General features: G+C 35.9%; 3 protein-coding genes across 3 annotated transcripts; 1 reads left to right on the top strand and 2 right to left on the bottom strand.

The window, feature by feature from the left end:
* Nucleotides 1-9,960: 9,960 nt before the first annotated feature.
* Nucleotides 9,961-128,873, bottom strand: LOC129240376 (triple functional domain protein-like). Its single transcript, XM_054876140.1, has 21 exons — nt 128,414-128,873; nt 115,420-115,975; nt 114,048-115,346; nt 113,174-113,968; nt 112,296-113,101; nt 112,109-112,227; nt 111,139-111,990; nt 110,956-111,077; nt 108,844-109,047; nt 59,313-59,583; nt 59,174-59,234; nt 32,656-32,755; nt 30,815-31,060; nt 13,604-13,678; nt 13,376-13,534; nt 13,128-13,243; nt 12,943-13,059; nt 12,679-12,868; nt 12,454-12,591; nt 12,110-12,376; nt 9,961-11,024 (listed from the first exon to the last, which is right to left on the bottom strand). Exons 1-21 carry the CDS (start codon nt 128,590-128,592, stop codon nt 10,803-10,805), a joined length of 6,894 nt encoding a protein of 2,297 aa, XP_054732115.1. The 5' UTR covers nt 128,593-128,873; the 3' UTR covers nt 9,961-10,802.
* A 3,013-nt stretch (nt 128,874-131,886) lies between these two features.
* Nucleotides 131,887-133,423, top strand: LOC129240972 (oxysterol-binding protein-related protein 11-like). Its single transcript, XM_054877070.1, has 3 exons — nt 131,887-132,337; nt 132,391-132,787; nt 132,853-133,423. Exons 1-3 carry the CDS (start codon nt 132,247-132,249, stop codon nt 133,037-133,039), a joined length of 675 nt encoding a protein of 224 aa, XP_054733045.1. The 5' UTR covers nt 131,887-132,246; the 3' UTR covers nt 133,040-133,423.
* Nucleotides 133,424-154,325: 20,902 nt separating this feature from the next.
* On the bottom strand, nt 154,326-160,873 carry LOC129242322 (protein bric-a-brac 1-like). The gene is made up of 3 exons (XM_054878900.1): nt 160,819-160,873; nt 155,607-156,028; nt 154,326-155,517 (listed from the first exon to the last, which is right to left on the bottom strand). Exons 1-3 carry the CDS (start codon nt 160,871-160,873, stop codon nt 154,378-154,380), a joined length of 1,617 nt encoding a protein of 538 aa, XP_054734875.1. The 3' UTR covers nt 154,326-154,377.
* Nucleotides 160,874-206,072: the final 45,199 nt, after the last annotated feature.

The following is a 206,072-nucleotide window of genomic DNA, read 5'->3' as shown; positions in this document are numbered from 1 at the left end:
AGAAGAAAAAGATCAACGGGCGGTTCTGACGGTGTCACATGTGAAATGTTAACAGCCTTGACTGACAATAATTTATGCACCATGCTACCTGCCATGAATGACACTTTTATTTACTTGGAAAGAGACAGAACACAAATTTCGAATAGACTTTGCAGCTCATGGGAACAATGAAGAAAGCCTTGCAATCTTTTCTGATAGTCTCACTGCTTGCAAAATCTTAGCTAAAGATGCCACATATAACTATTGCGCTGCCCTGCTGAATCGTGGAATCCTAGATTACAAGCTTCAAAATATTCACATTATTTCGACGCCAGGCCACTCTGGTATAAGAATAAATGAAAAGGCTGACTCTATTGCAAAAGAGGCTGTCGGCAAAGGCCTGCCATTAGTGGTAAATGAACATCTAGAGGGAATGGGGCCACAGGTATAATGAGTTTTCTCAAAATAATTCCAATCTTCTTGACAAACTGGCTGACAAAATTCCATCCAAACCATGGTTTAAAGGTTTCAAAATTGATGTTCCAGACTTCAAATTGTGCAGTAGAATCATTGTCGAACACGCAGAACACTCGTCTTATTTATGCCTCTCACAAACAAACTAAACCTGCTACATTACTAAAATCGTGATCATATCTTCGAGACGAGTGTACCAACATAAAAAAATAATAATCGAAAGTCGAATATACGTAGCCAGCGAAGCTTGAAAATTCACCTTATTTTTTGAACAGATCTGTGCTGTAATTCGGCCACCCGTAAACACTAATTTTGAATGGCTCGCTGGAGCATTTCGGTCGGTACTTCGTGAATAACTTTAGTAATGTTGGCTTACAATGCCTCAATCGAAGCTGGTTTATCCATAACGAATTTAAACTTTACATACCTGCACAAATACAAGCCCAAAGGTGAAGATATCACACGATCGAGTATAATGAAAAAAACCGATAAAATAAATATAACAGCCAAAATTCAATAGCAATAGAGCTTTTGCTTCAAATAACAGTAAAACAACTTCAGGCAATCTTAATAAAACTGCATTCTATTTTTTATTTCTTTTCGAAGTAAAGTATTATGCCTTTATTCCACTGTTCCATTCACTGTGAATATTTAATATTATATTATCATAATTTGTTTTATAAATTTTACTTCTTATTGTTTTTTTTTTTTAATGTGTATGCTTATTATTTATGCTGCTTTCATTTATTTTTACTACTATGAATACTACAAATTTAATTTAATTGAATTAAATAGAAACAAATAATTATGTAGAATGCGATATACATTTTTTAAGTTCATTTTTCTGTTTGCATATTTATAAATTATACATAAGTATATATACGTAAGTGTACGCATGTATGTTTAACCTTGAAAATTCTAATTCAAGATATTATCTGTGTATTTGTTATAAGAAATTTTGTGATATTTTGAGAAAATGTATTAAACTTCCTTTTAATACGAATACGACCACACCATTTTCCTTTCCGTATATCTACATACATACCTATGTACGTATATACATAGTTTTATGCACACAAATCAAAATCAATCCACAATCCACAATAATCTATTTAAATAATCAGCTTAATACTGATACTACTTAAATGTATGCAGCTTGACTCATTTCTTATGCCCATAACTTAAAATCACACATTTTTGTGGGAATCTGGATTATATGCAACTTACCATCATATATCTCTACAATTAGTGAGAAACCCATTTCATGTGATGGCCAAGATTTTATTCACGTAATATATTATATTATAATTAAATTATTAATTAAATTTATCTACCATTTTAAGTTTGATTAGATACCTGTTTGTGAGGCTCTAAGGCAATAAGGAGAAAGATGAATGACATACATGACATTTTTTTTTTGGTTTTCAAGCACTTACTCGTATTCTGCTGCACATTATCTATCACATCAACCACAGAGGATAGAGCCCGCAAAATATAATATTGTTTGAGAAAATAATCGGTATTGAATTGAAAAACTTCTAAAACGACATATAGAGACATTGGTTCTGAGATCTTCTGAGGCCTTATTTCAGTGGTCTCCGCCATAAGTGCTGCTTATTGTTTTTTTTTTTCACTTTCCAAAACAGGTTTTATTACTACATTGCAAGCATAAAATATTGTTATATACCAAAGTATTCGGGATTCTCATTCTGTGACTCATAAAATTTTTCGTCAAATTTTAATTCATGATGTAAAATAATAAAAAATGATTTTTAGTATACATACATATAGATATTATCCAGCACCAGGTTGTTCAATCAAAAGCTATAGACACATACATTTCGTTCCAGTCAATCCTATTTGGTCATAACAAATCTCAAAAGAGAAAACGAAATCCATACACAAAAATCTATATACTCGCATAACCAAAGTACGCGAGATTATCATCAGTTCATCTAGGTTTTTTAGGAAGGACCGATCGAACCAAACTTAAAATAAGCGCTTATAGAGACAAAAAAAGAAAAGAAGGTACATTTAGACATACAAGGTGGAGCAAAATTAATCACTTAATTGAATAACTTTTTTACTAAAAAAAATGTACAGTTTCTTTACTGTCTTGTAAATCTTCCGATAGCGTGATAAATTTTGCGGCACCCTGTATCGGGTATTTTTTCTAAGAGCTTGAAAACTTAAAGTGATAGTATAAAACAGGAATATTGTTGGAATACATTTGTTTTTATTATAATCTGCTAGATAATTTCATGGCAATTATTTTTCGAATATAATATCTGGCTTATGTCCGCCGCGGCGACGAGTTCCATGATCCATTCGATCAGTCCAATTTCCGATTACTTTTTCCAATAAATCTGACCATATGACGCCATATTGAATACTGCAATAAATCGATTATTAAGCGCACTGGCGCGTTATCTTGTGGGAACCAAATACCGTCGATGTTTAGCTGATTTAATTTTGGACACAGAAATTCAGTCAGCATGGTTCCTTGGCTCTCGCTCATTTCGAAACAAATAAGAACCGATGATGCCGCAAAAGCTCTTTGAACGTCGCGAACAGATTTATTGTTGCTTTTTTTTCAAAATAAATTTGGAACCGTTGTTCTGGCGTTAAACGATTCAAAATGACTTGCTAAACCTTACTGAACACAAATGTCATTCTCAGCTGTCAAACTAGGTATAGTTATCGATATCGACAGTTCTCATGCAGCTAAAAAAAATACACCCGATATAATTACACGTAGTACATATATAAGTACGTAATATATTGACCAATGGATTGCTGCATTGAGTAAGTAATTTGACTTGTTAATATTTACTCGATGATTGCAGTTAAAAAATGTTGTATCCATATGTACTCGTATGCGCATACATACATACGTAGTATATATAAATATATAATAATATTCATATATACATACATACATATATTAAGACACCTTTAGTTAGTTAGTGTTGTTTTTCATTATAAACTGCCTTCAATTTAATCTAAATGTGTTTGAAAATAATTTGTTTAAAAATGTACGAGGAGAATCCTCAAATATTGGGATATAGTTAGCTCAAACTGCTACATATATACATATGTATGTATCTACATATGTTTCACATTCAATTAAGCACATACGTATTTTAGGCCTCTTTCCACTACCGCTCACCTTTTCATATACTTATGTATGTGTATAGATATATACATACACATATTCATTTTCGCATGTGTATATTTTTATTATTACATTTTTATGACAATTTTATGAATTTCGCATACACATTTACTTAGTACTCAGAGCACATACATATGAAAGCATGTTTCTTTATATGCTATTATTATTATTATTTTAAATATTTGAACCGTTAGTAATCGAGTAAAAAAATACATATCAATATCCATCCCCTTATTATTACTTTCTATTAATCTTTAACTTCACACAGATTTATACATGCAAACTCACATCTTGGCTCAGAAAACACTTTAACCTTTAGCTTTAATTACTTATTCTGTAATATTTATGTGTGTATCCTTATATAAGTAGACGATTTCAACTGTTACACTTCTGTTTTCTTTACGCGATCAATAAACTCAATACTCTCACCTACACATGTATGTATGTGTGCATATAATCAACATATGTATATTACTAACAATGCAACCCTTTGGACTTTTGGCCAAAAATATTTGAAGTATAAAAAAAAATTTTAAATATGAACAATCGCAATATTTATTGCACTGAAAGCAAACATAGTTAATTTATAATAATAAGGTTGTTAACTTAATTTATTTACAAAATTTAGAATGAACTAATAAAATAATATTTTTCATAAAGATTAATGAAATGAAGGCATTGAATTAAACCCGACATGATTATTCATACATACATATTTTGATTATCTTCTTTCTCAAGTGCAATGATTTTTGATTTTCTTTCTCACATCCATCAAAAATAAGTAATTAATCTTATTAAAAAAAAAAAAATTAATAAATAAATAAATTAAAAAAAATCACTAAGTATACATTTGCAAGTTCCTATCAGAAAGCCTAGTACATCCTCATCTACATAACAAGTCTGCGTTTTTTTGTACGAGTATAAAGCGAATTCCCACGCACAAGGCTTTGTGTTCACTTCCATTCTGAACTCTACAATGGACTACAAATTCACGATAAGCTAAGCATAGAAAATGAAATGATATTGAGCGTCTTGTCCAAACCATTTGTTACCAAAGGAGATTTCGGATCAGTTTACGTTACGAGGCATAACAACATAGCTCATTCTAAACGTCAAGTTTTTTTCTGCATTTCATTTGACATTTTTCAATTTCAGACTAACTCAATTTGAACCATGGAAAGATACACAATCAATCAACGCGTTAAAGTTATTCAGGCTTATTATGAAATTGTGGCAGGAAATGGCAACAGTGAATGACCAATTTTCGAAGAAAATCATCTTCAGTGATGAGGCACATTTTCACTTCAGTGGATTCGTCAATAAGCAGAACTGCCGCATTTGGGCGAATGATAATCCAAGAGTGATTGCCGAAAAACCAATGCACCCACAAAGAATGACTGTTTGGTGCGGTTTATGGGCCGTATTTTTTCCAAAATGAGGCCGGTCAGGCAGTTACTGTGAATAGTGTTCGCTATCGTGAGATGATAACGAACTTTTTATGACCCGAATTGGAAGATATGGATGTGGACGATATGTGGTTTCAACAGAATGGTACCACTTGTCACACAGCTAACGAAACAATGGCTCTTTTGCGCTAAAAATTTCATGGCCGAATAATCTCACGTCGCGGCGATGTCAATTGGCCGCCAAGAGCATGTGATTTGACACGGTTGGACTTTTTTCTTTGGGGTTATTTGAAAGAAAAGGTGTAAGTCGATAAGCCAGCAACAATTCAAGAGCTAAAGGATGAGATAATTCGGCACATTAACGGCATAGAACCTCAATTATGCTTCAGCGTCATCGAAAATTTGGATCATCGGATGGAGGTGTGCCGCCGAGACCGAGGCGGTCATTTGGCCGATATTTTATTCCATACGTAATTGAGCCATACCAATATTATCATAATAAAGAGAAATAACAATAATTTCCTAAAAAAATTGTATTTTATTCAAAATCAACACCGCCCCTTGAAACTTAACCACCCTTTACAATAAATATCAGTTCAAAAATTATTTAGTATTCGATCTTCACCCAGAGGAAAAAATTATTCAAAAGCTACAGGAAATTTGAGCCACTTCAAACTAGCACTTTTTTTATACTACTTAGTGGATTATAAAGCTGCGTACCAATTTGTTTGTAATCCTGTTAAAAAGTTCTAAATTTTGCTAAACATTTTTCGAATTTTATATGACATTTGTTGTGGAATGAGCTTTATTTTTATAAAAACTGAATGAAAATAAAAAAAAAGAGAAAAGTAGTTAAAACTGCTCAACAAATTTCGTTTCTATTATTTTTTTCGCAAGTGTATATAAATATATATAATTGGTGCGTACATCCTTTGCTGGATGTTTGAATGCTTATGTCGCTTACGATTAGCAGATTATTTTTTATGCGAGGCTTTTTCATGGCATGTGTATACTAAGAGGTTTGCCATTGCCTACTGAGGGGCGGCCGCTATTAGAAAAAAACCATCATCGGTTTTAACAACAGCGCTGTAAGTTTTGCCTTCTCCAAACTGGATAAAGAGGCAAAGCGAATGGGTCTGGTGGTGAACGAGGACAAAACGAAGTACCTCCTGTCTTCAAACAAACAGTCGGCGCACTCGCGTATCGGCACCCACGTCACTGTTGACAGTTATAATTTCGAGGTTGTAATACGCTTCGTTTATTTAGGAACCAGCATTAACACCGATATCAATGTCAGCCTGGAAATCCAACGTAGAATCTCTCTTGCAACAAGTGCTACTTTGGTCTAAGTAGGCAATTTACTAAAGTCCTCTTTCGGCGAACAAAACTAACACTCATGCCCGATCGAACATGTGGCGCAGAAGCTTGGACGGTGACAATATTCGATGAGGCGTTCTTTGGAGCGTTTGAGAGAAAGATTCTGCAAAAAGTTTTTGGATCTTTACCCGTTGGTGATGGCGAGTATCGTAGGCGATGAAACAATGAGGTGTATGAGCTTTACGACGACATAGACATAGTGCAGCGAACAAAGATCCAGCGGCTTCGTTGGCTGGATCAAATCGACCGAATGGATACAAACGCTCCGGCTCTGAAAGTATTCGATGCGGTACCAGCTGGTGGTGGCAGCGGAAGAGGAAGGCCTCCTATGCGTTGGAAAGATCAGGTGAAGAAGGATTTGGGACCACTTGGTGTGTCCAACTGGCACATGTTGCGCGCTTTATTAAACTCGGCCAAAATCACGTAAGCGACTATCGCCCCACTCAAGAAGAAAAAGAAGTACGACCAATAATCGCATGCAAATAAATTTATATTAACCTTTGGAGTATTGGAATATCGACGATACTCCTCGACTGTGGATAATTACCAAGTAGATAATTTTTGAACTATCCCTAAGAGGATTTACATAACTAACCTCTTTTCCAGTGCTTCAGAAATAGATTCGGCTTTCTTTTGCCTATTCTAAATTCAAATCAAAAACTCCAATTTGAGTATTCTTTACAATACTTTGCCTAAGCTGATTTTCCTAAAGTGTATATAAGGTTTGGAGGAAACGAATGCACATATACTGGCATTATACGGAATATACATATACATACATATATCTTAACCCTTTTGCATAATTCGACGGAATAATCCGCGAACAAAAACTATCCGTTATTATCAAGAGCAGAATACACCGCGCGAACAAAAACTATCTGTTATTATCAAGAACGGAATAATCCGCAATAAATTATTTTCTTGTTAAAGTTTGAGGAAAATAAATAATTTGGTAATCCTGTAACATTCTCTTTTGTTAGAACAAACAGTAAAAGTCTTGCCGACGCAAGATGTTTTGAGCACATCGCGCACTTCGAGTTGTGATGCGAAAGGGTTAAGAAGTACGTTTTTTGAAGTTTCTGAAGCTTAGACACAGCAGCTTTACGAATCACTTAAATATCTACTTGAAGATCTAGAACTTGAAGGTTTGGGCTTGTTTGAACCTTTGAAATTTTCTGTACGTTAACTTTCATGATTTTTCTTTCTCTGCTTTTTTACTTTTTGATTTGCGAACTTCACTAAACATTTTGTTGTTGTGTTACTTTAGTAATTCGTGAAGGTAATGAAATCTAGATAATTGCAACAAATTGTGAACTGCCTTATGATGCTTTTCTGCAGGTATTTCAATGTAGTTTACAAACAAAAAGTGGAACTCTTTCGCCTAACTTCTTCTGCAGACTTTCTCAGCCTATGTAGAATTCATAACACTGATTATTGAGTCTATTATTACTTTTTATCATTTAACACAATAAATAGGTCCATCTTTTAGAGTCAGAAAGTATATTGAAAGATCCTTTATTGCTGACTAATCCATCTGTAGTCAAGTCACACCGTGTTGCGAGTGTGACCAAAAGAGAAAAAAGTTGATGCCTGAATTTAAAAGCAAAAATATGGTGATTTTCTCTACATACCTCAAATTTACTAGTTCCAAAACATTTTTGTTGTCTTTCTAGACTTCTCAAAGTGAAGGATTTCATCAATAAAATCTTAAATATTTTTAATTGATTACAAGCTGTCGTGAGGTGTAGTTGCAATTATCCGCAAAAGTTCGCATACAGTTTACTAAAAAATTGTTTGGAAACTCAAAAAATTTGTTCACATACACGTATTTGTCCTTTTACATTTCATGATTTTTGTAGTGGACCTTCAAGGTGTAGGCGTTGCTCTATGCAAACTTTTACGGTATTTCATGATTTTTCTTTCCTAAGTGAAAGTAAAGCAGGTACTAAGTTTCAGCGAAATTGGAGTCCGTTTATTACCTTTGGTCACAGCTGATAAGGCGATGATACACCATCATCAGGGGGCATTTTCTCTAATGCAATACAAGTAGTAATTGCGATAAGAATTGTATTACAAAAACCATTTGTTGTCTTTATTTGAACAAAATGTTGACAACGTAGTTAAGTTCCTTTTAAACTATATTTCTATAAAAGATATATATGCAAATACGATATTGCTATATAAAATACAAGTTTGCATTCGCATCGCATTACAAAGTACACCCCAAATTTACCTACATATTTGGTCGAGCGCGTTGATAAGTCTATTAAGACAGTCTGTAGTTCCATTTTTTATGCATGACTTTCTTTCTGGCCGAGTGTATTTGCTGCTAGAAGGGAGTTTGTAGGCTTGAATCCCATTACGCATTTTTTTCAAGCAGCGGAAAACAATGGCAAACGTTTGCGTAAATTTTTGTCAATGTAAAAGCGTCTCATAAAAATCGTCAACTGATCGTCAACATCGATTTATTAAATGCGACATATTCGTATAACACTTGGGTCATAAATGTATAGGGAAAAGCAAAGATTCACATCATATACGTAAAATATATTTCTTATTGTTTATTAGTTATTTATTATGTATTTATGTTTTATGTATTTATTGTTCGGGAATTCTTTAGCAATAATTTAAGAGACTTTATATTTCAAACAAAATGAAGTATTCCACATTTTTGATATGCAGAACCGAAAGTCATATTCATTTGTGAAATGGCTTAAAATATTGTTAGGCTTCCTAAAGCAGAATAAAAAATTTAGAAAAACTAAGTTAAAAAAGTTATATACAAAAATTAACAATTAAAAAAAACCAAAACAATATAAAAAAATAGTATAAAAATTAAAAAAAAAAAAATAATAATAATAATAATTTATAAAATATAAAATCAATGAATCTAAAATTTTAATAAAAATTTAAAAATTATAAAATCAATAATTCAAATTAATCGCCGCGTTACTAACTACTCAATCACTTACCTACGTTTACTTTCACATTACACTTGATGTTTAAACTTTTTAACGCTTAAATATTAAACTGTACATTGTGCCCTTATCGTTACTAACTTTAATCTTCCTATACTTGAATCACACTTAGACATACATATAGATGCTTCAATGGTACACTTCACCTACATACATACACGTGCACTTATATATGAAGCAACCACATCATTTTATGAAACTTGTCTCATAATATTTTATATTACTTAAATCTGTTATAAATTCAAATTTTGTTTAAATATTTTGCACAAATATGAAGCATAACGTTGTGCATCTTTGCTTTGCATTTGTTTGTGCGCCTAGTCCAACAAATGAAATTCGTATAAGGTAGAATAATTTTCTATCAAAACGCCTTACACTTGATTGGCTTAAATTCCATCTCTTGAATTGTGATTTTCCTATTAAATTTGCTATCATCTTTCGATTGCTAAGACTTTTGAAAAAGAAAAAAAAAAAAATTAAATAAAAAGGAAAATGAAATTTAAAAAATTCGAAATGAAACATTAAAATTTCTATTTTAATTTTTTATATTTTTACTTAGTAAAGATATTTGTAATTTTATAAAAGAAATGAGTTAAATTAAATTAATTACATATTTTCTTAATAGCATAAATCACTCGTTAGGATCACTTAAATTACATTTTTAGCTTAGTATTCAAACTGTTTCAACTTTCTCTTGAATCCATACACTTATCTTTTCAGATTTATTAATAGCTAGACATAGATTTTTTCGCTATTAAAAAAACTTAAATAATTAAATTACATATAATATCGAACGCAAAGTGTATATGCGCTTTCTATGCGTTTTTGAAAATCTACACTAGAGTTATGCAATTTATGTTTGAAAAGAATTTCCTTTTAAAATAGCTGGTCCCTTTTGTCAGTTGGGCATGTTGTTTTGTTGAAATATGTAAACACATTGGTAAAACTTGGCTTGGATTCAAACTCAAATACAGCCAGTCTATTGGCTAATACTTATTGCAAATAATATGTATGTAAGTATAGAAATACATTAATCAAATGCACCCACAGTACTAAAAATGAATAGCGTTACATGTATAAATATAAATTGAAATTGGCGAGAGTTTTATATAGTCTTTTTCTCAACTAATACAAAGGGTTTCAACAAACCAGCAGAAAATTTAAAACATTTTTTGTTAAAATATATAATAAAGTCATGTCTTAGCGGTGGCAACTTCTCTTGCAATTCTTCCATCGACTTCTACTTCACATATTTTTGCATTCATATATTCATCGATTTAAAATTTTATTTTGCCATGATTATATAGATTTCAAATATTGTTCTATTAATAGTTTTTTTGTTTAAATTTCCATGAAATGCTTTGTTGCAATTAATTGTACATGATTGCGATTTGTTTCTTTGTTTGTCGAATTCTAATTCTGTTGCTGTTGCTGCTGCTGATATTCGATGGGACTGGTTATTGCCCTAAGAAAATCATGTTGTGACTGCAGTATGTTGCGGATGATGCGCAACCATTCATTGGTTAACTCTACTGTGGCTGCAAAGCAAATTATATTTAGACCAGGCTTATTTGGATCGGTTGATTTGAGCAGAAAACGATTGTTGGGTAGTTCCTCTAGATGCATTTTGTTGACCTGTTTGGAAAAAAAGATAGTTAAGAATTATAAATATTTAGTTGCACGTAGTTAATTTTGTTTTTACTTTAAATATTCGAATTCGACAATTTTGGAATTTTAGCAGTATTGGCAAACCTCTGAATGAATTTCCTTAACCTCTTCCGGTAAAATGACGAGTCTAGCTCGTCATTGGTTTTTCATGCCATATCGCACAATGACGAGCTACACTCGTCATGCATACTGTTGAATATGATAATTAATTTAGTCTAAAATTTTTTACGTGTGGAAATATCACAGATCCATATCACATATTGTTTATCGTTAAAACTTCTTGCTACAAGTCACGAGCGAATTTTTGTGAGTCTGTAAGATTTCAGATTTTTTATTTTATTTTTGATAAAAAAATATGTTACCCGATATATCATTGCATTTTCTGACCGGTTAATTACATATCGTATACAAACAAGCAATGAAACGCGTAAAGGTCAAAATAAAGATTTCCATCACTGAAAGTCAATTTTTAATTTAATAAAAAAGTTAATGGAAAAACAAAATCTAATGACGAATTTTGCGCCACCTTGTACATTCTTATTATTATCATAATACATTTTGTGGTTGTTATTGTAGAAGTGTAAATATTCCCCATAAATGTTTGGGGAATGCTGTTATACAGTGACAGTCCTTGACCAGATATAAATCCCAGGATCGTTCCGTAACGTAGAACCGACTGTCAGGGGAACGGAATACATTTTGTAATACATGTCAGTCTAGGATATTAGTCTTGCAGGACTTTTGGACGAATGCAAAGTTTTGAAAAATATGCAACAGTGAATCCTACGCATACTTTCAGGCTATGACTCTATGACCGTTGCTATACTTTTATTTCATTGTAGTATTGCGGCATGCAAAGCTTCGCGGTTCGCGCTTTCTTGCACAAGTATCAGATAAATATCTTATTGCCTAGTATATTTTTGCTAAATAAACTGGTCGCTAGTATTCCAACCCTGTTTTATAACTATCTGTGTATTTGAAAGAATGCCTTCTTTGCTAGGCGCGGAACTTTGTTTCATTTTGTATAATTTAGCACTACAACTTTCACTTACTTGTATATGCGAACGATACGTGTAGGTTGGACTACTATATTGTAGTTTCTTTCCATCAATATCCGCAAAAATGATACTTTGCTCGAATAGAAAAACATACAATTCTCGCGGTTTCTGCAGCATGTAGGCATTACGCTCAGCACCTTTCTCATCTTCAATGCAGGTGAGTTTGTCATGCAGCAGCAGTTTTCCTTGCGCAGTAATTTTACCCTCGAATTTTTGTAAGCGACGTAATTCCATTGCTTCATTAGCAGCCTTGCAAATCATCTAAAAATGACAGAGATATAAATCAAATTAATATTGCAAAACATTAACGTTTAATAATATTTCTAAACAAAATTTACCCCCATAACGCGCATAGCTTCTTCGATGCCAACAACTTCAGCATCACATCCAGCTGCTCTAGCATGTTTTGCAATTTCTCTGAATAACAATTCATATTTAGGCAATCTTTGCACTGGTTTTATGAGCAAGTCGTTGAGCTATTCAAATACAAAACATATTTAAAATCAAATACAAATCTTTCATTGTGAATGTCAATTAATAGCCCCTAAAAAATATTCACTTACATCCAAACGACTTCCCAGTTTCTGTCTTATTTGATCAAAATATAAAAGGTGAGTTGTGACAATGTGATCCGACACTGGCTTATTTTGATAATATTTATTATACATATCAAATTTAGGTAAATAACGCTTGATAATAGGGCCCAAATCGGCGGGCGAATTACGGCAGCGAACTATCGCCTCCAAAAAGAATCTGAGAAAAGGAGAATAATTTCAATAGGTTTAGTTTCGAAATTTGTTTTGACATATAATTAAAAGAAATCTTACTTCTTGTGCCACTCGTAGATGGCTTCAATGTTTCCAAAAACCATGCGTTCTTTGCCGCCCTTCAGATCATCGGGTATAGGTATATCACTTTTGGGATCGAGTACTTCAGCTAGGTAACTGAAGATGCAAAATAATTACACTTTAAATCATTTCTGGCTCATTGCGTCAATATATCAATTACACACCCATTAACAATGCTCTTCAAGTCCTCAATATATGACTTTTCGGTGGTTATTAATTCATCGATTGCGTATTGGCGCTTTCTAAGCGCGCTTTCAATATCACTATTTTCCGTATTGCGCTGTGTGGGGAGAATAATTCACAAAAAACTAGTAATTATTGAATGTAGCTTAAATTTAGTTTCATATTTTGTTAAGTTAAAAGTAAGTAGTATTAATATAATATTTATTTATATATTTATATATTTACATACCTCCTCATGGTTATAAGAGTTGTTGCTGCCATAACCATCTGTGGGATCTTTCTTCTCACCAACTGTGCTGCAACCGTTGCTGGCGCACACATCAGCATTAATATTACTGCAGTTGTTTACATTTGGTTTCAATATTTTTGAATTCTCCTCATGTTGCTCCTGTGACATAGAAAAAAGTGAAAGATGAGAACAGATGTAAATGTAGAACAATTATAAATGGTTACGCACCGTTTTCTCTTTGACAATTTGCTCAATTTCTGATAAATCTACGGCTGGGTTGCCTTCCATTTTGCCTGCACTTGCCTGCAAATAAATTCAAGCGAAACGATAATTTTTAAAATAATGTACACCAGTGTATTGAATGAAAAAAAAAAAAATTATATAGTTCAAGCTTTTACGAATGTATCAAGGCGCATTTATTAAAGGCGGTGGCGCTATAAACACAACAACGTTCTTACATTAGAATGTCACGACAGAAGAAAATGCAAAATAAGAGAAAAGGACGAACTAAGTTCCACAGCCGATAAGAAGTTGGAGGTAGAAGAACACGTTGATTGTGCGAATGGAACGCCTTTTAGTAATTTCATTTTATGCTGAGATACAGATGTATACAGCGAATGAAGAAAGCAAATGGCTGGTTTATCGATACTACCTTTAATAGATTCGCCTTGGAATGTATATAACTTTCCAATAAAAAAAACAAAAGAACTGGTGGGTTTCTGAATAACTTTGAATATTTTCGTAAATGTTATTCAGCGGAGGGTTCATTTTAGATAGAAATTTAATCATATACTTAGTTTAATATTTCTGAGGTCCTTTCGTGCACGCATCTAAATGTAGTATTTTTACAAAGTTCGATTTTTTTTTTTAATTTTCATTAATTTTTATATAAGTTCAGTTTTTTTTTTAGTTCACTTTACAAAAAATATTAAATAAATCAAAGTTTTAAACTTTGTACACGATTTATAAAAATTCCACAAATTTTCATAAATATTTTAAACTTCTTCATCAGAATTAAAAAAAAAAAAATGGGCACGCAGTTTCAGAGCCCATTCAATTTTTGTGTGAAAAGCGCTAGGTTTAAGTGGCTCAAAATTCTCGTTGATTTTTGATAATTTGTTTTTCTGACGGTATTGCGCATTTTCTCCATATAACGAATGCACATTTGTATGAAACTTTGATGTACTATAGGTACATATGAACAGATGAATTGTTTTTAGAAATAATGAAAATAAAACAAGAAAAGAAGCCACGTTTCCGATTAGAAGTCGCCGGTCGTCAGGTGTACGTACATACATGTACATATATATAAATATATATATATACGCAGATAAGGTTAGAAGATGTAGAGGGCATTGCAAAGAATTTTTCGATGTAAGCGCTCTAATTTCTACAGGATCAGAATTTCTATAAAAAATCGACAAAATTGTCTATGATAAGATATCACATAGATTCAATCCAAATTGCTTGATTGGACAAGGAAAAGTGTTTCTGTAACCATTAATCGACAAAATGGAAAGCAGTGAGAAAAATTATATGACAATCGACAATGAATAATGGGTAAAATCGAATCAACAATTCTTCATGGCAACATTGAGAAAAGTAAGCAAGAAAACCAAAATGTGTATACAGAAATTAAAATATTTATGAACGGCCATTTAATCAAATAAAGAAATACTACGTTAAGAAATCAATTTTCTAATTAACTATTTTACACATGTATATGTGTTTATGCTAACTCAATATTTACATCAAGTCCCATTTAACTTACCTTTAACGTATTCAAATAATAACCAAATACTTAACACTTATAATTTGCACTTCAAAGGCATTACAAAATACATTAAAAAGTTTTATTTAATTAATGTGTGTTGTCATCATCTCAATGCCAAATCAAAATAATGATCGACAATTTTTTATTTCATTCGATTACTGAAACCCTTTCCATCGAGTACTCGTACTGAAATATACTGGAATATTTCAATTAACTAACAGGGTTGTCGATGATGAATACGACTAATTTTTTTTTACCGAACCGCAAGAAGTGAGAGAAGGGTTACAGAAATGGGCTAAGGTATGGGTATTTCTAATCAGATCATTTATTTAGATAGATATTAGTACTTCGTGTGCACTTCGGCCTGTGTATCTATGGTATTGTAACCTTTTGTTGTTGTTGTAGCAGTTCACTAAGCCTTGCCAGAGCGGTGTAGTCACCGATCGTCATCGTCTAGCTCATCTGAGTTAAACAGAAAACGTGCTGTTTGCCGACTGGCGCTTTGAGAACCTTGTTGCGGTATTGGATCTTAGTAGCAATAACGGTTGTATGCGGTGAGAAGGAGAGCAAACTGTCGAAGTTGGTAGTAATGTTGCTCGGCTGAGCTTCAAGGAATCCTAGAGGTTCTATTTGAGATGATGGATGGTTGCACCAACGAATTGCGCGAAGTAGAAGCCGTGGGGGTTAAGAGCGCCGGATGGTGGGAGAAATATGTGGCTAGAAACCGTATGGACCACTTCCTATGTCTTAAAGCCTGAGCAGGTATTAAGGTGACACCACCCTCTGCACTGGTTACATCTAACCGATGTGGAGTTTGGGTGGAGCCGTTACTGGGGCGGATGCCCTTAGTCGGGAAAGACCCGAGTCATTCCGGTACGTAGAACCGGCTGCAATGGGAAAGAGCAGCCCAGCCAATAAAGCCGACAACGGTCCGTGAATACGGTGCTAATCGAACGCTAGTCACGCACAATTCCCTGCTCGGCTTTGCGTCCCCCTTCTAATCATATCGATTGCTAAGGTTTATGAAAGGTTTGTATATAAAAACATAATTTATAAGCGCAGGATGGAAGACAAAAATTCATTTTTAAATACTTTAAAATAACTAAAATTCATTAAGAGACTACAGCGTTTTTTTGTTTTATAATCTATGTATGTTTTCGGTGTGACATCAATAAATTACAATGAACGAGAATTTTCTTCTCATTCATTATAAAATTTAAAATGTATTAAAAAAAATTTAATAGGATAGAAGACAAAAATAAAAAGCTTTTCAACAACGCCCGCGTTTCCTGTTTTGCTTTTAAATATTTATGTGTGTATGCAGGTATTTAATGCTTCACTTTTTTTCAATTTGCACAATGCGCTACTAAAAATACACGCACGTAGTTATTGTAGTCGCGTCGCGTATATGGCATGTGTTGATGCGATTTGTCGTTTCTTAATTAAGTGCGTTCTGCATGCACTTACTTATGTGCTTACGTACACACGTGGCCACTATAATAGCTACAAGTACACCGACTTCGACATAAAAAAGCAAGCGTTTTTTTTAATTATGTTAATTCCTTCATCGAAATAAAGGGAAAAAGCTTTCGACGTCTAGCAACATCCTAAAACAAGTTTATTTTTGTTTCATGGCTCCAAAGTTCTCTATACTACATACTTTTTGATACGCTCTGGGCCACACCTTCACTTGTGGTCATAAACGAAAGGTTCTGTCTTCCGTAAATTGCGCTGTTGTTTTCGACTAAAATTGATTTTGATGCCTGGATGTTCGTCGCGCCAAGTGTCATAAATAAATTGTCGATTGTAGGTAATTATTTTCTTTTCAACCGTTCCAATATTTAGCGATACATTTGTACGATATTTTCTGTTTTCGAAAATTGAGAAGAAGCTCCGTTATACTCATCAACTGTGCAGAATTGCGCACGACCCATACTTGGTGTGGTATTCATATTAATTTTCAGTTAAATGAACTTTAACTTCGGAACTTCGTTTTAATTTTACAGCACAGATAAATTCAATTCAATTCAATAATAGCCATACCTTTTTAACAGCGGCACCTATTTAAGTGATCACGTGTGTATATGTATGGCTGTGTGTGTCAATATTATTATACTTGCATGGCCATATTGTATAAAATGTATTTTATGAATGACAGGCACTGCATCACTGAGCGCAACAAGCAGTGATAAAGTGAGAGGAGCAAATTCGTCTGGTGATTTTTTCTTCATAAATCAGAACAAACATTTTTGTGAACGTAGGAGTACAAAAATGTATAGGTATCTATAGATATTTATACATTTTCAATGAGAAGAATAAGTTATAATTAAAGAGAATTCTTATAAATTTGAAAGTTTCTTGGTTCGTTTGTTTGTAGTTTATAGACTCCTAAACCATTCATACGATTACAATGATATTTTAGTGAGTAGTTCTGAGTACATCGGGAAAGGTTTAAAAGCTGATTTGGGTCCGCTCCGTAGCTGGGTGGGCGTAGTGCGGTCGATATATTGTGAAAATCGTAGTTATGATACGATTAAAAATATATATTTTAGTTAACTTTAAATAAATGTTTTTGAAAAAAATGTATTCGAGCTTGCTTGGACGCACTACGAAATGCTGTAATTGAGATAATTATAGATATTGCATAGATCGATTTTATTTTAAATTTTCTTCAAAAAAACTGCACCACATTGCCATTTCATTCTCTCTCTGAGATACGAAAAATATGTGTTAGGAATATCGCAAGTGAGGAACGTGATACCTCCTATACTAAATCGTAAAAACTGCATAAAATTACTTTGGGTACAGTTTGAATTATAATGACCAAAAGTACAAAGTTATTAATCCCATTTCGATTTCGATGAAAGGGCCCGGTTGAGCCCAAGAGAAAGTGTAATTAATTTTTATTTTTCCGATGTAGCCGAATGGTTCATTTGAAAGTGCGCAGTTTCGAATCTCCGTGCATGAAACACCAAATTATAGAAAACAAGTTTTATCTAATAGCGATCGCCCCTAGGCAGGCAATCGCAAACATCCGAGCGTATATCTGCCATAAAAAAAAAACCAAAACATTTGCCGTCCGGAGTTGTCTTAAAAGTGTTGGCCCCTCTATTTGTGGAACAACATGAAGACATACATCACAAATAAGAGGAGCACGACCAGAACTCTTAAACTTTTATGAGCAAAACAATGTGTTTCATCACACATCTTGTGCTCACATAATTGAGTCATCTGGAAAAAATGCATGTTACTGAAATATTATTTATATTTCGATTAACTCTATAACTTGCACAGCTGATATTTTGTTGGAAACCCCTTGTGCCGTATATCGTTTACTCACGGTGTGCATTAAATCTTGGCATTGGCCTGGAGTGATCTTGTGTGTTGTTGCGAGATTTCCTTGCACCTCAATTTCACCCCATTTGCCTAGTATTTGTCCGACCAACACCTGGTGGTTTAAACAATGGGGCATGTGCTTTATTAAAATGTTGTTTACCAATACTTTTTTTTATGTTGATACATTGGGTCCATTCAAACAATTTTCCTGAAGGCATATTCGCACATTTTGGGCTGATATATTATATTTATCACCACCTGTTTATATCCACCTGTCGAACGAATTTACACGTTTCAGACAAACGTTACTCTGTAATTTTAGATTTTTAATCCGCAAATTAGAGCTTACAGATATGTAACCAGAATTACGAAATTATTTACGACAATAGTGGAGATGAGAGGAAAGGCTGAATTTTGAACATAAAAACTACAAGGAAAGTAGTTACTTGCATTAGTAGAAAACATGATTAGCAGAAAAACCCTGATAAGAAATATTTAATTTATATTTTATTTGTTTATCAAACACACAACCAAAAGTTATTTTACAGTGTTTGAACTTATCAAGAGATCGAACTTACTGCAGTTAAGAGATCAAGATGTTTTACTAAATTGAAGTCGGTCCATAAGGTATTTGGTCTTCTGAGAAGTAATAAACATTTTAACTTTAGGAAGTCATTAAATGCTCTGGAAAATATTGGCTTAGAAAACCAGATAAGTGCTACTGGCGTATATCGCAATATGGTTGTCAAGGACATTAAGCGTAGTAGACTATAACAATCGGCATACAGTTCACATCTATAAAGTACCGTTGTCATTAAGAACGTTTTTGCTAAAAGTAATCGAATTTTACTAGGTTAAGTGCTGAGTAGTCCATAAGGCTCGTTGCATACCATAGACTTTACCTATTGCATTTACATCAACTGTGGGTATTCCAAGTCAGAGCTCTATTATAAGTTATTCCTAGGTTCTTTGCAGTGTTCACAAATTTTATAACAGAATTTTTCAGTTTCACTTAATTGCAGTCGTCAAGTTTAAACTTCTTTTTATAAATAACGATGCACTGTGATTTGTTTGGATTTAAGAGCAACCCAATATCGCAGGCCCAAAAGGACAACTAACTTACAATTAAACATCATCGTATAGACATGAATATTACAATATTTTATCACGTTTGGAAGATCATTTACGTATAATCCCAAAAAAAGCGGGCGAAGAATCGAGCCTTGGGAAACACCGTTAGTTATAGGCAAATATCTAGATAAACTGTGACTGGCACATACAACTTGCGTACGATCAGAGTTGAATAACATTAGATTAGTAGTCCGTGACCAACAGTGTCGAAACGCAGAACCGTTAAAATGGTTACGAGGTTGTTCTCAATGTTAAGTGTGATATCATCTGAGACCCTAATAAAAGCTTTAGTGCAGTTCCTTTTTAATCGAAAACCAGATTGGTACGGACTCACCAAAGTGTTGCACCTCAAGAAAGAGCTTATCTGGAAAATGCCCTATCCGCTTTGACAGGAAACAGCAATAGAGAAATATTACACCCCTCCGCGTGGATTGAGCGAATATTGAAATACATATGTATGTAATAATTTTGTTGCCTTTTGTTGTCGGCCTTTTGTTTTGGCAGTATGCACTGTAAACTTACTAAAACGGTGTGAAATGCACTGTGTATTTTCCGACGAAATTTTCGCCAACCACTATTGTTTTCCAGCTTCTTTTACTTCGATTGGATCAATCGAGTATTGTGTTATATTTCACTTTATTATTAAAATAATATCGGTAATATAATTTATAAAATCTGTCAAATTAAAGCTATTATGACTGTATGCGAATATGGCTAAATTTCGATAATTTTTTTAGATTTTAGTAGAGTTTCAAATAGCTGAAAGAAATCAGACAAATGATATATTGCAAGTAGGCAAGTTTCTTAAAAGACTTTGGTACTAGATCCCATATATATACATATTATATATACGAGGTTTGTTTAAAATATGAGGTGTATTTTCAAATTTTGCGGGCTACGTATATTTGGCTTTCGATTATTATTTTTTTTTTATGTTGGTGCACTCCTCTCGGTGATATGTTCACGGTTTTAGCAATATAGCATGTTTAGTTTGTTTGTGAGAGGCTTAAATAAGACAAGTGTTTTACGTGTTCGGCAATTTTCTGCCATCGCAAAAAATGGTTGCATCAAATTTTGTGCAAAAAATGGAATTAAGTGCTCAAAAACACTTGAAATGTTGACAGTGTACCAACATAAAAAAAAAAATAATAATCGAAAGTCGAATGCACGTAACTCGCGAAATTTGAAAATTTATCTCATTTTTTGAACAAACCTCGTACATACATATAATTGGGCCATACACCCGTTTTGTATGTTTGGTCGAGTTCCTGCTCCTATTTATGGCGTGCGTCTTGATGTTGTTCCACAAATGGAGGGGCTTACAGTTTTACGCCGCCTCTGAACGGCAGATATTTTTGAGGGGCTTTTTCGTGGCAGAAATACACTCGCTGATTTGTCATAATCTGACGAGTGATGATCGCTTTTAGAATAGATTTTCTATCATTCGGTGTTTCATGCACGGAAATTCGAATTTGCGCACTTTCGAATGGTAGTCAAGCACCAACTCATTTGGCTACGGCGGCCCCCAGTTCCCATAGGTCATTTTAATATTTTACTAGTATACCTGTGCGTATTTATGCGGTGCCTTTTCCCTATATTCACCATTCAAAATATAAACAAAATTTCAATTAAATAGCACGTGTGAGATTAATTAATACTGAAGTCAAGACGAATCGATTAATAACCCTCTTAACTTTTTTGATAAATTTTTCCATGTACCCCATAATCAGGATAATCACCACAATAACATACTGCAACAATTGAATAAAAAAATTATATTCTTTGGTACATAATAAGGAAAAAAAAAACAATCTTAATACGAAATATTGTCATTGGACCTTTGTCTATCACCTGCTCTAACCGGATGTCCTGCTGGCCCAATTGCAGAGAAGCTATGTCCTGAACACATACACTAACAATAACTCATATATCGTAGAAAAGTTGGCTTTGACATGACGAAGTAAAATGTTTTGTGTTATGCGTGGGATGCTTTTTATAATTTGTGCCTTTGTGTTGCAAAAGTCTGATGAGCTTTAATTCGAAATTTTTATCGAAAAGTTAGATATTTTTTATCATAAACTAACATATTATATAACGTTTCAACTTAGAAGCATTATTTGTTGTTTTTCAGTGAGTTGAAAAATTCATATCGTGAAAATTTTCGTGCAATGATTTATGACGATTTTCGACGTGCATTATCGGGGCAGGAGTAGATTGGTACAACGAGTTGTAACGTAAGTTTGGTGAAGATTGTTCAAAAACAGTTGTTGTGCCACAAACAATCGCTGCTGTACGTCTCGTTGGATGCCGCTTAATGACAATTGCTCAAATGTCCAAAATAAGGACTCGGGTCGATTGTTGTAAAGAAATGTTGAAGAAATTCAGCCGTGGTGATTCAAACACACACATCTATGACATGACACTGTAACAATTGACGAATCTTGTATCTATGCATATGAATCGAATACAAAACAGCAATCGCAGAATAGGTGATATAAGACGAGCTTAAGGGGTTATATACCTTGTGTTTTTCAAAAAAATCAAAATAAATTTTATTTCTTTATCGTAAAGTACAATCCCTTGAGAACATTTTCATAGAGATCTGAGCAATAGATCGAAAGTTACAGCGTTTTAAATTGTGCGTCGTCACGTCCTGAGCGTACGGCCTCATGCGGCGCTTGAAACTTTAAACGCGATTATCTCAAAAACGTGTTTTTCCAAAAATGCTTTTGCGGTGGACGCGATTGCAAAAAAAGTATTCAACCGATTTTTATAATTTTTTTTTTTAAATTGTTCGTAATTGATGTCGCCTCTTAGTGAACGATCAACTTTTTATGTATAAATTTTTATTTTGCAGATATGAATTTTTTAATGCCAATTTTAGGACTGTAGAAGTGGAGTTTTTTAAAAACATGTTCCTATTTTCACAAAAATCAAAATATTTAATATATTGATCCTTCACTAAGAAGATATAACCCTATACTAATGAAATCTTTTCGATTTTTTGATTTCAGTTGACTTGGTGGACTTGAATCGCGTCCACCGCAAGCCTCTTCCAAAAAAAGGGTCTTGGGGGAAAACGCCATAACTCCGCCATTTTTAAATATTTTTACACAAACAAAGCCTTTTTTTTTTCTTTAAACATTGTAATATCCAATAATAAAAACTTTTATACAATAAAATTATTGCTACATATCTTAAAAAAAAACCCAACTTTCGCTAATTTCACCGGACCACAAGGTATATAACCCCTTAATGCAACTAAATTTGTTCGCGAAAGAACAGCTCAAAGCAAATGGTCATCTGTTTTTTCGGAGAAACTTAAAAAAATCAATTCTGAGTGATGCACAACCTAGAGAGTTTTTGAGCACTTAAAAGATCGAATTCATGGATCATCCGCCTTACAGCCCTGATTTGGCGAACATTAAAAATAAAATGCGAGGACAACGTTTTTCAACGCCTGAGAAAGCTGTCGAAGCCTTTAAACAACTCAGTAGAGGTATCCGCCCGGACTTTGGTTGGTTTTCAACGCAAAAATCACATTAAATCCATAACAAATTTCTGAAAGTACTCTAAGAAATTTAATTTTTGGCTTAGTACTTTATTGTTGCCATTTAGCTGATAGCACGCAATTTAGCCGTACTCGCACAAACCATAAATTTAAAAAAATCAACAAAAAGTAATGCCAGTTTTTATTTCAAAATGCGTTTTTATGCTAATTTATTTTACTTTTCACAAACACGCGCGCCTTTTTCTGTTTTTTGTTTTTTTGAACACGAATAAGACTAAATGCCACAGAAAGCGTTCTGCCAGACAGACAAATTCAAACTGAATGTAGTGAGAGAATTGTTGTACTCGTGCGCTGTTCTCACATTCGAATCGGCAGATGATCGGTTGAAAGCGATTGGAATAGCGAAAAAGTGTGACCACTCATGAAAAAGGTAAATATTGGGCCAACAAATAGCCAGTTGCATATTTGAATAAATGTACATATGGACACATACTTACATGCAAGTGTATGTATGTACATGTGCATGTCTATAAATACGACCAATAACGCAAATTTCTCATTAACAAAATAACAAATGTTTGGTATGACTGACCTGTCTAATGCCATAACTGTTCATCTCTATAGGCTATATTATTTTCACTAATCAAGAGATCAGCGCTAGCAGCCTCAAATATTTGGTTGTTGCGGTTTCTCGCTACTTAGTGGTTGTGAGAAAATTTTGCCAAAAGTATTTGTTTTTTTATTTATATATGTAAACATGTGTTGGCTGAGCTTTCCTTAATGTTGGTGCTTTTTTTCTCACCCAGGCATTGAAGTAAATTGCGATATGTCTACTAGTACGTAAATATATGCATACCACTAGGTAGCTCAATAAATTTTTCAATTCGATAAGAACCAGACTATTAGCTTACATTTTTTTTGTTATGTCGGTACATTCTTCATACGAACCTATGTGAAGTTTCATTTGAATCTATGCATCTACATATTTTTTCTTTATTCACAAGTCACTTAGTATCGACGTGTCATAGTATTTTCTACATTGGAAAAAATCAAGTATCGGAAATTGAATTTTTATTTTTGGATAGTTTAAAAGCAAAGTAAATGTATGAATGAATGTTAAAAGTGAATAAGGACTTTTCAGTAGAAAGATGAATTTAAACGTGGTCGTGCAAGCCTTGAAGACGATCCACGTCAAAGACGTCGAAAAACAGCAACAGCAAAGATACCAGAAAAAATACAGGATATCGAATTGGGAAATCACCAAGTGACTGAAGGGTATTTAGTAGCTCTAGGCACCTCATTGAGCAGTGTAAGCAATATTTTGACTGAAGAATTGGGTTTAAGAAAGTAGAGTGTACATAATGGGTGCCGCATTTGCTAACAATGGAACAAAAACACATTCGAATGCGACTTTTTCAGCAGCATTTAGAGTGTTTTCGAAAGAATAAAGTGGATTTTGTGCATCGATTCATCATGATGTATGACACTTGGGTCTATCACCATGATTCTAAAGAGTAGCGTGGATCTGGCTCCTCGACTACGAAACGAGTTCGTGTGTGGAAGTCGTCCAAGAAGGTGTTAGCATCAGTTTTTTTTGGGAAGCGAAAGGAATTTCGATTGTAGATTAATTGCAAACTAGTAAAGAAATAAATTCTGCATATTGTTGTGAAAGGAAAATTATTATTTTTCATCAGGATAATGCACCGTGTCGCAAGAGCATCTTGACAACAGCTAAAAACCATGAATTAAAGTTCGAATTATTGGAGCAACCACCGTATTCACCCAGATTTGGTGCCTAGCGACTAAAAAATGTCATGCGTGGAAACATATTTTGCAAACCTTCCAGGTTTTCACTCCCGGGATGGTGTTAATAAATTGGAGTCCCGTTGGAACACCTATCTTGAAAAAGTTCCTCATAAAAATATCTGTCGTTCGGAGACGGCTTAAAACTGTAGGTCCCTCCATTTGTGGAACAACATCAAGACGCACACCACAAATACGAGGAGGAGCTCGGCCAAACACCCAAAAGGGTGTACGCGCCAATTATATTTATATATATATCTTTGCAAACAATAACATTGTGTTTTTCTTATCGAACCGCAAAACTTATTGCACAACCTAGTATACATACATGTGTACATACGCACTCAGGTATAAGATTTTAATGCCTCACCTGCCTTAAAAAGGCTTACTGTGCTTATTTCTAGAAATAAAGAAAACGTAAGATTTAATTAATTTTATAATTGAATATTTTAGTATTACTTCCCATTAGTTTGTCTTGCTTTTAATTTTTAGTTAAAATTTTCAAAGATGATTCAGTTCCAAAGTGTGGAAATGAAGGTTTGTTTATTTTCTGACGTGTTTGGTTTTTACGAAAATATACAAACGGCAATCTATGTATGTACATATGTATCTGCAAATTTATTCATGGGTATGTTCATGTGCTAATATTGGCGGTTTATATAAAGGGTTTTCCAATAAACAGGTGTTATCTATCGCTATCGAGAGATGATTAACGATTTTTTATGGCTGGAATTGGATGGTATTGATCTTTACAACGTTTTTTTTTTCAACAAGACGGCGATACGTGCCACACAAGCAACAAACTATTGATCTTTTACGGGAAAAGTTTCCGGATCCTGTTATCTCTCGAAGAGGTGATCAGAATTGGTCACCGAGATCTTGTGATTTAACACCTTGTGACTTTTTTCTTTGGGGCCACGTGAAAGAGAAGATCTACGCCAACTGTCCAGGATCGATTCAAGACCTCAAAGATAGAATTCGTTAGGACATAGGGCAGCCACTTTTCAATTCGGTTATGGAAAATTACATGAAAAGGATATTGTCCTGTAAGCGTGGTCGTGGTGGTCATTTGCCTGATGTTATTTTCCACTATTAACGGCATACTTTCCTGTTTATAATGAAATAAACATCCGATCATTTATATTAAAAAATAGCATTTTTCTTTGAATATCAAAATAACATCTTTTATTGCAAACCCCTTTACATATACAGGGTAGTCCAAATAAAAGCTTATTACGTATTAAATTTTAAATAAAATAAGTCAATCTCAAATTTTGTTGCCCATTTCCTGTCAGAAGCAATAACCAACTAAGGTGAAAATCATGTTTCCAAGAAAAACACTTTGCATATCTGTATTTTACACATAAGTTTATGCACTTTTATAAACAAATTTTTGAATCTGGCCTTCCAGTAGTGAATTCTCAAAACACAGTATCCACTGTTGCTACAAAAAAATCTAAAAAAACATTTGTATGCAAAAAAGTCATGCAGTAACAATATTAATATAATTTTTTTAGTGTCCAGGATTTTTTTTATTTTAACGTTGCAGTTCAATTGGACACTTTTATGACTTGTAAACAATATTTATTTAGTACATTTTTGTAAGTTTTTAATTGGTTTTTAAGTGGAGGTCATAAAAACGCAAACCACAAAACAGAGGAGGAGCTAGGCAAAACATTTGACAAAGGCCGAATACACCAATGATATACACATATTTACATATGTACATATGTAAGAGTGGAAAATGCCTTTATTCCATGGCATGGTTATATTATTATGTGTCTTGAAGAGCAGATTTAGTATCCATTAGAAAAACAATAGATGTATGTACGATGCTTTCTTTATTGGTTCTCAACACGCAACCACTTATGAAACTAGAATGGAGACAAGCACAATTTCTAGCGCTTAATAATAGATAATAAAATCACTGAAGCTTACGGAAAAACCATAAACAATATTATTATTTGCTGATAGTGTGTATACTGCTATGTATGTATGTATTTACTTTGTGAGAATGTCCATTCAAATAAGATAACAATTTTTTTGACTTACCAAACAAATTAAAGCAAAACTACGCACACCAAAAGCCACAATGTACGTCTTTAGATAATAATAAAGTTCTTGATAACTATTTACACAAAATTAATATTAAAATTGGTTTATTGTGAAATGAAGTATTTTCTTTGAAATTCATTGAATGTATGCATGAATTATGAATTTGGTTATTTAATAGCATTTTTTTGAAATGTGCTTTTGAATGGATTTTCTTTCTTACAGAGGGTGGTCAGATATATTTTTGAATTAGCCGTTTTTTTGACACTGACATATTTTTCACGATTAAAGTCTTGACCTTCAGTCAGTATCACAGCTCGATACTTAAGAATGTTTCGGATTATTGCAGATATAAAGAAAATAAATTACTTAAATTACTTAATGCTAATAAAAAGGAGCCGGAAAAATTCTATCAATAATTAATTTTTGATGAGTTTAAAGAAACTTAATTTTAGGGGATCTGTGAAATTTTAATTATTTTGCCGAACAAATTTTAATGCAGCATATGATTTAGATAAAAGAGGCATCGAAGCTTACATGAAGGTATTTGATCTTGTCAACAGGCTGAAGGGGATACCTGAGACACTGCACGACGTTCGTACTACGTTAGGTAGTTTGGAGAACGTAACGTGATAACACTTATTGATATTGAGATATAGGTGAGATCGACCACACCATAAGTGCAATCTTTTGATCTCTAATTGAACCCTTATTCCTGTGAAAACCCTTCATTTTAATCTTCTTTTTTAACTCAAGACCCTCAGTAGGAATTAAGCAAGAAATGCCCTTTAGTGCTTCCACTATCAGAACTCAACGAGATTTCGAACTCTCTTTTGCTTGATTTTTCTTTGCCTAAGAATGTGTTTCCGAAATTATTCAATTTAATTATGTTCTCGTGCTTTCTGCACTACTAATGTGCAGTTATCGTTTTAGTCAGTAAAACCCTTGTAGTTTATTGACTTTCTGAAATAAATAAATATATGTATAAATAAAAAAAATAAGTTTTTGCAATACTCAGTGTTTAAAGTAAATAAATTTTCAACGAGCCGTATTTTTTATCTTGGCGACTAGGGTAACAAACAAAGCTATCGTATCTGGCGATCGGAAGAGAGTGACAATTCGACGTGGATTTTGCTTGGAGCGGTGACATCCATTCGGAGGAGGCTTTCTAAAGAAGCGATAGCATATCAAAAGTAATTTAGATATGCTCATTTTAGTTAATGTTTTTACCTTCTCAAATTTTGTGCACATAACGCTTGTAAGTAATAACATAAATGAATCGAGATAGATACTGACTTATATACAGTGGCTCACAGCTTATAATTTCATGTAGGCCTCTATTCAAAAGAAAATGTGCGCTATTTTTTCTTAAATTACATTTAAAAAAATTTAGATGTTCATTCAAAGGTACAAATATTTGAATTATGAACATCAAGAAATAAGTTCAAAGTAATTTTAATTCAAAATGAATATTTATTTACAACAAAAACAAAATACAGAGTAAACCGACTCCGAAAATTAAAAGCGAGCTTTACTTTAATTTTATTAAAATGTTCGGTTCGGAGCGAATTTAGCATTTCCTAATTTTTTCAAACAGTCTTCTATTTTGATAACCCTATGTGACTACCATTCGAAAGTGCATTGTTTCGAATCTTTGTATATGAAACACCAAAACAATAGAACAAGTTTTTTAGCGGTAGGCACTCGACAAACAATGACAAACTACTGTTGTGTATTTCGGCTCCTTATAAAAAAACGATTCGCTGTTCGGAGACGGCGGAGAACTGAAGGTCCTTCCATTTGTGGAGGAGTTCCTTAAAAGTGCCTTTATAAGTAAGTATAAATATATTCATGAAGCAGTCGCAATAATTTTTTTTTAATTGGTCCATCTCACAGTTTTTACGTGCCACTTTTGAGCGTAATATTTCGAATTTAGTAGAACACAGTCTGCCTGAAATTTTGTATTTCTATTTGTATATCTATCGTCATCTTTGTGATGAAAATATCGAAAAAAGAATCAAAATTATACTCGTTGTGTGGGCACCGAAATTCACTCGGCCTGGTGTATGATGTTACGGGACTTAGACCAGTTGAAGAGCAGCATTCTGTCTCTTTTTTAGACCAAAAGGCTATCAAATATATCACTATCGATCACGAAATGATCTGAGTCTATTAATTAATACGACAAGCGAAACTAAAATAAGCTTGATCTAAAATTAGGGGCCGGTATTGTGGAAAAGTAACACGTGGCTTTTCCATCGAGATAATGCGCCGCCTCAACAGCTCATCTAGTTCGCGACTATTTGTGCAAAAATAATACCCGTATTTACCTACACATATTTATTTCGGCGGCCGCCATAGTCGAAAACTTTGGTGCGTTCGGAGTACGTAGGTTCGAATCTCCGTGAAACACCAAAATGAAGAAAATTTTTTTCTAATAGTGGTCGCTTCTTGGCAGGCAACGATAAACCTCGGAGTGTATTTCTGCCATGAAAAAGCTCCTCATAAAAAAAATATATACATCTGCCATTCGGAGGCGGCTTAAAACTGTAGGTCCCTCCATTTGTGGAAAAACAACAACACGCACGCCCCAAATAGGAGGAGGAGCTTGGCTAAACACCCAAAAAGTGTGTAAGGGCCAATTATATATATACACGTATATATATATGTATATATATGTACCTACTTTTGAGCTTTCCTGCTCCCACGACTTGTGTACATATGTTCCCTTTTCATGGAAAGTGTTATGTAATATTATATTATATTTGCAAAATGATTCAACCCACAAATGCCATTTAGTGGTGTTTAGCAGAAACTTATAAAGTTATATACGTTATGAAAGCAGGACATTGAGGAATAGATCCTAAGTGCATATCGCTCGTTTGCGGGAAGAACGTTATAACTCAAAAAAAGTTGGAGAAAATTGTCTCCAAATTTTCAATTTACTATGCCTCGGTAAGTAAAAGTAAAGAAACATTTTCATCTAATGAGAAACTGTTAACAGATAACGCCATGAATTTTTCATACCGCGTGAAAGAAGAGCTGCCAGTACTTGCTGCACACTTATCTAAAAATTTGTTTGTCTTTTTGGGTTATGACGTTTTACCAGCAAAAGAGCGGTATGATATGTAAAACAAGAACTAAGGTTTAATTTTTGAAAAAAAAAGAAAAAAATCAAAAACATAAATATAAAATGAATAAATAATATTAAAAAAAAAAAATATTATTTGTGCAAAAATTAAAATGTCGACCATAAAAAGCATGCCCTATTTGTAGTGCGCATTTTCTGCTGTTAAGTACTACGCGTATGAGTAACATTTGTTTATATGACAAAAACTAGAAAAAAGTTTCCAGCCACTCCTTTTTTAAATAGAATACATGCCTTCATTTCGAGAAGTGGCGGCATATCAGGTATCTAATGAAGTGTGAATGAATAGAGTGTTGAAAGTAACGAGGCCAAACTTAAATGCTGCTTAATCGTAACATAAATGACAAATCATTTTCTTTTTCGGCAAAACTTTGAAATGTTAAGCGATGCCATTGACCTTTTAAGACCTTAAACAAAGTGTGCCAACAAGGCGCCATAAGCAACATGATACGCAGTGACGATACATTAACTTTACTGCTAAGCATAAAAGTTGGCTGTTTTGCATGACAAAAGGTCTTATTCACATTAAAACCAAACAGAAATTCATACGCACACACAAACAGGCACCACTACAAGGTTGAAAACTACATATAAACTGTGTACTATTTATTATTCATGGTCAATTATAGTAAATTGTAATTAGCCGGAGAGGTCACGCTGAAGTTTATTTATTAGTTAACTTACCAAGTTTTTGGAATTCTCTTTGAGATCCTTGGCAAACACGGGTGGACCATTTGCCATTAAGTGCGGTTCCTGTAAAGGTTTCATAGGCGGTGGTAATTCTAGGCCGGCTTCTTCTTCGGCCTCGTAATCGGCTTGTGCGGCATTGGCCTGTGATGTTGTCGCCGATGTGCCATAGTGACTTCGACTGCTTACTGTGGCCGATGTGGAGAGGTTCTTCTCATCCTGTTCGGTTTGTTTTTGCGTCAACTAGGAAAAACGAAGAAAGCAAGGAAATATATTAGATTGATTACAGACCAAACAGCTGAATAACAACAACACAGGTCTATTGAATTCTCCTGATTGATACGAGACTGATTTTCGATATTTTTTTCTGCACTGGCCTGAAGTCCAAAGTGTTTATTACGTCAGGGTTTAAAGAAAATCGGGAGTAAAACCACATACAAATGAGTTTGTGGGTGATTTTACCCCCCTTTCTTTCTTTTCATATCAATCTGGCGTCTAGAGACTTAAGCCTGAACTAAAATTAAAGCTTGGGTATTATACCAAAGTAACCATATATTCAAGTCCAAACAACAATTAACTGCTTGGAAAGAAGTGTGGCTAAACCTTTAAGGCCAAGTGATTACGATCGAATTGCAAATTATTAAATTCAATTAAACTAAGCTCTTAAAAATTAACACTCGGGGGGTTTTTGGCGTCGCTAATAACAAATCCGATAACAGTCAACAAAATTAAAAATTGCGGACAAAAATTACAAAGTTTTAGCTAAAGTCCTTAAAATCAATAACAAAGGAAATAAGCTGTATAGGAGGTATTCACGACCATACTTAGATTCTCCTTGATGGTTTTGTGACTTAGTACCCAGATGAGTTTAACATTATTATGCACCTCTAAGCACCGTACGGCCGGCTAAGTTAATGAGGATATTATCTCAAATAGTAGTAGGGCCTCAAGTGCAGCCTGACTATCACCTACGATGAAAATATGCTAATTACACTAGTTTTACTATAAGTTTATATCTGACCCCAGACTGATGGCTTATATCTTCCTTTGAAATATACTCAGAGAATTCAGTCCAGGGACAGAAAATTGGAACACCTATGCCTCCGGAGTTTATGTACCAGCGTAAATTTTTCGCAAAAAGATGTATCTTATGGTCGAAAGCGTATTGTTTACCATGTTGTTCAGTTCGATTCTGAATCTTTCCACCGAATTGGTTTTTTTTTCTAAAGGGTTTTTCAATAAGGGCGGGTAGATGTTGAAATGGAATAAAATGGCGTTTGCTGTGTGGCACGTAGCGCCGTCCTGCTGGAACCACATGTCGTCTAGGTCCATATGGTTCAATATGGGCCATAAGAAATTGGAAGGGCCACCACGTCTACCGAAAAATGGGCGCAATGCGCGCAACGTTTGCGTTAATGAACACTCATTTTGATAATAAAGTTTTATCATTTGAACGTGCTGTTCAATCGTGTAACTTGCCATGATGATTTGGCATAAACAACTGAATAATAAACAAAAGATTTGACAGATGTCACCAACACAAAATGGCTGCCACAGGGCGCCAAAATCGACCCGCGCCAATTGAAAAACCCTTTATTACATCTGTGGATCTGGCATGTAAAGCCAGCGGGAGTTGATATTATCGCTCGCTTATTTAAATCCATATTTTAAACGTATTCATTTAGTAGAGTTCACTTAAAAGTACCTGTTGCATGTAGTTATAATTAAGGCGTTAATTCGAAAATATTTTCCATGGGAAAAAAGTGTGAGCGCATAGCTCCCATAATGGAGTTTGACAAGTCTACTTTGCATATAAGGATTATAAGTATGATACTTACTCTTAAGCTCTTCTCTGAGGATTTCTTGGTAAGTATTTTATCTGCTGGTGTCTTCTCATTTTTGTTCTGTGAGTGTTTTCGTAAAGGAAACCATTTTGGCCTGAAAATAAGAAAAAAAAAACATTAAAATACATTTAGTATTAAGCATATATAATTAAAAAGTATTAATTAAATAAAGGATTTACACCAATTTTTTCGCGAACACTAAATCAAATTTCCTTAATTTATAAATCACAAAACGTTACAATTAGAGAGCGACTGAACTTTTCTTTAAATTTTAATGTCAGCTCTATAACGATGGATGGTGTGGTTAGTGAGGGGGAAATGCTAATAGATATTGTTTTTACGTTACAATATGAAATTATTCAAGTACGAGTGTTAAATAATTCCTACACATGTGCACATAAATACGGGTTTTTTTATTAATTTTTACCAATCTAACAATTTGTTAATAGTTCAAATTATCGTGATTGAATCTTGTCTTTTTTGCTTTTTATTAACAAAAAACTAGGTCCGGTGGTCTTGGCTCGTTTTCTAATTATAACATTAATTTTTTCCCAAATAGGCGGTTCTGCTTTACCCAAACAGTCGGATTTTTATCCGTCCAAGGACTGTATATATATTTATAATTAGCATTTACTCCCTTTGTTGGCTGTTTTTGGCCGAGCTCCACAAATGGAGGGACCTACAGTTTTACGCATCTGAACGGCAGATGGTTCTTTATGAGGAGTTTTTCTATAGCAGATTCCTTTGTCGGCCCAGGGGGCGACTACTATTAGAAAAATCTGTTTCTATTATTTTTAGTTACGCACCAGCCCATTTGGCTACCATACCCCAACTCATACGGAAGCCATAAGTACACATGTATGCACATATCTGGTAATTCATTTAGAGATACTTTTATTGGTGACGATTTAATGGCAGCTTACGAATGGTAGTCGGTAACACCCGTGGTCTCGATTGCAGCAAGATTTGATTTACTTGCTCAGCTCCTGAAACCAGGAATATCGTGCGAAAGCGATTCGATGAAAAATTTATTTTACGTTTTGGATCAGTGACCAGTGACACTTTTTTCCATTGGAGCTAGCTTAAGTCCAAAGTCTGCATGGATAAGCTGACTACGATTGAGACATAGGAGACCAACATTACTGGAGTCGTTGGCCAAATACCACTTAGTATGTGGTTAATGTGTCATTGAAAATTGCTTTTCATTTTGAGGGGGAGAAAAAAAACCTCTAAATGAATCACCCGATATCTGCCGCGTTACAAGCATACCTATATAACTAAAATATCAGAGGAGCAAAATTAAAATGTTTTAAAAATTATAAATTTCGATAATATGTTTGTATATATTTGTATACAAGAATGAATAAATTTGATTACGAAATTGGCGACAACACACAACTTCGAGTCTCATGACCATCATTACACTTGGCCATGTGTCTAGCGGTTACATGCTCGGACGCTTGCCTACACATAAATATTACTTACTTTTCATAAACAGTGGCGGTCAAAAAAATAGCAGCGTGACATATGGCAAAGCTTTGTATATTTATTTATTTTGTTTAATATTTTTAGTTATTCGTAAAAATATAGATCATACTACAAAAAAGAAAAGAGAAAACAAATTCAACAAACTTTTAAAAGAAAAAAAATTCGAGCTTATGATACATGGGAGAAAATGCAGAACACCGTCAACAAACAAAAAAAAAAATTATCGAAAATCAAAACGAACTTTGGAGCCACTTCAAATTAATTTCAATCGAATTCACTGTAAATCTGACATTAAGTGTTGTATGTCTCACTTCCAATTTTCAACTTCGCGTGAATTCAGATGTTCTGAGAAACGAATTTAAAAGAAAAATATCAGTTAGTATTCACTTCGTTTTAATGGAGCCAACAGCGTCTAATAACGTCTTAAATAAACGACATTCATCGGGTGTCTTTCAGCACCTTTCTAAGCTCACGAATGCGGTCATCGGATACAACCACCACCTATTGCAGAGGAAGAGCTTCAGCTGTTTCGTGAGACCAGTGCAAGTTTCGTTCCCACGATAGTGGTTTCTACGTTACCGGAACGACCCTGATTTATATACGGCCAAGAACTGTTACTCCAGCAACATTCCCCGTACATGTATGGGGAATGTTAATGCTGCTACAACAAAAATAACTCGCGTAACTTCGACTCAATTATGCTCTGGATATTGTTACAGGTTAAACTCCTATTTACCCGGTTCACTTGACAATTATGTTTATAGAAGAAAATAGTTATTAAAGCAACCGTATTTGACAAACATTTACCACAAGGGTTTCAGATAACTCAGGTACTCCGCACAATACTAACAACCTATTCAAATGCCCTCTTAAATCCATTCACCTAACACTCCTCTCCTTCTGGACCCAACCTGCCGAAGCAGCACGTTTCCTGTTCCTAACTTAGGTGAGTTAGATGATGACGATCGGTGACAACACCGCAGGGCTTGATGAACTGCTACAACTACAACGACAACGATAACAATAACATCTTAAAAGCACATTTGTTGACCCGGTGGACATGAACACATTAAACTCCTTTGTGAAAATAATGGAACCATTTATGAACACCAACATACAAAAATAAGCTCTTGAACCAGTTCGGGTAATTCAAGTCTCTTGTTTTCTACTAAAAAAACCGCAAACGAAGTAATGAACTAATTTTTAATTAGGATGAATTCAATGATTCATTTAAAATGGACAAATTATTCGTTTTTCGGAACACCAAAACTAAATTCACTCGTATTAATTTTCATTATCCCTTTCACTCGGATTTCAGCGCCCGCCTGATTACACCAAAAAGGGAATGTGCAATGTGCAAAACTGCATCCTCAGAATTGTTCTAAAAATTCCGTCTAAAAAGTTGGGAAATTTGTTGAATTTTTTTTAATTTTGTGCACAATTTGAAATTGTCAGTTAACTAGTTTTTGTGGTAGTATGTGGTGGTACGACGGCCGCCGTAGCCGAATGGGTTGGTGCGTGACTACCATTCGGAATTCAGAGAGAGAACGTAGATTCGAATCTCGGTGAAACATCAAAATTAAGAAAAACATTTTCTAATAGCGGTTGCTCCCTGGCAGGCAATGGCAAACCTCCGAGTGTATTTCTGCCATGAAAAAAAGCTCCTCATAAAAATATCTGCCGTTTGAAGTCGGCTTGAAACTGTAGGTCCCTCCATTTGTGAAACAACATCAAGACGCTTCCATAAAAGGGTGTATATTTTTATAAAAAATTGAAATAAATAAACAAATAGTGAAAACTTTGCAATATGTCGCACTGCTATTATTTTGACCACCACTGTGTATATTGTGCAAAAATACATATACATATACATATGTGTCTATACAGAAGCACCACATCAACAAGCTGCTCATTCATTCGTTCAATCATTATTGTGTGTGCGCACAATTAAACGGAAGGAAAGAAGGAAGTCATAAAAAATGTGGAAATGAGACCGGAATAGGATGGTTGACCGCACCGACTCATTGTCACAAGCATTCCTCTTCATCCCACCTTAACGATAATTTTAAAAGCATCGACAATACTAAGAATGTCACTAATGTAAGATGAGCATATTCTGCAAGGAAAGTTTGAATATTTGGGGAGGCAATTTTGTACCAAAGGACGTATTAAAGGCAAAAAGTTCCAGTCTCAGACCTTCCTACTAAGTATCTTAATTCACGTGGTACTGTTTGTACTAAGTGAGCTAAGATGAGTCTGTTGACTTACATTTTAATATTTTTTTTTTTATTGTCAATGCACCCCTATGAAGGGCCTCATTTGAAGAGGGGCACATTTGACATCTACAGCTGTAAAGAAAAATAAAAGCTGTGGTCCCTCTAATTCAACTCACTTTTTTTCGCTATGCATAATTCCAGCCATATTTTCTATTTGTGGTCTAACAAAAACCCAACGTCGATGGTGATGACTTCCAAAAAAAGCTGGAAGTTATAAGTGCAGTTGGTATTTTATCTATATAAAAATGGGTTTCTTGTTGGCTCTTTGACAAGAATATAGTTTGCAACAACCAACTTTTCATCTGTTATATTGTGAATCTCCAATTCATCTACCTCGGCTTCAATATAATCGTGGGATGATGTTTTATGAAATTATTTGAATTTAACCCTAAAACCAACCGACATACATTTCCTGTATGGTCATGCTAATGAATCATCTCCGAATTCACCAAAGAAAACGGTTCGGAAGATCAAGATCGGCGCCTACTTCTAGCGTGGAAGAAGAACTTTCAGAATGAATAGAACACAATTCAGGGATGATTACAGGGAAAATATCAGGGGAATTAGTCCTCGTCTTGTTTAGAAAACACAAACTATTCACACAACTTCAGCAAACTATGATGAGAGTATCCAATTAATAAATGAGTTAAAAAAAGATTAACTTGCCATATTTCCCAAGCCGTTAATTTGCGGACACATGTTATTAAGTCATTTTTGCTTCTTGCTACTATTAATAATAAAAACAATTGGCACTACACCTTTTTGTTATGCGAACTGATGATTTTTTTACAAACAGAGGGAGCTTCAGTTTTATGCCGCTTCCGAACGGCAGATGTTTTTTTATGAGGAGCATTTTCATGACAGAAATACGCTCGGAGGTTCCCCATTAGTTGCCGATGTGCGACCTTTGTTAGAAAAAACCTCTTCCATCAATATCCTGTATGGGGTTTCGAACCTATATATTTCCGAATGGTAGTCATGCACCAGCCCATTCGAAAACGGCGGTGTGCATACATTCGTAAATTTTATTGTATTTTAATTCGGTTAAAACCAAATTTATTACGAGCTTGTGCTGTAAACGAATGACAAAAAGATAAATAAATTGTTCGCTGAAACGTGCGTAATATTATTATTGTGTTAGCCGCCGTCATAGCTGAAAGGCTTTGTGAGTGACTTCCACTCGGTAGGGCCAAATGATAGAAAAGGTTCTTTGAATAGCGGTCGCTCATCGGCCGACCACGGCAAATCTGCCATGAAAACATTCCTCCTAAAAAAAAAAAATAATTGCCATTCAGAGGCGGCATAAAACTATAGGTCCCCTCATTTATGAAACAACATCAATGCAGACATCCAACAAAGGATATACGCGCCGCTATATATAACTTATATCTTATATTTCATAGTCTGTGGTGCCGCATTATTGACAAAGCTCAAGAATTCTAGCTTCAGGCCTACAGGTAAAAGTCATGCATATAGGATCTAATCTAATATGTCGAATAAAAAGCTACATCAGAATAGTGAAAATAGGGATGCATGTGGCGGGGAATAACGCCACTTACAAGATCCTCTAAATAAAATACTCTAGTGGTTTTGGAGCATCGCGGAAGTAGTTCAATGGCCTCCCTTCAAATATTTGCCCTTTATTATTCGAAAGAAAGAGAGAACTCGAAATATTTTTTCCGAATTCAATAGAACACAATTTCCGTTGCGAGGCACCCAATTCCATTGCGTAGTTCTCAATTTTAGTTATGCATATTTGAATTTGGTTAGTTAAAATGTTGGTAGCTGAATATCGTTTAACGTCCTAACACCAACACAATTTGTGCCCCTATTTTAGTGTTTATCTCATTCTCTTACCCATCTACTGCCTTTAAAACGCGATACTCCTATGTTAATGTGTAGGAGTTTCGTAGTATACTTGCTCCACGTGTGCGGTGTGTACATATTAAGGTTTGAGGTCATCGCCATAGTCATATATTTGGCGACTCATTAGTGGAGTGTCGAACAAAGCGGTCATTGTGGCGTTTTGCGTCTTGAAAGTAAATAAGGATGTGTTTTGTTTGGCTAAGCGGTGACAGTTCACATGTAAATTTACGTAGCGAACAGCGAGGTTCTAGTGCAGTGGAGGAGAGGGATGGAAAAAGGATAGCATAGTTGGTGTACAATAACGGTATGCGGTATGTAAAAAATGTCAATAAATTATTTATTTCAGTAATTTTTGTTAAGGCGTTTTCATTGAATCGCTCAGACTGGACTTTAATGATAAAATGTGAGTAATTGTTTAGTATTCGTTGTGAAATTTGTCTTGGCACGGTTAAGCAAAAGAGCCCTTAGCACAAAGAAAATAAATGAAGTCTAATTTACTAAATATTCTAATAGAGCTTGTTTATTTAACGGTTTCCTAGGTTATTGTCCAAAGTCAAAATTGGCGTTAGTTAAATATCAAAGAAATGCACTACAAATTGTAGCGAGAGAACTAAGGTTTGGTATAAGTAAATGCCAGGAAGTGATATGGGTATAATAGCTGTATTTTTTTCACGCGCATATGCCTCTGCGCTTAAAATTTTTATGAAGTAATAAGCGCTTATGAAATAATTGCGGATGAAATTGGTGCTTTCAAATTTTTGTTATGCAGTTCTTAACGGCTTTTTGAAATCTGCTTTATCGCCCTTAAATATTAAACGAAATGCCAGAACAGATGGCGTGTAAAAAACTTTCACAATTCAGAAAACAATTAAGATATATGCTTTAATACACATTTTTCTATGAATTAAAAACTTTTGTACCGCTTGCATTTTTCAATTCATAACACATATTGATGGAAAAGCAGTGTTGACAAAGGTTTTTACGGATTACGGATTATAGTCAATTGATGATGAAAGTTTTTTTGTTGCTGTAAGAGCAAAATGCACATAAAAATAATAATAATTGACGCGCACACTTCTGTTAGGTGTTTGGCCGAGCTGCTCTTCCTATGTGTGGCGTGCATGTTGATATTGATCCACCAATGGAGGGACCTATAGTTTTAAACCGACTCCGAACGGCAATGTTTTTTTGTCAGGAGCTTTTTTATGGCAAAAATACACTTGGAGGTTTGTTATTGACTGGCGAGAGCGCCCGCTATTAGGAAAAAAAACCTGTTTCTATAATTTTGCTGATTCTGGCACGGAGATTCAAACCAATGCACTCCCGAATGACAGTCGCGCACGAATCCATTCGGGTACCGCGGCCACAGAATGCACATATGCGCATAAAAAAACCCGGCTAATTAGAGCAAATTTGTGCGAGTGATTTACTGTCACTATGAAGCTTCTAATAAAAGGCTTCTGTTAGGAGGCGATAAAGAATTGTAGGATAACCCAATTTCAGAGAAGAAATCAAGAATATTGACTTAAATTGTTCAGACTATAATTCGACCCATCCTTATTTATATTTATTTTTTAAGAAGCAGTCAATAAAACCTGTACAAGAAGCACAACGGTCCTCTTCTCCAAATATAGATGAAAACAAAATTGTAAGCTAAAATATCGTGTTTTCAAACTCGTTGTATCTTCCTGGTGTGCGAAATTATCACTCAAAGTCGAGAGGATTTGCGCATTCGACAATATGTCATTTGATTTCAAATGACGGCATCTCCCCATTCGTCTTGTATTCTCCATGACCATTAGCAAGGCTGAATATCAATCATCAATTAGGTGTCCAAATTAAAACTAGAAAATGACTGTTTTCCACATGGCCAGTTACATATGTATGTATATGGTATGTTGCTTGCTCACAAGTCGGGCAACCGAAAAATTTATTTGTTTTTGCTGAAGACGGAAAGAAAAAAAAATATTGGTACAACAAATCACTCGAACAACTCAGTTGGACTTGGATCATGAAATTATGCCTGTTTTCCATGCTTCACATGATTTCGCATGATTTTTCACTTATGAAGTAGTTCTTAAATCTGATCTTGACTTATTTTGCGCGAGGTTATGACAGGAAAATTCAGATGATTTTTTCTCTTCTTCAGAAGACGAAGGGATAAAAATCGATTTTTTTTTGCATGTTATTGTAGTAAAACATTTCAAAAATACTGTGTTAAAATTTTAAGTCAATCCGAGCAAAACTTTTTAAGTTATAGAGCATAAAGCGGAGCCGCCTCAAACATCTGCCGAGACGCAGCAGTTGCGCGCGTAGTCCGTTACAAACTTTAAACGCGGTTTTCTCGAACCTTTTTTTTTTAAGTGCGTAGTCATTGGCATTTGAAAACTACTCAACCGATCCTTTTGAAATTTTGCACACATATTTTACATATAAAAAACCTCCTCCCAACGTTTTTTTTCGCCATTTTTTTTTATATTAAGGTGGTTTTACACCTACAAAATGGCGGCATTTTTTCGTCAAAAATCACTTTTTACTTCAAACGACTACCAAATGGCTGAAAATGAAAATAAGTCGTCAAAATAAACGTTGGGAGGAAGTTTAACTCATACTTTAACTAAATTATTCGATTTTTTTGATTTCAGATGATTCTACGCTGAGATATGCTGACTACTGCAAAATGTATTTTTGAAAAGACGTCTACGTAAAATGTGCTCTCATTCGCTCATTTTGCAATATTTTTACATGAAAATTTTATCAAATATTCTTGAAATGTTACTTTATAATATGCAGCAACTTTTAATAAACTGACTTGAACCGTTTCGCTACAATAAATTCATGCAGAAAGTGTTTTTTTTAGCGTTTATCCCTATTAAAGATCTTTCAAAAGTGACGTTTAGATGTTAATAGTGAATAATTCTTAGACGGTGCCTTTTTATCTCATCTTGATATTTGTGAAGTAGACAGATATGTAGTTTAACACAATGGAATAACGCGTTAAAATTATTGAAACTTATTATGAAAATGGTTGGTTCTTAAGAACAACATATTGTAAAAGTAGTGATTTCTTTGGTTGAAATAATCGTACAAATGAGTAAGACAATTCAAAGATTTGTGAAAAATTTTTTTAAAATTGGTTTTGTCGATGATAGAAAAAGGCCTTGCAGACCAAAAATTGGACGTTCTGTAGCGCAAAATGTTGCTGGGCAACCGTCAATCGGCTGTTTGCCGTATTTTGCCTGTAGACGTGCTTAAGGGGTTAGGGGTAGTCAGAATTTTCAAAAAATCGATTTTTTTTTGCATTTTCTTAAAGTATAATGTTTTAAAAATATTGTGTAAAAATTTGAAGTGAATCCGACAAATACTTTTCAAGTTATTCAACAATTAACAAAGGGCACTCGGCCGCTCCGGAGCCGATAGCAAAACTTTAAATGCGTTTTTCTCAAAACTATGTTTTTCAAACTGGTGAACACTGTAACTTAAAAACCGCTACGTAGATTTCAATAAAATTTATACAGCTTTGGAAAAACATAAAAAACTTGTGCCTGATCGAAGGATTTTTTTTTTTTTCAAAAATTTCGATTTTTTTTTAACAATTAACTGTTGGTTTTTTTTCTAAAATCTGGAAAAAATTTTCTGAGGCCGCCATTTTGTTCATTTTGAAAAAAAAAAGCTTCGATCAGGCACAAGATTATCTATTAATAAAACTAATTTTTCTTGTCCGATTGGTTTTAGATGAATCTGCAAGGACTTGTGATGTTCACCGCAAGGGACTTCTGGAGAAACGGGCTTCACACAAACAGCGATAACTTTTGCAATTATTAATTTTTTTTTTGAAATTTTGGTTAAGTCAAGTTAAAACATGATGTTTTTATGCTATGTTTTTATTTTTGTTAAATAAATTAATTAAGTAGCAAAAAAAATTCGTGAAAATCATCATTTTTTCGGGCCTCTACTACCCCTAACCCCTTAAGGTGGACGTTTAAATGATGTAAGTTTTCACATATAAAATAATTGTTAAGGCCGTATTTTGAATAAAAATTGTGAAACCTGAAAGAATTTAAATTTTATTTTAAAACAACGTGAATCTTTCACGATTCATCCTTTAATTGCAATATATTAAGGGGTAGTAAATTAATTCGGATTCCAATATTTTTTTGGGTTGCTGCGTCATATATTTCGAGTCATCTATAGTTGGGCTTTAGTTTCAACGTAATCAACTCGAAGGTGCTCTAGAATCTGGACTAAATGAATGTCAACTTCAAGGTGAGGATCAGCAGTCTCATATCTGCTAAAGATGGTTGCAGTGCCATGTATTTTTTTCTGAATGCATCTGTAATATTTTTTATACAGATTATCGATCTAAACGACACAGAAAGAAAATTCAGCAGAAACTTGTAATTCTTTCTTTATTCCACCTTGTAGACTACTAAATATTAATATTTAAAAAAAAAAAACTCATGATTGTTTTTAGTTTAAATAATTAAATTGAAAGGTGATCTGGTTAGTAAATTTTAAAATTTATATTTATTTTGTCAATCTTGTTCGTATTCTTCAAAGTAAAAAGTCTCCTACAAAATGCGCGTATGCCAACTTTTTCCCTGATTTTGGAAACATTTTTCTATTTACGTTGAATATGTTACAGGCATTCCAAACGGTGCCTACAGAGTAGTAAGACACGGTCTTTCAAGGTCGAGTTAACTTTTTAGTAGCTGTTGTTGTAGCAGCGTAATTATTCCGCATAAATATACGAAGAATGCTAGTCCTTGGCCGGAAATAAAGCGGGTCGTTCCGGTTAGGTCGAACCGACTGTCGTGGGAACGTTAGTAGTATTTTGTTTTGTTAGCGCTTTTAACAGATCCTATGTAGAAATTTCAACTTACTAAAGTGAATTTCATTTCGAACGAGATGTTTATTCAAATTCTCTACGAAAAATAATGGTTAAAATATAACAAAAAATAATGGCCGAAATAAAAAATATTGCCGAAAAGCTTCAACCAAATAACGCATTATATTCGGTGGATTTAATAATTAACTAAAAATAAAATATTTCTCGGAATGACTTTTCAATTCAACAACAGTGGTATGCGGAAATTTCATGTACTTGCGCGAAACGAGCTTGAAAAAAAACTGAGTATTCGAGGGACGCCACAGGTTGTTTTTACGATTTTGTACAGTATTTGACTTCTTGTTATTTTAATCAACTTTTTTTAACCAATTCAGCCATTTAGCGTTCACTATCGCTTGCAATTCAAATTTAATCCATTTTCGCCTTCTAGAATAAGTTCGCAATCACAAGTTAAAGTTATTTGTATATGTATGTATGTTTGTGCATGCCAGCCAATACGTTTACCTCCTTCTTCGTTTGCTTATCACAAAAACAAACAAACAAAAAAATTAAATTCAATGAAATAAAAGTAATCGCTTTACAAAATGGGCATTGTGTATCCGATAAGTTCAGCAAATTAAATAAATAGGCGCGTATCGTAGTCCACATTGTGAATCACACATTTGCCTCACTGATATCATTTTTATTTCCCCTTTTTTGTTTTTTGGTTTTTGCATGATTCAATACAAAATCAGCGGTACACCACTCAATAAATTAACAAAATAATGTTATGGTGGAATATTCAATAATTATAATCATTGTATGTCTGTATATATGCATGTATTGTTTCCGTACCAGGACTTGTACTTCTCCTTACGGCTCAACGGTTCTGCGTCCGCACAGCAAAAACATAAAAAATGTTCAGAATGGTCACAGCTCAGTGACTTGGACATGATGGGATCCACAGATTTAAAGGCACGTAAGATATTATTCATTGACAAATTGATAGTCACTGTCGTAGATATGCGACGGTGTGAAATATAAGGCTAGTCACCAATCGCAACGTCGTCGTTATACGCGTGAGACACTTTAATTTGACCGTAAAATATATGGTAAATGCAATTGCCCCGATTCAGTCACATAACGAACATATGTATGTATAAGTTGCTTGGATTAAATTTTAGTACACAGATATAAATATTTTAATACAAATTTATGTGCACATCAATAATTGCATATCTTTTAGTATGTGCGCTTGTGTTCACTTCAACGAATGAGTAATATTCCTGCCACGATAATCACAAAAATGCTTTGCAAAAATGAAAGCGGTATTTTTCATCAAAACGTTCTACCGCGCTAAATGAGAGCGACCAACTGATTTTCTTGCAATAGAAGTCTTCGAGTTCAACGCCAACGATATGGTGAAGAAAACCGACTACAATTACTAAAGTGGCGTTGGTGTCGCGTACGTCAATCTACAGAACTTTTAATACGTATCGCACACTACGCAAACCGAAAGGAGAACAATTTACCGCCTAAGAGCTAAGAAATGTGTAATAACTACGTTACCATTCATGCTCATATTGCGATATTATTATTATTATACCAATTGTCATTGTGCTTTTTTTATTTCTGTTGTGCTTAATACTAAAGAGACATTCATGAGAGACACAAGGAAGCGTGTGTATAGAAAATGTTGAAAGCAAAATATAATAACTACAAGTGCATACATAGTTGCGAGTAGTTATGTATGACGCTCTCCCAAAAGGCGCAGTGCAGCGAGTGTGGCCAGTTTTGTATTGGCTGTGTGCTTGACTATGCTACAGGAGTTAAATAGTGTTGTTCCCAGCATGTGTAGGCATTACAAATTTAATGTATTTCTAGGCAAGGCTTTTTTTCAATACCTAGTAATGTTTTGATTTGCTGTAATTTACAGAGGATTTACTCAAATTCGTTCTGACATACTGACATAAAATAGTTAGTTAAAAAATTAGTGGTAACAGTAATGCCTAGGTGGCAATAGTCATTTTGCAGTATATTTGTGATTCATAATTTTGGGTTTTTTAATCAAATTATTCGAAGGATAAATCTATTAATCTAAATAAATCGATTAATAATAATATACCATAAGCGTCACTGAAAGGTGTTTAGGAAAAAAGCTCCTCTTTCAATTTGGATTACGTGCTCCTAAATTGTAACATTGATGCGATATATATTGCTTGTTGTTTTTAGCTCAAACATTACGCTTTTTTTCGCCACCTGCGGGGCTACTTGTAAAATTTTAAATGCATTATTCCCGAAACTGCTTTTTTTAAATTGAGCGGAAAGATTGCAATATTTCATTCCCCTCTTTTTCAGTTAGTAAAGGATGTTTTTTTTAGAGGTTAGGTTTTCAAGATGAAAAAAAACGTATATAATTTAATGTTATGGCCAAGAATTTAGCTTTATTATAAAGATAAGGGTTTGCCATTATGTTTTAAAAATGATTTCGGCAAGTGGCCGCCGCGGCTGGCTCGAATAAATTCCAGCCGAGAGGCCCAATTTTCGACCACTTTTTGCAGCAATTGGGGCCGTATGTCAGCAATAACGCGCCGAATATTCTCTTCCAAGACGTTAATCGTCTCGAGCTTATCTGCGTAGACAAGCGACTTCACATAGCCCCACAAGAAATAGTCCTGCGGTTTTATATCGCACGATCTTGGAGGCCACGCCACAGGTCCACGGCGCGAGATAATGCGCTCACCAAAAGTTTCCTTCAATAAATCGATTGTTGCGTTGGCTGTATGGCATGTAGCGCCGTCTTGTTGGAGCCAAAGGTCGTCCACATGTCCAATTCAGGCACGAAAAAGTCATTAATCATGGCTCTATAGCGCTCTCCATTGACTGTAACATTATGGCCGGCTTCATTTTTAAAGAAATGTGGACCAATGATTCCCTCTGCCCATAGAGCACACCAAACAGTGACTTTTTGAGGATGTAACGGGGTCTCAGCAATGGCTTGTGGATTATGTTCACTCCAAATGCGACAATTTTGCTCATTGACATACCCATTCAACCAAAAGTGAGCTTCATCGCTGAACAAAATTTTCTTCGATGCGTCGCGCGAACCGAACCATTATTTTCGTAATAAATTTGCACGATTTGCAAACGTTGTTCAGGTGTAAGTCTATTCATTATGAAATGGCAAACCAAACTGAGCATAAATCAAGTAACAGCTGTAAAAAAAAGACCATCTACGAAAAAAGTAGTGCCAACTTGAAAACCTAACCTCTAAAAAAAACACCCTTTACTAACCTTAAAAAGACAGCTGTTTAAATTTCTTTGTTATTATCAACACAATGAATCGAAAAGAATTTCGTGTTTTAATTTTACAGTGATTATTGATGGGGAATAATACCGTCCAAGCAAAGCAATGATTTGAAAAGTGTTATGGGGACTCCACTCCATCAGAAACAACAATAAAACGATGGTTTCTTAACTTCAAACATGGTCGTAGAGACACCGATGACACCGATGACCGCAGTGGACATTCAAATGAGGCGGTAACACCAGAAAACATAAAAAAAATCCACAAAATCGTTTTGAATGATCGAAAAGTGAAATTGCGTGAGTTAGCTGGCATCGCAAAGATATCAAAAGAACGTGTTGGGTTTATATTGCGGGAGCATTTGACTATGAGAAAGCTCTGTCCAAAAGGTGTCGCGTTTGCTTACTGCTGACCAGAAACAAGAACGTGTTGATGATTCTGAGCAGAGTTTGGCCCTGTTTAAATGTAATAAAAATAATTAAATTGCACCCACATTTACCGAATTCACTAATTTGGCTCGCAGCGACTATTGGCTGCCCGCAGACCTACAAAAAATGCTCGCCGGTAAGAAATTTCGCTCGAATGAGCGATAACCTCGCTGAAACTGAGGCAAAAGTAAAATCGTTCTACAAAATTGGTATTGAAATATTAGAGCCGCGCTGGAATGATTACGTTGTTCTTGATGGAAATTACGTTAATGAATAAAGCTTATTTTGAACAAAAATGTATTAGGCCCCGGACTTTTCTGTCCATGTGTTATATCTGCAGATCTTAACTTACTTATGAAATGGCATACTAAACATATACACGGCTTCCATATTACAATTACATTCATTGGGCCATGTTCTTTACCGTCAGAGCAACACTCCTCTCATGGAATCCCCGAGCCAAATGAAGACTCACCCAATTTACAAATGAGTTATGGTTTCATTGCCCTGTTATCTCTAACTCTGATATCAGGCTTATGAAGCTCATAATTAACTTTTGTGTGACTTACAAACCTTACGGACTCATTTCTGAGCTGTATAAATAAATTTCAAAAAATTTAAATTGTTATTAGTCAATTAGGATGTTGTAATATTCCTAAAATTAGCCCATTGAGTGCAGCCTTATGCATTCTGCTAAAAAGTATCAAGAAGTGACCCTTGCTGTTGTCAAAGGAATTGGAGATTTTCTTTGTGTTACAAAGACCAAACATTGGACTTGTCCTTATTTCATAGTTATTTTTACAGCAGTAGAATTGAATTCCGGATCATTTCGATATCGCAGACCTGACTGTCTTCGAAACTGGCTGATACGAATAAAGAAATGACAAACACACTTTGTTGAATTCGACCGAAATTCCAAAGACAAGACCGTTCACAGAAAAATAAATTATTTTTAAAAGGATAATACAGGGCCCGGCACTCAAAATGTAACCAACTTCAAACCACTCGCGCAGCTGATGCCCGTTAGTTGGCTAAATGACAGTCCAGAGTATTGATTACAAGCGCGCGGAAGTATTTTGTCGAGAGTAAACGGGAAAAAAGAAAATCAGTAATGGATTTCAAATGTAATAGTGTGATTGCATTATATTTGGCTGGAAAATCACAACCAGCGATTGTTCGTAAGCTGGACCACCTTCAAGTAAATAAAGTTTTTGTTTATCGCACCATTACTCGTTACAATGATACTGGTAACGTCGCAAAACGCAATAGAGGTGGTCATCAAAAGACTGCATCGTCACTTGAAATGGTACAAAAAGTAAAGAAGCGACTTTAGCGAAATCCCGACGAAGTGACAATCAAATGGCGAAAGAACTGAAAATATCTGACCGTAGCATCCGTCGCATACTGAAAAATGATCGAAAATTAAGCCTTACAAGATCCCAAAGAAGCTTGATCTCGCACCAAAACAGCAGCAAGTCAGACTTGAGAGAGCGAAGGACCCATCGTCCGCGAGCGGGCCAAAATACCTGCAAGTCACATTCGCTCAGCTTGCGATTCATTGCTGGACCATCTCAAAGCCATAGTGAGAGCAAAATGTGGTCATAACGGGCAAAAGTAAATTGACTCTTAATTTTGTATTATTTTCACAAATTTTTTACTTCGTATTGAATAAAAGTAAATTTCCAAACTAAATTTATGGTCTTTTTAATTGGTTACACTTTGAGTGCCGGACCCTATAGATGTGTGTATGTATGTATGCACTCCAACATAATGACAAACCAAGATAACCTTGTACAAAAGTTTATAATAAAATGAAGAACATAAAATATTAAACGATAGACCATCTTTTTCTTATAGCAGCTGCTACGTAATACCAAATCTCTAAGTGCACTACTTAATGGAACACCTTCACATTCAACAAATCATCTATTATTTGGAGGCGGTATAGGGGTGAAGTTACCCCCATTTTTTGTACAAGGAAAACATCAACACGCACTCCAAAAATCAGGAGGAAGAGCTCGGTCAAACGCCTAAAAACTCCTTATTTTTGTATACGTAATGAGCTTAGAGACATGCTAGGATATAGATTTAAGACATGTTAAAATTTTGCTTGAAAAATATGTATACTGATTCTTACACTATGTGTTTTCTGGAATGGTTGACATACACCGACAAAAGTGCATCATACCACCTTGATCGAAAAGTTCCGGAACTTTCAGAAAATTCAAAATACAAGTTTATTCCTCAAAAGTAATATTATTGCCCACCATCAACTGCACTGTACCTATACCAGGGTTTAATCCAACTCTTGAAACATCTCTGGAACTCTATATTCGGTGTAGCCATCACAGCCGTCTTCGATTTTTTCATTACTTCCTTTCGGTTGTTAAAACGAAGAGGTTTTTTGACTCGATCAAACAGAAAAAAATTGCAGGGAATCATATAAGTTGAATTCAATGGCTGTTGGCTAAAAAATTCCCACAAAACCTTTCAGCCTTTGGCAAACTGACAATGATACTGATGACTTTAGGGATATAAGTGTCAGCCAGATCAATGGGTTTGCACTTAAAACAGAATGGTTCATCGAGGTGTAGCAGATCAACTGCTACTGTGGTATGACTTCTGTGGACTATCTTTTCGACCAACCTATGCATTGGGTATAAAATACTTTATTGTGACCGCATAAAGAAACGATTACCTACCTACATACTTATATATTCGATAGTTGCTCGGGGTTTTTGAAGATACTTAGAATAAAAAAAACAGCTTTGCAATAAAAAAGAAATAGAGAAAACGAAATGGCAAAACGATAAGAACTTCAGTATATCATGACGCCAATATGTTGTTGATAAGACGCATTCATTGTACATGAATATTGTTTGCTTATTTCCATGCATACTTACAAATATAAATGTATAAAGGAATAGATATACAAATTCCTAATTACCGGGTATATTGTGTCTCCCCTTGGTTTTTCGGTTTGGCTTATGCATTTTTCTTACTTTATATATTTAACTTATTCCGAATTTCTTCGTTCTTCGGATATACAGTACGTCAATCAGAGCAAAAGTGAGGGAGTTACTGCATTTTTACCGACGAGATTTAACTATTTTGTTGTTTTACAACCGACCTTCATGACTTTTGCGTATCAAGAAAGGCTGACGCTTCCGCAATTACGTGCTGAAATTACAAGCCAATCAGGGTAAAATTGAGCGAGTTATAGCACTTTTACTGAAAGGTTTTATGCCGAAGTTTCAGGCCAATCAGAGCAAAATTGAGAGAGTTGCAGCATCTTCACCGAGGAGGTTTGATAGTCTTGTTGTGTCGCAACTGATTTAGAAAGGTTGACACTTCCGCAATTACGTGCCGCAATTTCAAGCCAATCAGGGCAATGCTGAGCAACATGATTTGTGGTGTGCCGAGGGGCGACCGCTGTTAGAAAAAGCTTTTTCTTAATTTTGGTGTTTCACCGAGATTCGAACCTACGTTTTCTCTGAATTCCGAATGGTAGTCACTGCAACCTATTCGGCTACGGTAATATCCCTACATAATAGATAGATTAGAATAGATGGTGAAGCACACAGACAAAAAGTAAACTTTTCTATTTCGATCCACGGTACGCTTATTACGAAGTACATTTGGAACAACAACTGATCCTTTGGTAATTAAAGATACAACGCTATTGTTTAACCGAGTTTTGTGCGTTTCGCATTGAGATTCGGCCACAACTGCCGGGCTCGTTATGCCAGCTTTCATTTGCTATTCTTACAAATAAGTACCTTATATGTCTGTAAGCGTATACCTATGCCATTGACTGTGTATGCATTAGTGAGTTTGGTGCCAAATGTCGATATTTTATCGGCCTTACAATTTCAAGCTTTTCACTTTTTTATAGAATTGCACAATGCGCTCGCGGATGTTATGCTGCTTTGGCGGTATTTTAATGAAAACTATTTTTTTTTTTGGAAGCAAAAACTATAAAGTGAATATAAATACCTATGACAACAACAAAAACTAACGCCTATTAATTCGATGCATTACCTTTTAAGTTAAAAGAGTTTAACCAAAGTCAAATTTTTTGTCATCACCTGTTAAGAGGTAGGTTTTTCAGGGGTTGTTGTTGTAGCGACTCCGGAGTCGTTCGAGCTTTACTCTGTTTTCAATGCATACTTCATCATCACAACTATTTTCTTTCTGCTCTACAAAACCATGTTAATTGTATTTTTGAGTTATTTAATTCTTCATTAGTTTTAAGGGTTAGAAATGGAATACCCAGGAGGCAAAAATCTCCATTTCTTTGCTTTTTATCGAGATCAAAAAGCTGCCGAAGCAGCCCGGGACATATGGGTTTTGAGAAGGTGCCATAGGCGAGTCTACAGCACGGGAATGGTTTGCAAAGTTCAAAAATGGTGACTTTGACCTTGAAGTCGATGAACACTGACGTCTTTGAATTCAATGAAGAACGTCTGAAAACACTATTGAAGGAGAAACATCGCTAAACCAGTCGTGGAATGCCAGAAAAAAATGAACTGCGATCAAAAACGGTTCTCAAACACCTTCATTCAATGGGATTTACCGAAAAATTGGGAGCCTGGGTGCCTCACGTGCTCAACAAAAAAAAAAAAAAACAAAGAAAGGCGAATTCAAATTGTTTCTCATCATCTCGCCCGCCATCGAGCAGCACGCGGTCATGAACAGCGCTTTTTGTACCGAATCGTCACGGGAGATGGTGTCTATACCTCAACATGAAGCAAAGAAAGGAATGGGTGGCTCCAGGAGATACGCCAGGTCCGAGAGTCAAGCGAATCTTCATCTAAAAAGATTATGATATGTGTTTGGTGGGACTGGAACAGCATGTTGCACTGGAAAGTGCTCGAAAAGAATGCCACGGTCAACAAGGAGCTCTACATGGCCAGCTACACTGTGTGAATGAGGCTATTCGACAATCGATCAGTCATCGGTCAAACCATATCTACTTCTCCACGACAACGCCAGGCCTCTGTTGCACAAGTCGTCAAAGCTGCACTCCAAGAGCTCGAATGGGAGGAAATTCAGCATGCGCCGTATTTTCCGGACCTTGCACCGACCGATCTTTTCCGCTCCTTGTCAAACCATATGAAGGGCGTTACCTTCGATAACAAAGAGGTTCTTAAAAACTGGCTCAACAACTTCTTTGACACCAGATCAGGCGATTTTCGGCGGAATGGCATCAACAAATTGATCGAGAGCTGGCAAGAGGTTGTAAATAGTAACGGCGAATATATAATTGATTAACTTATTGATATAATTATTGTTGTTTTTTTTTAAATAAAACCTTTCGGTAAAAACGCTTCGAACTTATTCTCCAACCTAATATATCTTATAAAATTAGGTCCCATTAATTTAGCACAGTTCTCCGATTTGCAAAGTTTTGTTTGCATTTTAATGCTCAGCTATCCAGGAAGAGTAATTTTAACATAATTTGAGGGAGTCTATAAAAGTAAAAAATGCGAAGTGCAAAAATGTGGTAAAAAAGCATCAATTGTAGCTATTACATCAAAAACGAATCAATCAATTGAAACATTTCTTCGTTGCAGTTAAATTTTGAAATGTTTACTTTTGTTTTGCATCAAATACGAGGGGTGCCTTTTATATGTCGGGATTTGGCAACCCTGGTGTTGTAATCTCGCAACTGACAACTGTATCGCAAACGGTTTGAAATACCAGCACTATTTGTGTTGTTTACAGTAACTTAAAAGATTCATCTCGGTCCAAAAATGGAATTAAATCGTGAACATTTTCGTGCGATTATTTTTTACAACTTTCGACGTGGATTAACTCAGCAACATTGCATGGATGAACTTAATTCATTTTTTGGCGATGAAGCTCCAACAAGGACCAGTGTTTATCGATGGTATGGTGAATGCAATCGTGGTCGAAGTTCACTCCAAGACGAATTTTGTGAATGTCGTCCAAAATCAGTTGGTCCGAAAACCATTGATGCTGTGCGCGAACTGACATTGCAAGATCGTCAGGTGACCTATCGTGAGATTGAGACAATCTTAGGCATTAGTGGGACCAGCATACATTCAATATTGCATAAACATTTGACTGTCAAAAAAATTTGTTCGTGTTGGATCCCACACAATTTGTCAATCGCTAAAAAAAAGGCTCGTGTCGATTGGTCGAAGGAAATGCTCAAAACATACGATCGCGGGGCTTCGAAACACGTCTATGACATCATGACAGGTGAGGAATCATGGATTTACGCGTATGAGCCCGAAAGTAAACAGCAGTCGACTGTATGGGTGTTTCAAGATGAGCCAAATCCAACAAAAGTTGTTCGCGCACGAAGCACTTCCAACCAAATGGTCGCCTGTTTTTTCGGAAAAACTGGACATGTCGCAACCACTAGAACAACGCAGAACAGTAAATTCTGAGTGGTACACAACCATTTGGTTGCCAGTTGTCTTCCAAGATATTAGGAAAACCAATCGCCAAAGACGGATCACTCTTCACCAGGACAATGCGAGCTCTCACACATCGGCTCAAACAACTGCATTTTTGAGCACCCGAAACATCGAATTAATGGGTCATCCGCCGTATAATCCTGACTTAGCACCGAATGACTTCTTTTTATTCCCGTACGTAAAAAACAAACTGAGAGGTCAACGTTTTTCGACACCTGAAGAAGCGGTTGCGGCATTCAGAATGCATGTTTTGGAGGTACCTCATTCAGAGTGGCAAAAGTGCTTCGACAATTGGTTCAAATGCATGCAAAAGTGTATAGATCTTCATAGAGAATATTTTGAAAAACAATAAAGTGACACTTTTCCACAAATAAGCAGGCCAAGCAAAGGTGAGAAATTGTGCGCTCACGTGTCTACTTTGTTTGTGGCTTACTGACTTTCTGTTTTTTCGTTTGGCTATGCTTCACAATATTGCTTTTGTATTTCTATACTTTGGATGAGTTTTGCTTACTAGCGTTATTAGGGCACGATTTTTCCGAAAAATTCTGTCTGCAGACTTATTTGTGTGCTGCTGCAAACAAGCACATTTCAGCCCGGAAAGAAGCCGTAAGGTCAAATTAAATCAAATTGGTGAAAAAGTCTTTAAGGCAAACGAAACGAAAACTTACAGTATTTGGTTTTCAATTTTCTTCCTCTTCAACACAGTAAACTTTTTGGATGCATTTCTTTCGATTTCGTTTTGATTAAGCTTTGTGTGTTATTTGTGTGTGTTGCCATGTAAAACAGCAAAATTGATTAAGAAGGCATGACATTTTGTTGTTGTTGTTGTTGTAGCAGCATAAACATTCCCCATATTTACATACGTGGAATGCTGCTGGAGTGACAGTCCTTGGCCGTATATAAATCCGGGTCGTTTCGGCAGCGTAGAACCGAACCGACTGTATCCATACTTTGTTGATAAAACTTTTAACCAAAAGTACTATTGCTACGTATGTAGTATGTATGTGTGTACATGGCGAAAATTGAATGCTACAGCATGCCAAGGCTATGGGCTGGAGAAAACGTTTTGATTCCAAGAAGCCCGATAATACCGACGAATCTTCCATTTCAATATAAACGACTCCAGTTCCCAGCAAAATTATGTTTTGTAGAGAAAATAAATAAAGCTTAAGGGCAAACACTTAAGGTGAGCGGTTTGGACCCTAGATCCTAATGATTTACACATGACCAATCATTTGTAGCTCTATTCCGCGCAACAAATAAAGAAAGTTTATATATTTTGGCTCCTGATGGAAAGCGCCGAATATTGTACAAAAAAATTGTATATAAAGGAAGTTGAATATGCATACATATGTATGTACACATAAAAAAAAAATAAATAATTGGCGCGTACACTTCTGTTAGGTGTTTGACCGAGCTCCTCCTCCTATTTGTGGTGTGCGTCTTGGTGTTGTTCCACAAATGGAGGGGCCTACAGTTTCAAGCCGACTCCGAACGGCAGATATTTTTATGAGGAGCTTTTTCATGGCAGAAATACACTCGGAGGTTTGCCATTGACTGCCGAGGGGCGACCGCTATTAGAAAAATGTTTTTATTAATTTTGCTTTCACCGAGATTCGAACCAACGACCTCTCAGTGAATTCCGAATGGTGATCACGCACCAACCCATTCAGCTACGGCGGCCGCTGTATGTACACATATCGCACCCTAAATACAAAAGGGTCACAACTCAAAATGTACTTCTGCTCAAATATGAACGAGACGTTATCAATAAAACGGTCCGCGGATGAAATATGGCAAAAATAATTTTTTTGTTTTTTGGTAGGACTGTTATAAGCTTACTTGGCAAATTTCAGCGTGATATGTTACATAGTTTGTTTTCTGTGCTACTGTGAACAAGTCAAGCTCGAGTGTGGAAAATTTTGAGTTGTGACCCTTTTGTATTTAGGGTGCGATATGTCCATTAAAATAGCGTGGCTGCCTTTATCTATCGATTTCCTTGATTGAAAAAGCTACTATTGAAATTTCGCTACTTCATAGTGAATTTCAAAGAACCGTTAAATTGAATTGCGTGATTGATTGCACAGATTCGATTATTTTCATATAACGTAATTTTGCTTGGCCACTGATTGGTACTTTGCGGATAACTCTAGCATTTTAACTAATTAAGTGAAAAATATTCAATCTAACGTAAGTAGCGAATTAGAAATTTCATTTAATAACTAATACTTAATATGAATTTGTCATTCCCACGACAGTCGGTTCTACGTTACCGGAACGACCCGGATTTATATTCACTGTCACTTCAGCATATATGTATGGAGAATGTTTATGCTGCTATGGCAACAACAACAACAACATGCATTTCTTTCAAAGAAAGAAACATCTTGCAACAAAAAAAAACATCGTCAAAATGTATCGCTCAGTCACTTGGACGGTCCAAAGATTTTGTTGTAACTGCCCTAAAGCTCAAAAAATTCACAGAACGACGTGGTGTCAAAAAGAAAACGACTTGCACTACTGATAATTTAATTGTGACTTTTGCCAAGAGTGATCCTTTTAAGGCCATTGAAGCTAAAATCAACAACGTAGTAGCAGCGAGAACTTTCGGCGTCGATTGTACAACTTGAAGCTTTCTCTCTCGAAACAAGCAAATTTAAGGAAGAGGAGAAGTTTTGTTCAAGAGCACAAGTTATGGTGAGGATCAGAGTATATGAAAAAATGGTACGAGGGGTGCCTTTTATATGTCGGGATTTGGCAACCCTGGTGTCGCAATCTGGCAATTGACAGCTGTATCGCAACGTTTGACATTTTTTGGCTTTTACGTACTCAGAACGTTTTGAAATACCAGCGCTATTTGTGTTGTTTACAGTAACTTAAAAGATTCATCTCGGTCCAAAAATGGAATTAAATCGTGAACATTTTCGTGCGATTATTTTTTACAACATTCGACGTGGATTAACTCAGCAACATTGCATGGATGAACTTAATTAATTTTTTGGCGATGAAGCTCCAACAAGGACCAGTGTTTATCGATGGTATGGTGAATTCAATCGTGGTCGTAGTTCACTCCAAGACGAATCTCGTGAAGGTCGTACAAAATCAGTTGTTGTTCCGAAAACCATTGATGCTGTGCGCGAACTGATATTGCAAGATCGTCATGTGACTTATCGTGAGATTGAGACAATCTTAGGCATTAGTGGGACCAGCATACATTCAATATTGCATAAACATTTGACTGTCAAAAAAATTTGTTCGCGTTGGATCCCACACAATTTGTCAATCGCTCAAAAAAGGCTCGTGTCGATTGGTCGAAGGAAATGCTCAAAACATACGATCGCGGGGCTTCGAAACACGTCTATGACATCGTGACAGGTGAGGAATCATGGATTTACGCGTATGAGCCCGAAAGTAAACAGCAGTCGACTGTATGGGTGTTTCAAGATGAGCCAAATCCAACAAAAGTTGTTCGACGAAGCACTTCCAAGCAAATGGTCGCCTGTTTTTTCGGAAAAACTGGACATGTCGCAACCGTACTCGTACCACTAGAACAACGCAGAACAGTAAATTCTGAGTGGTACGCAACCATTTGTTTGCCAGTTGTCTTCCAAGAAATTAGGAAAACCAATCGCCAAAGACGGATCACTCTTCACCAGGACAATGCGAGCTCTCACACATCGGCTCAAACAACTGCATTTTTGAGCACCCGAAACATCGAATTAATGGGTCATCCGCCGTATAGTCCTGACTTGGCACCGAATGACTTCTTTTTATTCCCGTACGTAAAAAACAAACTGAGAGATCAACGTTTTTCGACACCTGAAGAAGCGGTTGCGGCATTCAGAATGCATGATTTGGAGGTACCTCATTCAGAGTGGCATAAGTGCTTCGACAATTTGTTTAAACGCATGCAAAAGTGTATAGATCTTCATGGAGAATATTTTGAAAAACAATAAAGTGATTTTCGATGATTAAAATTTGTTTTTGTTCTCTAATCCCGACATATAAAAGGCACCCCTCGTATAACATACTTTGGAGCTATAAAAAAAAAAATTATTGGAAATGTTGCTGGGTGAAATGTCAGACGTCATTAAGGACAAGAGTTCTCACTGCGGCTCAAAAAAAAAAAAAAAAAAAACAAAAAAAACCAGTCAAGCAGGGTGGTGGCAACATAATTATTTGGGGATGTTTCTGCTGCTGAAGTGACAGTCCTTGGCCGGATATAAATCCGGGCCGTTCCGGTTACAGAATCAACTGTCGTGGGATGGTTCTCTTGGCATGGAGTAGCACCTATTCACCTCATAATCAATAAGATGGAGAAATTTATTTTACAAAGACATACTTCAAGATGTGGTGCTACCATTTGCTGAGGAGAATATGCCACTTCGATGGCTTCATGTGAAAGATAATGACCCAAAGCACTCCTACATGACAGCTGATTCTACGTTGCCGGAATAACTCGGGTTTTTCCCCGACTATTTAAACTAGCCCTGACTAGTGCACCGCACCCAATCCCTCAATGTTATTACGTGGTTTAAGGGTTGTTAGTGGTTTTTGCAAAATAATGTCAAAGGTGTGGGTTGGCCCAGCCAGTCACCCGACCTAAACCCCATTGAAAATTTTTGCAGAGATTTAAAGAAGCGAATTGGGAAGTAAATATTCAAAAATAAGAAGGATTTATGCAAAAAAATCAAATTATTGATTACACTACGATAGTTTAAATAGCATTTTTAATAAAATCACTAAGTTCTTTTTGTATCTTATCTACTTCTATTTCGCACCTATTTTAATTGCCACATGAATATTTCCTTTTTGCTCCCATTACCACTAGTTTTAAAAGAACCTTGAATTATTATTCAAATTTTTATATTAAACTATGATATAAAAACCACATACAATTAAATATCTGTTATTATTAATTTAAAAAACATGCATTTTCCGTATGAACGTGGGTGGTACCTATTTTAATTACCATATATGTATGTGGGTATAACCATATAACCACTTGTTAGAGTTCAATTGTGCATTCTGTTCATTCGTTTGCAACATCGAAACATCATGCAAAGTATTCCAAAAAAAATATTTTTTTTATTATAATTATCATTAATTATACAAAAAATTTTTATTTATAGCGCTTATTTTATGATAAACCTGTGTGAAAACAACTTGCGGTTTGCTGGTAATGAATATAATAAAAATGAAAGATTTGCTTTCATGTTTTTGTAACAATTAAAGTTTTCGCATTTTTACTGTAGCGTAGAATACATTACACTTTTGCCCGGAAATGAAACAGAAAACGCAACCCTATGAGCTCTGAATGAATTTGGTCTCTTATGGAGCTTTAGAGCTCTTATAGAAAACGTTATGCAAGATTCTGAGATTGGTGGCCTTATGACCAATGTTCGGGCGCGTAAGCGTATTCACCATAAACCGTATGCACATTTCTGAGTACCTCAGTAAGTTCCATGTTCGTTGTTCATCCAGTGTAGGCGACCTACTTTAGTTGCTGCTCTAGTTTTCCCCTTCTCTCATAGGGTATTTAACTTTATTTTCTTCATCTTTATGTGAGTATGAAAAATGTATACTCATGCGTTTTTATTAAAAGCAATTGCAAAGATCTGATATATCATAATAGTTTACAAGTACTTCCAGCGGTCATTTTTGTTTTTTCACACACAAAATCTATGAACATATTTTTTTTATTTCATTATTGTATTTAAGTAGATTTTATGCCACCCAAAACTTTCATTTAATTTTAACTGAAACCTTTACACTTCATTCTTTTCATTTCGTGCTCAAACTTGTCCTTCTTTCCCAAAATACAAATCAACTTTTACAACTTTTCAATTGGATCTCAAATCAAAACTTACCCACTAAAGCCGCGCCTTTTTGTTGATGAAGTTAACGGATCTGGCTTGCCGCGATTGTTACCTAAAAAATTGAAGGAAACATTTAAAAAAATAAATAGTTCATAAAACTTTCTTAAGTTTATAAAAGTCAACTACTCACTTTGTTCCTGCATGACATCGTTTGCTTCCTTCCGCGCAGAACTGCTCTTCTGTACGCTTGGCGATGGTTTAAGTATTGAAACGGGTACCAGTCCTTCCTGTATAGCAGCATCGTCACTTTGAGTATTTAGGCGTACTAAACAGAAATCTGGTTCGGCAGCTGAGGGTGCTTCCACAACCTCAACTTGTTGTCCTTTAGTTACACTCAACTCATTGGAACCGAGTGTTGCAATATAATCGGCGACCACCCAGGTGCCCTCGTGGCTGCCAATCTGCAAAAAAATACAAAAAGCAAGATAAAAGGATAACTTAATTGAATATGACAAAAGCGACAATAACAAGAAAGGCGATGGCAACAGCTTGAAAATAAAAATCAATAAATGCTGGCACAATGTGTCGATATACATTTGTACATACACGGCCAGTTAGCATAGCTTGTTTTTGTAGGCAAGAGGCAAACAGTAGAGCATTGAAAGGCATATAAATTTATAATGAAGCATATTAAATAAATAGACATATGTATTGACAAGGTAAAGGAATGTACATGTGTAGTAGTTAACTTGACTAGTTGAAATGAGATGAAGAAAAAAACGAGATGGATTTGTGATGTAGATTCAAGGGACGGGTTCGAAATGCCAGGAAATCCTAACAATTGGTTGAAAATTAATAGTATTCGTTTATCCATTAATATATAAGTAAGTATGGTACGTGTGTGCCGCTTAAAGTTGCCCTCAAGCAAATGCGGTACTATCGGAGCCGTATAATATCGTATTTGGCGCGGTAGATAGATATATGAATGAGGTTTGCACTTCGACCTAATGGTCTTTTGTGCCCTCTACTCATCACAGTACCTCATCCATGTCTCAACCTTCTCCTCGCTATAGCGCTGCATTCCAGGAGAAGGTGTATTGGACTCTCCTGGGATTGGTCGCAGAAAGGTAAGAGTCCGTTGACCAAATTCCGATCATGTGCAGATGACTTCGCAGTCTGCAGTGGCCTGTGAAGATGCCCGTGAGCGTTCTTAGCATCCTCGCGGTAAAGATACTATGAACCCTAACGATAGATGTACAATTTTATGCCCCACGCCTTGCTTGGTAAACGTTTTTTATAATAATTAATAATTTTTTAAAAGCATCAAAAAATTTTGTGAAGATATATTTTTTTGAATTTAATAATTTTATGACGCGAGTCATCAGACTCGAATGATGAATTAATAATCATTTTTGTAAGCGGATGCACGTTTACAATGCAAAAATCACTCGTACCGTGAGGTCAATTGGGCTGGTTGCGGTATAGGTAGTTTTTGATCTCAGCGTGCGGCATCTGTTTGAGCGCCCTGCATCTGTTTGAGCGCTTCTATACGAGGTGTGTTCAAAAAGTATCGCGAATTTTGAATTTTCGCAGGTTACGCATATTCGAATTTCGATTTTTTTATGGCGATATGTTGGTACGCATGTCTCTCACTCATGCCGACGAGTTCGGCCATTTTGAATGTTCAGTTAATTGTTGACAGCTGCTTTGCTTGCACGTGTTTCGGCTCGTCTTCGATTTTTTCCTATTCAAAAAGATGGATCAAAGAATCTGTATGAAATTTTGTGTGAAAAACGAAATTAAGTGCGCGAATGCATTCCGATTGTTGACTGTGTCATACGGAGAAGCTACTTTCAACCAAAGCAACGTTTATCGGTGGTACAAAATGTTCTCAGAAGTCCGAGAAGGTGTGAACGACGAAAAGCGTGCCGGACGCCCGAGCACTTCAACAAGAGACGAAAAAATTGATTAAGTGAAGATATTGGTATTGGCCAATCGTCGAATCCCTGTTAAAGAAGTTGCTGAAGACCTAGACACATCGATTGGCTCGTGCCATTCGATTTTTTTTAATAATTTGGGCATGAGACGGGTCGCCGCAAAATTCGTACCAAAACTGCTCAATTTCGACCAAAAGCAGCATCGTATGAACATTGCTAATGAGATGTTTGACTCTATCCGCGACGACCCAAATTTTCACCAGAGGGTCATAACTGGTGACGAATCGTGGGTTTAATGTTATGACGTGGAAACCAAAGCTCAATCATCTCAATGGAAGCTGCCGCACGAGCCAAGACCGAAAAAAGCGCGCCAAGTTCGGTCGAAAAAAAAAGTTTTGCTTACCGTTTTCTTCATTGCCCCGCTGGCAGGACCTACAGTTTCATGCCGCCCTCGAACATCAGTGGGTTTCCAGGCCCTACCGACTGGTAGTCACGCACAACTCGGCGGCCACCGTACTGATCAAAAAAGCATTTAAGTTGAAGTTTACAACTAAGGATTTTAAAGGAATTATTTCAATTGTACAAATATTGTAGTAAATTTAAGAGTTTACAACTAATTACAACAATAATCAATACAAATTTCATTCATATGAGGGCTATTAACGTGCTAATCTATGGAGGATAGTTTCTCACTAAATTTGGATCTTTGCGCTTCACATTGTATACTAATTCCAACACACACGTAGGCACATGCATACATACATATGTATATATATGAAGTCATATGAATAAGTGATGAGGTAGCGTTTAATTTTCACTTCATCAAGTTTTTCATCTTGCTATTTCCACTACAATGCACTGATATTGGCATACTCCTGCTAATATATTTTTTTAAGCATTGATAATGAACCTTATTGTAGTGTGCCCCCAACATATCCCTGTAGTCAAATATAATAGTTGTAAACTGCTTCTCAAGTAGTACCAGGCGCAGACGCAACTAGTCAGCCAACTGTTTTTTTCCATACAAACAACTGGTATTTTTTACGTAGCGATGTTCTACGAGTACAAGCTCTCAATTGTCAGATTTCGATCAGAAAAATACTAGTCAAATTATGGACCAAAACCATTAATTTAAAATTAATAAGCTATCGATAAAAAAAATTCATGAATACTCACAATAAAAATCACATTTAGCAGCACTAAATTTATTAATATTAGTCTTACATTTTCTAAGTATGGATATAATGGAAAAATTGAAAAAATAAATATTTCAGGAGATTATCTTTCCAAAGATTAAGTAAAAGGACTTTTCATTACAGTGAATTCAAAGATTGTAGTCAAATAAAATATTCATGAATAAATCGTTTTGTATCGCTACAAATCTAGTCCTTTTGGACTTCAGCAGGAAATTCTAGTTGTAAGCTAGTATTTTTTCTGACTAGTTTGGTGATTCACTGCCGGGACGTATTACCACACACTTGCATGCACGCCAATATAACTACGTCAGCTGCGGCTAACAAGGTCGCTATTGACTACCACATTTATTCAGATAACAATGCCAAGTCTTCGATGGGTTTACACTGTTTGGATTAATTATTCATGAGAGTAAAATCTCAGAACATATCCATATCAATAAGTTAATGGTAGCGAGCTTATTTTAATGTGTGTGTGACGTTATTGATATTGTGTATGGATATGCATGTAGTTGTAAGCAGGCTGCAATGGGAAAGGATGAATAGGCAATTATGTTTATTGAATCGTTTAATTATTCATAACGGCAAAGAAAAAATTGTTGTAAATATGAAGACTGGGCCACGGAGATAAAAAAAATATGAATGGACAGTTTTTCCTATTCCTACCATAAAAAACCTTCTATTAAAATCCATCAATTATGAGAAATCTTTTTAAAATTGAGTAAGAAAAAAATTAGCTCGATGGACTCGGATTTAAAAAAAAATGTTCTTGTTTTTTCTTGTTTTACAGCATTTTTCTTGGCAATAAATAAAATAACAATACATCTTTTGAATCTCTGCAGAAACATACATACGAAAAAAAATTTTGTTGGTGCTGAATAACGAAGTTAGAGATCGACAGCATCTCATCATATGATTTAAAAATATTATACTTATTTAATCGAATTTTAAAGTTAGGGCTAGAGTAGAAAAACAGGCTGATTTGCTATTAGTTTGCTTCGACTAAAATCACATTTTCAATAAATTGGAGCTGTTAGTTGATATTTAAAGCCTTTTTTGAGGAGGCGTGACACCTGAGATATAGACGAAAATGTGAAAACCAACATAAAACTTGGCATAAAATACATAAATTGTATGCACCTTAGTTATGGTGAAAAGTATCATAGTAAGTATTTAAAAAGGGGGCGTAGCACCACGCATATAAACTGAAATTTTTATACAGCTTTTCTCTGGAACCAAGTATGTTAAGGTACTGAAATTCCATACAGTTATTTAAATTACGAATGCCGTATTTAGGGCGAAAAGCATTAGGTATTGGAAAAGGAGGTATTTCATCTCCCATACTACTTAAAACTCACATATCGTATGCACGAAATAAACGAATCTACGGAAATTTCAAAATCTTAAAACGATTTTTATAGAACGAAATCAAAAAAACATGGGATTTTTGAACTAAGGGATCCCAAATAAACTCTCTCCTATACTGAGTTTCTTTAAATTTTATAAGATAGTGATTTGTAAACAATTTGCAAAATGCTACACTTTTTCCAAGACTAGTTTTTAATCTGCTATACTCCATTTCGAAACAAAGTATAATATAATGGCCCCTATTATGAGTTGCATTCGATCTTCGATATTCGTTGGTTGTCGAAGATCGAAAATCGAATGCCAATTTGGTATTATGACCGGTGCAATGCTGTCGAAATTTTCGTTGAATACCGAATTTAGAGTCGAATGCAATTTTGCTTTCAATTGGGTGGCGTATTGTGGGAAAACTTGTTAAAATGTAAGTTGTTTGCGACTATTTATGGTTTTATAGTAACCAAATAATAAATATATACTAATGTTGTTAATTTTATGCAGGTCGAAAGTCTTGAGTACCAAACAGCAATTTGAAAGGCGAATCCACAATTCGCAAAAGGGATTTGGACCAAAGTTCAAGCAGCAAAAAAATGGGAGGCACTTACGACGGAGCTGAATTGCTTGGGACCACCAGTGAGAACGGCAGCAAAATGGATTAAGCTTAATAATGGTTATTTTTTGTGATGTTTATAGAAATACATTTTTATTTTCCCTTGGCAGGTATGGGCTGAAATACGTAGAGGAACTGAAATACATATTTTTTTCGAATGACGAATAATTGAATAAAGAAAATTTATAACAAAAATAAAACAGAAACTGTGGCGTAAAGGTTTCTATTTAATACTTTTTAGATTTTTCTATAATATTCTCAAAATTTCATTTCTTATGTTTTCTACTTCTCCGTTATTTGACTCCACTTCAATATCTTCAGCATCATCGTACCCAGTGGGTTGAGCAAGTCCTAGCATACCTTCATTACCAATACTCAATTGGTACGATCCCTGAGCATAAAATCGCAGAACTGTGTCTAGCTTTAAAATATTTAGAATCAATTTGGTTCGGGTGCACTGCTGCAACTGGTTTTCTGTACTGGACAGTAGGTTCATAAACGCCTCTTTAGATAATCTAAAGTTCTATAAAAATCTGTAGGGAAATTTCTGTAATATTAACTACGTCAACACATTTTGAAAATTCTAAACTTACTCAGTGGAAGCCATTTCTAGGGGGTTGGATGCGTCCTACTAGTTCCTACTAGTTCTACTTCTAGCTAGTTCCACTAATCTTTCATCGTCCGATGAATCGTCGAACCACAACTCCGTTGTACTCATTTTCACAAAAAATACTTTTTTTTAACTTTTAAAAATAATGTTAGCAAAGAGTTTCAACACAATCGGTTGTTCTTTTATTTTGATTTGCTGTATCAGCTGAGAAAAAATTATCTATTGTAAATGCGTCGAGCGATCGAAATTCACAATAGTCCTATTCTTCAACGAATGAGCACCATAATACCAAATGAAAATTCGTTCGATCAGCACTTTCGACTACAGTCGAAGATCGAATGTTGCTCATAATAGGGGCCAATATTTTTGACTGAGCTTTCGACCATTCAGGCTTAGATACTTACACATATTATAGATACATATGTACTCGTATACTAGTGTATAAATACATTTCTAAACTAATGAAGCACTAGTTCATATCCATAAAAACGCAACTAGTCCGACTTGTATCTATTTTTAATATTAGCAAACAATAACTTTTACATGGCGATGCCTGCCTATGTGCCGGTCGCTAGCAATCACATTTCACCCATTACATTATTGCCCACTAGTCAAACAAACAACAAGCAAACCAAAGAAATCACAAAAGTTTTTTTGAGTTAGTATTTTTTCAAATTAAAACAAAAAATAAAATAAATAGCAAATAACTACTTATACAAAAATTGTCTTTGACATTTCGAAACTATTGAAAATTTCGAGGTAATTCTTGTTTTTGTTTACTCATAGTAGATATTTAATTTTGAGCTAAGTTTCTGCTGGATTAAATAATCTACTTTTGTACTATGTCGTTGGAATGTTTTATTTATTTTCAAGTTAAGACGCCAGGTGCAATATAGATTTTACATTACTTAGTTTTCTTTTTAATATTAAATGGGATGACGTAGTTATAAAATTACTAAGATTGAATTTTTGGTTTCAGAAATTGGTGTAAGCTGCCTTTGGTTTTATCCGAACATTCTGCACTTTTGATTCACAACAAAAGATTAATTGAAACTTCAAAAAGCTACCCTAATCAATAGGAAACGTATGAAGTTATACCATTAATAAAATATGTTTAAAAACAAAAGGTGTCATTGGTGAGTGGATTGCGCTATCGAGAGATGATTATTGATTTTTTATGACCGGAATAGGATGGTATTGATCTGAAAAACGTTTATTTTCAACAAGACCACACAAGCAACGAAACCATTGATCTTTTACGGGAAAAGTTTCCGGACCGTGTTATCTCTCGAAGTGGTGATCTTGTGATTTTTTTCTTTGGGGTCACGTGAAAGAGAAGGTCTACGCCAACAGCCCAGGGGCGATACAAGACCTCAAAGATGGAATTCGTGAGGGTATCGAAGACATCGGTTATGGAAGATTTCATGAAAAGGATATTGTCCTGTAAGCGTGGTCGTGGTGGTCATTTGCCTCTTTATAATGAAATAAACATCCGATCATTTTTATTAAAAAATAGCATTTTTCTTTGAATATCAAAATAACACCTCTGTTCGGAAAACCCTATATAACCAACAAACAAAAATGCGGCGGTTTTGAAACCTATTGAATTTGTTTAGTTTAGAAACTTTTTATTTTTCTTTAATTAATACTTGTTTGGTTCTTTTTCAACTAGTACAATTTGCACTGACAAAAAACTAGTCACTAAATTCATGAGTTTGGAATTTCACCACACGGTCAGAATGTGAAAGCTCTACCTTAGCTTTTTCTATATACTAGTGCATACCCTACAAGGAAAAGTCAAACTATTTCAGACACTGGTGTTCAATAGAATAAATCAAACTTCTTTGCAATTGACTAGAATAATGGCAATAATAAAGTATCAATTTGGGCTGCAAATTATTTGATTTTTTAGACAGGCGCATCTACGGCGATTAAAAGATATTTATCGAAATCTAAAAAAATAAATAAATAAGCGGCGCGTACACTTCTGTTAGGTGTTAAGCTCCTCCTAAAATGTGCATTATGTCGTGATGTTGTTCCAAAAATGGAGCGACTTGAGGAGCTTTTTCACGGCAGAAATACACTTGGATTTTTGCCATTGCGTACCAAGGCGCGACCTCTATTATCATTTCTTTTCTACGCACTTCTGAATGGTAGTCACGCACCAATCCATCCGGTTGCGGCAGCCGCTTGAAACAAGACGCAATTAAGACAAAATGAAAAGATGGTACCGGAAAACCGCACTAAGATGGTGTGCATTAGCAATAAGGCGTCTGTTTCAGCATTAGATTAGCAAAACTCTTAAAAACGTAAAACGTAAACGTTAAAAACGAGCAATATAATAATGGAGTACAACATCGACTGGATCCAGAAAAAAAACACACAAAAACTTTTGTGTTTTATTAAGTAATGAACTTTTACATAACCCTAAAATAATTGTAGATATATTTTTCAATTAATGTATTTTGCTTCGGAATCGATGATAAGCTTTAACAGCGCTGATGAATTAGAAATTAAATTAAGAAAAACCCTTCAATTTAATAAAAACCGTTTTTCTAAAAGAGGGCCATTACGAAAAAGCAACCAGCAACGTAAAATATGGATGGAAATATGGAAATATTTTAATAGTATTACTTTTATTTATGTTCTAAAGCTACTTCCGTAAATTTTATTTCTTTATTCGTCTTTTATTTTATTTGTTTTAACATTTTTTGAATTTACTTCTTGTGAAATTTTGAACCAATTTTTGAATGTTTAAACAATAACTGTACTTGAAAGGAAATTTACTAAATTTAAAAATTCTGTATACAATTTTAATATGAATATTTTATCTTAACTAGCGTGTAACTATTATTTTATTTTAAAAACAAATTGGATCAGACTTTTTTGAGCCTAGTGTGAGTCGGTGCATGAGCTGATGCATGACCGCATAATTAACATTTCGCAGGGCATCAGGGTGTTAAAAATACCAATACCTGCTAACATGGAAAACGATAGAAAGCGAATTGGCTGAGTTGAAAAGTGAACTGGTAGTATTCTATAAGTAGTTCACCAGTGGTATTTTTCCATGCAGGGTATGTTTAATCAATCGCCTTTCGGTTTATCAATTGGATATACAAACATATATACATTCAGGTATATATATGTATGCATCCCCGTTTAAGCTGAAAACCGATTAGATGACGCTGAAATTTAAAATCGGTATATCAAAAAGTTGATTACTCACACGAGAAAGTCACAAAGTTCGCCGAATGGAGAGGTTGAAGAGGGGTGCAACGAATTTGTTTTATTTATATTTTACTTTACGCGCAACGATGTATCGTGTGTTTTTCTAAGAGTTTGAGAACTTAAAATGATAACACGAAACAGAAATATTTTTGGAATGAATATATTATATATTATATATTTTTTAATTTCATGGCATTTATTATTTTTTGTTTTAATTTAATATCCGGCATATGACCGTCACGGCTACGAGTTGAATGGTCCATTCGTTAAGCCCAATTTTTGACTACTTTTTCCATTAAATCTGGTCATAAGACGTCAATGATGGCTCGAATATTGAAATAAATCGATTGTACTGGCGCGTTGTATGGCAAGTTGTGCCGTCTTGTTGGAACCAAACGTCGTCGATGTTTAGCTGATTAATTTTTTGAAATACAAGTTCAGTTAGCATGGTTCGATAGCGCTTGTCATTCACCGTAACAAAAGCCCCTTTTTCATTTCGAAAAAAATAAGGTTCGATGATGCCGCCGGTGCTCCATGATCTTCGCGAACAGATTTATTTTTTTTAAGTAATTTTGTGTTAAACGATTCATGATAGCTTGCCAAACCTTACTGAACAGAAATGTTCACATAGTTTTCCTTTTTCGGCTGTCATGCAGCTAAAAACACCCGATATATGTTTGCAGAATTATCATACTTTATTAAGATTCAATAAACTATGTGAACCCTATTAAAATAGTAATAAACCCTTAAAGGCTACGCTACAGATTAAACCACTTAGTCATTTTCCAGTTCCATCCATTTATAATATTCATGCGTCTTTTATTTATATCTGTGCTAAAACAATGTTAGGGTCTAATATATAATATTTTTGTTTCTCTAAAACATCGAGCCACCTTATATTATGTTTTAGATTTTTATTTTTACTGCTGGTTAGTTAATAGTTTTGTATACAAAATTATTTGTCAAACTCTTGATTTTTTGCGATTCATCATTATTTTCAAAACTTATACCACAATCTTAGTGCAAATAATTTTACTAATTCCAACATTTAAATATTTTGAAAAAAGTGTAAGTGGAAAAATGTTGGCTCACTTTTAATTTTCATAATGAAAGTAGTACTTCGAATATCTTGTATATGAATGAGATGGTGTTTGTGATAAGCTTTGTGGTCCCTTTGAGCGTACAAGTAAACCACACAACATGCAAACATTAAACATTGGAAAGTCACTCCTTCTTTACATGCAATCAATCAACATATGAATATGAGAGCTTTTTCGCAATAGGCCAACTAGCGCTCATAGAAAATAAGTATACAGTTGGATACAAAATAATGTGGTCATACCCAAAATAAAAATTCCTTCCCTTTCAACTAAAATATTGAAATTTTTTTTTAATTTTTTCCATAAAACAAAACGCAGTTAACTTTTACATATTTCAAGTCTTCAAAATTAAACATAAAAAAATAGTAAATAAAAATTAGCTCTTTATAAAAATATGTGTTTTAAATGATAGGAGAAATATTTTACTGATAGTTGGCTGAATAAATCTTATAAACCTAAAAACTAAATAAACATTTTAGAAGAAATATTTTATTGATAGTTGGCTGAAGAAATCTTATAAGCCTAAAAAATCAAAGAGTTTAATATTTTGTAGAATAACGCAATTTTTTTAAACTGCTGCTGGATACTTCTCACGCTTATTTTCCCACTCCCATTAACTGAGAATTGGAAGACCTTTGGAATACTTTTCTATGAGAAAGACTATCATTGGGACAGTCTTGTTGGAATATTCGTTTTAATGACACATTCAACTCGTTGAAGGAGAGCAAGTCTTTGTTCAATACCGCCACATTTATAAATTAGATATCACAGTTAAGTAGATAGGTCCGACTCCGTTATAGGAGCTGTCATACAGTGCCATACAATGGACTTTTGCGTCTCCTATTCTTGACAGTTGTAAATCAAGATATCGCCTGACAAGCGTTTTGGATTAAAGTGAAAAAGGTGGGGTATAAAAATGTCTATAATCTGGAGAATTCGTTAACCGATCAAAGTAAATAATATATCAAAATAAAGGCAATAAAATTTGCTATACTTTGTTTTTATATAATTTTTATTAAAATTAAACGTTATATTAAAGATATTTACAAGGCCTCTAGTATACGCGCTTCAACAATCGCTGGACCAATCTTCAAACAAATAAGCATGACAACTTGATTACATTCCGTAAATAACAACGGGCATTCGCCATATACATATGTATTCGGAAGCAAATATAGGGTTATTCAATAGGTGCGCTTCACCTTTTTTCCGATAGGGGGGGGGGGTGGGGGCGAACGACGCAATATTTTTTATTTTTCGCTTGTCATTTGTAAACTTCATTAGTATACATTTCATCATGGAACGCTACACACTTGAGCAACGATTACAAATCGTGCAAATTTTTTATGAAAATAATCGTTCTGTTGCTGCTACTTTAAGAGCATTACGGCCATTTTACGGTCCATTTAACAAGCCGTCCCGTTTTGGGGTTATGTGAAGTCATTGGTCTACAGTAACAAGCCGGCGACGATTTGTGAGCTCAGAGCCAATATTGAACGCGAAATTTCTGGAAATTCGGCCGATTTATGCAAAAGAGTGGTCGAAAATTGGGTTCAACGATTGGACTTCGTAAAACGTGCTCGCGGTGGTCATGCAAAAGAAATCGAATTTCATACTTAAATGTATATGTTCAAACTCGATAATAAAAAAAAAATTAGTTAAAAAAGTCAAACCGTTTGTGTTTTATTCAAAAAAGTTCAAAGTTGAAGCGCTCTTACTGAAAAACCCTATATATAAAAGCTTAAAGGCGAAGACCGTAAAAAAATTTGTACACGACAACAGAACCGAGAGGAGATAAAGAATGGAGGGTTTTGGGTGAGAGGAAGTTGATGACAACTAATTACATTTGCTTGAGCCGCTTCAAACTACTGATGAAATTCATGAGATGTGTGATATCTAAACCTGCATACCCACAGGTGTGACAAAAAAATAAGTGCTCAGATATTTAGACATCTCGTCCGGCGAAAGCAGTACAGAAGAAGCTGAAAAGATTCCACCTCATCTGCCACACAGTTACTGCAGTGACGCATGCAAGAAAATTGAATTTTAATTTTCAATAAAGTTTTTTAGAATAGAAATCCTTTATAATCGTATCAAACAACTAAATACACATACACACTTTTATGTACATAACTACATACAATTTGGCTGCAGAACTATGCACTATAAGTACATACATACATATATAATTTTGCATTAAGGAACATGCTTCACAAGCGACTACTTGAACTATAAACTATTCCCGATAAAATGCATGGTGGACAACACATAATACATCCAATAAACTCAACTAGAGGTAATTGAATATCAACAATCAATGGTGAGCAAAAGGAAGTGTACGCCCACAGACCTGTCCACTTCTGTGAAAGCAGTGTACACCCCGATCATACTTGCCGCCCGTTTAAATCATCTGGCTTTGGCATGTCCGACAAATTGCTTGACAGCGAAGGTATTACGAATGTGACTGAGTATCAGTATAATAAGTGTCAGTACGAAGAACCAATGATGTTTACACGCTCTCCTGTTTGTCCAGTTGATTGTGCCATCAGTGGAACAATATGTACACTTATTTATGTATGTGCCATATAAGGAGTGCCCGAGCAACTAGTCTTTGCACAGCACAACAAGCGGAAGCTTGACGTTTTGTTCTGGTGTTTGGTGGCATTGTTAATGGCGTAGTAATAGTATGCCACTTACCAAGTATATTAGCATTGATACGTTAATGGCTGTAATAATGTGTACGACACAAGCTATATAATCGTGTTACATAGTTAATGCATGTACATAAGTGTATGTATTTATGCCTGAGTGCCTAGCGTGCGAATATGTGTACCTGAGGGGAAATGACCAAGCTTTAAAGTCACACATAAAGGACAATTTATATTCACAGGTATGCTTGAAAGAATGTTTGCGCGAGTGCATGAGCTGGAAAACGCCCAACAATTTGTCCTTGCAAGCATCATAACGCCAAAGAATTCGAAAGTACACAGCACATAATGAGGGTGGTAGTAGTGCGGAAAGCGCATACAGAGAAAAGGCGGCGGTTCAATTTATACAAAACATGTACTGCACAAAAAGACAGAGAGGAGATTTAAACGTGATGCAAGTACTATACACAAAGAAATGAGACCTCCACAATTTTTAACCCATGACTAAATAAATATTTTATACGTTATACCCAAGGTAAGTCAGTTCGATTAAAAAGGTTTTAAATGCCATTTTTGAAGGTGCAGTGCAACCAAAAGTACTGGATTGAAAAATTTAACCCTTACTTTTTTCGATTCAAAATTACCCAAATATTTTCTTTTTGCTCTTTGTTTTATTTGTATAAATAATAAGAATAAAACATAAAAGTGGCGAGGAAAATAGAATGCGACTACCATTGCAAGCGTTTAATTGAACGATCCCACTGTAGCTTACTTTTGGGTCGGCAGCAAACCCTAGCGTATTTTTGAGCGCAAACACTAGCAAAAACACTTGTCAGTTCACTAGGCCCGTCAATGCGACGTAATCATCGATCGTCATTATCTAACTCTCTAATGGTAGCCCCAAGAAACGTGCTGATTCGACGGGTTTTATTACGCATGTGAATAGGTGGTCATATATTGAGTATGTCTAGGTCGATTCTGGATAAGTAGGAGTTTAACCTGCTACAATATCCAGACCTTTAATTGAGCCAAAGGTATGCGGATTTCACGAGGCAGCTGAAGCTCTTGCAAGAGTTATTTTTGCAGTAACTCCCAAGCAGCAGTACAATGCGACCAGACAGGCGCAGCGTCATTTAGTACTGACTGAGCCAATGGTTTAAATGTCGCCAGCAACATCTCCTTGTGATGCCGACTAATGTTTTGAGGGCCTTATTGCGGTTTTTGACCTTAGTGGCAATTGCGATTGTATACCCTGGGAAGTAAAGCAAACTGTCGAAGGCGAAACCCAGAATTTTGGGGATAGTTAATGGTCGGTATTGGTGTGTCATCGACTTTCACCTTTAACTGCAGTTTGACCTCATTTGTCCAGGTTGTAAAGATGGTCGTCGTGCCTTTAGTGGAGGGCGAGATAAGCGATCACTTTGGAACCCAAGTCATTAATTTTATTGCCGGACGTCATTGTCGAGCAATCGTCAGCATAGGAGAAACTCTCTTTAGTGGTTGCGGGAGCTTCCAGATATAGAAGTTGAAAGGAAGGGTGAAAGGGTACTACCCTGCGGCACACCTTGCTTTATCCCCCTCTGTTCAAAGACCACCTCTTCAGTTTCGTCGACTGTTGGATATAATCTAGTAGCGTGGAATGGATGACTGTGTGAAAAGTTACTGATAGATGGCGCTAAGTCCAGATACATTTTTTTTTAATTGTGTATCAAAAAATATTTATATTGTAGGTTGCCACCTATAAAAAAACCAATAGTAATCAGATAAGGAATAATCATCGTTGCAAAAATTTTGGCATAAATCAAACAAATGTAATGACAGAGTTGTAATATGGGGCATTAAATTGTAATAGCATATGAAAAAACAAGGCAACATTTTAGAAGAAGATTATATCCGCGGTGGGAATCAAATATAAGAGGTACAAATAAACCCGGTCAACGGTGGCGCTTGTGATGTTCAGTACTTACATATACATTGTATATGTAACTTACGCATACTTATGTGATACATTAAGTATCTACCTAGTTATTTAACCGTCTACTATATTTCATATAAGACGAGAAAATTAGGCAGAGAGTGCTGAAGACTTTAATATTCCCATGAATTCACCCACTTAAAATATAGGTGTGCGCATGTAAACATACTTATTTAAATTAGTATACATATGCATGTATGTCCCTTACATATACAAACAGTTTTATTTCTTGGACGCACTCCAAATGGGAAATGGCATGAGCACAAAATTATGCATGTAAGCATGTATTTCACTGAAATCGCAATTCACATTAGATGTTGAATGAATGAATGACTGAGCATAAGTTTTCATATTTTTATTTATTTATTTATTTATATAAATTTTTTTTTATCGCCAACGAATATTTTATCTTGTGTAAACACATATTTTCTCAGACTTATTCTGAAAAGTTTTATACGAGTATGTACCATTTGTTCTTTTAAACAGAATTTAAGCATTTGGCAAACCATAAGTTAAATATGATGGACAGCATAAAATGTTGAGCGGAAATTTTGGTTACATATTTCGCTTAAGGATGGTCTGAAGGCATCTAATACACATGCATATGTAGGTATATACATATAATGTATGTATGTCATGACAAAGAGGCTGGCAAGTAATCTAATAAATTGGATTATACATATGTAAATATTCATAATTTTCCTATAATAGGTATGTTCGTGAAACAAGTAATTTGTAACAATTGTTACAAATTATCAAGTTTTGGTGTTTATGTATGTATCTGCAAAACTTGCAAAATAGGGGAAAAATTAGAGAGCAAAATGAAAATGAGGGGAGTTGCAAGTTTTTACTGTATAAATTTTTACTTGTAAGAATTCGCAAGTGAGAAAAACAGCTTATTGCAAAGTAAAAATATATACGAATGGATATTTGCGCATTAATGCAAAGTTCTAAATTTGGTGATTAAAATAGAAAATGTAAGTAAATACATATATCTATACCAGGGGTGGGCAAAAGCCGGCCCGCGGGCCGGATCCGGCCCTCTTGCTAATTTTATCCGGCCCGTTGAAAAATTCCGCACATAAATTTTTTTAAACTCTTTTATGAGATTTTGTTGACATCAGCAAGTAATATAGAGAAATCTACAAAAAAAGCAAGTTATGTTGTCGCACACAAAATTGCTAAGTTATGTAAGCCGTTTTCTGAAGCAGAATTTGTTAAACAATGCATGGTACAAGTGTCGGAGATATGTTGTCCTGAAAAGAAACATATTTTTGAAAATGTAAGCCTTTCAAGAAGAACAATAGTACGACGGATTGAAAATATTTCAGGAAACTTACTTGACCAGCTATTACTTTTACCTATTGTTCTCTGGCTTTAGATGAGTCCTGCGATATTACTGATACAAGTCAATTATTAATATTTATTCGCGGCATTAACAAGAAATGCGAAATTAGCGAGGAACTTCTTAGTGTGCATCCAATGAAAGATACAACTACTGGTGAAGACTTTTTTCTCGCTCTTGAAGAGTGTTTAGTTAAAGTAAGTTTAACTTGGAATAAAATATATTAGTAAGCGTCACTACGGATGGTTGTCCTAGTTTAACAGGGAAAAATGTAGGCTTACTTAAACGAATTCGCGACAAAGTAAAAAAGTTACAACCAGAACACGATATATTATTTTTGCACTGCATTATTCATCAAGAAGTGCTAAGCAGAAAGGTTTTAAAACTGAATCACGTCGTTACTGTTGTGACCAAAGTTGTGAATTTTATTCGAGGACGTGCCGTAAACAATCGACAGTTAGTTGAATTTTTGAAAGAAATTGAAAGTGACTTCTATGAAATTCCTTATTACACTGAAGTGAGATGGCTTAGCATTGGTAAAGTTTTGGACAGATTTCAATATTTGCTTGATGAAATAGTATCCTTCTTGTCGATAAAAGAAAAACTACATGATTTTCCTGAATTGCAAAATAGAGCTTGGCTAAACGATTTCTCATTTTTAGTAGATATCGTAAAATATTTGAATGAACTAAATATAAATCTACAAGGGAAAAAACAATTCGCTTTCAATATGCACTCAAACGTCAAAGCATTTATGACAAAACTAAGTTTATTTGCTGAAAACTTTAATAATAAATTATTAAATCATTTCCCCTCATTGCAAGCACGGCGAGAATCATTGAAAAATGCAGATTTTTTTAAATATAATATAGTACAATAACACAAGACCTGCATTCTGAATTCCAAAGAAGATTTCAAGATTTCAAAGCTATTGAAAAACCTTTATCATTAATTAGCCAACCTTTCAATTTCGATGTGCAAGAAGCCCCTGTTGAAATTCAACTAGAACTAATTGACTTACAATCAAATATTTTACTAAAAGAAAATTTTCACTCAAACGAATTGAGTGCTTTCTATGGCGCTTTGAATGATGAACATTTCAAACATTTTTTGAACTATGTTCAAAAATACCTTGTTTTATTTGGTTCGACATATATTTGTGAAAGAACTTTTTCTTTAATGGTTTCCACGAAAAATAAATATCGATCACAAATTACTGACGAAAATCTACACTCGGTATTAAGGATTGCTGCAAGTGATTTGGAACCCAATTTTGAAGAAATAATGTCAGATGAACATTCGAGATTTCACGTTTCGCATTAACTTTAAATATTTATTTTACCGTTTGATGTTTTTCTTTTCTTTTTTGAATTCTATTTACTATTATATTTACGAAATGCAATATAAATGTTAAATTGTAATAACTATGTGTCAATATAAAATAATTTGTATCATTAAGACATAAATAAGTAACAAAATAAAATGTTTCATTGACTGGTTTATCTAATAGGCATTTATTTATAAAAATATTTCTTTAAAAATTACGTGACATATTTTATTCAAATTGAAATGATACTTAGTGTTTTTGTCAAAAAAAAAATTGGCAGGGAAAAAACTCCATCCAAAACATCCGCTTGTGCAAAGCATATGCGGTATAGTCCTCCGGCCCGGGAGACATTTTGAAAATTTCATTTTGGCCCGCGCTTTAAAGTATTTGCCCACCCCTGATCTATACTAATATTATAAAGAGGAAAACTTTGTTTGTTTGTTTGTTTGTAACGAATAGGCTCAAAAACTACTGGACCGATTTTAAAAATTCTTTCACCATTCGAAAACTACATTATCCAAGAGTAACATGGATTACATTTTATTTTGGAAAAAAGTAGGGTTCCGTAAGATATTTGGATTTTTCGGACACAAACTGAAAAAAATCTTATATATAAAATAAAGTCAACTTTGTGTGTGTGTTCGCTAACCGGCCGTGTCAGCACCGAATTAAACCAAACTTACACACATTGCTAAGAAGGTATTGAAGATGGTTTCCGTATAGTTTGGGTACTTATTGGTGGATAGGGCTCGAGATATAGGTCAAAACGTGGACCCGGGTAACCTTCGGATGTGTATATACAATATGGGTATCAAATGGAAGCTGTTGGTGAATGCTTTAGTACAGAGTATTTTTCATGCCGCTCCGTGACTGGGGTCTCGAGATATAGGTCAAAACGTGGACCCGGGTAACCTTTGGTTGTGTATGTACAATATGGGTATCAAATGAAAGCTGTTGATAAGTGCTTTAATACGGGGTAATTTTCATAACTATTGATGACTAGGGTCTGGAAATATATGCCAAAACGTGGACCCGCCGTGTCTTTGCACCGAATTAAACCAAACTTACACACATTGTTAAGGAGGTATTGAAGATGGTTTCCGTATAGTTTGGATACCTATTAGTACATAGGGTCTCGAGATATAGGTCAAAACGTGGACCCGGGTAACCTTCGGATGTGTATGTACAATATGGGTATCAAATGGAAGCTGTTGGTGAATGCTTTAGTTCAGAGTATTTCCATCCGCTCCGTGACTAGGGTCTCGAGATAGAGACCAAAACGTGGACCCTCGAATGTGTTTGTACAATATGGATATCAAATGAAAACTGTTGATAAGTGCTTTAATACGGGGTAATTTTCATACCTATTGATGACTAGGGTCTCGAAATATATGCCAAAACGTGGACCCGCCGTGTCTTTAAACCGAATTAAACCAAACTTACACACATTGTTAAGTAGGTATTGAAGATGATTTCCGTATAGTTTGAATACCTATTGGTAGATAGGGTCTCGAGATAAAGGTCAAAACGTGGACCCGGGTAACCTTCGGACGTGTATGTACAATATGGGTATCAAATGGAAGCTGTTGGTGAATGCTTTAGTTCAGAGTATTTTTCATGCCGCTCCGTGACTAGGATCTCGAGATAGAGACCAAAACGTGGAGCCTAGAATGTGTTTGTACAATATGGATATCAAATTGAAGCTGTTGGTGAATGCCTTAGTACAGAGTATTTTTCATGCCGCTACGTGACTGGGGTCTCGAGATATAGGTCAAAACGTGGACCCGGGTAACCTTTGGTTGTGTATGTACAATATGGGTATCAAATGAAAGCTGTTGATAAGTGCTTTAATACGGGGTAATTTTCATACCTATTGATGACTAGGGTCTCGAAATATATGCCAAAACGTGGACCCGCCGTGTCTTTGCACCGAATTAAACCAAACTTATGCACATTGTTATGTAAGTATTGAAAATGGGTTTCGTAAACTTTGGTTGTAATTCGGAGCAGTGCCAATGTCGCTTACTTTTTTAACGCTTGAGGCGGAACTGAACTGTCAAATTGACAGTGTGAGTTACAATGTGTCAATATTTCTTTCTGATTTGGATGCCATAAGGAAAAAACGTAAGTGCAACATGTAAAAATTGTTTGTGAATTTTTTTGGAGTGGATTTTGGAACAGTGAATAATTTCTTACGAAATTTGAGAATTTAATGTGAAATCCGAATGAAATTATGTGTTCGTGGAAAAAACAATTTTTTTCGTTTTTTCTTTTGAAAAATATAAATGGATAATGGTTAAAAAAGCTCCAATGCTTAATAAAACATATAAATTGAAACGAAAAATTCATGGATGATCAGGAAAAAAGACGATTGTTTATTCATATGCTTTGATTTGAAATTTAAAAACAATCTTCTTTTTTCCTGATTTTCAATTTATATTTTATATTTACTCAAAAACAAATAGAAAAACAAAAAATATTGTTTATGCCAAAGCGCTTGAATAAAGAATAAAGAAATAAATAATATGAAAACCATATCTTTTCTGTTCTAAACCATATCTATTCTATTTTAGTGTGCCCAGCGAAGGGGGCCGGGTTTGCTAGTTTTAGATAAAATTTATAAAGTTTATTCTAAGTTATATATTAAATAGGAATCGGCCAATGATATAGAGATATGTACTTTTGAACCACTGTTTCCAGCCACCATTGCTGCAGCTTCCGAAATACAAATTGCAAGCATTGAAGTTATCTTTTGTGTTATATGTATGTAGTATTAATTAATTTGTATATATGTACATGCATAGAAAGAAGCAAGGAAAATATGAAGAATGTTATGATTGCCAAAACAACACAATTGCTGATGGACTGTTCTCCCAACGATGATGAAATGAAACAACTTATTAAAGACAAAATAAAATCATGTGATGCTAAGCTCGTTATTTTTCAGTTTATATTTTTTGTTTTTTATTTAATGCGAGGTAGATCAACCGATTTTTTTGTTTAATGGAATGCGCGGTAAATCAACTAATTTTTTGTTTTTATATTTGTGATTATTCCCGCCATCAATTTAATCAGCTGTTTGTAAAACTTGCAAGTTGTTACTGAATCTACGTTTATGTACTTTTTTTGATATTTTTCTCTTTGTAAGCGAATTCTCAGAAATTAAGTTACTGGCAACTTACTGGATCATTTTTACATGAATAAACCTAATGTTAAGAAGTATTGATAATATAAATTTTAACCGATTTTTTACAGTTGTACAGTTTTGTGCGACAAAATAGAGACGCACACTTGCTAATTTTCTTACTTTAATTTTATTTCATGGCATCATGAATTCTAATTACTATGAACGATTGTTATTTCATTATTTATGTAATAAGTTGGTGCGTAGTATATTAATAACAGCGGCAGTATGCCGAGTTGTTAAATTAGAGCCGATTAAAAACAAATTATTTTTCTCCCCTTTGAAAACACAAAGATAATGCAATTGTTAGGTACTCAAAGAAAATATTGGGAAGTCTAAATCGACGGCTACTTTGTAAAAGCGAATTTTTCGACATGTTTGTGGGGGGGAAAGGAACAAATAACATGGGATAGTTTATTTTAGTTACAGTGGGATATCAGATTTAAAGTACGATGAAGACGTTTAAGTGGCAATAGTCTAAGGCATCACAAATATTGGTAATTATTATTAGAGACAATGTCCTTTTTATTTATTAATACTAATATGTAATGCAAAAAATAAAAAGAAACGCTGATTTACATCCATTTTCCACTTATAAATTAACTGTAACAACTGTTGATTTTGAAAATACAAGGTGTCTATCTGGCTTTGGAAAATGAGCTATCGATTTGCTCGATTTGGACGACTTAAACATTCGGAAATCTTCGACAAGTCAATGATCGGCCATCCGGGAAGTAGTTTGACTCTCCCCCATTAAAATAAAAAAAAAACATAATAAATCATCCATGCTTCTTTTATTTATAACCAAATTAAATCAAATAAAATTCTATACGTCATTTGGAGACAATGTGCAATAAGCACGGCAGTAAATGCTTCTTTTATTTATAACCAAATTAAATCAAATAAAATTCCATACGTCATTTGGAGACAATGTGCAATACGCACGGCAGTAAATTAGAAAAAATAAATCCTTGATGAGGAGAACAAAAAAAAAGCCCATAAAACTTCATACCCAAATTTTGTTTGTAAATTTTATAATAATGAAAAATATTGGAATTATGATGAAAAGTTTGTGCAGTTTTTCTAATTTTTATATAATATAAAGTTTGAAAGTTGGATTTACTTGGTTTGTGTTATACAGTGGACTATGTTTTAACAAAAAAATAAAGATAATAATAATAAACATTAAAATAAAAAAATAGACAAAACAGACAGTATGTACATACATACTTAGATATGTATGTATATCATGTAATAAAAATGTGTTCAAAACCTATGAAGGGAAGTTTTTACTTTTAACAAAAAAAAACACATTCCAACTAAATATAACTAATATATATGCATTTCTTTTTGCTCATAGCACATTATCGAAATAATTCTAAATTTAAAACGAAAGATAGAATATACATCCGTTAATTAATCGCAGATAAAAACCGCTTCCACAAAATTGCATACATTTCCGAGTAACTACTTCGAAGAAATAATGACAAAATATATTTTCTTAATTGAATAACAGAAATTCCCCTGTGCTGGCGAAAATAAAAATAAGCAAATCGAATCAAACAAATGAATGAACAATTTTTACTGGCCACATTATTAAGAACGAGTTGGCGGAGCGTTACACTTACTTTCGTAGAAGCAGCAGAAGTGTGTGTGTTTTGCCTAATAGTTACAGGTAGTACGCATAACGGATTCTGTGCAAAGAAAACAAAAACAAAGATGCTCACAAATATTAGGCACTAAGTAAGTGGGCGTATGAAATAAGTTGGAAAAGGATCCACTCAACATTTCTATAGAATTCTGTGTTTTGTAGGGAGGTAACTATGCACATACCTACATATGTACATACGTACAGTTTGCCTCATAATTCTTTTTACAATGTATTATATTTTCCTAGTAGATTCGACATATTGCTTTGAATTTCTTTTTTTGTAGCGACTTTGCTAACGCCTTCTATTTGATCCTCTAAACAAAAATAGTTATTTGAATGCACAACACACAAAACCAACCACGAAAACCAAAATGTGTCATATTTTGCTTCGTCTCAAATTTGTTTTCACAACTCGAGGAAACATAGAAATATAAGCAAATACCAGAAACTTAACTGTATACCATGTTACATCAGATAGTTACAAGTGATTCATATTGTTCATTACATCGCATCAAAAAAAAAAGAAATTTGTAGGAGTGAAATTAGTATAATATACCTTCTGCTCAAATATGAACGAGACTTATTTAATAAAACACAAACGGTTAATTATTGTTCAATTTTTATTTTATCTCCTTCAAAGTAATCACCATTGGAGGCGATACACATATGCTAACGTTTTTTCCAATCATCATAGCATTTCTGGAAGGCCGATTTCGGTATGGATTTCAGTTCCTTCTTCGAATTCTCTTTTATGACTTCAATTGTCTCAAAATGTTTTCCACGGAGCGGCAACTTGAGCTTGGGAAACAGGAAAAAAGTCACATGGAGCCATATCAGGCGAATACGGTGCTTGCGGAACGATATGAACATTATTTTTGTTCAAATAATCGAACAATAATAGAACAAGACGTGATGTGTGAGCTGGTGCATTATCGTGATGCAAGAACCATGACTTGTTGTCCCACAGTTCCTTCCTTTTAAGACGAATGTTCTCGCGCAAACGCTTTAAAACGTCTAAATAATATTCAGCGTTAACCGATTTTGCGATTTGTGCGATTTTCAAGCACAATTTCCTTTACTTTTCCGATGTTTTCGTCGTTTACTGATGTTGCTGGACGACGTTCATGAGGCAAGTTCTCAACCGACGTACGACCCTCTTTGAACGATTTGTACCACTGGAAAACACGTGCACGCGATAGAGCAGATCCCCATAGGTTGTCTGCAACATTTTTAAGGCGTCTGAAGCCGAAATTTTGTTGGAATAACAAAATTTCAAACAAATTCTTTGTTCAACTTGAATTTCCATCGTTCGAAGAACACACTCGAGCTTGACTTGTTTACAGTAGCACAGAAAACAAACTATGTGACATATCACGCTGAAATTTGCCATGTAAGCTTATAAAGTCTCGTTCATATTTGAGCAGAAGTTATAATTGGTTTGTAATAATTACCATAAAGGTAAACCAGCAAAACAAATGGCTGCAATGGTTTCTATTAATACAAGAACAGTGTACAACATTATAAATCGCGTAGAAAACGAAAATTGGTTAGAGTTAAAATACACCAGAGGCAGACTAAAAAGCTCGCACCAGGTATGGTAACCTCAATAGTGAAAGAAATTTGCGAAAAATCGCAGTGCAGCCTTAGAATGATAGTCGCAGATTTGGCAGACCGCCACAGTGTGAAGGTAGGTCACGAAACAGTCCGAAGAGTTCTCTTAAAACTCAAATTGTAATCAAGAAGTGCAGAAAAAAGTCATTCCTATCGCATGGCTAACGTTGACAAACTATTTCATTTTGCTCTAACTGAAATTTCGCACTCAGTGGAAAATTAGGATTTTTCTTTGGATTTTTTTTATGAAACAAAATATAATGCTATATAACCTCGATGAACCCAACAGAGCTTAGAGAAAGCTGCTAACAGCCATAAAAAAACATTATTCCCAAAGTGAAATTTAGGAAGCTAAGTGTAATGGAATGGGGTTGTATTTGTAGCAAAGATTTTGGTGAAATTACAATTAAATTACTGATCCAGAAAATCCAAATAAATTGTTACTCAAACTATACTACAATAATTATACAACGTACAATTCTTACACATTTCCGGTCTTGCTTGCTACATAATTGCTCAAAAGTGCTAGATACTTCTGCCAAAAGCACAAATAGCAACCCAATTGAAAATTTATGGTCGCATTTAAAAAAGAAAGTGACAAAAAGGTGTCTTACGAACAAAAAGAACTTGATACGGTGCATCAAAGAAATGGGAAAAGGTTACACAGAAATTACCTAAAAAACTATGCCCAGCAGGTTACAATCGGTAATAGATGCTGCTGCAGGTGGTCACGCCAAATATTAACATAAAAATAGTCAGGCGCATTTATTGGATCTTTTACTTTGTTGATATGTGAAAAGTATTTTGAGACAGTGCGGAATATAACATCTATTTTTTAATTGTTTTTACTAAATCACTTTAAATATGGCGGGGAAAATAGTAAAGTAATTAGTAAGCTTGTTTTGTTACAAAAAAAATACGTGCACTACTTTCGAAACCCACTTCAAATTTTTCCTTGTCAAATATGTTTTTATCAAAAGATTTATGAGACAAACTGTATGTATACGTAAGTAAGTATAATACATTTAAGAGACAAACTGTATGTATGTACATATGTAAGTAAGTAGATATAATACGTATGCATGTGTGTACAATTTTTGTTGTGAAAAGCATCACGATAAAAGCAATTTATTTCAAAATTCGATAATGAGCGATGCACTTTAAGAACCCTCATATGCATAATGAGGAGAAGAGAAGATATTTTAATGCGAAAATTTTGAATTTTGAGATTTTGATGGGACTTAAATTATAAGAGTTCAAGATACTCAATTTGCTCAGACTCTTAATTCTTTGTGCAATTATATAAATTTTAACTGTTTGTTTTTTCTCTATTTTTTAGCTAGTTAAGTTTTGATAAATTATTGTATTTACTTAAAAAAATATAATTCATTGCATAACAGAAACATCACAAATAGAAGTTCCAAACTTTGTACAAAATCTACAAAAATTTAACAAACTTCAAAAATTTATTATCAAACTTTTCTAAGTTTTAATCAAAATTTGTATAATACGTGTGGGTATGCAGTTTTATAGTCCATTCAATTTTACAACTTTTTTGCATAGAATGCTAAGCATAGACTTGTGAACAAGTAGGAAAGGGTTATGAGAGAAACTATGTGGTAAAACTCCCCTTTTCAAAGCTTTTCGCCAGCCTTCGTTTATCTCTAATATTAGGAAACATTTTATATGGATCGAAGTAAAATGTAAAATGAGGAGAAACCTGATGTTAAGAAATTACATTACTTTCTAAAAAGAAGTTCTACACCAATTATCTACCTTATTGACTATCGCGAGAGTCATCAACTCAGCCTGATTCAAAACTACCGAAAAAAGGATGCAGAACAAACTATCCAAGGCGAATTTATTATAGGTGATGACATCGGCGTATAAGTGAAAATATAAATGTATTTTGTTTTTGCTTTTAGAAGTTCCATCACCTGTAATAAATCCGTCTTGAAATTAGCTTTCGTTTACCTAAATTGAACAGAGAATTGCGAATGAGGATGAACTAATCATACTTATACCTAAATTCGATGGAAAGTACGTACATCAGTATTAGAGAATTTTCCTAGAGGGCACTTATATGTATATAATATGCTTATACATTTATGCATTTGGTATCAAATACGTCAACAATTAATTACATACAATATTTTGCGTTAAAATATGCCATTGGCACAAACCTTAACTGTATTACTTGTCTGTCGAAAGAGGCGAAATGAGCCCGGGGAATCGATGGTGTACTGACGCGCCAAACCACTATGCACGACGCTCGATTGTCGAAACCAGGGTAATGAGATTTTCCGACGACTTTTTTGCGGTTTAATAGCTGGTGCGGAAAGTGAATTTGAAACGCCAATTGCGCCACCAGCTGCGGTTGTATTGGGAGTAAAATTAAAAGGTGAGTTGGATATGGGAGAGTTGCTGTTGTTGCCGGTGGCAGCAGAGGATGGTGAACGGCTACTACCACTAGTCATTGGCTGTAACTCAGTGTTGGGTGTTTCAGCGCCTGTAGAAGGACTAGGAGATGGATCAGTCGTGGCATAGGACGATAAACTTTCGCCATAAGCACAACCAACATCACCAATGACACCGTCACCGTCACCACCGCCACCGCCTCCGCTGTCTGCTTTCTGTTTGTTTGTAGTTGGTTTCTTGCTACCGCTGGGCGACGCGCTGCCATCCGGATGATCGATGCTGCTGATGCGCTCGATAATTAATTTTTTAACCGTCTTCATTTGTTTTAGGTGTGCTTTTTGTTTCGTTTCCTTTTATTAATTTCTTTAAGTTGGTGATTTGATTATTCGCGCTACTTAAACGCTTGCAAATATTTATTATTCATTTTTTGTATATAAAATCGAATAACTAAAGCTAACGTTGCATTTGGTTTGTATTTTTTGAGCTTTGTTTAGATGGTAGCTAATTTTGTGACTTGGTTTTTCTTTCTTAATTTGTGCTTTGATGTGGATATCTTTTCTTAAATTATATTATATTTGCTTTTGTGTTTTTTTACGTTTTATTATTTTCCTTTACCATAAAATTTGTTTAGGCAAACGTATACCGTTAATGTTGAAATAAATCACATATGTTGACACTTAATTCGTAACACAAGAATAATATCGCATGGACACTTGAAGCTCTGTTGCCGACACTTATCCGCATTTAACTCCAAAAACATATGCATGTAAAAACATATGTAGTATGCAGGTAAGCATAACGGTTTTTTGCACTTTTTTATTTTTTATTTATTATATATTATATGTATAAGGTAAATATTAAAATAAAGTAATGTTTTCAATACTTTGCTCGACGGACGACTGTTTCACTGAAATGAGATTCTATCCATGTAAACCACCTAACGACTTGGTTCGATTTTAAATTCTATTGAAAAATTAATAAACCATTAAAAGTGTCGGTGCCGTTGTCGTTGTTGCAAATGAAAAAACTAAGCATGTTTGTATGTTTGTGAATACGTTACAATTTTATCGGCTTAAACGTTGTTGTTAGCATGTTGCTCCTTTTCCTCTCACCTTACAACGTTTAAAAATAATTGACAGTCGTTGGCCAAAGCGAACTGGAGTCACATGAAAACCCACCAGCAGCAGTATATACATATATATTATATAAGTAAAATCGATAATTTTCACAAAATGCGGACTAGCATGGAGAATTGTGCGAGTGTGCATGTGCTATGTATGTGTGTAAGTTAGGTAAACGAGCCACTTGTGATCCATCGCTGACTATGTTTATATGGTATGGCAAACGAATTGGCAATAGTTACATGGACATTTCCTTAAAACTAATTTTAACCCTTTTACATCAAAAGCGTCTATTTACGTCAATTTTCCTGGCTACTATCACCGGAGAAATAATATAATGTCAGCGAGTGATAGTATAAGATCACACAGATAGCTGTGAAAAACACGAAAAATTACAAAGTCTCCATCGTTACCATCAACATTTTCCGGCCTGCATTTTTCAACTATCATACCAGCTCAATAGCCTTGCGTTGTTTGTTTAAAAGAAAAGAAAAGGAGGGAAACTATTTATCAGTGTGAATATTGTTAAGTGGCTATATGCATCCCATATTTCAAATATTACCATACTGCAAAAAACTAATAATAAATAATGCTGAAATATAATGTTTTTTACTTCTACACAATTTTACACATAAAAAAATTCGGCGACATTGGCCTTCTTCATATTTCCATAAGATGCAAATGGGTTAATCTAACCCAATAAAATAGGAGAAATACTGAAATTAATAATAATGAAATAAAATAAATAAATAATTGGCGCTTACACCCCTTTTGAGCGTTTGGCGAGCACCTCCTCCTATTTGTGGTGTTCGATGTTGTCTCACAAATGGAGGGACCTACAGTTTTAAGCCGACTTCGAACGGCAGATATTTTTATGAGGAGCTTTTTCATTGCAGAAATACACTCGGAGGTTTGCCATTGCCTGCCGAGGGGCGACCGCAATTAGAAAAAACTTTTTCTTCATTTTGGTGTTTCACGGAGGTTAGAACCTACATTCTCTCAAAATTCCGTATGGTAGTCACGCACCAATCCATTTGCCTACGGCGCACAGTGCGGCCGATTCCCGAAAAGCTGGCCAAAACTCAAAAAATTAAGTAATTGATTCAAAATTTCTTACTCGGGGGTTGTCGGGGTCGCTGATTACGAATTTGATCTTAAAATTTTGAAAATCCACCCCCTTCCACCCCTATTGGCCACCCCCTCACGTGAAATAGCGTATATTCAAGAACATAATCAAGATGCATGTAAATTTATATGTTTTCGGGGTCGCAAGGTAGCAAGTGGGAGCAGCTGAATCTTGTTTTATTCAGTAACCATTACTTTTTTGAGTAACCTTTAATAGGTTTCAAAGCAGCATATGACGGCCTTGTATTACTATACAGTTTGAAAACTCAAATTTTATAAAAAAAATTGCAAAAAATGTATCTACGTATTGCTGCAGCTAAAAATTTTGTGTCGAGGTATTGATATGTACTAAAGATTTCTCGTATTTTACTAACCTTCCGAAGATGATTCCATTTGGTTTTGTTCAATTTACTCCATTACAAAATCTTTCAAATGTGTACAACTTTCACTATTCATCGACAGTAATACGATGCTCAAACGAAGGCCACGTTGCGACTGAAAATACAGAGGATACTTAGGGTACAGGACGTTGCTATGAACGGTTTTCACTACTCAAAGCATTACTGTAGCCAACCCAAAGACAAAAAAACTCTATCTAGAAACTTTTTTTTTCGACTTTTGGCCAGCTTTTTGGGAATCGGCCACACTGTGCGGCGGCCGCCTGGGTTGGTTATTGAACTATTTTCTCGAGTAAATAATAATATACAATAGAATATTGTTTTTTTTTTCATTGGTACTAAAACTTTTAGAACGTCTCTTTCGACTTGTGTGGAAATAATAAAGGGTCTTTACTAACCGAGTTGACAAGTTCTTCCTGATTTTAAAGTGCCCATTAATCCTTAGGTTTCCTCTTTTCAAATACGTGTACTTTTAATGCTGATAAGAAAACTGTAGTTTTTTTTCTGAATTCATTTCCCTTCAATAGATATATATAGGCCACTGCAGCATATCTGATAATAAGTTCATAGGCTATGAAATAGTTAAGGCGCCAATTCAATAACCATTGTTATAGTAACACTTATTCAGACGTCAGAAGACCAGTGAGGTATTAGGTGCATAACGCGGCGCTTTAATGGGCACAGAATACCAACTAAAATACTTAAAAATATATTAATTAAAAAATAATGTGAGAAAATAAACAAAATCTATTTGCCTTAAAAATCGCTGAAAGCAATAGTTTCTAATATAATATATTTAATAACAATCTAATAAAGCAATATCGCCTAATATCCCTTAGTCTTCAAAATGCCTAAAAATAATTTGTTTAATTTTCGCTCAATACTAACTAAATATTATGAGCTAAACCAAAATTTCTTACGTACATGCAATATCTTACATACTTACATACATATATGTATGTGGGGTTGCATGAGACTGTGTGACTACCGACATAATGGCTGTGCATCCGAAAGATGTTGCCTTGACTCTTCAGCAATTGGTTGAGCTGACATGCACTATTTACATGAAATACATACATCTTTTAACCTCACTATAAACAAAAAAAACTTTGCAAATTTCGCTACTGATTACTTGAGTTGCTCTCAAAAGCTTAGCACCGCATGCACGTAGGATGTTTACTATTTTGTCGCCTTATGGGAAATGTAGTTAACAGAAATGTCTCCTTTTTCAAACTTCTTCGTCATGTGTCGTAACACATTTCGAAAGAAATTTGCATACACCGGAGAGGGAGAAAACATAAAACGAATTATATATATATAATTGGCGCGTACACCCTTTTTGGGTGTTTGGTCGAGCTCCTCCTCCTATTTGTGGTGTGCGTCTTGATGTTGTTCCACAAATGGAGGGATCTACAGTTTCAAGCCGACTCCGAATGAATGTGGGATGTTTTAAAGAGCTTTTTCATGGCAGAAATACACTCGGAGGTATGCCATTGCCTACCGAGGGGCGACCGCTATTAGAAAAAGGTTTTTATTAATTTTGGTTTCACCGAGGTTCGAACCAACGTTCTATCTGTGAATTCCGAATGGCAATCACGCACCAACCCATTTGGCTACGGCGGTCGCAACGAATTATACTCAGTAAAAATTGATTGCTTTTAGAAAGCCTCTGTAGTTAAAGCAATTCATACCTGGACTAGTGAAAAACAATGTCAGGATCATTGTAAGAAATTTCAATGCGTATTAGCCTTTTACTAAGAGTTAGCAAACATGGATAAGCTGTAAATGGAGTAACTTACATTAAATGGTTTTTGCATGTTAAGAGCACTCCGAGGTATTGGGATCGAGTCTAGATCATATATTAATAATACACAAATGTAAAAAAAGCTATCCGCAAGATGGATGCCACATTTTCTTGCAATTAAATTCTTGCACGCTTCGTAACCATAGACGAATGATTGACTATAAACCCCAAAATATCGAGACATGCGGTCGAAAGGGCACGACGGGTCTATAAGACAACGAGGGGGCATCCAATAAAAAAATATTAGTAACGTTGAATGAAGTGTACCAAGCAAATAGAAAGCTGTGTGGAAACATAAAAAAGTTGTTTGCTGCCGTACAATTTTACTTATTTGAAATTTTATAGGCCTTGAGCCACTCTCGCAGATCATTTAGAAAGCTGAGCGCGAGTGGTTACCGAGCTCTAACGAATAAATATATTCAATGAATTGTCTTGTAGCCAATGATTATTCGGCATAAGTGATCATTTGAATGACCCAGCAGCTTTTTTTCTGACGTTTGTAGAACCGCATAGGTTAGGTTGTAACGGTTGTTAACTTAGTTGTCCATGGGGAATGTTTATGCTGTTACCACAATAACAACAACTTATATTTTATCAGCTTACATTATTTTCTTCTCATGGAATATTTCACAATAAATATTTTCTGCATTGATACCTGTCAAACTGTAAACTGAATCTAGTGAATTTTTCATTGGGTATTATGCACGCTTCATATATTTTCCAATTATATATGCACATGTATATACATACATACATACACGTACATATGTAAGTTCATGCATAAAGTGTGTCATTTACGGAATTTGATTGTGTTAACTGATTAGAGGGACTCGTAGTGATGTTATCAATTCGGTCAACAATATGAACAGGGTCTGTAACATGAGAGGGGGAATTCAATGTCAGCAACAAAACTCTATAAATATCAGACAGCAACTGTAACCAGTTTCCTTAAATAATTTCTATTAATTGATATTATTTTGAGTTGAAGTAATACAAGGGCGCTCAAGCTTCTTTAAACCATTACTAAAACTAGCTATTTATTACAAACATTGCTTTAATTTGCATTCACACGAAAAAATTAGCAAATGCAGTTTTTATGAAAAAAAAAAATCGAAAACTAATTAGTACAAGCTTTGCATTTACATATTTTGTTCCCATATTCCAGTGTATAATCGCATGCAACGGGGATTTTTGCCTTGCCCGTTTGCATGATATTTACTTTAATAAAAAGAGAAAAACCGAAACCTTGAAGAAAAAAGTATAAAAATTATACACGAGAAGCTTTGGCCCGGTGTGCGCTCGTTTGCCATTATACCTGCATAGATACCTGCATAAATACTTATATACAGTTCGCGGCATTTAGTTAAGTTCTGATATTTTCATCCATATTTAAATACAAAAATACAAATACATTTATTTATGAATGTGCTCATACAGATCTGTGAATATTTTCGAAACCACTTCGAACACCTCTTGGCAGGATGTCAGAGCAGATTTAAGCGAATACGGAAATTTTGAATTTATCGGCGTGATATAAAAAAAACTGAATGGATTGAATATATTCAATATGACAAATGCTGACAAATCATCCAAATTCTTGCTATTTTCATTCAAACCATTAACTGTTGTTTACAATGAAATATAAATGTATCCACACACATATTTTTGAGAAATATAATACGCAAAACACTCACTCGTCAGTGAATTTAGGTATCTAGTGAGAACTGAACATTTTCAGTAGCTCAAAATATTCTAGTTACGACAAGTCTCGAGCTCCCAAATCCACATATTCCATATGAGTTGGATTCGCTATTTAAAGTACTACCTATACCTAAATATAATGCATCACTACCTCCCATCGACTTTTAAAATCAAAGTTGATCCTAATAATATAAGGAATGCGGTTACAAAGGGCTTCCTTTCATTACGTAAAGTCATAACCTTCAGATCGGGATACAAAAGATTTTATAGCTCACACTGTCTCTAGAGATACCTTATAACTTATTTTATTATAAATATAAGTATTTTCTTTATAGTTTGTTGCAGTCAGAACTATGATCATTACTAAAAAGTTAAGCTTTTCAAGCTCATACTGCTGGTTGAAATCAATTTTAACAGAATACAAAAGGCAGCGCCCATCTTTTACCTATTCTGCGCTCATTGCATTTAACAAAATGTCTACGTGTGACATTATGTTACACCCGGGCAATTCATTCGTTTATTGGTTGTGCAATTTATTCTACAGCTTGCCTTCTTGCTCGAATTTTCACATTTCTCTCACGCAAGGTCCCAGTGCGGCGTTACTCTAAAAAACAATAAAAAAAACTTCTTTGATAGGCGCAATCTTGTATTCTATTCTATTATTCTTGCCTAGAGGCTTAAGTTACCCGATGTCTATGCAAGACATCTCTACATCTTATAAAATTAAGCCCCAAAATATGTTAGTATGGTAATATCTATACACAGAATACTCGAAGTTTTTCTATGCCAAAATGTGTTAAAAAATCATAAAATTAATATTAAAACTGTAGCAAATCAAAAATAACTCAACCCAATTTATAATTGAGTTTTCTACCTTAAAACCTTGAAATGTGTACTGTAATTCTGCATTAATCAAATTTATCAATTATTTCCAACTACATATTAAAATTATAAAAAGAAAACAAAGAAAAGAAATAATCTTGTTCGCTGTGTGCCACGTCGGGTATTTTCCAGGCTTCTATGTGCTCAAATGTATTGTAGCTTCTAACGAGCAGCAGAATCATACTTTATGTAATCAAATCACCAAAAGGAGGCCACCGAAACACTTTTTAAAATATAAGAACCGCAGAAATGCAAGTGAAGGAAACCAAGGCGGCGGCGACTATAAGTACTGTAGTCCTACAGTGACTCACAGCTATTTGATGCAGGTAATACTTTATTAGAAAAACTCGATGTTTATTAAATTTAATAAAAAATGTAGACGACTTGTAATGAAATATGTATGTACCGTTTACCAATGCAGAAAGAACAATAACAAAAACAAAGTTTGTTGAAAAAATATAGAAACAAATAGTTTTCTCATCAAAATATACTCATATCTTAAATGATGCAGTGTATTTTATATTTTCTCTGAGAATGGAATAAGGGTGAAATGTATTTTTCCTGTTTAGCTTAGCGTCTTAAGTCATTCTCAAAAAATTGTTGTAAAGAAAAGTTGAAAAAATTTAAATTTTTTAAAATGGGAAAACGGACCTCACTTGGAAAAAGGGAAGACGTTACTCGTTATTATAAAGAGGTCAAAAGGCAACGAAAAATTGCAGAAATTGTTGCTATTAGTTCCGGTATTTTTTTGCCTGTCCAGCATATTATAGAAAGCTTTCGCCACGAAAACAGGATAGAAGATAAAATATTTAATGATACAGATAAGAGGTGGATTGATCGCAAAGTTAAAGAAACCCCCGATTTAAGCGCTCCAAAATTAACGAACGAAATCGAAAAATACTTAGGCAAGATCTGTAACCCTGAAACTGTTCGTAGAGTTCTGCGCGAAGAAAATTTTCATGGAAGGACTCTCCGGAATAAGTCGTTGATTAATGCTCGTAATAGGAAACAAAGAATAGAGTTTTGCAGACAACATTTCAACAAAGACATTTCGTTCTAGAAGTCCGTTGATTTTGCGGATGAGCAAATTTAACCTTTTCAGGTCTGATGGGAAGTCCTGCGTTTAGAGAAAACCAAACACCGCGCTTCAACCATGTAATTTGCGCTCTACAGTTAAACACGGCGTGGGCAGTGTGATGGTATGGGATTGCATGTCCTATTCAGGCGTCGGAAATTTAATATTTATCGAAGGAAACATAGTAGTAGTTAGTACAAAGTGAGGATAAAATGGGCATTAGGGATTCGTTTAGGTTCTACCAAGACAACGATCCCAAACATACGTCTAGTATTGGTATAAAAACTTGGCTTATCTGGAACTGCCCACTTGTAGTACACACACCTGCACAGAATCCGGATCCCAACGTTATTGAGAATTTGTGGTCAGTGCTGGAAAGTAAAATATGAAACCACAATATTTCTAATGCTTTTGATTAGAAATGGGCACTACAGGAAGAATGGGATAAAATTAGTTCCGATTATACAGCAAAACTTGTAGAATCTATGAATTCCCGATTAAAAGCTGTTCTGAATCAAAAAGGATACTCCACTAAGTATTAGCTGTAATCATGAAATCGAAATATTAATGTCTTTACGTTTTTTGAATACTTTTAATTTAGTGCATCATTTATGTTGTGACCTCAAAACTGTACTGAATTATTTTAATTTGCCATATCTTTCTTAAGAAGAAAATTTTTTTGTTATTTTTTGTTATTAAATAAAACATGCTATTTCACAATATACAATTTTTTTCTGTAATGGAAATATCATAAAATATATTTGATATTTTAATAATTTTTTTTGGCTGCATCAAATAAGCTGTGAGTCACTGTATGTGTGACTACTAATTATGTATGTTTTAGTTTTTAATTTTAGTAACACTCGGATTTTCGATACTGAAATTAAGAGGCAAAGTACTCCATAAGACAAATTGAACTGTATTTGATTTTAAGAGAGTTAGTAAAAACGCGCAAAGAAATAAAAAATTGCGCCATCTTCGGTCAACGGACGCAGAGTGTACGAAGGTAGGCAATGTGAATTGATTTGATACAGCAGCTCTCTCTACTACAGCTTAGCCTTGGCGAGAAATATGCAGGTTTTTGCTTATACATAATTCTATACTATTTACTATTTCTTGCATTAAATGCATTTATTTCTGTAAAATTCGTTTATTATTCGTTATTTCTGATTGTTTTCCACAAGCTTTTCTTTATGCAGATTTCACCCGTACATAAAAGGAATGCTAATTAAAATAGTAAAGTGTGAAACATTGTAAACTGGGGAAATATTGCAAGTGAATTTAAAACTGAAGCTGTTTCTTAGCTGAAACTTTTGCAAAGCAAAAACTGTTGCACATTGTATGTAAGTAAGTTTATAACTGTTTGAGTAGTTGCACGTGCTTACAAATTCTGTGTTCGAATAAATTTCATTTTTTATTTACAAGTAAGCTAAGAGCAGCTACTTAGCGGTGATGTAAAATTGATGTGGTTGTGAGATTAAATTAAAGATGCATTAAAGCCAGAATTTACGTTTCTCGGAAACTATAAAACTATAACTGCGAAGAAACATATTGCATATATATGTATATGTATATGGAATTTCTTTCTAAACTAAATTAATGGTCAGAAATAATGTAAAAAAACATTATTTGCAATTGACTGACTATCATCATGTTAGGAATTCTAAAGGCCTTTTCTCATCTTGCGAATTAAGTGAGCTTTGCTAATACAGCCCATATACTATTCCCAACTTTAAAGTGCACTATGACTTTTTGCTAGATAAATTTGGGACTGCAGTCTTGAAACTACAGCAAGGCTGGTCATATCTGTGAGCACAACCAACTGCAACATCACTTGAAATAGTTTCATTTAGGCGTCCTAGCCACAATTTTTCAATTCATACATCAATTAACCATTAATTAATTATATTGTTTCACATTAGTTTCACAAGCTTGTGAGAGAACGAAAATATGTTTATCGTCTTGTTAAAGTAAGCTGTAATGTCAAAGGATGGTTAAAAATGTCCATATTTGTCACGACTGTGTACAAAGCGAGCTGAAACCCATATAATGGTAGAAAATTCGGAATTGGTAGTAAAGATGGTAAAGCTAAACGTGCGATTAATTGGATCGGAAGGGCATAATAATATTATGAGCTACTACCGCCTAATCAAACGATTGATTTCTCAAAGCGCTCAATCTCTATATGAATATATAGTATACAAGTAAATAGTATATATATATTGGCGCTTATATCCATTTGTTGGCTGTTTGGCCAAGCTCTACCTCTTATTTGTTATGTGAGTCCTGCCGTTTTTCCACAAATAGAGTTATTACAGTTGTTTTCATACCATCTTCATACGGCAGATAGTTTTTTTATTAAGAACTTTATTACTCACGCAGCAACCCATTCGACTACGGCCAGCAAAATCTTCTCTTTTCATTAAATTCAACTCGTGGCAAATTAAATGAATTTATGTTTACCAGTTCTGTTAGGCTATCAATGAAAGGTTTGCAGGTATACATATTCCACAACACAATTGGCCAGTCAGTAAGAAAAGCAGTTAGTCGTTCCCACGACAGTCGGTTCTACGTAACCGGACCGACAGGGACTTACATTCGGAAGGTTTATGCTGCTACAACAGCTGTTTGTACAGTTATAGATATGCATATAATTGGCGCTTGGCTACTTGTTCCTAGTTTTGAGTATAAAGATTGGGCGGATATTACGAAATTTTGAGGTCTCGTACCAACGTAGACTCGAACAAGAAAGTTTTAAATGCCTTGCACATAAGCATAGGTACATCAAAGACGCGACCCTTAACAGATATCAATAACAGTCCAATTAATATTTTATACAATGGTTTCAATCATCGCTATATGACGATTCACGAATTTGAATTTAATACCTATGTACAAAAATTTTTCTTTTCCATTACACAACTTTTAGCATAATGAACAATTCGAACAAAACACAAAAGCAATCAAATCAAACATTGGATACACATAGCAAAACAAGCGAATCACGGTACGGAAGGAAGGTATGTTTTAATAATGAGAGAAGTATGATAAACAGTGGCGAACAGTGAAAACATTTATCATTTCCGTATGAAAAATTAATGCTTGTGAGAATTACCGCGTGCAGAATAACCACAACAGAGCGGTGTATTGGTAAAGCAAGGAAATAGAGAAATTAGCCTCTTTGAAGGGAAAGGAAATTAATTTGATGGTTTGAAAATGTTTATACGAGTAACTATGTATTGAAGTATTAAGCAAAATGTAATAAAAAATTATTATTGTATAGCGCAAACGAATATAAACATGTAGATGAATATAAACATCAAGACCTTGAAGAGTAAGAGACGTGAGCTGCTACAAAATTATGAGGCTACGCCTCGCGTTCCCTTACTGGGTGAAATAATCAAAGGAAGTTTAGGCAACTCATAACCCTAACAAACTGAGAATTCTTATGGACATTCTGCGACCAGTTCTGAATGTAATGCTATAACGCGAAGAAGAATAAAATATCTCAGTTGGAAGAAAGGAACATCCGCTCAGTCTAACCCAGCTATATCTATGGTTTACTAAGGGAACTGGGTTTGGATGAGGCACTGTGATGAGTAGAGGGCACAAAAGACCATGAGGTCGAAGTACAAACCTCCAATAAATCTAAATCTAATCTAATGGCTCTATAATCACACATCTTGTGAACTAATTTTTGCAGCACATTTCCTATAGTTTTTGTCCCCTATTTAAACAATAACACGAGTAAATGCCTTAAAATTTACCGCGCGAACTTGTGTTTTAATTAAAATTCGAATTTTTCACAGTTTTTGATTTTACAATTTTCTGTTCAAGCGTTAAGGAACCATTTCGTGCCACGGTGCAATGATATTACGTTATTAGTATTATTACTATGAAGGAATTTAGCACTGCGACGTGAAAATCCATTTTGCCCCCTTCGTGGACTGAGATTATTTCTCTGATCCCAACTTCCTAAATGAATTTTAGTATTTGTCTTATTTTTTCAGTTTTATTTCCTCCTCTGGTAAAATATGTATTTTTTATTTTTGGTGGCATTTGTTGCGATAAATCTTTTCGGATATAAATAGGGGAAAATTTTCAAAGGGCATTTATTTATTCTTAATAGCTCGTATTTTGAAATGAACCATTTATACCTAATTACTGATGATTAGATGCATACGTATTTTGTTTCAAAGTCTATATCAGCGGATGTTTATTTCAAATGGAACTCTACGTTGACTTGTTTCAAATAAAGTTAATATTCTAATGCTAATTTTTTTAAGAACATTATTGGTTTTAATTGAGAAACATTCAAAGTATTTTTAAACATCTGTTTAATACAATTTAATTTATTGATCGAATTCTTAACATTTCTGTCCAGTTTTGTTTTGGTTCAGCCAATACAGTGTTTACGAATGATTGGGGAATTCCTCTTAGATGTATTATATATACGGAATTCTATGATTTTTGATTTCGCAGCTAAATTTAGAGTAATATTTTTAGCTTCTGAAGGTGGCGCTATAACAACAACTCCTGAAAAACCTCTTCTAGAGAAGAGAAAAAAACACCTGCATTTTACTGTTATAACCTCGCGCAAAATAAGTCAAGATCAGATTTAAGAACTACTTCATAAGTGAAAAATCATGCGAAATCATGTGAAGCATGGAAAACAGGCAAAATTTCATGCTCCAAGTCCAACTGAGTTGTTCAAGTGATTTGTTGTATCGATATGGTAAAGCTCCGTATTTCATGCATAGAAAGTAAGGTACATGAAGGCAACGAACTCTATACTAGGTACTTGAGCTCAAAATTTTTCTAGGAGTTATATAACTTCTACGTTTATGCCTTCATGCTTACTTGTTTTGCATGAGATACATGAAGAAGTTTGGTAGAGAGGAGTCGCAAATAAACATTTTGATTACCATACAAAATCGTTATCGAGGTAAAGGGACGCCTAAGAAAATAATAGTAAACAGTAAAATAGTAAATATAGGCAAAGTTAAATAATATGACAAATATAACAAAAAAATGCTCTCGAAAAGCAAAATATACGAAATTAGCATATTTTTATCTCCCACTAAGTATTTATATACACCTACACGGAATATTTATTTCAAAGTATTTTTTATTTAACGCCATTTCCCATAGCGCAACAAAATATTCGCAAAAATTATTGTTGTTTCTCTGTATATCCACATTGAATAGTTTATCAAAGCACAGATGAGCAGACAGTGAATTTCCTATCAACAATTTCAGTTGTGAACCATTAATCATAACTAGAAAATCTGTGTTGTTGTGGTAATAATATTTCTTGTTCGGGGGATCACTGTGATAAGATTTTTTTTTATAAATATAATTGATTGATTGATATTAGTGTGAAACAAATATGAGAAGCAAATGTTTTTATATCGCCTCTCATTTGTATATACCGGCTGTAACAAAACGAACCAAAATATTTAAGGAAGTATGGCCAAAAGGAAGCAAAAAGTCTAAATAAGCAGACAAAAACAAGTTTTTGCATATAAAACGCTTTTTAAATCTATATAAAATAATATATATATAAAAGATTTCTCATGAAATTTCAAAATCGCATCAACCGATTGCGCTAAACTTATTACGGTAAACTTAGGGCCGTTTGTCCGCTAACTTCTAATATTACAGAGCACTTTATCGTGACGATTGACGATAAACATTTGTGCTCTCTCAAAAGCTTGCAAATTAATGGTTAATTGATGTACCCTTTAAAATTTATTGTTGTTGTTGTAGCAGCATTAACATTCTCCATACATATGCTGAAGTAACAGTCCTGGCTCGGATATAAATCATGGTCGTTGCGGGTCGTTATTTTCATAAAATATGGCCAAAAAAGCATAAAAAATACATCTGCTTGTAAGAATATCAGCTTACAGAAAATTTGAAATTATTAGTTGAATAACTTTCAGAAAGCTTAGTATAAAGACTATTTGCAAATGGGCTAAGGGCATAAGGCTGCTGAGTTCTTGATTTGAGGGAGAATTCAAAATGCGCGCCATAAATGGAATGAAAAGTAGCCTGTGAATCTACTAATTTGTATTCAAATCTAAATCTAAATTTTTTAAATGTGACGGAGAGCCGGAAAAGAACCCTTAATATCAGGAGGCTTATCTGGCAATGTAAATTTAGGGTAGTGACAAAAATATTGTTTGAATTTAATAAGAAAGAACTCAGAAAAAAAGTAATTCTTGAACTATAGATTTACATACATACATATATGGAATATCACTATTAAACCGTCGGCGGCCGCGTGAGTGATCTGATGAAAAAGCTCCTTATGAAAAACGTTTTGGCGTTTGGAGGCCGCGTAAAATTACAGATCCCTATATTTGTGACGCAACAATAAGACATTAAGACGCACAAGCTCTAACAAAGATTCTACGGGTAATTATATACCATATACTTATAAATTCATAGAATCGGGTGTTTTTTAAGAGCTTGAGAACAGAAATATATTTGGAATGAATTTATTATAATTTGGTAGACAATTTCATGACATTTATTTTATGAATATAATACTCGACATATGTCCGCCGCGGCTACGAGTTGCATGGTCCATTCGATCAGTGCAATAAATCTGGCCGTATGGCCTTAATAGTGGCTTGAATATTGCATTAAATCGATTGTTAAGCGCATTGCATGGCAAGTTGCGCCGTCTTCATTCCTAATTAAGAAATAAATAAAATAAGGACCGACGATGCTGCCAGTGCTCTATGAAATTCCTGAACATTTTTTTTTTTTCAGAGGAAATTTCCACAATGTGGAATCGTTGTTCTGGCATTAAAAGATGGTCAAGCTTTTTTGAACAGAAATGTCAACAAAGTTTGCCACAGTTTCTCTGTCAAACCCTAGTTATCGATATCAATATTTCTCATGCAGCTAAAAACACCCGATATAGCATAATCAGACCTTCACCACTCACTCCAGTATTCACATAGTGTATGGGATGATTTTAACAAATATTAACGCCATTTATTATGTTAAGTAAAAAGTTTTTGAATACTTATTTTCTCAGAAATCTATTCGCTGCCATTAATGGAACGTGATACGAAAAAAGTGGAGGAAGAAGAGATTCACCATAGTTTACATTCATTTACATATGTATGTATGTTGGTACATATAGTAATCGGCTCTAATGAGCATCGAAAATACATAAAGAAAGTATCTATAAAATCTAATGCAGCTGTTACTTTCTACGCTTCTAACATTTCGAGTACGCGAACAAGCCTGTAAGTAAGAGCGCTTGCACACATTCTGTCAGAAAATTGCAGGGAATTGGTGATTTAATAGCCCATTTAAAAGTATTGCCAAAATTGAACAAATATGTTAGTTGGTAAACAAAGAATATCACAAAAGCTGTGCGTCATTTGCCTGAAAGATGCTTAGATTTGGGGGAAAAAAATCAAGGCTATAATATCATTCTGAACATATGGTACCTATTCACCTGATACGGCTCCGGCAGACTCTTTTCTCTTTACAAAACTTAAATTACCAATTCAAGCCACCCCTTGTCAGTCGATAGAAAACATAAAATAGATTTCGCGGCGAGAACTTAAGTCCATTCCGAAAGATATTTTCATATTTAAAAGATATTTTCATGAGTGGATTATACGTTGAAAGAAGTGTATACATAAGTATTATATAAGAAGGGGCATACCTTGGAGTAAATACCATACTAAAACTTTTCTGTTTTATCGACCAATTTTCGATACTTTTTTAACCAAATGTGGTTATGTTCACAGCGCTCTTGAGGAATTTTATTACACAAAAGTGCGTTTGTACGCCTTTGTGCAATTTTATTACACAAAAGTGCGTTTGTACCAGGCAAAGGATAGAAGGGTGTTTTTATTTTTCATAGGAAAAACAGGGGCTCCCGTCAGGTATACTAACTACATACATGTACATATACACACGTATTGTTGTTATAGCATATTACATGCTTATGCATGTATGTGTATGTGCTTCTCCCTGCGGAGAAATTGGTTTTCGGAAACTGGCAGGCTCTTAGTGAAGTAGAACGCATGATTAATTTACTCGCCTTTACTTTTTCATGCAAGCAGCTACTTAATGCACATAATGCTTTGTTTATCGATTTTTTTTAACAACCACTAGATAGGAACTAATTCTAAACTAGTTTAACTAGATACTATTCTCACCATAGTTGTGCAATAATAAATTTGGGCTTTCCTACATTAATAAAATAATAATAATAATAAAATACATTCGTTTTTATTGCAGCACTATTTGTAATACATATTTTATGTATATTTGTATATTGTATATATTAATATGAATGTATGTGCGCATGTGTGTGCGGGTATTTGAATGAATATCCCAAGAAATGCGGATTTGTGGTAAATCTGCAGATGAGAGCTGGCGCATTATGTGTTCGCCTATTTTATGACCTCCAAGCCAAACAACGAAAGACCACTTAACCGTCCGACAGCACCACCTACCAATCACCATGCCACTTTGCCATCAGCCATAGACATAGCCAGCCAGTGCCGGCAGCATATTTTACAAGGAATGCGTTACGAATTTGAGAGCTGTATTTGCCGTTCGTTTGCCTTTTTTGTGCCAACTTTTCTCTTGCTGCCCCTTTTTTGTTTGTCAATTTTCTATATCATTTTATTTCTTTTCAGCTGTTTTGTTTTGTGGTATATAAAAGTTTTATAAAGAATACACATAAGTGTGTGTGTGCATTTGAGAGAATATGTGTTGGTGACAACGATTGCTATAAGAATATTTAAGTTATCAAAGCATCCCATAGATGATATCTAGCATAGATTTAACGTTTAATATTTGCGCATACCCAAACACACGCGCACGCATACATACACGTACGTGACCATGCACACACTCGGAATTTCGGCAATTGCTTTTGGGGTTGCTGGGGCGTAAGCGGATAATAGATTTGATAAAACCGAAAGCTTCAATATTCTAAATGTGATCCATAAAATTTGCTTGCGCTTGCATTTTTTCCCTATACATGTACATTAGTATATTATAAGAATATGTGTGTGAATTTGTGTATGTGGTTTTTTCCTTTTAAATCAGACATTGGTACTGCTGGTGGGTTAATCAGCTCACTAGCATTCTTGCAATACTTTATCGGTCGGCCGTTTTCTTATTTTGTAAATTTTTGTTTTTCAAGTCACTGCGCGTCCATTGGTTCTTAAGTGTTGCGACTTATGTATTTACTTTGCAAAACTGCTCACTGAGTTTGCTTAATTTACTTACTTGATTCCTTAGAGTTCTTTTTTTACATTTATTTTGCACTTTAGTAGCAACAATTGCAGATTAGATAGTAGCTACCCACTTTCACACATTACTTTCAATAGTCAGTACATCAAAGTATTGGTAGTTCACTATAGCAACAACAACAAGGGAAAACACTTGAAATACCAATTAAAAGCTTCGTTGAATACTGCAAAATTCAAAAAATTATATCACTGCAGCTAACATTTTTTTTACCCAAAAATTGCACTTTTTCACTTTTATCGAAACAAAAATCGTTATCAATTTTTATCTCCAAAAAAATCACTGGACCGACGAAGAAACGCGTATCATCGTAAAGACAATAGTATTAAGTTGAAGAAATGCAGTCGCCGCAGCTGCAGCAGGACCAATAGTGAGTGGTAGTAAAGATGGCCAAAGAAATAGTTTTCCTAGTGTTTTTTGTTTTTTCATTTAGTTGTAGACGCGCAGTTGAAGAAAATATAGAGCTGTGCCTGTGAAGGAGGTGGCGCACAAATAGGTAAGTAGGCTGAAAAAAACAGCGGCCGTAGCAGCTACATAGTCCGCGAATCGCCAGAACCATCAAACGGTCGTGTGACCGACCGTGAGACTGTTTTTATCACGACCAACCGACACAATTTCCGCACCGCGTTAGACTGTATGCGCATTTTTTCGCACATAACAAAACACCGTAACTGGAAGCCGCTACGGGAAGTCTACCACCAATTTGACTCGACTCGCAAGCAAAGCGAGCGAGCATATGAGTTTAAGAGTGGGAACACACGAACTGCTCCTACCGTCATCAACGACGACGAGATAACATAATTCTATAGTTCAAATAGCATCGTCGGTGGTCCACGCACGACCGACCCACCGGCCGAACACTGCTCGCTGCTGCTAACGTTGCATACTCGGGCACTTTTAACCCCACAACACCCACTATTACTCTAATGTGTACTGAGGTTGCGTCGAGCAGCTGTAGATGGCATGTGAGAACGATTTTTGGTAATGAATAGCAGCAAAAGCAATAAATACGACTCGGAGAAAGGGTAAAGCTAATGCTGTGTTAAAAAGGAACTCTCGAACATGCTGAGAGATTGTGGAGAGAGCACTTTTTACTCGCTCTTCGTAAACAAATTCTGCATTGGCGTAAAAGCTCATTTTTTCTCAGTTGTTGTTTTTGCATAACTTTATTATTATTCTAACAATGCGCCACATTGTGCTTAAAAGTAGGTAAAAAAACATGACTGCTATATCTACAACTCAAGTGGCGTATAACGAAATTAATAAAAAATAATGCGGCGCTGATGATAAACAAACAAATAGAAACAACAAAGATCGAGGAGTGAGATAGGCATAGCTAAATAATGTGAGGCGCACTAGGCGCTGGCATACAAATTTCACTCATAAAAGCTCTAACGTAGTTGAAGAAAATTGGGATAACACTGATCTCAAATTAATGCCACCATGAATAGGCAGCATCTGCCAAATATTAAAACGCACACGTTCTTATGAATGCATTTATTTAGACGACAGTACGATATTTTGGCTGCAGGACTGCAACTGTTTAATTGTAAAAAAATTGATAATTTGTTGGGCGGCGACTGTGAGTAGATGTGCTGCTGCCACCTAAAAATCGAATGGGTTGGATACAAAACTCTTAGGGTGCAATATTAAGCATTTAAAATTCTGTATTGAAAAATTCTACTTCATAAAATTCTTTGTTGTAAAATGATGTACTGCAAAATTCTGCCTTGCAAGTGCGCACTTCTTTTCATTAGCCGCACAATTCTCAGACCCTTTATCATAGAAGGTTATACAAGCTGCGGCAAAATTAATCATCCAATTTTGTTTTTAAATAATTTTTTTTACTAAATACAGTGTGTCGGAAATCTTTATTTTGGTCTTTCCATTGTTTGTAGGTTTGTATACTGCAGCTGTCTAGTTTGTAAATTATAAATCTTCCGATAGAGTGATTCATTTTACGACACCCTGCATAAAGTTTTATTTTTAAAATAACTAAATTAAAAAAATTATTGACAATTTAATTGCATATTAATTTATCTTGTATTATATTTTACCGATATTCAAACATTCACACCTTTTCCAGCCTCGTTTGTCATACGCGCGCATCGCGAAATTGCAATGCAAGTTATGTGACAGTGTTTTGAGCAATGTTTCGATATTTATAGCACAATTCCCTAGCCCCTTCTTTTTTGAATTTTTTTTCTTAAATTGAGCTCACCTAAATTCGTTCATTGCATAATTAGGTTGCATGCCTGAACATAGTACCATTGTAACAATGACAGCCATTTCACGATAAGCCCAATGCCATATTTTCGTGGCACAAAATCGATGACTTTATTCTTGAACAACTTTTCCAAATTTTGAAAATTTGGACCAAGCTATGCGTGATTCAAGCTATACGTTTATTGAATAAATATATAATTATTTTTTTAAATAGATTATGATGATAGGGGCACACGCACGTGATTGGCAAAAAGCCAAAGCGTTATTAGATAACTACATTTGATGCTATTGTTTCAGTGAAAGCAGCAATGCCTTTTTTTTAATATTGTAGGGAGCCATATTATAGATTTTCGTGACTAGATATTGACAAAATGAACTTGAAAGATTTTTAATTTTAGCAGAATGGCATATCATGCCTCACAGCTCATCACAAAATCTATAATTTGCTCATTCACCGGCTCTGAGCTGCGATTGAAACCCGTTAGACTTTTTTGTGGGTTATCCTTAAAGACATATCTTAAGCTTATAATCTAAAAACGATTTATGCCCTTACACGAATATCGACCGAGCCATTCGTGGGATAGGACCAAAACCGGATTCCATGGAAAATGAGGTTGACGGATGTTGTGTAATATATACATATATAATATATTAAACAAGGTGATTGCTGGTTGGCACATAACAAAGTGAGAAGACTATTTGAAATAAGACGATATGGATTACAGCTTCTATGGGCCTTAACATTCTCTGATAGATTTTTAATAAGCGGTATAGATTTTAAATCAAGACTCTACGACATGGCATAAACTCAAGATGAGCATTTAGTAGCAGTGCAAAAACAAAAATAAATAAATACAAGAAAATATCATTCTGCGCCGACATATTTTTTAACTAAATTAAGGCCAGGTTACCCTTGATTTGTGTGCTTTTTTAAATAAACTTTATTCATAGTACAAAATATATTTATTAATCAATTTTTTTACATGTGAAAAAACAAATATTAAATTGCTTAAAAAAAATTTTTTTTTTTTTTTCAAATGGTGGCTTTCAAAATGGCTGCTAAATTTTAGCTGATTCGTAGTTGGATGCCATCATATCTCGAAAACGAATTATCTGAAAGTAAAAAATCAAACGGTTTCATCTTCTGTATTGAATTGGTTATAGCCGCAAGCAGAATCACAAACATTTATTGTTATTTAAAAAAGTTATAAACAATTAAAAGTGAAAAAATAGTGGCAAAAAATTCAAAAGTCCGCCATTTTGTTTTTTTTTTATTAAAAATATTTGATTCTGCTTGCGGTCATAACCAATTCAATACAGAAGATGAAACCGTTTGATTTTTTACTTTCAGATAATTCGTTTTCGAGATATGATGGCATCCAACTACGAATCAGCTAAAATTTAGCAGCCATTTTGAAAGCCACCATTTGAAAAAAAAAAAAAAAATTTTTTTTAAGCAATTTAATATTTGTTTTTTCACATGTAAAAAAATTGATTAATAAATATATTTTGTACTATGAATAAAGTTTATTTAAAAAAGCACACAAATCAAGGGTAACCTGGCCTTAAACGAAATTTTCTCCACACCATCTTTTCGTCGACTTCAAGGCTGCATTCGACAGTAGGAAAAGAAGTTACCTATATGCCGCGATGTCTGAATTTGGTAACCCCGCAAAACTAATACGGCTATGCAAGATGACGTTGCTCAATACCAGCAACGCTATCAGAATTGGGAAGGACCTCTCCGATCAGTTTGATACCAAACGAAGTTTCAGACAGGGTGACTCGCTGTCGTGTGACTTCTTTAATCTGATGTTCGAAAGGATCGTACGAGCCACAGCACTTAATTGCACAGGCACAATATTTTATAAGAATGGATACAAAAGCTCCGGCTCTGAAAGTATTCGATGCGGTACCAGCTGGTGGTAGCAGAGGAAAAGGAAGACGGTTATCGCGCCAATTAAGAAGAAGAAGAAGTTAACTTACTGAAGATCTATCAAACAACAGCAAATAGGTAAAAGTTTGTGGCTGATTTATTTTCTCCAACGGAGTTTCAATTTATATATATGTATACTTGAGCAGAAGAACAGGTGAGTAAATTGAACTTTATACCAACCACCTTATAGTCTCGATATCTCCATTTGGGAAAGAAGTTTGCCTTCAAAGGATTACCAAGATTGCTTCCAATAATGGGAGTAACGTATAAAGAGACTATTTTGATGGTCGTCAATTTGTTTTTTGTTGCTTCATTTGCTTGCAAGAGTAAGTAAGTAAGAAGTATTATTATGTGAGCGTACTGAAGTGTTTGAGCGAGAATGCTCGAACGTTAATACCTTTTCGCAGTTAACATAACCGCCTGACATTATCCCACGGGACACTCTTGTGTTTCCTCACTCAAGTTAATAATTCACGAATTCAAGAATAATTCACGCAGTCTTGTGAAAATTTGGAAAAAAACCTTTTAATTTGTGTATTGGTTACCACGCAAGGAATAAAATAAATATCAATGATCAGTGAAACAGATGTTATTATGATAAAAAATAGTTGAATGGTTTGAAGAACCGTGAAAGCTGTAATTTTGAAGTCCCGAATTTCGTAATACATATTAAACTCTTAGCGATATAGACTTGCATTTATTTCAAAGCTTTAATTTGATAAGAAGTAATAATTTTGTAATCTTAAAGTGTGAAGCATATAAAGAAATATACCCACAAGCATACATAAATGCAACTTGCGCTCCTTAGCAGAAAACGTATAAATAAATGGTTTTGAGTGGCAAAAAGCTTTAATGAGGGTTGAAAGTACACTCGCGCTCTTACTCTCTTGTTTTCTAATCTCTTTCTCCCTCGCTCTCTCTGTCTCTCCGTGACAAAATATATTTTCGCTCAGAAAGAGCGGTCCTTTGCGAGAGTAAAGGATGACTGGATTGAGCTAAACCATCAAAAACATGGTAAGGTTTACATATAACATATGGCCCCCACAGAATTTTCGCACATAAATATACACCAAATTCCAAAGTGAGGTAGGCCAAATTCAGTGTTTGCCCTCCTTTTGTGGGGGTAAACGCTTGTAATTTGACAAAATGCGCAATGTCATAGCAGGTGACACGAAAAAGCTGCTATTTCAGATGTTTGTTAGCCCTCGACCACAACAAGAAGCTTTTTGAATTTCTTATTTTTGTAACAAAATATTTGATAAAGTTTTTATTGCGAGAGATACTTCACAACCTTTGTAGAGCTTTGATGATGTACAAAAAAGAAAGCGAAAGGGAAAGCGGAAAATTGTTTATCATCTTATAGAAATCATCTGCTATAACAGGTAGGCGTAAATTGAATGCAAAAATCCATCTTTCAAAACGATGTATGTGAATTGCTTACATCCTTTTAGAATTCGCGAATGCGGTCTATACCGCCAATTTCACATCTTTTGATGCATTCCTTCTACTATTGCGATTTCTTTAAAGGAAGCCAGCAAACAGATCGAACGCCAAATAAGCAAACAGATGTGGCTGCATATTGTAGTAAACATAAGCAATCAATCGATCGCTTAGACATTTTCTTCTTGGAAATGTTTGCAAAACGTGCCTTCGCAATGGTGTCATTGAGTATTCACGCCGGGCCATTAGTAGTTGGTAAGTGCAGCTATAAAATTGAATTCAAAGGAAATGTGATAATTGAAGTGCGAAATTTGAAAATATGGGTGTGAAACAATTTCTCTCATTTTTTATTTTTTTTTTGTTTGATTCTTTTTCACTGAAATGTGCAAAATATGCTCATGTATATTTGTACGTAAAACGTAAGCAAAACAAGCTGGAAAATGGATGTTCACACTTGCCGCATGGGTGTATAAAAAAACGCTGTTCGCCGAGCACAAAGGAAGCTAAGGTCACTTACCTTATTGTCACTATCTGTGGTGTTACCGGAACCGAAGCTGGCTAATGAGCAGCGATCATGATCGTTTTCCGTCAATGGTTCATCTAAATCACGCGACGAACGTTGTGATGATCCAGAATTTTTTGCTGGTGACTTAGGTAACGTAAGGGATGTGCCCGAAAAGCAGGTTTCCTGCATTACTTCGCGCATTTTCTTTACCCAAACCTATAGAAAGATAAAAAAAGGGTTTAGAAACGACATACAGAAAAAGCACTATTTCCCTCTTTGAATTCTGATTTTGTAACAGCATAAAGGAATCGAGATAGATATAGACATACCACGCAAACTTTTGGCTGCACGCTTGTTTGGTGAACAACGAATAGGGCGACCGCCGAAAAGATGGTTAGACGAGGTTGAAGACGATCTAAGAAGCATAGAAACGACCAACTATCGTAGTATGTCTGTGGACCGAGATGCATGGAGAAAAATTGTGGCGGAAGCTAAGGCTCACATCGAGCCGTAGTGCTTTGCATAATGATGATGATAAAAATGTGCAAGTATTTATATCCCAAAATGCTCAAAATGAGAGGAGCAGATTTATCTATGTACGTCCGTCCGCCAATTCGAGCAAAAATTCATATAGATAGATATATTTGAGGTTTGCACTTCGACTTCATGGCCCATGGACTTTTGTGCCATCTACTCATTACAGTAACTCACCCAAACTCAGTTCCCTTATTAAAAGGGAGGGGTTATGAATTTCCTAAATCGTTTTTGATTGTAAGTAAGAATTCGCTTGGCGCAGCCCCATAATTTGGTGCCACCTAAACTCCCTTAGCTTTACTTTTCACTCCTAAGGTTCTTCATGATGTGTTGTTCCATAGCAAATAAGGGCTCGAGTTCTATTGGTAACGAGATCGCAGCCTCTCTAGCCAATGCGTCCCTTACTTCATTCAATGTTATACCCCTGTTTCCTGGGACTCAAATGAGCCGAATGCGATTTTACATTCACAACAAATTTAGTTTCTCGATACGCTCAAGGACCAGTGAGGGCTCAACCTCACAGGATGGCAGTGACTTGATTGCCGCCTGACTGCCGTTCATAATGGCAATTCGCTCTTCCAGAAACTCTTGTCTAAATTGATCTCTGCACATAGACCGAATGTACACACCTCCACTTGGAAGATGCTTGAAAAACAGGAATTCCATGTTCTTAGCTGATATCACTTTTCCCTTACCGAAACCTTCCCTAGCCATATTCAACAAGGTACGATTGGCTAATTGCTGAATAACTATGTGAAGCGACGTCAGCTCGTGCATCACCTCCATCGCAGCTGTAGGGTAGATCCGTATCGCCCCCGTGATGCACACGCAGACCGAGCGGACCCAAGCAACGCATAGTTTGCCATTAACCTTATTATCCACAGGATTCTAGGGCTACAGCCCCAGGATTTTCCCACTAAACGTTTGCATATCATGAGCGCCTTTTTTGCTTTGGAAAAGGTTGCGTCTTACCAGAAATGAGGGATATCAGAAAAATACATGTGCATTCCGGTCAATCGGCTAAGCACAGACGAGGACGGGCGGACATATATGGCTAAATATGCTGTTCTCATTATTCTGAACAGTTTGATATATATACGTATGTCTATATCCATTCTGATTCCTTTGAGCCGTTACATACAGCCGTTGTGGAACGAAATTACATATAATAACCTTGGGCACAATTATAATACCTTTGTGCACAAGTCCGCGAGTATAAAAATGCAAAAAAATTTGAAATTACTATGTGACTGGTTCAGATAGGTCTATCTCGCTTTCTCCACATGCTGCAAACTGTGTGACAAAGTAAAAAGCCTTATATTTATAGAAACTTAATTTTGGAAAATAAGAGCGCAACGAAAATCTCTACGCAAGTGTTAAACGTCACAAATGCATTACGTTGCTACAAGTGGTCGTGACAGATCTAACTAAAAAAAATGTTCCTACATTTTGGCGGGAAATATATATTTATTTAAAATAAAGGCCGATCGTGGGCCCATGCTTCATTATGGAGCAGAAGGAGTAAATATATATAAATAAAGCAACCGACATACATAAATATTTCCTATCTGCAAAATTTCTTTTTCCTACCTGCTTGGTCTCTAAACTATTTGCCTTCAATACGATGCGGCAGTCAGAGAGCATTGGAGAACGTCCGGTCCATACAGCGAATTTAGTTTCATCGCCTTCAATGTGTTCGGTGATACCCATATCTGAAAAAGCCATTAAAAAATAATTACATTAAATTGCACTATTTTATGAATTCGAACTGACCGGTTGTCATGAGTTTGCTCTTGAATTGATATTTCACTGAAGCATTTGAGTCCTTCACTTCTTTTGCAAAAAGTAAATACAATTCGAATAAGAACACACGCCTTTCACGCCCTTTGCGTATCAATTGTTTTGTATCCCATGCTTGGAATGCATCCTGTAGCACTACCTCACCCAAATTATCTATGGGCACATCACAGTTCTCCAGCAATGACAAATGCATCGCATCGTTTGCCTTCTTCGGTACATTTAACATTACCTCCAAACCTTCTTTGATTTCTCCATGACTCTCCTCACAGCACGAGAGTAAATCTTTAAGTAGTAGTTGGTATTTTGTAATGCGTTGCACTGGCTTGATGAGAAACGCTGGCAAGGGATGTTCAACTTTGTGCCGATGTTGGAGCTCATCGAAATATGTACCCGAATGTTGTACCATCAAATTATTCGAAATCGGTTTGTTTTTACAATAATACACATACATATCGAATTTCGATGCCCAAGTCACAAAACAATGGCCAACATCTTCGGGCATGGTTTCGTATTTTTCCAATTCGCGCAGAAATATTTTCTGATGGAAATTATAAATTTCGCGTATGTTACCGAATAGTGTATCTTCTTTACCGGCCAATGCAGTTGGCACCCCCTGGCCGGTACGAAACTCTTCAAGGAAGCATTTTATGCACGTTTCCAAGTCTTTTACATAGGTACGTTCAGTCTGCATTAGTTCAGCCATGATGAACTCTTTTCTACGAGCTGATTTACGTTTTTCTTCATTAATTTCTTTAGATGCGGCCGTAGAGGATGTGGTAAGTTTGGCCTCCAGTGACGGATCCGAGTGGCGGTCAGTTGTGGAGCCTGCGATGGATAAATGTACAAAGTCATTATTATAATTTAAACATTTCTATAATGATTTCGTATGCGCTCTTCCCCCTTTTCATCAGTTACCTCACAATATTTCATTATTTTTACTTACCGGAAGCAGAGCTAATAGAAGAATTGGCATCCGACTCAACAGGAACCACCATTGACATGCCTAATGACTTTTCCAATTGCTCTCTGTAGGTGTCCATGCGATTGCTAAAGTCTTTGTATCTGTTTGTAAATAAATTTCATGTTTAAAATTAAAGATAAAAATATATTTTAAATCTAATTTTACAAACCTTTGATCCACTGAAGCCACCCACTGCTTGATGGCGCTAGCGTGCGCATGTCCCTTCTCAACCAAACTATCGGCTAATTGTATTAGCAGTTTAACCCGCTCGCGTGTTTCCTTCGCAGTGCCGCGAAATTCGTTGTGCTCCTTGAGCAGACCTTCGGTCTCCTCACGCGTCTTACCTACAAGATTCGTGCGTGACGAAAGATAAGCCTCGCCTGTGTTATGTATCCATTCGATTGCCTGTTTTGCGCTACGCTCAAACAGCACGAATTGCTGACACTGGTCCAGCGATTTTTTGCGTTGTGTCCAAAATTCAAGCACCTGGTTTTCCTGAGTCAACAACTTGTCAAGAATGGTGCGCACGTGCGTCTCACAATTACCCTGCGACTGATACTTGTAGTATTGTTGCGAACGGTTTGCATATTTAAGGAATGTTTCGGCGGTACGACGCGCAAGTGTGCACGCCTTGAGGAATGCCTCTTTTTGTTCCTGATGCTTTGAGATTAATTGCACAATGGTTTGCGCTTTATCGCTGGAGCCACCACCGCCACACCAATCGTCTTCGCGTCGGTACTCACGTTCCAAGCTATCGAGGACGGAGCATACCTGCTCGGCGGTTTTGTAAAAATTCATTGATGCGGTCACTAGTTTGTGACGCTCTTCGGCGTAGGTTACCAACTGTTGCCACTTCTTGGTGACATCATCGGAAATTTCGCGTATCGATTGTGGATCGTAATGGTTGGCATTGATGAGTGCATCCGCACGATATTTCACCTGCACCGCTGAGGTGTGTGTTTTCTCAATAGCAACCTTTTACAAGAAAAAAAGTACATAAAATAGTATAAAATCGAATAAAAGCACTTAACATTTAAAGAAAAGCACCTGAAATTGTTCGTGTTCTTTGCGCAGTTGTTCTGCCTCTTGTAAGCTATTTGGTGTAACAAAACTGGCCACCAGCATAGCTTCGCCATTACGTATCCACGATATAACTTGATTGGCATCATTTTGAAACTGGCACAACTGTACAGCTTGTTCCAATTTCGCACGCTTCGCCTCAGACAGTTCCTCAAGGTCAATTTCACGTTCGCCTAAAAAGTCCAAGAGGTACTGTATGCGCGCCTGCGCAGTATGTGTGGCATCAGCCATCGAAATGATGCCAGCTGTTTCGAACATTTGAAGCAAATCTTGTCCCTGTTGCAGCACTTCATAGGTGGTATTCTGAATATCAGTTACAGAATCATTGTGCATGCGTATCAGTTGCTCTGCCTTCTGATAATCACGTGACAGATCGGCATGTTGCAATTCCTCCGACCAAATTTCCAATTGGGATGATAGCTCCATTGCGTCACGTTCGAAATAACGTAATCGCAAGATTAGATCTGCGCGATATTGACGTGCCGACCAGAGTTCCTCCAATTCCACTTTCTGTTTTGTTAATTTCTCCAAAGTGGTTTCGAGTCCAGATATCGACACGCTGTTTTCATCATATTCGAGCGAACGCATTTCCTGCAATAGAGCTTCGCCTTGAGCTATAGTCTGCATGCAACCTTTCAGTGTGCTCTCCTGTTGTTCACGAAACTGCTGCAGATGTCGCTCAATGCCTTCGAGATTCTCTTGTGAGAGCATTGTTTGGTCAGTGGAAACATCGGTGCGTAATTGATCAATCCAAGCGGTAACCTAGAATTAATTTATAAAATTCAAATATCTCGCTTATTAAAAAAAGAAAAAATGTATAAATTTAAGTTTGTTAACGCACCTCTTTCTCGTGAGTGTAAAATATTACAGCCATTTCCAAGCGACGCCGCCGTTGCTCTACGCGTTCAGCGAAACTGGCCACTTGCAGCTCCAACTCGCGTGCAACTGAGTAAATCTCATTTGGGTCTGCCTCGCCACTGCGTGCCAATTCGTCCGCTGCTGAGAGTAACTTTTCAGCATTGCTATAAGTGTTCTGTGCCACATTTTCGAAGTGCTCATGAGACTTTTGGTAAACACGCGCCTTCTGTAGATTGCGTCCAATGCCGGTGTTCTTTCGCAAAAATACCTCACCATGATTCTTCAACCAATCTAGTACCTGCTTTACGTCTTCTTGGAATAGACGTAGTGCCAACGTTTGATGCAATCTTATTTTCTCCTGGTGCCACTTCGCCTCCAATGAGCGATGGTGTCCGAGGATCTGGTGGATTACAGCAAGCACATGTGAAGCGCCCTCACTGTAGTCAGCTGCCGGATTCTGACGTTCATATTTATTAAAGCTACTGTTCTTGCGGTGATCGGGTACACCAGGTGGCGGTGGTTGATTGCACACCTGCACCAGGTGATCCAATTGGTAAAGTAGTTTCTTGCTGGTGGAGTGTACCTCCGTATAGGCCTGACACATCGCTTCATACAGTGACTGATGTGTTCGAATTGCTGTCTCCAGGCTCTGTATGTCCGAGGGCAGTGGTTGCGATGCTTGGCAGGCTGCTGCCCATGATGCAACACTGTTACAATACTGTTCCGCTTTGTGATGAAACAGCACGCTAAGTTGCAGCACAGCTGTTCGTTCATCCAATCCAGCCGCAAAGTCCTTCCAAGTGCGATCGAGGCGCGTTGCCAACGTTTTAATATGTTGCGCGGCATAGTGCTGACTCTCGATGAGGCGTGAAGCTACAGCTAGTATACGGTCGATATTAACTGAGACATTCATTGAGGCGACTGCGAATTTCTGATGTTCATCCTGCAGCGATTTTGCCACAGAATAGTTATGCCCGATTTCGACATACGACATCTGAAAGACATCGCGGTTGTGCAGAATCCAATCGAACATTTTTTCGCAATCCTGCTCGAAGAGGCGCCACTGAAAGCACTGATCCAATTTGGACTTCTTGTGTTGCCATAGTGTAAGCAGGCGCTGTTGGCCATTCCGTATGAGGTCAACTTGGCGCAGCGCTTTATTAATAGCCGCGGCCATATCGGGATTATTAGTTGCCGCCCGAAAAGCTGGTGAAGAGTTTTGTGTCTGCGTTGAAGTGCCGGAATCGCTACCGCCACAGTCGGCGCCAGAACCAACACAGGGCTAAAGTAAAAATAAATGAATAAATACCTTAAATCATAAATTTAATTGTGAATTATGTCGCCACTTTACTTACCTGTCTGCCGGGCACACCAGTACCAACAGAATTCTTATTTATTTTAGCTAGCAATTTTTTACTTTGCAATTCCAAATCTTCAATTGGCAGATTTTGTATTTTCTTCTTCATTTCGTTGTGATGGTCTAGCGAATGCTTTGCGCCGTTCACATCTTCGGCGAAGTCATTGCGCTGTAAATCTTCCTGCAGATCGTCAATGCGATCAGCCATATCGCTCGCTTGCCAAAAGAAGTCTTCGACGGCTAGACGTGATTCAGTCCACTGTTGGTGATCGTAAGGTTGGGTGCCGTCAAAATCGGAAGTCAACTGATGAGATTCGGCAATCTTATGTAGCGCTTCGATCGATATATTCGATGTTTCAAATTTATATTTATTTGTCGATATGGACGCACGTTGCTTTTGCCAAAAATTATCCGGTTTAATGAGTACCACGTTGTGTATGTTAGCGCTAAAATGCTCCTGCAGTACTTTAAGTATTGTCTTTAGATTGGTGGAGCAATTGCCATTGCCTCGCATATCAATGATGACCGTGAAGCCGAGGTTCTTCGCCGAATCACTGCAATGGAGTGAAAGAATTGGAAATTAGTGAAACTAGTTGGAGCCAAAACAATGTGCTGAAGTCGAAGTGTAAAGTGGTCGAGAGGGCAGAAGCAGAGGGAAAGCAAACGTGAACAAGCCGAAAATAGGAGCGAAAACAATACAACGAACACCGGCGTGTAGCTATGCACAAATGTGTATGTTCGGTGCGACAATGAACTGCGACATAGGCAGGTAACTGAGTTTCATGTGTGATAGCTTAAAGTTTGCATTAATTAAGATTTTTACGATTAATTTATGTATTTACTGACACAATTTCTTTTCATTAGTTTCTTCATAGTCATTTTTGATAAACAAGCTAAGCCGCGCGCCCTGGAGATTACGCTGTAAAGGCAAATTGCACGGAAAATTGTTTTTTTTTTTTTAATTTCTGAAAAATTCCTAAATACAGTGATAAGAAAACTAAAATTACTTAGGATAGACCCACGGAACTAAAAAAAATATGTAATTGGATTCTCCTAAGCATGAGCCTGTTGCCATGTGCCCCGCACGAATCATAGCGTTCAGGGTGTTCAACAAAGTTTAAATAACAGGGGCAAGGGTTTGTGTTTTCAAAAACATTAGCGAAAACGGCGTTAAGCAGATAAAAAAAATGATCTCTTCCTCCTATTTAATCTTTTTCAAACAACAGGAAAGGCCCTGCAGTTCTATGTCACCTCCGAACGGCTGATGGTTTTTAATAGCAGCTTTTTCATGGCAGAAATACACTTGAAGGTGTGTCATTACTTGCGAGGTGAATTCCATCATTTGGTATTTCATGCCTGGGGTGTCAAACCCATGCACGACTGAATGGTGGTAACGCACCACGTTCCCACGACAGTGGAATCTAAGTTTCCGGAACGACACAGACTTACATCCGGCCAAGGACTGCAACTTAAGCAGCTTTCCCTACACATGTATGCTACAACAACAATAACAACAACACATCATCTCATTCGGCTACGGTGACCGCAAAAATGAATTTATTAGGATGAAGCTGCATAAAGCTTATGCATTGACACGCACACCCTACCAAACGTTAAGAGCACGATTACCACAGCAGAAAGGAGAGCAACCTTTGCATGATGGCTGATGGCCTTGAAGTTTTTGCTGCCGATGTTTTTTGCCCAACTCGGTTGGGGGCAGGGACTGACATCAGAACAAAGAAGAAAATTTTTGTTTTAAAATAGAATGTCCCACGTCATCCATGGAGAGTTTTGGGTATTGTTAAAGACATTAGCTACATTAGCTGTTGCTTATCAGATGTGCGCAGGCAAAGTCGTTAACTTCTCAGACTGCCAAACAGCCTGGAACCTCTTAAAAAACAATTGTTCCAGCAATCACTGTAACGCTCTGTTTCTGTGGGTGGTCTCTGGGCCGTTCTGGTATTCCAATAAATGAAAAGTCAGATCAAATTGCAAAAAAAGCAGCAGCTAATAGCACTGTCATCGAACGTTTCCACGACAGTCGATTCTACATTATCGAAACGACCTGGATTTATATCCGGACAAGGACTGTCATTCCAGCAGCATTCCACGTATGTAAGTATGGGGAATATTTATGCTGCTACAGCAACAACAACAACTGTCATCGAAGTTGCTTTGAGAATGATTTGCAATATCACTTTCTCTGAATAGTACGATGGATTCCTGTCATCAGTAAATAAACGACCTAATCGACCTTTTTGCACAAATTTTCACAAAGTTACCAGCAAAAACCTGCTTCAAAAATTGTAAGTCCATATTGAATATATAAAACTAGTCAACAGAATATTTGTTGGCAGCTACTTATACATGATTCGTGCCATCGACGCGGAGCTATCTGAGTGCGGAGAGGTAAACTCTTATACTCATAAAGAGTATAGATATATAAACTATTCGATAACTATAAAGGCTTTAAATCAGTATTATCATATGGAAATGAAAAGTACACAGTAAATTTGCTTCCGTTTGTTAAAGAAACTACCTTTGAACTTTAGCACTGCCTTCCACACCAGTGATCCCACAGACGGTGGAATATCATGGTGTTATTTAGATTTTCGACCCGCCATTTCAATAAAATTAAAAAAAAAAAAAAAAACGAAATACATTAAAATCAAATAGAGAAAAACAAAAATTGATGATGAGTAAATTTAAACAAATTCTATAATAAAGGAAACGCTAGTGACAGCAACAAAGCATATTTAAGTTTAATTTTCCATGCTGCCAAGATGTCGGGATTCAGTGATTACAGAACTTGTATCCCTAATAAATATATATGTACATGAGTATGTTTACCTATAACTCAATTAAAGGCCTAAATCAAGTAAACTTTTTTTATAAAAATTAAACTGCTTCATTTATCGATACCTTTTTCTGTGACTTAAAACTTTTGGCTAACAACAAAATCAACTTTCGTTATAAAAATACGATAGTCTTATAGTTTTAATCGTTTTTTACTATTGTTTCTTTTTTTTTTGTATTGTAAGCTATTACTTGGCTAACCACAAGCCACAATGAAATGAATAATGTTTGTTTGTATACACGGATATATGTATAGATGTGTATGCCTACTTTTTCCGATGTGTTGTTTTGAATACATAATTTAAATATATTTTTATTGCCAACAATAAAATTGTGCCTGTTCGCTCTTGATTCTTTGGGAATGGGCGGCAAATGACGTGGGTAATGCATGCATGAATGTGCTCATTGTTAATGTTTATGGACTTAGAAAACCCGTCGGCACCATATAAGGGTTATATAAAGTAAAAGTAAAATAATTACGTAGGTATAGGGTGTTACAATAAAATGTAAACTTCATTGGCTCAAAAGTGAGCAACTCAATCTTATGCGGTTTTTGATGTGTAATGCTACTTAACTACACTAAATGAAATTCCAACTCTTTTTGGAATTCTCGTGCACTCCTGTATATCTTAACAGGGGCGAAAAGTGACAAGTAAAAGTACTTGTATTCTTTTTCTACCGAGTATCAAAAGAACTGGCGGTGCCATTTCGGTCAATCGTCAGCGTATGAGATCAACGAAACTCTCTCTGGTCGTTGAATGAACTTCGCAATATAGAAGTTGAAAAGCAGGGCGAAAAAGGACACTACACCGTAGCTCCCCTTGCTCTATGCTATTCTTTTTTTTTGGAAATTTGATATCGAGTTATCACACATAGTTTGCAAGCCACTTCTTAGTCCCTGTGGGCGAGTGAATTTTTCAAAGTCAAATAGTAATGTTATGAGGCTGTATCGCAAGCCTTGAACAGATCTAATGCTAATGGACAATGGACATAGAAGAGCCAAGAGGCGAGGGCCTTCAGGCATATAGCAAATTTTGCATACAGATTTTGGACGGCACCCTTGCAAGATCAAATTCACTTAAGAAATGAAGTTGGCCCCTAAAAGACTTATTCAATGACGATCTGAAGTCGATCAACTTCGCCTAGTCCGTATGATGATACACTGTAGTTCGGGAAAAGAGTGTCTTTCAGCGCATATGTCTTTAAGACATATTCCAATTCTAATTTATTTCGAAACATGAAGGGACAAACAAAATTAGTGTTAAGGTTTGTAAAAATTCTGGAATGGTTTGAGACTGGAACAATTTCCAACATTAAGTGGTCCACAACACATTGCTAGTCGCTACTATAAGTTTGAAAAATACTTACAACACGTTTGCGGTGAGCTCACTGCTTGATGCAATTTTGAAAGGAACTAAAGTGACTTTTTTTAACTCGTTTTTTATTTAACTTCAAATTATATAGCTTGAAAGTCATCATAATTTTTCAGTAAACAAAGCCCTTTCGGTACCATGCTTACGCGCAAAAAACTAAAATTAGCAACTATAAAATGGTAAGTAATAACTATCTAATTCTAAACAAATGACAACATGACATTCGACACCAAAAAAAGATAATTTCTAAACATCCACAAATAACTTATCGCAAAATGGCAAATAAGTAATGTGAAAAATAACAAGCCATTCCAAATATAAATAGCAAAGTATACGAATACATATGTATATATGTATGTAATGCTGTGTGCGCATTGATAAGCAACAAAATGTGGTCAAACTGGCTGCTGAACGGAGCTGCTTGGAATTTGTACCCATGACGACGGCGATAAAAATATTTACTGATAAGAGTTGGGGGCGGCAATCAGTCGTTTGTAACGAGTTAATTAGAACAGCAACAATGAGATGCATCATTAAGCATTGACAGTTGACTGATAACGAGTTCTTCAGAAATGAAGCTTTAGTACTCGCGTTAGACAAAACAGAAATACGTGAAGCTACCGTAATTTGGTAATTCGTTAAAAATGCGGCAGAACGCGAAATGCTACGATTTGGCATGCAAGAGAGAAGCAATGTAATCAGTTATTTGGCATCAGGGAGAAACTTGAAGAGCAAAGCAAAAATGTTCGATATTTATGAATTTAAGATAACTTGAAGTCAGTTCCTTCAGCATCATAAACGTCTTCACAACTCCTGCCATGAGCTTTGAAAGATGTCCTTTCGAATCACTTAATTTTTATTCTAATAACCATATTTTCCGCGGCCGCCGTGGCCGAATGAGTTAGTGCGTGACTACCATTCAGAATTCAGAAAGAGAGAACGTAATTTCGAATCTCGGTGAAAGACCAAAATTAAGAAAAACATTTTTCTAATAGCGGTCGCCCCTCGGCAGGTAATGGCAAACCTGCCATGAAAAAGTTCCTCATAAAAATATTTGCCGTTCGGAGTCGGCTTGAAACTGTAGGTCCCATTTGTGGAACAACATCAAAACGCACACCACAAATAGGAGGAGGAGCTCGGCAAAACACCCAAAAAGGCTGTACGCGCCAATTATATATAGATGCTTTCCATTTCAATTCAACCTGGCTATTCGGGTCATGTTCTTCGATTTCGATGTAACTCAAATATGTTACTCTCTGGTCAAAATAATGAGACACGTATTTTTTTGTTCGCCCGAAAAAATTTTTTTCAAGAGTTATCGGCAATTTTGTTTTTCGGCTCAAATTCGATTTTTTTTAATTATATAAGAAAAAAATTTTTTTAAATGCCCATAACTTAGTCGAAAATGAACCGATTTTAATAATTCTGGGTTCAAAATGATCGTAATTACTTACACGAGCGACTTCATTTAGAAACAATTGCAACAAAGTAGTTGAAAATTTTTTATTTAGCAAAAAAGAAAAAAAATTGAAATTTTTTCGAAATTCAATATTTCAAAAAGTGTATTTTTTTTTTTTATAACTTTTTCCAAATCAAAAGGGCATCCCAAACTTTAATTGAGCTGAATGCCCAGTAGCTAAAATGAGTTGTTTTTGAGTAATGAATTTTTGAGTAAAAACCCTGTTTCGCACTTTTTGTTGTTTGCAAAATAAAACATTTTCAACTACTTCTTTGCAATTATTTCTGCATGAAGTCACTCGTGTAAGTAATTACGATTATTTTGAACCCAGAATCATTCAAATCGGCTTAATTTTGACTAAGTTATGAGTAATTAAAAAAAATTTTCTTATATAGATTCTTTCCATTTCAATTCAAAAAGGCTATTCGGGACATGTCCTTCGATTTCGATGTAACTCAAATATGTTGCTCTCTGGTCAAAATAATGGGACACGTATTTTTTTGTTCGCCCGAAAAAAATTTTTTTCAAGCTTTATCGGCAATTTTGTTTTTCGACTCAAAATCGATTTTTTTCTAATAATATAAGAACATTTTTTTTTTAAATGCTCATAACTTAGTCAAAAATGAACCGATTTTAATAATTTTGGGTTCAAAATGATCGCCATTACTTACACGAGCGATTTCATGCAGAAACAGTTGCAAAAAAGTAGTTGAACATTTTTTATTTTGCAGAAAACAAAAAGTGCGAAACAGGTTTTTTACTCAAAAATTCATTACTCAAAAACAACAATAAAACATTTTCAACTACTTCTTTGCAATTATTTCTGCATGAAGTCACTCGTGTAAGTAATTACGATTATTTTGAACCCAGAATCATTCAAATCGGCTTAATTTTGACTAAGTTATGAGTAATTAAAAAAAATTTTCTTATATAGATTCTTTCCATTTCAATTCAAAAAGGCTATTCGGGACATGTCCTTCGATTTCGATGTAACTCAAATATGTTGCTCTCTGGTCAAAATAATGGGACACGTATTTTTTTGTTCGCCCGAAAAAAATTTTTTTCAAGCTTTATCGGCAATTTTGTTTTTCGACTCAAAATCGATTTTTTTCTAATAATATAAGAACATTTTTTTTTTAAATGCTCATAACTTAGTCAAAAATGAACCGATTTTAATAATTTTGGGTTCAAAATGATCGCCATTACTTACACGAGCGATTTCATGCAGAAACAGTTGCAAAAAAGTAGTTGAACATTTTTTATTTTGCAGAAAACAAAAAGTGCGAAACAGGTTTTTTACTCAAAAATTCATTACTCAAAAACAACTCATTTTAGCTACTGGGCATTCAGCTTAATTGAAGTTTGAGGTGTCCTCTTGATTTGGAAAAAGTTATAAAAAAAAAAAAAAATACACTTTTTGAAATATTGAATTTCGAAAAAATTTCAATTTTTTTTCTTTTTTGCTAAATAAAAAATTTTCAACTACTTTTTTGCAATTGTTTCTACATGAAGTCGCTCGTGTAAGTAATTACGATCATTTTGAACCCAGAATTATTAAAATCGGTTCATTTTTGACTAAGTTATGGGCATTTAAAAAAATTTTTTTCTTATATAATTAAAAAAAATCGAGTTTGAGCCGAAAAACAAAATTGCCGATAACTCTTGAAAAAAAATTTTTTCGGGCGAACAAAAAAATACGTGTCTCATTATTTTGACCAGAGAGCAACATATTTGAGTTACATCGAAATCGAAGAACATGACCCGAATAGCCCGGTTGAATTGAAATGGAAAGCATCTATAATCATCTTTTCCGTAGCTCGTGGCAGTTCAGACCATACATATTTAGCCTATCTTTGCCTAACTAGATTTCAGTGGCATACAAAATCCCCTTTAAGTGGCAGTGCTTGTTCAGATATAAAGCAGGGTCGTAACAACAGTTTCGTGGGCATTAATAACCAACCTATAGACAGTAGGGGCATCCCTGACTGTCAGCTGTGAGACAGTTGTGATTATTCCCCGAGCTAACAACACTTTATATAGTAGTTTAACAGTCAGCTAAGCGCACCTTATTTAACATGGCTATGGAAAATTTTGGCAAAAGGGGGAAAAAAACATGAAATCATTCGGAATTGAACTGGACATTAAGGCAATTGGAGTACACCTACCTTTGAAACGACCACTTTGACCTTTAGTTGTAGTTTAACACCCTGCTGGTAAAAAGATGGTAAATAGAACCGCCATGGATTTAGTAGGGGATAGTTGGGCATTCTTTGCAGTCAAGAAGTGAAAAAGTCTAGAAAGATAATCGTTCACTTTCGAATATAAGCCATTGATGGCATTCCCGTATTAAAGAAAGTCAACTGTCTATGATGGTTGAGAAAGCTTGGAAATATCGAAGTTGAAAAGCAAGGGAGAAAGGAGGACATCACCCTGCGGCATTCTTGGAATAGCTAACTGGTCTAATTAAGTCGGTGTGTTTAAGTGCAATGGTGGTGCTGTGTACTTTAAGGAAGCTATGTTGAGGTACAGCTGGGATCAGATGCCTGGTGCAGATCGGAAGTAGGAGGGCTTCAAAAGTCTTCAGTATTGAGGGTAAAAAAAAGTGGCCATAGACAAATTGAACACCCTAGTGATGTAAGCTACTCCCGTTGGAAACATATTTTTCAACAATAGCTTGGCTTTCAACACAAGGACGCATGGATGAACTAAGCCCATTATAGTGCGCTCAAGCACTGCCCCTGTTCACTCACCGAAGGACGTTCAAATTCAGATATTATGCCAAAAAATATTGATTTTGTGTTGGTAAAAAGGTGGCTTCGCATTGGATCCCATATAACTTAAAAAACGGTCTGGAAAAGCGACCGGACCAAGTGTTTCGAAGACTTTTGGTTATTATGGAGAATATTTTGAAAAACAATAAAACCGTTTTCAACAATCAATGTTCATGTTTCCCTTGTTAGGTCGGATATATAAATATCAACCCTCGTAAGAAAATACTCTTAATCACTAATTTCTTCAGTATTTATGGTCGCAACCCTCAACTATCGCAACCGTTAGTCTTGCATTCATTTAAGTATTTCGCAAGTTCTCTTGTCCAAATGAACTCAATCATTCATTTCGACAGAATCTTGTACAGTGGAACATTTGTGTTGGTACATATTCATATGAATACATATGTATGCATATATATGTACATCTATATATGTATGTATGCTTGCATATACCCTATAGCCCATACTTGGACCAGATTCATAAAACGACTAATTCGATACTACTTACTTAAGAACTATCCCTAAACCAAGGCAAGCGACGAATGTGAATGCGAGTACGCGACAGAATTTAATTTTATATGGCTGTTATTTTTAACATTGATGTTGGCGTAAAATCATTTCTAAGCCCGCCTTAACTCAGTAAGGCTGTAGTAAGTCCAGTAAGCCGATACGTCCAGGAAACTTAATTTCGGTCTAAAAGAAAACGGGTTTTCTATGAAAGGGTTCAAGGGTACATGCTCAGTAAAAGGAGATGGTTCAAGGCATACTTTTAGCATTAAGTATCGCCGATTTAAAGTCGTTGCCAAGACATTCAAGTTGGCCCCAAACTGTTACTTTAGAAGCGTTCCCAAAATAACTATTTTTAATATTCCAACAACCATGCCAAAGTAAGGTTTGGTAGTCATTCCCACGGCAGTCAGTTCTACGTTACTGGAACGACCAGGATTTAAGTCCGGCCAAGGGCTGTCACATCAGCAGCATTCCCCGTATATGATTGGGGAATGTTTATGCTGGTGCAACAACAACAACGGACACGATGAGAAAAATACTATCAAGGACGAGACGTTAGCTGGCATCAAACTGTAGCTTTATAGGCTAAGTTATTTAATGGGAGGGTATAATCAATCTGCCCAACAACAAACTGAGAATGCTTACTGGCATACCAGATTGCGCAGTCATCTGCACAGGACAGCCATCTGTTCAGGATGTTGTCTAACGTTTCTGCGACCTATCTCCGGCTATTACCCTTGTGTCTCGTATGCCATGTCATAGCGATAAGAAGGAGTAAAAATCTCAGCCACAAGAAAGACACATACACTCTGACCAACAAAGCTCCATGCTAGATTTATTGAGGGAACTAGTTTTGAATGAGGTATTGCGATGAGGCGAGACAAAAGATCTTAAGGTCGAGGGTGCAAACCTCCATTTTGTTCTATTCTATTCTTAGCAATTGTGATTTACTGTGTGGTATTTTAGTTTGGTACCTAATTCATACATAATATTTATAAACACACACATATACAATATAATCTGTATTTTTGTATTATTACGAGTGTATTTATGCAAAGACGTATTTTCAACGCATATGAATTTCCGTAGAAATTTTTGCCACTATGTGTTTTGGCATTGGGACTGATGTAGCTGACAATGATGTTTGTGATGCCAGCGGAGTAGGAGGGGTTAGCTGTGGTATTGCTATCGACCGGGTAGCCAATAATGTCGCATAAGTCGCGTCATTGTCGAAGTAGCAACCAGAGCCGCAGTCATAAGTCGTCGGCGTAGCAGCCAGCGCCGTTGTTTTCCTCAGACTTGCCGCATCGCCGACACCGTCGCCATCACCTTCTCCTAACTTGCCTCAAGTTTTGACAATCCTTTGCAGTGTGCTCCTCCAATGCTGTTCTTTGTCTGTTGATTTATTATTTTATGTTGTTGTTTTTGGTTTCTGTTCTTTCATTTATTTTGCGTAATTTTTCACTTGGTTTTTTTTCTTGCTTTGTAGTATATGTGTATGTGTGTATAATTTTTTTGTTTTTTAATTATGCGTTTTGTTGGACGTTGCGTGCAGTTGGGAGGCTCCTAGCTGCCACTATTGTGTCGTTTTGGCGTGTTTATATTTATATTTTTTTTATTTTTATTTTAGTTTTTAATTTGTATATTTCCTTATTCGTAAGTTAATGCATTCGTGCATTCGACAGGGGCGAAGCCTCTTAGGGGGCTTTCGAGTGACAATATGTTTGTGGAAGTTTTTTTGTATTGTTTCGATTGCGTTTTTTTTTTTTTTACTTTCTGCATGTTTTCAATGCTTTTATATAATATTTCGCTTTTATATCCGAGTGCCTGTTTGAAATTTTGTATTATTATGCAAGGTATAATTTCTTTCGTTTTTTTTCTAAAGTTCACGTCCAATAAAATATTGTATGTATGTATAAGAGCATATAAGCCAAATGTACTAGTATATTAATGTAAATACATACAGTTATGTGAAAAATAATAAGGACAGTTGTATTCACCGTTTTTTGTGTTTACGAATTCATGTAAAATGAAAGAATTTGTGCTAAAAGAGAGTTGTATAGCAAAGCTTGTAAACGACATTGAGAAATCCCGTTACAATTTATGTGTCTTTTTCTTTCGTTTAGATAACAAATTATTTTCTTTAAGAAGTGCGCGATTTCTGCTGTGAAAAATCGCTTCACATTAATTGCTAAATAAATTGCAATTTTGTAACTTTTTAGGCAAATATGGGTAGAAATACGCACTGCGACCATGCTACTAGAAATAATATTAAAAATTTAAGTTAAAGCGGAAATTCGTACAGAAAAATTGCACAAATACTCGGTATTTCAAAAACGATGGTTGAAAATGCTATTCGATGCGTAAAAAAAGATCCATTTATTACATCTAAACGAATAAAAAATGATTTAAACATTGACGTTGACACATCAACGATTCGAAAAACACTCATCGGTGAGGAATTGAGAGCAGTGCGAGAAAAGTGCCATTGTTATCCAAAAAGAACATAAAACAAAGATTACAATTTGCTAAAAATCATATCAATTGGCCTAAAGAAAAATGGCGTAACATTATGTGGTCCGATGAAACAAAAGTAAACTTGTTTTCTTCTGATAGAGGTGTCCACCATGTAAGAAGGCCTATCCATCAAGAATTCAATCCAAAATATACTTTAAAGACGGTCAAACACGGTGGTGGTAGCATCATGGTATGGGAGTCATTCTCTTATTATGGTGTGGGTCCTCTATATCGCATCCAAAACATAATGAAATCGGCCGATTACATTGAAATTTTGAAAAATACAATGCTGCCGTATGCCAAAGAAAATATGCCACTCATATGGGTCTTCCAGCAGGATAATGACCCAAAACATACGGCAAAGAAGTGGTTCCAGGACAACAAAATCAATGTTTTAGAATGGCCAGCGCAATCCCCCAATTTGAACCCCATAGAAAATTTGTGGAACGAAGTTAAGAGGGCAATCAGGGGAGAGTGTCCATCAAGTTGCAACCAGCTTTGGAATCTTATTCAGGGTGCGTGGAACGCAAAACCGGTACATGTTTGTCAAAATTTGGTCGACTTAATGCCTAGAAGATGTGCTGCTGTTCTGGATAACAAAGGATCCGCAACAAAGTACTAATATGGCACTAAGGCTTTATGCAACAATATTCAGTTAAAATATCTATTTAGTTTTACTTAAGTTATTTATACCTTTAAGATTCCATGAAATGCCTTATTTTTTTTTCACACGTTAAACTATATAAATTCATATAAAATCACAAAAGAAAAAACAGAATATATTATAGGAATAGCAAAAATTTTGTTATTAATCTTTTTTCTACCGTTTAAAAAAAAAATAAATCGTTTAAACAAGAAAGAATTTTCGATTTTTTATTCGGTTGTAAATATAATGTAAGTTTGGGTTGGAACTGTCCCTATTATTTTTCACATAACTGTACGTACATATTTACATGTCCATATGAGACTATTATGTACTGCCTGGAGTACCATATGTGCGCAGGTTGCATTAAGCCTGAAACCTTGCGCTGGAGTTTATAACGCATATCACTTAGATGAATCATGCCACAATATGCGATCGCTCTTATATGTAGCTAGTATAAGATTTTATTCACTGTGAAATTTCCCTCGTATGCCTATATTTTACCCATAAAGCGGATAGTGGAAGCCACAAAATACAAAAAAAAAAAAACAAGAAGAGAATATGTAAGAGTAAAAAAAAAGAGTGCGAAGTAACGAAATAAAAGCGAGCAGTTGCTGCTGATTAACCTATCATTGCACTTTCGCAAAGATTTCAGGGGGGAAATATGCAAGAACTAAGAATGATACTATTGTAGATATTGGAGACTTTATGAACTACTAATACATTGACTCAGAAAATAACTCATGATCTAATTGAATGTCAAAGCAAGGCTTTTATGCTTTACAATAATATATATTTGGGAGAAGGCTCAGGGACGTTAGTTAGTTAGTAAACATTATCTTTTCTGAAGAAATAATACATACCTTGGTATCATAATCAAGTAACTCAAAAGTCGCCGTAAATCCTCCGGTTTGAGGCGATCGCGTTTCGGTGTTGCCGGGAAGCATAATAGGGGGCCACCTCGTCTGTCCCTGCCACCAGTGAGGCACACGACTCGCTCCTGTAGGAGGGTTAAAATATCGCGCGCTCTTTGTCCATCCATATTTCTGGTATTTCGTAAATGTGTGTATGTTCTTTTTCGAAGGTCACTAATATGACTGTTTTAAGCGATTTTCTTGCCAACCTTTTCACGGTTTTTACGTTCAACGAATAGTTTTTTTTTTACCGCCATTGCAAATCCGATCTTTTCTTTTGGGTTGTGTTGTAAATTTTGCGTAGGCAACCTTTTGTTATGTTGGGTTACAATTTGGTAATTGGGCGCGCAAAAATGAATGCGGATAGTTACACTATATGAGCTCACAAAAATATTTAAGAATGATCGCGAACCCAATATAAAATATTTTTTTTTTTTATTTTTATAAAAATGCACTTTTTGTTGCTTCTGCTGTCAATTTTGAGACAATAGATTTTAACAAATTTATTTTATTTAATCACTGCGTTTCATGGCCTTGTAATTTTAATAAAATGTTGGCTTTCCAGTTGCACATTTTCGTATAGCTATATAACTTAGGTTATTAATTGTTAATTTGCATTGGGAAACACTACTTGGTGAAAATATTTCCGTTTACGCTGCGTCCACTGCCACCTTTGCCGCAAAAGCTGACTGCCGCTGACGTCGCTGACTTCGTCGTCGTCAGCTTCAGTAGCATCATCAGCAGAACACAGACAGTAAAATCATTCCAGACTTCGCTCCGTTTTCTTTTATTTTAATTCTTTCTTTGATTTCATATTTATCTGTTTGAAATCTTCGTATTATTTTTCATCACCAACTCACCAACATTCATTGGAATTGTCTTATACAAAAAATAAAAACAAAAGAACCAGATAAACGCATGAAAAAAGAACTTTTATTGTTGTTTTTTTTTTCGGAGCTGGTTGCCGCTAGCGGACTGGTTGTGTGATTTCGCTGGTTGCTGCCTAATTACTTGCCTGTATTTTGCTTCTTCTTTATCCTCCTATTACACTTCGACGATTTCTGTTTCCTCCCGCTATTCTTTTGCTCCTCCTGTGGTGACTGATGATGGTGGTGCTCCACAGCTTTTTAGCTGTCATTGATTTTTTGAGAAACTTCGTGTCACTGGAAAACCTTTATTTCACCACAAATCTTAACACTTTTTATTATATTATACTAGCGTGTACAATAAATATTCACTTTTTAGTTGAATTTGAATTAAATTTTATGTATTTCTAATTGAAAATTACCAATTTTGCAAGAGGATTTTGCTGCCCAATGTGAGAACGAAACGAAACAAAATTTTTCTCTTGAGCTCTCTCCAAACTCTCCACTGTTGTCGATGACAACGAAAATACGAATGATACTAAAGTAAACAAATGCAAAGTTACCAAAAAGGAATGTTAAAGTTTTAGATAATATACTAACTAATTTGACGGGTGAAGCATATTAGAAGGCGTATTCGAAATTTCTCTTTTAAGAATTTATATTGACAAGGTTTTCCCCAAATATTTGATGTTAAACATTTTTATTCCGAATATTATATTTTTAGCATTTTAGAAAATGGATAAAATTTCAAACATGAACCTCAGTTTCTTTGAAAGCTAAATTTTACTTTCATTCAAGAATGATTATTATTCTTTCCATCATGACTTTCATTAAATTCCGGAAGTAAATAAAGTGATAGCCTATCGATCCCACTACAGTCGGTTCTACGTAATCGGAACGACTAGGATCTATATCCAACCAAGGACTGTCACTTCAGCAGCATTCCTGTATATATTTATATGGGGAATATTTATGATGCCACAACAACAACAACGGGAACGGAGGTATCTAATCCCACTTCCCGCTATAGCATTACATTCTAGATGAAGCTGTGCTAACTCTGTGAAAGCTGCGCGATCTGCAGTAACTTGTGAAAATCCCTATGAATATTCTCAGTTTGTCCTTAGGGACAGTTATGAGTTGCCTGAACCTCTTTTGACTATATTCCCCCAGTAATAAAGACTTTTATAGACCATTGTTTGGTGCCACCTTACGTCTCAAATCTTAAAAAAAAAACAATAACTGGGGCGTACACTTATGTTAAGCATTTAGTCGAGCTCCTCCTCCTATTTGTGACATGCGTTTTGATATTGTTCCATAAATGGCGGCCGCCGTAGCCAATTGGGTTGGTGGAGGCCACAGCCTCCCTAGTCAATGCCTTGTCTGTAGCAGGGAATCTATCAATATCAATCAATCTATGTGCGTTCCACATCCCTAGTGTGCGATATACTCCCGAGGGATAAGCGTTATAGAAAGCACCCCCGTAGCAAATAAGGCACAGAGTACTATTTCCTCACAGCCAAAAGCACTCGGGATCTCCGTAGACAACTGACACTGTATGCATGTTGATTTGCTTTTTCCAACACTGTTAGGATGTAGGTCAATGCGAGATATATATATATATACAATTGGCGCGTACACACGCTTTGGGTGTTTGGCCGAACTCCTCCTCCTATTTCTGGTGTGCGTCTTGACGTTGTTCCACAAATGGAGGGACCTACAGTTTCAAGCCGACTCCGAACGGCAGATATTTTTATGAGGAGCTTTTTCATGGCAGAAATACACTCGGAGGTTTGCCATTGCCTGCCGAGGGGCGACCGCTATTAGAAAAATGTTTTTCTTAATTTTGGTGTTTTCACCGAGATTCGAACCGACGTTCTCTCTATGAATCCCGAATGGTAGTCGCGCACCAACCCATTCGGCTACGGCGGCCGCGAGATTGTCTCTTATTATTCCAAGAACATTTGTTAGTATTACATCGCCGCCTTGCTGTGCTGCTACCGGGCGGACTCCATTAGGCCCCGGGGTTTTGTTTGGGTTAAATAAATTAACCTTTGTTTACAAGCTGATTGTTTGCGAATATTAAGTGAATGACTTGGGGAAAATTGTGATTTTTAAATTAAACAAAATGTTACAAATTAAGTGCCGCCTGCTAAGTGTGAAAACAGGAATTATAACACAACTGCCAAATTCAGTTTTTTTTGCATTTCTTGTGAATAACTCTGTGACAAAAAATTCTGTGTTGTTTTCGTTTACTCTTCCCTCTTTTTTGCTCGTTTATTTGCTATACTGACGTCATATTGAATGGGAAGGTACAATATTTATTTTATCATTATTGCCCACATTTAAATCTTCTTTGCGTAAAAGAAGAAAATGTGCAACCCTGGGTGGAGAGATTGCGTCAATTACACCGAAAGAAAAATACATTTACATTTCTCTATATTGAAATATCTGATATTAATTTGCTTTTGCTACAATAAAATATGAGGTTTCTTGTCCGGTTTTCTAGTTATTCGATTTACTCCTTTTGTGCAGGAATATATTTCAAAATTCAACAGCATTTATATATTAACTGGGCTTCATACAGCGAATGAGCTAACTCGAAAACTGCCAAATAACAACTCTGTGTTGGATAAAATGCACTTTAGCCGAAATGTCAATTTGTCAACGGATAATTTTGACAGCTCCAAATTTTGGGTTCTTTATCGCTTCTAAAATTTTCACATATCTTGTTTTTTCCCCAAATTTGCAAAAATTCTACGTAAAATCAAATTATCTCTGCAGCATCGTAAACGTAAATCTAAACAGCAAAATCAATCGCTATTTGGAGTTCCGACAACTGCTACAATAGTTACTATAAGTGAAGTGGTTACCGTCACAGAGAAATCAGTAAACGAAGTCGGGGAAACCGCGGTCATGGATACCACCAATCTTAATCGGGTGCTAAATCAGACTTTGCGTCATCCGTTGCACGGACTGCTCTTTAAATATACCAATGTTATGAAAGGTGCGAAAATGACATCAAGCACCATAAAGGCTTTTATATGTTCTCATTTTTAGGTTGGCAGTACCGCTGGTTCACTGTTGATGCACATACAGGCACACTTAGCTATTACTTATGTGACTCCTCTTTAACTGGAGATGAAGTAACACCATCCGCACAAGTTCTGGCTTGTGCGCCGCGTGGTCAAGTCCAACTTGCAGGCGCTGTGGTCTGTCCTAGTGATGAAGATTCACGGACGTTTTCTATCGGTTGTGCATCTGGAGATACAGTCAAATTGCGTGCTGCCGATGCACGTTCTCGGCAAGAATGGGTAGATGGTTTGCGGGCAGTCGTGGAGAGTCACACCAAAGCAATGGATATTAGTAATTCATCACCACTGCCGCCTCGGGAGTTGCTTGCTGCTTCTGATGCGATGGTATCAGCCAGACAAGCACTCTATCTAACCGAACAATGGTGCGATGGTTTGATTTTATTCCTTATTATATATATGTATTATATGTCGGTATTATATATTACAGCAATGCATCGCTTGCGCGTACAATTGAGAATATCGAATGTGAAACCTTTTCGCCGACAGATCCAGATTTGCTTTTGCTGAAAGCCATTTCGACTGCTAGCACACAATGTTTACATCAGTGCCTAAGCCTATTGCAACGACATGAAGAGATACACAGTACAAGTGTTGAATCAGCGGGCGCTTTTTGAGACGACATAAGTTTTTAAGCTTCATTGGTTGCAATTGTGAATTATGAATTCGTTTTTAAGTGCTTAAGTACGTTGTTATTTTGTTCATATATTTAAATGTGTATGGTTGCAAATTATAATATAAGTGCAATCGTAAAACAATTTAATTTTATAACCGATGTGCTTATACACTCTCTACTGTTAAACATTTGAAAATTTATTGGAAACCTTAAACACTTATTCACAATATGTGCGTATATGTATACATATATTATGAAAGACATTTACACTTTATTACAAATTACATTAACGATATTTATTCATATACATGTTTTAGGTAAGAATACATTCGATGGAGTTATTAAATATACGCACACATCTTAAGCTTAAAATGCGGAAATGAAATGTTTTTTAAATTATTAAACAGTGTTCGAAACCATTGTTACTCGGTGAACCTCAAACCAAGTATTTCCAATAAGATGTTGAGTGTGATGCCGGGTTTTACTATTGTTAGATAACACAAGGGCCAGCTCTGACCATGATGCCGTATATTTAAGGGGGAACCCAGTTTAGACTGATCGAAAAATCGACATTTTTATTGTATAAATTGTTAGTAAAACTACTCAAGAATATGTCGTAAAAATGTTAAAGCGAAATTTGCCTTATTCCCAATTCTATGATCATTTAAGCAACCACCCGTTGGTTGGGCGCCATAGCTCTTACGATACGATGCGTTTCAAGTGTTTCAAAAACATGTAATTTTCAATACTATTTTATCACAACTCGGTTTATATTCTTAGGAAACATGTTGTTAACGAAAAAAAATTGTTGTTGATTACAGAGAAAAATTGCAACTTCAGGAATGCCCACCAGCAAGATACTTGGATGGCGATCGCCCATTGACTGCGCGCTCTAACGCCACTATTCCACTATAATTGGTACGTACACCCTTTCTGGGTGTTTAGCCGGGCTCCTCCTCCTATTTGTGCCGTGCGTCTTTATGTTGTTCCACAAATGAAGGGACCTACAGTTTCAAGCCGACTCCGAACGGATATTTTATGAGGAGCTTTTTCATGGCAGAAATATACTCGGAGATTTGCCATTGCCTACCTCGGGGCGACCGCTATTAGAAAAAACGTTTTCTTAATTTTGGTGTTTCATCGAGATTCTAACTTACGTTATCTCTGAATTCCGAATGGTAGTTACGCACCAACCATTCGGCTACGGCGGCCGAAATAAAATAATAATAATTCGAATTTCGCTTTATTATTGCTTCCATAATTTTTTGCAGCTTCAGTACACGTCATTTACGGATTTCTTCAAATTATTTATTACTGGAGCAAATTGCGCAACTAGCTTCTCTTTGCCTTTATTTCATACCGTTCATAATAATTAAACAAACCAAAAGCATGAAAATATTCCACCAAACAAATTTTTATAAAAAAAAAAACACCAGTCTAACGGTTAGACGCGATAGAAGTGAAACCTTCCGTAAAACAAACTGAGAGAGAATAAGACGAAAGCAGCATTACGAGCAAGATAATTATAGGTTCATTATAATATTGCTATAAAGTTCATATTTTATTTTCTTCATTTTATTATTATTCATCCTCAATGTTTTCAATTTCAACAAATGATAGGAGTGGCTTATGATAGCTAAAATATGATACAAATGCTTTGGTTTCGATGTTGTCAACATGTCTTTGAAATGCCGCGTCAATGGTTGTTTTTGATCGTGTTGTCGATTCAGTGCGATTGTTACACATTTTTAAATTGAATGTTGTATTGAGAACGTCAATTAAAGGAACCGCTGTGTCCAATGCAAAATTTACGTTAAAATCGCCACTTAAAATCATTGGAACTTTATTGTAATCTTTTCTAAGTATCCGCGATACTTCTGGTGTATACTTTATTAAATTTTCGTGAATGAATTCCGTGATGCTATTTATTGATTTTTTTTCTGTCGATATTCACGACACTTTTCTGCATTATTTTTCGGCATAATTGCGGTAAATATTTAAAAATGAAAATATTTACGAATATAAAAATACACACGCGGTTGCTATTATGAGCGTCCCCAGCAAAACCTGCGTGACCGAAACTCTAACACAATTACATTTTTTTGAATGTTACAAACACATATGCACGCAGGTTTTGCTGGGGCGTGACCGAAACTCTAACACAAGTACACATATGCACTCGTATTTGTTTGAAAATCGACTTTTTTTTTGGTTCTCCGTCACCTTTGGAAAATGTGTAAACAGTAAGCAAACTTTATTCATATATTTTTCCTCATTTTTGCATCAGTAAAATTAAACAAACGCCGTAGCCGAATGGGTTGGTGCGTGACTACTATTCAGAATTCACAGAGAGAACGTCAGTTCGAATCTCGGTGAAAACACCAAAATTAAGGAAAACTATTTTTCTAATAGCGCTCACCCCTCAGCAGGCAATGGCAAAACACCGAGTGTATTTCTGCCATGAAAAAAAGCTCCTCATAAACATATCATAAAATAAAATAAAATAACTGTATAAAAAAAATTTTTTTCTTTTGATTCGAACCAAGGATTTTGGATCGGAAGCTCACATTGCTAGCCGCTCGGCTATCGCGCCATGCTGTCGGCGCTGGCCTAAAAGTTATTTAGTTCGTCGCTACGTGTATATGTAATATTCGTAGCCAAGAGTGTCGCTTTTTTCGTTTCACTTTTTCTCAAATCACTCCCAACGATTCTAAAGAAGTTTTCACTTCAAAAACAGTCTTGCAGCTGATTGTCAATTTTGCAGCTAATCGGTCATACAGTGTGCCACTTAAGTCACCGTAATTCTGTTATATTTGCACAAATCACCCTGTAACTTGGCCAAATTTATGTTACATTTAAAAAACTTTGATGTAGGCTAATAAAACAATATATTTTCTTCTAAGCTACAAAAGAAAAACAATTACTTTTCATTTTAGTCATATATTATTGCAACGAATGTAATCATACTCAAATATTTGCGTCAACAAAAGTCTACGTACACTTAATTTTATGGGCTGTCTGGTGCCAGCGTTCTTCTTAGAAATAACGGGGATTTTTGAAAGATGTGTGCAGTAATGAGTAAATTCATTATAGTTGGCGTGTTTTGTTTGAGCTGGACAAAATATTCGATTTTTATAGACGAAATGCCTCGAAAAGAGTTATCACTCGATGATCGTGGAAAGATCCGGCATCTCTACACAAAAGAGCAAAAATCTTATGCAGAGATAGCTAAGATTATGGGTAGAAGCAAATCCATTATTCAGACTGTTATTGGGCGATTCAAATACGAAGGGCGCATTAAAAATAACAAAAGATCCGGCCGGCCACCTGCACTTTCCGATCGTGACAAGGATCCGTTTTGTAGCGTAGTGCAGATTGCGTTACAGCTAGGTCGCGACATTGACAAGGAGGTGCACCCGGAAACAGCCCGTAGAGCAATAAAAACATATAACTTTAGGTCCTATACTCCTCGCAAGAAGCTACACGTAAATTTAATTAATAGGAGGTCATCTTCTCAGATGAGTTGAAGTTTTTTGGCACGGACGGGCGTCTCCGCGTATGGAGGAGACCAGGAGAAGCTCTAAATCCAAAAAATACCATAACAACCGTAAATCATGGCAGTGGAGGTATTATGGTTTGGGGCTGCATAGCTGCAGCAGAAGTCGGAAATTTGGACTTTATCGACGGAGTGATGGACCAATATGTGTATATTGATAATTTGAAAAAAAAAAAAAAAAAAATGAAGAGCAGCGCCGAGAAATTGGGAAAAGGCTACGATTTCTAAGCAATGAACACCAGGCTGTACCTCGCGTTCAACACTCCACACCTTTTGGAGACGCCGTCACAGCCCGGATATCAATCCGATTGAACACGTGTAGAATATGCTGGAAAAAAAATAAATCACCACATAAGCAATAAAAACCTCCTGCGAGGAGCATTGTGCCAAGAGTGGTGCGCAATGGATCCCAATTACATTGAAAAACTGGTGATGTCAATGACAAATCACCTCAGAGAGGTTATTAAGATGAAGGGTTATCCCACTAGATACTAAGTTAAAAGTTGTAATGAAAATAATGCTCCTTATAGTTAATAAGTTTATATTAGTTTGTAAGAGCACGTGGACTTTTGTTGATGCAGATATTGAAGTTTCTTTTGTTTTTAATTAATAACATTACATTAAGTTTGAAATCTTACCATTTTTATTTCATTAAAGAAAATATATTGTTTTGTTAGCTTAAGGACAGAAAAGGGGGAGAAAGGGAAGGGATGGGGAGTGGTGAGTGTTTGTGGACTACGAACGGTGACTAGTCCGCGGTTGTGTTAACCTCATTATGCTGCTGATGTAGTTCATCAGATTTTTGTTATCAACACCTGCTATATCAGCAGGCGCATAAAAGAAGTGGGAACCAAGATACTTGAATCTCAGTCCCGCGAAGGCTGGGCAGCTAAGGAGCAGGTGCTGAGATGATTCCACCTCATCCTCCATACAGCTGACGCAAAAAGGACTCGAAGTAATTCCGAGTCACACGGCATGTGTACCTCGCGGACAGTGCCCCGTGATGATGCCCACGAAATTTGAGAGATGACATTTTGTCATTCCCAGGATATCCCTCGAACGCCTCCTATCCAAACGTGGCCAGAAGGACTTCGCGACCCTACACGTTCGTGTACTTGCCCAGCGTTCGCTGAGTTGGTGCATAGCCCATCCTTCCAGGAGTAGAGCGCAGGTTGTCAAGGGGATTCCGATCCTCTCCTTTCGCGGGCACATTGCCTCACAGGTCCCCTGTCTGGCCAGCTCGTCGGCTTCGCAGTTTCCTGCATTGTCACTGTGACCAGGTACCCAAATTATCTTTATGTCGAGGAATTCTGATGCAATCGAGAGTGAGACCAGGCATTCCCTGACCAGCTTCAAATGCACCATAATAGAGCCTAGAGGCCTAATGGCCGCCTAGCTATCGGAGTAAATATTTACCTGCTTAACAGTTATTACGCAAGTAAGTAGCCAGTCAGCTGCTTCTTTAATTGCGGCCACCTCTGCTTGGAACACACTGCAGTGATCCGGTAGCCTGAATTTGAGTTTGATGGGGAGCTCTTTGCAGAATACTCCTCCTCCAACCCTACCGTCCAACTTCGAGCCATCCGTGAACAGGTTAACGAGGCCCTGTCCCCAGGTGTTGCCCCCTGCATCAAAGTTTTTTAAATTTAATAAAAATTTGGCCAATTTATAGGGTGATTTGTGCAAATATAACAAGAGTACGGTGACTTAAGTCGCACACTGTATGTGAACGGGTAGATAATTTTTTGTGGATTTAATGCCAATCCTTGCATATGTGAACGTACTTTTAGCCCAGTATAAGTGGGAATACTTTTACATTATTTTACATTACTTTGCTGTTGTTGTAGCAGTTCATTAGGCCCTGCCAGTGCGGTGTAGTTACCGATAGTCAATCTTTAACTTATCTAATGGTAGACCCAGGAAAGGTGCTGCTTGGGCAGGTCGGGTACAGAGAGAGAGAAGTGTTAGGTGAGTGGCTGCCTTGATAGCAGTATTTTGACAGGTCTGGAGTTTTGTCCACTGCGAGTCACCATAGACAGGGACCAGACCATTGGCGTTACTTTCGGAAGGGACGCTTTGAAAAGCAATAGAATTACATAACAATCCGTTAAAACGAAAATAAAAACAGTATTGCTAAATCATATGCAACGTTTGATTTAAGGCCATTTTTTACTTATTCACTACTCGCTAGGTGGGTGGTGAATCGAAAACACTCCGCTGACTCCGCTGAGAAATTTGAAATAACCGTTTGTAGGCGCATTAACGCAATGAAGTAAACCTGTCAAGCATTGTGTTAGTGCTAAACTAACGGTAGGCCAAAGAGACTTACATTTTGGATGCGGTCGAACCAAAGCAAGGGTGTAAGATAAGTTAGTTCAAGGAGTGATAATGACATCCCTGGCGGAAAGTTTGTGCAGATATTTTATATTCAATGATGAGTACGGGTGTATTCGTCGCACTCAATACTACTTCTGCTACTTTTTACTCAGCTGATTAGCTGCCGTAATAAAGGGTTTTCCAATAACAGGTGTTGTTTTGAATAGCCCGCTCTTTTGGTAGATGCCACTTTTGAAGCTGTCATTTTTTGATATTTGACAAGCAGAATATGGAACACTACGCGCTTAAACAACGCATGAAATTATTAAAATTCACTATAAAAATTGTGAAAATTTGACAGAGACGGTTCGTTAAACTCGAACATTTTTGGGGCATCGTGAAGCACCTTGTCGGACCGTAATACAGAAATTGGTGAACAAATTCGAGCTGTTGGGACGAGCTAGTGATGTGAAGAATAAAACCCGTGCACGTCGCTCAAGAACAGCCTCAAATATTGCTGTTGAGCCGAAAGTGTTGAAGAAAACCCAGGTTTGTCCATTCCTCGTCGTTCTTTGGAATTAGGATTAGATTTGGGTCTTAAGGGTTTTAAAGTCCAGTTAAAAAAAGAACTCAAGCCGGCCGATCATCAACAACGTTGTGTCCTTGCTCTTTGCTGATTGGGTCGTTGAAATGCATGAAAAAGATCTGGAATTCCATCAAAAAACCATCTTGAGTGATGAGGCCCATTTCCACCTCGGTGGCTTCGTCAACGAGCAAAATTGTCGGATCTGGTGCTTAGAAAATCCAAGAGTTATTGTTGAAAAGCCTCTCTATCCTCAACGTGTGACTGTTTGGTGCGGTTTATGGCCCGGCGGAGTCATTGGAACTTACTTTTTCTCAAATGAAGCTGGAGCAATACGTGACGAAATTTCAAAGCAATCAGAACAAAGCTGAGCGAGTTATAGCACTTTTACTGGAAGGTAATATGTCAAAGTTTCAGGCCAATCAGAGCAAAGTTGAGGGAGTTACAGCAATTTTTCCGAGAAGATATGACAGTTTTGTTATTTGACAACCGATTTTCATGATTTTTACATATTCGGAAGGGCTGAAGCACTTTTACTGGAAGGTAATATGTCAAAGTCTCAGGCCAATCAGCGCAAAATTGAGGGAGTTACACCAATTTTTTCGAGGAGATTTGACGGTTTTGTTATTTGACAACCGATTTTCATGATTTTTACATATTCGGAAAGGTGAAGCTTCTGCAATTACGTGCCGTATTTTCAAGCCAAGCCGAGCAAAGCTGAGTGGGTTATAGCACTTTTATTAGAAAATTGAGGGAGTTACAGCAATCTTTCGCAGGGGATTTCACAGTTTTGTTATTTGACAACCGATTTTCATGATTTTGCCGTCTATTAATACCAGCTAAATTAAATTAACTATTCCTTCTGTTTGCCTTTTTTTTAATATCGTTAATAATAATTAAGTAAACCAAAAACAATAAAATATTCCACCAAACCAATTTATATTAAGAAACACCTTTTAAAACAGTCTCAACAGTTGATTGTTAATTGTATAGCTAGTCGGCCATATATGAACGGATAGATTAATTTTTGTGGATTTATTGCTAATCACTGCATATGGGTACGTACTTGAATTATTTGGACAGATTGGAGGTAGTTTTTGACAGAACACGCGCGACTACTGTCAAACTAAATACCTAATTTTTTTCAGTATTCATTGACATTTCATCATGGTAAGTATTACGCCTCAACAAGTTTTACAAATCGTACAGTCGTATTACGAAAATCGACGCTATGTGAAAAGTGTTCATTGCGCGCCAACAGACAAACTTATACCAACCAATTTCGTTCAGCCATGAGACCTAAATGCCGTATTTGGGCTTAAGTGCAACCCGAACATCCATTACATCCATTGAAAACAAACGTTTGGTGCGACCTATGGACTGGAGGAATCATTGGTCCATATTTCTTCAAAGATGCGCCATGATAAACGATTTCTTGATGCCGGAAATTGAAGCTCGTGATCTCCAAAATATTTGGTTCCGATAAAATAAAATTGTCATACAGCCATAGAACCCGTGAAACAATGGATTTACTGCGTCGTTGTTTCGGTGAGCGATTTACATATATCTCGTCTCGGTCCAGTGGACTCGACACCAAGATCGTGCGTATCACATCTTTGGAATTTTATTTGTAGGGGCTATGTAAAGTATAAATGCTTTGTGGATAAACCAACTTCTTTTGAGGCATTGGAAGCCAACATTCCTTAAGTTATTCATGAGATACCGACCAAAGTCCTCCAGCGAGTCATTTAAAATTAGTGCTTACAGATGGCCGAATTACGGCCCAGTTGCGACCAATATTCAAAGGGATTCTCTTTAAAAAATAAATGTCATGAATTGTTCAACACAAAAATAATAAAGATGGTCCAATGAATTTGAATTTTCGTTATTTTATTTCAATTTAAAATCCGATACCTCTACATTGATCACCCTTTACTTTTTCCTAGTTTTTACTAAGCCATACAACTCAGCCTCCAGAGGGGATTACTAATAAAGTAGTTCAGCTGTTTGCTCGCAGGCTCTTGTCACCTGACAACGATAAGCCAGAACCCCAAGAAAATTTTCGTTGCCTCCGAACGGCAGCTGGTTTTTTATGGTAGAAATATGCTCAGAGGTTTGCCATCGTCTGCCGAAAATCGACCGCCATTAAAAATACTTTTTCTATCAATTGGTGTTATCTGCCCAAATGGGAGTCACGCACCAACCCATTCGGCATGTTACAAGAAATAAAAGCTGCACATTTTTTAATTACTTTGTATATTTACTGAATAAAATAAAGATATTACGCTATTTAGATTCAGATACAATTATAATTATAATACCATTATTTTATCGCTCAATACTCGTACATAATTTATTTAGAGAATTTATAAAACGAAAATTCATGTTAAGTCAACTATTCATTTGCATACGGTTTCATTGCCCTTCTCTTAAAAAGTTCATATATTTAATTTTGTTTCTTGTTTGTTCTTTTGTGCTGTTTGGGGGGGGGGCGGGTTATATGAAGAAAGTAAATAAACTACGATATGAACAAGTTTTGTTTTAGCTTTTGGAATAAATATTTTCTTTGTTGTGGTTTGAGCTTTAAGACTTGCTTACACATACATACATACATATAAGTACAGACAATATTTTATGCACGGCAAGAAAATATACGGCTATTTTGTGTTATTTGCAAATGCTTTGCAATTTTTACCTTTATTTAACTATTTATTTCATTTTATCGTTATTGTGATTTTATGTATTTTTTTAATTTTGTAGTAACTCTGCTTTGATTTGAAGTTCGTAATTACACGTGCAGTTGACGGAGTGTGAAAACATTTGAAAATATTTGCGTGGGAAAAGAGGCTATTGTTCAGTACTGCAAGTATGTAATTATATTTGTGTAGTAGTACATAAACCAATTAACGAAGTGATTTCCCTACACAGAAATACATTTTAATTTTTTGCTCTAACATCAGTACTCAAGAGTTCTGTTTTCTTTTTTTCTTGGGTGTAATTGCGGATGAATACGCTGATTACTAAATATAATGGCTGCACGTGGGGTATTTGAATAACTTGCTTTTGATTTACGATTGATTCTTAACATTTTAAATGTGTCTATTGTTGATTATTTACTTATTTTTTTACTGGTTTGCTTTTGGTAATAAAATGTAATATCTGTTTCTTTTGTTGCATGTACTTGTGGCTAAGTAGTTAATTAATTTATTAATGCCCTCTGAAATTAAGTGCTGTACTTAAGTAAACAACTCAGCTTAAGATTTGTTAGCTCGCCTCGTCGCTTGAATAAAGAATACACCAAATTAATCAGTATACAATAATATTACAATAAAAACTAATTTTCTTAAATATTTACCTCAGTTATGTAAAACTGCATGTCTGTCAAATTAATTTAGTGCTTAAATTTTCCTCCAATTACATTAATTATCCACGGATTTTTTTTTCTGTAAGCAATTTTTTGTAGTCTTTATGTTTTGAAATCGAAAAGTGTAGTTGTTTTTGCAGTTGATTTTGATTTGGGACTTTGTGTACAAAATTCTCTTTCATTTCTATCTCTTTTATTATTTATTACATATGAACTTCTTTTTTTTTGTGTGTGCTTTCACAACTAAAACGCAAAAAAATGTAAATTTAATTACTTGCCTGGAATTCGATTTTGTTTGGGCCGAAATATTTACTTCATGAAAATATGAGGTACAAATCAATTTGTTAACTTTTTCACCTTCTTAATATCAAGTATCCAAAATCTTTTTATAAACATATAAAAATGTGTTATTTTGCAGTTTTCTTTATATGCAATTCATTTCAGATCTGTGCACGGAGAGATAGGCAAATTAGTAGAACTAAAATACTAATGAAAAATATCATTGCGAAAGAAAGAAAAATTTGAAGAAGGCACTCTGCAAAATGTTTAAGTAAAATAAATAAAATAAGTTATATAAATAAACAAAGAAAAAGATAAAACGCTTTCAACTGGTCGTCGTAATAAATATAATTAATTGTGTACTCATGAGTAACTGATTTCAAATTGGTTTAATATAAATAATTTAGAAAGTTCAATTGTGTAATTTTGTTTCGTAAGTTATTGAAACTCAAGGCCGTAATTTAAATGAAACGGAACTAATATTGCTACTCGCAAAAAATATTCGCAAAAATAAATTAAAAACAGGTAAATTATTAGGTGCGCAACTAAGTTCTCGCTGTTTTTTTGATGAAAATACAACTTTATTCTGAAAAAATGGTTACAAGTGAATTATTGAAAGTATTGCCCATCTCTGGCTACTACTTTTTCCCGTCTTTCTGGTAGATCTCGTATACCGTCGCGGTAAAACTGTTCATCTTTTGAGGCTATCCACGGATCAAGTCATGTTTTGATGTATTCATATGAATGGGACTGCTGGTCAGCTAGACCATGTGCCATCGATCGGAACAGGTGATAATCGGATGGCGCAATATCTGGAGAACATGGCGGGTGGGGTAGAATGTCCCATTTCAGTGTTTCCAGGTAGGTTTTAACGGGTTTGGCATAATGAGGCCAAGCGTTATCATACTTTAGAATCACTTTTTCATGCCTCTCCGCGTATTGCGGTCGCTTCTCGCGCAGTGCTCGGCTTTATCGCATCAATTGAAGTCGATACCGATCCCCAGTGATGGTTTCGCTGGGTTCAGTTCATAATAGATAACACCAACTTGGTTCCACCAAATACATAGCATAACCTTTGCAGCGTGAATATTCAGCCGACACGACGACGTAGGAGCATGACCGGGCAGTCCCCATGACTTTCTTTTCTTTGGATTGCTGTAATGCATCCATTTTTCATCACCCGTCACGATGCGATGAAGAAAACCCTTCCTTTTTTGCCGCTGGAGCAGTTGTTCACTGGCGAAAAAACGACTTTCAACATACCTTGGTTTTAACTCATAATGAACCCAATCCCCTGTGTTTGAATCATTCCCAAAGCATGCAATCGCTTGGAAATGGATTGGCGGGTAACTCATAATACTGAAGCAAGCTCTTCTTGCGGTTGACACGGATCCTTATTGAGCAATGCCTCCAATTCAGCGTCTTCGAAGGTTTTTGGCCTTCCTTCACGCGGACGTCGTCAACATTAAAATCACCGACGGAACCAATCTTGTTTCACTTAAAGCAGCATCTCCATAAACTTTTTGTAGCTCTCGATGCGCTTCAGCCGCCGTTTTTTTTTTTTCGAATAAAACAGGAAAATCAACACTTCCCGCAAATGATGATTACTCGTATTCGGCACAAAATCAGACATTTTCTAAAAACCAAAAGTGTATGATACCAAAACAAAATCACTAATGTGTCGAAGCAGTTTGTTTACCATACGAGTATGTCTAAGCTTGGTTGGTGACGTTTAGGTTATTTTAGAATCGACTAGCACACACTGCTGGCGGCATCTATTGACAAACAGCGGGAACTTAGTTGCGCACCTAATATTAAATATCGGGTATTTTTGTTAGCTGCATGTGAACTATCGATATCGACAACTATGGTTTGACACACCGTTTTCTAATACATGCGTTGGGAGCAAGAACGTCGAAAGCTGGAAAATACTTAATGGGGAAAATGTAATCGACAAGATGCTAAGCAGCGAGGAAATGTGGGAGGGGTTTCGAGGGAAAAAAATTTCCGGATGAAAAAACGAGACATGGACGCAGGCACATAAGCATTGATGTTGTAATGAGGAAAAAAGAACGCTATTTCGAAGTAATGCCAAAGCGCTTCCAAAGTGGGCGACATTTCCAAATCAGTGTGGGAAGTTGTTTTAGACAGACACACCACTGCCGCGACAGTAGCTTTGATGATGCATTAGGCATTTTAAACCCCCTCATTCGCAGAAAAAAAATATTATGGGTTGATAGCTGAGAATGAATGTGCAATCAGTGTTGACATTTCTGTTCAGTAAATTTTGACAAGTCAACACTAAACGTTAAATGCCAGAACAACGTATGGAAATTTACTTTGAAAAGCAATCTACATACATACATGTACATATGTGGGAATATACCTATACAAAAAATGTATCTCTAAGAAAACATTTTCGACGATCTATGAAAAAAAATTGACAAAGTCCATATACATATTTAGTTTATGAGTTTTTGTTGATATTTAAGAAAACTTTGTTAATTTCCGCGTTACTACAAAAACAATAAAAGCATTTGACTTTCCGTCTTTTACGAATAAACATCCAATTATTGCTGTTCCTGGTTTTTAAAGAAAAAATATAAAAAAATAGCCAATAATAAAAATAAAATATTATTTAATTAGGTAACACACTTTTTTTTTTAATAATTACTAATGAAAATATATAATCATTTACTCCTTTTAGAAATAGTCATATCTCTGAATTTTATCGAAATCAATTAGTTTAATATTGCAAATCATCTCAAAATTTGAAAAAAAACTGATTTTTTATGAATTCAGATTTTAATTGAATTTTTTATATTTTTATGTTAGATATTATTATTAGACTAGATTATTATTTTTGTTATATAGATATTATTTTTTTTAAAGCTCATTAGGTTTTATAAGCTTTTATAGCTTTCTTTAGCTTTCTTAATAATGCTTTAGCTTGATAAAAAAATTCTTTGGAAGATTCTTTAAGATATTTGCCTTTGTTTACTTCGTATTTTAATATTATTTTGCTAAATTTGGCAAAATATCTACAAACAAAGTATAAAAACAAAATAGGTTTAAATGTTAGACATTAAAGTAATAAAAAACAGCAAACAATTTATAAATATTTGATTAAGATTTTGAACTTTTAAATTTATTTTGTGTTATGTAATTTTCTTTTATTTTAGTTTATATTTTAATATAATTTAGTTAATCTTATTTTTATAACTTTAAACTTTTTATTTCGATTGGTTCTTTTAATGTAATCAAGTTAATATAATTTTCCTTAGTTTTATTTTATTTAAATTTTGTTTAGTTAAGGTTAATTTATTTTATTTCATTTTAATATATAAGTATTTTATTTCTTTTTATTTTTATTTTACCATTTTCTATTTCCCTTAGTTTTTTCAAGTAATTTAATTGAACTGAATTTTCTTTTGTTATATTTTATTACATTTTAATTTCATTATAAATTATTTAAATTTATATTTTTATTATTTTAGTTTTTTCATTTATTTCGCTTAGCTCGCTTGCAGTTTAGTTGAAGTTAATTTCATTTAATTTCTTATTTCATTACATTTAAGTTAGTTTAATTAAATTGAGTTAAATGTATTGTACTTTGGCTTAATAGATTTTATAATTTTTATCTCAGTATTTTATATTGTACATTTTGTATATTACTGTAATTGTATTTTAAGTTTAAGTAAATTTAACTTAATTTTATTGCATTTTATTTTATTTTGTTTTAGATTAATTGAATTCCTTTTATTCTATTTTAATTTAGTTGATAAAATTATAAGCAGTGAGGAAATGTATTAGCAAATTTACGGAACACGTCGTTCGAATGAAAAGAGGTATATAGAAATTTTGTAAAGGGAAATGTCTAAAGCCGCTCTGAAGTACTATTGAAGTTATTGTAATATAATTTTATTTTTTGTGTTTATTTTTTGTTATTATTTTTCTTGTTTAATTTAATATATATATATGTATTACATATAATTGGCGCGTTCACCCGTTTTTGGGTGTTTGGCCGAGCTCCTACTCCTATTTGTGGTGTGCGTCTTGATGTTGTTCCACAAGTGGGGGAACCTACAGTTTGAAGCCGACTCCGAACGGCAGATATTTTTTTATGAGAAGCATTTTTACGGCAGAAATACACTCGGAGGTTTGCCATTGCCTGCCGAGAGGAGCGATCGCTATTAGAAAAAGCTTTTTCTTCATTTTGGTGTTTCACCGAGATTCGAACCTACGTTTTCTCTGAATTCAGAATCTTAGTCACGTAGGAACTCATTCGGCCACGGCAGCCGGCGTAGTTTAATTAATTTAGTTTTATTTAATTTAAATTTTTAGTCTTACTTTATTTTAGTTTAATTTAGTTTAGTTAAATTTTATTTTATTAACTTTTTCTTATCTTATTTTTATTAATCTACTTCAGTTTAATAATTTTTGGTTATGATTTCTAAATTAGGTTTTATAAATCCATTAAGAATTGAAATAAGTTAAACCATATTCTGTAATCTTTGTATTATAGAATTTCATTTCATTACTATATTTTACTCTCAATAAATAAATATGAAAATTTTTATTTTATACTCTTTTATTTAATTTAATTTAATTTAATTTAATTTAATTTAATTTAATTTAATTTAATTTAATTTAATTTAATTTAATTTAATTTAATTTAATTTAATTTAATTTAATTTAATTTAATTTAATTTAATTTAATTTAATTTAATTTAATTTAATTTAATTTAATTTAATTTAATTTAATTTAATTTAATTTAATTTAATTTAATTTAATTTAATTTAATTTAATTTAATTTAATTTAATTTAATTTAATTTAATTTAATTTAATTTAATTTAATTTAATTTAATTTAATTTAATTTAATTTAATTTAATTTAATTTAATTTAATTTAATTTAATTTAATTTAATTTAATTTAATTTAATTTAATTTAATTTAATTTAATTTAATTTAATTTAATTTAATTTAATTTAATTTAATTTAATTTAATTTAATTTAATTTAATTTAATTTAATTTAATTTAATTTAATTTAATTTAATTTAATTTAATTTAATTTAATTTAATTTAATTTAATTTAATTTAATTTAATTTAATTTAATTTTCTTGTATTTTATTTGATATCTAATTAAAAACTTGAATTTGTTTCTGAATTCGAATATCCAAAAGATTTAAAAATCTACTATGAATAAGTTCGTGCGGTTTTTTCGAAATTTGAATTTCGGATCATTCCCATGGCTTTTAAACGTTTGGAAATGGTTGATTGATCAACTCCCAAAGTTTTTGCAACCTCTTCTTGCGTTTGAGCCGGATCTTGATCGAGCAATTCCTCCAATTCGGTATCCATGAACTTTGGCGGCGCGGCCAAAATCACCACTTTTAAAGCGTGCAAACCACTTCTGGCACGTTCGCTCAGTTAGAGCATGCTCACCATAAACTTCCACCAAGATACGATGACTTTCGGCTGCTTTTTTCTTCATATTAAAATAATGAAGAAGAATTCCCCGCAAAAACACATTATTTGGCACGAAATTCGACATTTTCAAGTGTGGTAAAAATATTGTTGTTTACGCTTCAAATAAAAAACTTATACTGACGTTTGTGCCTTACGACAGTAGCTCTCCAATGAATGTTTGGAAATGTGGATCGATGGAATAATAATCAAGTTACGCCATCTGTTGTAAAACCGCACGAACTTATCCATAGAATATATTTGTGCGGTTCGTTGAAATAAAAGGGGCCTAAATGAAATATCAGCCGGCTTCATATTACTTGCTTTATTTCTTTTTGGCCTCGAGTTTCACAAAAATCAAATCAATTTATTTCAGATCGGCAAGTCAGTATAAAATTATTAATAAATTTAGTAGAAATGAACCACAGACACGTAACGTAATATTTAAATAAAATGAAATTTGCTTGAAAAGAATAAAACAGTACACAATATATACACACATAGATACTCGTATGTGTATACACAATTCTCTAGTCCCATTCCTCTACCGTGCACAGTTGCATAAAAGTCAGTCTAAAATTTTGCATTTGAATATAAATTTTGTTTCACTAATTTTGTTTCTTTTGTTTTTGTTCCTAGATTTTCCTAAAATTCCACATGTATATAAATAGTAAATTTTGTCGTACTCGCTTTTTCAGTACATTAATAATACAATAATAATTAATTTACATTACTTTAATAATTTATCGTTTTTTTTCACTTTTATATTTTTGAATTTCATTCCGAAAGGCATTTGTTGCGATTTTGTTTTTCTTATCAATTTTTGATTTTTTAGTTAAAAGGTCCTAAAATTTTAATTTATTATTTATTTTGGTCACATAATAATGTTTTCTTTAATATTATCGTTTACTTCCAAAAATAGTATTAATTCAAAAAACCACATTTTTTAACAATTTCGTTTTTTCCAAAGTTTACATTAATTTTGTACATTTTTGTTTGTTTAATGAGGATACATTCGATTTGATAAAAAAAGATAGATTTAACTGAATTGGGCACACTTTTTGAAAATTTAATTTTTCGTTTTACATATTTGTTTTTGGTATTTGTTTATAATGTAATTTTTAGTGTTTGATGGTATGATGTGGCTGTGTACTTGGAAAAACTGCATGACTTGTTGGAATGTATCTAATTAAGATATACTGTACAATAAAATACATACATATGTACATACATTCATGCATTTGATGTGAAAGAATCAATGACTTAATATTTAAGAGATCTCTGCATTGGAGTGAGTAAGATATGCTACATAATTATTTATGAGCGGGCATATGCACATACAAATCCATATAAACGGTAGTCTAAATATACAATATATATACAATTAAAAAACAATAGGGGTTTCGAGAAACGTATAACATTTCTATCAGACTATTCTTCTATTATGTCATGCTGAGTAAAACGACCTCATAGTTTTGAATTTACTATGACGCCCTAAGTAAAAGTAAAGAAACTTCGTCATCTAATGAGATACTTTTAACCCCTTGGGTATGGATTTGGTTACGAAAATATCTGCATGTGGAACGGATTTAATTTTCGGTTGCTTGGAATAGTACGCAAAGGCAGTACATTTTAGGTAAGAATACATTTATTTCTAAATATAAGAGACACTTGTATTAAGATGACTTCAATTAATTAGGATTGCACAAAAAATAAATTAATAAAAACAAAACATCTCATCCGCTCCTAGGGCAAGTGATTGCATGACGTATCTCTGACGTCAAATGTACCAAAGGGGTTCATAGATATCTCCTTGAATTTTTTACGCAGTATCCTTTTGAATGGTTGCAGCCCTCCATGCTGCCAACACTGTCAGTCACCATTTTTAACGGTCTGCCACCTACTCGACGACTGCCCACATTTTGAACAAATCAGGGAAAGTATCTTCCGAAACCAAAGACCTTCTACACTGTTAAGAACTACTTCCTTAAAAAGTATATCAAACATGTCAGAATTTCTAGTTAAATCAGGACTGAAAAAATTGATTTGATGTTTGCTGCTCTAACTTTGTTACTATATTTTTACCATAGTCTTAATACATTAAGTTTTCTAGTCTCATTTTACATGTAAGACCTTTAAGCTAACTATCTGTTACTTTTACATCAGCCAGCCGAAGGTCCTGGCAGCCAGTGCTACTTTTTACGTGTAAGAATAATTGTATATTATTATTTCACGTCTGTAAATAAATAAATAAATACTTATACAAGAGGAGATGAAGGTAACTTCTGCATACTTATTTAAAAAATTTCTGTTTTTTGGTGTGACACTCTTGCAGCAAACGATTGATGTTTAAAATACTGAGTTTCAGCCGAGACCACAAACAAAAAAAAAAAAAACTGATGCTGCCCGGCGGAGAAGTGCCTACCCAATATTTCTATATTGAAAAAAAGGGAACATCGAAATTAACACAAATGAACAAATACAAATAAACTACACAAACCGATGGCTTTCCGAACTAATTAGGATTGGCAATTCCGACGAGCTTACAAGTATTGACACCAAAGCAAAATGTCTAGTCTTTACGATCGACTCAAAATTAAACTGGCAGGAGCACATAAGAAAAAAACGACGGCTGCTTGGACCTCAGTCCAAATTATCATTACAAAATAAATTACTTATATATCGAAGGGCGATTGCACCGATCTGGAAATATGGAATCGAGGTTTGGAGCACTGCTGCAAAAAGTAATCTAAGTAAATTACAACGAGTCTAGTTTAAAATACTTAGAACCATGGCTGATGCAACTTGGTACGTACCTAACGCCGATATTTATCGCGACCTTGATATCGATAGTATTGGCGAGGCAATAAAAGCGCTAGCAGAAGACATATAAACGGACTACTGACACACACAAATTCTGTGATGAGAAGTCTCCCAAATAAAGAGAAATCTACCCAAAGTCGGCTTAGCCGTCGAACACCAAAAAACCTTACAAAACCTATGTAGTTAATTGTCAACTAATCGTACTTGTTACTTCTTGTTAGCCACAAAAAAAATTTTTTTTGTGCTTTCTCAAAACAAAAAACAAACACAAACGGAAAAGCACCTAGCGAAATTACTACTTGAGAGAGGATAGAGAGAAAAAGAAAATATGAGAGACTTCGCAAGTTTTATTCAGAGGCAAAATTTTTTGATGTACCGGGTTTATCAATATAAAAGATGTAGCAATTTAAATAAAGATATACAAAAATTTAAGCGCAAAAACAGCCTGGTCCACTTACAAGTACAAAACAACGCAAGGAAAGAGTCCCTTTGATAGTTTGGAGTGTCGAAAATTCTTCGATTTTAATCTGAGAAAGTTATGTTTATAAGTACCTGTAGTATGTTCTATTGAAAAACCCTATACCTTTATGACTGCCACACAGAAAACAAACTCTGGGAAATAACTCTTATCGGCAGCGCAAGCAATAGTTATCATCTATGTAATAACTGTTATGAAACAGCTTCTTCGTTAAATTTCAGAACACGGATAAAGTTTTCAATTTGTAAACTGGCGATAAATTTTATTTTTGGTCTCTGCTTTATAAAGATATAACTCTTTGTTTAATATTTCCAAGAGCTTTTTTAAACTTAATAGTAAAACTTTAAGTTTATTTTAAAACCATTTATTCATATTCTTAGCCATTTTGTTATCGTTACATGAAAACCCCTATTGCATACATGGGTGAAGTTTCAAACACAAACAAAAAATAATATAACGTCTATTTGCTTTGACTTTCATCCTTGCCAATAACTGCATCCATTCGAAAAAATTAAATTTACAATATAAATATTTATGTTTATACTTAAATCGAAATAAAGCTTAAAACAACAAAAAATATTCATAAGTATATATTTTGCTATATGTTTATCAATGTATATACATACATAAGTAAATGTATATGTATATGTTTTTTTTTTCTTAATTAGTCCCACTGCTATTTTATGTGTATTTAGTTGTTGTTAGTTCTTCTAACATAAAATTTAATATTAAATATTTTTTATTTAAAAGGAAAACTCGTTTACCTTCAGCTACTTTAATGAAAACTTAATATTTTTATACCAATATGTTTTTCAAAATTTTTTGATCTTGATTCCATATTTAAATTTGGCAAATTATAAAACGGCTTGAGTTGTTTAAAATTTTTTTTTGCTTTGTATTTGGTGGCACAATTTATTAGAAGGAGTGAAATCGTATGTAACATGAAACCTCGCTTCATTAAAATGTATTTATTTTAGTAACAAAAATCGAAAACTTATATGTAATATTTAATATATAGTTCGAGGAGAACGACCGAACTTCTGCTTCGGCGATGTTCGGACACATAGGTTTAGTTCGGTTTCGGGCGAAAATAGCAAAATACTTTTTTTGTTAAAAAACTGCATAAACTTTTAGGCTTTGTGATATTTTAAAAAATTGGCAACAAAGTCAATATTTTATATTCAAAATTAGCTTTAAAATACCAATCTGCTCTAAATCAGCCAATTTTTCATGTAGATCCTGCGGACAAGCAAAATGCTTCCGGAACGTGGGAGGTCTTGGGTGGGCAGGCAACATTTCTTTGATCTGGATTTCAGGACATAGGAACATTGAGGGAAATGAAGATACAGATGAGCTTGCCAGAAAGAGCACTCAGTTAGTCTAAGAGACCTCCTATCCGATTATCGGCATACTCCTGATTGTGGTTAAAGGAAAATTGCACAACTTATTTCCCAGGAATGCGCAGCAAAGATAGGGCTCCATTTCTTCATATGCTAATTCGAAAACCTTTTAGCTCCAGTACAATAGACGGATGACTCCGAAGTTCCTGGGGACCCACGCCATTCAATTTCCAAACTCGTAGTTTTGTTTACGGTCTTTGAACGATCGGAGCACACACGGAAAAGCTAGATTTACCATTTAACTCCCATTGCAGAAGCAGTGGGGAACTTTTAGAGAAGGATTTCTCTGACTGTTCAGTATTTTCTCTGTAAATGTCCGGGCTTGGTAGCTACACGATTAAGGTCACTGGATAATACTTTCTTCGACAGTTTACATCACCAGCTATGGCGGGCTATAGATATCTGAATGTTGGAGGTCGCATAATGGTATCAAAACGGCCATTTAGTGATACTTCAACCATTGAAAGAGAGCATTTCGGTTTCTGGAGTCAAATTAGGAACTATGCGGACGATAGAAGCCGTTGGAAGAGCCGAGGTTCCGACCTATGCTCCAATTAAGAGCGGTCCAACCTCAAAATTATGCATGCATTTTTGAATTCTTACTGTTCGTATACTTTTAAAACGCTGGAAAGAAGATTTCGGAAGAAGAACCTAAACCTAGTGTTAATCTCTATCCACTACACAATAAATGAAAACATGAAAGGTAGAGCCTTAAGATTTACTGGAGCACTATTATATCATATTTGAATTTAAAATGAATTTTTGAGTAAATGATTTAGGGTTCATTTCGATTGAATTATTGTGCGCGGGTTATGAGTATCTGAAAAGTATTCAATCGTTCGCTTTCAAATAACTGTCAAACTGACTGTGGCTCGGTTCTATGTCGAATTAAAAGTAGAATTCGATTTTTCACGAAATTTTAATAACTAAATTTTTCCTCCGAAAATATATTGCACCACCAACATATGTATCTCTGTAACTTAAATAAAGTAAATAATTACATACATACATCCCTACATACATGCATACACACATACATACAAACATACAATACATTGTTAAGTGTTTGCTTATTCGCTACTTGTCGTGATGGGTTCGGTTTTTATACTACTGGAACTTATATTACCGCTCGTTGCGCTGGAGGTTATACTAATTTCCGTGCGACCGCCAGTGATTGCCGAAGTCGTTACCGTGCTGGTACTGCTTACAATAGTAGATGCCGCCGTCGTGCCAGGCGGGGAATCTTCACTGGCACCTACCAAGGCCGCCAAGTCCTCGGAGAAGAGACGCGTTGGTGAGTAAGCGCTGCTGCGCGTTGTCTTATAGCCTATGTCCAAACCCAGTTCGGTCAAGGTTGAGTGTAGATGTGACTCGCCGCTTGGACTGGTCCGACGATGTTCAAGTAATGATGCAGGAGATGAACATTTCACTTTTGGATCTGTGTCGCCGATGCTTGCCGATTGATGGTGCTGGTGTTGCTGTTGAATTTGTGATTGCTGTTGCTGATGTTGATGCTGATGTTGCTGGTACAGATGGCTGGAAGATGTTGTTGCTGTGGCTGGTATGGAAGCTGCAGATGCTCCTGCGAGATGCGGCATGGAACTAACACCGTAACCGAGAGCATGTTGCTGTTGCTGATGTTGTTGGTGCTGGTGTTGCTGATGTTGCTGTTGTTGGTGTTGCTGCATATGCAGATGTTGAAGTTGATGCTGTTGCTGCTGGCTGAGCACAGAAGATGGATCGCAACGCCCCATATGTAATGCCATTGCCATGCTAGGTGGCAAGTTAGGCGGTAGGCCTGGCAAACCAGGACCGCAAGGCGATAGTGTATGCCGTGGTCCAAGCATTGCACCTGCACCGGGATTCGATGTGGTACTAAGCGCAGGAGAAATACTCGTCTTTGGCAACGGTACCGAGCCATGTCCGCCGGGGGCAGGTCCACTAGAGCCAGCTGTCGCGGCAGCTAACTGTGGTTGTAAATGCGGTGGTAAGTTAAAGAGGTTGGAGCCTGACGGACCCTCCGAAGGATGTTGATGTTGAACGACTGCCGCCAATTGCATCTGTTGCCGAATATTATGAGCAACAGCAGCTACTGCAGCAGCGGTGGCTTCCTGTGACATCTGATCACCGGTGGGTGTCGGTACACCATTCGGACAAGGCCCACTCATGCCAGGATAGTTCATGGGACCATCCTGAAATGGAAACATGGGCTAGAAATACTAATACAGTTAGTAATGCTGCATATTATCAGCCAAAGAAATAAAAAATAAAAGAAAGATCGATTTAACACGGCACTTACCGAATGCCGACCATAGGGTAAATGTGGTACCAGACTATCATCTTTGAGATCCTTTGAATCGCGAAAGACAACTGTCTTTATAACGCCCTTAATATGTTCATCCGGCCAAATACCGAGTAATATACGCTGTGGACGGCCACGACCTTTTGGCCGCAAATCAGGCCCACCATCTATAGACGGGCCAAGCATGTTGTGCACACGATTCGCATACAAAACAAATGTCGGGTAAGGAATGTCGTATTTGCGTGCCGCTTGCGAAAGCGACAGACCCTCCTTTAGTACACTGAAAATAGCTTCGGCCATTGTTTCGGGCCGCCACGATTTAAGTGGACCACGTTCACGGAAGCGCATATGATGCATTAGGCTTTGATTAGTATTCCAACATTTCTGCCACATGGATTGTAATTGATATTGGTAACTGTCTGCTGGAAGAAAAACAAGCGAGAATTCATTATGCAATAAACCACCACTAAAGTTATAAAAATAAATTTAAATAAATAAATTGCATAAATTGATTTATTTTAAACTAAGTTTTTACACTCGACACAAAGGCAAATAATTTAATTATTAAGTATTTGGCCAAGCTTTTATCCAATTTGATGTTTTCTTAGAAATGGAGGCATCTATAGTTTTAAGCGACTCCGAACTAGCAGAAGCACTCTAGAAGGTTTGTTTTTTCATTACTCAGCAACAAAAACTACTACTCATGCAAATTGAAGCGCACTAATTGCCTAGTATGACGAAAAAGTTTTTTATAAAGCAGTCGCCCCGTGGCATGCAATGTCAAACCTCCGAGAATATTTCTGCCATGAAAAAGCTCCTCATAAAAATATCTGCCGTTCGGAGTCGGCTTGAAACTGTAGGTCCCTCCATCTGGAACAACATCAAGACGCACACCACAAATAAGAGGAGTAGCTCGGCCAAGCATCTAGAAAGGGTGTTCGCGCCAATTATATAAACATACATACATATAAGGCGTTTTTCAATAGGTGCGCTTCAACTTTTTTCCGATAGGGAGGGCGAACGACGCAATATTTTTTATTTTTCGCTTGCCATTTGTAAACTTCATTAGTATACATTTCATCATGGAACGCTACACATTTGAGCAACGATTGCAAATCATGCAAATTTTTTATGAAAATAATTGTTCTGTTGCTGCTACTTTAAGAGCATTTTTTCCAAAAAATCATCTTCAGTGATGAAGCTCACTTTTGGCTCAATGGCTTTGTCAACAAGCAAAATATGCGTTACTGGGCAGAAAGTAATCCACACGTGATTCATGAGGCACCGTTGCATCCGAAAAAATCACTGTTTGGTGCGGTTTACATGCCGGCGGCGTAATTGGCCCATATTTTTTCGTTGACGAGAACGATCGCCACGTTACTGTGAATGGAAATCGATACCGCGATATGATAAACGATTATTTTTGGCCGCAATTGAATGGTATGGACTTAGACGACATGTGGTTTCAACAGGACGGGGCCACAAGCCACACAGCACACGCTACAATTGATTTGTTGAAGAGTAAGTTCGATGAGCGCATTATTTCCAGAAATGGACCGGTCGAATGGCCGCCGCGTTCGTGTGATTTGACGCCTCTAGACAATTTTCTTTGGGGTTATGTGAAGTCATTGGTCTACAGTAACAAGCCGGCGCTCTTACTGAAAAACGCTTTATATATAATTATATATGTGTAGTAATACTTAGTTTTACCATAAATTTTGTGACAAATTTTACAATTTATATGACGAGAACAAATTCGCGGAAAAAATTTCGTTAGTTTTTCTTTTGTTCGTTTGCACTGTCTACTCATAAATTATACTCAGTTTTGTCGCAATGGAGTAGGGAGTTAAAGAATCGCCTTGCAGTGATTGTACTGCAAAAGTGTGGCAAAAGTGCAAGAGAGATAGAATTGCTTAAAAAACTAAATATTTTGAGAATGGTTGTTTACCGCACGATCAATTGTTTCTCTCAAACGACTGAAGTGACAGACATAACAAGAAGTGGTCAAGACGACGTATGGTTCGAACCAGTGCAGCCTTTAAAGCTGTTAGAGAAATAATTCGCAGTAATCCCCTAAAAAAGCAGAAAATCATGCCCTGGGAAAGGAATGCATGGGACCAAATTCCATGTAAAAACAAATTACAGATGATATCCACATGAAAACCTTACGTCGCCTGACCATCTTTTGACAACGCGCCTGAAGAAAATTAGATTCGACAGATGCAAGCAGCTTCTTCGTTGTTCCGAGCGTTATTATTATTCATCAAAGGATCGCTGTAGAAGATCCATTTAAAAAAAATTGCCTATTAGAATGCACTATTTGCCAGGAATTTTACACAACTAGATCGCACTGTACTCTACACTCTGCTTGCGGTGAACTGCAGACTCTTCTCACGCAAACAATAAATTCAACACTAAAAAAAGAGAAGAAGTTATTTCATGCAAAATATTTGTAGTTTGACAATTAGCGAAGCTGTTGCATGATAAATTGAGATGGCTCAAACAAGTTAATAATTCTAATTTTCCGATATGGCACGTCAGTATACGCATATAATAGTAAAGGGTCTTTCAAAAGACGCGTCTGGTAGTTGTTTTAGACAAAAACATGTAAAAACATAGATTTCTTCATGTTTCACTATTTTTTATTGAAAACACGGCTCTTAGCAATTATATGAGAAAAATTACACAATTTAAATGTCCACAACCAACCTACGGGTAAAATTCAAACAGTCGATTCATGAATGCCTAATGGTTGAGAACGTCGAGATATCGTTGCTGAAGGTTGTTCAGCAACACTTTGTGCTATAGCAGCAATATTCTCAACAGAACGTCAAGTGTGTGGTTTTCCAATCTTTTTTCTATCCTCGAAAGAACCATTTTCTGCCAATTTTTGGGCACACCAAGTGAAGCCAAGTCCTTCTCCGCCTGATCTTTCCAACGCAGAGGAGGTCTTCCTCTTCTTCTGCTAGCGGTACCGCATTGAATACTTTCCAGAGCCGGAGCGTTTGTATCCATTCGCACGACATGACCTAGTCAGCGTAGCCGTCGGAACTTTATTCGCTGCGCTATGTCTATGTCGTCGTAAAGCTGTCTGAAACCTCGTTTGGTATCAAACGGCTCTGAGAGGTCCTTCCCAATTCTAACGGCGCTGCTCGTATTGAGCAACGTCATATTGCATAGCCGTATTAGAGGATACGACGAAAAAATGGTGTGCGTCGATTCTCCTTTCATGGGTCTTTTCCAAGACTTGGTGTATTGTGAATATCTCGTTGATGGTAGACTCTCCAGGTCTAAGGCCACACTGATAAGGTCAAATCTGTTGGTTGATGGTGGGCTTCAGCCTTTCACACAATACGCTGGCTAAAACTATATAGGCGATATTTAGAAGACTAATCCCGGGATAATGGATTGGGCAGAGCACACTTAAGTTCCAATCGGCAGGCATGCTTTCATCCGACCATATTTTGCATAGAAGCGCATGCATGCACCTTACCAGCTGCTCGTCGCCATGTTTGAATAGCTCAGCCGGCAGTCCGTCGGCGCCCGCGGCTTTTTTGTTCTTTAGCCGTGTTATCGCTATCCTCACCTCGTCATGGTCGGGTAGCGGAACGACAATTCCGTCCTCAACGATTGGGGTATCGGGATCTTAGCATTCGAGAAGTGTTCCCTCCATAATTTAAGTACGCTATGGATGCCAGTCACCAGATCGCCGTCTTTGTTCTTACAGGAAAACGCCCCGGTTTTAAAACCTTCTGTAAGCCGCCGAAGCTTCTGGTAGAATTTTCTGACGTTGTTCCTATTGGCCAGCATCTCAAGCTCCTCACACTCCGCTTCTCACTTCCGACAATTATTTCAACAAAAAAATTCACGAATTTTGGGATATGTTGTTCTTAAAGGATGACCATTTGCAAGTTTCAATAACCTTAAGGTTTACATTTTCGAAGAAAATAATATTTTTCAATAAAGGGTTTTCCAATAACAGGTGTTATTTTGAATAGCCCGCTATTTCGGTAGATGCTACTTTTGAAGCTGTTATTTTTTGATATTTGACAAGTAGAAACTACGCCATTAATAAAAATAGAACGATACACGCTTAAACAACGTATTGAAATTATTAAAATTCACTATAAAAATGGTGAAAATTTGGCAGAGACGGTTCGTAAAACTCGAACATTTTTGGGGTCATCGTGAAGCACCTTGTCGGACCGCAATACAGAAATTGGTGAAAAAATTCGAGCTGTTGGGGCAAGTTAGTGATGTGAAGAATAAAATCCGTTCACGTCGCTCAAGAACAGCCGAAAATATTGCTGTTGTAGCCAAAAGTGTTGAAGAAACCCCAGGTTTATCCATTCCTCGTCGTTTTTTTGGAATTAGGCATTCCACAAACTTTATTACACCGTATTTTGCATAAAGATTAGGGTCTTAAGGCTTATAAAGTCCAGTTAACAAAAGAACTCAAGCCGGCCGATCATCAACAACGTCGTATCTTTGCTGATTGGGTCGTTGAAATGTATGAAAATGATCCGAAATTCCATCGAAAAATCATCTTGAGTGATGAGGGCCGTTTCCCCCTCGGTGGCTTCATCAACAAGCAAAATTTTCGGATGTGGGGCTCAGAGAATCCAAAAGTTATTGTTGAAAAGCCTCTCTATCCGCAACGTGTGACAGTTTGGTGCGGTTTATGGTCCGGCGGAGTCATTGGGTCTTACTTTTTCGAAAATGAAGCTGGAGCAACAGTTACGATGAATGGATTGCGCTATCGGGAGATGACTAACGATTTTTTATGGCCGGAATTGGATGGTATTTATTTTCAACAAGACGGCGCTACGTGCCACACAAGCAACGAAACCATTAGTCTTTTACAGGAATAACACCTCTTATTGGAAAACCCTTTACTTTTTTACATTTTACTCAAGGCATTAAAATACGGTAGCGCTAGATTCTGTATTCTCATGCATTTTGGCTAAAACACAATTACACAAAATAATAGACGATGGTTTTCGCTTTATTTTGATGATAAAATTCAATGACGGCTTAAAATAGTTTTTTGATTATTTTCTATTTCTGGGCTATGATTTTAAGTTTTAAGCATTCATAATTTTTGCATATGTAAATATGTATTACACATCACAAATTAGAGGAGGAGCCCGGCCAAACACTCAATAAAGGAATGCTTATATGTAAATATTATACATTTTCTCATACAAACCGGCAATTGTTGAAGAGCTCGAAGCGCCCATCCAAGCATGCGAGTTCTCCAGCATTTTGGCCTGCAAAGAGACGAACGATTAAAAGTGAGATTGACACAAAGTGGAAAAATGTAAGTAAGAAAGATTTATCCGAAAAATTAAAATATACGAAAAAGTTGACAAGTTTTCATACAACTCTTAAAGTTTTCAAACTCTTTAACCAGAACTAAAAATATAAACGAAGGTATACAAAAAATAAAAAAAATCAATTAAAATTCGTTACATAGACAACTTTCGCAACACTGTCTGTGAATAAATGATTTTATATTAAAGAAAATTTTGATCCGCTTCAAACTCCACTTTCTTATATCAGAATTAAATAGGCTGAAAAACTGCACACCCAAAGACTTTCTACAAATTCCAAATAAAAATAAGAGATTCTGATAGAAGTTTGTTGAATGTTAAAAAATTTTGCATCAAGTTTGACACTTTTTCGAAACTCCCTTTCTTTGAAGAATATTAAGCTGTGATCAAGGCACTTAGTTTAGTAATGATGAACTGCGAAAAGGTCGACGTTTCTTATGTCTACTTCGACAGTAGACCATTAAGTTTCTCGGCGGGGTTTCTGAAATCAGTAGTCAGGTGAGTGCACGGGGACCGGGTCTGAGACAAGACGTATGGATTTGAGCTCACACATATAAGCGCTGCATTACATTTAAAATTAAATTACGCTAAGCGGTTAGGGACAGCGCTTAGCGCATGAACGGAAAGAGGACTACGTAGCTGCGCTACTCATGCGCGCTATTTAGTCATGATAACATAGTGGACGGATGAACAACGTGCATTCACAATCGAAGCGTATTTGAAGGCAAATTATTTGTGTGCAACTGCTCGTTGTAGATTTTGTTCGCGTTACAATATTGGACGTTTACGTGATGCTTCAAGTGAAGATTTGATTCGTTCATGAGTGCAAAAGCTGAACGCAACATGTTTAGTGGAAAACTGTCCACGGCCGGGACCCAGCCGGACATCGAGAACAAGTGTAAGTATTGAACTCGTAGCTTCAAGTTTGTACGATAATCCACGTTAGTCTGTGCACAAGAGAGCGGCCGCCCTGGATTTTCCAAAAGTTATTCAGCAAGAAATATTTGGGAATAATATTAGACTTCAGCTCTTCAAAATTGAAAACGTGCAAACGCTTAAGGCTCACAAGTACAATTTGCTTAAAAATTTCTGTGAGACAATGTTGGAGCGATCTCGTATGATAAACACAATCTTTTGTAGGGATGAAGTCCATTTTTACATAAATGGAAATTCAAATAAGCGAAATTGCCAATATTGGTGGCCTAAAGAACTGAACCCATTTTAAAACATCAACAGCCAATTCAAAATCCGTAAGTTATGATATAATGGGAATTATCATGCAGTGTAGATTGGAATAATTGGGTCTTATTTTTTTGAGAATCGTCGAGGGGAAGTCATTTCTTTGAATGGTATCTCTTATCGGGCATGCTGAACGACTATTTTGAAAGAACATCTTTCCTTCAGTACACACACATGGTTTCAGCAAGATGGTGCTACGCCGCACACGGCCCGGGAGACCATGGAATTAAATCGTGAACATTTTCGTGCGATTATTTTTTCGACGTGGATTAACTCAGCAACATTGCATGGATGAACTTAATTCATTTTTTGGCGATGAAGCTCCATCAAGGACCAGTGTTTATCGATGGTATGGTGAATTCAATCGTGGTCGTAGTTTACTCCAAGACGAATTTCGTGAAGGTCGTCCAAAATCAGTTGTTGTTCCGAAAACCATTGATGCTGTGCGCGAACTGATATTGCAAGATCGTCATGTGACCTATCGTGAGATTGAGACAATCTTAGGCATTAGTGGGACCAGCATACATTCAATATTGCATAAACATTTGACTGTCAAAAAAATTTGTTCGCGTTGGATCCCACACAATTTGTCAATCGCTCAAAAAACAGCTCGTGTCGACTGGTCGAAGGAAATGATCAAAAAATACGATCGCGGGGCTTCGAAACACGTCTATGACATCGTGACAGGTGATGAATCATGAATTTACGCGTATGAGCCCGAAAGTAAACAGCAGTCGACTGTATGGGTGTTTCAGGATGAGCCAAATCCAACAAAAGTTGTTCGCGCACGAAGCACTTCCAAGCAAATGGTCGCCTGTTTTTTCGGAAAAACTGCTCATGTCGCAACCGTACCACTAGAACAATGCAGAACAGTAAATTCTGAGTGGTACATAACCATTTGTTTGCCAGTTGTCTTCCAAGAAATTAGGAAAACCAATCGCCAAAGACGGATCACTCTTCACCAGGACAAAGTGAGCTCTCACACATCGGCTCAAACAACTGCATTTTTGAGCACCCAAAAGATCGAATTAATGGGTCATCCGCCGTATAGTTCTGACTTGGCACCGAATGACTTCTTTTTATTCCCGTACGTAAAAAACAAACTGAGAGGTCAACGTTTTTCGACACCTGAAGAAGCGGTTGCGGCATTCAGAATGCATGTTTTGGAGGTACCTCATTCAGAGTGGCAAAAGTGCTTCGACAATTGGTTCAAACGCATGCAAAAGTGTATAGATTTTGATGGAGAATATTTTGAAAAACAATAAAGTGATTTTCGATGATTAAAATTTGTTTTTCTTCTCTAATCCCGACATATAAAAGGCACCCCTCGTATCTTCTGTGTAATAGTTATTGAAATAAATTTTCTCATTAGTAATGCATAATCAATTTAGCTTTTAATTCCTAATTCAGCCATTGGACCCCTTGTATATGGAAAAATGCGCCTTAGGACTTCTTAAATGAGTGAATTCGGCGTTCTAGAAAGCAAACTTAGATAACTTAGAAATACTCCGTGCGGTGGCCGCTATTCCCCCACGATTTTTTTAAAAAGGACATTTTGAATCAACCGAAGATAACCGGAGTGTTATGGGATACTTATAATTTTTTGTTTTTTACTTTATAGTAAAAATACTGAGACTACTAATACTGAAAGAAATTCCACATAACATTCAGAGAAGGGAGGAGAAATAATAATCTAATTAAAAACTAGTCTTTCTCTGTCTCTGGAAGCACATTTCTTAAAAATAATAATAAATTGCTCTCGCTCGACTGAAATCCTTGTCACCAGAACTTTCTGTTGCATTGTTAAAACCATAGTAATCGGCCAAAGGAACTATGATTCTCTCGGACTATTTTCTCAAGAGCTTTTGTTTGGACATCGCTTAAAATTTGTTCGTAACTACCTAATACTGAACCATTTGAACTAATAGCCTTAAATGAAAACCCATAAAAATATAAGGGGGAATTAGACAAAAACCGAGTGCAAGAAGCACAAGAAAAAATCAAAAAAAACCTTTCCGATTCGCCAATCGCAAGGAAGTGAAATAGCGAGCAGAGAATAGAAGAGGTCTTATGAATCTTGTCCGATAATTTTGTTGTTGCTTTCAAATGCAAATTGAAAGTGAAGAATGGAAAGCGTTATCTGTGTTATCTTCTCTTGTTGCTTTCTCTGGGCTCTGCTCACTTGAAAAATTTGCATTGGAAAGCCACAATTTATTCAGCGAGATTTTCCGCTAGCGAGTTTAGATGTGCCTCATAAAACTGGTATAACTCATTATTTTCGATGTTGCCAGCTCCCTTTTAAGAGAGGTTCATTAGGCCGCATTCATACTAGAGAATGTTGTTGTTTCTCTTCTTCTTTCTTCTTCGTCATGCTCGTATACCCTACAATTGTTAGTTTTTGGTCTACAGTCAATAACAACATTGAGAAGAACGAGAGCACAAAAGGTGCTGACAGAGCACGAGCATCACAAATAACGAGTGAAACAATAAATGTTTACCTGTATCAACTTGATCTGACTAACACTCATTAAGTATTTCCAAACAAATGTCATTTTTGGCAGCTCTTTTCCAGCGCTATCGGCTCATATTCATTTATACCAGTTGCTTCATCTTTTCGCCGCTTGCTAACGTTTGGCGAGTAGAAGGCGTGATTTCTAAACACTCCCATGTGGTGCTGTAGAGGGATCCCTTCTTCACATCATATGCGGAGAGCCCCGTATATGGTTGACTGGGGTATTCAATTGAATGCATGCGGGATTCCATGAACACAAACATACAATATGTAACCCTTTAATCATCCGTTTGCGCAGAGAAACCTCAACAACTTTCCCCCACTTGTAGCATAAAATAAGAGAGAGAGAGGGAGAAAAAAGAACCATTTGACTGAGTTGCAGTGCTCCTACTCAAACCCTAAACGTTTGACAGATCAGGCGTGTGTGTGCGTGCATTTGTGTGCTCATGTAGGTACTAACATATACATATGCATATGTGCCTACCAGTATAACAATGTGAATGACTGTAGTTTGCAATAAAAGATTCTCAAGTTTTAACTAAATCGACTAATTGCATAACAAAGTAACATTTTCACAAGGCGAAAGAGCAAGAGGGAGAGTGAGTGAGAGGGGCGCTACACTTGTGCCTATTCCGGTGATTTCAATATATTCAGTTTTCAAGTGGTTAAAGATACAGGGGATGGGAGAATAATTTGCAATTTCACTTAAACATTTAGCACAAAACAAAAAAAAAAAAAACTGTGAATAAAGTGTATAAAAGGAAAACTGTTATAAGTAGTCGAACAATTAAGGCAACTAAAGTGTATGTGTGTGTGGGTGTGTTGGATTGTTCGAGCATTCCAATTGTTTTTTTTTTTTTATCAAACACATTTACATATGCATGATTATGACGTCTCGTGCTACGCCCTCATCACTTACGTAGCTACATTTGCCACAGCAAAATGAAATAGCGGAAGTAGAGCACAAAAAAGCAATACAAAAAAAATTGAAACAAAAAGAGGACTATAACCACCAATGCAGCTCAAGCCGCAAAGGTATGCAGAGTTCAAGAAGTCAACGAGAGTTGGCACCTCTTAAAATGTTATTTACATATTAGAAAATAAAATTGGTAGTTACTCACACAAATGCATGTATGTATGCATGCTCGAGTATGCTACAAAGCCATACAATAATATTTATTAACGATTGTCTGCTTGCTATTGTATGAAAACTCATTTCTTTGAGTATTGCTCACACATGTACACATCAGTGTATGTTGCATAATGACAAGATGGAAAAAGTACAACAAAAAAAACCAAGTATATATTTGCTGCATTTTAAATAATTGCTTCATTATGCTGCTTCGCCACGCTGAATGTGCTTGTTAGAATAGAATGTGCATATAGCGAAGAGTATTTACATATCTATGCATTGAGTGCTTCTGCATATAAAATCGCTCATACGCCTACTGGTCACTAACCGGAAGTTAAAACTAGCTTTTATAGAATGGTGATGTATCTTCACGAGACAGATTAGCAAACTACTACAGAGGAATTGGGTATATTATAGTAACGGGTGATCAATCATGAGGTGCTTTTTTCAATAGTTAAAAAAAAAACAAAAATGTAAATTATATTCAAAACCTTTATTTATCATTTGAAAGGACATTCTTTGACATTTACTTTTTGAATATGACTTCATTCAAATGTTGGCCGCAACTACGCTTAAGGTGGTCCATTCTGAAGGTCCAATTTTCAATCACTCGTTCGAGCATTTCGACTGGTATGTCGTGAATAACACGCGTAATGTTGGCTTCCAGAGCTTCAATCGTAGCTGGTTTATCAGCATAGACCTTGGACTTCACGAATCCCCAAAGAAAAAAGTCCAAAGGTGTGATATCACAAGATCTTGGTGGCCAACTCACAGGTCCTAAACGTGAAATCAGCTGCTCTCCGAAATGACTTCTCAATAAAGCCATTGTTTCACGAGCTGTATGGCAAGTGGCTCCGTCTTGTTGAAACCAAATGTCGTAGAGATCATTAGATTCAATTTCAGGTAGCAAAAAGTCCGATATCATGGTACGGTAGCGAGCACCATTCACAGTTACGTTGCGGCCATCATCATTTTTGAAAAAATATGGACCGATGATTCCACCAGCCCATAAACCACACCAGACCGTTGTTTTCTCTGGGTGTAAAGGTAGCTCTTGAACCTGTTCTGGTTGCTCTTCATCCCAAATACGGCAATTTTGCTTATTGACGTAACCATTGAGCCAGAAATGCGCCTCATCGCTGAACAAAATTTTGCTCGAAAACAGCGGATCTTCTTCAATCTTTTCAAGAGCCCAATCAGCAAAACGGTGACGTGCAGGAAGGTCATTTGGCTTTAGTTCTTGTACGAGCTGTATTTTGTATGCTTTTAAATGAAGATCCTTCCGTAAAATTGACCAAGTTGTTCCATACGACAGTCCAAGTTGCTGAGAACGGTGCCGAATCGATTCATCGCGGTTTTCACGTACACTCTCTGCTACTGCCGCTATATTCTCAATGCTTCTTGCTGGACGTGGTCTATTCGGTCGAGAATTATCCACCAATGAATATTCGGATTCAAATTTGTTGATGGTATGCCGAATAGTGTTTAAGGCAGGCCGATTATGTTGATCATAATGCAGTCTAAGCGCACGAAAAACATTTGTCACAGAACGCTGATTTTCATAATACAGTTGAACAATTTGTAGACGTTGTTGCGGTGTGAGTCTTTCCATGATGAAATGCCAAACGCTGTTCAACAAATCCACGATGACAGTTTGCCACAACTCGCGCGCGATCTGTAAAAAAAACGCAAATGAAAAAAACTCCTCTTAATTGATCACCCGTTATATACCTACAATTTCTAGTTTAAAACTATATTTCATTTGTTTAGCTTGTTAAACCTGCAAAGGTTGGCATGCCTATATGGAATAGGAACAGTACGCTATATGCAGATTATAGGCAACGCAAATGATCCCCAAAAAATTCCATTTATACAAAGTATTATGTGTATGGTATATTTTGAACGCTCTACCCTGAAGTTTAGGGAGTCTAACAAGGGTCGAATCATCACACCAGCGTACGTACCACTCGTCACTGATAAATGCATATTTCGCACTATGGCATATGTGAACGAGTTCTGAATGTACTCTTTTGATCTAACTGTTACTCGATTAGGGACAGCCGCCCGTAAACAACTGAATTCAACCAAAGATGTAAGTAAACTGTAAATACATATTATTAAATATGGTTTTTGTAATAAATTTATTATAGGACGAATTTTAATAAACTCAACCCCACCCGAAAAGATGTCATGGTGGAGTTTATGGCCAACAAAGACTGCAATTAGAAGCCCTACGTGACATCTTAGGGATATAAGTACCCGCAATTTTGAATTTTAGTTTAAGTACTCAGTGAAGAATTTTCGATTTTATGAGTTGCTTTAGATTTCATTTGATTTACTTTTGTATTCTTTATGCTAAATGCAACAAATTTGCGTGGGTATTATCTTTTTATTTAGCTTAAGGCGATCCGGAGGTATAGAAATCTCAAAACATCGTTTTTTTGTTTTTTCGATATTTCGAAAGTATAGTATCTTAAGAATATACTGTGAAATTTTCATGCGGAAATTCCCAATATTATAGTTTCTACGGCCTATTAATTAGGTAGAGAGCGGTCCGCGCGCTCCTGTACCGCAAACTTTAAGCTCATTTATGTATCTCGAAACGACTTGTTTCGGCATGGTGATGCCAAAAAACAAAAAAAAAACAAAAAAAAAACTATTCAATCGAATCGTTTGAAATTTTAATATGTTGCTCATAACATCAAAGGCTCCGTACTGATTTTTAGAGTAAAATCTCCTGAGAAGTTTCTATCCAGAATTAGGCTTATGTTGTCTTTTAAGTGCTCCATTTTGTAGCTGCCAACTAATAGGAAGGAATCTGTAGGTTCTATTGAATTACATTCCCAAGCTAGTCAAGTGGTGGTTTAATGTGCAAAGCCTTGTTAGAATTTCTGTTATGATTATAAATTATTCGCTTTAAAAATATACCATTAATCATACATGCTGACGTCGAATAAATATAAGTAACATAAAATAAGTATGCAGCGCTTAGTTTATCAGTTTGATCAAACGGAATACATTCAGAAAATTCAAAATCCACGTTCATTTTTCAGAAGTGATATTAATGCCTTCAAAGTACACTCCATCAACTACAACGCACTTATTCCAGCTTTTGATCCAGCTCTCGAAATTTTCTGGAACTCTATTTTCAATAAAGCCATTGGGGCCGTCTTTTAGGTTTATATTGTATAAACCATTGTAATTCACAAAAAATGTAAGTATCGCCTTCTTTTTAGACTGAAAACGACGTGGTTTTTTTTTCTTAGTTCAGTCTGAGCTCTCCACTCGTTCGCCTGATATCTGGGTTGCATGTCGTACTCATACACCCATGTTTCGTTTCCAGTTTGAGGAAAGTTTTGTCGGATTTTGCTATGGAAATCATGTCTTTGGTGACATCATTCAGATCCTTTGGGGCTAACTTTACAGCAACATGGCGCAAACTTAAATCAATAACAATGCCCACAAGAAATGTCCAAGTCCTCTGCTAGCTCTTCGATCTTCGGTTATTGATCAACTTTTCTTTAACTTTATTGATGTTTTCATCGGTTTTCAATGCCGGCGGCTTTCTACTATATTCCTCATCCTCGATGGACTCACGATCTCATCTGAAGCGTTCACACCACTCGTAAATGATTGTTTTCTGTAAGATATAATATCCGAAATAGTTTCCCAATATTTCTAGGGTTTTCGCAAGATTGAAAACAAAAACAAAACAGAACTGAAATCTTGATTTAGAGCGTCAACTAGGGTTGTTTTGTGAACTTTGTAGGTATGTTGTGGTATGTTTCATTTCTCAAAGATTGTAGTGGTTCCGTGGAGATTCCTATGAGGTAAATTTCATTTTGCTACTGTACAGTAATACATATTTCATTAAGTTATCCAATATGTTCAATATTAATCCAATCTGCCTTACTGTTCTACTTGAAAGGAGAATATACCATTTGCAAATACGTGTGTCTCTATAGCGGCTTAGTAAAACTCAAGGCTAATTCATTCTAGGTAATGGCACTAGAGCAGCTGATTTTGCGATTTAGTGCTCTGAATGTTAAAGTGGCCCACTTCCTTGTTGCGACTTTGTTTGTTTGATTACATCCTATGACACCATTAATCAGCTTTACAAAAACAAAATACATATATAGTAAACATTGTTCTTGTCAAGTGCTTGTACCTTTAAAAGATACGCCTTGATAAAGCTCGTCCAAACTTAGCAAACGCATTGCTCTCCATCTCGTTTTTTGGTGTATCCGTGTTCAAATCGCTTGGGAGCATAAGGCATCAACACGGTTTTTCTATCATACACAGTTCTGGGCTTTTGTTTTTGCGTCGTCCCATGCGATGTCGGCATTTGCTAGCTCGCGCAACACCGACCGTGATCTTTGGCCGACCGCGACCTCTGCTTCCGTACGGGTTCCAGTCCTATGCCATTCCCGTGATACTATCTGGTAGTTTTCTAAGCATGTGTGATGGTGTTGGAGATCAACCATGTTTTACTTCAACGTACAACAATACTGACTTCACACATGTCCTGAATATTCGCACTTTAGTGGGCCTGGAAATTTGCGAACTCCGCCATACTGTATGCATTCGCTTGAATGCCGCCCTTGCTTTGTTTAGCCTGCAGTTGACATCTTTATTTTCTACGCCATGTCATGATAGTGCAGCTCAACCTCATTTAGACTTTCTTCTGTAGAACCACAAATATGTGCATAGAGAAGATGATTCTTTGCTACTACTAGATAACTGAAACCTCGGGCAAGAGCATACAAATCTAGATTTTCAAATTTACTACAATATATAAAGTATGCTTAGGATATTTGAGGGGGTCTCTTGATCACCCAATGTCCGCCATCGCTGAGTTATTTGCCTTTGTATGTACGCTACGTTAATGAGCCTATATATGCATGTATGTATGTATGTACGTATTTATCTACATATATTCGACCTGGGCGATTTGACTGCAATACAATTCTTCGATGCCGCACACACACAGTGGGATATTTTGTATGGGTATTAAGGTATATCAATTAAATAGTTAATAGAAGTCCAAGAATGAATGGTGTACAAAGTAGAAAAAATCGCACAATAATCAGCCCATTTTTCATGTAACAAGAGCTTACATCAAATCGCAGCTCTGATATGGCCAAATGACATCGCCAAGAAAATTGATAACATCATTACTGAAAAATTGATTGTGTCTCATCCTGTTAAAACCAAAGAAGCCCATTTCGTAATTTTCCGTCAAAAAAGCTATACATGTATATATCTTACCTCTGTAGCGCTTATGGTTGGCCGAAATAGCATTTCCAGCAGTTTTTTCAAAGAAAAATGGGACAATGATGCCACCACTCGAAAATCCGTACCAAGTTCTCACTCTCAGATGCACTCTAAGGATACGGTAGCTTCTCGGCGACGGCGGGTTTTCCGATCCCCAAATGCAGCAGTTTTGCTTGTTAACATTGCCACCAAGATGAAAATGTGCTTCGTTAGAAAAGATGATATTGACTTCTTTTGAATAAACGCCCGTTTGGGTTACAAAACATTAACTTTTGAAATAAGTTTCAATATTTCCCAACATTGTACGAGCGTAAACAATTCACCTCGTTTTGCGGAAATATGGTACTGACTTGACACTCAAGATTTCCAGTTGGAAAGAGCTGTCACCTATATGATTCAAAAGGAAAATAACCCCGTACTTGTACTTATATATTACACCGTAGCGAATGATTCCTTTTGGCATTAACAAAAAAAAAAAAAAGTTCTTCTACGACGTATGTAAATAAATACATTTCGAGGTTCCAAAATTAGATTTTTGCCAAATATCTTTAGTGTATATAAAGTAGAATTTTCAATGCACTCTAATCGATAGCGAGTAACCACCCTATAACCGTTGTACTTGGTAATCGGCTGCCGAAGTTGTTGTTGCCAATTGAGCGAAAATGTCACGGTCCAAACATATGCGACCATACTTAATGTCACAACTAATGCCAAATGTGCGGCCTACTACGGAAACACAAATAAATAATTCAGTGTGGTGTTGTAGTAGTTCCTCTTTGCCCCACTCCCCACTGAAGTTCGTGCTAAATGGGCTTGGGCTCTGATTTTGGTTTCGCCTATAGTACCTACATATGTCCATTACGTCACTACAATGTAGCCGTTGCATAATTGTGGCAGCTGAGTTTACCCCGAGTTATAAGAATGGTGCATTGTTGCTGTTGCTGAACAGATTTTATAATAATGCGAGCTTTGCAATATTTTGTTGATGTCAAAGTGACTGTTGTGCACCGGTCGCAGTTAATTTGGGAGGTGCGATACTGAAACAACAACAACTATCACTTAAGAGTAATAAGTCTTGTATGCTGGATATTTCGGAAGGGTATGAGAAATGCAGCTAACCGCCAGCGGCTGGGATGACCACTCTTCGATGAGATGAAATTAAGTGACACATACCACTCGCCGCCACCGTTATCAGAGCTATGGCAGTCTACCGTCGCGGCTACAATGTTAACTGTAGCATCTCGGTCTCCATAAGCGAACAGCGATATAAATGACGTAGCCGCGGGTAATGACTTATGAAGCGGTAGAGTTGTGGGACAAAGGCAGCATTGCAGTTGGCGGTGGCAGTGCTGATGGAGGATTGCAGTTGCGTGAATTGTTAATAACCAGTGGCTAAGCAGCCGCGTAACAGCGACAGAAATGGTTGAAAACTGCCAGCGGGGCAGGCAGTGTGGGCGAATCGATCACAGTATAAAGTTGGAGATGTCTCGTACACACAAATCCACGATGTATGTATGCATTTATTGATACTCATACATGCACACACCTATAGACTTTTATGTATGTGTACGCCTGTAAATATTTGTGTGCAGTGTGAGGAAAGCTTTAGTGTTCTGGTCAAACGTCGCAGACTATAACGGTGCATTGTTGTTGTTGCTAATGCTTTGCGCTGCACTTGGTTGAATTTGCCGTTGCATATTCGGTAAATTTTAGATTGACATTAGTTGGCCGCGTTGTTGCATATAACTGGTGAACAGGCCCAGCAGCATCATTTACTGTACCACTTAATACACGTGCATGTATGTGCATGTGATTTTCTATGTGCGAGTAACTATATCCATGGGATTGAGTTTGGTAGGGGCACTTTGCCTTGGCTCAGCCAATGCTGTTTAAATAATAAAATCAAATTCAATCAATCAATCGCAAATTAACAAATTGACAATCGCCGAGAAATCGATCAATTTACATAATTCAGTTATGTATATATGTACACATACATACTTGCAGGTACACATATGTATGCATGTAGTTACATATTCTTACATACTTGCATACATTTGTTGCTATGGGGATGCATTGGTTAGCGGAAGTTGTCCATGCTTGCCAAGTGTTTTGTGTGATATGAGGTTTGTGTGTGTTGGTCGGAACTTTGCAGCAGAGTTCTGAAATTTATTAATTGAAGAATTTTTATTAACATATGTAACTGTTGTAGCATCTAATACGTTGCTAATTTCATACATTCTTCAGTACCACTACGACCAAGGTGAAAAGTTGGGATAGGCGGTGAGAATAATGTGTGCTGTTTATATGTAGACTCAACTCATTAGTGAATGTAATAGCAAATTAGTTATAATGATTTCGTTCTGGTAATGTGGAAGTCGAAGATAAAACACGTTCTTGCCAATCGTCAAAAATATCGATAAAAGTATGGAAATCGTAGTCCGAGCGACATTTGTGTTTCTGTAACCCAGGTTCTGAAATCAATGCAAAAGCGGACTGTAAGTTATGATGAAAAATGGGTAAAACACGAGAACAAAAATAGACGGTAATGATCGACAAGCTCGGCTTTGCGGGCAAGATGGTTTGGAAAACAATCAATCAAAAAAATTTCCTCGCTTTCTCTGGAAATGGTAGCCATAGTCTGCAACGATGATTTTTCTACTTTTTATTCTTTTAGTGGCCACTCTCTACTCTTTATCCACTACATCATGCCTTACATGGTTTCGGGGTTACATTGATAATTCCAGATTTAGTCAACTATTTTGCAAGTTTTCCCAAATCAATCTGACACATGTAATTCTAAAAAAATTTTTCAACTCTTTCATCATTGCTGCGTGTCGAAAGGCAAGCATTTGCTACACCCAACATTTACGAATTTTTTTTCATGCATCAAACTCCTGCTTTGTTCTTCTGGTATCTGCCACAGTTTAATTATTCCATAGAACGGTATTAATTTTTCAATATTTTCGACATTTTCATAAAAATGTTGTCTACGAAACTACAAGTTCCTTACAGACTATAGGCAAATAAAAAATTTATTACTAAAAGCACTCAAAATTATTTAAAAAACCTATGGAAGTAAAATATTAAAAGTAGGAGTTCAAAGTTTTAACGAACTGCTCTCTCGCTAAAGAGAAATCAATTGATATAGAAATCGAGATCTAATTTAATTCAGTACGTTTACACGCATTTCGGGCATTACGTGCAAACTGAGCTTTCCAATTGGCAACATAAAAAGGGAGTAATACACACTTTTTCTTCGACTATTACAGTCATTGGGTTATCAGGATGGACCGAAAAACTTCTATTGAGATATCGAACAGACTGTAGATGTTTTGCGATATAATCATTATTTCATTAACTGTAATCTTTTTTATACGTATCAGTTATTGCAACCATTGTAATCTAATTTATTGACACTTAATTAATTTTGAACAGCATTTTATTCATTAAACCATATTTATTAATAACAATTTTATTTACTGTGGAACAAATGGATGTTGTATAGATATTTCCAGTTTTTCAGAATACTTTCCAGCTGTTCTAGTGACATCTTCTTCTATTTATATATTAGCCGATTTTAGCTGATATTATATTAGAAACCTTCTCCAGTTGCTTCCAGTTAAATCTTCTACGAAATTTCATTAGCTATTCTCTCCGCGGTCCTTCTGAACTTGGTCCTTCATTGTGTTTTTCCACTTGCTGTCCACTTATGGGAACCGAATCAAAAGATAATTGTAATTGTTTGATTTAAGGTTGTTATTGTTGTTTATATTTTTATATTTATGCTAGTCCCTTAAAAAACAAAGCAGTTCATCGCATCGTAGTTATAATTACCAACAGTAACTAACTCATCGGCTACCATTCGATTTACACTTAAAAACAATCGCCGCCTGCAGCGCGGTGAGACTCAGAGACATAGGAAGCTGGACAACAAGGTCGTACGGTGACAGCAAGATCCTCCTACAGGGACCCTCGCTGCTCAAAAACAGATCAGACTACACAGTCTCCGACCTGCACTTCAAGAAAGCCTTCACGGTATGTTTTCCACCGAGAGCCGAATGGAACAAAGGGAAGGTGATTGGATGTCGTATACATTGAAATATACATTGACGGTTCTAAGATGAACTGTGGTGTGGAAGCTGGCTTCCATTCGGAGCTACTCAACCTATCTCAGTTAATTATATTTCCTGACTATGCCAGCGTATTCCAGGCAGAATTTTAGCGATCAGAGAAGCATGCAAATCACTAAAACTCTACAAGGAAGTTGGTGCAAGAGTAGCTATCTTTTCAGACAGTCAAACAGCAATCAAGGCCTTAGACTCCAACTCCATTTCATCTAAGCTAGTCTTACAGTATAAAGAAGAACTAGAATTACTTAGTCATCGGCTTGAAATTACTCTGATATGGGTTCCCGGTCATAAGAACATACGGGGTAATGAGATAGCGGATGAGTTAGCAAGAAAAGGTTCGACACTAGAAATAGCAGAGGCAGTGGCAGTCTGCACCCCACTCAACACATTAAAAGCATCCATTGCTTCACACTATCATGCTTTAGCCGAAAGAAGATGGAAGCAAATAACTACATGTATTACAACAAAAAACGCATGGCCGTCGTACAAAATCCAAAGGACGAATGATCTGTTAGGATGCTTTTGGCCAAATAGCTCACGCATCACTGCAACCCTTACAGGCCATTGGAAAGTAGGGGATCATACAGTTATACTCAATTTACTCTAAAATCCTATGTGCAGAAGCTGTCAAGCGAAAGGGGTGAAGGAAAGTCTTTTCCACTACTTATGTGAATGTCCAGGGCTAGTTACGGCCCGACTCCGCTTCTTCGGTAAGCCCTTCTTGCAGCAAATTAATGAGATCTCAGACATCGAGATAAATAATTTGCTGCTATTCTTGGACTTCACTAAATGGATCTGACTTAGAACAAAAAACAACATTATACGAGGACAGTGGTAGTAAAACGGTGGTGGTCACTAAATAGGATTATTTCACGTTTTCAAATAAACGGGACAATGTTTTGTGTTGTCAGGAATTACTTTATTTTTTCCTCCTTCGGCGCCAGGCCAACAGCTTTTTGCTTTTTCCTTTTTCCTCTAAGATGAGAAAATCCCCGCTGACAGCTTTGTTAGAGTCCAAATTATGCCACTTGTATTTCTGCTTTCGGTAAAGCCTGGGTTCGAAACGCACTGTGGGTATGAAACACCAAATGCTAGAAATGTTTTTTCTAATAGTTGTCGTCCCTCAATATGGTATGGCAAATCTCCGCGTGGGTTTCTGCTATAAAGAAGCTTTACATATAAAACCAGATGTCATTCGGAGGCGACGTAAAACTCTACAACACCAACACCCCACAAATTGGAGCAGAAGCTCAACAAAGCACACAACAAATTTTAAAAGATTCTAACTTTTTAATTGCTTGAATGCAAATATAAGTAAAATAAGTTACATTTTTCTTTACACTTTGTCATAATAAAATGAAAAAAAAACTCACTAATAGGCAAAACTCCCGTTCAAAAAAATTGTCATGCATTCAACATCAAAATAAAAAACCAGAATAACGGCGTCACATACATATATACATAAGTATATACATTTGCAGCTTTCGACTGAGATATCTGCCCATACGGAGCGTGCAACTACGCTCGATGCATACATGAGAAATGGTGCTGGAGTAACAGTCCTTGGCTCGTTTGTTTGGATTTCTTTCGAAAACACTGTATACCGCTATAAGCTTTTGATGGGGTTCAGGTCTGGTGATTACACTGCTCTGCTTCATGTGGATGTTGTTACGCTAAAAAAAGTTCCTTTTATCCCTTATTTATTTATATTCCATGTAGAATAATTTTTTTAAGTACCAGGCAGCCTTTCTCTTGCGTAGGATCTTGATGTCCGGTGAGCCTCGGATGACTAAATAACCCACACGAATAACAAAGCTAATATGGCCTTATCCCCGCTCATACGCTCAGTGGTTAGGGAGAAACTTTAAATTTAAAACCTAATTCCCTACCGTCGACAAACGATGGAAGGGTGCAGATGCATCTACTTTTCTAATTTGTATTGGGTAATTTTAGTTTCAGTAACTTAAGTTTAATGGTCGCCGTATCTGACTACCATTCGAGATTGCATAGGTTGAAAACTCCATGCATGAGATAGCAAAAAGGTAGACAACAATTTTTTGGCAGGTATGGCAAACGAACGAGTGTACATATTTCTGGCATTAAAAATGTCTTCGTAAAAAACCATTTGCCGTTCGGGAATTTCTGAAAACTGTGGAACAACATCAAGACGCACGCCACAAATAGGAGGAGGAGCTGGGCGAAACACCTAACAGAAGTGTACGCGCCAATTATTGATTTATTTAATTGTATTTATAAGTTTCATACAGCATCGTTTTTGATCAGATTATAACAATTATGCCAAATAAATTATAAAGTGAAGTTTTTAATCTTATAGTTTTGAAGTAGGACTAAAAATACATACCTACTCGTACATAAGCAACTTTTCTTACTGATTTTTAATTTCATCAGGAAATGGGTGGCACCACGTTTTATTATAAAGGCACCTTTGGAACGCCCTAATCGACGCCTCAATCGAAAAGGCAATTGAAATCGTTAAATTTACGCTTCACTTAAGAAAAATGAACGCAGTGGAAAATTAAGCATTTTAAATTGTGTCCTTTGGCAGATATTTGTACGCGCGCACACACAAAAGCACACATGCATGTGCACACTTATGCCACACTCAAGCAAAGTACTTGGAATGTATTGTGTGTATAAGTATATAAGCAATAGTATTTCTTGAAAATAACCACTGGTATTTATTGAGGCGTCAAACCGCGGCAATTGAGTGTGAAAACCCCCTTTTACTATGGAAGGCAAAAAAACAGAAATCCCCGGGGTTAATGAAATTTGTCGCTCGCATATACCAAAGCTTGTTCGATGAGTTTTTTATGTCGATTGGTTGGTCGATAAGATTGCAACCACTTTGCGGTGTCGCCAAAGTGCACTTATGCGTGCGGACGGTGCTAGTGTACATACATATGTATGTGTGCTCACGTGGTTAGAAGTGTATACAAGCTGACTCGTATTTGGCGACTTCCTTGATTGCATCCCCAAAAGAAAAAGGTAGCAAAATGAACATGTATACGTGTATGGATGTATGTATGTATGTAAACATGTGTGTAAGAGTATGTTCATGTGGTTATACATACATATGTGACTGTCGACGCGGGCGTCCTGGGGTAGAGAAAACTTAAGTGTACACCAAATTTAATAAATTCGCAGCGGGCACATCATCACCCATGTGTACATGCCTGCACACATACACACTCGAACTCATTCGATTTCAACAAAATATTTCATCAAGCGAACCCGCCAAGAGTTGCGGAAATCGCAAATAACGTAAAATGTTAGAAAGGAAATCATCGAAGTCAGAAAACCAAAAATTAATTAGCGTGAATATATTTGCAAAATGTTTAATACAACATAAGTGGGCACTACAGTTCAATAAAGGCATATGTAAACGCTCACACACACACACACACAAATACATTGATGCTAAACTTTATTGTACATGTTCACTTAGGTTGCGATAGGTTGTTGTCTGCGAGGGTGCACTCGGTGTACGATTATATTCGTACATTATCAATAAAAAAGCAAACATACATAGATTCATACATACATACACACATTCATACATACATACATATGCCCATGAAGATATTCAAATACGAAGTATGTACGTAGAAGAACAAGTGTACCCTAGTAACTACTGCAGTAATTAAATTTGATTTTGTGTAGCAAAAAAAGTATTAATCAACAGCAGTGAAAACAACAACTGAACTAACTTGTAGAATCCCTTCAGAAGGCCATACACGAGTATGTGTGTGTGTGCCTGCATAAAAACACCATACAAACATTCCAACGCGGAAATATATTTATGAAAAATATATTTGCTGATATAAAGATATTACGGTGAAGGATATTCATAGGCGCGACTACATATACGTACAAGTAAATGCATATATGCATATTGGGGTGTTCAAAAAGTTCGGTAAAAAGGTTTAGCAAAGTTAGGATATTAAAAAAGAAGTAAACATTCTTTTATTCATAATAATCCCGGAGGATTGATTCTCCGAGTATTTCGCTGATGGTACAGAAGGAGAAATTCCTTCAAAGCTAGTAGCTGCAGTGATTGGATCTTGCAGTTCGTACATGAGTGGCAACATTTGGAAAACGATTGACGAGGTTTGGGAATTGGGTGCCATAAATCTTCTTGTCACTCGGAGGTCTTGCATTCCGAGGGTATGTCGGCCGTCTTACATTTGGGCCCATAATTGTCTAGTTTTATAGAGACTATTTGGTGTAAATTTAAAACCGCGGTGAAAACGACTCTTCGTATATTTGTTATAAGCGCCGCAGGACTGTGAATAAATTAGTGAAAACGAAAGACGACGCCAAGCTTAAATTATCAGTAGAGAATTGCAAGCGAGCTGTGCAGCCACAAAAATTTACACAGATGGAGTCAGAAAGTGGATGAATAATGGCCCAAAAGAACAAATACTGAAAAGAGAAACAATTATCATTATAAAATTACGTGTTCTCAATAAAACTTTATATTATCTCATTTCAAATTTCCCCTTTCTGATTATAAATTTACCTTCTCTCATTACCAGATTCCTTTTTCTCATAATAATTTATATTTTATCAATATAAAAACTACGTTGTTTCATTATATTTATTTATTTTTCATTAATATATTATAAAATACCGGTTTTCGCATTGAAAAGTTATATTTTTTCAATATAATTTGCGTTTTATCATTACTGGGTTTAAAATGGACCGATTCTTATGCGAGAATCAAGCAGATAGTGGTGGTCGGTGTTTTTTCGGATCGGCCCAGAGAGTTATGAATGGTGGTGTGGCTTTGAGACCAATTTTTTTGCAAAATAACATCGCGTTTATGTCACTACATAAGTTCTTTATTCGGTTCAAATGTTATCGAATATATCATTACCAGAGGAACGAGCCCACAGTTATCGGAATGACACTTCCAAGACATGCCAAAATCCAAAAAACTATTACAAAATCGATCCAAGTAAAGTTTACCTTACCTTTTGCCTTTGATCACTGCAATCGCGCTCCGAATTTTTTTCGTCATGCGAAACAGAAAATAAGAATTATATTGCAGTATTAGGTAAGCATACTAAACAAATTCGGGTAAAATGTTCATTATGTAGTTTCTTCAATGCGACAATGCATCATGTAAGCAACTCCAGTTTGACCAAACACAAGGTGCCATATTCACCCGACGTAACTTTTTCCTGTGCCTATGAATCAAATTCATTCTTAGAGAAAGTTGTTTGGTATCCCCCCAAAAATAATGGGTATGCAAAATACTCAATACCAGCAGCGCCGTTAGAATTTTGAAGGATCTCTCCGAGCTGTTTGATACCAAACGAGGTTTCAGACAGGATGGCTCGCTGTTTCAGTGTCATCTTTAATCTGAAGCTAGATAAAATCGTACGAGCCGGAGAGCTTAGTGGCTCAGGCAAAATTTTTTATAAGAGCGCCTATACTCTTTCGAGTATTTGATACCATGGAGAAAGCTTGAAAGGAAATAAAAAATAGCAATTATTAATTGAGCCATTTTCGATTTATTGAAAAATTATGGTTGCCTTTTTTGAAGAAGTATGCCATTTCAAACGGCGACCCTTTCAGCGTTTTAGTTGTCTGAGCGAAAACTGGCTCAAAGCCATTTCATAGGTTCCCATAGAATTTAGTTTTACTCTATTAAGTGAGTCCCGCAGGTAATGAAACAAATGATGGTTTCACAGAGCAGGAGAAGACCAGGTATATGTTGCCCTTTCTGCACGCCAACTCGACACTTGAATTAAATGGTTTGCTTTAAGACTATTAGTGCGAGTTTAGTTCTAATTTTAAGCTAAAATAAGGTTAAAAGTTCAATTTTGCTCTTTTTAAAAATTCACGCTCGTTAAACTTGCATGAAAAAAGCGGTCATAAATGTTAACAGTAGAGATAAAAATCAATCGTTTGTCTCGAGATTTGCAACTCATAATTTCACCCAGTTCATCTTAAAATCGAAACATTCAGAACGAAAACTATGGATGCACCTACCCTCAATACATAGCATTATGTTCGTAAACTTCATACAATTTCCAGGTGCGACAGCAACTTTTTGACCAAAAGAAAAAACAATTTTAATTGAAATCAACGCAATATGATTATTTTAAATTGCTCGACACTAATGCGATATTGTAATTGACTTGCTCCAATTTAAAGCCATGTACGGACAATTTGTTACAAAACTTTTTATACGACCCAATATGTGCAGAAGGATTTGTATTTTCTAATCAATATTTGCAGCCTCGGCAAAGCATCCCACATGCACGGGCATCGCGCACAATAAAATAAATAAAATTCTCAACTTTGTAAAATCTACGCACTTGAAAAATAAATTACAACAACTGCAATAATATTACAGCAACAAAAAATATCTAAAGTAGTTACATGCACGTATGTACATACATAGTTGTGTGACGTATGATTGTGGAGTGAGTTTTTACATAGTCATCGATTTTTATGTTTTTCCTACAGATTGTTGAGTTTGTTGAATCGAAACAGAATTCTTTTAAAACAGCATTGCTCGAATGTGCTTCAGAGCTCGATTAGTAACGACGGGTGTTTGTATTAAGCTTCCCCCTGCTTGGAGAAAAAGTGGAGAATTATTTTTCCTCACCGTTTAACAATGGAAAGCAAAAATAGTATGCGAAATGCATGGTGAGACCAGATACTCTTTTTAACAAGAAAACAGAACAAACAAGAAATGACACATTTAAGAAAAATAATTCTTAAATTTACCAGTTTTCTTTCTTATATATATTTTTTCTTTTTGGCAACTTTGGTACTTTTCTATTTTTTATTTATATTTATTAGAGATATATTATATCGTAGGGTAAAGAAAGGACTACATCTTAGGCATCGACCTTGTTCGACCACTAAAGTTCATTGTGGTTTCGGTTCGGCCTGGCTAAAAAAATGGCGAACTTTGCCCGGATATTTCTTTAAACTTTTTTGGTTCAAAAGTTATAGAAACTTTTAGTTGTTGTAATATTTTTTGAATACTGGTATTAAAGCCGACATTTTCTATTGAAAAAATACTTTGAAGTACATGCGAGGTGTGTTCAAAAAATAAGGTTAATTTAATTTTTTTTCAAGAAATATTTATTTATTCATCCATTTGAATGTTATCTCCTTCAAAGTAGTCCCCCTCAGATATAATACACTTGTGCCAGTGTTTTCTTCGAAGCACTTCTAATATGCACTTTTTGGTATGTCCTTGAGCTTTCTCAGCGATTTGGTTTTTATCTCCTCAATCGTCTCAAAACGCCGTCCTTTAATGGGTCTCTTCAATTTTGGGAAAAGGAAAAAGTCGCACGGAGCCAAATCTGTGAATGCAGTAGCATGATAACGGTGTTGTTTTTTGGCCAAATAATCTCTCACAACCAAAAATGAGTGAGCAGGTACATTATCATGATGCAAAAGCCATGATTTTTTCCACAATTCCTGGCGTTTTTTTCATATTGCTTCACGCAAACGGCGCATACAAAGAAATACTCGTTATTTAATTAATTTAATTTCACTTGTGAACGGAATTTAATTTCGTTTGTGAACGGACGATAACTCAGTGAAGTCCCTAGTAATTATATAAATAACCCTCAAGAATTTTGGAAGCAAGTCAGTTTTTGAGACGAAAGTAAATTTTGTATTTTTTGGATAAGAAGACGTCAAACAGTCAATCACAGCGATGGGGGAGTTATGGTGTGGGGTTGCATAGCGGCAGGTGATGTCACTTAGAATTTATTGAATCGAGGAAGAATAAATGGGGATATTTGGAAATTTTAAAAAGGAATTTGAAACAGAGTACCGAAAATTTGGCTTGTCAAAAACGTTTTCCCTCCACCAATGATGCTAAAAGACACAGAAGAGATCGTTAAGCTTTGGCTCTATTACAACGCTTCAAAACAGCTCAAAACATACCCGGGCTTCAATGTTTCTTTTTCTTTGTGATTGGCGCTATAACTGCTTAAGCGATTTCGACCGAGCTTTAGCCGTTTCTTTCTCGTGATAAAAGGTGCCAGTAAACACCAAGTGAAACCAAGTTCTTCTCTACCTGATCTGTCGAATGCAAAAGAAGCCTATCTCTTTCTCTGCTACCATCAGCAGATACCGCATCGAATACTTTCAGAGATGGAACGTTCGTATCTGTTCGGATGACATGGCCTAGCCAACCGTATCTGTTAGAAAAAAGAATTCGACAGTAAGTAATAAGAAGCAAAGTGTCTTTGCTAAATGTTATGTGGCCAGAATCGGCGAATATTACAACTGGATAAGCAGAAAAATTAATAAACTTTACATTGAGTGAGACTTAAAACTGGGTAAAGTCCTAAAACATCGTAATTATCCTACAAAATATTAATTTTAGTTTTTGTATATTATATTATATTATTTACAAAGCTTTTCATATGTTTTAAAAGTGAACGCAGACTTTTTGGTTTCTATATTTAGAGGTTGATGCAATTATTATACTTAGCATTCAAATGAATGAAGTACTCTTACGAGAGTATCGCAAACTGGCCGAATGAATGGATCAAGTCAAAAGAAGTTGAATTTTTCATCAGAGGGGTCCGTATGCTGCCTGAAAGATGGAGTAAAGTTGTAGCTTCTAATGTCACATACTTCATATAATATCATGTATTATTTAATTGTTTAAATAATTCATAACTTACATACATACCCAATATTTCGTTATTACTGGACTTTTAGTAAGTCAGCACTTATTTATTACTTATTTATTTATTATTGCACTTATTACAATCTACCTCAACCCAATAACAGTTGGAACGAGCTTGAAATGCGGAGGAATTTATATTTTTGTTATGATTCTGGGCCAACCTGTATACAGTTAGGCCTCTGAAGTTTTATTCCAAGTGCAACTTGTTTTTTCTGAAATAATTTTCATGACAAAAATACATTGCCCGCAGAGGTGCGACTATCCTGAGCATCGAAGCAGTTACTTAAAGAGTTAATATCCGCCATTTATATACCAATACGGCCCACACACATATTTCAATATGCCACTTTCATATAAAACATACCCAGCTAGCAAAGTTGTCTGACATTTTCTTACATCAGACAAATGCCTAAGCAAAAAGTGGGCTATTTAGACAAGTCTTACAGATGCTGTACAGATTTTTGTGCGAAATATTTATATGAGAAATTTCTTTCTTTGCTCTGGCGGCTAAGCGCTTGAGGATCCTTGCCTTTCGGCGATAGCCTGAGGCAGTTGTCCAGCCTAGATCTCGTTTCTCTCCCCCACTACAGCTCAACTACTACTCAACAGCACTCGATGGCTGTAAATGGTTTTTATTCCTTTAAGTAGAGCTACTTGTAGCTGCCGCGTGGTACTTTTGCCATCTAACCTGCCTACCTACCTACATGGGGAATTTTGTTTAGTGCGTTATCCAATATGATTGATTGATTTATGTCCGACTTTGTACAGCTATTTTTGATTATATTATAATAATTTTATTCTTCCACAGACGGATCGGCGCAATGCTTTTGAAATATTTTTTAGGGTTACCTAAAAAGTAAGTTTGCTTAGAAATTAAAGTTGACAAAAAACGAAAAAAAAAAAATATATACCAGAATTGCAATCAATTCAAAAACTTATCTTATGTACAATAATATAAAAGCAACATAATTAAATTGAATAAGGTTAAAAAAATAAATTCAATCTAAAATGTTTAATGTATAGTTGAATGAAACATTTCGCTCCAGCCATAAAAGGCTTGATTTCACAGGTTTCGCAGTTCTTGAATTGCAGTTTCATTCAACGTACTTAATTTTTGTTGGCAAGATTCAACAAGCAAATATTCAATATAATTCGTGAGTTTTTCTATGAAAACTTAAAATTAGTATTTAGCGTAGATCAAAATACCACAAAATTGAGTAGTCACGTATCCTTGTAAAACCTCTTAAAAATATGGTAATTTATATTTTCGCTTTAATGTTGGTAATAATTTGGTTATTTTCAATCGATTTCTGTCGGGAAATAAGTCAGAATTTTCCACGCTAGATTTGCTGCCAAACTCTCCTTACGTTTCTCTGACTGATATTTACGAGAAATTATAAAGTTTTCAGATTTTTTTGCCAACGAGTCTCACTGATATCTAACAGACATTTATCTTGCAATTTTGCTACCTGGGTAACTACAAGACTGTTCGTATGCATCCGGATCAGCGGATAAGAATATGAGGCAACGTGTTACGATGAAATTTTCACTTGAAATTGCAATTAAGAATATTTTATTATTTTTACTAACTACAGCTATATGCAAATACACATGTGTAGGTAGGTACTTGCAGATATTTTTATGCAGACATAGCAATGTATTTTGTTGAAAGTTGATCAATCGATTTATTTGGCTCAGCACAAAAAGACTTCACAAGCAGTACCGTTATGCAAGTAATCGTTATGAACTCAAAATCCGACTTCATCAGCAACGTTATAAATGTCAGTGCACCATCGTTGTTCGTCATGGTTAAAAATAGTTAACTAACCAGCCAACAACAAATCAACCAACTAACATTGCCAACGTCAAGATTCTCTGTAGTGGGTGTAATCGCGATTTGTAGTGCTTGAAAAATGGGAAATTTACTAATACATAGAAATACACAATTACTTGGAAATATACTCGTATGTGTATGTGCTTGTTTACAAATATATGGAATTCCTAATTTGTCTCTGCCAACAGGTGCAAAAATATATATAAGTGGTAAAGGATAGTTATTACCGGCACTATTTTATTATGTTTCAAAGTATTAGTGTGAATATCAAAACTTTTTAGATTAACATATATATACATATGTACACAGCTACACACACGAAATACCAATCGGTAAACCTACTAAAGGGTTTTGCAATAACAGGTGTTATTTTGAATAGCCCGCTATTTCGGTAGATGCCACTTTTGAAGTTGTCATGTTTTGATACTTCACAAGTAGAAATTACGCCATTAATAAAAATGGAACGATACACGCTTAAACAACGCACTAAAATTATTAAAATTCACTATAAAAATGGTGGAAATTTGGTTCGTTCGGTTCGTAAAACTTGAACATTTTTGGGTCAAATTGAAGCACCTTGTCGGACCGCAGTACAGAAATTGGCAAAAAATTCGACACAACTGGTCAAGTTTGTGATGTGAAGAATATAACCCGTGCACGTCGATCAAGAACAGCCGAAAATATTGCTGTTGTAGCCGAAAGTGTTGAAGAAAACCCAGGTTTGTCCATTCCTCGTCGTTCTTTGGAATTAGGCATTCCACAAACGTCATTATACCGTATTTTGCATAAAGATTTGGGTCTTAAGGCTTATAAAGTCCAGATAACACAAGAACTCAAGCCGGCCGCTCATCAACAGCGTCGTGTCTCTGCTAATTAGGTCGTTTGAAATGCATGAAAATGATCCGGAATTCCATTGAAAAATCATTTTGAGTGATGAGGGCCATTTCCATCTCGGTGGCTTCGTCAACAAGCATAATTGTCGGATCTGGGGCTCAGAAAGTCCAAGAGTTATTGTTGAAAGACCGGCGGACTAATTGGGCCTTACTTTTTCGAAAATGAAGCTGGAACAACAGTTACGATGAATGGATTGCGCTATTGAGAGCTGATAAATGATTTTTATGTCTGGAATTGGATGGTATTGATCTGGACAACGTTTATTTTCAACAAGACGGCGCTACGTGCCACACAAGCGACGAAATATCATTATCCAGTGATCGTTCGTCCCTGTTTTAAAAATCCATGAGGATGACGCCATCCGGATCCCAAAAAATCGTCGCCATGAGCTTTTCGGCCAATGGGACTGTCTTTGCCTTCTTTGGAGCAGAGTCGCCATTTTTTTTTTCATCGCCAACTTATCATGTAGACTATTAATTGTCGTTCTGGTCGACATACCTATGAGCTCTGCTACTTCGCGCACCTTCGTTCGTCAATCAACGAGAATCATGTCGGGGACTTTTTGAATTAGTTCTGCGGTAACCACGTCTCCCAGTCGTCCTCGTCACTCCTCATCCAAAACGTGGCCGCAATAGCTTAGAAACTATTTGATCAATTCAATAATGCCAAACTGCATTGTATGGGTTATAATACTTATTATGCGCAATATACTAGGTTGTTCATTATTATTTATTATACAGTACAGTCTCCCTGAATATCAATACACCTGATCTACCGGGTTCCAATTTATGAATTCCATCCCTGAAGTGAGAATTTGGAAGAGTTGCAAAATACGTATCTTCGTATCTATCTTCGTATCACCCTCGAGAATGAGTGAGCTTCGTACTTCGAAGGAAGACCTCACGCATGCAAAGTGGAATGGAACCGTCTATGAACAGTTAGTAACCTCACATGAATAACCTACAAAATACTGTTTTTTTTTCTCACTTGTATGCCATCTGGATCAAAAAGTTTTGGGAAAAACGGCAGGTGCCGCTCTACGCCAATAGATTTGTGTTAGGTTGCCTCATCTGTGATCATCATTCCTAAATTGTATCGCCATTGAGTAAAACAATTATACCTTTGCACGTAGCTTCGATTTTTTACAGTTTTAGAAATTGATTTGAACGTGCAACAAAAAGTTTGTATTAAATTTTGCTTTACAAATTAATTGAATGGTGCGAAAATCTTAGAAATGTTGGGAATCTATTTCGGTCATGCTACTCCAATGAAAATAGCCGTTTGCGACTGGCATGAACTCTTCAGAAGAGACGGTCAGTCCAACTAGGATGACGAACGTAGTATCAAGCCGTCGGCATTGAAATCTGATGAAAACATCAGTAAAGTGAAAGGAAAGTTGATCAATAACCGAAAATTAACCAGCAGAGAGCTGGAAAAGGAATTGAACATTGCTTATGGAAGCGTTCAAAACATTCCATTTAATGATTTGAGCTTGGGTCGTGTCACTGCAAAGCTAGTCCCAAAGGACCTGAATTTCATGTAAAATATGAACCGAATTGATATCGCTGAAGACATGATTTCCAAGACTGACATCACTCGAGTGAGTGGAGATATCAGAACGAACTAAAACTAAAAAAAACTACGTTGTTTTCAGTCAAAAAATTAAGCGAGGCTCACGGCTTTTATGGATTACAACGGTAATGTACACTGTGTGTTTTTACCAGACAGTGAATAAGAACTATTATTTGGGCATTATGAGGTGTTTACATAAAGCGATTCGCCAAAAAAGAAATGGTTTGTGGCAAAACCACTGATGGATTTCGCGCTATGACAACGCATGGTGGCATTATAATCTGTGAACTTTTTACTAAAACCGAAACGAATACCCTCCAAAAGCCATCGAATTCACTTCCCTGCGATATTTTTCTGTTTAATCGAGTCAAAAAACCACTAGCTTAATAGCTGAAAGAAACAAATGGAAAAATCGAAAACGGCTCTGATGGCTATACCGAAAATAGAGAGATGGATCATACACTGGCATATAGTAAAGTCACTTTTGAGGAATTTGAATTTTCTGATTATATTTCAGAGACTTTTTCACCAAGATGGTATAGCATAAGTCACTAAAAAGCTTTACCCTCGAAGAGACTCAGACTCACTCAAGTACTTAAATCGCTCCGAGTTTACCGTTTTCTGTAGGATTTCTACATATCAGTATTTTACCTAATTAATCAGCTAAACTTCTATAAAGCGTTCTTTTCTTCAACGAACCAAGATTCAATTCCATTTCATAGCAGTATGAGTATGAAAAATGCTAAGTTTTTCGTTGAAGCCAATTTACGGCTTACCGTAATCACTATTTGTTAGTATCAGCTTAAGTTGTGTTTGTTTAAAATTTTACTCCTTGATGTTTTTGTATTGTTGGTGTTGCTGTTTATTTGCTTGCAAGGATTTGTTTTGATTTTTAATAGGAGTTTAAATTTATCACTAAAACTAAAGTGAACTGAATAAAAACTGAAAATAATTTTCCTATGCAATGCCGCGCAACGCAAACGCAACACAATGCCGCAGCGACTCCAAACTCTGTGAAATTTTCTCGCCTTATTAGCGAAAAAGGAATTACGTAATTTGTTTTCAAATGTTGGCGCATATGGAGGGGTGCGTGTGTCTGTGTACGCGTGCGTGTTTATCTGCGTGCAAAAAGTTTCACTAACTAATCCATACTCGTACTGCTGCAAAAGGCATATATGTATGTATGTAGCGTGCTATCGATAAAGCCTTTTTCCTACTAATGTACGCTTGACTATTTATACACAAACTCATAAGCACATACATACATACTTCTAAATTGCTTGTATCGACGAATGCGTTTTGTATTACACTAATTTGTTTGAAATTGCATTAAAATGGAATTTCCGCTTTTTAGTTTTTTCTTGCTTTGCTATTTTCCCAAGCATCGGCTGAACTTTTCTGCAATGCGTTTAGTTTTTCGAAAAAAAAAAGAATATTGCTATATTTGAAAAAAATACCTACGGAATAAACAACAAACTTTGCTAAAACAAAAACCAAATAATTGCAATGTTGCGCCAATAGCAATAAAGTGGGACTGAAAAAAAAACTAAGTCGTACCAGGTGTAAATTGCGTAAACTTTTGGATTTTTAACTGTTACTGCAGGGGCGGGCAAATCTCTTAAATGGTAATGGAAGCAGATGTGAATATTCCTTGAATTACATACTTATCCTTACTATTCTAAATAATTAAAAAAATTTCGCTATAAAAATAGAACCAAAATTATTAAAGTTTTATGCAAATTACAATAATATTTCAAATTAAAGGATTCAGATTCGAGTTCGTGGCTTTGGAAAGTGCAGAGACTTAATAAGAATGATAACTCGATTGATAAATCCATTCAAAAGTCAATTAAATATTCGATTTTCTTGGTGAAATTTTCGGCAGAGTACAGGGTCCGATACTCGAAGTATATAAAGTAAAGTATGCGACAATTACATGCAATCGCTTTTTTATATTGCAAGATTTATCAGGTTTTTGTTAATAGAGTAAAAAACACCCTCACTGAACCACTTGGTTTCTAAACTACTGCGGCTTGAGAATTGGCTAAACGTGTACCAACCTTCGGTGGATTTTGAATACTCTTTTGGCATCATGAACTCTTATGCATATAAAAGTTCACCGAACTATGGTATTAAATCGAAAAATTCACGCCTTTATGAAAAGGAGATTTGCTTTCAGCTATCATAGAGTTGGAAAATGTCTCTCTAATGCGATTGATGCACGCCGCCGCCTTAATGCAGATTAATTCGCGCATCGGTAACGTCAGAGAAAATTTTTAATACGCACGAACACTGCCTCCCATTTCTTCAGGAGATGGCTGAATCATTTTACCTGTAACTGTATGGCCAGTGAACTAGCAAGACTTGGCGCCAAGTTGACTAAAGGGTACCCAGAAAACGAAATAGTTATACCTGTACAGACTTGTAAGTTACTTAGTTTAGGGAAAATTGTAAGAGCAGTGAACGAAAGATGACGTAATGAGACCACCTGCAGAATAGCTTGACAATACCCGACTTTCAATGCTAAAGGCACAGAATCTCTGCTAAGTTAAAAAAGGCATAGTCTTAGCAAGCTCCACACGCAGCATCCCAATGGGCTATGAGTCTGAGTGTGTCCTATAGTAGACTACCGTTTCAACCTAACCTAACTTAATCTGTCTACCCTATTGGGCCTTTGATATCAAGCAAGCTAGAAAATAGCAACGCAGGCCTAATTGAAATTATTTAAAGTGAAGAAGTCAATATATTTTTTTCCAAATTGGCAGTTTACAAATACAATAAACAATTTTTTTTTTTTTTTATTTTAATCATTTAAAATGGCGGAAAGGTCGCAGCGGGGCTTCTCAATCGGCGGGCATAGTAGTATCGGCGTCAGTGACCTGAACACAAAAAACCAAAATGTTTTGTATATTAATGTCACAATTTCTATATGAATTAAACAAAAATGGAAAACAAAAAAATTCGCGGAATAAAAAAAATGTTTTTTTCAAAATTTTACAGGTATCTGTCCCCTTAAGTCATAGATAATATAAAATAATTGCTAAAATTCATAGTATCTATTCATTTGTCTTCTTAAATCTAAAGTTTGATTCTTATTGAGATGATATAATTTCGTTCGTTTTAGAAAAGATGATTTTTTTGTGACCTTTTCTGTATTTATTGTAGAAGGTAAGTGAGTTGCATATTTTTTAATATTAGTTTTCTTAGATGACTGAAGTGTACACAATAATTTAAAATATGTTTTATACTAATAATGGTAATTCTGAGAAGAAACTAGCGGCGAAAAGATGGCAGATTTAGCTGAGCTATCTGCAAATTCATTCCCAGGAATTGACACATGGCCTGGTACCCAAAGTAGCATGGTTTAAGGGTAATAATTTATTAATTGATGTCTAATGACAGTAACTTATATATAACCATCGTTGTTCAAATTTTGCATGGCGATAAGAGCAGAGCAGTGCAGATCAAATGGTAAATGGAGGATTTTTTAATATTGGGATTGCTTCGAAGACAGCTATGATTTCTGTATAGTCAAGTAATAGTGGAGTTGAAATTATGGTGTTATACTTGTTACGCTGTAAAATGTTGTAGGACTAGTTTTTTATCCATCTGTATAAGTAAATGAATATTCAGCAAATCTGGTCAAATCTCTGAACAAGTTACGGAAGACAACTGGAGAAGTAATGGTTTATTAAATTTGTGGATACTAATGCTCATACAAGATTTACTGAGAAGCTACGGTGGGCCTGAAAGAATTATTTTAGTATAATAGGGGTAAATATACATACATTGCATCTGGCCATACTATTTACTGGGCTAAGAAATAAGTTCGTTGCGTTTTTTTTATTTTCTTTCATTTTAAACGATTTTTTTGCTGTTTGGCAAAGGGTAAGTAGTCATTAGATAGAAATCTTTGCGCTTAACAAAACTATGTTAATTTGAGGCTTAAAAATGGAATACCCAGCAAAAATCAACATTTTCGACACCTGGCATTCTTTGCTTTTCATCGAGGTCAAAAAGCTGCCGAAGCAGCCCGACACAATTACGACGTGTATGGAGAAGGTGTCATAGGCACAGAAAATGGTTTGTAAAGCTAAAAACAGGCGTCTTTGTCGTCGATGATACGTCCCACAGTGGAAGATCTTTTGAATTTGATGAAAAATGTCTGAAATCATTTTTGAAGGAAAACGGTCGCCAAACTAGTCGTGAATCGGCAGAAAAAATGAGGTGCGATTATAAACTGATTCTCAATCACTTTCATTTTGTCGAACCATATGGAGGACGTTATCTTCGATAACAAAGAGATCCTTAAAAACTGGTTCAACAACTTCTTTGACACCAGATCAGACGGTTTTTGGTGGTGATTCCAGCGATTTCGTACTAATAATAAAAATAATCTAGTAATTAAATCATATAAATCGTCGAGTGGTAACGACATTAGGTACATATAACGGCATATCCATTACCCAGGAATTGAAGATTAGTAAGAAAAATGTCCGAAACCATTTGCACAGAGATAATTTTAATTATATAAATTTTTTTTTAATCATGTCATTTACGACAGTGACAGCTGTTTCCTGATGGAAATCACGACAGTAGGTAAATCCAGCACCATATCTTTGCAGAACGAACGACCATCTCGGTGTTACGATTTGACGTTGTTAGACTTTTTGTTTACTGCATTGTGAAGAACTGATGTTATGTCAATAATTCAGAGGTCGATATAAAAGTATATTTAAAAATCTCTTATTTTCAGTCAAATTTGGCTTATGGGTATTGTTGGTCGGTCATAAAGTCAATGAGAGACATAAACTTAATTCGCAAATTTAAAAATAAATTTCAACCACTTGAATTCCTTAATATTTGTACAATGAGTAAAAATTACTTTATTTCCTAACTACTTGGAAGTATTCTTTATTTTTATATACAAACACTTTCATTCACATTGAATTTAATACCTGATTACTTATTAATTTCTAAATCATTAAGCACAAGCACAAAACAAAGCACTTTACCTCAAATAAATTCGTTGCTCAGTTATCAACAAATCTATTCGGGATACAAACCTATGCGTGTAATACATACAAACATGCATAACATAATAATATGCTGATAAATGAATGTACAAGAGTAAAAAAGTTAAAGGATACTCCGCAATACATTAAGGAGCATAACCGCAGTAGCATTCCATAAGTGAGCGGCAATGCGAAACAGGATTTATACGGACGGTTAAGCCATAAATCGAATGGAAACATGGGTAGAAGTGCACGAATGTGCATTTATGTATTTAAATGTGTGTTTATGATTAAAGGTAACCTATCGACCTCTGTTTTTCTTTACTTTGTGTTCTTTGTGCTATGTATGTTATGCTGTTGCGTATTGAAGATGCAAAAGCAGTCAACGAAGCTTCCATCGTTCAATCAACGATAGAGTTACTACAGGACAGTCTGGAAAATTCAATAATTAGCAAATACTACTACTTATCGAATTCTTTTCTTTTTTATACATCTTGCTGCTGTCACTTTCACATACAGCAAGTTGTATAATTCCTTATTTGGCAATTATGGTATTTAGTGAATAATCGTCATCATCACAACATTACAGTTCGGTGTGAACCATTACAATTCGCCACCACGCTACTTGGTCTTCAGCTTTTCTTTCGGCGTCAAATATGCCCATAGTTCGTATGTCTTTTTCCATGCCATGTCTCCATCTTTTTTTTTCTCGGCCGACCTCTTCTTCTATCGCCTTGTGGATTTGTTTCGAAGATCTTTTTTACAATTCGAATATTACTCATTCGCAGAATATGACCGAACCATCGAATTCTTCGCGCTTTAACATATCTGATAACATTTGCTCCTCTAATAAGTGGGCTTAATGAATAATAGTGAACAAATTTTGAAACGTGGATAGGTCGAAAAGCCAGTGAAAATTAGATCTAGCACTGCAACAACAAGTAAAATGCCTCGGACATCTTTATTGAGAGGCAGCCATTGCTAACTGATACTTGTAGTTTTGTTGTGGGAACTATTGTATTTAAAACCCATACCTAAATATGGAAAAAATTAGTTACATGTGTATAAGTGGAAAAACCATAGCCCGAACCACAAATAATATTGGAAACCTCTTCATCGATTGGAACCGTACTGTTTAATTGCGGGCATTACACGAAAAATTGTTAATAAAATCCGTGACGTGAGATTCGAAGATCGATGAGTAAAAGTGCAGGAAATCGAAAAGGATACAGACTTACATACATATATGACACCTGAACGATACTAGTGATTTCTGTACTGCCACATCAAATCATAAATGACAACAAACGCAGGTGTGCGACAACTTCGACAAAATTTGTGACGACATTAAATAGCCTTTCCAATGTTTCTTTTTCGTTTGGCAATCGTGGACGCAAAGTAAATTGCGGTGCCGTTCGCTTTGATTACCTTGAAAAATACAAAGCGAGCGTTAGCAGATGCAGTGCTGTTGAATCGATCATCGCAGATTTTAAGTAAAAATAAATATATTTAACGCAGCAAAAATATCTCTTACAACTATTAGCCATAAATTGCAATAGCAAAACTCCATGACATGGCTTGCGAATTCTTTCCTCAGTCAATATTTTCTCCGGATTTAGCCCCTAGCGATTATTTCCTGTTTCCAGATATGAAGGAATGGGTCTATGGAATGAGATGTGCAAATATTGAATGATGAGAGACGTTGAATGAAGTATATCGAGCGAGGAGCAAGAAGGGAATGCTTCTTGCTTTATTTTTCAAGATCTTATTTATTCTTTCTCGAAACGCGTTAACAAAGTGCAATGGCTCGTTTTTTTTAATATGAACTTCCCTCTGGTCGTCCAAATTATTGAAAAATTATATGAATCACGAAAAAAAACTCGAAGACTACCACATAATTAAGTAATCACGATATTTCTAAAGAACTGAATATTAAACGCCTGTGAAAAATTGAATTGGTCAGCTAATTCTTTTAGAGAGGTAGTAGAGCCGGAAAATATGCGAAGAAAGGTAATGCTGTAAGATAACCTGCCAACCTATATGGCTGAGTCGTAAACCGGGGAGCCATTCTGCTGGGGAAGCAGTCACTTCTTAGTTTTTAATCCTGTGCGCTTGCCAAAACACCAACTAAGATTTCATACTGTCTTGGACGGTTGGGTTTAGTCTTATATATCTTGTACAAGTCCACTATATTTGGGTGCGTTTGGTTAACTATCTCGTATTCCCATGAGCCGATCACCCAAGACACCGCCTGGAGAGACACCGATTGGAATAACGGCAATTATTAGCGGATTCGCTTATCGAAATTTTCAATTCATTAGATATTGTTTCCTCCTAACTTCCAATGAGGAAAGATTCTCTGCACTAAGTGGGTAATATAATATGCCGCGATATTTATACTCACCACCACCGGTTATGACCAAGGATGATAGATTTTCCAGGTTTGGCCTATAACTACGGTGAAAAACAAAATTGTGAGGAAAAGTTCGGTTGCCACGTCACGGCGGGATTCGTCAGCCGATTATTTCACACATATTTACATACTCGTCCAATCAGTCGTTATTCAGATAGCTACGAAGCAGCACGGGCTGTGTTGATTTTATTTCGTATATCAATAACACATCTTTTTTTAACAAATCGATCCATTACTCCAGTTACATCAGCCTATCAGCTGATTCTGTAAAATTTGCTGAGAGCTGGCAACGGTTTGATATTGGCCAGACCTCACCTCTAACATCAGGTCTGTTCATATACAAATTAGCCAATAACTTAAATTCGGGAATTCTGTATCGAAGCAAAAATATCAAAAAAGGTACATGAACGCAAAACCAGTAACAATTTGCAAGTTTTACGAACAGCTGATTAAATTGTTGGCAGGAAAAATCACAAAAATTAAAAATTGTTTCACTTGAGCTACCTCGTATTGAATTAAAAAAAAAAAATAAAAAAAAATAAAGCAAAAATGTTCCATTTCATCATTGCTGTCAGATGAGGAACATTCCATTAGCAATTGCAATTCGCTAATTTTAATTCGTATTTATTTTTACTTTGCGACCAGCTGTGTTTCTCACTTGCAAATACTTACAAGTTAAAATTTATCCAGTAAAAACTTGCAATGAAATGTCATTTCCTCACTGTCTCTCACTTTCCCCTACTTTTCAAGTTTTTTTTAGGTATATGGCTACAAAAACCTGATAATTTGTAACAATTGTTACAAACTATTTGCTTCATAAGCAGACCTATCCATGAATAGACCGTGAGTTATCGCGGCACATGGTGCTCTGTTGCCGAATAGTCAAACTTCTTCAATTGAAATGTGACCCCAAAGGAAATATTAAAGATTTTATACTATAGTAACTCTTTGATATTCATACAAAATTGGGCGCAGATATCGTAACAAAGTTTATTTTAAAAGCTTTAGAGGTCAAATCGATAAAAGAGTTGTTGAGCGCCCTCCGTGTAGATGTTTAAGGTGAACGAGCACGCAGAGGCTCATCTTTAAAACCGTTGGGCACAAATAGTTGCAACGTCTTTGCAATGGAGAGGCTTCACAACTCTGGGACTTTATTTACCAAAAGCGCTAACTGGTTTCAACATGACCTTCTGGAGTTTATGATATCAAAACTACACTTGGGAAGGCTATTTGTCTTAACTTAAATAGCACTCGAATTGTTTTGTGCTGTAACAATCAATTTCAATTAACCCGATCACTTCATACTTAAATGACTGTTAATTTATGTGCAAAAAAGCGTGTAGCACGTGTACGCGTGCTAATAATCTGCTCCTGCCTGCCACGCAGTTGCCTGTTCTTATATAAAGTGGGCAGTGAGTGCATTCAGCATCGTGATGACTCAATGCTTGTAAATTTATAAATATGTATGCATGTCGCAGAAATTTTTCGTTCTCCATTTGATTTTTTCTATTAGTCCGTCAATTCTCTTCAACTTTTTTGTGCTACGAGTATTTGCCATTTTGTTGCAACTCAAATGCCTGTTGCAACTGCACATAACGCGCGTGTGGGTAGCATGCATTTTGCGTGGTTTTTGAATATATTGTATGATTAAGTGTGTATACATATATGTACACATACTCGGATTACTGTAAAGGTCAATTGCATTCCATAACTTTTTACGCTACACGTGACTAAAATACTCAAATAAAATGCAATAAAATCAAATAATTCGCAATTGCAATGAAGCTACAGTTACAGAGTGCATCGCATTGCATTCGTAGTGTCCGAAGTTTAAATGCGCGTTTTAAAGAACAAAAAAAAAAAAGTTGATATCTGTTGCATTTCGTCGCACAGATGCCCAATAGCTGTCAGCGTGTTTATTTGTGTTGGTTTAGGTATGCGTGTGTGTGCATATATGGCTGTGTGAGTGCTATGCTATTTGTATTCCCTTGCACCGATGAAGCTTAGCAATTGTGGAATGTGTGAAAATGGGATTGAATATGCGGTAAGCCACATAACCGTCACTATTTGTAAACACTCGCATGTATGTGTGTATATTTATTCATATGCAAATATGTATGTATGTGTGTGTGTAAATTTTCTGTAAAGTTTATTTGATTGCAGAACATTGATTAAACGATTTTTGCACAAGTTGTTGATAAGTGTCCGATGAAGTAATAAAATACATTCTCTTGGCAATGGCTTTCTTCAGAATTGGCCGAGCTTCTTCTCCAATTTATGGTGTATGTCTTGATGTTGTACTATAAAATGGAACAACCAATATTTTTGTATTTACTCACAAGTTTGCTAAACGTTTTTAAAATTCAAAGACTATACAGAAGTTAGAGTTTTCGAACTAAAAAGCTCTGTTGAAATTTCGGTACGTATTTTTGACTACAACAACAAAAACTACCTCATGCAGTCATATGATCTGCACAAGAAAAGGAATCATTGTTTTTTCTTAAATATAAGGTTGTCAAAAAAGTCTATTTTTATTGAATTTTGAATTGTTCATAAAATTGGTTATAATAATGCGATTTAAGTCAAATATGCGCCGTTTTGTTCGATGACGAGTTCCCAACGAGATGCCAACTTCATAATGCCCCTCTTATAGAAGCTCGCTTCCCTATTGTCAAAAAACTCGGAGAGCCAATTTTCACAGGACTCTCTTGAGGACAACTTCCGACTACCAAGCTCGTTCGCCATGGACAGAAATAGGTGGTAATCACTTGGTGCGAGATCCGGACTATACGGTGGATGCAAAAGAACCTCCCATCCGAGCTCCCGGAGCTTCTGGCGCGTCACCAAAGATGTGTGTGGCCTGGCGTTGCCCTGATGGAAGACAATTCGGCCTCTGTTGGTCAAAGATGGCCTCTTCTGCATGAGTGCTGCATTCAAGCGGTCCAGTTGTTGGCAGTACAGGTCCGAATTGAGCGTTTGGCCTTAGGGGAGCAGCTCATAGTGGATGATTCCCTGCCAATCCCACCAAACACACAGAAGAACCTTCCTGGCCGTCAATCCAGGCTTGGCCACCGTCTGGGCAGCTTCACCGCTTTTCGACCACGACCGTTTGCGCTTCACGTTGTCGTAAGTGACCCACTTTTCATCGCCAGTCACCATCCGCTTCAAAAACGGGTCGATTTTGTTGCGATTCAGAAGCGATTCGCATGCATCCATACGGGCAAAAATGTTTTTTTACGTCAAGTCGTGTGGCACCCATACATCGAGCTTCTTTTTGAATCCAAGCTTCTTCAAATAGTTTATAACGGTTTGATGACTCATGCCCAGCTCTTGGCCGATGCTACGGCTGCTACTATGCCGGTCTCTTTCGATCAATTCAGCGATTTTATCGCAATATTTGACGACAGGCCTTCCGGACCGTAGCGCATCTTCCATCACCTCTACACCAGAACGAAAACGTTGAAACCATCGTTGTGCGGTGGAAATGGAAACTGTATCGGGTCCATAAACTGCACAAATTTTATTGGCAGCATGAGATGCATTTTTGCCTTTATCGTAGTAGTACTTTATTTTGCTCCATGTTTGCGACGCTATAACTCACGAACGACTAAAAGCAAACAACAATTAATCAAACACGTGTTAGCACGTGAAAAGAGATTTCCAAAAAGCTCTAGCGTGAACCGATTCGACGAATACAACTTGAACTACGCGCTTGCAAAGACAAGCTTGCGGAAATACCGCAAGACTTTTTTGCCAACCTTATATTATAGATTAAGAGCGTACATGACACCAATATTATATTGAGAACGACAAAAAATAAATACTTGAGAAAAAATATGGTTAAAATACTTAATTTGACTTCCTGGCGTTCTAGGTGACACCAACTGGTTTCCAAAAGAAACGTATTAAAACTGCTAACAAATTAAAACTGCTAACAACGACGTGATATATACAGCCTGTGTCAGGAGAAAAGAGCAAGGTTGTTTTTTTGTAACTTCAAGATATATTTCGTTCTGCTTTTTGCTGCATAATAGTCCAACTCAAGGGTTACGACGCCACGGCTAACTCAGGTTAGTGTCGTTCGAAACTTTTCCGTAAACGCCACCAAACAAATATGAGTGAGAAGTACGCCAAGCGTTTTGAGGCGGTATTTTTATGCATGCATTCGAAAGCCTGTGATCGTTCAATTATTTAAGCGGGACCTTTCTTTGTAACTACGCTAAGCACGATCAGTTCTTGCTGAAAACTTGCATAACCAGATTTCCGTTTTTATCTCTGCAGGCTGATGCTCCGGTCTGGAAACCTTGTGTCAGACGCTTGACTTGTTGATAGAATTTTCGAGCATCATTCCTGCCCCTGTACTCCTCTAGCAGCTCACGCTCAAGCTTCTCCTATTCTCGTTTCTTGCGTCTGAAGAGGCGCCTCTTTTCCGATCTCTTTTCCCTGTAGTTATCTCGCACGGCCCGCGTTGCAGCTGACTGCAGAGTTCTTTTGTAAACTGCGTTCTTCGCTGCAGTAGCTTCGCGACACTCTTCGTCGTACCATTGATTTCGTTTAGGTGGGCGTTGGAACCCAATGGTTTTTTCAGCGGCAGCTCGCATAGAGCGGGATATATGTGCCCAAAGTCCGCCTGCGTCTGCAGGTAGAGAATTGTGGAGGAGCAACTCCGAGAGGTGATCGGAATAGGTTTCGGCGGTCCGTTGTGATAGCAGCTAAGCGACGTCTAGCTTTCGTTGCGTAGTGGGGCGCACGTTTTTTGCTTTGCATAACCGCATGAGTATCTTGGCTGCGACAAGATAGTGTGGTCAGAGTCGATGCTCACTCCACGGAACGTTCGCACATCCTGCACACATGAAGCATGCCTTCCGTCGATCACAACATGATCAATTTGGTTGCGCGTTCTTTGATCAGGGGACAGCCAGGTGGTCTTATGGATGTTGAGGTGTTGGAATCTGGTGCTACTAACTACCATGTTTCGCGCTGCAGCGAAGTCGATCAGCCTTAGATCATTGTTCGATGAGGTCTCGTGGAGGCTGAACTGACCGACAGTGGGATCGAAGACAGATTCTCGCCCAACCTTTGCGTTGAAGTCCCCGAGTACGATCTTCACGTCGTGGGCTGGGCAGCGGTCATATACTTGCTCGAGTCTCGCATAGAAATTGTCTTTGATGGCATCGCCCTTTTCCTCTGTTGGGGCGTGCGCGCAAATCAGGCATATGTTGAAGAACCGTGCCTTGATACGGATTGTGGCTAGCCCATCGCTCACAGGTGTGAACCTAGAGACGTGGGACCGAAGCCTCTCGCTTACAACAAATCCGCATCCTAATTCGCGCCGCTCCGCATGGCAGCTGTAGTAGATATCGCAGCCTGCTTGCTCAGAGCAGCCTTGTCCTGTCCATCTTATCTCCTGGATGGCGGTGATATCAGCCTTAATTTTTTCGAGGGCTTCCGCCAACTGGATAGAGGCACCTTCCCTATTTAGGGTTCGGACATTCCAGGTGCATATCCGTAAATCGTAGTCCGGTTTTCGTTTGCGATGGTCGTCAACGTTGAGGGGTTCATTATCCGAGGCTATTGCGGCCTTCACTGGTTGTTTTTTGTTTTCCATGGCGGGTCCAAAACCCAGCGCACAACCCAAATTTAATGTCCTGGGGGACACTCGTCTCACACATTCGTTCACTGCCCGGCGGGTGCTCAGCAGCTATCCAGGATGGCCAAGGAAAATACAGGATCAAATCCAGGGGGCTGTGTGTCGACTGGGATATAGATCCCTGGAGTTTGCCATGTTAAACCCAGTCAGGGCCGTTGCCTTGTATTGCTAAATCCCATACATCCCAGCCTTATCAATTACAGAAGTATTATTATTGCCTATGAGTGTGCTTGCTTGCAAAAATTAGTACTTTACTAAAATTAAATTTTACAAAAATGAGCGCGGGTATAAAAAGTACGGGCTGGACCGAATTTAGCACTTCCGCCTTTATTTGAGCAAAATATCCTATCCATCGATAATACTGGCATGAAAAAGCTCCTCATAAAACACCGTCTCCCGTTGAGAGTTGGAACAACATTTAGACGCACACTACAAATAGGAGGAGAAGTTCGGCCAATATCCAATAAAGGATGTAACAGCCAATTATATACTTATAATAGTTATATATATGTACTAATATATATAAGTAAAGTATAATACTCTGAAGGCTGAAAGATGACAATATTCGATGAGGTGGATTTCAAGCCAAAAAATAAAAACACAAGATAGAGAGGGCCTCGTTTCTTTTGGTAAGACAAAATGAATTTATGACTTTTGATTTGGAGTATTTTTAACAAATTCAAAACTGCCGTCAGGCGACTAGCGACTGCTGTGGAAAATGTAGTTTTCCTATGGCAACAGCCGCTGTAGCGCTACTACGCGAAATACGAGGTGCAATATTGGGCAATAATACTGACAGATTCATTTACAGTAAAATGAAATAAGTGAGAAATTCGCTTGACTCAATACATAATTTAATTAACGATGCGCCAGAATATCAATTTTACAAACACTTCTGTATGTACCTTATGATCAAAAAGTACCAGATTGACTGTTTTCTTCGATTGCCGAGGCGTAGTGCAACATGAGCACCTAGCATCAGGCCAGACAGTCAATAAAGAATATTATTTATCCGTTTTGAAGCGTCTTAAAGATGTTGTACATCGCAAGGGGCCGGAAATGTGGGCAAACAATTCTTGGATTTTGCATGATAATAACGCGCCATCGCACTGAGCCCAAATTGTGCTAAATTATTTCACCAAACTCCAAGAAAATACCATTGTGCAAGCACAGTATTCACCTAATATGGCCACGTGCGACTTCTTTTTGTTTCTCAAGCTGAAGTTACCACTTCGTGGAAGGAGATTTCAGTCGCTAGAGGAGATCAAAGAGAATGCGACGAAAGAGCTGAAGGCCATCCCTTTGTCGAATGCATGGAGGACTGGGTTAAACGTTGACACATGTGTGCTGCTTCAGACGGGTAATATTTTGAAGGTGATAAAATAAATTTGCCTGAAATTTAACTCTGTTTTGTTTTATTTAATCATTCCCGGTATTTTCTGATCATAGGGTATTGGTACCCAGCTGTGAAACAGCAAACTAATCAGACAAAATATTAACTTACAACTGGAATTTCTTGACTGAAATCGAACTACTCCGAAAAATACCAGATTTGTGTCGATTTTAAAATGGTTATGAACGGCAGATATTTTTTATGAGGAGATTTTTCAAGGCAAAAATACCATTGGCAGGTTTACCATTATTTAGAAACCTCCAACAAAAAGATAACTACAGCCAGCCAAAGCTATTGATATAATGGAGACGATTGATGGAACTTAGGTTGGCGCACTGTCCCAGGCAGTCGAAGAAAGCATCACTCAGTGACCTTAATCGTCTAGCTACCAAACCCGGACATATACAGAGAAAGTGCTCAACAGTGTCCTTCTCTGAAAGGTCCCCACAGCTTCTGCAAGGGGGTTAAATGGTAACCCTAGCTTTTATGCGTGTGTGCTGAACGTCGAATGACCGTACACATAGCTACGAGTTTGGAAATTGAATGACGTGCAGTCCCAAGGACTTTCTGAGTCCTGCGTCTATTGTACCGAGGCCAAAGGGTTTTTGAAATAGCACATGAAGAAATGGAGCTCCATTTTTTCTGCGTTTTTTCTGGAAAATAAGTTGTGCAGTGCCCCTTTAACAGCTGTCAGGGGGATGCCGATGACCGGGTAGGAGGTCTCTGAGTAAATTTCAGTCTCCTTCCTAGCAAGCTTATCATATATTTTGATTTCCCTCTACGTTCCCATGTCCTGGAACCTAGATGAGAGAATTGCTAGCAACACACTCTCTTGATCTCCGCCTTTCAGGAGTTTTCTAGTTTGGTTCTGCACCACAAATGTGAAAAAGTTTCAATTTTTTTGCTTTTATTAATTTAGTTGCTTTCACATTAGTGTGTCCAGTTTGCAAATTCAATTTCTTATATTAGGTTGATTTTAGTTAATTATAGGCTAATTCGGGTTTTAGTTAGTTGAATTGCAATTGACGAATCCGTGAGACCGGCACGTGTTCAATTCCCATTGAAGTCTGTTGAGAAGATAGCAGTCGTAACTTTGGTCTCCGAGACAGCAATCATAAATTTTAACGCTTTGACTATTTTACATTTTCTAATTTTCAAAAAACAAAAAAAAGTAGCCACGATTTTTTAATGTTTGAATTGATATTCCATAATACAATATAATAAGAAAGTATACAAAAAGGCAAAGAACTTAAAAAAATATTCGGTTGTGCCACCAAAAACTCCGAGTATTTAATTTTTTGTTAGGCACTGAACCCGGTAGTCTTCTCAATTTCATTTGCTTGATTGTAGGCAATGCAAAACTTTAATACAAAAGCAACAACTGCAATAAAAAAATAAATATGAAGTATGCAGAAGTATGTAACTACAACTGTAATGAAAGAAGTTATGGCTAATTGAAAATTAAGTGACAGATGAAATGCCACATAATAATTATAAAAAATTGCACATGAAAACAAACATACATAGGTATGCACATGCAGCCAATGTCATTTACCATACACAGGCAATACATATATGTAGAAGCGGCCAAAGGAAAAGTTAATATCCATACACACATACATGCATACATACGTATATGCGAATAAATGAACATGTAACTCAATTGCTATCAATTCAATTGTCACTCGATTATTATTATGTACGCATGTATGTATGTATGTTCGAGTATTTATGTGCACTTAATTTACTTGTTGACAGTAGCGAAAAGAGCAGGGACTTAATTACCAATTCTCCTTTTTAATAAACTTATTAGCTCTGACTGTAATATTATTATATATCTGCTGACGCTTGGTAAATGGAAAATTTGACTGAAACTTTTGCTGTAATGCGTATCGGTTTTTAATAGAAATCTCCTCCATATAATTGGTATGAAAGAATATACTTAGATATACATATATATGTACATATGTATATAATATATTTATTTCATGAAGTTCGGACTATTTGCCATACTCGGGTAATGCTCCATTTGCTAATTTTCTACACCAAGGATACTAGGTTGTTCAATGAGTTTTGCGGCTCTAAGAGAGGGGTAATTTTTTTTTTGTTATGCTGGTACGCCCCTAATACCATATGAACGTATGTGAGGTTTCATTTCAATCTGTCAATTCATTCTTTGTTTATAATCCATTTACTATCGACCTGTCACTACAATGGGAAAAATCAAGTATTGATTGTATTTTTATTTTAGGAAGGTTTAAAAGCAAACGAAATTTATGAACAAATGTTTAAAGTGTATAAGGTTTTCCGCACAAGCCTTGAAGGCGATTCCAATCAAGGACGTTCAAAAACAGCAACAACTCCAAAAATCGTAGAAAAAATACAGGATATCGCATTGAAAAATCGTCGAGTGACTGAAAAAGAAGCCCTAGGCATCTCATTAGACAGTGAAAGCAATATTTTGACTGAAGTATTGGGTTTCAGAAAGCTGTGTGCGCAACGGGTGCCGCATTCAAAGGCAAATCTCCGAGTGTATTTGTGCCATGAAAAAGCTCCTCATAAAAATATCTGACGTTCGGAGTCGGCTTGAAACTGCAGGCCCCTCCATTTGTTCAACAACATCAAGACGCACGCCATAAATATATAGGAGGAGGAGCTCGGCCAAAAACCCAAAAAGGGTGTACGCGCCAATTATATATATATATATTAGGGCGGGTCGATTTAAAAATCGCTCATTGCTCTATGAAAATCGTATTCTAGGGATCAAAATAAGAAACTTTGCCGAAGGAACCATACCTCTAAAACGAATTCTGATGTCCCCCAATTTGGGGACTTCTCTGTTCGAGAAGTCTATATAAAAATTGGCGTTATCATCAGTCTTTATTTCTTTCAAAATGGGAAAGTAGCTTCCGTTACGGTGAATGGCGAATGGTAACCAGCCATACTGACTGAATTTTTCTTTTCAAAATTTATTCAGCTAAACGTCGACGACATTTGGTTCCAACACTCTTAGTAATCGATTTGTTGCAATATTCGAGCCACCATTGACGCCTTATGGCCAGATTTATTGAAAAAAGTAGCTGATTGAGCTGATCGAAGAGAGCATGCAATCCATAACCGCGGCGGACATATGATGGATGCCATATTTAAGAAATAAATAGAATGAAATTATAACAAAAAAAATCATTCCAACAATATTTCTGTTCGAATAATAATTTTCAGTTCTAAAGCTCTTAAAAAAAAAGACCCGAAATCGATAACCCGAAATCGATAACCCGAACCCATGATCGTGTATTAATCTCCGAAATAAGATTGTATAGTCATAATTCCTATAATTCCATGCTTATGAAAGATGTTCTGAAATGCTCTACAGA

This window comes from Anastrepha obliqua, chromosome 3, assembly GCF_027943255.1.
Source record: "Anastrepha obliqua isolate idAnaObli1 chromosome 3, idAnaObli1_1.0, whole genome shotgun sequence".
NCBI classification, from domain to species: Eukaryota; Metazoa; Arthropoda; class Insecta; order Diptera; family Tephritidae; genus Anastrepha; species Anastrepha obliqua.
This window is presented reverse-complemented; position numbering and strand designations above follow the sequence as displayed.

Coding starts and splice junctions, on each gene's coding strand:
- LOC129240376 (XM_054876140.1), bottom strand. CDS start 128,592: ATGGATGGACAAAGAGCGCGCGATATTTTAACCCTCCTACAGGAGCGA. Junction 59,235..59,312: donor CGATGTCATGCAGGAACAAA/GTGAGTAGTTGA, acceptor TCAATTTTTTAG/GTAACAATCGCGGCAAGCCA. Junction 11,025..12,109: donor CGTATCGTTCGCATATACAA/GTAAGTGAAAGT, acceptor TTTTCCAAACAG/GTCAACAAAATGCATCTAGA.
- LOC129240972 (XM_054877070.1), top strand. CDS start 132,247: ATGGATACCACCAATCTTAATCGGGTGCTAAATCAGACTTTGCGTCAT. Junction 132,338..132,390: donor ATATACCAATGTTATGAAAG/GTGCGAAAATGA, acceptor TCTCATTTTTAG/GTTGGCAGTACCGCTGGTTC. Junction 132,788..132,852: donor CTCTATCTAACCGAACAATG/GTGCGATGGTTT, acceptor TATATATTACAG/CAATGCATCGCTTGCGCGTA.
- LOC129242322 (XM_054878900.1), bottom strand. CDS start 160,873: ATGCTGGAGAACTCGCATGCTTGGATGGGCGCTTCGAGCTCTTCAACA. Junction 156,029..160,818: donor GAGCTCTTCAACAATTGCCG/GTTTGTATGAGA, acceptor TTCTTCCAGCAG/ACAGTTACCAATATCAATTA. Junction 155,518..155,606: donor TACCCTATGGTCGGCATTCG/GTAAGTGCCGTG, acceptor TAGTATTTCTAG/CCCATGTTTCCATTTCAGGA.